The sequence below is a fragment of the Schistocerca nitens genome, chromosome 12 (genome assembly GCF_023898315.1).
Source record: "Schistocerca nitens isolate TAMUIC-IGC-003100 chromosome 12, iqSchNite1.1, whole genome shotgun sequence".
NCBI classification, from domain to species: Eukaryota; Metazoa; Arthropoda; class Insecta; order Orthoptera; family Acrididae; genus Schistocerca; species Schistocerca nitens.
In genome coordinates, this window is record NC_064625.1 from 30841674 (window position 1) to 31130031 (window position 288358).

General features: G+C 44.3%; 1 protein-coding gene across 1 annotated transcript; it reads right to left on the reverse strand.

Annotated features, from left to right (window-relative positions):
• Positions 1–45060: 45060 nt before the first annotated feature.
• LOC126214880 (uncharacterized) lies at positions 45061–172842 on the reverse strand. The gene is made up of 4 exons (XM_049941526.1): positions 171496–172842; positions 127915–128114; positions 115925–116055; positions 45061–45483 (listed from the first exon to the last, which is right to left on the reverse strand). The coding sequence occupies exons 1-4, from the start codon at positions 172840–172842 to the stop codon at positions 45197–45199; spliced, it is 1965 nt and encodes a 654-aa protein (XP_049797483.1). The 3' UTR covers positions 45061–45196.
• Positions 172843–288358: the final 115516 nt, after the last annotated feature.

A 288358-nucleotide genomic window follows, 5' to 3' on the forward strand; every position in this document is an offset into this window, starting at 1 on the left:
CACATGCAACGAAAATCTGCAACGCAACCATCTGTGTGTGGCGTGTTTGTAATTATGTTTTATTTATATTTTAGGACAATTAATCTATAAAAACACACCAAATGTAGAAAGAAAGCGTGTAAACCGTCTAATGATGAATCGCAACGATTCGAAACCGGTAACGGTTTCCTTTGAATAAAGGAACTCAAAGTAAATTTGTGGCTGGTTGCTGTCCTAACACCATCAACATTGTCCTGTTCCAGGCCTCACGCCAGTCTGCGTGAGCTTAAACGCGTGCCTTTCGGCTACCTCCGAGTGGCTTGGCTGTCTAGCCAAGTCACTACAAAGACATTCACCATCTCGTCTCTCAGTGTGTAAGGTACTCCTTATTTGCAGATAAGAGCGCATTTTACTTTATTTCCAGTTTTTCTATTCCACACATCTCAATTGAATGTACAGTGTGACAATTATTGAACTATATGAAAAAAAAAAATTAGTGACAAACCACAGCGTGCACACACCTTATTCGACATGTAAACGTCATTACAGATAGTCGGATTTAGGTTATGACATGTTCGATATGCCTGCGATCACGTGCCTGCGATCATGTGGTGCAGACGAGTAGCGAAATTCTGCACGACCCGCTCAAGTGTCGGAACATGGATGCTGTCGACGACCTCCTGAATGGCTGTTTTCAGCTCAGCAATGGTTTTCGGGTTATTGCTGTACACCTTGCTTTTAATACAGCCCCGCAAAAAGGAGCCGAATGTGTTCAGATCCGGAGAATACGGCGGCCAATCGAGGCCCATGCCAGTGGCCTCTGGGTATCCCAAAGTCAGAATGACGTCTCCAAAGTGCTCCTTCAGGACACCAAACACTCTGCTGCTTCGATGGGATCGAGCTCCGTCTTGCGTGAACCCCATCTTGTCGAACTCAGGGTCACTTTAGATAATGGGGACGAGATCATCTTCCAAAACCTTCACGTACCTTTCGGTAGCCACCATGCCATCAATGAATAACGCGCCAATTATTCTGTGACTGGACATCACATAGGAAAGTCACCCACTGAGGGCGACGACGATCGCGAAATGCGAATTCTCTGCCTCCAAACTGCGCCAATTTTGCTTACTGACGAAAGTCGGCTTCATGGATGAATCAAACCATATTAATTCCCACCATGCCACCCTGCGGGGAGCCACCGGTTTGGCCGCCGTCATGACCAGATCCGACCTCGTTGGACTTTCCCTTGTGGGACCACATGAGAGTCTTCTTTTGTGATGCCGTCGAGTCCGAAGATAATCTGGTTGCACGGTTCATGACTGCGGCAGAAGCGATTAACCATATACCACGCATGTTGCACAGAGACTACGCGAACGTACTGCGCAGATACGCTGTGTGCATCGTATTTGGTGGTCGTCATATCTAACGGCTGTTGTAGTATCACAATAAATAAAAATGAAATCCTTACATCTTGTTTTCCTTGTAACATGGGAAGGAACCGTTTCCGGACATGGGTTCCTACGTAATACTTCAGCTACGAAAGCCCATCTACAACGTCTACAAGTGTGTGACATTAAATGTGAAACGCCATGTATCGAAGGAGAAAGAGTGTGGAGAGTAGAGAAACAATTTGCCTGATGCTTTACAAGCCCTCCTATCGTAGCTGAAAACTGCGAGAAAGAATTCAAAACCGCACAATCTCACAACACGGCACAGAATTTTCTTTTCCAGAGTTGCATTTGCAGTTTGAACGTCCTAATGCAAACCGATCAGAAGTTATGACGATTTTATTTCATATAGTTCAATAATTGTCACCTTGTATCAGCGCTGAATAGGTACAGAGTAAGGAACGAGCGGTACGTTCCAACTCTGCCTAGCAGAAGCGGTTGGCCATCAGGCGCTTCCACAACCAGTGGGATGAGATACCGACGCAAAAATCACTCGTGACGTCAGCAGAGAGATTCGTACATTTATTTTGGCGCGAATTAAGTAGTATTTGTTGGTAAATAATTGCTAAAACAGTTGCCTTTTGCCTCTCAGACGTTACGAGCAGTCTATGGCCCATAAAAATCTTTCTGTAATTTTACAATGTCAGGAAACGTTTATATTAATAAATGAATAACTTTGGCATAGCGAAAGAAATACGATCTATAGCGATTCTACGCTCAAGCCACAAACTCTAGGCTATAGACGGCAGTTGTCCATAGGATGCCTTTCAATCTAGTCATTCGTTGATAGTTAGCTTATAATCAGTGTGAAAAAGTTCATTTTGTGGTGTTTCTTAAATGTACCACAATGGTATCCATTGTAAAAAAATTTGCACAAAAAACACTTCCCTACTTCATTAGGTAAAACAGACAGTCGGATTGCGCCTCCAGAATCCGACTACGCTGCTACGGCCCTGCGAGGGAACGAAAAACTACATCATCTCCACATAACAGGTAGGAAGAATTCCTACGCGGCGGCTCACCAAGCCAATTCAAGGACGGACTGGCGACGCAGTCAAGCTTATTATACCCCAGCCAAGTCATAACGTAATGGTGGGGTGGAGAGGGGGGGGGGGTGTGGGCAGTACTACAGATTCGCTCAGCCTACTCCACTCACAGTGCATGCACAGAACTAAACTCTTATCAGTAATTAAAACTTTGCACTTATATAAATATAAATAACAGGATTAATATGATGGGAAAAGATATTTTGGACAATATTTATGACCTTTCTGAATTATTCAAAGAACCAAGAACGGAAAAAATTTGTTGGTGTAAATCTGGAGGAAGACAATTGGTATACCTAATTTCAATGTAGTTTGGAGTACGTGGTCTCCCGAAACTGAAGAAGAAGTGCAAAAGGAATGTGAGTAGTTAAGTGGTGGTAATAAGAATGTGATTGGTGTACATGAAGTTAGTAATGATGAAGTGCCTATTAGCAATAAGAAAGATATAGGTAGTTCATTTTTGAAGAGGAAGACGGCAATGTATATGAATATGGTTTTGAGGGCATAATTAGTTACGTGGAGCTTCCGGTTTTGGATGTGGAAGAGCTGGGACGTCAGACACAATACGTGTAATCTATCACTTCATGACGGGTTGGCCAAATTTTATCATTCTTTACCCATTGTTACCAGTAATAAGGGATCAAGGAACTGTCCTCATTTTAGTAAGAGGGAAATAATTAAGGACGTTTTGGAGGAAGAGGATGATAATGAAAATATTGTGAATTATGTAATTACTGCCTAATTGGTAGGTAGCACTGCTGATATTTTACTGGATAGTGATCCAGAGGTGTCTGCCTCGTCTAAAGAGTTTTATGAATCTTATCCAAAGAAAGAAAATTTTTCAAATTTGTTAGTAAAGGGTTTGAAAATTTTAGAGACTACAGGGAAACTGTCTAGAGTAATAAAAAATTAAGTATTGTTACCTATGTTACTGAATAGAAAAATAAGTGGATAGGTTGGTTGGTTTTGGGGAAGGAGACCAAACAGCGAGGTTATCGGTCTCATCGGATTAGGGAAGGACGGGGAAGGAAATCGGCCGTGCCCTTTGAAAGGAACCATCCCGGCATTTGCCTGGAGCGATTTAGGGAAATCACGGAAAACCTAAATCAGGATGGCCGGACGCGGGATTGAACCGTCGTCCTCCCGAATGCGAGTCCAGTGTGTAACCACTGCGCCACCTCGCTCGGTCAATAAGTGGATAATTTTTAATTATTGCAAATTTAAGTATTTATGTTATTGTTTGGGTACATTTCTTGAATTAATTCAAATGCTCTCTAGATTTTGAATATAAAAAGATGAAACTGTCTGTGAGAAGTCAAGAGAGAGCATTTCCGTTTAAAAACAGTTTCAGTTTCAAAGGGACGACTCAGATATTTTCTTTTATTGAACGATTCAAGGATGACAGTGTACCAGATCAGGTAGAGCAGTAGCAGAGAAGTAACAACAGAAGGGGCTATGTAAACACAATCCCAAGAACAGGATTCTTTCGAAGATTTAAACGGTGGAGTAGAGAAAACAGAATTTTATCTGACGAACAGGAAGGGGCTCTGAGCGAAGTGCATATGGATTTGAAGGGAGTGTATTAAGAAGTTCCAGGGCAGGTTAGGACTGAATGTCGATTAACTACAAAGCCACATGACAAATTTGTGGGAAAAGCACATGTTATTCCATAAGGAAGAAGAGAAGTAGTAAAATGAAAATTGGATAGGGAGCTAATGACTAAGCTAGGACTGAGAGTATAAATCGATTTGTAATTGTTCCAAAACGTGATGGAAGTATACGCTTAGTTGTAGACGCAAGGAAGCTCAGTGCTGCAGTAGAAGGAGAAAGTGATAACCCACTGCAAGTGGGTCACCTGCGGAAATTGCAATTTAAGATTCGCCTCTGAGTCTAGGAGACGTACTGTACTTCTGGAAAGACTCTTCGGGTTTGCTGCCGGATCCTTAAGGGTCCCACTGACTAAAGCCATGATGCTGTGACCACTCGCACCTTCCTAATCTCCTTCCTGAAAAATCGCAGCACTGACCCCGTATCCACATGCCTCAGTTGACATTAGAAATTGCTTTCTGAAATCTGAGTAATTCAATATTCTACTACTGTCTAATTCTGTTTTCGAGTGCTAGAAGGCTTCCTCATATTTTCCCATCTATACCCATACAACATCTCTCTTTAGTAAATCACTAATGCAAGAGGCATTAAATGCTTGATTCAAAACAAATTTGCAGTAAAAACATGGCTCTTAATCGCTTCTTACTCTTAGGGCTGGGGGACTGGCTTCTAATTTAGCTGGTACTGAACGGTGGCCTACATAGGACGCCGATTTGCAGCTTGGCGTCAGTTCTCAGTGGGACTCATCAGCAGAAGCAGCATTTTCCTGAAGATGGCAACCAGCTGGATCACCGAAATATCGAGTCAAGTTGACTTTAGGATCCGGCAGCAAACGCGAAGAGACTTTTAAAAAATCTTGGAATGATGTTGGGCAGTAAGTTGATCTTTATAAAATATGTATATAAAAAAGAGAAAATGATAAAACTAGTACACACACTATTCCCACTTTTGGCCAGCTCTGACATGGGAATCAGAACAAAACCAGTACTGTATAAAACAACAATACTACCAGCTCTACTACGCGGATGTTCAACTTGGGGGACAACTTGCAACGCAAACCAACACGTGCTACAAAGAGTCAAAACCGATGTTTCAGAATAATGCTCAGAGCCCTTCGGTGGATTGGAATAAACGCCTTACATGCTGAACTCAATATGTCAACAGTCACACAACAAACACAGGAAAAAAGTCGAGAACTGTTAGAAAAAAATAGACCGATTAAGAAATACAACCAGAGATCTAGAATATGCTGCAACAGTCGAACCCCGAGAATGGCTAAGGTGAGAGTTCCCAAGGCATAATAACGATTTAAATAGACTAAATAAAAACCAGTAGTAATCACCATTTTAGGCTTCAAGGGCTACAGCTGCCCAAATGTCCTAAAAAACCGAAATGAAGTAAAATTATGTAAAAAAATTTAAATGAAGGAAGACCAACAGCTAAAGGCGAAAGTACTTCTAAGAAACCAAAGAAAAAGGTATGTTTGGCTATTTAGTATTAAAGAATCTTGGTAAAATTTGAAGTAACTCGTGATAGATCTTTTACAGACTTTGGTAACATTTTGTAGTTGTTTCGAAAAATCTCGAAAAGTTATCGATCTACTTACATCAAATTTTTGCACGATACTCTAAAACTTGCACAACGCTACATATTTTTCATGTCCGTCTCAATGTTTATCACTATAGCGCGTAAAAATTTTAAGCAAACCGGTCAGTATAGTAACACAGATACTCTACCAATATGCATACTGTGTAACATTTCATATTTGTATAATCTTTCCCACGACCTGGCATTGTAAAGCGGACAGCAGTTCACTACATTGTAGACAGTAATCCAGAGATACATGCGGTGAAGTAAAACAGCTGAAGTAATTTACTGTAAGGTTGCTTGCGAGATTGGCAAGAGTTATTTGCGTGAGACCATCAGACTAACTGGTGGATTTCTCGGGCCAGAGATACGAAGATAAATGTCGACATTTTCTTTGATGAAACGAACGAGAAGATTTTCAGTTTTGAGATGAAATCTTTAATATTCTAAATAAAGATATTTGTTCAAATACTAGCTTTTTGTCCGCAATTTCATCCACACACACACACACACACACACAATATATATATATATATATATATATATATATATATATATATATATATATATATATATATATATATATATATATATATATTTATTTATTTCACACACATTTGTAAACGTACTTCTTCCGCATTTCTAGCAAATTTCGCCCCGCAGTTTCATCTGTATTCTGAGGAATCTTGTGATTCTGCCAGTAACTGTCATTCCGAGGAAAAGGTTTGCCTTCTCTCCATTGTTTTACACGCCATGCGACTCTAGAGGAGGCCTCAAATGTGTGTGTGGTGTTGAGCCGCGTGGCATGATATTTGGTCCCGAAACACACTGCCAAAATTATTGGACAGCAGATTGCTGATTCTGACGATATGCTTGATGACGTGAACAATTCAAACAGCAGACAGGTTCGCTTTCTACTTTTGAAGTATTCCAAGCCAACAAATTGCAGGAAACAACAAATACAAACAGGTCGTTTTCTACCTGTCATCCCTACTCTGCGTCACACCCTCCCCCTCCCTCCCCCCCACCCCCCGCATTGGTACGGATATCTTACTCCGTACGAATAATGAGTCACGCATACACCTATTTTGTTGAACTTTGCTTTTGCGTTCCTGAATGTCGCTCCTATGACGCCCCCTTTTCATCCCGAGTCCTGTGGGTGGGAGGTGGCTCTTAGCCCGCCTCAGTGTGCGATCATGGTATCACGTGAAAAGCCGAAGAGCCGCCAGCACTACCTTTGGGGGGCCCAAAAAATCTGAGGATGGCTTTAACATCAGCCGAAACCTGTCATATTAAACAAATGTTATCGCTCTCTCTAGTGTTGTTTCAACCAAAACTTTGTGCATATTCTGAACGACAGTCATTAAAGGTTCGCTGAATTTACTTGAAGTCGCGCAGGGTGTTTGTAATCTTGCTTTTCAATCTCACTATGAGTCATCTCGAGTATGTAATAGAACGCCTCTCTCTTCATGTCATATATTCGTAGAACTCCTCTGTGGAATGAGTGTACAGTACCTGTCACACTCTTTTCGATACACATACAACTCATCCACATGAATTCAGTGTCTTTTTAATAGCGAAAGCCGCAATGCAGCTTTAAGCTTCCAGTACAGAAGCGTCCTACGTGAAGCCGCCAAAAACTGAAGAACGAAATCGGACCCGTAGTGACCAAGCTGTCCGCTGTCATTCTGATCACAGGCTAACAGTAAGTACGACTGATTAACTTCTCGTGGTCAGGGTTCACAGCCACGTAGCAGTTTTTAAAGGACATCATACTCGCCGTTGACTACAGAAATTATTAATTTCACACTGCTGATTCTTTGGAGGTTGATGATATAACGCATATTGCCTGGTAAAAAAAAAAAAAAAATAACACGATTTACGCCAGGAACCTCGACTGTATCAGCAAACCCTAATTCAATCCGGTGGCACAAACAATGCCATTGGTTCTTAAGTCGTTCGAAGACACCTGAATTCCTACCTAGCACTACACGAGCATCATCACTGCATGCTCCAATCAAATACTTTCAGTAATATCCAATAAGAACGTATTTACACAGTCATTGATTTTGGACCCTAAATACACTATTACATTGCATTGACTGGGGACGTTGTGTGTGTGGGGGGGGGGGGGGGGGGGCGCAGCAATCGTCGACATAGTGTAACTGAGGCGAAATAAGGGAAACCGGCCCGCATTCGCCGAGGTAGATGGAAAACCGCCTTAAAAACCATCCACAGGCTGGCCGGCACACCGGACCTCGACACTAATCCGCCGGGCGGATTCGTGCCGGGGACCAGGCGCTCCTTCCCACCCAGAAAGCAGTGCGTTTTACCGAACGGCTAACCGGGCGGGCCAACTGAGTTTACTATGCAGTGTTTTGCCGGTCTGCAAACTGACAAGGCTGAAAGTCTACATATGGTTTGCTATATTTTGCTGCAGAATATGCTGTGCGTAACACTTTCCTTGTAGTTTCAAAAATGCCTTTCTGCTGTTCAACTTGAGTTACTGTGGCTATAGTAAATGGTCCCAAAGTAGGCACTGTAGGAGGGCTTGAGCCTTTCGTTGTCTCCATGCAGTTAAATGGGCTTCGGAATTCCTATGTTTATTAATTTTTTTCTCAATAATGTTAATAGAGCTTGTTTACTTCCGCAGACTGTACCCAACGAAGTGCTACTCCGATTCTTAGAAATGTACACTACCTGTGATTTACTCACTCCAATATTCTGCATATCTTTACACATGAGCAACGCTAATTGCCTCCCATACACACTAAGGTGCGTACTGTCGTTCCAACAAACAGGACAATTAGGTATGTCTTGGGAACCAAAGTAACAAGTAATTACGTCACATGACTGCGTTTTATCTTCAACAATACCTATTCCGGTGCTACTATGTGTGTATGAAGTAGATAGTCCATTATCAGCTTCACATTTTTTCGAACCACACAGACCCTCTTCTGTAGTTGAAACCCTGGAACCAGATTTACGGAAATCTTCTATACTGCGTTTCATACTGAAAAATTTTACCTTTCAATTACTAGCACAGTTCATACACTTTTCACTTAAAAATGTAACATGCCAGGCTTTAAAACGGCAAAGTGGTACGTAGAACTGAAGGAGTCAACAGAGCTGTTCACTGCAACTACTGTAACGTCACTGAAAAGAAAACAACAATAACAACAACCGTGCCGGCCGTGCAGTGGCTATCTATTAATTCCATCAACAATAGGACTGTAAACGCACAAACTAAAGGCACGACAATGACTCGAAATAGTAAATAGGTCCACTGCAATATCATAAAAGAGGGTAAAGCAAAAAACCGAAATTCGATATTGTGGTTGGCTCACTGAAGATTGCAACATCAGAATAAGGAAGCGGGAAATGTTTTTATTTTACTTTTATCTTGCAGATTAGGTTTCAGGTAGCAGTCAGGTTTTGTTCTATTATTAATCTACAAGAGATCGCGCAATTTGAAGCAACGTTGGCTCACGTGCGGCGGCATTTACATCGCCACGAATTGGTTTTCGTTTTCGAATGACCATGCATCATTATATCGGGTATAGAGTCGAATCAGTCCGTGTCAAGGTTACTCGCAACTTGGTCATAAGGTGATCCAGGCATTAGAGAAGCGTCCGATTCCATTCGTCTGCTTTGACCCATGACATCAATACGGCGGAGATGGCTATTTCCAGCGCATACAAAATGACGATGACGTCACTGCATACACACACCAACAAAAGCGAATAAAATGACAATAACATCTCACTCAAAAAATAAAATTAAACTAACGGGACAACCGCGGAAAGTTTGGGTTTACGGCGGGGACAAGCTGAATATACAACAATAAAATAAACACCGCACCATACCAAAACAAATAATATCCAAAAAATTAATTTACAGAATTCCGCTAGATCAACAAAACCACTGGAATCTGGCATTTCCCTCGACTTATAAGCTCAATCGCAGATTCCGATACCAAGAAACCAGTACCTACAACCCCAAAAAGAGGAGTCGGCCATTTGCCTTGACCTGTACAGCTCATCTGCAGGTCACAATACCAAAAAACCAACAGCTACAACTCCGAAAAGTGGAACGAAAGCCAAAAACTGAAAAACGCAAACATCCCAAATGAACTACATCAATTAAAATACAACCGACATACCATAAATATACAACACACAAAACATCACAATTACTACGGAATAAAACCAAATCAAAAATTACTTAACAAGAGCCTCCGGCAATACCACCTATACTGGCTGGCTGCACACACACACACACACACACACACACACACACACACACACACACACACACACACATCGTTCGACCGCTGGAACTCACGTCTATCTCATGTTGTTGCAACAAACGTGACGCCTAACATGTTCATCAATAACAGCGAAAATCTGCTGAAGCTGTATGACATATCACCCCCCCTCCCCCAACACATAACTTCACTGTCATCCATACCTAACAAAAAAAAAAACCCTCCTTTCAGCACAAGAAACACCAAACTAATGCGACCTAACAAAAACGACAAACAAACAAAAAATAACTCACTGAAAACATTTCCACAACACACATCATCGCACCAACTGCCTTAACTCAAAACCACTTTAGGACGATGGATGACAACGTAAACTCAAATTAATCCAATACCGCGCGCTAAACTCAGCACGACCACATTCACGACCAGAGGGCACCGTCAAATATGACAACACGATATCTACAAACACAACCAATTCAAAAACTCCTTGTAGCAGTGACGTCACACACGACAGCACTACTACATGACGGGTCAAAGCAGACGAGCAGAGTCGGACGCTTCCGCTGACAAAAATTTGGTGCAGCGTCCAGAAATTTGCTTACCAAATAAATTTACGCAGGTAATCAAGTATCTTCATCTGCACTGCCTCTGAAAGTGTCCCTCGCAGTTCGAGACCAAACGCCAAGAACAAAAATATACCTCAGTGCTTAGACCACCACCAGTTTGTAGAAAACAATTGTAAATATGGATGTAAACTCCGGTTCAAAGTCTGCACCATTATTGAAAAAAAAATCGTCGATTTCATGTTTCAGTCACTTGAAATCTTTCAGTGCCATGCCTGAACACGGAAATACCACCCAAAAGGCACTAAATACCACTTATAACGATGGCGTGACTTTCAAACCCGTAGATAATTTTTTAAATAAAAAGTGAGTGATCCAAGAAAAACCTCATTTTGCGGTTGCGTGTAAAAAAAGAAATACAATACTTTCTTGTAAGTAGTCACAACAAAGCAGGCTAAAGAAAGAGAGAGTTTGAAACTTACCTTTCCGTAGTTGAGGACGCCGTCATCCCGGATACAGCTGAAGTCTTGTGTGGATTCTCCGAAGTTTTCAGTCGATCCGTGGGAACTTGATGATCCCACAATACTTTCATGAACTCTTCCCCGCTTGGTGAACTCTTTAAATCGGGCAGTGTAGTAAACTTCGGTACCCAGCAAACAATACAGAATCAAACGGGAAATGTGTGTGTGTGGGGGGGGGGGGGGGGGGGGGCAGCGAGAGGAATGTCAGTAAATTTGAAACGCGGAAGTGCCATAACACGAACACTGGTGCCCGTTCTGCTAATGCGGTCGCGTTAATAACCGACAGGGTTGGACGGCAGCATCTCGTAAACAGACAAAAAGAATCTGCTGTTTCCGCGGAAACGTAGAATCACGAACAACAATGCGCCTCTTCTCTTCTACTCATATGCGATTATATTCACAAATATCCCGATAACGATATTCAAAAGAAAACCAAGTTCACACTTTTGTTTCTGCTGCTCGAAACTGGACGTGTTTCCAGCAAGCAAGTCGTTCACACGATATTCTTGACGCGGACACGGAAATGATGCTATGAAAAACACAAAGTGAATTTTTCGCCACAGCCGTTTGCAAATGTCGCGGAACGCGCCCGAAACCGCACGTGGCTAACGGCCTACTGATCAGCTGATTTCCCCTCCGCCTCAAGGACAAATGGGCTGTTGCTGTGACGTCACAAGGTCGCCGCGGGTTAGTAGGGGCAACGGCACATGTAAAGCGCCCTACACATCCGCAAACTGACCGACCGACCAACAAATTGGCATGTAGGGCGGTTAGGACCACCACATATCACCCAAAAAATTGTGCGAACCGCCGACAAAAGTTCGTATTTTGTCACTACGAGCGGGTTTAAATGCTGTTCTAATATACGTGACAGGGTGGGAAGTGGACGAAACTTTATGAACAGAGTTTTGGAGAAATTCAGCCACTGCAGATGTTTGTGCGAAGAGTATACCAATATTGACGCAAGAAATGAAGCACATTTTTAATTTTTTTAACAAATCTATAACGGTTTCGTGTGACACTTAGGAAGAATAAAATTCCGTCGACATTCTGTACTTCTGTTTCTAGGTTTTATTTCCGAAACTTGTCGGAAATGAAATCTGAAAACAGAAATATCGTTATTTAGTGGACGTTAATTCATAAAATACACTCGCTTCATTGTTATAAGTGTTGAAAAAAGTCAAGCCTGTATTGAAGCATTCTGCAATGAAGAGCAAAGAGTTTGACTTTTTTACGGTTCTAACAGTTGCTAAATGCTTCGTACCTTATGTATCCGTTGTATCTATTAGATGATGTGCGCCACCACAGTTTGTAGTTTTTCTGCTTCGAATTATAAATGAGTTACAGGCCCATATCCTTAACGTCGATATTCAGCAGGATTTTCGAACATATATTGTGTTCGAACATTATGACTTACCTAGAAGGAAACGGTCTATTGACACACAGTCAACTTGGGTTTAGAAAACATCGTTCTTATGAAACAAAACTAGCTCTTTATTCACATGAAATGTTGAGTGCTATTGACAAGGGATTCCAGATCGATTCCGTATTCCTGGATTTCCGGAACGCTTTTGACTCTGTACCACACAAGTGGCTCGTAGCGAAATTGCGTGCTTACGCAAATCGTCTCAGTTATGTGACTGGATTTGTGATTTCCTGCCAGAAAGGTCACAGTTCGTAGTAATTGACGGAAAGTCATCGAGTAAAACGGAAGTGATTTCTGGCGTTCCCCAAGGTAGTGTTATAGGCCCTTTGCTGTTCCTTATCTATATAAACGATTTTGAAGACAATCTGAGCAGCCGTCTTTGGTTGATTGCAGATGATGCTGTCGTTTATCGACTAATAAAGTCATTAGAAGTTCAAAACAAAATCCAAAACGATTTAAAAAAGATATCTGAATGGTGCGAAAAGTGGAAGTTGACCCTAAACAACGAAAAGTGTGAGGTCATCCACATGAGTGCTAAAAGGAACTCGTTAAACTTCGGTTACACGATAAATCAGTCTGATCTAAAAGCCGTAAATTCAACTAAATACCTAGGTATTACAATTACGAACAACTTAAACGGAAAGGAACATATAGAAAATGTTGTGGGGAAGGCTAACGAAAGACTGTTTTTTATTGGCAGGACACTTAGAAAATGTAACAGACGTTCTAAAGAGACTGCCTACACTACGCTTGTCCGTCCTCTTTCAGAATACTGTTGCGCGATGTGGAATCTTTACCAGATAGGGCTCATGGAGTACATTGAAGAAGTTCAAAGAAAGGCAGCACGTTTTGTATTATCGCGAAATATGGGAGAGAGCGTCATAGAAATGATAAAGGATTTGGGCTGGAAATGATTAAAAGAAAGGCGTTTTTCGTTGCGATGGAATCTTCTCACGAAATTCCAATCACCTACTTTCTCCTCCGAATGCGAAAATATTTTGTTGACACCGACCTACATAGGGAGGACCTACATAGGGAAGAAAGATCACCACAATAAAATAAGGGAAATCATAGCTCGTACGGAAAGATATAGGTGTTCATTCTTTCCGCACGCTATACGAGATTGGAATAATAGAGAACTGTGAAGGTGGTTCGGTGAACCCTCTGCCAGGCACTTGAATGTGTTTTGCAGAGTATCGATGTAGACGTAGAGAGTTTCTTAAACTTACAGGTCATCTTTTATGCTACGTACATAAATACGTTGATAATGTTTAGATGATCGTCTTTCGTTTCATTTATTTTCCTTTGCCGTGATGTATTTCCTCCAACTATAAATCACATAGATGGTTTCAGAAATCATTTTAGTTAATAATTGTGGGATACAACAGCACTGAATCTGAGGCTCAATTTACTTCTGCCAGTGACTAGAAACCCTAATGCAGCTAACAGCCTCTCCTCGCAACTTACAGCTCCTCTCATGACTATGTCCTTTTTTGTTAAGAATGGTTTGATGTTGTTCAGCAGCCTCGAAATGCGCGTTCATCCCTTAGATGACTAAGAAAATGATCGGATCGCATCTGCATAAATAGCAGAATGTGGGTGAAATTTCTTTCCCTGCATTAGCTACTTTTGGCCTTGTTACCACTAAAACAGATAAGGTAAAACCTTGTTTTTGTTTCTGTGGAAAACTAAAGGGCATCTCGTAAAACATTAAGGGGCTCCGGAAAGGCTCAAAATCATGAAAAGTTCAATTTTTACTTTTTTGCGTTTTCTGAATCTGCAGACTATTACCTTTTAATAGATATATAATTTATTCAATTCCGAAGACTACAACTATTTTTAAATTTTTTTTTGAAATGTGTTCTACATGGGCGTGACCCACTGTGGCGCTGTTAAACTGCTGTCAAATGGTGTTATTATTAACGTTCGTGTTCATCAGGTACATTTTAGTGATGTGAGATAAAGTATGTGTTGTGGCTAACCTGTGATGGTTCAATATATATCGCTGGTGTGATTGTCGATTGTTTCAAGTTTATTTACTCTGTCGTTATCTCGAAAATATTCGTAATTAATTCTGTTTCTTGAGTCTCTGATTTGTTGAAGTATAATAATGAGTAAAAGTAAAGTTATTAGAAATCCTCTGAAGGCTTTTAAGAAAAGGAGAAATGTTGGAAAGCCAAAGGTATGTGTTATTACTGTAAACAATAAAGATGATAACCAAGTGAGTGAACCTAACCTCTCAAGTACACCTGCCCATAGCAGTCAAAGTGGGAAAGAAAATACTTCACAGAAGAAGCTTGGTTCAATGACTGAAAACTATGAATGTTTTATGAGCGAATCGGATGTGAATGAAATATTTGATATGTCGGTTCTCAAAGGAATTTTTTCAAACTGTGTAAGATGTATTCATTGTACTGAAGTTGGTCTGGAACTCTCCATAATAAAGCACGTAGGACTTGCTAGTGAAATACAACTGAAATGTGATAAGTGTTCATACATGACCACCTTTTGTAACAGTGTTGCAGTAACTGCAACTGAAGAAAATGGTAGCAAAATCTACGAACACAACATTAGATTTGTTTATTCCTTGCGTTCAGTTGGTAGCAGGTGCAATTTTCTGTGGCATCATGAATCTTCCAAATCCCCCAACCAAGTTTACGACCTATAATAAATTAATAGGGTCTAAAGTAGAAGATGTCTGTATAGAATCTATGAAGAACGCTGTGGAAGAGGCAGTAATGGAAAATAATGGTAACAGAGATTTGACTGCAGCGTTCGATGGTACCTGGCATAAACGGGGACACACATCTCTTCATGGTGTAGTATCTGCCACCAGTATGTATACAGGGAAAGTTTTAGATGTAGCAGTAATATCAAAGTATTGTAGATGTCCACAAAAATATAAAGGTACACATGAAAATAATTGCAAAGCTAACTATAGTGGCAGTAGTGGAGGAATGGAAGTGGCTGGTGTTGCCAGTATAATCCAGCGTTCTGAGGCGTGTGATAAAGTGCGATATGTTAATTACCTTGGTGACGGTGATTCTAAAAGTTTCAAACATGTTCAAGGACTGAAGCCCTATGGTGATGATGTGGTAGAGCAGAAATTTGAGTGTATTGGACACGTACAGAAGCGAATGGGAACAAGACTTCGGCGACTGAAAGCTTCGTACAAAATACAAAAACTCAGTGATGGTAAAGGGTTGGATAGGAAGGGAAGGTTAACTGACAGTGTAATTGACAAAATACAGAACTATTATGGAATGGCTATTAGGCAAAATACACAAAGTGTCGACGAAATGAAGAAGGCTGTTTGGGCTCTTTTTTTTTTCATACTTCTTCAACCGATGAAAATCCCCAACATAGCTTGTGTCCCAAAGAAGAAGACAGTTGGTGTAAATATAACAAAGGATTGCTAACTGGTGAAGTGTACACTCATAAGCATAGTCTGCCTCATGCAATAATGGAGGTGATAAAACATATTTTCAGAGACTTAGCAGCACCTGAACTGTTGAAAAAGTGTATTCACGGAAAAACTCAAAACCCCAATGAAAGTGTAAATAGTGTTATATGGTCGAGAATCCCCAAGACTGTATTTGTTGGAATAGAAACACTTCACTTTGGTGTGTATGATGCTGTTGCGACTTTCAATGATGGCAACATTGTAAGGTGCAAGGTATTTAGAAATATGGGAATGAAGATAGGTTCTAACATGGTACGAGCGATGCTTGCTTTAGACAAGGAACGCCTTCGGGCTGCAGACAGGGCTGTAAAGAGTCTAGAAATACAAGCAAGAGTAAACAGGAGGAGGAACAAGAGCAAGCTGGAGAAGGAGTTTGCAGAGGATGAAGATAATCCATCCTATGGACCTGGAATGCACTAAAAAGTTAATCCAATCTTTGTCGCTCGATTCCCAAAACTTTTATTTTCTCATACTAATTACATGTTTTCTAAGGATCTTCCAAACATATTTGTTTCAAACTTTCAGTAAATGTTACAAGGTACCTTCTGCATAATTTAACACAGCCTTTTTCCAAAAAACTGTATATTTTTGAATATATAAATAAAAAATTGCAAAAAAATGTTGTGAATTTTCATTACAATTGAAAAAAATCATCTTTAATAACTGAACTAAAATTTTGTGAAATCCCTGTGTTAAGTTGTAGCCCATATTCCAATAAATGATCTGTAAAAAGTTCAACTTCCTACCTCAAATACTTTGTGAGGAAAGATGTAATTTATAAGCGTTATTTTAACATTACAAGTATAGGGCGTTTCGGAGCCCCTTAACTCAACATTAACTCAACAAACGAAAACAACAGGGTGGCGCTGTAAACACTGAACGCAGTCAATCGGGACGTGTTTAGCCTGCCTCGAAATTGGTCGGTCGGTCGGTCGGTCGAGAAGTTGTGTGTGTGTGTGTGTGTGTGTGTGTGTGTGTGTGTGTGTGTGGTACATCAGTAGGGCAAGGATAAACGTACGCAGCGCCCTTCGAGCGCTGCACTATTTGCGCGACATTCAGCGTTCCGGGCGACGGAAAAAGGACTGCATCTACACGGCTGCTCTCCAATTCACGCTGAAGTGGCTAGCTGAGGATTCATCGAAGCACTTTCTATTTCTCTACCGTCCCAAAATGGTTCAAATGGCTCTGAGCACTATGGGACTTAACATCTATGGTCATCAGTCCCATAGAACTTAGAACTACTTAAACCTAACTAACCTAAGGACAGCACACAACACCCAGCCATCACGAGGCAGAGAAAATCCCTGACCCCGCCGGGAATCGAACCCGGGAACCTGGGCGTCTACCGTCCCACCTTCGAATAGCACGCAGGAAAAAAAAAACGCTTCAGTTTTTTTCCTGCCAGCTTTCCTTCTCTTCCTTTACTATGATGCTCGTTTCTTCCTAATTAGCTGGTAGTCAAAAAAAATATTTTCCCCTGTGGAGGACAAAGTTTATGACAAATTTCGTGAAAAGATCGCGCAGCTACTAAAACCGCCTTTGTTTAAATAATTGTCACTCCAATTCCCGTATTATATCCGTGACTTTCTTTTCGCTATAGTGCAAACGAGCCGCCCTTCCTTGCACTTTTTTTACGTTCTCCATCAACCATGTCTGGTAAGGATCCCATGCGCCACAACACCACTGTAGCAGGGGACGGACAAGCGTCAAGTAGTCTCTTTACTAAATTTTTTACAGCTTCTAAGTGCCTTGCCCATAAAACGCGGCCTTTACTCCGTCTTACCCGCGACAGAGGGGAAAGTTATTCGTAAGTAATACAGTTCAATGCTGAGCACGTCCATGAAGCTCTTAATCACGTACAACATAAAGTGTTATAATTCGCACGTTATAGGTTCGTCTGTTGTCTAATATGTCTAATATCCTGTAAACATTTAGCCTTTGTGGCGAATACAATCATTTGCAATCACGCAGCCTCGGCAGGAGAAAACCTCGAAGTAACTGCATCAGCTTCACACTTCGTAACAGATTGTGAATCGAACCTTGGATCTTTGAGGAACTGGTGCAGGTAAATTTGTGAGGGCAGGTCGTAAGTCCCGCTTGGACGCCTCAGCCGCTAGGGCTCTTGCCCGAGAAGGCAAACGTCCCACGTTCGAGTCTCTGCCCGGGACACAGAGTTGACCTGCCAGGAAGTTTCATATCAACGCACACTCAGCCGCAGGGAGAAAATTCGTTCTGGAAACAATCCCCCTGGCTGTGGCTAAACCATGTCCCCGCAATTCCTATCTTCCAGGAGTGATAGTCACGCAAGATGATGTAATGTCTCTGCTATAAGTTATATGAAGCTTCTATAAGTTCGTGAAGTTAAATTTCGTAAAGCTATCTTTCATAAAACCTTGTAAGAAACAATTACAAATAAGCAATACTATATTTGCAGGTTGCCAAATTATACTTTAAATTCTGATTGAAAACGAGCGCCAGGCTTCCTACAACTAATATCAGAAGCGTTAGCGTAATAAAATTTATGCAAAGAGGCACCTGACCTATAATAAATTGTATCACTGAAAATAGTCACTTTATGATAAAATAAATCTTGTGATTTGATACTAATTAATCTTGATAGTATTTTAAAATAAGTTCTTCTGCTCCGGCTTCGTCGTATTTCCTGTGGAAATAAAAAGTTTAAATGCGCCGCGTAACGGCGGCCAACTTTCTCAGTCAAAGATGATCGCAGCTAGCTAGCTCCGCAGCAGTTGCTACACAAACTCTTGCGTTATAATAAATGTGGTGTGGGTTCCTTAAATGATTACTCTGCGCTCTACATTAGCTTATTATATTTTCGTAACTTTTTTTTACACATCAATTATGTTCTAGTAATTAAACGAGAGCAAGACAAAAGCTATCGCAATGCAATCGTACCTTCTGCACTCAAACAATAGCTAAGGCACAAGAAAACATCAGAAGACGACTAAGTTCATTGTCTTCCAGTCCTTTCATAATTTAACAAAGATTATAGTGTTCAGTTCTTCAGTTTACACGTATGATCTTATATCACGGAGAATAATGTCTTTTTTTCTATTAGCAGAGTCGATAAATTGTCTTTAAAGGTATTTCGTCACTTTGTCCGTATCACAATTAGGCATTAAAGTTCACACAACATTACGCATGTCGTTATTTATATTGTTCATGTCAAATATATGGAAAGGGATACTGTAATGAACATGCAGGAAAACATTTCTTAAATTTGGTAGTTCTCTGTTACGGTTTGCTGACTTCAGTCTACCATGTTTCACGCGTCTGTTTATCTTGAGAAAACTTTTCTGTTACGAGGGCTTACTGTAAAGCTTTGTCACCAAATTTTTTATGCGGAAACTCAAAGACTTTTGAACAAACCAATCGATGTTAGTATTTTACATCTTTACGATATTGCAGTGGCTGTGTTATTCCGAATTACGATACAAAGTTCCCACGGAAATGCATTTATGTCCGTAGGAACAGGCACTGAGGCGGGCTACAACCGTTATGAAATTCATTAAATGTATTCGTAGTTGCGAATATGGATAAACATCAGTTGTGTAATGGAATGACGATAAGGAACTTTGCATCGTAATTCATAATAACACGAGCACTGCAATACATCGTATTTATCCGCCTTTATTGGAAAGGATGTGCAAGTGCAGGTTGTAGACAAATGGCTACCGTCATATCAAAGTTTGGGTATGGCCGTGACTCTTGCTCGGGTAGCCAAATGGCAAGGCGCCCGCTCGAGATAAGCGGGAAATCCGGGTTCGAGTCCCGGTCCGGCAGAATTTTCGTTGCCGCAGTCCATTACGCAGCGCATGGTTATCCATATTCGCAACTGCCAATACATTTAACCTATTCTGCATCTTTGTTCTTCATGTTTACAAATTTGGAGCTCTCTGCCGCTAGAGGGCTCGGAATTGTACGAGGGTTGTTTTTTAAGTAACGGCCGTTTTTATTTTTTAAAAAAGATACAAATACTTTTGTAAAAAAACTTTTATTTTCTGATTCTACACACTTTTATCTATTTTTCTACATAGTTGCCTTGTTTATTTAAGCACTTGTCATACCGTACAACTAAGTTTTTAATTCCCTCTTCAAAGAATTCGGCCGCCTGCTCCGACAGCCAATAGTTCACGGCCACTTTCACTTCATCGTCGTCATTGAAGCGCTGCCCGCCAAGATGGTGTTTCAGGTACCGGAAAAGGTGAAAATCGCTATGAGCAAGGTCGGGGCTGTATGGTGCATGGTCCAAAACTTCCCAGCCAAAAGAATCAATCAAATCCCGAGTCTTTTGAGAGGTGTGAGGCCTAGCATTGTCGTGCAGGAGCAAAACTCCTTTTGTCAGCATGCTGCGCCTTTTGTTTTGAATTGCTCTGCGGAGCTTCTTTAGAGTTGCACAGTAGGCATCTGAGTTGATTGTCGTTCCTCGTGGCATAAAGTCCACTAGCAAAACACCGCGCCGGTCCCAGAACACAGTTGCCATAATCTTGCGCTTTGACAGCGTCTGTTTGGCTTTGACCTTGACGGTTGAGGTTGTGTGTCGCCATTCCATCGATTGTCGCTTGCTTTCGGGAGTGATATGGGATACCCATGTTTCATCTCCAGTGACAATTTGACTCGACATGTCATCCCCTTCTTCCTCGTAACGAATCAAAAAGTCCAATGAAGTGGCAAATCTCTTCCCTTTGTGGTTCTCTGTGAGGAGTCTGGGTACCCACCGAGAACACAGTTTCTTAAAGTTTAGGTTTTCAGACACAATTTTGAACAAAACCGATCTTGAAACTTGTGGAAATACCAAAGAAAGAGTGGAAATTGTGAATCTTCTGTCCTCACGAGTCTTTGTTTCGACTGCAGCCACCAAATCATCAGTGATCACAGAGGGCCGGCCTGAGCGTTCTTCGTCACGGACGTTTTGACGGCCATTTTTAAACTCTCTAACCCATTGACGCACTTTACCTTCACTCATTGCATTCAAGCCATAAACTTCTGTTAACTGACGATGAATTTCTGCAGCTGATAGGCTTCTCGCGGGCAAAACACGTATCACTGACCGTATCTCACACGCGGCGGGCGATTCAATAATCGTAAACATTATAAAGTAGCACAGCGATGCGTACACGTCAGCTACAGAGCTGCAACTTGCATCAGTGTGAACGGGAAGGATGCCGGCAAGTGGCGCGGTGGCTTGTTGCGGCGTCCGCGCGCGAACACGGGACTATACGCGCGAACGGCCCTTACTCAGAAAACAACCCTCGTAGCATGACCGAGCGAGGTGGCGCAGTGGTTAGCACACTGGACTCGCACTGGGGGGGACGGCGGTTCAAACCCGTGCACTTCATTCACTATTCAGTGCTCGCATTTCATATTTCTAATCCCAGCAGTCTGGTATTCGGTAAAATAATAATTACAAAATTGTTAAGGCTTTCGTGGCCACTTGTTGACAAACTGCCTATTGGCTTCTGTTTCGGGTTCTTCGGCCGACGTTCATCTAATGATTTTTCTGACGTTTCGCCAGCACGAGTGGCTGGCATTGTCAAAGCTTCACCCTCCATTGCCGGTGGTGAACTGGAGGCGAGCTCGCGGCCGCAGACTATATGTACCTGGCGCGCCAACGTCCGAGGGCTTCTCCGCGGTCATTTCCGGTGCGGTTCTCCTCTTGCTACCTGCGACGGTCGTTCGCTGCAGTACGGGAAGCCAGGATCCGTTTACCTTAAGGCTTTCCTCTTTCTTGTTGAAACTGTTCGCGTGTTTTTGGATTTCTACAGCTTCTCTGAACAAGCGCGTGTGATAGTGCTTCTCTACAGCCAGAACTTCCGTGTCGGCGAATTCTATTACGTGGTCGGTCTCATTCAGTGCGTGCTCTGCCACGGCCGATTTCTCCACCTGCCCCAACCTGCAATGTCGCTTATGCTCTTTGATCGTGGTGTTAATGGATCGTCCAGTCATTCCGACATAAACTTTTCCGCATGTGCAAGGTATACGGTATATTCCCGACATTGCAAGTGGGTCTCTTTTCTCCTTCGCCGATCTAAGACACTGCATTGTGCATTGTCCTGTTGGAACAGCAAGTTCCCTTGCCGGTCTAGGAATGGTAGAACGATGGGTTCGATGACGGTTTGGATTTACCGTGCACTATTCAGTGTCCCCTCGACGATCACCAGTGGTGTACGGCCAGTGTAGGAGATCGCTCCCCACACCATGATGCCGGGTGTTGGCCCTGTGTGCCTCGGTCGTATGCAGTCCTGATTGTGGCGCTCACCTGCACGGCGCCAAACACGCATACGACCATCATTGGCACCAAGGCAGAAGCGACTCTCATCGCTGAAGACGACACGTCTCCATTCGTCCCTCCATTCACGCCTGTCGCGACACCACTGGAGGCGGGCTGCACGATGTTGGGGCGTGAGCGGAAGACGGCCTAACGGTGTGCGGGACCGTAGCCCAGCTTCATGGAGACGGTTGCGAATGGTCGTCGCCGATACCCCAGGAGCAACAGTGTCCCTAATTTGCTGGGAAGTGGCGGTGCGGTCCCCTACGGCACTGCGTAGGATCCTACGGTCTTGGCGTGCATCCGTGCGTCGCTGCGGTCCGGTCCCAGGTCGACGGGTACGTGCACCTTCCGCCGACCACTGGCGACAACATCGATGTACTGTGGCCCCACGTGTTGAGCAATTCGGCGGTACGTCCACCCGGCCTCCCGCATGCCCACTATACGCCCTCGCTCAAAGTCCGTCAACTGCACATACGGTTCACGTCCACGCTGTCGCGGCATGCTACCAGTGTTAAAGAGTGCGATGGAGCTCCGTATGCCACGGCAAACTGGCTGACACTGACGGCGGCGGTGCACAAATGCTGCGCAGCTAGCGCCATTCGACGGCCAACACCGCGGTTCCTGGTGTGTCCGCTGTGCCGTGCGTGTGATCATTGCTTGTACAGCCCTCTCGCAGTGTCCGGAGCAAGTATGGTGGGTCTGACACACCGGTGTCAATGTGTTCTTTTTTCCATTTCCAGGAGTGTAGTTGCCATTTAAATTAAGGCACTTATCGTAGCGATGGACGAGCTTGGAAATTCCTTCGTCGTAAAATTCGGCCGCCTGCGCCTTCAACCACGTGGTTACCTCTTCTTTTGGGACAGAAAAGGTGTGATTTTTGTGGATTTCCTGGAAAGAGGCACTACAATAAACTCTCAAAGGTATTGCCAAACTCTGCACAACCTCAGAAGAGCAATACAAAACAAGCGCAGGGGAAAGTTGGGCTCAAAGATCTTGCTGATTCACGACAACGCCCGGGCCCACACGGCAAATGCCACTCGTGAAGTTCTCGAATCTTTCAAGTGGGAGTTGTTTCCTCATGCACCGAGCGACTTCCACTTATTCCCAGCAATGAAGATGTGGTTGGCTATGCAGCGTTTTGATGACGATGCACAGCTTCAAGAAGAGGTAACCACGTGGTTGAAGGCGCAGGCGGCCGAATTTTACGACGAAGGAATTTCCAAGCTCGTCCATCGCTACGATAAGTGCCTTAATTTAAATGGCAACTATGTAGAAAAGTAGACTTTAAGTGTGGCTTTCATCTGTATATAATAAAAAAAATTCCAATACTTTATTTATTTTTAATTCCAAAACGTAATGTACTTTGTGGATAGCCCTCGTAAATACCAGTGTGATGGCGATTGGATTGTAACAATCTAAAGGATGAATCACCTTATGCTTAAAAGCGCAGATATTGCAGAAATGGAGGATGTCATTAATGTGCAATTTCGCGTCTTGCGGGTTTTATTCCTTTAGTACGGGAGGCTACCTAGCGATCCACGCACAGTAGCATCTTTCTTAAATGGCTCAAATGGCTCTGAGCACTATGGGACTTAACATCTCTGGTCATCAGTCCCCTAGAACGTAGAACTACTTAATCCTAACTAACCTAAGGACATCACACAACACCCAGTAATCACGAGGCAGAGAAAATCCCTGACCCCGACGGGAATCGAACCCGGGCATCTTTCTTAGTCTTTGGCTGATTCATGGCGGTGGTCGTTGCATGCCTGCAACTTCTTCCTTTAGTAAAGTGGACCCCATTTGATAATACGGCGATAGCTCCTAAAATTCCGTTTCTCCTGCTATCGTGGCTTGTTATGAACGTACGTTGGGGCAGGCTGCTGAACTCGAATATTTCTTCCCCCATCCCCATTTGGTTGCATTATTGTTCAATTTTCAACTGTTTAATAAATGAGTCCTTTAATCTTACATTCTCCCTTTCATTACGAGAAACCACCCCTAGTGTCACAGAATAATGCAGAACTATAACGGTTGCTATAAGGTCGTGCAGGTCTCGCGCCATTAACGATAGTATAAAGATTCAATATCGCGACCCTGGCACGACCATTGCACGCATGGCACCGATAATAGTAATGATCATTTTCAATAATCCCCCATTGATAAACTGGGAAGTGTTCACGGCTCAGTGTGAGAACGTGAGCACTAAATCCACATGATGTGGTGGAAGTAGTGGGCTCTGTTTTACCTTGCTCGTTTAGACAAAATATCAAAAATCACAGCCCCTACAGCAAGGAATAGTAACCTGAAAATTAACGAGCCACCGCTTTTACCCCGTCCGGCCATCCCGATTTACATTTTCCGTGATTTCCGTAAATCGCTCCAGGCAAATGCCGCGATGGTTCCCGACGCTTCCCTAATCCGATAGGACCGATAACCTCGCTGTTTGGTCTCCTCCAACCAACCAACCAACCAACCAACCAATTGTAACGTGTAACATAGCGGTGTGTAACGTAACAAAGTTGTGCGTGGGAAACAGGGTGCTGTAATCGAGTATCAATCCGAAAAGCTCGTGCACACACGGAGCACGAACGCCTTCAGCGTGACAATGCCTGACCTCACACGTGCACCGCGACATCTGCCTCTGGTGCCTCTGGTTCGCTGTCATGGCCCATCCACCATACAGTCCCCAATCCGATTTTCATCATTTTCCAAAACTTAAAGAACGCCTTCGATGACTTCACTTTGACAGTGATGAAGCGGCGCAAGCGGAAGTGAGATTGTGGCTCCGTCAACAAAGTGACGGTGTCAACAAACTGGTCTCTCGTCTGCAGAAATGTCTTCGTCGTCAGGGTGACCATGTTCAGAAATAAATATGTATACATGTAAAATAAATATATAGTATGTTAATGAAGTTTGTTTTGTTTATAAAGCCCTAAGACCATTTGTATAAAAAATTCGGCACCATAACTTTTTAGCGTGCCCTTGTATATTCGACCCCACTGGTCGATTATACGTGTAGTCGTTTTTGTTATTCCTGTGCTGGTTTGTGAGCAGCATTGAAGTAATGAATTTAAACATCATGCATGATGCGGCAGTTTTTCCACGTATCTCATTGTCTACAACTTCATATCTCATAATCTATGTGTCATAAAATGATGTAATTTTGTACGTGCATTCAGTGGCATATCTGGACATCATGTGCAAAATGTCCTGCACACGGATTTAGCAGCAAAGAAATAATAAATTTAAACGTCATGCACTACGCAGCAGTTTTATACGAATCTTATTGTTTATGATGTCATATCTCTTGGACTGTGATGGGTAGGTGGTTCTTATCCCATAGAAATTGTTGCCTTACCATAATGAATATGTGTACCACTTTTGGTTGAAATCGGTCCAGTGGTTTAGGAAGAAATATGAAACGTACACCCATATACGAGGCATCCACTTTTATAATATGTGTGGATTAAGTAATATCTAATTTGAAATTCCCAATTAACGGTTGCGTTAAGTAAGTTTATCTGTGTTAAGCTTATTTCTTAAGTCTTATTGCGTTGTAGAATTATTTCATGGGTCAACATACTCAGTGAAAAATAGGACTTTTCATCAGTAGGACATTACGTGGTGATATCGCGACCCACTCACATGGGAAAAAACTCGTACACAGTCAACCGATACTGCTCATATTTGGCAGGTTGCTTGAGTACAGCCTAAAACACAAGATTTTAAAACGAAAGACTCTGAGATGTTTTGGCTCAACAACCCACCCACCTCCCATCCCGTTTTTGAGTACGCTACCAATAAAGTTCATGATGCTCAATTGTCTCATAACTGACGGGATCGACAGATAACTGAAAACTGAGAATTTTTCATCGCCATACGTGGGGGTCCACAAACGAATATTTTTCTAGAAATCGAAGAAAGAAACTTCTGCGAGTCTCGCTTATGTACCCATAAGGTAAAAGTTCCTCGGCGGAAGCAAGGCATTTGGCTGGAAAGCAAAAAAATCTGTGTTCGATTCCCAGATGCATTTGCAGTTTTTCTTTCTTCTGTTTGTATACTAGTGAGCCTGGCTATACGTCGCCGCTGCTAAATATGTTTGGTAACTGGATATAATTCCTAATCTCATTCTGCGTTTCCTCTCTTATCCCTGTCCTCTCCCCTACTCCATTTGCCCATCTCTTACTCCTCCTCCATATCTCAGTCCATCACCTTACCCCCTCCCCTGCCCTCTACATCTTTTATCTCAATCCCTCCATCTCCTCACCTCTCATCTCTTTGTCCATATCCTCTTTCCCCTCCTTAACACCCATCTCCTCCCGCCCTCTCTGTCCATCTGCTCCTCCTCCCTCTCTCTGTCCTTATGTACTGTTATTACAAACGAAACTTCGAATCGGAATAGAAGTCTAAATGAATGGGTAAATCGGTCGGAATCATTATTACTACATGGGGTATGAGAGAGACCATTACAGCTGCTGGATCTTTGAGGATAGTAGCTTTAACGATAGTATTTTGCATGGTTTTCACCTACGAACGGGTAGGCCAGAACTCAACTTTCCTGTTTCCTGTTAAAAGCGCCTGTGAAATCGAAAACAAATCCGCATATTTCCACAGCACAGCTTAGCATGTTCATCCTTTAAGCCGTTTTAACGGAAAGTGTTTAATGTATAACATATATGTACAGGGTGAAAAGTATTGAAACCGACCAACTCTGGGAGGTTGTATGGGACATAAAAACAAATATTTTTCCCTAATGTCATTTTTTCCTATGAGGATTACTGAAACCGGTGGAGGCTGCATTACGCTCTTCAGTTGTTAGAGGCCATATTACGATCTTCAGTTGTTCAAGGGCATATTATCTCTTACATGGTAGGCAACTGCTTTCCACCAGTGTAGCAGTGCGTTGTCTCTGTTTACTTATGGAGCGAAACACCTGGAGTGAGTACACTGATATGGTTGGTGCGTACTACGTAGCGCACCACAACGGACGACCTGCACAGCGGGTTTATCAACAATAATATCCCAATCGCCGTATCCCGCATCATACGACCTTTGCTGCTGTGTACCAACGTCTGCGCGATACCGGGTCATTTAGCAGATTACCTGGACAGGGACGCCTTCGCACGGTAAGAACGCTGCAATTTGAGGAAGCTGTCTTGCAGCATGTGGAGCGGGATCCTTCAATCAGCACTCGTGCAATTGTACGTAACATGGGGACGAATCAGACGAATGTAAGAACAGTCCTTCGAGAGCAATTGTTACGTCTGTTTCACTTACAGCGTGTCCACAACCTGGAACCAGTTGATTATCCACCCAGAGTACAGTTTTCGCTGTGGTGCCTGGAAAAGTGTGAAATGCATCCTACATTTCCATCCTGTGTGCTGTTTACCGATGAAGCAACGTTCGGGCGTGATGGAGTCTTCAACATGCACAATTCGCATGTTTGGAGTGAGGATAACCCACATGCCACAGTTACTAGCGCTCATCAAGTGCGGTTCTTCGTTAATGTGTGGGTCGGTGTTGTTAGGGACTGTTTAATTGGGCCGTATCTGCTACCTAGGCCATTAAATGGCAGGCACTATTACAATTTTCTCGCCAGAGCACTACCAGAATTGCTGGAAGACGTCCCGCTCCCTACAAGACAACACATGTGGTTCCAACATGACGGGGCGCCGGCACATTTCAGTCGTCGTTTGTGTCGATTCCTGGACCGACGGTTCCCAGAAACGTGGATCAGCAGAGGTGGTCCTGTACCATGGCCTGCTCGATCCACAGATATGTCCCCTCTGGACTTTTTTGTGTTGGGGAGAGAAGCCCAACCTTGTTTACGCAACTCCTGTTGCATCAGAAGAGGATCTGGTTGCACGGATAGTAGCAGTAGCATGAACAATTCAGGATCCTCTTGGGGTTTTTGCCCATGCCAGACAGAACATGATCCGACGGTGTTACCTTTGTTTACGTGTCAATGGAGGCATTTTTGAAACTCTACTGTAATTGTAATTGGGTTGTGTTAATGTGTTGTCTCTTGGTCATAAAAAAATTGAAAAGTGTTTGTTGGTTTAGTTAATTTGCCGCCAGAGAAATCTTCCTCTACCGGTTTAAAAACACCTCATGGAAAAAATATTTGTTTTTATGTCCCCTACAACCTCCCAGAGTTTGTCGGTTGAAATACTTTTCACCCTGTATATCCATTGGTTAAGGCCGTGTGTTGGTAGTCAGTCAGCTGGTCGAGAGGGTATTCAGTCAGTCATTCAGTTGGGGCAGTTAGTCAGTCAGTAGGTCGAGAAGAGATCGACAGTCAGTCAGATGGTCGAGAAGGGCTGTGCTTAGCAGTCAGTCAGTCAGTGAGCTGGTCGAGAAAGGATTCAGTCAGTCAGTCAGTCACTTGGTCGGGAAGGGATCCATCCAATCGAACCTTTCATTGAATTTGTGTAAATTGAAACAAAACAGCTTCACTAAGGTAACGAATTTACTGAAATGAATTAAATCAGAATTCATTGTTCCCGAGTCATAATGGATCGCGCAAGAGGAATTCTCATTCGATTTGCCGTAAAGAGCTGTCTACGCTTTTCGTCGGTCTCACTTATTCGACGATGATATAGCTGTCTTGTGTTACACGATATTTTGACACCTCACTGGTGGCATTTTTTCCAAAGAAATGTAGGGCGAACTAAAATAAATTTGGTGTTTGTAACACAAAAATTTACCATGATCTGACATCAATTTAATCTTTACAACACGCCAAAGATATGATCATGACTGACAACACACTGAAATATCGCTTTCAGTTGTATTCTTTTTCGCAAAATATCAATATTCAGCTTGGAATTTGTTATTGTTATGAAAGCATGTGACAGCTAAACTGTGAAACCGACCGTTAAATTTCTTTCATTAACGGCTTCATACAAAAAAACCATCCAAATTTCTGACTTTTCCGGTGGAAATTCCAAAAAATTTCTTCTACAAAAAGCTTGTCATGACAATTATGAACACAAAGGGGGAACACTGAGCCAAATCGGTCGAGCCGTTCTCAAGTGACGGTCTTTCATACACGCTCCAACTGATTTTTCATCATATAGATTTTTGCAGTTTAGAAACTGGTAGGATACGAGGATTGATAAGGTAAGCAAATCAATAAGGAGTAATAACAAAGTAGCTAAATAAATTTCGCAAACGACTCCGATTAGTAAAGAATTAAAAATTTAATTCCGGTAGCTTAGCGATCGTTCTTTCCTCACTCTGCTACCTGACCTCCATTTCGTTCGAACAACTAGATGGACCTGTCATACAAACATTCGAAGCAAATTTATTCACGGCACCAAGAACATCTATTGAATGCAAATCTTCGAGCAAATATATCGTTCCTTCCGAAGATTCGGCGGAAGACAGATTTCGTTTACTTTTAAAAAATATTTACTTTTCAGAAATTAATTTTGATGTATACCATGCATGAGATAATATTACCTGAAGAATTGGTGCTGAAATTTTATCATGAATTAATCTGTGAATCGTTATTGCGTTCAGTTGTTGTACAATTCCCGCTGGATTTCCAGAAGCTGATTGCAATTTTGAAGTCTCGAAATAAGGTTCTTAATTTGGTGATAAAAACAGACATCTCATGGCTGATACACAGGTGTGCAGTTTGGAGGTATTACTTCTACCGCGCAAAGTCGGTTGACCCTCGTGATCTATAAACGTGCTGCCACACTAGACGGTATTAGGTTGTCCACCCCAGGAGAACAATATCAGAAACAACTTGTTTTAAAGTGTTTAAAAATTTGTTTTATAACCTAAATTTATCAGTTTCCGGATTTGTAGGAAATGACGTACACATTCTTGAACTAGTCGCTTAAACGATTGATCTTTTCTATACCCAGAAGACCAAATTAATCATTCTTTTCTTATAATCTAACGAAAACTTTGGGCAACAGTTTCCCAGTCACAGAGATGGGACAAGGAATTCAGTATTAGAATCGGAATTTAAAAGAGGTTTGAAAGACGTAACAACAGTTAAGGCAGAAAGGTTAGATAACATTCCACCAGAATTTCTAATATCATTGGATAAAATGCCAAGAAAATGACTATTTCCGATGGTGTGTCGAATGAATGAGACTGGCGATGTATCATCAGACTTCCCGAAAAACATCATCCACACAATTCCGAAGATTGCAAGAGCCAACAAGTACGAGAATTACCGCACAATCAGCTCAACAGTTCTTGCATCCAAGGTTGCTCACAAGAATAATAAACAGAAGAATAGATAGGAAAATTGAGGATATGTTCGATGGTAATCAGTTTGGCTTTTTTTTTTTTTTTTTGGTCGTCTGGCTACTGACTGGTTTGATGCGGCCCGCCACGAATTCTTTTCCTGTGCTAACCTCTTCATCTCAGAGTAGCACTTGCAACCTACGTCCTCAATTATTTGCTTGACGTATTCCAATCTCTGTCTTCCTCTACAGTTTTTGCCCTCTACAGCTCCCTCTAGTACCATGGAAGTCATTCCCTCATGTCTTAGCAGATGTCCTATCATCCTGTCCCTTCTCCTTATCAGTGTTTTCCACATATTCCTTTCCTCTCCGATTCTGCGTAGAACCTCCTCATTCCTTACCTTATCAGTCCACCTAATTTTCAACATTCGTCTATAGCACCACATCTCAAATGCTTCGATTCTCTTTTGTTCCGGTTTTCCCACAGTCCATGTTTCACTACCATACAATGCTATACTCCAGACGTACATCTTCAGAAATTTCTCCCTCAAATTAAGGCTGGTATTTGATATTAGTAGACTTCTCTTGGCCAGAAATGCCTTTTTTGCCATAGCGAGTCTGCTTTTGATGTCCTTGGTGGGGAGGCTTCCGTGCCTCAACGATACAGATACCCATACCGTAGGTGCAACCACAATGGAGGGGTATCTATTGAGGGACCAGACAAATGTATGGTTCCTGAAGAGGGGCAGCAGCCTTTTCAGTAGTTGCAGGGGCAACAGTCTGGATTATTGACTGATCTGACCTTGTAACACTAACCAAAACGACCTTGCTCTGCTGGTACTGCGAACGGCTGAAAGCAAGGGGAAACTACAGCCGTAATTTTTCCCGAGGACATGCAGCTTTACTGTATGGTTAAATGATGATGGCGTCCTCTTGGGTAAAATATTCGGAGGTAAAATAGTCCCCCGTTCAGATCTCCGGGCGGGGACTACTCAAGAGGACGTCGTTATCAGGAAAAAGAAAACTGGCGTTCTACGGATCGGAGCGTGGAATGACAGATCCCTTAACCGGGCAGGTAGATTAGAAAATTTAAAAATGGAAATGGATAGGCTGAAGTTAGATATAGTGGGAATTAGTGAAGTTCGGTGGCCGGAGGAACAAGACTTTTGGTCAGGTGAATACAGGGTTATAAATACAAAATCAAATAGCGGTAATGCAGAAGAAGGTTTAATAATGAATAGGAAAATAGGAATGCGGGTAACCTACTACAAACAGCATAGTGAACGCATTATTGTGGCCAAGATAGACACGAAGCCAACGCCTACTACAGTAGTACAAGTTTATATGCCAACTAACTCTGCAGATGACAAAAAAATTGAAGAAATGTATGATGAAATAAAAGAAATTATTCAGATAGTGTAGGGAGACGAAAATTCAATAGTCATGGGTGACTGGAATTCGTCAGTAGGAAAAGGGAGAGAAGGAAACATAGTAGGTGAATATGGATTGGGGCTAAGAAATGAAAGAGGAAGCCGCCTGGTAGAGTTTTGCACAGAGCATAATTTAATCATAGCTAACACTTGGTTCAAGAATCATGAAAGAAGGTTGTATACATGGAAGAATCCTGGAGATACTAGAAGGTATCAGATAGATTATGTAATGGTAAGACAGAGATTTAGGAACCAGGTTTTAAATTGTAAGACATTTCCAGGGGCAGATGTGGACTCTGACCACAATCTATTGATTATGAACTGTAGATTAAAACTGAAGAAACTGCAAAAAGGTGGGAGTTTACGAAGATGGGACCTGGATAAACTGAAAGAAGCAGAGGTTACACAGAGTTTCAGGGAGAGCATAAGGGAACAATTGACAGGAATGGGGGAAAGAAATACAGTAGAAGAACAATGGGTAGCTCTGAGGGATGAAGTAGTGAAGGCAGCAGAGGATCAAGTAGGTAAAAAGACAAGGGCCAGTAGAACTTCTTGGGTAACAGAAGAAATATTGAACTTAATTGACGAAAGGAGAAAATATAAAAATGCGGTAAATGATGCAGGCAAAAAGGAATACAGACGTCTCAAAAATGAGATCGACAGGAAGTGCAAAACGGCTAAGCAGGGATGGCTAGAGGACAAATGTAAGGATGTGGAGGCTTATCTCACTAGGGGTAAGATAGATACAGCCTACAGGAAAATTAAAAAGACCTTTGGAGAAAAGAGAACCACTTGTATGAATATCAAGAGCTCAGATGGAAACCCAGTTCTAAGCAAAGAAGGGAAAGCAGAAAGGTGGAAGGAGTATATAGAGGGCCTATACAAGGGTGATGTACTTGAGGACAATATTATGGAAATGGAAGAGGATGTAGACGAAGATGAAATGGGAGATACGATATTGCGTGAAGAGTTTGACAGAGCACTGAAAGACCTGAGTCGAAACAAGGTCCCGGGAGTAGACAACATTCCATTAGAACTACTGATGGCCTTGGGAGAGCCAGTACTGAGAAAACTCTACCATCTGGTGAGCAAGATGTATGAGACAGGCGAAATACCCACAGACTTCAAGAAGAATATAATAATTCCAATCCCAAAGAAAGCAGGTGTTGACAGATGTGAAAACTACCGAACTATCAGTTTAATAATTCACAGCTGCAAAATACTAACGCGAATTCTTTACAGACGAATGGAAAAACTGGTAGAAACCGACATCGGGGAAGATCAGTTTGGATTCCGTAGAAATATTGGAACACGTAAGGCAATACTGTCCTTACGACTTATCTTAGAAGAAAGATTAAGGAAAGGCGAACCTACGTTTCTAGCATTTGTAGACTTGGAGAAAGCTTTTGACAATGTTGACTGGAATAGTCTATTTCAAATTCTGAAGGTGGCAGGGGTAAAATACAGGGAGCGAAGGGCTATTTACAATTTGTACAGAAAGCAGATGGCAGTTATAAGAGTCGAGGGACATGAAAGGGAAGCAGTGGTTGGGAAGGGAGTGAGACAGGGTTCTGTATATTGCGCAAGCAGTAAAGGAAACAAAAGAAACATTCGGCGTAGGAATTAAAATCCATGTAGAAGAAATAAAAACTTTGAGGTTTGTCGATGACATTGTAATTCTATCAGAGACAGCAAAGGACTTGGAAGAGCAGTTGTATGGAATGGACAGTGTCTTGAAAGGAGGATATAAGATGCACATCAACAAAAGCAAAACGAGGATAATGGAATGTAGTCGAATTAAGTCGGGTGATGCTGAGGGAATTAGATTAGGAAATGAGACACTTAAAGTAGTAAAGGAGTTTTGCTATTTGGGGAGCAAAATAACTGATGATGTTCGAAGTAGAGAAGATATAAAATGTAGACCGGCAATGGCAAGGAAAGCGTTTCTGAAGAAGAGAAATTTGTTAACATCGAGTATAGATTTAAGTGTCAGGCAGTCGTTTCTGAAAGTATTTGTATGGAGTGTAGCCATCTACGGAAGTGAAACATGGACGATAAATAGTTTGGACAGGAAGAGAATAGAAGCTTTCGAAATGTGGTGCTACAGAAGAATGCTGAAGATTAGATGGGTAGATCACATAACTAATGATGAAGTATTGAACAGAATTGGGAAGAAGAGAAGTATGTGGCACAGCTTGACAAAAAGAAGGGACCGGTTAGTAGGACATGTTCTGAGGCATCAAGGGATCACAAATTTAGCATTGGAGGGCAGCGTGGGGGGTAAAAATCGTAGAGGGAGACCGAGAGATGAATACACTAAGCAGATTCAGAAGGATGTGGGTTGCAGTAAGTACTGGGAGATGAAGAAGCTTGCACAGTATAGGGTAGTATGGAGAGCTGCATCAAACCAGTCTCAGGACTGAAGACCACAACAACAACAACCGCAATAGATAGACAGTATAATTTACCACTGGATTAAATGTACAACTTTCCTTGGTGTCGATGAATAGACATCGAGCAAGAGTAGCCAACATTCCTTTTGAACAACATTTCAGATTCACAAAAGGAGTAATACACTGAAGCGCACAAAGAAACTGGTGTAGGCACGCGTATTCAAATACAAAGATATGTAAACAGGCAGAATACGGCGCTGCGGTCGGCAATGCCTATATAAGGTAACAAATGTCAGGCGCACTTGTTTGATCGATTACTGTTGCTGCAATGGCAGATTATCAAGACGTGAGTTTCAGCATGGTATTATAGTCGGCGCACGAGCGATGGGACACAGCATCTCCGAGGTAAACATGAAGAGGGGATTGTTGTGACTTGGCAAGACAGCCAAGCCACTAGGAGGTGAAGCCGAAAGGCACGCGTTTAAGCTCACGCAGGCTGGCGTGAGGTCTGGAACAGGACAAGGTAATGAATATAGCCAATAACGTACGTAGCTGCTGGTATACTTAACTTTAATCCATAATTGGTGAACATCGGTCTGACGGTACATGCATCACAAGATAAATAGCAAATGATAATGGCGCCTTGCTAGGTCGTAGCAAATGACGTAGCTGAAGGCTATGCTATCGTCTCGGCAAATGAGAGCGTAATTTGTCAGTGAACCATCGCTAGCAAAGTCGGCTGTACAACTGGGGCGAGTGCTAGGAAGTCTCTCTAGACCTGCCGTCTGGCGGCGCTCGGTCTGCAATCACTGACAGTGGCGACACGCGGGTCCGACGCATACTAACGGACCGCCGCCGATTTAAAGGCTACCACCTAGCACGTGTGGTGTCTGGCGGTGACACCACAGGGATTTTTCCGTATGACCATTTCTCGAGTGTACCGTGATTATCAGGAATCCGGTAAAACATCAAATCTCCGACATCTCTGCACCCGGAAAAAAAGATCCTACAAGAACGGGACCAAAAACAACTGAAAACAATCGCTAAACGTGACAGACGTGCAACCATTCCGCAAATTACTGTAGATTTCAATGCTGGGCCATCAACAAGTGTCAGCGTGCGAACCATTTCGGAGCCGAATACCCACTCGTGTACGCTTGATGACTGCGTCGCCAGGGCCCTTCAGCAGCGACAGTGGTCTGTTGGTGACTGGGAACACATTGGCTGGTCGGACGAGTCTGGTTTCAAATAGTATCGAGTGGATGGACATGTACGGGTATGAAGACCACCTCCTGAATCCATGGACCCTGCGTGTCGGCAGGAGATCGTTCAAGCTGGTGGAGGGTGTGTAGTGGTGTGGGGCGTGCGCAGTTGGAGTGATATAAGACCCCTGATGCGTGTAGATACGACGCTGACAGGTGACACGTATGTAAGCATCCTGTCTGATCACCTGCATCCATCCATGTCCATTGTGCATTCCGACGGATACGGGCAATTCCAGCCCGACGATGCGACAGCCCACGCGTCCAGAATTGCTACAGAGTGGCTCCAGGAACACTCTTCTGAGTTTAAACACTTCCTCCGGCCACCAGACCCCCCAGACATGAACATTATTGAGCGTATCTGGGATGCCTTGCAACGTGCTGTTCAGAAGGGCTCTCCACCCCCTCGTAATCCTGTGGATTTATGGACAGCCGTGCAGGATTCATAGTGTCAGTTCCCTCCTGAACTACTTCAGACATTAGTCGAGTCCATGCCACGTCGTGTTGCGGCACTTCTGCGTTCTCGCGAGGGCTCTACACGATATTAGGCAGGTGTACCAGTTTCTTTGGCTCTTCAGTGTATCACAAACCCTCTTGAAACTTGGGCATAAGCGAAAAAAGGTATTTATGGTTTTTGAATGTCTATCCTCCAGAATGGAGGTCTGAAGGACTTTGAGCGTTCACTTATGTAATAAAATGGAACAACTACAGCCGTCCTTACTATGTTATTTATTATATTGCTACCAGTTTCGGTGCTTCAGAAAACAATCTTGAGGCCTAAACCAATCAGCGTCAGTCAAGGTCTGAAGATGGTGTACTTAAGCACCGAAACTGGTAGCCATATAATAAACAACATAGTAAGGACGGCTCCAGGTGTTCCATTTTATTACGTAAGCTTTTTATAAGTCGCTTGAGTTTACAGATGGCTAACACTAGGGGAATTCAGATCACCACACATTCTGAATCAAGTAAAATGGAAACAAAGACCCGATTTCTGTATGTTAAATCTGCACACAAAACACATAGGAAAATTGTAAGACTTTAACTAACCAGACTTCTATGGTAGCTCTTAATCATATGGATACAATTCCAATGCTTGCGGCTAGCTGCGATCTAACCATAATACTGATGTTTGCTAATGCAATTCGTTCATATTGACTGTAGACGAATGTCTGCCTAACTATTTGCTAAACGTGCCGCCTCGTGCGACGAACAAGAAAGAAGTGGTTTCTTTCTACGGGGAAACGTGATGAAACAGAACCGAATTCTACCGCCTTGCGTTCCTATTGGCTGAAGCCGGCCAAAGCTCTCCACTCGCAGCAACACAGACTCGTACTGTCTTGTTCTGACAAACATACCTCGTTCTAGAAGAGAGAGGCGACGAGCGACTGAATCACATAGAGAGTGGTGCAATTATGCTACACATGGAAAACGCCCATTCCAAAACGGACGTTTTTGAAAATCAACAGCCTGGGCGCATGGATCGGATTTTTACAGCAGGCAGAGTGGGTGCTGGATGATGGTACGGAAGTGAAATAATAGACGGAGGAGTGGATGTGTGGTGAGAAGAGAGGAGAGGGAAAGAATGTGAAGTTAAAAGGTAGAGTCGACGTAGTGAGGTAACAAAAGCAGAGAAAAAAAAGTAATCCGTCCGGCTGTTACTGACGGCAGACCCACTGCAACAGCGCTACCAAATATGGTATCCCGAAACTCGTTCACGAGGGGAGGTGCTGCAAATATTCCAAAATTTTAACGAAGAACAGATGTCAACACGAGTAACTTAGAGGTAGATGTCCTCGGTGCACGGTAGCAACCGAAGTCGCTCAATAAAGATAAGTCTTCCGGTTCAGATTGTTACCAGTTAGTTTTGTTTGGTCGTATACACATGAAATAGGACCATTTTCAGCAATCGAATACAACTGTTCGCTTGACGAAAGACACATATCTAAAGACTGGAAAGTTGCACAAAAAAAAATGGCTCTGAGCACTATGGGACTTAACGTCTGAGGTCATCAGTCCCCTAGAACTTAGAACTACTTAAACCCAACTAACCTAAGGACACCACACACATCCATGCCCGAGGCAGGATTCGAACCTGCAACCGTAGCGGTCGCGCGGTTCCAGACTGTAGCGCCTAGAACCGCTCGGCCACCCCTGCCGGCCGTGTATTCGTCATCGCCATACTGGCGTATCACCCGGCGTGATGGTATGGGATGCCATTGGTTACACGTCTCGGTCACCTCTTGTTCGCATTGACTGCACTTTGAACAGTGGACGTTACATTTCAGATGTGTTACGACCAGTGGCTCTACCCTTGATTCGATCCCTGCAAAACCCTAAATTTCAGCAGGATAACGCACGACCGCATGTTGCAGGTCCTGCACGGGCCTTTCTGGATACAGGAAATGTTCGACTGCTGCCCTGGCCAGTTCTCTAGATCCCTCACCAACTCAAAACGTCTGTTCAATGGTGGCCGAGCAGCTGGCTCGTCGCAATACGCCAGTCGCTATTCTTGATGAACTGTGGTATCCTGCTGAAGCTGCATGGGCAGTTGTACCTGTACATGCCATCCAAGCTCCGTTTGACTCAATTCCCAGACGTATCACGGCCGTTATTACGGCCAGAGGTGGTTGTTCTGGGTACTGATTTCTCAGGATCTATGCACCCAAATTGGATGAAAATGTAATCACATATCAGTGCTAGTATAATATATTTGTCCACTGAATACCCGTTTATCATCTGCATTTCTTCTTGGTGTAGCAATTTTAATGACCAGTAGTGTAAAATCCGACCTAGAAGATTAGAGAGTAGCTCAGATTGGGACAAGACAAGAGGAATCCACTCGCGATGTCGGGAATAAACCACGTATAACTGGACGATCCATCATCACGAAGATCGCCGAATACAAGCTTCACTGCAGGCTGGAATAGGTTGAGAAATCGGCCGCGGCGGAGCCCACGCTGCGTGAGACCGACCTCGTAATACTATTCGTCTACACGCCGGTTCCCTCTGTGGAGAAGGGCTATCACGGCCGTTTGTTCAGAGAAGCAATAGAAATTCATAGAAACGTCAACAGTTTTAAAAAGGAAGAAGAAAGCCTAAAGGTGAACGGATCCTGGATGGCCAAGCTGCAGCGAACGACGGTTGCGGGTGGCTTGGGGAGTACCACAGCGGTAATAAGAGTGGTTAAGTCCACAGGCTGGAGTACAGTCCACCACCAGCAACTCAGTGTGAATCACTGACAATTCCAGTCACTTGTGCTCGCGAAAGGTAAAAAAGAAAGAAAAAAAATCATCAAATAAACGTTGACTAAAAATCTCAAGACTGAAGCCAAGAGACAGTATATGACAATCTCGTTACTTAGTTTTTTTAATCATTGGGAACAGAGTAATTTGTTTAGTAATATCAAAAAAGTGTGTGAAATCTTATCGGACTTAGCTGCTAAGGTCATCAGTCCCTAAGCTTACACAGTACTTAACCTAAATTATCCTAAGGACGAACACAGACACCCATGTCCGAGGGAGGACTCGAACCTCCGCCGGGACCAGCCGCACAGTCCATGATTCCAGCGCCCCAGACCGCTCGGATAATCCCGCGCGGCGGTAATATCAAACATTTACTTATAACTTTGCATTCTATGCTCTGAAATTCGAACTAATGGGTTAAACGTAACAGTGACGAGTTCATTCAGATTATAATACATGATGTTATTTGATGCAATGCACTAAATTTAAAATTTACTTACATTAAAATTCTGTAAATTACAGCAATCAGTACTGTATAAAGTTACTGATTTGTGTTAACTTACTCTGCCTTTAAACCGACACTGCCTGGTGCATACCTGTGAAGCAGCAGTTCTTAGACAGAAATTAGTGTGGCTGCTTCCAAGGTGGAGCACTTTTGTAAAAATTCTTGTGGTGGCCTCGTGGAAAGATGGTAGTCAATTTTAACAGAAAGTTTGAAATCCTTCTACTGCAAGATATTGTAATTGGACAGCAAAGCTGAAACTGTAAAAATCTGAAGATATGTATACAAGCGAAACTTCGATTTTCATTACTACAATGAGAACCCAGTTCCTTGGATTTTAGTAGTCTCTCAAACATTCCTGGCAGTGAAAGAAGAGATTTCGATACGAACTATAAGACTGCAGCTAAATTATGTAAGTGCATCATTCTGAAACAATAATTGTGTTTAGAAGCATTCAAATGAAAAAAAATTAAACTGCAAACGTGTGCTTAGCGCATCCTCAACTGTAAGAGCAAATTAGTGGCAAGGTACTCTACGTGCATGTACAAAAAGAGGATCGCGCCCCGAAAAATTGTACTAGGTTCTGCTATACATCCATTCCTTGGCATTGTGTTTATAGAGGTTCTGTGGTGCCCTGGAGCAACTCTTACTCAACACTGCTATACCATAGGACGGTCTGCTTCTAAGGTGATGGTGATATGACTACATGTCGCGTCATTCTTTCGTTCTGGAAGCCATTGCAGGACCAAAAGATGATGTTGCAATATCACTTCAGAATAAATTTGTGTGTGTGTGTGTTTTTCCTGTTATCATGAAGTGTTGTTACGATATCACCTATGTTTCTATATGACTTCCACTATCCTGTTTTCATCATTAAATGTAACACTTGTCTACTAACGTGCTAGCTGCACAGTATCTACACCAAAAGGTAATAAATAAATAAAACGTAAAAGTTTCTTGAGGGCAGTGCAGAACAAAAGATCGCTAATGGTGGCCATCCGTAGTTAATTTAGGAGCTAATAAACTTTTTAACACCTTCAGACTTATTTTAAACTATTATTAGAATTTTTAGCGCTATAGTGATCATAAATTCCAGAGAAGACATGGATCGATAATGAAGTTGTCATGGGCAAATATCCAAAGCATTTCTGTTGTCTGGGGTAACACTGAAACTATTGTAGCAAAGCAGCAACCATGTTAGTTAGCATAAAGGTATTTTTTTTAAAGTTTGTTGCTATTGTTACTGGTAAGCATGAAAAGAAAGGAAGGGGTGCAATGTAGCACAATGCTATTCAAAAACTGTTCTGTAAAATAAATAATTGATAAATGCTTTAAGAACTTTTTTCAAATACGTCAAATAATTACTAAGCGGGTGCACAATAGCCCTGTCTTTGTCCTGACGTTCTAATATCACATCAATTAAATCTCAGAAGTTTGCGATAGTAATAATCTTCGCCGTAGCGATCTTAATAATCCAAAGACACTCTGCGTGAGGGTTTTGAATTTCTTACAGTCTTTTTTTCTCTGTTGCTCCTTCACTAAACAAATTATCTGAGATCAACCATTATTTTCTCTTCGAGAATATTACAGTAAAAATGTAGACACAATTGGCCCCTATAAACGCCATACTGTAATGTGCTTCGAAACAGTAAATTACTCGTCTTGGTAAGTGAGCTACCTAAATTTATTATTTTTTCTATTATTATTAGTATTTGATTGACCTGATTCAACTGACAGCAATAGTGTTTTTCTCTGTTTCATAAGGACTTTACAACTATTAGTGTGCTCTAATAGTTACGTGTTTACTGGCAAAATCAATTCAGACTTTGAACTCTTGGACATTCATTATATTTGTAAAGCTGCATCTTCATGAGACTGTTTCCAAAGATTATTTTAATTTTAACTTACTACATAATTATTTATATTTCATTTTTTACAATTCAGGAGTACAGTTGAATGTTTACACAACGTTGGCTACCATCTGTAGCAGGGCATGTTGTAAGGTATAGAAAATGAGTTAAAATATAATAGTTGAAAGAAAATAAAAATTTTATTTACTACTGTTCATCTTCCTGTGTCATACAAACAATCAGAAATTTATGAGTGTAGGATAACTATCTGAAAGATAATTACAATCAAGATAAAAATGACCACATTGAAAACTTATGTACTTAGAGGGGTATATTTCTGTCAGTGGAGTTTGAACACAAGTGGAAATTTTACTTATTCCTATGCTGTTTTGCTTACTACCAAGTTGCTCTCTGGACTAGCTCATAATTCACCTTTGCAGTTTCTGGTAATTTCTCTAGTTACATAATTGTTGTACTTAGTAAATCTTACGCATCCATGATGAGGAATGTGTGTCTGTGCAAGCAGTACGGATATGCACTACTAGGTTTTTTTGTAAGACTTATTACACTCAGTTTTTATTGTTTACAGTTATATAAAATAGTAAAAGCGTGTACCAATTAATATTCTAACAGTTAAATCAAAAATTTAAATTTTTTTGTTCAGATTTTGATGTTATGGTATAAAAAGGTAAGCAATTAAACATGAACACCTCTGGGATTAGTGATGTAAAATCTAGCCCAAAATTAGGACAATTGGCCGCTCAAGACAGTCAATGAAACTCTCTGTTAACATAGGTGTTTCAAAAAGTGCATTTAATGATCAGGACGATGTCCACAATTTTAAATCGCGCATGCAAAATTTCGTCTGCTGAAGACCCTCCTAGGTCTGCAGCACAGCTTAAATTTTAGCAAAACAGGTACATGTAGGCATTACTCAAGTTAAGCTTGTGTTGTTAATGCAGTCTGCACTGATTTGTTGAAAAGAGTATATTTAAATGTTAAAGAGCCAACTTTATGCATCAGTAATTGCGACATCCTAGAAGCTGTAGTCACCATTACAATTCTACCAAATAGTTTTCAAAACAATAAAGGGGAAGTTTGACACTTGATTTGTAGTTACACATTTTATATTTGTAGGTACTATGTTGAGGTTTTATTTATGTGCATTCTGTTACATTCGTAACGTCGTAAAAGTGAAGCATTGGTCAGTCAGTTAATACTTTCAATACAAGTAGTCATAAAAGAGAGGTGAATGGGTAGAATTCAGAAGTTAAAATAAATTTATAGAAATTGTAAAGTTTCTTAATAGGGTAATGAATAATACATGAATGAAGTAAATTGCGTTGTGTGATGTTCATCTTCAGTGAAAAGGTAGTTCCATGCGTATTACTTTCTTTGTGTAGGCAGTGACAGGTTGCACATTTAATAGGAAGTTGTGGAAAAGCCTTACATCAAAACAACTGTGGTGGGAATTTTAATATTTGTTAGTGAATTCGTGTGTGCTACATGAACTCTTTAGTGACCTTGTTCTCATCTCAGGTAAAAAATTAAATTCATATGTGCATCTACTTGATGTCTATTTAGACAACAGTCCAGCAGTCCCAGATGTAGTCACTAAAAGATTAATTCATGACGAGATCTGATGCCATTCGAACTGTTAAACCTTTTCTGGCACTTGTTTTAAGTTTTCACGTTATATTCCTCCAACAGGTATTTCGAAACTACGAAGATTATAATTACGGTTTTTGATTGTCAGTTTCCCTATATGGTCTCACAGTGATGTATTAATTCAATACAAATTATTTTGTATATCTAAAACTGACTTCTTGCAGGTAGGCACGTCAGTCACGATAAATTTAAAGAATGACATGCCATTTTATTAAATAAGCTAGCTACTTTCAAGCAAGAGCGTACTCTCAAGAGCACATACAAGCATAGTAACGCACCAGAATTAATTGAATATCAAATATAAATAGTGTGATTACTTACGATGAATGTGGGCACACCTTGCTTGCATGTATCGAAAGCTGTGTGTGTGTGTGTGTGTGTGTGTGTGTGTGTGTGTGTGTGTGTGTGTGTGTGTGTGTTTTGCTGTTTTGTTTTGCTACTGTGGGCATTATGCCCTCAGCCTGCTTTATGATATGACGTTACTATTAAAATGTTGCTTATTATGTCTGAATGCTGCAAGGTCATTTGTAAAATGGCCATGAAACAACACACAACAAACTTATAACCCTACAGGAAACTGACAAAAGTCTGTCTACACAACAAAGAAATCATACAATATGAGCGAGTGCAATGTTCGTTACGATCACTGAATGATAATAACTAATCACTGAGTTATGGTGCTGTGCACGCCAACAACATGGTGGGCAGGTGAATGTGTGAAGTGATCGCTGTCTCAAAAATCCTTTAATACCCGTCATTGGAACTGGCCTCTATTTTGAATGGACAAGAGGTTGGAATCTTGCTACATGTCGGGCAGGGGCCTGACGATGGCGTAATATACCACCAATAGCCCAATAAAATAACAATTTGCAAATTTACGCGGCTGAAAGGTGTTTAATTTGACATTCTCTCTTTGTAGTAAGGCTTATGGACAACTGGACATCGAGAGAAGAGACTATTGTGTTGTACTCTATCAGGTGATACGTTAGTGTCCATAGACAGTAACAAATACACATGACATTCCTGTGTCCATGGATTATTTCAAAGTTAAGTATTTCATTTTGTTCAAATTATAATAATGTGCTCTAATGTTTTGTGTGTATGTGTTGCAGTAGCTAAACAGATCGTCTAGAAGTACGAGCAAAATGAGAAATGAGCACGGAAAAAGTCGATTATGGCAGGCCACATAACTATCTGGTGGCATCCTGTTTACAGGGTCTGTGGTGCTCTGAAGGTCTCCTACAAACAAAAGTAGAAAGAATTCGCTGAGAGGGTGCACAGGAAGAGTGGTAGAAAAGGATTACTGTCTCCCATGATATCTCTAAGATTGAGTGAGTGGAGTACTGATTAATTGAAAGATTATCATCAATCGGGTGATTGATGATAATTCTGAGTCAACACCTAAGTCTACTGCCTTTTTGCCTTACGTAGGGAACACGTCCAACAAGATCGGTCGTATTTTACGGAAATGCGATGTGAAATGTGTTTTCTGACCTCCATCTAAAATTAGAGCGCTTTTTTGTTCCATTAAGGATGTTCTTGGACTGCGTAAGACGGGTGTATATCGTATTCCTTGTAGCTGCGGCATGGCATATATTGGTCAAACTATCAGGCCCGTGGAGGACCGATGTACTGAGCATAAACGGCACACACGATTACAGCAGCCAAGTAGATCTGCTATTGCCGAAAATTGCTTGGATACTGGTCACCTCATGTTATATAATAACACCGACATACTGGCATGCACGTCCAGCTATTGGGACAGTGTCATTAGGGAGGCAGTTGAGATTAAATTAGCGAGCAACCTCGTTAACAGGGATGGAGGTTTCTGTTTAAACTCTGTTTGGAATCCGGCTCTCTCCCTTGTCAAAAAACAGAGGGACAGAGTCAATGCTACCTCACCTGCGAATCCGTAGTCTCACTATCGATAGCTCTGACTTTGGGCATCTTTGGTGGCACTTGTGTACGTCGCCTGTCCGTTGTAGGTTGCCTTGAAAATGGCGGGGTGTTCTCCCGCCGAAATATCGGCGGTCGCTGAAAGTGTTACCTGGCTGAATTCCCGGAAGTTATTTGAAAGTTGTATAGGCCAGGAGAAACTCGGGTCTCAGCTACTGACTTGTCTCAACTGCCCCAGCATAGATGGTGTACAAGAGTCAGGTGTTTTGTCTTTGACTACACATTATTGAGGTTGAGGTAGAGCCAACATTTATTAATCAATATACCTTTTGGGCCATGTGGTCCACAGCTCAGGCTACAGCTGAAAAATAGTTCAGTTTACAACAAATTTTCAACTTGCTGGTGCTTGTATACCTCCAGTACTACGTTCTCAGCATCACCTCGGTGAGATAACTTGCAATCCAGTCTCTTCGACCTATTGGTCTCCTTGTCTCATATAGTAAAGTCATTGAGACACAAGTCACGTGCCCTGGGTAGCAACTACTTGGCAAAGGCGGCATGGTGCTCGTGGTAGATCGGGTACGTCTCGTGGTGCAGTACTGGTGGCGCTACCGGGTACTCCGGACCCAACCCACCCAGAAACAGCCTCTTGAAGCCCGCCATTCCAGCCACGGCGAGCGCCATCTTGCTGAGGAGGAGCGCCTTGCCTGACAGCACGGCCATCAGTTGGAAGCCCAGCGGCACCAGGAATGACGACATCACCATGTATCCCATCACCACCAGCGGGAACATGTGCTTGTACTGGTGCCGGTAGCGTATGCGGCGACCTGGAAACAACAGGCAAGGTCGTGAAGCTCAATATTACCATGTAGCCCATCACCACCACCACCAGCAACAAGTGCTTGTACTGGTGCCGACAGTATTTCGAAGCAGCCCTAAAACAATTCACACTGTCATCACAGATTCCAGTGCCATGACGAACTACGACATTGCCATGCAACCCATCAGTGCCAGTGGGAATGTATGCCAGAAATATATGTGTCGATCTTGAAACACTACACAACAATGGTCATGAATCTCATTGGTACCAAGAACCACGACACCACAATTTAGTCAGTCATCACCAGTGGGAACACATGCTAGTTTCTTGTGCTGGTAGTGTGTGCGGCAGCCTGGAAACAGTACACAGTCATCATAAGGTCTGTTGCTACTGGGAACTACAAAATCATCATATAGCCCATCACAAACAGCAGGAATATGTGTTTGTACTGGTGTCAGTAGCATATGTGGCAGCCCACAAACAACACACAGTCATGATGATGCCCAATGCCATCAGGAATGATGATATCACTAACAGTGGGAACATGTGCTTTTACTGGAGCTGATGCATGTTTGATGACCTGAAAAAAACAGGTACGTGTCATGAGATCAGATGGTACCAGGAACAACAGTATCAGCTTGTAGCCAATTACCGCCAGTGGAAACAAGTGGTTGTACTAGTACCAGAAGTGTATGTGGCGACGTGGAAACAGAATACTCAGTTATCGTGGAGTCCAGTGCCCCCAGAAACAACGACTAGCCCATTATCACCAGCGGGAACATGTGATTGTTGTGGTAGTGTATGCAGTGGTGGTTGTGGTTGTTTTTAGGGAAGGAGACCAGACAGCGAGGTCATCGGTCTCATTGGATTAGGGAAGGACGGGGAAGGAAGTCGGCCGTGCCCTTTGAAATGAACCATCCCGGCATTTGCCTGGAGCGATTTAGGGAAATCACGGAAAACCTAAATCAGGATGGCCGGACGCGGGATTGATGTACGCAGTGGTATGAAAATGTTACAGACAGTCACTGTGAAGCCAAGTGCGACCAGGAGCGACGACGTCACCGTGTAGCGCACCCCCACCAGCAGTAAGACGTGCTCTTTCTGGTACCGATACATATGTGGCGTTCTGGAAACATCATAGTTAATCGTAATGAGATCAGGCAATACAAGGAACAACAACACCACTGTGTAGCCCATGACGACCAACATAAGTATGTGCTTGTATTTTTGCCTGTAGCTTAAATGGCAGTCTCGAAACGACAGAGTATGCATAAAGATCCATGACCGAAAAACAACAATATCAGCACGTAGCCAACCATCATCTATGGGCGTATGTGTTCGTGCTGGTGTCAGTAGCCGAACTGGAAGGAAAATGGAGAGTCGTCATGAGCTCAAGTGGTTTCACAAAAAATAGCATCAGGGGCGGTCATAAAAAGCTAATCACCACCAAGAAAAAATCAATTCGAGTAATCATTTTTTGTTTGTCTGGAGGTACAAGTCTGCAGTATTGGTACACAATGAAACGTTGGTGCAAGGGTACCTCCGAATGCCCCTAGAGCAAGCAAAACAAAATGGCGTAGCCCAGTAATAAATGTGTGGCAATATCAGCCAGGAGGCCCCATCTCGAGTTGCTCAACCATCTAGAGGCAGTCTTTCCATTCGACACGACTTTAGGAAGATTGCTCGTCCATTAAGATGAGATGAAATGATTGGGAGACCACAGACACCCAAGTCCCCAAACAAAGAATATCTCAGACCCTGCCGGGAATCGAACGCGGCCCCTGCAATCTAGACCGAGCAACGCTAATAATGGGCCACAAACTGTGGCCCACAGTCCACTAATAAAGCAGAGTGCGGTGCAGGGAAACAAGGCTGCAACAACTCATGCTGTGTTGGCGGAAGTGTAGTCATATGACGCTGTGGTTACATAGATGAGAAGGCTGAATAACGAAGAAAGAAGTGGCAGAAAAGTCTCTGTGAAGAATCGAGAATCGCAGTGGAAGCGCAGAGATCTGGTGCTCAAAAGAAAGGCACATCGCAATCGGCGCAATAGTGAAAAGAATGAAAGTAAGTAAGGGATCACTTTTCAACGTCTTGGTCGACATTCTGAACATGGGAAAGGTCGTCCACCACTAGGTTCCACGATTGCTCAAACCCATTCAACAGGCCTATAAAACTGAGATGGCAACGTAATAGTTGCATCTGTGTCAGGCCAGTCGAGGTGGCTTCTTCAGCCGCCTAACCACTGGGGAAGAGTTGACGGTTGTTACGACTTGAAAGCACAGGAACAAACCAAGCAGTGGAAGCGTTGGGACTCATTACCACTAAAAAAGGCGAAGGCCCAACCAGGGCAATGTTCTGCTGGATATTGTTTGGAAATGGCATGTCATGGTGCAGACAAGATGTGCTCAGAAGGAGCAAACTGTCGAAGGAGCATACCACCAAATCCTCGTGACCTGCTTGCTGGTGGTTGTCAAGAAGAAGAGACACAGGAAGTTACAGGGTGTTTCAAAAATGACCGGTATATTTGAAACGGCAATACAAACTAAACGAGCAGCGATAGAAATACACCGTTTGTTGCAATATGCTTGGGACAACAGTACATTTTCAGGCAGACAAACTTTCGAAATTACAGTATTTACAATTGTCAACAACAGATGGCGCTGCGGCCTGGGAAACACTATAGTACGATTTTTCCACATATCCACCATGCGTAGCAATAATATGGCGTAGTCTCTGAATGAAATTACCCGAAACCTTTGACAACGTGTCTGGCGGAATGGCTTCACATGCAGATGAGATGTACTGCTTCAGCTGTTCAATTGTTTCTGGATTCTGGCGGTACACCTGGCCTTTCAAGTGTCCCCACAGAAAGAAGTCACAGGGGTTCATGTCTGGCGAATAGGGAGGCCAATCCACGCCGCCTCCTGTATGTTTCGGATAGCCCAAAGCAATCACACGATCATCGAAATATTCATTCAGGAAATTAAAGATGTCGGCCGTGCGATGTGGCCGGGCACCATCTTGCATAAACCACGAGGTGTTCGCAGTGTCGTCTAAGGCAGTTTGTACCGCCACAAATTCACGAAGAATGTCCAGATAGCGTGATGCAGTAATCGTTTCGGATCTGAAAAATGGGCCAATGATTCCTTTGGAAGAAATGGCGGCCCAGACCAGTACTTTTGAGGATGCAGGGACGATGGGACTGCAACATGGGGCTTTTCGGTTCCCCATATGCGCCAGTTCTGTTTATTGACGAAGCCGTCCAGGTAAAAATAAGCTTCGTCAGTAAACCAAATGCTGCCCACATGCATATCGCCGTCATCAATCCTGTGCACTATATCGTTAGCGAAAGTCTCTCGTGCAGCAATGGTAGCGGCGCTAAGGGGTTGCCGCGTTTGAATTTTGTATGGATAGAGGTGTAAACTCTGGCGCATGAGACGATACGTGGACGTTGGCGTCATTTGGACCGCAGCTACAACACGGCGAACGAAAACCCGAGGCCGCTGTTGGATCACCTGCTGCACTAGCTGCGCGTTGCCCTCTGTGGTTGCCGTACGTGGTCGCCCTACCTTTCCAGCACGTTCATCCGTCACGTTCCCAGTCCGTTGAAATTTTTCAAACAGATCCTTTATTGTATCGCTTTTCGGTCCTTTGGTTACATTAAACCTCCGTTGAAAACTTCGTCGTGTTGCAACAACACTGTGTTCTAGGCGGTGGAATTCCAACACCAGAAAAATCCTCTGTTCTAAGGAATAAACCATGTTGTCTACAGCACACTTGCGCGTTGTGAACAGCACACGCTTACAGCAGAAAGACGACGTACAGAATGGCGCATCCACAGACTGCGTTGTCGTCTGTATCTTTCACATCACTTGCAGCGCCATCTGTTGTTGAAAATTGTAACTACTGTAATTTCGAAAGTTTGTGCGCCTGAAAATGTACTGTTGTCCCAAGCATATTGCAACAAACGGTGTATTTCTATCGCTGCTCGTTTAGTTTTTATTGCCGTTTCAAATATACCGGTCATTTTTGAAACACCCTGTATCTAAGAACCAAGGTCACACACGCTACTTCTTCTCTGTACTCTACCAATATGTCATCTAGTGAAACCACTGATGGGCAGCCATTTTTAGAATGATGATGATGTCTCCTCCAAGTCATCCATTCTTGCGGAAAACGTGTCATGTTGGAGGATATGTCAAGAAGCAATAACACCAACAACACTAAGTTTTTGGAATGATATTAAAAACTGTATCACGACCATTCAGACAGATCCCGATGATCACAGGTTCCTCTCAGAGTATGCTGATAAAATAGCTCCATATTTAGCAATTATATACAACCACTCGCCCACAGAAAAATACGTACCTAAAGACTGGAAAATTGCTCAAGTCACACCAATACCCAAAATGGGAACTAGGAGTAATCCACTGAATTACAGGCCCATATCACTAACGTTGATTTGCAGTAGGGTTTTAGAACATATACTGTATTCGAACATTATGAAGTACCTCGAAGAAAACGATTTATTGACATATAGTCAGCACGGATTCAGAAAATTTCGTTCTTGTTGAACACAACTACCTCTTTATACTCGTGAAGTAATACGAGGTGTGGCTAGAAAAAAACCGGACTAGTAGTGGTGAAACAATAAAACGAATGCAATAAGGCTGAAAGTCGCGTGGCCTGTCACGTGACTCTCGCTCCGCCTACTGCTCGAGTTTCATCTGCCTCCTGCACTCAGTCTGCCTGTGGCGTCTGTTTTAAGTAGTTGACGTTTTGTCTGTGCGTCGGAAAATGTTGAGTGTACAGAAAGAACAGCGTTTCAAACTAGGAAAATCTGCAAGTGAAACGTTTGTAATGTTACAACAAGTGTACGGCGATGATTGTTTATCGCGAACACAAGTGTTTGAGTGGTTTAAACGATTTAAAGATGGCCGCGAAGACACCAGTGATGACACTCGCACTGGCAGACCATTGTCAGCAAAAACTGACATCAAAGGGATTGTGCACATTGATTGGGTACCAGAGGGACAAACAGTGAATCAGCATTACTACATTAGCGTCCTGGCTACCCTACGTGAGCGAGTACGGAGAAAACGGAACGATTTGTGGAGAAAAAAGTCATGGATCCTTCACCAAGACAATGCCCCAGCTCACAGTGCGTTGTCAGTGAAGACGTTTTTGGCAAAACACAACATTCCCATCTTAGATCATCCACCCTACTCACCTGATTTGGCCCCCTGTGACTTTTTTCTTTTCCCTAAAGTCAAGTCAGCTTTGAAAGGAACTAGATTTGAGACTGTTGAAGCAGTAAAAGAAAAAGCGACGGAAGTAATGTATGGACTTACCGAAAATGATCTGCAGCATTGCTATGAACAGTGGAAAATTCGTATGGAGCGGTGTAGAGACCGAGGAGGAGAGTACATTGAAGGAGATAACATGAAATTGTAAATAATTGTAAATAAATGTTTTTTCCAGCATCAGTCCGGTTTTTTTCTAGCCGCACCTCGTAAGTGCTATCGACAGGGGATGTCAAATTGATTCCATACTTTTTAGATTTCCAGAAGGCTTTCGACTCTGTTCCTCACAAGCGTCTTCTAATCAAACTCCGTGCCTACGGAGTATCGCTTCCGCCCTGTTATGGAGTACTGCTGTGTGGTGTAAGATCCGCATCGGGTGGGACTGACGGATGACATCGAAAAAGTACAAAGAAGGGCAGCTCGTTTTGTATTATCGCGAAATAGGGAAGATACTGTCACAGACATGATACGTGAATTGGAGTGGCAATCATTAAAACAAAGGCCTTTTTCGTTGCGACGGGATCTTCTCATGAAACTTCAGTCACCAGTTTTCTCCTCCGATTGCGAAAACATTCTGTTGGCTCCCACCTACATAGGGAGAAATGATCATCACGATGAAATAAGAGAAATCAGGGCTCGCATGGAAAAATTTAAGTGCTCTTTTTCTACGAAGAATAATTCAGGAGACATGGCTTCATAAAGGTTTAGATACCTGCAAAACTAGTTTTTCCTTAAAATGGCGCGTAGCAAAACTTCAGCATCAGTGATGAAGTAGTAATTTATTGCTTCTTGAGGTATCATCTCCATTCGCAACTAACTTTGCATTTGTTATCTACAAACGTCACTGAATTTACCTGCTAAATTATCACATCAGTCATGAAGTTTTAATTTATTACTTCTTGTCTAACAACTCCATTCGCAACACACTTTGCATTTATTATCTACACACATCACTGAAATTACCTACAAAATTACATCATTCTATAACACGTAGTTCAAAAGAGATGAACTCAAACACTGGCATGCGCAAGAAACTTGCTTCTGTTAAAAATGCAGCGCAAGTTATCCACTTTATATTCATTCAGCGTTTCATAACGAGAGCACTTAAGCGGCTTGTACTAAACTTTAAGCCTAATTTCAAGCTTCTCGTAAAAGTTTACTCGCCTGCACGTATAAAGTAACTTTCCTCATTTTCAAGTAGACGTTTAAAGCTGTTTTGTGTATGTATTCAGACAAACGGGGGGTCACTGATAATCGATAAAAAGAAAACATAGCACATTCAAAATCTCGGTGAGCTTGATATCATTGGTTCTTATGCACAGTTTTACTATAGACCAGCGCTCTTCACCGAGACAGTTTACCGTAAACAACAATCTTTGGCTGTAAGGTGGCCTGAAGACTTCTTGGACGTCACAATGGTTACTCTTGAGAAGAAAAAGCAAGCCAAGAAGTGTAGTGATTATAGAACAATTAGTCTGATCTCGCATGTGGCAAAGATCATTGCAAAATACTAAATAGACAGTTGTAAAACAAAACTGAAGAAGTGATGGAAGAAGACCAGTTTGGCTTCAGGAAAGGAAAAGGGACCAGAGACGCCATTGGCATGATGAGGATATTGTCAGAGAGAGTTTTGGCCGTCAACGAAGAAGTTTGCGCTTGTTTTATAGACTGGCAGAAGGCCTTCGACAGAGTGAATTGGAATATATTGATGAACAACCTTAAGGAAATAGGAATCAACTGGAGAGATCGGAGACTTATAAGGAACTTGTACCTGGGACAAAGGCTAAAGGTACGACTGAACTACGGAGAAACGAACAGTGTGGAAATAGGAAGAGGAGTGAGACAAGGATGTTGTCCGTCGCCAAGTCTCTTCAACCTGTATGGAGAGATGCTGGCGAGAGAAGCGCTGAAAGGATGCGGAAACTTCAAAGTAGGAGGACGTCTCATCAACACCATCAAGTATGCAGACGACCTGGTAGTGCTCGCCAAAAATCAGAGACAGCTGCAACACATGATGAACAATTTGGTGAAAACGGGAAGAAAATACGGCATGGAAACCAACATAGAAAAATCAAAAGTGATGCGTATACCAAAACGAGAGAAACACTTGAAGATAACTGTTGACAATCGGGAACTGGAAAACGTGAATCAGTTCAAGTACCTTGTAAGTTTTATCACAAAGGATTCCCACTACACCAACGAAATCCGAGCAAGAATCGCCATGGCCAAAGCTGCTTTCAACAAGAAGAGGACTCTGCTGACCAGAAAGTTGAGTTTGGCACTGAGGAAAAAACTGATAAAGTGCTACATTTGGAGCATTGCACTGTATGAAGCAGAGACATGGACCATCAGAAAGAAGGATAAAAAATACTTAGAGAGCTTTGAAATGTGGTGCTGGAGGAGAATGGAAAAGATCAAGTGGACAGATCGCATAAAAAATGACGATGTACTGCGAAGAGTAGGAGAGAAGTATTCTACGTACAGTTCTCCAGAGAAAGGCAAACTGGATTGGATATGTACTTAAATACGAGGGACTCATACATGATGCCATCGAAGGGAAACTCAGAGGAAACGCAGGACGAGGAAGAAGAGGAATACAACAGCTGGACGGCATGAAAGGTGGAAGGAGATAAAACAGACCGAAGGAAGAAGCTCAAGACAGGGAACAGTGGAATCAGAAATTCTCCGTACGAAGACATGGACCTGCCACTAGGCAGAAAACTACATAATCATAATAATAATAATAATAATAATAATAATAATAATAAGACGTCGTTAAATGCGAACACGCTTGTTAAGTTAAAATTGAAATTAACATCTACAGAAGATTTCTAGTCATTTCGTAAAGATACTCTGCGAAAGTTATAGAATGAAAAATATGACGATAGAAACAGTTAAAAATATCGCTTGAATTGTTCAAATGGCTCTGAGCACTATGGGACTTAACATCTGTGGTCATCAGTCCCCTAGAACTTAGAACTACTTAAACCTAACTAAGGACACCACACACATCCATGCCCGAGGCAGGATTCGAACTTGCGACCGTAGCGGCCGCGCGGCTCCGGACTGAGCGCCTAGAACCGCTAGACCACCGCGGCCGGCTCGCTTGAATTGTGCAACACACAGCTTACTGTAACTTATCACTCTATTCTAAAGTACATAAAAGCTATTTCGCCAGTACTTCTGCGTGATGATACTACTACAGAAGTACATTCTAAAGGCGTGAAATGCAGTGCCGGGAAAAAATTCAACAGCGTCAAGAACAAGGTCAATTTACTGACAACTGGTGTGACACTTAACTGATCATTTAAAGAGTACTAGCATCGCATGTGGTCGAAATTTGACCAGCTGCGTCAGTGAACCTTATCTGTGATGGCAGATGTCATGTATCTTAAAGTGTGGGAAATTTTAGTCGCAGAACTCATCCGTGGCATATGTGGCATGGCAGCTACGTATATTCTGGAAATAATTCTCTGATTTCTCTTTAACTGTTCGATCATTTGAAGGGAGTCTCTGATACACTGCGTTGGAAAATAAATTTTGTGTCAACGGCGGCAAATTAACTTTACTCTTATGACAACACAGTGTGAATGCCGTTGTATCACGTTACCTCTCCACACAACAATTAAGGCTCTTCTGCTCTTCGTCTTTCAGTCCGATCGGTTAATATTCTTCTTCGAGGCATAGCCTAAAACAAATATAGTTTCCTTATAATGTAAGGGACGTTGTATCTACTCAAAATGAAGATAATGAAAATTAGGAACACACTAAATTTTGTGGTGACTGCGACAAACGAACACAGATTTACTACCGTTTACTCTCAGAGCAAACTAAGGGAAAAAACGACGCTAACAAACAACGTTTGTTGTTTGTTTTCCCCGACGGCTCCGTTACTACGTTTCGGTTTCCACTGTCGGCAATATCAACAACGTAGCAGTTGCGGCATTGTAGCTGTCCGCTATGCGTGTGTTACTACAAATGAGCTATCTGCAACGTTTAAACATGAACGTCCCTAGAGTGCAATTTCACGAAACGTTGTTACTTTCGTGCGTCGTTTCTACCGTCGCACCTGATCGATGAGCAAGGGAGAGGTTGGTAGCTCTTCAATTGTCGATGTTCAGGTATTGGAGATTTTAATGCGTAATAGAGAATGTAACATCAGTATTATGAATGTGAAGGCCTCTTCTCCCTTTTAGTACCCTTAACGGCTACGTAAACGCACTGCTTTTTCTTTGTGCACATCTATGGTAGAGTGATTTTATAATTACACACATCAAAAAAAATTTTTGCATCACTTTGGTTCCGAGTGTTTCGAAACCTATACAGAAAATTGGAATAGAGATGAACATAAACATCATTTCCGCCCTTTTTATTGCTTATGAAAACCATACATTGCATGTTGTACCACCATACAGCGAGACCTTCAGAGGTGGTGCTCTAAATTTCTGTACACAGCGGTACCTATAATACCCAGTAGCACGTCCTCTTGCCTGTTTTCGTCGTGTCATACTAACCGCAAGTTCATCAAGGCACTGCTGGTCCAGATTGTCCCACTCCTCAATGGCGATTCGGCATAGATCCCTCATCCCTCAGAGTGGTTGGTGGGTCACGTCGTCCATAAACAGCCCTTTTCAATCTAACGCAGGCATGTTCGATAGGGTTCATGTATGGAGAACATGCTGGCCACTCTAGTCGTGCGATGTCGTTATTCTGAAGGTAGTCATTCACAAGATGTGCACGATGCAGGCGCGAATTGTCGTCCATGAAGACGCATGTTACACTAGCGGTCGTGGGATGGCATTCACGTATCGTACAGCCGTTTCAGCGTCTTCCGTGACCACCAGCTGCGTACGTCGGCCCCACACAATGCCACCCCAAAACAGCAGGGAACCTCCACCTTGCTGCTCTCACTGGACAGTGTGTGTATGGCGTTCAGCCTGACTGGGTTTCCTCCGAACACGTCTCCGACGATTTTCTGGTTGAAGGCATATGCGACACTCATCGGTGAAGAGAACGTGATGCCATTCGCCAGCGGTCCATTCGGTGTTTTGCTGGGCTCATCTATACCGTGCAGCATGGTGTCGTGGTTTCGAAGATGGAACTCGCCATGGACGTCGGGTGTGAAGTTGCATATCATGCAGCCTATTGCGCACAGTTTGAGTTGTAACACGACGTCCTGTGGTATGACGGTGGCGTTGTTGTCAGGGTTCCTCCGGGCCATAATCCGTAGGTAGCGGCCATCCACTGCAGTAGTAGCCCTTGGGCGGCCTGAGCGAGGCATGTTATCGACAGTTCCTGTCTCTCTGTATCTCCTACATGTCCGAACAACATCGCTTTGGTTCACTCTGAGACGGATGGACAGTTCCCTTGTTGAGAGCCCTTTCTGGCTCAAAGTTACAATGCGGACACGATCGAAGCATGGTATTGACCGTCTAGGCATGGTTGAACATGGAGTAGTGAGCTCATGAGGTCAGTGAGCTCACCACATCTACGCCATACAAGTGTATGTCCGTCACTATCATTCAAACAGAAGCTACTCTCATCACTGAAGACGACTCAGTGCCATTCCACTCTCCAGTCAACTCTTTTACACGAGCCGTGTACCTCCTTCCTGGTGGAATGACTGGAACTGATGGGCTGCCGGACCCTATCTGCCTAATAGCCGCAGCTCATGTATGGTTGTTTACATCTTTTGGGGGGGGAAGGGGTGTTGTGACATCCCTGAACAGTCAAGCGGACTCCGTCTGTGATACAGTATCCACAGTCAACGTCTATTTTCAGGAGTTCTGGGAACTGGGGTGATGCAAAACTTTTTTTGATGTGTGTATACAAGGACCATTGGCCTCCTTGCACAACTAATATTCAAAATCGTACTTCAATTTTCATGTTGGCGTATTAATGATCCATCAGACCAAATGAAACACATGAGTCACAGCAAAGGGTGCACGAACAGTCGCATCAATTCACAGTGTGTCCTACCCCGGCGGCAACGCGGACGTGTACACTCGCATGCAGACGATCATCCTGCGATATACAGTCCCAACCATCTTGCGCCTTTTGTTGCAATTCGGCAAGCCCTAGAATAACGTTTAAGTTCCCGCTTCACCTTGCCCCACACGTATCCAATTGATGCGAGACCTGGTAATGTTGCAGACCAGGGCAGTTGTTGTACACCACGAAGACCACGTTACATCGCAACAGCCGCTTGTGGACGTGCATTGTCCTGCTGAAAAAGCACTCCACCTTTTCCGTTGATGAAAAGCAGCTATATACGGACGTGCATTGTACTGCTGAAAAAGCACTCTACCTTTCTGTTGAAGAAAAGCAGCCATATGTGAATGTGCATTGTCCTGATGAAAAAGCTCTCCACCTTTCTGTTGCAGAAAAGCAACCATATGTGGACATGCACTGTCCTGCTGAAAAAGCACACCACCTTCCTGTTGCAGAACTGCAGCCATATTTGGATGTGCATTGTCCTGCTGAAAAAGCATTCCATCTTTCTGTTCAAGAAAAGCAGCCATATGTGGACATGCATTGTCCTGCTGAAAAAGCACACCACCTTCCTATTGAAAAAAAGCAGCCATATGTGGATGTGCATTGTCCTGCTGAAAAAGCATTCCATCTTTCTGTTCAAGAAAATCAGCCATATGTGGACATGCACTGTCCTGCTGAAAAAGCACACCACCTTTCTGTTGAAGAAAAGCAGCCAATTCCGGACGTGCATTGTCCTGCTGAAAAACCACTCTACCTTCCTGTCGAAGAAATGGGAAATGGGAGCAGCAAGGGGATAACATCCTGTACAGTTTAGTGGGCACTGGTTACTTTTCTCTGCGGAAACACCAAATGAGACTCCGAGTAGTAACTGATGCTCCCTCACACCCTGAAGCCTGGGATGGTACAAATGTGTCACGGGCGAGTGCATTCTAGAGCTCATGAAGTCAGTGAGCTCACCACGTCTACGCCATACAAGTGTATGTCCGTCACTATCATTCAAACAGAAGCTACTCTCATCACTGAAGACGATTGAGTGCCATTCCACTCTCCAGTCAACTCTTTTACAACACCAGACTAGCCGTGCTTGGCAGTGTCGTGGTGTCTGTGGACATAGGCATACCTGGCATTAATCCTGCCGCACACGGTTCCCGGTGGTCCCTGGTGACACATGAGGTGCCACATGTGCCCAGAGTTCGTCCCTGGTTGACATTCGGTCGGCTACCACTGCTCTGATTATGCATTGATCTCCACGTGTGGGTGTACTATGTGGACATCCAGAACCTGTATGTTCCACAGACCACTGTTGAAAGCAGCACACACCAGCAAAACATTGTGCCCATCACGTGCAGTAGATGGTACACCCAATTTCTTGCAGGCGCACCATTCAAATGGCTGAAGCTGTTCAGGAGCAGTATGTTGGTGGGACATGAACGTACCCCACAGGGGATGTTGCAGACATCGTTCACCTCTAAACTCAGCACAGTTACCACTGCAGAGCCAGCCGCTGTGGCCGAGCGGTGCTAGGCGCTTCAGTCCGAAACCGTGCTGCTGATACGGTCAGATTCGAATCCTGCCTCGGGCATGGATGAGGGAGGTCCTTAGGTTAGTTAGGTTTAAGTACACTACTGGCCATTAAAATTGCTACACCAGGAACAAATGCAGATGATAAACGGGTATTCAATGGACAAATATATTATAGTAGAACTGACATGTGATTACATTTTCACGCAATTTGGGTGCATAGATCCTGAGAAATCAGTACCCAGAAAAACCACCTCTGGCCGTAATAACGACCTTGATACGCTTGGGCATTGAGTCAGAGCTTGGATGGCGCGTACAGTTACAGCTGCCCATGCAGCTTCAACACGATACCACAGTTCATCAAGATTAGTGACTGGCGTATTGTGATGAGCCAGTTGCTCGGCCACCATTGACCAGATGTTTTCAATTGGTGAGAGATCTGGAAAATGTGCTGGCCAGGGCAGCAGTCGAACATTTTCAGTATCCAGAAAGGCCCGTACACGACCTGCAACATGCGGTCGTGCATTATCCTGCCGAAATGTAGGGTTTCGCAGGTATCGAATGAAGGGTAGAGCCACGTGTCGTAACACATATGCAATGTAACGTCCACCGTTCCGAGTGCCGTCAGTGCGAACAAGAGGTGACCGAGAAGTGTAACCAATGGCACCCCATACCATCACGCCGGTTGATACGCCAGTATGGCGATGACGAATACACGCTACCAATGTGTGTTCACCGCGATGTCACCAAACCGGATGCGGCCATCATGATGCTGTAAACAGAACCTGGAGTTATCCGAAAAAATGACGTTTTCCCTTCGTGCACCCAGGTTCGTCGTCGAGTATACCATCGCAGGCGCTCCTGTGATGCAGCGTCAAGGGTAACCGCAGCCACGGTCTCCGAGCTGATAGTCCATGCTGCTGCAGACGTCGTCGAACTGTTCGTGCAGATGGTTGTTGACTTGCAAACGTCCCCATCTGTTGACTCAGGGATCGAGACGTGCCTGCACGATCCGTTACAACCATGCGGATAAGATGCCTGTCATCTCGACTGCTAGTGATACGAGGCCGTTGGGATCCAGCACGGCGTTCCGTATTACCCTCCTGAACGCACCGATTCCATATTCTGTTAACAGTGATTGGTTCTCGACCAACCTGAGCAGCAAAGTCGCGATACTGTAAACCGCAATCGCGATAGGCTACAATCCAACCTTTATCAAAGTCGGAAACGTCATGGTACACATTTCTCCTCCTTAGACGAGGCATTACAACAACCTTTCACCAGGGAACGCCGGTCAACTGGTGTTTGTGTATGAGAAGTCAGTTGGAAACTGTCCTCATGTCAGCACGTTGTAGGTGTCGCCACCGGCGCCAGTCTTGTGTGAATGCTCTGAAAAGCTAATCATTTGCATATCACAGCATCTTCTTCCTGTCGGTTAAATTTCGCGTCTGCAGCACGTCATCTTCGTTGTGTAGCAATTTTAATGGCCAGTAGTGTATTAAAAATCCTGTGCACTGAAAGTGAAGCCACCTCAAGATATATACAGGGTGAAGATAAATTAAACCGACAGACTACAGGGCGGATCCCTGATTGGTGCCGGCCGCTGTGACGGAGCAGTTCTAGGCACTTCAGTTCGGAACCGAGGGCCTGCTACGGTCGCAGGTCGAATCCTCAGTCAGGTATGGATGTGTGTGATGTCCTTAGGTTAGTTAGGTTTAAGCAGTTCTAAGTTCTAGAGGACTGATGACCTCAGATGTTAAGTCCCATTGTGCTCAGAGGCATTTGAACCATTTGAACCACCTGCAGAGCCAAAACTCAGGGCGCAGATAGAGGCCTCCTGCGTGTCATCTGATCACCAATGGCCGGCACAAATGAGTCATTAACACTGCAACCCTTCAGTATGCGCTTATTGTACTCAGGTGCAACTGGACATAGTAGTCAGTCGTGTTGCACTTTTTTTCCTCAGTGTAGTAACATGTAGCCAATGGCCTTGCCACAGTGGGAGACCGGTTCCCATCAGATCACCGAAGCTAAGAGCAGTCAGGCTTGGTTAACTCAGATGCGTCACCATCCGGGTCTGCTGAGTGCTGTTGGTAAGCGGGGTGCACTCAGCCCTTGTGAGACCAACTGAGGAGCTACTTGATCGGGAAGTAGTGGCACTGGTCACGGACCGTGACAATGGTTGCTGCCCATATGCCGCTCCAAATGCACATCAGGTGATGCCTACAGGCTGAGGAAGACACGGCGGCCGGTCGGTGCCGTTGGTCCTGTTCGGACGGTGTTATACTTTTTTTTTTGTACTACTACTTAAGTTGGAGTGTAGAGTTTTTTACACTACTGCCCATAAAAATTGCTGTACCACGAAGATGACGTACTACAGAGGGGACATTTAACCGACAGGAAGATGCAGTGATAGGCTAATGATTAGCTTTTCAGATCATTCACACAAGGTTGGCGCCGGTGGCAACACCAACAACGTGCTGACATGAGGAATGTTACCAACCGATTTCTCATACACAAACAGCAGTTGACCGGCGTTGCCTGGTGAAACGTTGTTGTGATGCCTCGTGTAAGGAGGAGAAATGCGTACCATCACGTTTCCGACTTTGATAAAGATCGGATTGTAGCCTATCGCGGTTGCGGTTTATCGTATCGCGACATTGCTGCTCGCGTTGGTCGAGATCCAATGACTGTTAGCAGAATATGGAATCGGTGACTTCAGGAGGGAAATACGGAACGCCGAGCTGGATCCTAACGCCCTCGTATCACTAGCAGTCGAGATGACAGGCATCTTATCCGCACGGCTGTAACGGATCTTGCAGCCACGTCTCGATCCCTGAGTCAACAGATGGGGACGTTTGCAAGACAACAACCATCTGCACAAACAGTTCGACGACGTTTGCAGCAGCATGGACTATCAGCTCGGAGACCGTGGCTGCGGTTACCCTTGACGCTGCATCTCAGACAAGAGCCCCTGCGATCGTGTACTCAACGACGAACCTCGATGCACGAATGGCAAAACGTCATTTTTTCGGATGAATCCTGGTTCTATCATGATGGTCGCATCCGTGTTTGGCGTCATCGCGATGAACGCACGTTTGAAGCGTGTATTCGTCATCCCCATACTGGGGTATGATCCGGCGTCATTGTATGGGGTGCCATTGGTTACACGTCTCGGTCACCTCTTGTTCGCTGTGACGGGACTTTAAACAGTGGGAGTTAGATTTCAGATGTGTTACAACCCTTGGCTTTACCCTTGATTCAATCCCTGCGAAACCCTACATTTTAGCAGGATAATGCACGACCGCATGTTGCACCTCCTTTACGGCCCTTCTGGATACAGAAAATGTTCGACTGCTGCCCTGGCCAGCAAATTCTCCAGATCTCTCACCAATTGGAAACGTCTGGTCAATGGTGGCCGAGCAACTGGCTCGTCGCAATAGGCCAGTCACTACTCTTGATGAACTGTGGTATCGTGTTGAAGCTACATGGGCAGCTGTATCTGTACACGCTATCCAACCTCTGTTTGACTCAATGCGAGGCGTATCGAGGCCCTTATTACGGCCAGAGGGGGTTCTTCTCGGTACTGAATTCTCAGGATCTATGCACCCAAATTACGTGAAAATGTAATCACATGTCCGTTCTAGGGTAATATATTTGTCCAGTGAATACCCGTTTATCATCTCCATTTCTCCTTGGTGTAGCAGTTTTAATGGCCAGTAGTGCATGTCATCGTCATGTTGCTGTTGTGTTTAGCCATGGTTACTTACGTCAATCTTTTATGTTCTTGCAGTGTTTATCAACAATGAAATCCCCCTTCCCCCAAAGCTTCGACGAGCGGCCTTTAGGCCTTGGCCCGCTTTCTCGGCGACCGTGCAAGGAGAACATCCGTTAGTGGCGGGGGGGGGGGGGGGGGGGGCGGTAAGGCGAGTGGGTCGTTCTGGTTGAAGAACACACGCCCCGCGCTTCCTGCCTTCTTTTACGCTCCCGTACGCTCTGGAGCAGAGTGGCCACCATACTAGCGAGTAACCCAAAGAGGCCGGGCGGCTCTTAATGGGACGAAGGGCCAAGTGGAGAGCCAGCTGCCAGTACAACCTGTGTGTGTGTGTGAGAGAGAGAGAGAGAGAGAGAGAGAGAGAGAGAGAGAGAGAGAGAGTGCTTTGTGTGTTTGCAGGCAGCCGGCCGCTGTGTGCGAGCGGTTCTAGGCGTTTCTGCTGCGATCGCAGGTTCGAATCCTGCATCGGACAGGGATGTGTGTGATGTCCTTAGGTTAGTTCGGTTTAAGTAGTTGTAACTCTAGGGGACTGATGAGCTCAGATGTTAAGTCCCATAGTGCTCAGAGCCATGTTTGCAGGCATGCGAGCGAACCGAACGCTATAAAATGCACATAAGCAAGAAGAAAACCAAGCAGAAGTTTGGTTAGGAAATTAAAGTCCAGGTAGAAGAAAGAAGTAGAAACTTTTGAGCCTATGAGACAGTAAGTTTGGCACAGGCGGCAAAGAACTGGAAATGACAACTAAACCGAATTCACAGTATCTTGAAAAGAGCTTGTAATATGAATATGAACGAAAGTCGAACAAACGCAACGGAGTGTAGTCAAATTAAATCGGGCGATGCTGAGCGAACTAGATTACCAAATGATACACCGAAAGTAATTGATGACTTTTGCTACTCTGGCAGCGGACACAATGGTTAGAGGAAAGAAAATGCAGATAGGCAACAGCAATAAAAGCCAGAATCAGATTTTCACTCTGCAGCGGAGTGTGCGCTGATATGAAACTTCCTGGCAGATTAAAACTGTGTGCCGGACCGAGACTCGAACTCGGTAACTTTGCCTTTCGCGGGCAATTGCTCGACCAACTGAGCTACCCAAGCACAACTCACGCCCCGTCCTCACAAATTTACTTCTGCCAGTACCTCGTCTCCTACCTTCGAAACTTTACAGACGCTCTCCTGCGAACCTTGCAGAACTTCTCATTCTAGAAACATCCCCCAGGTTGTGGCTAAGCCATGTCTCCGCAATATCCTTTCTTTCAGGAGTGGTACTTCTGCAAGGTTCCCAGGAGAGCTTGTTTAAAGCCTGGAAGGTAGGAGACGAGCTACTGGCAGAAGTAAAGCTGTGGGCGCGGGGCGTGAGTCGTGCTTGGGTAGCTCAGTTGGTAGAGCTATTGCCCGCGAAAGGCAAAGGTACCGAGTTCGAGTCTCGGTCCGGCACACAATTTAATCAGCAATAAAAACATTTGTGAATGACAGGAGCCTGCTAAAGTATAATATAAAGTTCTTTTAAAAGACATCATGTTCACTTTTAGCTGTAGATGTAACTCTTACTGACACGCATGCTGAGGTGTGCATGTCAATAACAAATCTGTTTATGTGATTAATAATAAAACGAGTCAACCACTTCGTTTCATGTAACTTTATTTATTCTGGGACTAGTGAGTAATATTTGTTGCGCCTTTAACAAGTCTAATATGCTGATTTTCACCCCAGCAAGGCTGTGCTAAACTTCTGGATAACATTTTTAAATGGTTTCGTGATGCGTTCGGTTGACATTCTCTTTAATCGGTGTAGGACTGTACCATTTGCAAGAATCTAAAACTAAATCATTATACACTGGATGCATTAGTCTCACTTATGAATTTAACTTTGGAACAGATCATATCTAGAGTTATATTAGGACAATTGTAAGTTCCTCTATGAACTATTCTTTAAAGGTATATTATGCCAAGTATGTCTTGGCCCTATGAATGCATGCAATTTTCATAAAATACGATTAATTCAGAAATAGTTGAAACTTCCTGGCAGATAAAAACTGTGTGCCGGACCGAGCCTCGAACTCGGGACCTTTGCCTTTCGCGGGCAAGTACTCTACCAACTGAGCTACCCAACCACGACTCACGCCCCGTCCTCACAGCTTTACTTCTGCCAGTACCTCGTCTCCTACCTTCCTAACGCACACTCCGCTGTAGAGTGAAAATTTCATTTCAGAAAAAGTTATTCGCTATTCCAGGAAAACATTACTTTCGAGCAGTTCTTGCAAAGCTCTTGTATAGATAGATGTTTCTAAGGTATTTACACTAGGGTATTACAATTATATTATTAAAGTTCATTAGTAACGAGGTTCCCGAATTTACTGCCCTACAGGAAAGTTCTTGCGCTGCAAGCGTTCTTGGGAACGAGAGCGGACTGCAACTCGAAGTGGAAGGCTCTGAGATATTTAACGAATCGTAGATATATACCGGAACGACAAATTAGAGGCCACAGCAGTGGGAGTTGGTTGGGTTGTTTGGGGGAAGAGATCAAACAGCGAGATCATCTGTCTCATCGGATTAGAGAAGGACGGGGAAGGAAGTTCGCCGTGCCCTTTCAAAGGAACCATCCCGGAATTTGCCTGGAGCGATTTAGGGAAATCACGGAAAATCTAAATCAGGATGGCCGGATGCGGGATTGAACCGTCGTTCTCCCGAATGCGAGTCCAGTGTGCTAACCACTGCGCCACCTCGCTCGGTAGCAGGGGGAGTATTCACTGCAGTAGCTAAGAATATTGTCTCTTTTGAGGTCGAAGTTGACTGTGATAGTGAAGTTATCTGGTCACGTACAACAGGTGTAGGTGAAACCAAATTAATTGTTGATGTCTTTACCTGGCACCTGATTCTGCTGAGACAGCTCTAGAGACACTAAAAAAAAAGGGGGGGGGGGGGTACGGTCAAGAGCACGTAAATATCAAGATCACGCAATACTAGTTAGACTCGGATGTCTATGGATTCATTGCGGAGGGTACAGGCAAACAATCACGCGATATACACTGTAAGACAACAAGTGTCTGGAGCAGTTGTTATATCGGTTACTGCTGCTTCAGCGGCAGGTTATCAACATTTGACTGAGTTTGAACGTGGTGTTGTAATTGGCGCACGACCGATGGGACACAGCATCTACGAGGTAGTGGTGAAGTGTGGATTTTCCTGTACGACCATTTCACGAGTGTACTGTAAATATCAGGAATCTGGTAAAACATCAAATCTCCGACATCGCTGAGGCCGGAGAAACATCCTGCAAGAACGGGACCGACGACGACTGAAAGGAATCGTTCAACGTGACGGAAGTGCAACACTTCCTGAGATTTCAATGCTGCGCCATCAGCAAGTGTCAGCGCGCGAACCAGTCAACGAAACATCATCGATATGGGCTTTCCGAGCCGAAGGCCCGCTCGTGTCCCCTTGATGACAGCGTGACACACAACTTGAAGGGCTCGCCTGGGTCCGTCAACACCGACATTGGACTGTTGATGACTGGAAACATGTTGCCTGATCGGACGAGTCTCGTTTCAGATTATATCGAGCGGATGGGCGTATGGAGACAACCTCTTGAATCCATCGATCCTGGAAGTCAGTAGGGAACTGTTCAAGCTGGTGGAGGCTCTGTAATGGTGTGTAAACGTCCTGTCTGATCACCTGCATCCATTCTTGTCCATTCTGCATTCCGACGGACTTGGGCAACTCCAGCAGGACAATGCGACACCTCGCACGTCAAGAACCGGTTCCAGAAACACTCTTCTGAGTTTAAACACTTCCACTGGCCAGCAGACTCCCCAGACATGAACATTATTTAACATATCTAGGATGTCTTGCAACGTGCTGGTAGAAGAGATCTCCATCCCCTCGTACTCTTATGGACTTACGAACAGCCCTGCAGGATTCATGGTGTCAGTTCCCTCCTGAACTACTTCAGACATTAGTCGAGTCGATGCCACGTCGTGTTGCGGCACTTCTGCGTGCTCGCGGGTGTATCAGTTTCTTTGGCTCTTCAGTGCACTTTTGAATCCGTTTCTAGAAAGCTCTCTTGAGCAGGTAGTTCGGCAGCCCACACGCAGTGGAGATATCTTAGACCTTGTAGCTACAAATAGGCCGGACCTCATCCATATTGTCAGCACAGAAACATCCATAATGTCAGCATAGAAACTGGAATTCGCAATCATGGTGTCGTTATAGCAACTATGGTTATGAAAGTTTAATTCCTGATATTTACAGTACACTCGTGAAATGGTCGTACAGGAAAATCCCCACTTCACCACTACCTCGTAGATGCTGTGTCCCATCGGTCGTGCGCCAATTATAACACCACGTTCAAACTCAGTCAAATGTTGATAACCTGCCACTGAAGCAGCAGTAACCGATATAACAACTGCTCCAGACACTTGTTGTCTTACAGTGTATGTCGCGTGATTGTTTGCCTGTACCCTCCGCAATGAATCCATAGGCATCCGAGTCTATACTTGGTTTGTTAAAACTAACTAGTATTGCGTGATCTTGATATTTACGTGCTCTTGACCGTACCCCCCCCCTTTTTTTTAGTGTCTCTAGAGCTCTCACAGCAGAATCAGGTGCCAGGTAAAGACATCAACAATTAATTTGGTTTCACCTACACCTGCTGTACGTGACCAGATAACTTCACTATCACAGTCAACTTCGACCTCAAAAGAGACAATATTCTTAGCTACTGCAGTGAAAGACTAGGAGAGTATTTCTGCTATATAGAACAGATAAGCAGTTATTAGCATCGCATTTAGGCTGTGAATTGGTATCACCTACTTCCAGTAAGATGGATGCAGAGGACTTATGGGCAAAGTTTAAGCAGATTGTAAACGGTGGTCTAGAGACTTACGTGCGTAGCAAGTGGATGAAGGATGGAAAAACCCACCATGTTTTAATAACTAAATTTATCGGATGCTGAGGAAGCAGAGAGTGTTGCACTCTCGGTTCACAAGGGAGCGCGTAAATGACGACAAGCAAAGGTTAGTGGAGATACGTGCGTCTGTATGCACGAAGCATACAACTACTACCATCACACCTTAGCAAAAAATCTGGCAGAGAAACCGAGAAAATTCTGGTCTTACGTCATATCGCTAAGTGGGTCTAAAGCTTCCATTCGGTCCCTTTTTGACCAGTTGAATAATGGAAAACGAAAGCCGAAATTTTGAATTTCACGTTCAAGAAATCGTTCACACAGTACAGTCGTACAAACATAGCGTCATTTGACCATCCGACAGATTTTATTATGGGCGACATAGTAATAAGTATCCCTGGCGTAGAGAAACAACTGAAGAATTTGAAAGCTTCAAATGGTGCAAATGGCTCTGAGCACTATGGGACTTAACTTGTGAGAGCATCAGTCCCCAAGAACTTAGAACTACTTAAACCTAACTAACCTAAGGACATCACACACATCCATGCCCGAGGCAGGATTCGAACCTGCGACCGTAGCGGTCGCGCGGTTCCAGACTGTAGCGCCTAGAACCGCTCGGCCACCCCGGCCGGCATTTGAAAGCAAATAAATCACTACGTCTGTATGGAATTCCTGTTTGATTTTACAAAGAGTACTCAACAGCACTGGTCCCTTACCAAGTTTGGATTTATCATGAATCTCTCACCGAGCACGAAGTCCCAAGCGACTGAAAAAAGCGCAGGTGACACCAGCGTATAAGAAAGGTAAAACAACGGACCCGCAAAATTACAGAACAATATCCTTATCTTCTGTTTGTTGCAGAATCCTTGAACGTACTCTCAGTTCGAATATAATAAAATTTCTTGAGACTGAGAAGGTTATGCCCACAAATCAGCGTGGTTTTCGAAAGCATCGCTCGTGCGAAACTCAGCTTGCCCCTTTCTCTCATGATATGCTGCGAACTATGGATGAAGGGAAACAGGCAGAGTCCATTTTTCTAAATTTCCGGAAAGCATTCGACACGTTGCACCATCGCAGGCTGTTAAAGAAGGTACGAGAATATAGAATAAGTTTACAGATAGGTGAGTGGCTCGAAGACTTCTAAAGCAAAAGAACCCAATGCGCTGTTCTCGACGGCGAGTGTTCATCAGAGACAAGGATATCGTCAGGAGAGCCCCAGGGAAGTGTGATAGGACCGCTGTTGAGCAGTCACCTACTTGTCGTTTAAGTATCTGGGAGTAACTTTGCAAAGCGCTGTGAGATGGAACGAGCGTGTGAGAACTGGGTTAGGGAAGGCAAATGGTCGACTTCGGTTTATTGGGAGAATCTTAGGAAGGAGTGGTTCACTTGTAAATGAGACCGCATATAGGAAGCTGTTCTTGAGTACTGCTCGAATGTTTCGTATCCGTACCAGGTCGTATTGGAGGACATTGAAGCAATTCAGAGGCAGGCTGTTAGATTAGTTACCGGTAGGTTCGAACAACGCGTGTCACGAAGAAGCTTCGGGAACTCAAATAGGAATCCCTAGAGGGATGGTGACGCTCTTTTCGAGAAAATTTAGGGCACCGGCATTTGAAGCTGACCGCCGAACGATTCTACCGCCGCCAATACACGGTGCTCGTAGGTACCACGAATATAAGATACGAGAAATTAGGGCTCATGAGGAGGCATATAGACAGTCGTTTTTTCCCTCGTTCTATCTGCGTGTGGAAGAGGAAAGGAAATGGCTAGTACTGGCGCAGAGTACCCTCCGCCACGCACTGTACGGTGGCTATGCAGATGTAGGTGTAGATGCAGATCATCGCCCACCCCAAACCAGTAAAGATACAAACTTCAGATTCGCATAGGGTGTTGATCTTTTACTGTAGACATCGCTCCAGAAGGGATTTTTCGATACTCCACTTATAAGGCCGTGATGTAGAAGATGGGACTTTTCTTTTTATATATATCGATATTAACACAATTTATGGAGGTAGAAGTGATAAAGTAGGTATTTGGTTTGATGAGCAGAAATAAACAAATACGAGTATAGGAATTTTTGGAAATTTAACCCCTATGGGGGCGTAATAGTAGATGAAACTTTTTATTGAAAATAAATCATTATGAAAGAACTACCAGAGAATGAACAATGAAAACGGTATTTGACTTCTCGGTTACATATTTTAAAAAAATGTGCTTTGAAGTGATTTTGGAAGTTCACCATCTATGGGGCTGAAGTGGGAGATTAAAGCCGGCCGCGATGGCCAAGCGGTTCTAGGCGCTACAGTCTGGAACCGTGCGACTGCTACGGTCGCAGGTTCGAATCCTGCCTCGGGCATGGATGTATGTGATGCCCTGGGGCAGTTCTAAGTTCTAGTGGACTGATGACCTCAGATGTTAAGTCCCATAGTGCTCAGAGCCATTTGAACCATTTTTTTCGGAAGATTAAAAGTTTTTTGAAAATATTTCATAATGAAAGCGTTTTTAAAGCTAAATCTCTGAAAATTTGAATTTGGTCTCTCGGTTCGAAATTTAACAATACATGTTTCACTGTTTATGGAAATTCAACACCTATGGAGTTAAATAGGTGATGAAACTTTTTATGGATATATTTCATTACGGAAGCCCTTTTGAAGCCAAATCCACGAAAATTTCTTTTTGGCTTCCTTTTCGGAAATAAAAATATTGGCCTTGCACTTTTTTGGAAGGTCAGCGCCTAAGTGGGCGAAACAGGGAGCGAAATGTTTTCTGAAAATATTTCGTAACGAAAGCATTTTTAAACCTAAATTTGTTTAAATTGGTTAGTTGCCTTCTCGGCGGGAAATGAAGAAATAAGAGTTTCCCTGTTTTTGGAGACTCAACCCGTAAGAGTTTGAATCGGGGGATAAACATCTTTAGGAAAATATTTCGCTACATAAGAAAATTAAACTACATATATAAAACTTTGTATTTCACTTATCGGTTGGATATAAAGAAATATGCGTAAGGCGATGAAAGTTTTCACTGAAATATCAGAACAATAATTCGAAAGGCATGATTAACAAAAACCTTGGACTTACGGTACCAGAATCGCTTTTCGGTCGGAAGTGCGACTATCGTTCTATGGCTATAATTGTTGTTGTGGTCTTCACTCTTGAGACTGGTATGATGCAGCTCTCCATGCTAATCTGTCCTGTGTAATCTCCTTCATCTCCCAGTACCTACTGCAACCTACATCCTTCTGAATCTGCTTAGTGTATTCATCTCTTGGTCTCCCTCTACGATTTTTACCCTCCACGCTGCCCTCCAATGCTAAATTTGTGATCCCTTGATGACTCAGGACATGTCCTACCAACCGATCTCTTCTTCTAGTCAAGTTGGGCCACAAATTTCTCTTCTCCCGAATTCTATTCCATACCTCATTAGCTACGTGATCTACCCACCTAATCTTCAACATTCTTCTGTAGCACCACATTTCGAAAGCTTCTATTCTCTTCTTGTCCAAACTATTTATTGTCGATGTTTCACTTCCATACATGCCTACACTCCATACAAATACTTTCAGAAACGACTTCCTGACATTCCATGTAGGCTTTCACGACCGGCGTCTTCATCAATAAACACTTCCGGGCTAAGTTGCCGTGGTCGATCTGTAGAACTACTTCTACCTGACGTTTCGTTCTCAACTACGGAGAACATCTTCTCCGTAGTTGAGAACGAAACGCCAGGGAGAAGAAGTTCTACAGATCGATCACGGCAACTTAGCCCGGAAGTGTTTATTGATGACTTCCTGACACTTAAATCTATACTCGATGTTAACAAATTTCTCTTCTTCAGAAACGCTTTCCTCGCCATTGCCAGTCTACATTTTATATCCACTCTACTTCGACCATCATCAGTTATTTTGCTCCCCAAATAGCAAAACTCCTTTACTACTTTAAGTGTTTTATTTCCTAATCTAATTCCCTCAGCATCACCCGAATTAATTCGACTACATTCCATTATCCTTGTTTTACATTTGTTGATGTTCATCTTATATCCTCCTTTCAAGACACTGTCCATTTCGTTCAACTGCTCTTCCAAGTCCTTTGCTGTCTCTGACAGAATTACAATGTCATCGGCGAACCTCAAAGTTTTTATTTCTTCTCCCTGGATTTTAATACCTACGCCAAATTATTCTTTTGTTTCCTTTACTGCTGGCTCAATATACAGATTGAATAACATCGGGGAGAGGCTACAACCCTGTCTTACTCCCTTCCCAACCACTGCTTCCCTTTCATGTCCCTCGACTTTTATAACTGCCAGCTGGTTTCTGTACAAATTGTAAATAGCCTTTCGCTCCCTGTGTTTTACCCCTGCCACCTTTAGAATTTAAAAGAGAGTATTCCAGTCACTATTGTCAAAAGCTTTCTCTAAGTCTACAAATGCTAGAAACGTAGGTTTGCCTTTCCTTAATCTTTCTTCTAAGATAAGTCGTAAGGTCAGTATTGCCTCACGTGTTCCAACATTTCTACGGAATCCAAACTGATCTTCCCCGAGGTCGGCTTCTACCAGTTTTTCCATTCGTCTGTAAATAATTCCCGTTAGTATTTTGCAGCTGTGGCTTAATAAACTGATAGTTCGGTAATTTTCACATCTGTCAACACCTGCTTTCTTTGGGATTGGAATTATTATATTCTTCTTGAAGTCTGAGGGTACTTCGCCTGTCTCGTACATCTTGCTCACCAGATGGTAGAGTTTTGTCAGGACTGGTTCTCCCAAGGCCGTCAGTAGTTCTAATGGAATGTTGTCTACTCCCGGGGCCTTGTTTCGACTCAGGTCTTTCAGTGCTCTGTCAAACTCTTCACGCAGTATCGTATCTCCCATTTCATCTTCATCTACATCCTCTTCCATTTCCATAATATTGTCCTCAAGTACATCGCCCTTGTATAGACCCTCTGTATACTCCTTCCACCTTTCTGCTTTCCCCTCTTTGCTTAGAACTGGGTTTCCATCTGAGCTCTTGATGTTCATACAAGTGGTTCTCTTTTCTCCAAAGGCCTCTTTAATTTTCCTGTAGGCTGTATCTATCTTACCTCTAGTGAGATAAGCCTCTACATCCTTACATTTGTCCTCTAGCCATGCCTGCTTAGCCATTTTTCACTTCCTGTCGATCTCATTTTTGAGACGTTTGCATTCCTTTTTGCCTGCTTCATTTACGGCATTTTTATATTTCCTCCTTTCATCAATTAAATTCAGTATCTATTCTGTTACCCAAGGATTTCTATTATCCCTCATCTTTATACCTACTTGAGCCTCTGCTGCCTTCACTATTTCATCTCTCAAAGCTACCCATTCTTCTTCTACTGTATTTCTTTCCCCCATTCTCGTCAATTGTTCCCTTATGCTCTCCCTGAAACTTTGTACAACCTCTGGTTCTTTCAGTTTATCCAGGTCCCATCTCCTTAAATTCCCACCTTTCTGAAGTTTCTTAAGTTTTAATCTACAGATTGTGGTCAGAGTCCACATCTGCCCCTGGAAATGTCTTACAATTTAAAACCTGGTTCCTGAATCTCTGTCCTACCAGTATATAATCTATCTGATACCTTTTAGTATCTCCAGGATTCTTACATGTATACAACCTTCTTTTATGATTCTTGAACCAAGTGTTAGCTATTATTAAGTTATGCTCTGTGCAAAATTCTACCAGACTGCTTCCTCTTTCATTTCTTAGCCCCAATCCATATTCACCTACTATGTTTCCTTCTCTCTCTTTTCCTACTGACGAATTCCAGTCACCCATGACTATTAAATTTTCGTCTCCCTTCACTATCTGAATAATTTCTTTTATTTCATCATACATTTCTTCAATTTCTTCGTCAGCTGCAGAGCTAGTTGGCATATAAACTTTTACTACTGTAGTAGGCATGGGCTTCGTGTCTATCTTGGCCACTATAATACGTTCACTGTGCTGTTTGTAGTAGCTTACCTGCACTCCAATTTTTTATTCATTATTAAACATACTCCTGCATTACCCCTAATTGATTTGTATTTATAACCCTGTAATCACCTGACCAAAAGTCTTGTTCCTCCTGCCACCGAACTTCACTAATTCCCACTATATCTAACTTTAACCTATCCATTTCCCTTTTTAAATTTTCCAACCTACCTGCCCGATTAAGGGATCTAACATTCCACGCTCCAATTCGTAGAACGCCAGTTTTCTTTCTCCTGATAACGACGTCCTCTTGAGTAGTCCCCGCCCGGAGATCCGAATGGGGGACTATTTTACCTCCGGAATATTTTACCCAAGAGGACGCCATCATCATTTAACCATACAGTAAAGCTGCATGCCCTCGGGAAAAATTACGGCTGTAGTTTCCCCTTGCTTTCAGCCGTTCGCAGTACCAGCACAGCAAGGCCGTTTTGGTTAGTGTTACAAGGCCAGATCAGTCAATCATCCAAACTGTTGCCCCTGCAACTACTGAAAAGGCTGCTGCCCCTCTTCACGAACCACGGGTTTGTCTGGCCTCTCAACAGATACCCCTCCGTTGTGGTTGCACCTACGGTACGGCTATCTGTATCGTTGAGGCATGCAAGCCTCGCCACCAACGGCAAGGTCCGTGGTTCATGGGGGGGGCTATAATTACAGTGAAAAATTTAGGTGTTGCTATTTGTGAATAACGTAAAAACATCGACTGAAGGAAAGAAAAATATCTATGCAGACCATAGAGCATACACGCACGAAGCAGTGTGTGCTAAGCTACTCAATAATAAAAGGAAGCACTTCAATCATATATTTTTTGGTGTTTCTGCATGTAAATTGTAGGTGCATCGAAGGTAACTGGTTTGGTTACAAACATTGCAGTAGTTATGAGAACAGATAGTTGCAATTAGTATTTAGTAAAAATATAAAATACACAATGGACCAATACTCAACTATGTGCGATTATAATTATTTGCAAAACAAACAAAAAACAAAGAGCCGTTCATCGAATCCAAGTTCCTCTCTCACACATTCATTTGGTCTAGGGCGCTGCAGTCATGGACAGTGCGACTGGTCCCGGCGGAGGTTCGAGTCCTCCCTCGGGCAAGGGTGTGTGTGTTTGTCCTTGGGATAATTTAGGTTAATTAGTATGTAAATTTAGGGACTGATGACCTTAGCAGTTAAGTCCCATAAGACTTCACATACATTTGAACATTTTTTGAAGACATTCATTTATGTTTCTTTCCTTAGCAATTCTACCAATATTACCAGTAATCTTACGATTTCCTACGTCATTTATGTACTGTATCAAAACTACCCCACTGTAGTTCTAGTAGAGAGCAACTCTAATCCCTTATAATGACCCCGTCGTGCGTGGCACAATTAACTATAATTTTTATTATTTTTTTTAGTTCTGAACGGACGTCCGCGTGGGTGAAAATCATGTGACGAGGCAGCCTTATGAGGGTTAATTCGAGACGCGGGTCCTCGAAACGAATCGTGTGGCAGACAGAGTGGTACGAAAGTGCGCACAATGAATATGCCCCTCATTCGGCGAGTGGACAGGAAGCCCGTATAACGACCGAGCGTGGGTTCCGCTTAGAGCCCCCGTTCAGCGTCCAGCCCTCGACATCCTCCCCCCAACTGAGGGCCCTCAGCTGGGAGCTGGCTTACCGCCTGTTGTGCGTTTACGCGACTGACGATGGGCTCGCCGGCCGAAACGTCGCGGCTTGTCAGTCGCAGCGCCGCGGAGCAGATTACGTCCGGACTGCCGGCGGCAGGGGGGGATAAACCGATTGTACTCCGGCGTGCTGCGATTCTGCCGGACAAAGCCGCCCGCGTCTAAGCGGAGCACACGGGCTATGGGCATTACCGGCAGATTATATGTGGGATAGTATGGTGTGGGCGTGCCGTGGGCAGAGGGCGGGAAGGGGGGAGGGGCTGAAGGGGGTGCGTATATTCTATCCCGCAATGGTCACCGGTCGAAAATCAGGCCGCTCTATAACAAAGGTTCTACGGCAGACACGTTTCGCTATTAATCTCTTCCTCAAAAGTTTCGGAAGAGATGTGAAGTTAATTGAGTTACAGTTCAGAGTTTATATACGGACATGATAGAGTTGCTAAATGTTTCCACGGCAGGAAATAAGACACTTGCGAGCGGCGTTCATTAAGTAACGCAACAAGTATTTTTTCCTGAAAGTGAGTTGGTTTTATTTGACAATACAATACACCATATTACTGATCGCTCTTTTGGCTACAAAACACTCTTTTTCAACATAATTTGCGTTCAATACAACGGCCTTACGCCACTCTACTGGGAGGGCTTGTATGCTCACATGGCACCTCTTATGCAGGAGCCAAGGTAGGCCCTGAGGGACGGCAACCCATATTACACCACAGAGGACGGGGTTGTCTGTATTCAAGGCGCACCAAAAGCACCATGGTAAACACTGGCTATTTACATACAAGATAATGGAAACTGGCATTCCGAGCACTACATCCTGCAGGGGGAACTCGAGCCACGGCCTGCAGAAGTACACTACCGGCCATTAAAATTGCTACACCACGAAGATGACGTGCTACAGACGCGAAATTCAACAGACAGGAAGACGATGCTGTGATATGCAAATGATTTGCTTTTCAGCGCATTCACACAAGGTTGGCGCCAATGGCGCCACCTACAACGTGCTGACATACGGAAAGTTTCCAACCGAATTCTCATACACAAACGGCAGTTGACCGGCGCTGCCTGGTGAAACGTTGTTGTGATGCCTCGTGTAAGGAGGAGAAATGTGTACCATCAGGTTTCCGACTTTGATAAAGATCGGATTGTAGCCTATCACGATTGTGGTTTATCGTATCGCGACATTGCTGCTCGCGTTCGTCGAGATCCAGTGACTGTTAGCAGAATATGGAATCGGTGGGTTCAGGAGGGTAATACGGAACGCCGTGCTGGATCCCAACGACCTCGTATCACTAGCAGTCGAGATGACAGGCATCTTATCCGCATCGCTGTAACGGATCGTGCAGCCACGTCTCGATCCCTGAGTCAACAGATGGGGACGTTTGCAAGTCAACAACCATCAACACGAACAGTTCGACGACGTTTGCAGCAGCACGGACTATCAGCTCGGAGACCATGGCTGCGGTTACCCTTTACGCTGCATCACAGACAGGAGCGCCTGTGATGATGTACTCAACGACGAACCTGGGTGCATGAATAGCAAAAAGTCATTTTTGCGGATGAATCCGGATTCTGTTTACAGCATCATGATGGTCACATCCGTATTTGGCGACATTGCGGTGAACGCACATCGCAAGCGTGTATTCGTCATAGCCATATTGGCTTATCACCCAGCGTGATGGTATGGGGTGCCACTGGTTACACGTCTCGGTCACCTCTTGTTCCCATTGACGGCACTTTGAACAGTTGACACTACATTTCAGATGTGTTACGACCCCGCCAGCCGCGGTTGCTGAGCGGTTCTAGGCACTACAGTGTGGAACGGCGCGACCGCTACGGTCGCAGGTTCGAATCCTGTCTCGAGCATAGGTGTGTGTGATGTCCTTAGGTTAGTTAGTTTTAAGTAGTTCTAAGTTCCAGGGGACTGATGACCTCAGAAGTTATGTCCCATAGTGCTCAGAGCCATTTGAACCATTTTTTTTTTCGACCTGGGGGTCTACCCTTCATTCGATCCCTGCGAAAACCTACATTTCAGCAGGATAATGCACGACAGCATGTTGCAGATCTTGTACGGCCCTTTCTGGATACAGGAAATGTTCGACTGCTGCCCTGGCCAGCACATTCTCCATATCTCTCACCAACTGAAAACGTCTAGTCAATGGTGACGAAGCAACTGGCTTTTCACAATACGCCAGTCACTACTCTTGATGAACTGTGGTATCGTGTTGAAGCTGCATGGGCAACTGTACCTGTACACTCCATCCAAGCTCTTTTTGACTCAATGCCCAGGAGTATCAAGGCCGTTATTTTGGCCACAGGTGGTTGTTCTGGATACTGAGTTCTCAGGAACTATGCACCCAAATTGTGTGAAAATGTAATCACATGTCAGTTCTAGTATAATATATTTGTCCAATGAATACCCGTGTATTATCTGCATTTCTGCTTGGTGTAGAAATTTTAATGGCCAGTAGTGTATAAGTAATGCAACACGTATTTTTTTCAGAACGTGAGTTGGTTTTATTTGGCATTACAATACGCCATATTACTCATCACTCTTTTGGCTACAAAACACTATTTTTCAACACAATTTGCGTTCAATACAGCGGCCTTGCGCTACTCTACTGGGAGGGCTTCTATGCTCACATGGCACCTGTTATGCCAGAGCCAAGGTAGCGCCTGAGGGCCGGCAACCCATATTACACCACGGAGGAGGAGGTTGTCTATGTCAAAGGCGTACCAAAAGCACCATGGTAAACACCGGCTAGTTACATAGAAGATAATAGAAACAGACATTCCGAGCACTACTTCCTGCAGGGGGAGCTCGAGCCACGGCCTGCTGGAAGTATCACTACGCCAAAACCTGTTTGGCTGGAGAAGCTATTTAGGGGCTAGAAACAGCCCAGAAGTTCAGTCCATTCCGGTTGCCGTCCTTGTGTACTTGGACCAAGGACGAATACGTCTTCGTCTCTGAATTGGACTCTTGCTAGTGTGTGCGTGTGCGCGCGCGTGTGCGTGTTTTACCACGAACCTTTGTGGAAAATTACAAGTGAACTTTTGTTTGCCTTAATTAGGAGACTTTTACTGGAATCGTTATCGTTACCTTTCATTTGTTGTTCAGTCATCATCCTGGTGAACTTACCTCAACAAAGGCTAAAACCCGGTTTTCACGGTTTCTGTGTAAGTGCGGCAACTATGAAACTGTGAATCTTGGCAACGGATAATGACATCGAAAAAAGTTGCAAAGTTTTCCAAGAATTCATCTTCAGAAATTTAATAAAAATTTTGACCCTCTATCAAGAACAGGAATTATAAAAGTGTCCATCCCTTCAGTTTGTACTTTTCGTACCCAAAAAACATGGGTTTTCGGGATTTTCTCAGGAAACGACCATGAAAAAATTGTGCTTTTGTAAGCTGCTTAAGGACTATCGTAGACAACACCTAACGCAAAAGAACCAACCGATTTGTTCAATTTGCCTGGGCTGCAGGAAGCTTGCGATATTTAAAGTTTGAACCAGTACTGTAGAATAGCTACTTTACGCCCGTTCTTTCGATAGGTGTACGAATGGTCGCTAGGCCGAATATTATCCTAAACACTTGACCACTTATATGCGTGATCGGTGGAACTCGAGATACGACTCCAGGAAAAAATCACATTTTCGCGCGAGGCTTTTTGGAATATATTAGCATCGTGCACTGTCGCTGCAATTAGAAAAAAGCATACTTGCTCTAGTATCTTGGTGGTAGAAGAATGAAGTGGTTTAAGGGTTTAACAAAATAACGTGCTCTCTGCGGGTGACCATATGCCGAGAACATCTTTTCAACATATGAACACGTTACACGATTCACGAAATAAAAGGAGTGCAAGGGTTCCCCGATGATGCCTGTAAGCCTGTATAACGTCTCATTTATTAAAATTATTCTAGGCACTAGGGTAAACCAGAGTGTCCTTCAGACGTTCGAGGAACCTCTTGCAATTGCCTTTCGCAGATAGGGACGAAATGCTTGGTTTCAACAACAAATTCATCCGATGACCCAATAGTTCGGAATAATACGAGGGGAGTTCAATACGTAATGCATCACGTTCTGTTTCTCTGTTTGTGAAAAATTGCGAATTGTCGGTCACAACAGCACCCAGAAGCACGTCGCCATGACTTTACTGCGTGAGGGTGCGGTATCGAACTTTTTCTTCAGAGGAGGGGTGGTGTGGCGCCATTCCATGGACTGCCGTTTCGCCTCCGGTTCGAAGTGATGAACCAAAGTCTCGTCGACTGTGACGATTTTAGACAAAAAATTGTCACCATCAGCCCCGAATCGCGGAAGCGATTACGCACAGATAGATTACGCTTCGTCGCTCCTTGTGCTCTTCAGTTGGGTGGCGAGGAAACCAGCAGGCGCACACCTTTGAGTACCCCAACTGGTCGACGAGTGTGTCAGCACTACCACTGGGGACGTGCAGCTGAGCAGCGAGCTGTTTGGCTGTAATCACTCGACCACTTTGAATGAGAGTGTCCGCACGTTCCAACATCGCTGTAGTCACAGCTGTGTGGAGCCGGCTAGCACGCGAGAGATCGGCACTTGTCGCGATGATGACAAACGCCTCGCCCCACGACTCAACGTGCTTTTGCTCCGTTGCCATTCTGTGATCGCCAATGAATATCTGCCATGCTCTCGTTTCCGCCCAGCTCTCTGCTTGGAACGTACATGCGTTACAGACGCCATTTACAATGGAATGTATATCACCGCCACCTATTGGAACTTCATGAAACTGTAGGGGCTGAGGCGGGAATATTCCACGATATCCCACGACAAATTCCGCATTTTTTTCAACCGAAATTAGCCGAGAAACAGAACGTGATGCATTACGTATTGAACTCCCCTCGTATTATTACGAACTAATGTCGTCGGATGAATTTGTTGTTGAAACCAACAATTTCGCCCCTATCTGCGAAAGACAATTGCAAGAGGTTCCTCGAACATCTGAAGCACACTCTGGTTTACCCTAATGCCTAGTATATTTTAGTAAATGAGACGTTATGAAGGCCTACAGGCAGCATCAAAAATGGCTCTAAGCACTGTGGGACTTTAACATCTGAGGTCATCAGTCCCCTAGAACTTAGAACTACATGAACCTAACTAACCTAAGGACATCACACACATCCATGCCCGAGGCAGGATTCGAATCTGCGACCGTAGCGTATTCGGGTTGGGTTTGGGTTGTTTGGTGGAGGAGACCAGACAGTGAGGTCATCGGTCTCATCGGATTAGGGAAGGACAGGGAGGAAGTCGGCCGTGCCCTTTCAAATTAACCATCCCGGCATTTGCCTGGAGCGATTTAGGGAAATCACGGGAAACCTAAATCAGGATGGCCGGACGCGGGATTGAACCGTCGTCTTCCCGAATGCGAGTGCAGTGTGCTAGCCACTGCGCCACCTCGCTCGGTGGTTATTCGGTTTGGCATTGAGTGACAGTGTTGATGGATGTCCACTTCGGGGATACCGAGCCAAATTCTGTCGAACTGGCGCGTTAGGTTGTCATAATCCCGATCTGGTTGGAGGACCCTGCTCACAATGCTCCAAATGTTCTCAAATGGGGAGAGATCCGGCGACATTTCTGGCCAAGTCAGGGTTTGGCAAGCACCAATACAAGCAGTAGAAGCTCCCGTTGTGGATTTTGATGATCTACTGGGGACATTTTGGCACGATACATCTCAGGAGGACATCTAACTACTCTAACAATCAGTGATCAGTGCCACGCCGAATAACTGTTTGCATGAGGGATAGAGGTGTACCAATCTGTTATTCAGTACTACATATACCGGGTGATCAAAAAGTCGGTATAAATTTGAAAACTGAATAAATCACGGAATAATGTAGAAAGAGAGGTACAAATTGACACATACGCTTGGAATGACATGGGGGTTTTATTAGAACCAAAAAAATACAAAAGTTCAAAAAATGTCCTACAGATAGCGCTTGATCTGATCAGAATAGCAATAATTAGCACAACAAATTAAGACAAAGCAAAGATGATGTTCTTTACGGGAAATGCTCAATATGTCCACCATCATTCCTGAACGATAGCTGTAGTCCAGGAATAATGTTGTGAACAGCACTGTAAAGCATGTCCGGAGTTATGACGAGGCATTGGCGTCGGATGTTGTCTTTCAGCATCCCTACAGATGTCGGTCGATCAGAGGTCTGGGGACCTGGGAGGCCAAGAATGACGAAAGTGGCGACTGAGCACACGATCATCACCAAACGACGCGCGCAAGAGATCTTTCACGCGTCTAGCAATACTTTGTGGGTTTTTTTTCTAATAAAACCCCATGTCATTCCAAGTATGTGTGTCAAGTTTTACCTCTCTATCTACATTATATTCCGTGGTTTATTAAGTTTTCAAATTTATAATGACTCTTTGATCACCCGGTACATTTACATGGATACTCTGAAAATCACATTTAAGTGCCTGGCAGAAGGTTCATTGAATCAGCTTCAGAATTCTCTATAATTACAATCTCGTATAGCGCGGAAAGAACGAACACCTATATCTTTCCTTACGATCTCCGATTTCCCTTATTTTATCATGCTGATCGTTTGTCCCTATGTAGGTCAGCGTCAACGAAATATTTTCGCATTAGGAGGAAATGGAAATGACCGTTTGGCGCGATTGGCCGAGATGCCCCTTGCGGGGCAGGTCCGGCCGCCTTGGTGTAGGTCTAGTTACATTCGACGCCACATTGGGCGACCTGCGCGCCGGATGGGGATGAGATGATGATGAAGACAACACAACACCCAGTCCCTGAGCGGAGCAAATCCCCGACCCAGCCGGGAATCTAACCCGGGCCAGTAGGACGGCAATCCGTCACGCTGACCACTCAGCTATCGGGACGGACGCTTAGGAGGAGAAAGTTGGTGACTGGAATTCCGAGAGGAGATTCCACAGCAACGAAAAACGCCTTTGTTTTGATGAAATCCATCCCAAATACTGTATCATTTCAGTGACACTCTCTCTCCTATTTCGCGGTAATTCAAAACGTGTTACCCTTTTTTGAACGTTTTCGATGTACTCCGTCTATGCTACTGATGGTAGAAGTAGAGAAGATATCAAATGTAGACTGGCAATGGCATCGAGTATAGATTTAAGTGTCAGCAGGTCGTTTCTGAAAGTATTTGTATGGAGTGTAGCCATGTATGGAAGTGAAACGTGGACGATAAATAGTTTGGACAAGAAGAGAATAGAAGCTTTCGAAATGTGGTGTTACAGAAGAATGCTGAAGATAAGGTGGGTAGATCACGTAACTAATGAGGAGGTATTGAATAGGATTGGGGAGAAGAGAAGTTTGTGGCACAACATGACTAGAAGAAGGGATCGGTTGGTAGGACATAATCTGAGACATCGAGGGATCACCAATTTAGTATTGGAGGGCAGCGTGGAGGGTAAAAATCGTAGAGGGAGACCAAGAGATGAATAGACTAAGCAGATTCAGAAGGATGTAGGTTGCGGTAAGTACTGGGGGATTAAGAAGCTTGCACGGGAGAGAGTAGCATGGAGAGCTGCATCAAACCAGTCTCAGGATTGAAGACCACATCAACAACAACCGTCTATCCTACAATTATGTGGTAAGGATGCCACACGGCGCAGCAGTATTCTGAAAGAGGACGGACAATCGTAGTGTAGGCAGTCTCCTTAGTAAGGTCTGTTACATTTCCTAAATGTCCTACCAATAAAACGCAGCCTTTGATTAGGCTTCCCATACCATTTTCTAAGTGTTCTTTCCAACTTTCTCAGTTGTTGAAACCCTTTCTTTTGAATAAATCATCTACTTTTTGTGAAATTATGATAATTTGTTTGTCCGTACATGTATCTCACGTCTACCGATATCCGTCCCATTCGGATAATTTCTTCGTGGTACGTCTTTTTTTTTTATCTTAGACTGTTCTTACAAGTATGTGACTGGAGTATGTGGAACAAGTAACAACGCTAATTCCGAGACTTTACGTCGTGCAATATTTGTTTCACAGTTCTCCGTTTATTGCCCGTCAGAGATAAGAGTGGCGAGGCAGAAGTAACTCAGAATTCATGGCGGCGGTTTGTGGGCAGCAGAGCAGAAACGCTTGTGTTGGCGTTGAAGGGGTGGTGAAGGGGAGGGTTGGCTGTATAAGCGAAAGCCACTCTCCGTCTCCTGTCATAGTGAAGATCACAAAGCAGAACTGAAACTGTGGCTGCAGGTAGTTGATACGATTATCAGCTTACTTTGGACGGAGGCTCAAAAGCGACAGACGTTGACTAATGAACCGCAAACCGGCGTAATTAAGCACGCGACCGCTTCCGACGGCTGAGAGATGCACAAGCGCACAACGAGCACTCGTTTGTCCACCATCTCAACGCACCCGCCTGCCCCAGTAACATTAAAGAGAAGAGGTGCAATACAGGGTGTTACAAAAAGGTACGGCCAAACTTTCAGGAAACATTCCTCACACACAATGAAAGAAAATATGTTATGTGGACATGTGTCCGGAAACGCTTAATTTCCATGTTAGAGCTCATTTTATTACTTCTCTTCAAATCACATTAATCATGGAATGGAAACACACAGCAACAGAACGTACCAGCGTGACTTCAAACACTTTGTTACAGGAAATGTTCAAAATGTCCTCTGTTAGCGAGGATACATGCATCCACCCTCAGTCGCACGGAATCCCTGATGCACTGATGCAGCCCTGGAGAATGGCGTATTGTATCACAGCCGTCCACAATACGAGCACGAAGAGTCTCTACATTTGGTACCGGGGTTGCGTAGACAAGAGCTTTCAAATGCCCCCATAAATGAAAGTCAAGAGGGTTGAGGTCAGGAGAGCGTGGAGGCCACGGAATTGGTCCGCCTCTACCAATCCATCGGTCACCGAAGCTGTTATTGAGAAGCGTACGAACACTTCGACTGAAATGTGCAGGAGCTCCATCGTGCATGAACCACATGTTGTGTCGTACTTGTAAAGGCACATGTTCTAGCAGCTCAGGTAGAGTATCCCGTATGAAATCATGATAACGTACTTCATTGAGCGTAGGTGGAAGAACATGGGGCCCAATCAAGACGTCACCAACAATGCCTGCCCAAACGTTCACAGAAAATCTGTGTTGATGACGTGATTGCACAACTGCGTGCGGATTCTCGTCAGCCCATACATGTTGATTGTGAAAATTTACAATTTGATCGCGTTGGAATGAAGCCACATCCGTAAAGAGAACATTTGCACTGAAATTATGATTGACACATTGTTGGATGAACCATTCGCAGAAGTGTACCCGTGGAGGCCAATCAGCTGCTGATAGTGCCTGCACACGCTGTACATGGTACGGAAACAACTGGTTCTCCCGTAGCACTCTCCATACAGTGACGTGGTCAACGTTACCTTGTACAGCAGCAACTTCTCTGACGCTGACATTAGGGTTATCGTCAACTGCACGAAGAATTGCCTCGTCCATTGCAGGTGTCCTCGTCGTTCTAGGTCTTCCCCAGTCGCGAGTCATAGGCTGGAACGTTCCGTGCTCCCTAACACGCCGATCAACTGCTTCGAACGTCTTCCTGTCGGGACACCTTCGTTCTGGAAATCTGTCTCGATACAAACGTACCGCGCCACGGCTATTGCCCCGTGCTAATCCATACATCAAACTCCGAATTTGTAAACATTGCACTGACTGCAAAACCACGTTCGTGATGAACACTAACCTGTTGATGCTACGTACTGATCTGCTTGATGCAAGTACTGTAGAGCAATGAGTCGCATGTCAACACAAGCACCGAAGTCAACATTACCTTCCTTCAATTGGGCCAACTGGCGGTGAATCGAGGAAGTACAGTACATACTGAAGAAACTAAAATGAGCTCTAACATTTCTTTATTTGTGTGTGAGGAATGTTTCCTGAAAGTCTGGCCGTACATTTTTGTAACACCCTGTATAAAGAGCAAGGACAAGCAAGACAGCAGAGCATCAACCAGTGCTACAGTGTATATATATTGAAGAGCCAAAGAAACTGGTACACCTGTCTAATATCTTGTAGGGCTCCCGTGAGCACGCAGAAGTGCCGGAACACGACGTGGCATAGACTCGACTAGTGTGTTAAGTATTGCTGGAGGGAAATGATACCGTGAATCCTTTAGGACTGTCCATTAATACGCAAGAGTACGAGGGGATGGAGATCTCGTCTGAACAGCACGTTGCAAGGCATCCCAGATATACTCAATAATGTTGATATCTGGGCAGTTTGGTGGCCAGCGGAAGTGTTTAAGCTCAGAAGAGTGTTCCTGGAGCCACTCTGTAGCAATTCTGGACGTGTGGGTTATCGCATTGTCCTGATGGAATTGCTCAAATACGTCGGAATGCACAATGGACATGAATGGACGCAGGTGATCAGACACGATGCTTAGGCCGTCGGCACACGGACCGTGCATTCGAACACTGAGCGTTGAGCGTGCCGAGTTTCTGACGTCATAGCGTGCAATAGCACGTTCGGTAGTCTTTCCGAACGTGTTCGGCAATATCTGGCATCTCAGATATTCTGAGCGTGCGTCTGAACGTTGACCAATGAGATGGCACAACGCCACCTACGTCACACGCACGCCGTCTCCCTTCAGTACAGTGAGGCGCCATATTGGCATTCATTTGAAGCCTATATGCATATATGCCGTTTCTGAGCACCAGCAAATTGAGAATCACTGGAACACCTGTTGTTAACTGTGTGATTCGTTCCAATATAATAATGAGAAACATCATATTCGTGGCAAAAGAATTATTGTAACTTGCGTATTATGAGAGTATGCTATGTGAAGGCAGCGACACACTGAAGATCCACCCAAAACGCATTGTTTTAGTACAATCTGTTATAACTAAATTTCAATTAGTAACATGTCTACGATTAAGGTTTTCAGCAAGTGCTTAGATGCATATGATTATGCAAATAGTGTGATGTTGGTTTAGCATACTGAGTAGCGTCACTATTCCGTATCAAGTTGCATGTTATGGCGGTGTTTCGCGTTTCGACACTTCAAAAAATGTTTTCCTAATATTCGCGTATTTAATAGGTTCTCATACTTTATTATTAGTTTAATATAAGTGTATGCTATTATATCTGATATGTTAATGTAAGTTCACCTTTTTTGAGGGGTGACTTTGTTCGATTGGCTTAATATACAGGACAGCTTGCGCTACTTGTATAAAGATATTTTGCTCCTTCTTCTTTTACGCTTCTTAACTCACACGTTACAAAGATTTTGCTACTGACTGGGAACAGTGATCAAGTAAGACAGACCTTGGGGTTTTACTTAGATGTGGGAATGATGAAATAATGTTATCTTACGTCGAGAAGTATTCAAAATTTGCACCGCACTGTTTGTAATGCAACTTTTATAAACCTGTGTCCTTATTGATTGGACATGGTAGTTTCCTTTTCGTGGACGATGGAGGAAATGTGCGTTTTAATAGAGCTAACGTGGGAATTTGACGGGCGCCCGTTAAGTAAATAGTGTGATTTACGAACTAGAAACATCCCGCAACTGCCGCTGGAGTGCGTTGTGATCGCGTATACCACGATGGGGTCCGCGTACCGTATGCATCAGTCGCATCATTTCTGAGCGTTCATCAACACGTTGAACTTAGCACGCTCAAAGTTGACGTTCGACAGCACGGTCCGTGTACCGACGGCTTTACGTACGTGTCACCTGTCAGAGTCGTATCTAGACGTATCAGGGGTCCCACATCACTCCAACTGCACACGCCCCACACCACTACTGAGCCTCCACCAGCTTGAACAGTCCCTGCTGACGTACAGGGTCCATGGATTCATGAGGTTGTCTCCATACCCAAACACGTCCATCCGCTTCGGCTCCGAAAGCCCATACGATGACGATTCGTTGAATGGTTCTCATGCTGATACTTGTCGATGGCCGAGCACTGGAATCTGCAGCAATTTGCGGAAGGGTTGCACTTGTGTCACGTTGAACGATTCTCATTAGTCGTCTTTGGTCCCGTAGATGCAGGATCTTTTGCGCCCACAGCCATGTGGCAGAGTTGATGTTTTACCGGATTCCTGATATTCACCGTACACTCGTGAAATGGTCGTACGCGAAAATCCCTACTTCATTGCTACCTCGGAGATGCTGTGTCCCATCGCTCGCGCGCCGACTGTAACACCACGTTCAAACTCACTTAAATCTTAATAACCTGCCATTGTAGCAGCGGTAATCGATCTAACAACTGCGCCAGACACTTGTTGTCTTATATGGGCGTCGCCGACCGCAGCGTCGTATTGTGTCTACTTACGTATCTCTGCATTTGAATATGCATGCCTATACCAGTTTCTTTGGCGCGTCAGTGTATTTCATAATCATGTCTTTTAGTCCTTGATATTATTCATTTTAGTTTATTGTATGATGGAGGAATCTCCTTGACACTGTTTTAATATACTAGCCTATGACATACTCACTCGTCACGTGGCTGTACAAATTTTTTCGCCTGTGACAGATGAACACGTCACGTCGCAATGCCTTTTTTTACCCCACCAACAACCTGTACATTTTACGTTAGTCGGCAAACTGCACTTCGCGGCAGTAGGTATGTGTGGGCTCTCATTATATTTTGTTCGTAACATATGATAGTAATTTTTATGTTGTTTTCTCTTTTTTCTGTTCCTATTAGATCTGAAGATTATCCGTAGCATAGAGTGAAACCGGTAGTTGGTAATAAAAAAATGTTGTCCTGACGGTGTTTGTTTATTCGATCTTGAGGGGGCAATCCAATCTCCTTTTGTGGATTCATAGCGGTTTCCCAGTACCCTACCAGTAAACTGAAGTTTTTCCAACCGCTACCGGTGATCCTATGTTATTATTCCACTTCATACCTCTACCTTATTGGTAAACACAGATATTTGTATGAGTTGACTGATTCCAATTATGAGTCACTGATACTGTTGCCATACTAGTTACATTTTTCTCGTTTTGTGAATTGCATAATTTTACATTTTTAAACATTTAAATCAAGTTTCCATCAATGATTCGGTTTGAAGTCTTATCAATATTTGACTGAATTGAAACTTTCGCCAAAGTATGCGAGAAACGAGCTATATTTGCACGATAAGACAGCCGGAATTGGCTGTTGCTGTGTGAACACCGCAAAGTGGTCCTGACATATCAGGGTTCTTCGTAGTATGCTGCAAGGAGATGTCCCCAAGTTATGGACATTAAACGGAAATCCTCTTCCCCGTACTTCATAGGACATAGATAGTGGGTCAGCTACTGCTATTGAAAGTGGAACTATATGCTGACTCCTAGAGTACCAGAAAGCGCTTAGGAAACCTACACTCCTGGAAATTGAAATAAGAACACCGTGAATTCATTGTCCCAGGAAGGGGAAACTTTATTGACACATTCCTGGGGTCAGATACATCACATGATCACACTGACAGAACCACAGGCACATAGACACAGGCAACAGAGCATGCACAATGTCGCACTAGTACAGTGTATATCCACCTTTCGCAGCAATGCAGGCTGCCATTCTCCCATGGAGACGATCGTAGAGATGCTGGATGTAGTCCTGTGGAACGGCTTGCCATGCCATTTCCACCTGGCGCCTCAGTTGGACCAGCGTTCGTGCTGGACGTGCAGACCGCGTGAGACGACGCTTCATCCAGTCCCAAACATGCTCAATGGGGGACAGATCCGGAGATCTTGCTGGACAGGGTAGTTGACTTACACCTTCTAGAGCACGTTGGGTGGCACGGGATACATGCGGACGTGCATTGTCCTGTTGGAACAGCAAGTTCCCTTGCCGGTCTAGGAATGGTAGAACGATGGGTTCGATGACGGTTTGGATGTACCGTGCACTATTCAGTGTCCCCTCGACGATCACCAGTGGTGTACGGCCTGTGTAGGAGATCGCTCCCCACACCATGATGCCGGGTGTTGGCCCTGTGTGCCTCGGTCGTATGCAGTCCTGATTGTGGCGCTCACCTGCACGGCGCAAAACACGCATACGACCATCATTGGCACCAAGGCAGAAGCGACTCTCATCGCTGAAGACGACACGTCTCCATTCGTCCCTCCATTCACGCCTGTCGCGACACCACTGGAGGCGGGCTGCACGATGTTGGGGCGTGAGCGGAAGACGGCCTAACGGTGTGCGGGACCGTAGCCCAGCTTCATGGAGACGGTTGCGAATGGTCCTCGCCGATACCCCAGGAGCAACAGTGTCCATAATTTGCTGGGAAGTGGCGGTGCGGTCCCCTACGGCACTGCGTAGGATCCTACGGTCTTGGCGTGCATCCGTGCGTCGCTGCGGTCCGGTCCCAGGTCGACGGGAACGTGCACCTTCCGCCGACCACTGGCGACAACATCGATGTACTGTGGAGACCTCACGCCCCACGTGTTGAGCAATTCGGCTGTACGTCCACCCGGCCTCCCGCATGCCCACTATACGCCCTCGCTCAAAGTCCGTCAGCTGCACATACGGTTCACGTCCACGCTGTCGGGGCATGCTACCAGTGTTGAAGACTGCGATGGAGCTCCGTATGCCACGGCAAACTGGCTGACACTGACGGCGGCGGTGCACAAATGCTGCGCAGCTAGCGCCATTCGACGGCCAACACCGCGGTTCCTGGTGTGTCCGCTGTGCCGTGCGTGTGATCATTGCTTGTACAGCCCTCTCGCAGTGTCCGGAGCAAGTATGGTGGGTCTGACACACCGGTGTCAATGTGTTCTTTTTTCCATTTCCAGGAGTGTATTTCAGGTACATGGAGGTGCTCCTGTTTAAGTAAACAGCTTTAGTCGAGGCAAGTGAACAATCGAAAGGCTCTATACAGTGGCTTAACGTTTCTGATCATATTACCTGAATTGTATGTTGAACAATGGTATAGTTTTGCAGGTACATTCAATGGTATATGTCTGCGGAATGTGTTGCCAATGGAGTTAGTAGTAAAGAGGTACTCGATCAAAAGGTCTTCCTTGATACCTGAAGTTTTACTGCAAGAAAAGAAAAAAATGTAGTAAACGATAAACTTCTTTCCTTTCATTATTTCGTGGGGGCGTGTCACTTTCGAAAGCATTTGCAATTATCTCCAAGATTTCTTGGTAGTCGTTAAGTGATTTCATTTTGTAATATTGATGCAGTACGGTCTGGGTAACCTGTGCGACATGAATTACGTTGCTTCAAAATATACGTCGTTGTCCGCGTAAACATTTCAGAGCAAGTATCTCTGGAACAACAATAAAGACTTAAAAACAGCTTTCAAGTGTATGAATGTAAGGCAGAGGCTCATGAAAGTAAATACTATGAGACATTCTAAAACGAAAGCAAATAATTGTTTTCAACACAAACTTTTTTTTAGTTTTTTTTATGCACACCTTATAATTTTTCTTACGCAGTCAATAACATGAAAAATCACAAAAACGAAGATGTTGGTTGCACCGAAATATGTCAATTACGTTCCGGGAAATTGCAAAGCGAAGTTGACGCTTGAAATAGACGAAACGTGCCGCTATTGCACATCCCGAGATGCAAGCGTGAATCCAACGTTGCTCGCAATGAGATTGACGAACTGCAATGCATCAAGCGCTGTACTTGTTGGTATTTACACACTGTTATTAAGTGGAGTGTAAACAATGCAGATGTCTAGTCACACACAATGAAGAATAAGGAAAGGGTTTACTCGTTCGTGTTTTATTGGTCTTTATTGCTGTACTAGAACGAACATAACAATAACGAAAAACCAAATACCATCGGCCAGGGTAGACATAATTAATGACTGACCAGGAATGTAATAGCGGGGAAAATGGTAGTCGTAAGTAATTGTGTGACTGGAAAGCTGTATTGTTTCCAGGCCACTTAATAATAGAGCTCTTTTTTTTCTTTCATTCTTGGGGTCTACGTCCCTCTTCACGCAGGGTCGGCCGTGTCACTATTGATTTGGCAGTGCTAGTTGCAGAGGGTGGCCGGATACCTTCCTGCCGCCACCCCGCGCAATTAGTGTACCGTAGCCGTGTGCGACTAGCGTAAGAAATGGAATAGTGTGAACGTTTGCCAATGTCTGCGAGTCGTGTAACTGAGTCGGAACGTGGGGACCAGCCCGGTATTCACCTAGTGGGATGTGGAAAACCACCTAAAAACCACATCCAGGCTGGGTGGATCCGCCGGGCGGATTCGATCCGGGGCCAGCGCGCCTACCCGAGTCCAGGAAGCAGCGCATTAGTGCCCTCGGCTACCCTGGCAGGCTGCCACTTAATAACAGAGTAAACAGCAATAAGGCCAGTGATTGTTGCATCGTAGCACGTAAATCACATTGCAATTATGAGCAGCGTGGGATTCACACTTGCATCTCGGAATTTGCAATAGCGGCGCGTTTCGTCTATTTCAAGCGTCAAAATCGCTTTGCAATTTCTCGGGAAGTACAAAGGTTGCCCACAAAGTAATGCACTACATTTTATTTCTCCAACAATTGTTTATCGAACATAATGAGAATTACACACACGGAAGAATGGTGTTTTACGTACACATTTTATTTTTTCGCGTAATCTCCATCTCGTTCTATGGCCTACCTCCAGCGCAAAACAAGGGCGTGTCTGCCGTGTCGGTACGAATCCTTGTTCAAGAGGCGGAGCCAGTGCTTCACTGTGTGAATTTCCTTTGCTGATTTTTTGACAGGTACAGTGCCAATTGCCGACTTGTAATGAGTCTGTCCTCGCGAATAGCAACATCAGCTCGCTGCAACATGTCAGGTGTGACAGCCGTGGATGGTCTCCCCTACAGCTGAAAAGGGTGGAACTCCACCAAACCGCCTTCTGATGACCTCGCCCTCCGTGCCCAGCGACTAACTGTTCTTCTATCGACAGCAGATGCCCCATAGACTTTTCACAAGCGTTCGTGAATATCCCCCACAGTTTCTTTCTGTGCCGTGAAAAATTCAGTGACGGCACGTTGCTTGTAACGTACATCACCTACAGACGCCATTTTGAAACTGTCCTGCAGCTACGCTATCTGTAGGAAGTGACGGAAACTTGGCGCGCTCACTCAGTAGACTTCAGATAATAGATACGTAACATATCGCATTCGTCGAATTGTTTTCGGCTGAGAAAAAAAAAAGTGGTGCATTACTTTCTAAGTATCCCTCATAATTGACATATTGTGATGCAACTAACGCCAGTTTACTTTCATGAGCCTGTGACTTACATTCATACCAATAAAAGTCTTTTTTCCATATCTAGTGTTGTTCCGGAGATATTTGTGCTGAAACGTTTAAGTGTAGCACCATGAATACATATTTTTTAACTTTAATACTTGATTTACTGCGTTAACCCTTTAACATCAAATTGTATCTCTTAATGAGGAGATTATATCAGCATCTTAAATTTCTGATTTCAGTCAGTAGCTGTATTAAATACTAAAAATGAAATTTTTGTCATCTCCGGAACCTGTGAGATATTCAAAAAGATTTCGTGCTTGCAGCCGGTCGTCGTTAGCTTCCATCCACGATGTTTCGACTGGACAACTGCCAGCCATCCTCAGGTGACCCATCGAAGACTGACGAAGACGCCCTCCGTTCCGCAATATATAGCGCGCAGCGAGTATACCGCGCATGCGTCAAAATCATATGGAGACACGAACCACAACGCCCGCCAGCAGCGTCCTCGCTGGTGGAACTGCAGAACTCAGCAGTCTTCGGCGTTGTCAATTGCCGCGGCCATCGGGGTACTCTGACGTCTTCGTCTGGAGCATATCTTAGAGATGACGGGGTTCCACGCATTATCTAGCAGGTAGCCATAGTCACGGTTGATAAGATTGTCTGTCATGCGAATTTCGACTGATTCTTTTATGACGGAGTCCCAAAAGGTTGTTGCTGTCGCCAAAATTGTTGTCTTGTCATACTCCATTGAGTGTCCAGTGGAACTGCAATGCTCAGCAATTGTAGACTTGCTAGGTTGCAAAAGGCAAGTACAGCGCTGATGTTCAGTGCAACGTTCTTCTACTATTCGCAATGTTTGTCCTATATACGACATGCCACACTGACAAGGTATTTTATAAATTCCCGCCTTGAGCAATACCAGATCGTCTTTCACTAATCCCAGCAGGTCGGAAATCTTCGATGGTGGATGGAAAATCACTTCGAAACCGTGGAGGATTCTTGCAATTTTGAAGGAAATGTTGCCAACAAAGGGAAGAGAAGCTAAAGATTTGGTAGGCGTGCTCTCTTCTTTCTCCACTCTCTGTTTCTTTGGCTTAATTGCGAGTGCCTTGCTAATTTTCCGGGTAGAATATCCTTTCTCTTTGAAAACCCTCTTCAGATGGGCAAGCTCTTCAGGCAAACTATCTGCATCCGACACTACATGAGCTCTGTGTACAAATGTTTGAAGTACACTCATTGTTTGCGATGGGTGATGGCAGTTCGACGAGTTTAAATACAAATCAGTATGTGTGAGCTTTCGATAAACCGAATGCCCCAGAGAGCCATCACTCATCCGTCTAACTAGCACATCCAAGGAAGGGAGGCAACCATTTTTCTCTGATTCCATGCTAAACGGAATGTTCTCATGAATGGAGTTGAGGTGATCTAAAAACTCCATTAATTTGTCTTCTCCATAAGGCCACACTACGAAAGTGTCATCCACGTACCTCCAAAAAACCGTTGGTTTGAGGGCTGCTAATTCAAGTGCTGCAAGCCCGAAATCTTTTTGAATATTTAGTTCGCCGGGAAAATTTTAAAATTCCTGTGAGATAGTCCAATATCCAAGTGACACTGGATGATTTTATATCACTAAAGGACTGTAATCACACACACACACTAACAAATTTTGTATATACACATTCCCCTGATTTACACTGTCCAGTCACATTAGTGTGACCACCTGTCAAAAGCTTTAACAATCACATTTTGCAGCACAGACCGCTGCGAGGGAGAGTGTCAGTGAGGTTCTGGAAGGAACCAACAGGAATGAGGAGCCGTGTCGACTCCAGAGCTGTGGCAAGCTGCACTAGGTTTCTCAGTTGAGAATCCAGGGCGTGAACAGCTCGAACGAGGTGGTCCAGCTGATTCTCGACGGCGTTTAAATCCGTAGAGTTTGATGGCCAGGAGACTACAGTGAACTCGACGAACGACGCACGTACACAGAGAGCTGAGCGACACGTTGCATTGTCCTGCTGGTAGGTGCCACCGTGAACAGGGCACGTAGGGGTGGACGAGGTCCCCGAGGATAGATGCACGCTTGTGTTGATCCAGTGTGCTCAAATGGTTCAAAATGGTTCAAATGGCTCTGAGCACTATGGGACTTAACATCTGAGGTCATGAGTCCCCTAAACTTAGAACTGCTTAAACCTAACCAACCTTAGCACATCACACACATCCGTGTCCGAGGCAGGATTGGAACCTGCGACCGTAGCAGTCGCGCGGTTCCGGACTGAAGAGCCTAGAACCGCTCGGTCACCGCTGCCGGCGATCCAGTGTGCCTTCCAGAATGGTGAGAGCACCGAAGGAATTCCACGAAAACATTCCCCAGACCATAACGTTCCCTCCACTGGCGCGGACCCTTCCAACAGTTGTCGCAGGGCCGTACAGGCAAACGAGGGAGAATAAAACTTATCGCCACGCAGTAGGCATCTAGTTGCGGCACAGCCGTGCAAATTCCAGTCTTCGTCAGCGATGAACACTAGTCAGCGTAAGTGCGTGAAAAAGACGCCTGCTGAGGTGGTCCAAGTGCAGCAACATTCGGGAACGGTTGTTGAGGTGACTGTTGGTAGCCCCTTGGTTCATCTGGGCTGTCAGCTCCTCAACAGTTGCTCGTCTGTTCACCCGTACACATCTCCAAAGCTGTAGTTCACCCCTATCGCCTTATGGCACATGCTCCAACACAGTTGCCTCTCTGCTGGTTTTGGATAGCATCTTTTGCCGTGCTCAGTATACTTTAATCGTTTAATATTACCACAGGAGTCAAGCAGGGGTGTGTTATTGCACCTAGCCTATTCTCGATATTTGTGGGAACCATACTTCACATTTTTAGGGAAAACCTACCATTGGGTGGTGAAATGACTAATAGTAAGCTACTCAACCTTAGCAGACTCCGAGCTAAAAGCAGAACAACCGCAACAGCTGTCATCGAACTTCAGTATGATAGGATCTACACATTACCCTAAATGCATAGCCATTGGCCTAGAGCTTAACACAGACAAAAAGAAAGTCCTGTATCAGCCAGGCCCAAATTCCGCTGCAGCAGCTCCAGTTATCACAGCTGATGGAACACCTCTAGGCATAGTAGAGTATTTTCCATACGTGTGAAGCCATCTTTCTGCAAATCCAGACATAGATGGGCGTTGCTTAAAGTGCTTAGAAAAATACCATCTACGCTGCCTAAGAAGAATATTGGGAGTAAAGTGGCAGGATCGGTGAACAGACAACAGCATTTTTGCAGAAACCAACTCCACCAGCATTGAAGCAGAAATTATCAAACACCAACTTCGCCGGGTTGGTCATATCGTCCACTTGCCAAACTCCCGTCTTCCTAAGCAGATCATGTGGCCCCAGCTGAAGAATGGTCAGCGCAATCAAGGAGGGCAAACAAAGCGATATGAATATGTCCTCAGGTCAAATATGACAAAATGTCAAACACAAATGATTGGAATACTGCTATCCTAAATAGATCCAAATGGCAACAAATTGTTCACCAAGCATCACTTTCGAAAAGCAGAGACAATTGCGGGACAATAGTAAGAGAAATCGTGGACAAGAACAGCAACAAACCTGTTACACCATTCAGTCACCACCAAATGGGTATGCCATTACTGCGGGAGAATCTGTGGCTCCAGAATAGGACTATTTAGCCACCAAAGAATCCGCAGATAACGCTACCATAAGACACTTCATACTCATCAAGAAGTAAATGCCTATGATGATCATGATACTTTAACCATGGCAGCACGCGAGCAGTTTACAAACCTAGACGTTTCTGAAATGCTTCCACCGTTGGTTCGAAAGCCAATGATCATGCCCTTTTGGACGTCACGTAAATCGCTCCGTTTCCGCATGACGACAACGATTCCACTGTTCTCCGCGTTCCCATGACGCGTATTATGTACCCTCCACAGCTAGCACTACCACCTGTCGTCTATGACTATTGCACGTTGACGTCTAACATAGGCAGTTGTCACATTAATGTCACAGGCCCGTGTATTGCTATAGGAGTATCTGTTGTTTCCCTATCGCAGACAAGGTTTATAAACTTCTTTCTGAAGGTATTTATTTGTCTGGACTGTAGCTTTGTACGGAAGTGAAATGTTGACACTGAAATGATCAGAGTGTTAATATAAACTTTGAACATGTAAATAATGAAGTTTTGGTTGGTTGTTCCGATACGGAATGAGGAAGAAGTAAATCGAATTTGGAAAAAATAGCAAATTTATGGCAGAACCTGATTGAAAGAAAGCATCTGTTGATAGAACAGGGAATAATTAGTTTGGTAATGGAAGGAAGACCGGGCGGGGGGGGGGGGGGGGGGGAGAGAGACAAATATTATGAAGGGAAACCAAGATGTGAAAGACAGGTTCAAATTGATGCTGGTTGAACTATACTAAACAACAACAACTACATCCACATGAGAAACAAGTATCTGCGGATAACGAATTTTATATTACTTCAAAAACCTGTTGTATCATACGAAAACAGTGTTATCGAGGCACTAACACCACAATAAAACAAATGTTTTCAGAACTGGTCGAACTCACGCAAAAGTGAATGAATTATAATACACGTTATTTCGACAAGCAACAATTCGATTTTCGGTAAATGAAAAGCGCCAGTTTGCTTTTGTTCTACAGTATTACTTTTATTGTTAACCGGTTTTCGGCTTACTAGGCCATCTTCAAAAAAATGGTTCAAATGGCTCTCAGCACTATGGGACTTAAACTTCTGAGGTCATCAGTCCCCTATAACTTAGAACTACTTAATCCTAACTAACCTAAGGACATCACACACATCCATGCCCGAGGCAGGATTCGAACCTGCGACCGTAGCGGTTGCGCGCTTCCAAACTGTAGCGCCTAGAACCGCTCGGCCACCCCGGCCGGCTAGGCCATCTTCAGACATTTACTGAGTATTATCACCAAAGAAGTTAAATGTTAGCAAACAACATTGGAAGAGTAATAACAGATCTAGACTGAAGTAGAAACATACATCTTTGCAATGAAAAAGTAAAAAAAAAGGAAAAAATGAACAGTACATAAATAACAATGGAGTAGACAGGAAAACCTTTAGCACAAAATAGGAATAGCATGTCTACATAACAGTTTCTATCAATAACCACAACTAATAAAATAAAATAAAATTACTACTAGACAAAGGCGCTTCAGTCTGGAACCGCACGACCGCTACGGTCGCAGGTTCGAATCCTGCCTCGGGCATGGATGTGTGTGATGTCCTTAGGTTAGTTAGGTTTAAGTAGTTCTAAGTTCTAGGGGACTGATGACCTCATATGTTAAGTCCCATAGAGCTTAGAGCCATTTGAACCATTTTTGAAGTACTAGACAAGGTATGAAACATGGAGAGTGATACACAACCAATTAAAGAGACAGTTATCAATGTAACTACAGAATACATAAGGAACTTAAGCAATATCAATAAGATAAACAGAAATAAATAAATGGAGGTGTTTGAGGAACCTACAGTTTGAGTGTGTGATGGTACTGCATTTTAACATTAACATTATAATCAAAGCAGTGGTTGTGTAACAGTTTTCATTAAATAAGTGAGCAAAGTAAAATATGTGTTAAACATGGACAGTAATACAAGTACCAGTTAAAAGAAAGCCTTAGCTATTGAAACTACAGTCTATGTGGAATAAAAAGACAACTTCAACAAAACAAAACAACTTAATGAATGCAGGAAAATGGGAATATGTAGGAAGAGAGAGTGTGGGAAGTAATGAACAATAAAGATGATTAACTGAAGTTTAGGAGAGGGGAAGTGTTTAGCTGTGTCTGGTCATTCAGTATGAGATCTGGACTGTGAGCAAGATGTTTGTTAATTTCCAGGGCTTCCAGCAGGTTGAGTTTATGGCCTTTGTTTTCTAAGTGAAGTACATCTACATCTACATGATTACTCTGCAATTCACATTTAAGTGCTTGGCAGAGGGTTCATCGAACCACAATCATACTATCTCTCTACCATTCCACTCCCGAACAGCGCGCGGGAAAAACGAACACCTAAACCTTTCTGTTCGAGCTCTGATTTCTCTTCTTTTATTTTGATGATCATTCCTACCTATGTCGGTTGGGTTCAAAAAAATATTTTCGCATTCGGAAGAGAAAGTTGGTGACTGGAATTCTGTAAATAGATCTCGCCGCGACGAAAAACGTCTTTGCTTTAATGACTTCCATCCCAACTCGCGTATCATATCTGCCACAATCTCTCCCCTATTATGTGATAATACAAAACGAGCTGCCCTTTTTTGCACCCTTTCGAAGTCCTCCGTCAATCCCACCTGGTAAGGATCCCACACTGCGCAACAATATTCTAACAGAGGACGAACGAGTGTAGTGTAAGCTGTCTCTTTAGTGGACTTGTTGCATCTTCTAATTGTCCTGCCAATGAAACGCAACCTTTGGCTCGCCTTCCCCACAATATTATCTATGTGGTCTTTCCAACTGAAGTTGTTCGTTATTTTTACACCCAGGTACTTAGTTGAGTTGACAGCCTTGAGAATTGTACTATTTATCGAGTTATCGAATTCCAGCGGATTTCTTTTGGAACTCATGTGGATCACCTCACACTTTTCGTTATTTAGCGTCAACTGCCACCTGCTACACCATACAGCAATCTTTTCTAAATAGCTTTGCAAGTGATACTGGTCTTCGGATGACCTTACTAGACGGTAAATAACAGCATCATCTGCGAACAACCTAAGAGAACTGCTCAGATTGTCACCCAGTTCATTTATATAGATCAGGAACAGCAGAGGTCCCAGGACGTTTCCCTGGGGAACACCTGATATCACTTCAGTTTTACTCGATGATTTGCCGTCTATTACTACGAACTGCGACCTTCCTGACAGGAAATCACGAATCCAGTCGCACAACTGAGACGATACCCCATAGGCCCGCAGCTTGATTAGATGTCGGTTGTGAGGAACGGTGTCAAAAGCTTTCCGGAAATCTAGAAATATGGAATCAACTTGAGATCCCCTGTCGATAGCGGCCATTACTTCGTGCGAATAAAGGACATGGGACTCTGACTGGTAGTTGTGACCCTCACTCAGTATATGCTCAGCAAATGCAGAGTCTGAATTCTGCAACCTCTATTTTCCTTGTCTTTCTATGAATTTAAAAGACGGTGATTTCGAAAATTATGACTCACCAGCTTCTGAAATGAGTGATTTATGAATTTGAAAAACATACCATGTTTCCGGAAGACGTGATCTCATTATCAGCTTCTGAAAACAAATGAAATAACTCTCACATTTTGGACAGCTGGTGCGTCATAATCTCAGCACCGGCATCGTCATACACTTACGCGACGGCTACACAGAAAATAACCTGAAACGCGGAACTTAGCATTTGACACACCTCAGCAGCTACACGGCTATTAAATGATGGCAATACTTGTTGAGTGCTGCTACAGCGCTGAAACTTCCATCCCCGTCTACCTCCAGCACGTGCCGCCTCGGCTAGATATCGAAGTCGGGCTGTTGGCCGCCTGCCGGACTTTTAACGAGCTCGCACGAAGCGAAGTACGCCAGCCGGATTGCTCGACCGGGTGGTAAGTCGCGCGTTAACATTCACTGCAGCGGCGCGCAACTTGGCCTGAACTTCTCCAGCCAGTGCCGGGCGTCCGTTAAAGCGACATCCCGGTACCGACTGCAACTTTATTTCACTCGTTTTATTTTTTCCTGCTCCTCGCCTCTTACTCGTCAAACTTGTCCTCGCATTCACCTGTACCCCAGCCTGCTTTGTACCTGTCCTACCCGTCGGCGATTACTCAGGTCTTCGTTCTGCTCGCTACAATCCGCGCACGTCACCTTTTCAAAGCACAGACGCCACCTGCTCCTTCTCTCGGACGAAGAAGCAGAGAGAAAAGAAAATCAACGCGGTAGAGTTACTAAATGCGGCAAAAGACGACCCACCCTGTAGGCGAACTTTAAATTCGAAACGCCCTAAATCAGGTCGCTAGGAGCGTACCTTGCTTTTGTCGCAGATGCTCACATCCCTCATCGTAAAAGCAAGGGGTTAAAATGTTTCTACGAACAGTCTATAAGACAACTTCAGAAAAATTACTAATTTTTATAATGTACACTACTGGTCATTAAAATTGCTACACCACGAAGATGACGTGCTGCAGACGCGAAATTTAACCGACAGGAAGAAGATGCTGTGATATGCAAATGACCAGCTTTTCAGAGCATTCTCACAAGGTTGGCGCCGGTGGCGACACCTACAACGTGCTGACATGAGGAAAGTTTCTAAACGATTTCTCATACACAAACAGCAGTTTACCGGCGTTGCCTGGTGAAACGTTGTTGTGATGCCTCGTGTAAGGAGGAGAAATGCGTACCATCACGTTTCCGACTTTGATAAAGGTCGGATTGTAGCCTATCGCGATTGCGGTTTATCGTATCGCGACACTGCTGCTCGCGTTGGTCGAGATCCAATGACTGTTAGCAGAATATGGAACTGGTGGGTGCAGGAGAGTAATACGGAACGCCGTGCTGGATCCCAACGGCCTCATATCACTAGCAATCGAGATGACAGACATCTTAATCGTATGACTGTAACGGATCATGCAGCCACGTCTCGATCCCTGAGTCAACAGATGGGGACGTTTGCAAGACAACAACCATCTGCACGAACAGTTCGACGACGTTTGCAGCAGCACGGACTATCAGCTCGGAGACCGTGGATGCGGTTACCCTTGACGCTGCATCACAAACAGGAGCGCCTGCGATGGTGTACTCAACGACGAACCTGGGTGCACGAATGGCAAAACGTCATTTTTTTCGGATGAATCCAGGTTCTGTTTACTGCATCATGATGGTCGCATCCGTGTTTGGCAACATCGCGGTGAACACACGTTGGAAGCGTGTATTCGTCATCGCCATACTGGGGTATCACCCAGCGTGATGGCATGGGGTGCCACTGGTTACATGTCTCGTTCACCTCTTGTTCGCATTGACGGCACTTTGAACAGAGGACGTTACATTTCAGATGTGTTACGACCCGTGGCTCTATCCTCCATTCGATCCCTGTGAAACCCTACATTTCAGCAGGATAATGCACGACCGAATGTTGCTGGTCCTGTACGGGCCTTTCTGGATACAGAAAATGTTCGACTGCTGCCCTGGCCAGCACCTTCTCCAGATCTCTCACCAATTGAAAACGTCTGGTCAATGGTGGCCGAGCAACTGGCTCGTCACAATACGCCAGTCCCTACACTTGATGAACTGCGGTATCGTGTTGAAGCTGGATGGGCAGCTGTACATGTACACGCCATCCAAGCTCTGTTTGACTCAATGCCCAGGTGTATCAAGGCCGTTATTACGGCTAGAGGTGGTCGTTCTGGGTACTGATTTCTCAGGATCTATGCACCCAAATTGCGTCAAAATGTAATCACATGTCAGTTCTAGTATAATATATTTGTCGAATGAATACCAGTTTATCATCTGCATTTCTTCTTGGTGTAGCATTTTTAATGGCCAGTAGTGTAATTACAAGCGCCGATCAAAAAGTTTCCATTCGATGGCTGTACACTCCAGAATCAGCAGGCAAAATCGCCGTGAGCATCCCAACCACGCACCAGGTTGAGCGTACTCGTCTGGTGAAACAGCATGTCGTGCTGCGTGAAGAAGTCCGTAGCTCCCTGCTGCACATCCTCATCTGACAGGAATGACACTTCAGTGTCTTTCTTACAGCATCAGAGTCGTGATAATCGCATGGGGAGAGACCACGACTATAGGGGTGAGTGCTAGAAGGCGCCCACTTGATTTGGCCTAACTTCTCCATTAACGGCATCTACGTCTACATGGTTACTCTGCAATCCACACTTAAGTGCCTGGTAGAGGGTTCATCGAACCATTTTTATACTACTACTCTACCATTCCACTCTCGAATGGCGCGTGGGAAAAAGGAACTCCTAAATCTTTCCGTTCGAGCTCTGATTTCTCTTATTTTATTATGATGATCATTTCTCCCTACGTAGGTGGGTGTCAAAATATTTTCGCATTCGGAAGAGAAAATGAAATTTCGTAAATAAATCTCGCCGCAAAGAAAACGGCCTTTGTTTCAGTCAGTGCCACCTCAACTCGCGTATCGTATCACAGACACTCTCACCCCTATTGCGCGATAACACGAAACGAGCTGCCCTTCTTTGCACTTTTTCGATGTCCTCCGTCAGTCCTACCTGGTAAGAATCCCATACCGCGCAGCAATATTCCAGCAGAGAACGGACAAGTGTAATGTAGGCTGTCTCTCTAGTGGGTTTGTCGCATCTTCTAAGTGTTCTGCCAACAAAGCGCAGTCTTTGTTTCGCCTTCCCCACAATATTATCTATGTGGTCTTTCCAATTTAAGTTGCTCGTAATTGTAATTCCTTGGCAATTAGTCGAATTGACAGTCCTTAGATTTGTGCGATTTATCGTATACCCAAAATTTATCGGATTTCTTATAGTACCTATGTGGATGACCTCGCACTTGCCTTTGTTTAGTGCTAATTGCCACTTTTCCCATCATACAGAAATTCTCCCTAGATCATTTTTCGATTGGAATTCATCGTCTGATGATTTTACTAGACGGTAAATTATAGCGTCATCTGCAAATAATCCAAGGGGGCTGCTCAGATATCACCTAGATCATTTATGTGAATCAGGAACAGCACAGGGTCTATGTCACTACCTTGCGGAACGCCAAATATCACTTCTGTTCTACTCGATGATTTACCGTCCTTCACTACGAACTGTGACCTCTCTGACAAGGGGAGGCCGCCAATTGTGAAATTCAGATTCGATTCATACTGCGCATAATAAAAGCTCATGGCCAGAGGTGTAATGTGGCAAAGCACCAAGATGCACTTCTCAGCCGTTGTCGAGAAAATCGACAGTTAAAAGAAACCGTTGCGGTGAAATACTCTCTACGATTAATAATTTTCTATAGCGTCGTGGTGCAGCGGTAAGCGCTCGGGTTCGTGATCCGAAGGTCGCCGGATCGAATCTCGCGCCATGCAACCTTTTTTTTAGTATTTGTTTTTTGTAATTCAAATGTATATATATTACGTTTTCCACAAACGAAGTTGTATTTCACAAATGTTATTGTCTTCATAATGTTAACCACGTGTAGTTAACGGAAGACGTAGAGACGATATTCCGAAACGAATACGTATAGCGTAAGTCAAACGTTTCAATTAGAATAGAGACCCCACGAACACAAATTTGCTGTGGCAGGTATGAAATATAAACTCCGTTACTCGCTCGTTACACTTGAAGGACAGATGTTGAATGGGCCGAGACGAGCCGCCGCAGAACAGTGTAGTTGCGTGCTAACTTCGAAAGAAGGTAGATGCGGTCCCTAGCGCAACTTATAACATCGTCGAAAATCAGTGCGGACGGGAGAGCTTTGGTACACCCTGTTTAAAAAAAGGGAAAAATGGAGGCGGTACAATTGGAGAGCGATCCGCCTTCACCAACATGCATAAGAAATTCATTAATAAATATATATATATATATATATATATATATATATATATATATATATATATATATATATATATATTTTGCATGGCGCGAGATTCGATCCGGCGACCTTCGGATTACGAACCCGAGCGCTTACCGCTGCGCCACGACGCTGTAGAAAATTATTAATCGTAAAGAGTATTTCACCGCAACGGTTTCTTTTAACTGTCGATTTTCTCGACAACGGCTGAGAAGTGCATCTTGGTGCTTTGCCATATTACACCTCTGGCCATGAGCTTTTATTATGCGCAGTGTGAATCGAATCTGAATTTCACAATTGGCGGCCTCCCCTGTGAGAGGAAATCACGAATCCAATCACACAACTGAGACGATACGATACTCCACATGCACGCAGTTTGATTAATAGTCGCATATGAGGAACGGTATCAAAAGCCTTTCGGAAATCCAGGAACACGGAATCGATCTGATATCCCTTGTCGACAGCACTCACTACTTCATGGGAATAAAATGTTCACATGTGTGTGAAATCTTATGGGACTTAACTGCTAAGGTCATCAGTCCCTAAGCTTACACACTACTTAACCTAAATTATCCTAAGTACAAACACATACACCCCTGCCCGAGGGAGGACTCGAACCTCCGCCGGCACCAGCCTCATGCGAATAAAGAGCTAGATGTGTTGCACAAGAACGATATTTTCGGAATCCGTGTTGGTTATGTATCAGCAAGTACTTTCTTCAAAGTGATTCATAATGCTAGACTACAGTATATGCTCCAAAATCCTACTGCAAATTAAGGTCAGTGATATGGGTCTGTAATTCAATGGGTTACTCCTATTTCCTTTCTTGAATATTGGTGTGACCTGTGCTATTTCTTAGTCTTTAGGAACAGACCTTTCGCCAAGTGAGTGGTTGTATATGATTGCTAAGAAAGGTGCTATTGTGTCTGCACACTCTGAAAGGAACCTGATTGGTATAGCATCTGGACCGGAAGACTTGCCTTTATTAAGTGATTTGAGTTGTTTCGCAACACGTAAGATATCTACTTTCATGTCACTCATGATAACAGCTGTTCTGGTTTCGAATTCTGGAATATTTACTTCGTCTTCTTTCGTGAAGGAATTACGGAAAACTGTATTCAGTAACTCCGCTTTAGTGGCACCATCATCGGTAACATTTCCATCGCTATCGCGCTGTGACGGTATTGACTGTTTTTTGCCACTGGTGTACTTTACATTTGTGATATGAAGCAGCAGTTCAACTTTTCGCGCACCATTCCAGAATGCCGTTTTTTAATGGACATGTTACGTCACACACAGTCTTCATTCTCCGATGGATGCCTACTGGCTTTTGTTTTTCAGCAGCCAGGAAAGGAGTAAGAGCTCGTTGGTGCGGTATGAACGCATTTGGTAATAACGACACCATACTTCACGTTTCCACAGATGCAGCACGCACGTCAGAAAGACACAAATGTCGCATATCTATGGGTACCTCCTCCAGTAACCTCGGCAGGTGAACTCCCACGAACACTCTGCAGGTTGGTCACCTGTGCCAAGCAGGGAAACATGTAAGGCCCAAGTAAGTAGTCGCCTACGATACTGGCTCATACGTTTATTGGAATATGTCTCTGATGACCTCACACAATTGCAATATGTGGGTTTTCATCTGACCATTCGAGTGAATTGTGACCTTTTATTTGCTCCACCCGTGTATTAGTTATGCGTCCTCAGCGCTGACGCAATATGGGTTTAAAATGGTTCAAATGGCTCTGAGCACTATGGGACTCAACTGCTGAGGTCATTAGTCCCCTAGAACTTAGAACTAGTTAAACCTAACTAACCTAAGGACATCACAAACATCCATGCCCGAGGCAGGATTCGAACCTGCGACCGTAGCGGTCTTGCGGTTCCAGACTGCAGCGCCTTTAACCGCACAGTATGGGTTTACAATACATGGTTGCTTCACGAAGTATACTTAATTTTTCTCTCCTGTATCATCCCTGTTAGTTTTGGCACTGAATATCTTAATACCTACATCTACGTTTATACGCCGCAAGCCATCCAACGGTGTGTGGCGGAGAACACTTTAAGTGCCACTGTCATTACCTCCCTTTCCGGTTCCAGTCGCGTATGGTTCGTGGGAAGAACGACTGCCGGAAAGCCTCCGTGCGCGCTCGAATCTCTAATTTTACATTCGTGATCTCCTCTGGAGGTGTAAGTAGGGGGAAGCAATATATTCGATACCTCATCCAGAACCGCACCCTCTCGAAACCTGGACACAGCAAGCTACACCGCGATGCAGAGCGCCTCTCTTGCAGAGTCTGCCATTTGAGTTTGCTGAACATCTCCGTTACGCTATCACGCTTACCAAATAACCCTGTGACGAAACGCGCCGCTCTTCTTTGGATCTTCTCTATCTCCTCCGTCAACCCGACCTGGTACGGATCCCACACTGATGAGCAATACTCAACTATAGGTCGAACGAGTGTTTTGTAAGCCACCTCGTTTGTTGATGGACTACATTTTCTAAGGACTCTCCCAATGAATCTCAACCTGGTACCCGCCTTACCAACAATTAATTTTATATGATCATTCCACTTCAAATCGTTCCGCAAGCATACTCCCTGATATTTCACAGAAGTAACTGCTACCAGTGTTTGTTCCGCTATCATATAATCATACAATAAAGGATCCTTCTTTCTATGTATTCGCAATACATTACATTTGTCTGTGTTAAGGGTCAGTTGTCACTCCCTGCACCAAGTGCCTATCCGCTGCAGATCTTCCTGCATTTCGCCACAATTTTCTAATGCTGCAACTGCTCTGTATACTACAGCATCATCCGCGAAAAGCCGCATGGAACTTCCGACACTATCTACTAGGTCATTTATATATATATATTGTGAAAAGGAACGGTCCCATAACACTCCCCTGTGGCACGCCAGAGGTTACTTTAACGTCTGTAGACGTCTCTCCATTGAGAACAACGTGCTGTGTTCTGTTTGCTAAAAACTCTTCAGTCCAGCCACACAGCTGGTCTGATATTCCGTAGGTTCTTAATTTGTCAGGCGATAGTGCTTAACTGTATCGAACGCCTACCGGAAGTCAAGGAAAGTAGCATCTACCTGGGAGCCTGTATCTAATATTTTCTGGGTCTCATGAACAAGTAAAGCGAGTTGGGTCTCACACGATCGCTGTTTCCGGAATCCATGTTGATTCCTACAGATTAGATTCTGGGTTTCCAGAATACCCTGTAGACTTACCAGGTGAAGCAAATGCATAAATAAATGAGTCGAAAACAAGTTAAGAAAAATAATTAATAATTACAACCCATATTTCTCAGCCCATTTCTTTCTTTCTTTTTGACAGCGGTGTGTGAATCACAATAGACAGATATGTGTTGTATGCTGATGACAGCAAAAATACGTTACACATAACCGACTTTTCATCAGTAGAACAGAGTGTACAGTGTTACATTTATTTTGTCTGCGGAGACCTTTCCTTCATGGCAGGCACGAGAGGTCTCGCTTTATGGGACAGGTCTCCGGAACTGACGTGACAAGTAGTTTAGCACCGCTGTCGCCCGGCATCCGCGAGAAGAAGACGAACTGCGGCCGCATACGTCACGAGCTGGCGACCCTGCCGGGAGCTGCGAAAATTGACTTTCTGCAGGAGACGACTGGAACTCGCTCTGCTGCAGGCGGAAAAAACCGCCAAGTTCCGCAGGGAAGGCGGCTGAAGTTGTCGGCGCGACCGGAACCGAGGAATTCTGTTAAGGGGCTTTCACTCCCCCAGACTTCGAGACACAGGGCGGAGAACAGTGCCCCAGAAGTGTACTCTAGTGCCTTTTCTTGGTAATTCATGGGTATGTCTTATGAGTGCATCTCTCTCCCACACATCTGCTCACAAATAAGCCGCAATAGTGGGTGAGTTGGTTGAAATGTAAGAGAGATGCACGAGTCCCAAATGTGATCAGGTTAAATAAATGAATTAATAACGAAAATAACTGGCTAGAGCTATAAGTTACTGCAAAGGTAGGTGAATAACAAGCAGGCTTCAAGGCTTCAGGAAAGGAACACCATGTATTTAACAGGTTTGGAACTTACAAAACCTCCTGATGGTCAGACAGACAAACAACACTGCAGTTATCTTCATGGACTTTAAGGAAGCCTACGACTCGATGGGCAGGCAGAATTTCTTTTACACACTAGAAGAATATGCAATAGACAGAAAAACTGCGGCACTCAAACAACACAGAGTCATGGATACGACATCCAAAACAAAATTTATGAGAGAAATCTCGGAACCATTCATGATACACACGAGGATCAGACACAGAGATGGGCTGTTAGCACACTTATTCAAAGTGCTCATAGAAAAAATTGTCATACTATAGTAATAAAAAGTAAAAGGGATTCAAACACGAAGATCATGTGCAAACAAAATAGTCATAAAACGCCTCACATTTTCAGACGATCTGGCAATACTCAGCAACAATAGATGAGAACTGTAAGAAGCACTCAAATACTCACATGAAATCTGTACCAGAAAAAGTCTACAGATATCATACGAGAAAGCGCAATACTTAGAAAGAAACAACAAAACCACTCAAGCTCTCCACACATAACACAGGAACATCAAAAAAAGGGAAATATGAGTGGGAATGTAAACAAATAGGAGGATCAAACAAGGCATTCAGCAAAGAACAGAAAACTTAAACTGACATGTACACACTACAATAAAAGGAACATAATAAGGCAAGCCAAACTGCAGACTAAAATGCAGCTGTACTTTCACAAGCACTCTGTGCATCAGAGACAATCGCAATCGGAGCACTAGGTATCAGAGACAAAAAAAAATAGAGCGTAAAATTCCCAAAAAATATTTTTGAAGCAATACACAGAGATGATATATTGATGAAGAGAGCAACCAAAGAATTATACGAACACAAAGACAGACTTACTATTACAGCCATGATCAGAAAACGCCAACTAACATTCTAAGGATACATACATAGAATTAACAACAACATACTCACAAAGAGTATTTTTGATGTAGTGAACAGCTCAGTCAGTAAAACCAATTGGCTTCAAGAAATAGGAGAAGACCTGTAACAAGCAGGAATCAATAGGGGAACGATAAATGACAGAGTCATATTCAGAAACAAAATTGTAAATACAAAATGTGAAGTAATGGGAAGGAAGAAAGTGGTGAACATATGTAGAGATCAAAGGGAACAAAGAACGCAGTCAAAGAATGAAGAGACATTGTGATGAGAAAAAGAAGGAAACAAGAGAAAAACATCCACTACATATAAAAGGAAAGAATAGGGATCCTAACAATTACAGAGGAATCTCCCTCTTTCCAGTGACATGTAAGATCTTATCCATGACAGTTTTATACAGAGCTGAAGGACTACTCGTCCCACAACTAGTAGAATATCAAGCAGAACATTAGTAGGGAAGCTCTCGTGCACACCAATCACTAAATCAAGAACATGGTAGAAGCGAGGAAAATCAGAAACTGGAAATATTTGGTAACTTTTATAGAATTTAAAAAAGGTGTATCACTTGAGCTGATAGACATTCACTAATCAAGATTTTAACGGAATTCTCGATAGTAAAATAGCAGACACAATTTATGTAACTTTAACAAGCACAACATCGAAAGTAAAATTTATGAGGGAACGGCCAAACCTTTTGAAATAAAATCAGGAGCCAGATAGGGAGGTTTATCACCTCCGTTTTCCTACTGTTCACTGGAGAAGACGGTGAGTGAATGGGGGAAATCCTTCAATATTAAGGTTACTCAACCAGGAAGACACCGAAATTAATTCGACAAAAGTTGTCTATCTTTTGCAAATGACATTGCATTAATTATTGACTCACTGAATAGCGACGAAACAGAAGTCAATGAACTACGGAAACTAGGAGACAAAATAGACAAAGTATCATTTTAAAAAAAAACACTTCATGACAATCAATGATGCCCCCAAATCTTAAAATTCATAGCAACACAGTCTCTACCCGTAAAACAAACTGTTTTAATAACTAGGACAAAACACGCAAAACAGAAGAAAAGATAGTAATAGAAAATGCAGTTCATAAAACAGAAAGTTCATTGCATATGACAAAAAAATATAACAAAACTATTTGTCCTGGAACGCAAAACAAAGACATTAACAGAAAGTGGTAAGGCCTTAAACACTGACAAAAAACATTTTAGGATCGTGAAAAACTGAAAAAGATGGAAAAAGAACTCTAAGGAAAATACCACGTGTTGGAAGTAATACACTACTGGCCATTAAAATTGCTACAACAAGAAGAAATGCAGATGATAAACTGGTATTCATTGGACAAATATATTATCCTAGAACTGACATGTGATTACATTTCACGCAATTTGGGTGCATAGATCCTGAGAAATCAGTATCCAGAACAACCACCTCTGGCCGTAATAACGGCCTTGATACGACTGGGCATTGAGTCAAACAGAGCTTGGATGGCGTGTACAGGTACAGCTGCCAATACAGCTTCAACACGATACCGCAGTTCATCAAGAGTAGTGACTGGCGTATTGTGACGAGACAGTTGCTCGGCCACCATTGACCAGACGTTTTCAGTTGGTGAGAGATCTGGAGAATGTGCTGGCCAGGGCAGCAGTCGAACATTTTCAGTATCCAGAGAGGCGAGTACAGAACCTGCAACATGCGGTCGTGCATTATCCTGCTGAAATGTAGGGTTTCGCAGGGATCGAATGAAGGGTAGGGCCACGGGTCGTAACACATCTGAAATGTGACGTCCACTGTTCAAAGTGCCGTCAATGCCAACAAGAGGTGACCGAGACGTGTAACCAATGGCACCCCATACCATCACGCTGGGTGATACCCCAGTATGGCGATGACGAATACACGCTTCCAACGTGTGTTCACCGCGATGTCGCCAAACACGGATGCGACCCTCATGATTCTGTAAACAGAATCTGGATTCATCCGAAAAAATGACGTTTTGCCAATCGTGCACCCAGGTTCGTCGTTGAGTACACCATCGCAGGCGCTTCTGTCTGTGATGCAGCGTCAAGGGTAACCACAGCCGTGGTCTCCGAACTGATAGTCCATGCCGCTGCAAACGTCATCGAACTGTTCGTGCAGATGGTTGTTGTCTTGCAAACGTCCCCATCTGTTGACTCGGGGATCGAGACGTGGCTGCACGATCCGTTACAGCTATGCGGATAAGATGCCTGTCATCTCGGCTGCTAGTGATACGAGGTCGTTGGGATCCAGCACGGCGTTCCGTATTACCCTCCTGAACCCACCGATTCCATATTCTGCTAACAGTCATTGGATCTCGACCAAAGCGAGCAGCAATGTCGCGATACGATAAACCGCAATCGCGATAGGCTACAATCCGACCTTTATCGAAGTCGGAAACGTGATGATACGCATTTCTCCTCCCTACACGAGGCATCACAACAACGTTTCACCAGGCAACGCCGGGGAACTGCTGCTTGTGTATGAGAAATCGGTTGGAAACTTTCCTCATGTCAGCACGTTGTAGGTGTCGCCACCGGCGCCCACCTTGTGTGAATGCTCTGAAAAGCTAATCATTTGTATATCACAGCATCTTCTTCCCGTCGCTTAAATTTCGCACCTGTAGCACGTCACCTTCGTGGTGTAGCAATTTTAATGGCCAGTAGCGTAGTAATGCTGAATACAAAATAAGATCGAATTGACAGCTCTGTTTGAATAGGTATTGTAAAACAAAATGATGTAATGGGAAAAAGAAGACTTCAGTTTTATGGACACATAGGATAGCGATAGGCATATATTCAGATGGCGGTAGTATCGTGAACAGAAGGTACAAAAGATCTGTTCATTGGAAGAGCTGCCATTTATATTCAGATGGTTCGTGCGAAAAGGTTTCTGACATGATTATGGCCACACGAAGGGAATCAACAGACTCTGAAAGCGGAATGGTAGTAGTAGCTAGAAGCGTGGAAGGATGTAGGGTACCCCAACTGTCTGCGTCTAATGTAATCCATGGAATAGTGCGAATGTGTTCAGATGTCTGCGAGCTGTGTAACTGAGGTGGAACGTGGGGACCAGCCCGGTATTCACCTATCGGAATGTGGAAAACCGCCTAAAAACCACATCCAGACTGGCCGGCACACCGGCCCTCGTCGTTAATCCGCCGGGCGGATTCGATCCGGGGCCGGCGCGCCATCTGTATCCAGGAAGCAGTGCGTTAGCCCTCTCGGCTACCCTGACAGGTAGGAGTTCCGGCACGATATTATGGTTCAAATGGCTCTGAGCACTATGGGACTTAACATCTTAGGTCATCACTCCCCTAGATGTAGAGCTACTTAAGCCTAACTAACCTAAGGACATCACACACATCCATGCCCGAGGCAGGATTCGAACCTGCGACTGTAGCAGCAGCGCGGTTCCGGACTGAAGCGCCTAGAACCGTTCGGCCACAGCGGCCGGCTGCATGATATTAGCAGGTAGCCGATGACTTTTGTCACCTTAGCGTATTTCACCGAAATTAATAAAGATATGAAAAACATGAAGTAAAATGGGCTTCACAGATAAGAGAAGATTTTTCAGTGAGGCAACACGTATTATATTCGAGTATAATGACATTTCTGGAGACTAGAAATCTACTCTGTAGGAATCAGCATGGGTTTCGAAAAAGACGGTCGTGTGAAACCCAGCTCGCGCTTTTCGTCCACGAGACTCAGAGAGCCATAGACACGGGTTCACAGGTAGACGCGGTGTTTCTTGACTTCCGCAAGGCGTTTATACAGTTCCCCACAGTCGTTTAATGAACAAAGTAAGAGCATATGGACTATCGGACCAATTGTGTGATTGGACTGAAGAGTTACTAGATAACAGAACGCAGCATGTCATTCTCAATGTTTATTGTTTACAATATACATAAATGACTTAGTTGACAACATCGGTAGCTCCGTGAGGCTATTTGCAGATGACACGGTTGTCTACAAGAAAGTAGCAACATCAGAAGACTCGTACGTACTCCAGGAAGACCTGCAGAGGATTAATGAATGGTGCGACAGCTGGCAGCTTTCCCTAAACGTAGATAAATGTAATATAATGCGCATACATAGGGGCAGAAATCCATTCCAGTACGATTATGCCATAGGTGGTAAATCATTGGAAGCGGTAACGACCGTAAAATACTTAGGAGTTACTATCCGGAGCGATCTGAAGTGGAATGATCACATAAAACAAATAGTGGGAAAAGCAGGCGCCAGGTTGAGATTCATAGGAAGAATTCTAAGAAAATGTGACTCATCGACGAAAGAAGTAGCTTACAAAACGCTTGTTCGTCCGATTCTTGAGTATTGCTCATCAGTATGGGACCCTTACCAGGTTGGATTAATAGAAGAGATAGACATGATCCAGCGAAAAGCAGCGCGATTCGTCATGGGGACATTTAGTCAGCGCGAGAGCGTTACGGAGATGCTGAACAAGCTCCAGTGGCGGACACTTCAAGAAAGGCGTTACGCAATACGGAGAGGTTTATTATCGAAATTACGAGAGAGCACATTCCGGGAAGAGATGGGCAACATATTACTACCGCCCACATATATCTCGCGTAATGATCACAACGAAAAGATCCGAGAAATTAGAGCAAATACGGAGACTTACAAGCAGTCGTTCTTCCCACGCACAATTCGTGAATGGAACAGGGAAGGGGGGATCAGATAGTGGTACAATAAGTACCCTCCGCCACACACCGTAAGGTGGCTCGCGGAGTATAGATGTAGATGTAGATGTAGATGGAGAGAAGTCTTCCGAAGTGAGAGTGATTTCAGGTGTGCCGCAGGGGAGTGTCGTAGGACCGTTGCTATTCACAATATACATAAATGACCTTGTGGATGACATCGGAAGTTCACTGAGGCTTTTTGCGGATGATGCTGTAGTATATCGAGAGGTTGTAACAATGGAAAATTGTACTGAAATGCAGGAGGATCTGCAACGAATTGACGCATGGTGCAGGGAATGGCAACTGAATCTCAATGTAGACAAGTGTAATGTGCTGCGAATACATAGAAAGATCCCTTATCATTTAGCTACAATATAGCAGGTCAGCAACTGGAAGCAGTTAATTCTATAAATTATCTGGGAGTAGGCATTAGGAGTGATTTAAAATGGAATGATCATATAAAGCTGATCGTCGGTAAAGCAGATGCCAGACAGATTCATTGGAAGAATCCTAAGGAAACGCAATCCGAAAACAATGGAAGTAGGTTACAGTACGCTTGTTCGCCCACTGCTTGAATACTGCTCAGCAGTGTTGGATCCGTACCAGATAGGGTTGATGGAAGAGATAGAGAAAATCCAACTGAGAGGAGCGCGCTTCGTTACAGGGTCATTTAGTAATCGCGAAAGCGTTACGGAGATGATAGATAAACTCCAGTGGAAGACTCTGCAAGAAAGACGCTCAGTAGCTCGGTACGGGCTTTTGTTGAAGTTTCGAGAACATACCTTCACCGACGAGTCAAGCAGTATATTGCTCCCTCCTACATATACACTCCTGGAAATGGAAAAAAGAACACATTGACACCGGTGTGTCAGACCCACCATACTTGCTCCGGACACTGCGAGAGGGCTGTACAAGCAATGATCACACGCACGGCACAGCGGACACACCAGGAACCGCGGTGTTGGCCGTCGAATGGCGCTAGCTGCGCAGCATTTGTGCACCGCCGCCGTCAGTGTCAACCAGTTTGCCGTGGCATACGGAGCTCCATCGCAGTCTTTAACACTAGTAGCATGCCGCGACAGCGTGGACGTGAACCGTATGTGCAGTTGACGGACTTTGAGCGAGGGCGTATAGTGGGCATGCGGGAGGCCGGGTGGACGTACCGCCGAATTGCTCAACACGTGGGGCGTGAGGTCTCCACAGTACATCGATGTTGTCGCCAGTGGTCGGCGGAAGGTGCACGTGCCCGTCGACCTGGGACCGGACCGCAGCGACGCACGGATGCACGCCAAGACCGTAGGATCCTACGCAGTGCCGTAGGGGACCGCACCGCCACTTCCCAGCAAATTAGGGACACTGTTGCTCCTGGGGTATCGGCGAGGACCATTCGCAACCGTCTCCATGAAGCTGGGCTACGGTCCCGCACACCGTTAGGCCGTCTTCCGCTCACGCCCCAACATCGTGCAGCCCGCCTCCAGTGGTGTCGCGACAGGCGTGAATGGAGGGTCGAATGGAGACGTGTCGTCTTCAGCGATGAGAGTCGCTTCTGCCTTGGTGCCAATGATGGTCGTATGCGTGTTTGGCGCCGTGCAGGTGAGCGCCACAATCAGGACTGCATACGGCCGAGGCACACAGGGCCAACACCCGGCATCATGGTGTGGGGAGCGATCTCCTACACTGGCCGTACACCACTGGTGATCGTCGAGGGGACACTGAATAGTGCACGGTACATCCAAACCGTCATCGAACCCATCGTTCTACCATTCCTAGACCGGCAAGGGAACTTGCTGTTCCAACAGGACAATGCACGTCCGCATGTATCCCGTGCCACCCAACGTGCTCTAGAAGGTGTAAGTCAACTACCCTGGCCAGCAAGATCTCCGGATCTGTCCCCCATTGAGCATGTTTGGGACTGGTTGAAGCTTCGTCTCACGCGGTCTGCACGTCCAGCACGAACGCTGGTCCAACTGAGGCGCCAGGTGGAAATGGCATGGCAAGCCGTTCCACAGGACTACATCCAGCATCTCTACGATCGTCTCCATGGGAGAATAACAGCTTGCATTGCTGCGAAAGGTGGATATACACTGTACTAGTGCCGACATTGTGCATGCTCTGTTGCCTGTGTCTATGTGCCTGTGGTTCTGTCAGTGTGATCATGTGATGTATCTGACCCCAGGAATGTGTCAATAAAGTTTCCCCTTCCTGGGACAATGAATTCACGGTGTTCTTATTTCAATTTCCAGGAGTGTATCTCGCAAAGAGACCATGAGGATAAAATCAGAGAGATTAGAGCCCACACAGAGGCATACCGACAATCTTTATTTCCACGAACAATACGAGACTTGAATAGAAGGGAGAATCGATAGAGGTACTCAAGGTACCCTCCGCCACACACCGTCGGGTGGATTGCGGATTATGGATGTAGAGGTAGATGTAGAAAGACAGGATTTCAGGAAAAAAAGAGGTCCGGAATAGGAAAAAGGTGCAGCCACGAAGGAAAGGAACGAAAAAACCAAAGTTGATTTATTGTACCCTCCAAAAGGGTTATACGAATAAATAATAGCAATAATAAGTTTAACAGCTGTAGCCATGAGGCATGCTCCCAGTCTAAAAAGACTTACAAGAATCCAGAATTTCGAAAATAATATGTTTTGTTACCGTCTAATCCCTGAGCAAAAGGAGATGAAGACAGACTGATGGCAGTCCAACGAACGAACGTGTAACGAATCGTGTTGGGAAGGTAATATGTGAACAGATCGGTCCAAACACGCTCTCAAGACACAGAGTTGGAAAACAAACGAAACATACTGGATAGAGGACAAAATTAACATTGAAGAGAGGCAGAACGGCAGCAATGAGAGTGTTGCCTCACCTTCTTCGCGCTGGTCGTCTGCAGTCGATGACAGACGCAGCCTGATGGCGTGCGACCTCAGCAGGGCTGCCAACTTGTCCACTGCAATTGCCGCCCACCTGTCGTCTTCGTCTTTATCTAGCGTGCTGTTGCTGAAACATTAAAGAAACCAAAAAGTACTAAGTGAAGTCCACAGGTAGGACGCTGCACTCCCTCTTATTTACACGAGGGCCGTTCAGTAAGTAATATAACATTTTTTTCTGAAAGCAAGCTGGTTTTATTCAGGATTCCAATACAACACTTATTCCCCACTTTCTTGGCTAGAAACCCTGTCCTTCACCATACTGTCCGTTCAGTGCGACGGCCATACGCCATCTAACTAGCAGGACCTGCATGCCCTCATGGTACCACTCTACTGGTCGACATGGGAGCGGACGTCTTACTGCGTCAGTAACCTCCCCGTCATCCACGTACTGCTTGCTGCGGAGTGCATCCTTCATTGGTCCAAACAGATGGGAGTCGGCAGGTCCAGGATCAAGGCTGTAGGGTGGATGAGGAAGAACAGTCCATTGGAGCTGTATGATATCCACTAAGGGCACAGACTTGTGTGAGGTCTTGCGTTGTCATGGAGAACTTCCTGGCAGATTAAGGAGAGCCGGAGGTGGTCAAACCCAAAAAATTACGATTTTTTTGCTACCGAAAATTAATTGGAACATTCCTCTTTAATGTAAACTTCGAAATATTATTGATTGGCGACTCCATAGTGTCCTGTGCACTACGACCAGATAATGGTTATACTTGAAAGGAGAGACAGCATTGGTCGTATATTTTTGTTTATTATCGCAAAATCGATTTTCTGTCACTTAGTGACCATCTTCAGTGCTGTAATATATAACTTAAATTAGTAAGCACTGGTGTCAATAAGCTTACGGCGATCACATAGAGTCTATGTGAGTCTATGTGATCGCCGTAAGCTTATTGACACCAGTGCTTACTAATTTAAGTGATATATTACAGCACTGAAGATGGTCACTAAGTGACAGAAAATCGATTTTGCGATAATAAACAAAAATATACGACCAATGCTGTCTCTCCTTTCAAGCTTCGAAATATTGTTCTACTCGCTCTACACGTGGAGTTATTACCATTTTCCCCCACGCCTGCAGAGGAAATGGGCGGCCGCTGAATGCATCTAACACCCTCTCGTGACTTCCTGGCGAACTGCTTGGGATTTTCTCGGCCTGTTACGCATACAGCGCCTCATGTTACGCATACAGCGAGTGTGCAAGGGTTGGCTACATTGTTTTCTGTGACAAATGAAGCGCTAAGAGCGCGGAACATCGTCTCTTTGCTGTTTACCGTTTCGAATTAGTTCAGTGTTGTGCCTGTTGTTGGTAGTATTATACTTCTTGTGTAAAGCGCTGTTCTGGTTACGATGCCACGTTTTAGTAAACCGTGTATATAAGAAGAGGAAGAACGTAGGGAAAAGAAAATTAACACTAATACCAAGTTGCGATACTACAATTACTGAAACAGTGCGTTCTTCTGCTAAGCAACACATGCCCGGCCATAGCCCTGTGACATCTTCTAGCAAATACTACCTTCGGGATGGTGACTCCAAAGGTTTCAAGACTATAGAGGAACTGAAACCATATGGAAATGAATTTGTAGTTGAAAAGTTGGAATGCATTGGGCATGTGCAAAAGCGTATGGGTGCACGGCTTCGAAGGCTCAAACAAACTTTGGGTTCAAGTAAGCTCAGTGATGGAAAGACAATAGGAGGGAGAGGCAGGCTTACTGATGAGGTGATTGAACGTCTACAGAGATACTATGGGTATGCTATAAGGCAAAATACTAGTAATGTTAGTGACATGCGAAAAGCAGTGTGGGCATTGTTCCTTCATACTGTGTCTTCCAATGAATACCCTCAACACAGCCTGGGCCCAAAAGATTCCTGGTGCAAATATAATGCAAAAAAGGACTATCATCACAAACATGGTTTGCCAGCAGCTGTAATAAATGCAATAAAACCAATTTTTCATGACTTAGCACAGCCAGAATTGTTACACAAATGTCTACACGGAAAGATGCAGAATCCTAATGAGAGCGTAAACAATTTGATTTGGAAAGTGATTCCTAAAAGGGTGTTTGTAAGCATAAAAACACTGCACTTTGGCATTTATGATGCAATAGCAACCTACAACCAAGGGAACAGTGTGAAGTGTGAAGTTCTGAAGGCATTAGGATTTACAGCTGGGGTGAACACTACGAGCACTAAGAAATATTGACAGAGAAAGGATAAGAGGAGCAGAAAGAAGAGAAAGGCATATGAAGTACGATGGAACAACAGGCCAGAAAAGAAGACAGAAGAGGAAGCTTTTGGAGGATGAAGAAGAAGACTCTGATAATCCATCGTATAGTGCAGGAATGTATTGAGAAACTTTGATAGCCATTTCCCGTACATTAGAATTTTTCGAATATAAAGAACATTTTCTCAAAATCCACTCAAGCTAGAGAGATGAAATTTTTATACAGCACTCCTAGTGGTCAAACTTATATTGTAACACAGCCATTTGGCAATATGTTCAGTAGTTTCATTTAATTATAAAGCAATTATTTGTAAAAAAATTTGGGTCATTAATAAAAAAAATGATTGGAAGGAAACTAGAAAAGATACTCCAAAATCCCTCTGTCATAACTGCAATACTAAACCACTCTATATGTAAAAAAAATTCAAATTTTTCTATTTGGTAGTTTATTCATAAATGTTCCTCAAACTTAGTGATTTTAACATGGGCAGCATAGGCACCTCTGGCTCCCCTTAAAACTGTGTGCTGGACCGAGACTCGAACTCTAGACCTTTGGCTTTCGCGGGCAAGTCCTCTACCAATTGATCTACCCAAGCACGACTCACGCCCCGTCGTCACAGCTTTACTTCTGCCAGTGTAAGCCGTGTATATTTCTATTGTCTATTGTCAAACCACAATTTATGAAAGATGTTTATATTTTATTAATAGGATTAAGTAGGAACAATTAATATTTGTCATGTTGGAAATAACTGTGGTAGCAGGGAATGTCTGCACCAAAGTATTGTTGACAAGAGAGGCCGCAAATTGATATAATTTTAAAAAGGGCGGGAGAGAACGCGTATGGATACATTTTAAGAAAAGAGCGGGAAAAACCGCGCATTGATACATTTTGTAATGGTAGCAGGGATTGTCTGCACCAGAAAGCATTGTTGGCGGGAGAGACCGCACTTTAGCCTTCGTAGGAAGCCAGTAGTAAGAGAGATGTGAAGCGAGTCGGTAGCAGGTTTGAAGCGAGAGGTTGAGAGGAGCGGTGTGCCTGCCAGCCACCAGCTATGATTTACAAGAGATTATAAACGGATGTACAGAGACATCAGCTGACTATTATCATAAGAGGAACTAATATTATTGAATTAATTTTTTGAGAAACTCAAGACTACTGAAGGTATGTTTGAGCAATGCTAGTCGTAAGATTATTGAAAAAAGTAAGTCCCATTTGAACGTTTGTAAAATCATTTCATTACTAACAGTAAATATTTGAAGCGTTTTCAGAATATAATTAAATTTTGCCAGCAATATTGCATTACTGATTATAATCCATCCTAAAAACCATCAACATAAAACTTTGCAACATTTTATTGTTGTCAAGAAAAAGTGTAACTATGAATAACTTAACTTCAGTCAAATTAATTAAAGAATAACGTCAGCTTTGCTAATAAAGAATAACGTCAGCTGTGGTAATAAATATAGCCACTTATTATAACAGGCCACGAGAAGTTAATAGAGTATAAATGGTTCAAATGGCTCTGAGCACTATGGGACTCAACTGCTGAGGTCATTAGTCCCCTAGAACTTAGAACTAGTTAAACCTAACTAACCTAAGGACATCACAAACATCCATGCCCGAGGCAGGATTCGAACCTGCGGCCGTAGCGGTCTTGCGGTTCCAGACTGCAGCGCCTTTAACCGCACGGCCACTTCGGCCGGCAATAGAGTATAGTAAACCAGAGTAAGTATATTTATGTCGCAGTTCGATGTAGCAGTCAGATGGCGATCCAGTAACAGTAAAAAATGTAAGGAACAGCATTGGGTTATTGCAGATAACGACTGAGGGCCACACGACGACGACACATTCTATGTTTCGTCGAAATAATTCGAAAATCACTTTTAAAAAACAGCAATTAAATTTGTATGCGAAGATTGAGAAAGAGAAATTTCGAAGGGATGATTTCATTTGTTATTATTAAGCAAGAGAGAGAAATCCTAATGAAAGGTTTCATAGTTTATTGTAAAAGGGAAGGTTATCATTAACAAAAAAGAGGTATAGAGGAGACGGGAAGGTTTCACCAGTATCTCGACTCCAACCTTCCAAACTTGGTAGAGCACTTGCCCGCGAAAGGCAAAGGTCCCGAGTTCGAGTCTCGGTCCGGCACACAGTTTCAGTCTGGCAGGAAGTTTCATACCAGCGCACACTCCGCTGCAGAGTAAAAATCTCATTCAAGAAGAAATTTGTTTGCATTTTTGCGACGACAAACACGGTGAAGTCGTTCCTTCTGTTCCCTGAGGGTAGCACAACACACTACAAAGTTGATCGTCTCTCCATGAGGGAGGACAGAAAACAGAATAACCGCTCCACAGTCCGAAAAGACCGTCGCCATCACTTTACCGTCTGTGGGTGCAGCTTTAAACTTTTTCTTCGGAGGACTGGGGCCACCCAATGGATTGCCGTTTTCTTTCCAGTTCGAAGTGATGAACCCTTGTTTCACATCGCCTGTGACGACGTTCGGCTAAAAATTGCCACGATCAGCCTAGGTAATGTGCAAGCAATTCCTCACAGATGGTTCTTCGTTTCTGCTTGTGTTCTTCTGTTAGGCGGCAAGAACCCAGTGGCCACAAGCCTTTGAGTAACTGTTGGACGAGTGTCAGCAGTACCAACACAGACGTTCAGTTGTGCAGTGAGGTGTTTGTTTGTGACCCGCCGATCACGTCGAGTGACAGTGCCCGCACGTTCCGACAATGCAGGAGTCTCAGCTGTGTGCGACCAGCTGGAGTTCGGACAGGTATCCGCGACCTTCCTCGCAGACGCCTCGCCCAACGACTCACCGTGCTTTTGTTCACTGTCAAGTCTCCGTAGACATTCTGCAAGCGCCTATGAATATCTGCGACGCTCTTGTTTCCTGCCTAAAGAACCTCAATGTCAGCTCTCTGCTTGGAACGCACTTACGCTACAGACACCATTTTGAAGGCGACGATAGCCCCGCCACATATCGGAACTTCATGAAACTATAGGGGCTGAAGCAGGAATACACCACAATATCCCACAACAATTTTCGCTTTTTTCTTCAGCCGTATTTCTCCAGAAAAAAAAGTGTTACATTGCTTTTGAATGACCCCCGTATTTCTCTATCGCGTAAATATCTAGCCAGTAGAAATGAACTGCAGTTTCTACTTGGGCAATGATTATTTATCGCAAGAACAGTATCAGCAATACCAGCTGCAAAACTTCCAGGGACAGTTGAGCTTTTTTTGTGGGTTCTTCAGATTTCTGTCTGGCTTGATACGAACTACTATGACTACCTCTGCTGCGCCAACTTTTTCACCTCATAGCAGCATTATTATTTTCGCACCCATCTTCCTCAATATTCGCTGCAGGTATTCGAACCTAGAGCCCGCCTACAGTTTTTGCCCTCTACAGCTCCCTCTAGCACCACGGAAGCGATTCTCTGATGTCTTAACACACGTCCTATCATTTTCTAATATCTTCTTGTCAGTATTTTCTATATACTTCTTTCCTCTCCGGTTCTTCGGAGAACCTGCTCATTTTCATCACCTGATTTTAAACTTCCCTCTACAGCACATCTCAGGTCCTTCTATTCTCTTCTTCTCAGGTTTAACGACAATCCCTGATCCACTACCACACAATACTGTGTTCCAGTCCTACATTCTCAGAAATGTCGACCTCGAATAAGTCGTATGTTTGATACTAGTTGACTTGAGCGAGGAATGCCCTTTTTACCTGTGCTAGTCTGCTTCTTATTCTCTGCATGCCTCCACCAGTTAATACCCATAGAAATTATACTAGTGTCGAGACAAAAAGCAGAAGAATGTAGTCCATTTCATTTTGTTATTGAAACTGGTATATTTAATATGAATATGCCAAATACATACATTAAAAACGCACTACAAAAAGGAAACATGGGAGTTCATTTGAAAGTACTGTATACTGTTATGTTAAGGGAGTGAATGTAATTCGCAATGAGAAATTTCAGTATTACTCGTCATCGTGCCAGCAGCCACAAAAATATTTCACTAGTAGTAAACTTTAGTTTAAGGGAATCTAGAGAATTTATTGACAGCCAGATCCTCCTACTCCACTGACGAATTTATTAGTAGAACCGCCCTATGTGCAAATATTATTCAATAACGCGAATGTTACGGAAAATCTGGCTTCTGCACATATTCATTGTAATATTGTGATTGATATAAGTATTGTAAACTGATATTTTTCTTTGACGATGAGTGGCTACAATAGCCTTTTCATTATCACATGCATCTCAGAGTATTTTACACTTATGTTTTGTGACAAATTTATTAACACTTAAACGAAAGTGTGTTTTAGATGTTTTGACTTATTCTGTATTCACGAGGACCACTTCACGCTGGATCCGCGGAACAGACGTTAGCATCTCTCTTCTTCCGTTTTGTAATTATGTATTGTGTTTCCTTGTTTTATGATGTGTTCTACACCCTAGAGAATTTCTTCAAACAAAAAGTACACTAATCTCTCACAGACGCACAATCACTATCTGACTATCACGTGAAAATTAAATACCAGAACACAGGTTTATTTATTTATTTTTTCACTTCCTTTTACGACATCCCCATGCAACGTGATTCAGTTATGAGATCTGTGCCTCTATTGAAATATCTGCCATTTCTATTCGTTATGTGTTTCTACAAGATATCGAGAATCTAGTCATTGTCGTTCAATTACGTCAAGGCAAACTCGCCATCTGTATTGTAAATGGTAGGATGTGTGTGAGTTGCATATTTGATACTGTGATTGTCTCAGTAACCTAGAGTACTTGAATGTATCGTTCATAGACGTACGATAATAAAAATTAAAGCCAGTAAAATTACAATATAAAAATCCTTAATTCGCAACTACAATCCCTTGTTCTGGCCAATTTATTCTTCATATTTATTTTTTCTTGTCATTAACTCAATTTTTACTCTGTCTTTACTCTGTTTTATTTTCATTATTACATTGCGTAATTTTCAATCATCGTATGCTATTCTTTTCTGGTTTCAAAAATTCGCTTATTTCTTCTACAGGAAATTAGGATTTTAAAGAGTCCATAGAAACGTCTTCTCCATCCTCTAATATCAAATGGTTCAAATGGCTCTGAGCACTATGGGACTCAACTGCTGAGGTCATTAGTCCCCTAGAACTTAGAACTAGTTAAACCTAACTAACCTAAGGACATCACAAACATCCATGCCCGAGGCAGGATTCGAACCTGCGACCGTAGCGGTCTTGCGGTTCCAGACGGCAGCGCCTTTAACCGCACGGCCACTTCGGCCGGCAACCTCTAATATCATTGCTACGTGGTGGAAAATCGGTTTTAATATTCTTAACTTATCGGAACCCAATAAATTCCTGATTTATGCTACCATTCTGGGGAAGAAATTGACATCTGATTCAAATGGACTAGATTTCAAACCACATTTCTGAACATCTTCAGTTACGAACGCCGTTGTCTCTCGAGTAAAATGGAAATGCCTTGTGGCTAGGGCCTCCCGTCGGGTAGACCGTTCGCCTGGTGCAGGTCTTTCGAGTTGACGCCACTTCGGCGACTGGCGTATCAATGGGGATGAAATGATGATGGTAAGGACAACACAACACCCAGTCCCTGAGCGGAGAAAATCTCCGACCCAGCCGAAATCGAACCAGGGCCGTTAGGTACGACATTCCGTCGCGCTCACCACTCAGCTACCAGGGGCCGACGTCTCTCTAGTAACATTGGGCCAATGCCGGGACGGTTCTTTAAAATGTGAATTTATGGTGCATCTCTAATACCTCAAATTCGGCAAGACATTAAACTAATATCTTCCTTCATTTCTTTTATTTGTCTCTCTTCTCTGTTTATATCATTCAGTCCATCATTTATGAAGATATTCAACCACCCCACTTCATAGATAATTTTTTGATTGATTACTGTACCGTAATGTCTCAACTTTTCTCCTCTTTAACTGTACGGAATGTTTATGTACTTATAATCATCTAATCAGAGTAATCCAACCTTGGATTTTATCTGTGAGTTGAAGCATAATTCACCTTTGGTAACGAACTTAAGGTGCGACATGAAGTCCCGCAGAAGATCTGTGACCATGTCGAAAACTTGAGTAATCCCACTGGTGAATAGGTCGCTAGAATAACTGGCCACTTGCTATTCCAAAATTTTTATTTATTGTCGCGTTTGGGGCACAGCCCATCATCAGCACACAAAAAAGAAAAGTCTTCATGCAAAGTATAGAGTTATATGTTTCAGCCGTTAAAATAGGTATTCATCTTCGGAAATGAATTTGTCACGTGAATAATGTTACTATGCATCATGGTTTGGAGTCCACGTTGAACTGCAACAAAGAGATTACAGAACGCTGGTTTCATTGGTGCAAATGGAGAGTAGCGCAGCGATGTCTACATTGTAAAGCGAAATCATGTGATAGTACTAACACCTGCCACCAGCGAAGAGAAAAGCTACATCTAGCGGCTGGCGAGCCATACTGCAAAACCACAGACAATTACAACGAAAGTGCCGGTACATACTTGTGCCTGTGTGGCATCAGTTCTTTTGACATGTCCGAAAGAACGGATGCCACACATACATAAATACACAGGCCTTGATCATTAAGAACATTTACATGCCTGTCCAGTCTCTCCCACGAACTCTTTCAGGAATCAGCGCGAAACTAGAATTAAATTAGAAAAAACTACTATAAACTCCTCACAAACAGGCCATGAAGGCCCAACGGTACCGACCGGCCGCCGTGTCATCCTCAACCCACAGGCGTCACTGGATGCGGATATGGAGGGGCATCTGGTCAGCACACCGCTCTCCCAGCCGTATATCAGTTTACGAGACAGGGCACACATTTTCACCTGTCCCCGTTGATACATATCAACGCCCGTCAGCAGCTGGAGGTATTAATATATAGAATTAAATTAGAATTATATATTAATACCTTCAGGTGCTGACGGGCGTTGATATGTATCAACGGGAACAGGTGAAATTGTGCGCCCCGCCAAGGACTCGAACCCGGGATCTCCTGCTTACATGGCAGACGCTCTGTCCATCTGAGCCACCGAGGGCACAGAGGATAATGCGACTGCTTCCCGCGAGACCCACATTCTCACCTTATATGTTCACACACTATATTCGTAGTGTCCCTACCCAAGACACTCGTTACTCGTGGAAGACAGTCTTACGAAGTCCCGTAAGAGTTAGGGTGATATGTGTGTACCCGCACAGAAGAAGAAGGTTACGGCCGGTATTGCCAGGACTATATACTTACGTGGATATGGAGTCTGTTCTTTCGGACATGTCCGAATGAACAGACTCCATATCCATATTCAATGAACTGTGGATGAAGCCCGACCAACAGGCATTACATGCACTGATCAAAAATGATAGTGTATTGATAATGGCTAGTCTCTAGCTGAAATCTAGATCTGCCAATAAAATATCAAAAGGACGACTGATAGCTGAAATCTATTATTTACAAATATGCATGTAAGTATAATAGCGCGAAGGTGTCAGTAATGACAATGGTGGACAGGGCGCGCTACTCAAGTAGCGTGCAACGAGCTGTGAATTTGGGTTGGAGAGGAAGTGTCTGCAGATAGCCGAAGCAGTTAAAGCGGAAAGTGGCATATATCCAACAAATAATCAAGGACCTCTGATGATCCATCATGGACATGGGACGTCGGCTGGTCAATTAATTATCAATTAAATTCGCCAATAGCCGCATGAGATGTTATTTTATTTTGACTATCAGTTTCGCCATTCCGCTGTGCCGTCTTCAGGCTCCTTATGCATTTCTCAAAAATAAACTATATTGCCATACAATGCCATATATTCCTGGGTGTAATGAATTCATGAGTGTATCGCACGTGGTACATTCGAAGATTTGATTGAAATCAAGTCTTCGAATGAAGCACTTGGGATACAGTTTTGAATTCATGACATCCAGAAATATAAGGCCCTATATGACAATATAGTTTATTTTTGAGAAATGCATATGGTGCCTGAAGACGGCACAGAGGAATGCCGAAACTAGTAGTAAAATAAAATAACATTTCAATTACAAGGCTGTTGGCGAATTTCGTCGATAACAATCAAGGATGTTAGATGTAAGTGACAGTCTGAGGTGAAGATACAGAGAAATGCATATGGTGCCTGAAGACGGCACAGAGGAATGCCGAAAAATTGCTACACCAAGAGGAAATGCAGATGATAAACGGGTATTCATTGGACAAATATATTATACAAGAATTGACATGTGATTACATTTTCACGCAATTTGGGTGCATAGATCCTGAGAAATCAGTACCCAGAACAACCACCTCTGGCCGTAATAACGGCCTTGATACGCCTGGGCATTGAGTCAAACAGAGCTTGGATGGCGTGTACATGCCCATGCAGCTTCAACACGATACCACAGTTCATCAAGAGTAGTGACTGGCGTATTGTGACGAGAAAGCTGCTCGGTCGCCCTTGAGCAGACGTTTTCAATTGGTGAGAAGTCTGGAGAATGTGCTGGCCAGGGCAGCAGTCGAACATTTTCTGCATCCAGAAAGGCCCGCAGAGGACCTACACCTTGCGGCCATGCATTATCCTGCTGAAATGTAGGGTTTCGCAGGGATCGAATGAAGGGTAGAGCCACGGGTCGTAAAACATCTGAAATGTAACGTCCACTGTTCAAGATGCCGTCAAAGCGAACAAGAGGTGACAGAGACGTGTAACCAGTGGCACCCCATACCATCACGCCGGGTGATACGCCAGCATGGCGATGTCGAATACACGCTTCCAATGTGCGTTCACCGCGATGTCGCCAAATACGGATGCGACCATTATGATGCTGTAAACAGAACCTGGATTCAACTGAAAAAATGATGTTTTGCCATACGTGCACCCAGGTTCTTCGTTGAGTACACCATCGCAGGCGTTCGTGCCTGCGGTTACCCTTGACGCTGCATGACTGACAGTGTCTCCGAGCTGGTAGTCCATGCTGCTGCAAACGTCGTCGAAATGTTCGTGCAGACGGTTGATGTCTTGCAAACGTCCGCATCTATTGACTCAGGGATCGAGACGTGGCTGCACGATCCGTTACAGCCATGCGGATAATATGCCTGTCATCTCGACTGCTACTGATACGAGGCCGTCGGGATCCAGCACGGCATTCCGTATTACCCTCCTGATCCCACCGATTCCATATTCTGCTAACAGTCATTGGATCTCGACCAACGAGAGTAGCAATGCCGCGATACGATAAACCGCAATCGCGGTAGACTATAATCCGACCTTTATCAAAGTCGGAAACGTGATGGTACGCATTTCTCCTCCTCACACGAGGCATCACAACAACGTTTCACCAGGCCACGCCGATCAACTGCTGTTTGTGTGTGAGAAGTCGGTTGGAAACTTTCCTCATGTCAGCACGTTGTAGGTGTCGCCACCGGCGCCAACCTAGTGTGGATGCTCTGAAAAGCTTATTATTTGCATATCATAGCATCTTCTTCCTGTCGGTTAAATTTCGCGTCTGTAGCACGTCATCTTCGTGGTGTAGCAATTTTAATGGCCAGTAGTGTATTAGGAAGTTCTGGTGGGCCACATGAAACCTGTCGTAAACGTAATTGACCCAAACGAAGAAAGACCTGCACAGCCTACCGATGGATCGCCAGTGGACAGGCTTTCGTCTCACCTGCTGTGTCCCTTCCCATTTGTCCGCTGAGTGGACCGGCCTTCCACCCTGACCAGCTGCACGCCTGGCCAGATGGTGGCCACGTCCGCACGCTCCAGGTTGTCCAGCACGGACATGGCCTCGGAGCGCAGGCACCGCTCCAGCCGTTCCAGCAGCGCCTCCATCACGCTCCTCTGGACGCTAGATCCGTCTGCTGCAGTCTGTGAACACAAATGCGTACGGCACATCTGAGTTGGGGCGCGATCGCTCTTCATGCACACTTTCATACTAACTCCAGATTATTGGTATTATACACTGATCATGATGATGTCCCATACTCCGAGGAGCGTAGGGGACGATGCGGGAGACCCGCACCGCCGTACTAAGCAAGTGTAGCAGCCCTTTTTCTGTTTTCACTTTTTCGTCCAATAGGTGAAACTTTGATTTTATTTTTTACACATTGACTGTCATTGAAGGGTTTTATTTTTATTAAATATTGACCAGGCTAAGTATCAGTTTGATTACTTTCAAAATCCAGTGTTAAACGTGGGTCACTACACGTATACTCTTCCCAACTCTGAGAGAAAAAATCTTTAGTAGCTTTACTACCAATGTTTACAGACGATGATACTTTAACCTGTCGTTCAATTGTTTTAGTTACGAATCGCAAGATTGTTCTCGCCATACACCACGTAACCTTAACGTTTATTAATCTAAGTTAAATTAATGTTCAAGATTTGTATTATGTTTCAAATTAACATCAGTTTATTGACAAGAATTATTAATTAATAGGTTCACTCATATGATCTCATTCAAAGACGTTCTTTAATTAGATGTCTAAGTAGGATTCCCGCTAGCATCGGAGATGTTAGATAATATCCTGTCACTTTCGGTAAATAAGTTATTTCTATTTAATATCCGGAAACTGTCATTAACTATGATCACTAGTTGCGTGAAGTTAAAGTTTCCCCATTATCACAATTCAAAGTAAAAATCCGGTTAAAATTCTCAATTCAGTAAAGCGTTTGAATAATCACACGAATTGACATTAAAGCCAAAGAGATTACTATTCACCTTCCCGTTTATCTAATCTGATAAATGTGCAAATTAAAGTCTTGAATTGACAATCCTCAAAAACAATCTCGTCACGATCTATTCTTGTCCCAATTGTTGTTCTCTAAAGCTGCACGTCCTAAATAACTTCCGTACTAGAACAGACTAGAGACTGGAGTATCGCAATTACAACGTGTGGCTATTTATACTTTAATAAACACTATCTTTGGTGTTCCAGACCTACGTTTATGACTATAACATTGATTTTCTTACGTATTGGAATAACTAATACTTTAATATTTTCTACTGTTTTTCCCGCTTCCCATGTTTCTAAAATTTATAATTAAATTTTCCTTTTCTTTTCTTTTGCTTTCTATACTAGATTTTTCCCTCTATTTGTCTTTATTTATTTTTCGTAATCACTACTTGTGGTGGGACTTGGGTCATTTTGTGAATTCCTATTTTTGTTTTTTCAACACCGAGAGGCGCTGTAGGTGTTACACAAGGTCCTGGCGGAGGTGGTTTGCCACTGCCTTCCTCCAGCCGTAATGAGGATGAATGATGATGGTGATGATGATGATGATGGTAATGTCGTGTGACGACGGCCTCCCGTCGGGTAGACCGTTCGCCTGGTGAAAGTCTTTCGATTTGACGCCACTTCGGCGACTTGCGCGTCGATGGGGATGAAATGATGATCAGGAGAACACAACACCCAGTCCTTGAGCGGAGAAAATATCCTACCCAGCCGGGAATCGAACCCGGGTCCTTAGGTTTGATATTCTATCGCGCTGATCACTGAGCTACCGGGGGCGGACATGATGATGATGATGATGATGATGATGATGATGATGATGAAGACGACACAACACCACCTGGTCATCTCGAGGCAGGCAAAATCCCTGAACCCCGCCGGGAACCGAACCCGGGACCCAGTGCGCGGGAAGCGAGAACGCTACCGCAAGACCACGAGCTGCGGACACTATCTGATGGAAATGGAAATGAGTGTTTGGCGTCATTGGCCAGGAGGCCCCTTACGCCCTTATTACATTCGACGCCACACTGGGCGACCTGCACGCCGGATGGGGATGAAATGATGATGAAGACAACACAACACCCACTCCCTGAGCGGAGAAAATCCCCGACCCAGCCGGGAATCGAACCCGGGTCCCTTAGGACGGCAGTCCATCACGCTGACCATTCAGCTAACGGGGCGGCCATTATCTGACGAAAAGTATCCAGTCATCCCTATACTGAATTGATCATTATATGCTCTAAGACGCAGACCAGCCAGCGCAAAAGGAGGCACCAGAGGAGTGGTAATAGCAGGTCGGGTCAGCCAGGGAAGCTGAGAGACCTCGAACGTGACTAGTCACGTGTGTAACAAATCCATCAGGAACATTTCGGACTGTCCACAGCTGTCCAATTTTGTAAGACTAATATTGATCATATAAGTTATCAATAATTACTTTTTCTCAATTAGTAGCATCAATGTGGTGGAGGATACAGGTTCATCACATAGTCCACCCACTACACACTTATGTTGCGGTTTGTCCCATACATCGTTGATGATAAAAGTGAGACATAGGCCTAACAAAAGGTAAATATCTCAAGAAAATGGCTTCTCAAAGTTGCAGTCACTAACTGCAGTAGTACAGAAATTGCTTCATTACACGCTTCGGGATAGATAGATGAATTAATTGACAGACGACACAGCAGTAACTACATAAGGGCAATTAAATTGCTGTACACAGTGTGAATGTTATTATTATTTTTATTATTATTAGAGTCGTTAGACACAAAGCATTAACTGTCTGAAGCCTTGCAACGTCTGCCAGTTCAGAAGTAAGGAGTACAACAACCAAGCGATTTACGAACAGTAAGTATAGTGCAAACATCTGAACTTATTTAATTTTAAACGGGGTTGCAGTGTGCAGGTCAAGCAAGTGCCGCAAGGGAGAGTAGTAATGCACGGGATGCATGTTTTGTAACAAGTGTCTGCCCTCACTGTGGACAGTTAGCTTTCTCACCTGAGATGGGGTTGTGGGGAGCACTTGCGATGCACCACGAATTCCTTCGTCAATCGCTCTAATACACACAACTAGACACAAACTAAATATTATTCTTCTTTCAAAATTTGGAAAATAAAAGCGTTGGAATAAAATTCTTTCATTCTACAGTTTAGTAAGGTGCGAAAGTTGGTGATAATGTAGGGGAGGGGGCGGGGTGGCGGTGGTACTTGCTAATGTCTAGTTATTCAGGGGTAATGATTTAAGAAAGGTTGGGAACTGCAGTAAAGGAACAGTTAGGACACGAGTATTGTTTCTATCAGCGTGACAATACACCGTGTGTCTGTGTGAGGCAGCAGTTCGTGGACAACAACATTCCTAAAGCACACAAGCCTGCCCAGAGTCCTGGCCTGATCCCCATAGGAACACCTTCGCTCGAGACCCACAGCGTCCAACATCACTACCTTCTGTCGTCTCGGCTCTTGAGGAAGAATGGGCTGCAATTCATCCACAGACATTCACACACATCACTGAAAATGTCTACTGCAGCGTTCAGTCCGTTTTAAGGACGAATGGTGTAGACAGCCCACATTAGTGTCCACTAATAAATGTCCAGACACTTTTCATCAGATAGCATGCCTCACTCCTTCTCCTCAATACCCATTCTTTCCGCTGCCTGCTCCCTCACCTCTTTGTCTTCCTATGATTCCTTGCCGTTTCCTTACATTTCTCGCTTCTGCATCCTCTCTCCCAAACGTTTCTCTACAATCCCCTTCCCTAGTTTCACACACTAAACAGCCGAACAAACTCGTACACCTGCCTAATATCGTGTAGCGCCCCCGTGAGCACGCGTAAGTGCCGCAACATGACGTGGCGTGGACTCTACTAATGTCTGAAGTATCGATGGAGGTGATTCACACCATGAAGCCTGCAGGGCTGTCCATAAATCCGTATGAGGGGGTGGAAATCTCTTCTGAACAGCACGTTGCAAGGCATCCCAGATATACTCAATGATGTTCATACCTGGGGAGTTTGGTAGCCAACGGAGGTGATTAAACTCAGAAGAATGTTCCTGGAACCACTCTGTACCAGTTCTGGACGTGTGGGGTGTCGCATTGTCCTGCTGGAATTGCAGAAGTCCGTCGGGATGCACAATGGGCATGGATGGATGAACGTGTCAGACTCGTATCTAGACATATCAGGTGTCCCATATCACTCCAACTGCACACGTCCCACACCATTACAGAGCCTCCACCAGACTGAACAGTTCCCTTCTGATATGCGGGGTCCATAGATTCAAAAGGCTGTCTCCACACCAGTAAACGTCCATCTGCTCGATACCATTTGATACGAGACTCGTCCGACCGGCAATTATGTTTCCAGTCATCAACAGCCCAATGTCGGTGTTGACGGGGCCACACAAGGCGTAAAGCTTTGTGTCATGCAGTCATCAAGGGTACACGAGTGGGCCGTCGGCTCCGAAAGCCCATACGATGATGATTCGTTGAATGGTTCGCACACTGACACTTGTTGATGGCCCAGCACTCAAACCTGCATCAATTTGCGGAAGCATTGGACTTCTGTCACGTTGAACGATTCCCTTCAGTCGTCATTGATCCCGTTCTTGCAGGATCTTTTTCCGGCCGCAGCGATGTCGGAGATTTGATGTTTTACCCGATTCCTGATATTCACGATACACTCGCTAAATGGTGGAAAGGGAAAATCCCCATTTCGTCGCTACCCCAGGGGTGCTGTGTCCGTCGCTCGTGCGCCGACTGTAACACCACATTCAAAACTCACCTAAATCTCCATAAGCTGCAATTGTAGCAGCAGTAACCGCTCTAACAACTGCGGCAGACACTTGTCGTCTTATATAAGCGTTGCCGAACGCAGCGCCGTATTCTGGATTTTTACACATCTCTGTATTTGGGTACGTATGTCTATACCAGTTCCTTGGGCTCTTCAGTGTATATCTCTTGACCCTCATAAAATCGTGTTTACGCAGCTCTGCAAGAGTAACACTATTTTCTAAAAACGAACAGGAAGAGTTAACCCCCAAGAAACTTCTTTTTTATGGGTTTATCGGTTTCAGTCTCTTTTATACATACTTCAGGCCTCATACTGAAATATGTACGTAAAATCAAACTAGAAGGACGTAGTAAGATATAAAGTACACCTTAAATAACAAATAGTAAAAGAAGAAATTATAGAGATGAGGGTAGATAGTGGCTGTGAACGGAGCAGGTGCTACGACTCCACAAGCGTTAACTGCTTAACACAACTGTTGCGTAAATTTGCGATGCTCCGCCCACTGCAAACCGAATTACACCAGCGGTAGCCAATCAGGCATACAGGACGTCGAGCGGTTGTTGCAATAAAAAAAGTACACTCCGCCAGAACAGGCCGTGAAGATCCAACGGTATCGACCGGTCGCCGTGTCATCATCAGCCCACAGGCGTTACTGGATGCGGATGTGGAGGGGCATGTGGTCAGCACACCGCTCTCTCGGCCGTAAGTCGGTTTACGAGACCGGAGCCGCTACTTCTCAATCAGGTAGCTCCTCATTTTGCCTCACAAGGGCTGAGTGCACACCGTTTGCCAACAGCGCTCGGTAGATTGGATGGTCACCCATCCAAGTGCTAGCCCAGCCCGACAACGCCTAACTTCGGTGATCTGACGGGAACTGGTGTTACCACTGCGGCAAGGTCCTTGGCCTTGTTACAATAAAGTGTTACGCAAAATGGTCACACGAACGCTAATAACAAATGAAGAAATAGGTTCCTTATATTACGTAAAGTAACTGCTATAAACAGCGGTACGTGAATCTGTGAAAAAATATACATAAAAGAAATAACCAGTCATAATCTGTTGTGAAAACATAGATAGCCATCAGTGGAGATTTATCGTTAACTCGTGGATTGTATGGCAACAAAGATGGTGGTTAGGCGACGCTAAAGGCTCCCATGGAGACGCCGTGGTCATATTGATACGTGCCATTCAGCAGGAGAGGATCTGATAGCTGAAACAGCTGCTGGATGTCAAATGAGTACTGGCATGCAGCTCGACGTCTACAAATGCATGCAAGTGGTTGCGTATTCCTCTCAGATCGTAGTGCTAGTGAATATACTGCTTGACCAATGCCATTATTTATCATCGAAGCGGCGTGGAAGTGACGATGTGCACCATCATCATAGGTATAATTTCTTATTTTATTACTTGTTGTGTAAGATGTATTTTATATGTTACTGCATCTCTCCAATTCTATTCCACTTACACATTACATTGTAAGGTCTGAAGGAGTTCTAAAACAGACCGAAACCGGTAACCTCATAAAAAAAGAAGTTTCTTGCGGTTGTGACTGTTAATGTTCGTTTTTATGTAATTAAAACCCGCTGTACTCCAAGAGGAGTGTTCTCAAAAATTACTAACATTGTTTTTGTTACTCACTTAATGGCGGTTCCCGGTTTGTAAATGTTTAGCGTGTGTTCTGTCATAAAACATACAATGCTGTGTGTTACAGCACTTTACAGAGAATTAAACAGCACTCAGTAGTTGTTGTTGTTGTGGTCTTCAGTCCAGAGACTGGTTTGATGCAGCTCTCCATGCTACTCTATCCTGTGCAAGCTTCTTCATCTCCCAGTACCTACTCCAACCTACATTCTTCTCAATCTGCTTAGTGTATTCATCTCTTTGTCTCCCCCTACGATTTTTACCCTCCAAGCTGCCCTCGAGTACTAAATTTGTGATCCCTTGATGCCTCAGAACATCCCCTACAAACCGATCCGCTCTTCTAGTCAATTTGAGCCACAAGCTCCTCTTCTCCGCAATTCTATTCAATACCTCCTAATTAGTTATGTGATCTACCCATCTAATCTTCATCATTCTTCTGTAGCACCACGTTTCGAAAGCCTCTATTCTCTTCTTGTCCAAACTGTTTATCGTCCATGTTTCACTTCCATACATGTCTACACTCCATACAAATACTTTCAGAAAAGACTTCCTGACACTTAAATCTATACTCGATGTTAACAAATTTCTCTTCTTCAGAAACGCTTTCCTTGCCATTGCCAGTCTCCATTTTATATCCTCTCTACTTCGAGCATCACCAGTTATTTTGCTTCCCAAATAGTGAAACTCATTTACTAATTTAAGTATGTTATTTTACTAATCTTATTTCCTCAGCATCACCCGATATAAGCACTCAGTAGTACATGTGCAAAAATGTGGTAACTTCAAAATGGGCACACGAGTGGCTCGAAGACTGCTTAAGTGACAGTACCCAATATCTTGTTCTTGATGGCCAGTGTTCATCAGAGACAAGGATTACCGTCAGGAGTGTCTCAGAGAAGTGTGATAGGACCGCTTGTTATTTTCTGTGTACATAAATAATATGGTGGACAGGGTGGGCAGCAAACTACAGCTATTACCTGCTGATGCTGTGGTGTACAGTAAGATGTCGAAGATGAGTGACTTTAAGAGGATAGAAGATGATTTAGACAAAATTTCTAGTCTATATGATGAACAGCAGCTTGCTCTAAATATTGAAAAATGTTAGGTAATCCAAATGAGTAGGGAAAAAATCCCATAATGTGGAGACCCCATGCAACCTGCCAGTGCTACCTATTCTTGAGTATTACTTGAGTCTTTGGGATCCGCATTAAAGGGAGACATCGAAGCAATTCATGGACAGGCTGTTACATTTGTTACCAGTAGATTCGAACAACACGCAAGTGTTACGAAGAAGCTTCAGGAATTCTAATAGGCATTCCTGGATGAAATGCGACGTTCTTTTCGAGGAACTAAAAAATAGCTAAACTCCTCCCGAACAGTTCATGAAGGCCCAACGGTACTGACCGGCCGCCGCCTCATCCTCGGCTCATAGACGTCACTGGATGCGGGTATGCAGGGGCATGTGGTCAGCACACCGCTCTCCCGGCCGTATGTCAGTTTACGAGACCGGAGCCGCTACTTCTCAATCAAGTAGCTCCTCAGTTTGCCTCACAAGGGCTGAGTGCACCCCGCTTGCCAACAGCGCTCGGCAGACCTGATGGTCACCCATCCAAGTGCTAGCCCAGCCCGACAGCGCGTAACTTCGGTAATTTGACGGGAACCGGAGTTACCACTGCGGCAAGGCCTTTGGCCTTTTCGAGGAACACTATTGAGAAAAATTAGAGAACCGGAATTTGAAGCTGACTGCAGAACAGTCCTACTGCCACAAACATACATGTCACGTAAGGACAACGAAGATAATGATGATGATGATGATGATGATATTTGGTTTGGGTGGGGGGGGGGGCGCTCAACTGCGCGGTTATCAGCACTCGTACTAAGTTCCAAACCTTACACGGTCCATACTCGCCACTTTCATGAATGGCGAGGAAATGGTGCGGACAACAGAAACATCCACTCCCCGAGCGGAGAAAATCCCGGACCCGGCCGGGAATCGAACCCGGGACCCCGTGATCCAGAGGCAACAACACTAACTACTAGACCACGAACTGCCGACACAACGAAGATAAGATACGAGAAATTAGGGATCTTACGGAGGCATACTGACATTCGTTATTCTGCAGTTATACAGGGTACCCTCCGCCACGCACCGTATGGTGGCTTTCGGAGTATGTAGATGAAGACATAACCCAAGTACAGGACGAATTCGTAGCACAGAAATACACGCCACTGCATCAAACCAATGAAGAGTACATAGCGAGGCCCGAGCAGTGAAACAACGAAACCTGAATAAATCCGAATCTGGCAACAGTCTGTTCTAAATAACCATTTTTAAACCTTGTGGCTGCTTGCTGTTTAAATTATAAAGCTTATAAGAAATATCTGTAAATTCTATATCCTACTGAGCTGTACAGTGATTCAGCAAAACATTATGAGCAGTGTACAGCAAGCAATGCTGGGGAAATCCACTTGCTGTACTGAGTCTTAACGCCTGCGGTGTCGGCAACCAACATCACATCAGTGGTTCGAAGATGCCTTATCACATAGGTGACAATTTTCCAGAAGACAGTCGGCCACGCTCCGACCTTCGCCCAAGCGCCGCAAGCCACACGGACCTATTCTCTTCAGCCCGCATCTCGTGGTCGTGCGGTAGCGTTCTCGCTTCCCACGCCCGGGTTCCCAGGTTCGATTCCCGGCGGGGTCAGGGATTTTCTCTGCCTCGTGATGGCTGGGTGTTGTGTGCTGTCCTTAGGTTAGTTAGGTTTAAGTAGTTCTAAGTTCTAGGGGACTGATGACCATAGATGTTAAGTCCCATAGTGCTCAGAGCCATTTGAACCTATTCTCTTCCACAAGACTCTTGATCGAAAATAGGTTTGGCTGTATCCTTGGACCGAGCGGTATTTAGTGCAGCGCTCGAGCGAGACCAGACAAGTTTGCTTCGAGTGAGTTTCTCTGGGCCATTCGCCGATTCCGCGAGCATCCCAGCAACAAGGATTCTCACTAGAGAACCGCCTCCACAACATTACTGTCATTCATGTCTGAGTTTGCGAAAATGGGAGCCGGCCGTAGAAGACGAAGACTCTGTTCTCGTACCAGACTTGTGGACTTGTTAATTTATTCCTCCTAAAGTTTCAAACGGCTACTCGCCGGACTTAGACAGTTTTGCTCCCTGCTGGATTTACACTTTCTTCGGCCAGTGAGGTCTCCATATGAATGCGACAAGGAATCCGTTAAACTACAGTTACAAGATAAATCAATCAAATTTAAAGGGCGTAAATTCAACGAAACACCTAGGAATTACAATAAAAAAATGGTTCAAATGGCTCTGAGCACTATGGGACTTAACGTCTAAGGTCACCAGTCCCCTAGAACTTAGAACTACTTAAACCTAACTAACCTAAGGACATCACACACATCCATGCCCGAGGCAGGATTCGAACCTGCGACCGTAGCGGTCGCGCGGTTCCAGACTGTAGCGCCTTTAACCGCACGGCCACTTCGGCCGGCGAATTACAATCACGAACAACTTAAACTGGAAAGAACGCACAGAAAATGTTGTGGGAAAGGCACACCATTGACTGCGGTTTACTGGCACAAAACTTACAAAATGCAACAGATCTCCTAGTGAGACTCTTTTGGAGTAGTGCTACGCGGTGCGCGATCCGCATCGTATAGGATTGACGGAAGTTCAAAGAAGAGCAGCACGTTTTGTACAAGCTCGAAATACGGAAGACAGTGTCACTGACGTGACCCCACATTTGGGGTGGACATTAATACAACTAAGGGGTTTTTCGTTGCGGCGGAATCTTCTCACGAAATTTCAATCATCAACTTTCTCTTCCGAATGCGAATTTTTTTTTTGACGGTGACCTACATACGGATAAACCATCGTAGCAATAAAATAAGGGAATTCAGAGCTCGCACGGAAAGGTACTGGTGTTCGTTTTCCCCGCACGCTGTTCGAGATTGAAACAATACAGAATTATTGTGAAGGTGGTTCGATGAACCGTCTGCCAGGCACTCAAGTGTGATTTCCGTAGCATCCGTGTAGATGTAGATGAAGATGTAGATTTTTATTAACTGTGTGTTTATGAACGTATACTCAGTGACAGGTTTACTAGTCTTCAGCCACCAGCAGAAGTGACTTATCAATTTTTTTTCAGTCCATGTCGGAATAGATGTGCTGTTAATCTTTGATACGAGTAAATAAATTTGTTTGATCATTGCTACCTTGACATTTTTTTGTGCCACAGTTATCGGACGTACCACCACTGACATAGTGTACGCGGCTGTTGGGAAAGAGCATTCTGGAAACGGCAAATCCAATCAGCTGATCACACATTGTGATGAAAGCGACATCAGTGGAACAAAACCTCAAGCGTACAGGGATGCAGCTGGTCCACAAAAATATTCACATAGTCTGCAGCTATCACGGTGCCTTCGATTGCTACCACAGGTTCCATGGAAACCAATATTAAGGTCTTCGAAGGCAACACGTAGACATCGTCTGCTGCGAGCAACCACGTTCAACAATGTATGCTGAATGATGTGCTTCGAAACGCTAGTACCAGCACGAGCGTTGCCCTCTGTCGTGCTCTCGAGAACGGGCAAGCCTCGAACCTCCACCCTCTCTGATGAGGCGCGGACATCCAACACTTTCTCACCTACTTGTGGTTTCACTGATCTTCAACCACTGTCCACAGACGCTGAAGACAGTAGTACGCGAACGGCCAAATGACTTCGCCATTTCGAAATTGCTCGTTCGCCGATACTTGGCCATAGCTACCTTCCCTCTGACAAAGTCGATTATGTTAGTGGATTTTGCCACTTGCGAACCGTATCGTAGCTAGAGTGGGTCCCCATTCATCTCTACTCTACTCTGCTTGCCGCTTCAGTTGCCTACAGAGCCACAAGTCCCGCGGTGGGCAATGGTCATAACATTTAGACTCACCACTCTTTGTCAGTGATAAACACGTCGTCCAGTTAGAAAGGGCTATTTGACCCTTACAGGTTCGTCATTAATAATCGTAGCCACTGCGCTAGTTCGCAAATTTCTGTGATTCGGCTGAGCTCTTTATTCCCATGAAGTAATGAGTACTGCCGACAAGGGGTCTCAGATCGATTCTATATTAATCAAATTGCGTGCATATGGTCTCAGTTGTGTGACTGGATTCGTGATTTCCTCTCAGAGGGGTCACAGTTCGTAGTGATGGACGGTAAATCATCGAGTAGAACAGAAGTGATATTTGGCGTTCCGCGAAGTAGTGTCGTGGGCCCTCTGCTGTTCCTGATTTATATAAATCATCTTGGTGATAATTTGTGCAGCCCCCTTAGATTGTTTGCAGATGACGCTGTAATTTACCGTCTAGTAAAATCATCAGATGATCAATTCCAATTACAAAATGATCTAGAGAGAATTTCGGTATGGTGCGAAAAGTGATAATTGGCACTAAACAAACAAAAGTGCGAGGTCATCCACATGGGTACTATAAGAAGTCCGATAAATTTTGGGTATGCGATAAATCGCACAAATCTAAGGGCTGCCATTTCGACTAATTGCCAAGGAATTACAATTCCGAGCAACTTAAATTGGAAAGACTGGACAGATAATATTGTGGGGAAGGCCAAACAAAGACTGCGTTTTGTAGGCACAACACTTAGAAGATGCGACAAACCCACAGAAAAGACAGCCTACATTACACTTGTCCGTCCTCTGCTGGAATATTGTTGCGCGGTGTGGGATCCTTATCAGGTAGGATTGACGGAGGACATCGAAAAAGTGCAAAGAAGGGCAGTTCGTTTCGTGTTATCGCGCAATAGGGGTGAGAGTGTCACTGATATGATACGCGAGTTGCGTTGGCAGTCACTGAAACAAAGGCGGTGTTCTGTGCGGCGAGATCTATTTACGAAATTCCAATCACCATCTTTCTCTTCCGAATGGGAAAACATTTTGTTGACACTCAGCTACGTAGGGAGAGATGATCATCATCATAAAATGAGAGTAATCAAAGCTCGAACGGAAAGATTTAGATATTCCTTTTTCCCACACGCCATTCGAGAGTGGAATGGTAGAGAATTAGTATAAAAATGGTTGGATGAACCCTCTGCCAGGCACTTAAGTGTGAACTGCAGAGTAACCATATAGATGTAGAACTTGTAACGATCATGTTCAGGTGCATTCAACGACAAGCAGCTGCAAGCCCGTGACAGTTTAGTAGGCCGACATTACAGGACAGAGTTGTCAGTGCACGAAACGGAGATGTCGCTCAAAGTAGTTCACAGTGGATTAAAGGGCTTATCAGACAAACATAACTGCAATGAAACAAATTACACGACACGTCCTGGGAAGCAGTAATGAACTACATGTGGTGCATTCACAAAACGCTGCTCTGTGGTAAACGTCGATCATGTTTAATAAAGGCATAGGTTCAATTGTGCGAATATATTGTCGGAAAAGAAAGAGTCAGTCGGATCGAATTTTAAGTCGGAAAAAAAAAATTCTTCCAGGATTTATCCGTAAGTGCGTATTGTGGGGCAAATTGCCATCAAACGTCTTTTTCTTCTTAGCATTTTCTTCCACACATTGTTGAAGTAGGTATTGTAGGTCACATTGCCATGTAGCGCCTTTTTCTTCTTTCCATTTTCTTCTCCAGATGATTTTTAGAATGTACTGTAGCTCACAGTTCCATTAAACGTCTTTCTCTTCTTTCCATTTTCTTCTGCACATAGTTTAAGTATGTATTTTGGTCAGATTGCCATTAAACGTCTTTCTTCTTCGCTTTTTCTTCTACACATCGCTTATGTATGTATTGTTGGCCACATTGGCATTAAACGGCTTTTTCTTCTTTCCATTTTCTTCTCCACATTGGTTTAGTATGTATTGTATGTCACATTGCCATTAAACGTCTTTTTCTTCTTCCCTTTTTCTTCTACACATTGCTTAAGGATGTACTGTAGGCCACATTGCCATTAAACGTCTTTTTCGTTTTCTCATTTTCTTCCACACATTGTCTAAGTACGTATTGTAGGTTACATTACCATTAAACATCTTTTTCTTCTTTCCATTTTCCTCTACGTATTGTTCAGTCAGTTAATCTTCGCTTCAGCAATGGCCGTATGCCTGTTAAAGTACCCATCATTGTCTCCTTCTGCCTACACTTCTTAGTTAGATTCGTTTACAGTCTCTAACGGTGAGAGACAGTCTTCCGTTCTCCTTTCTTTTTACACAGGGGCTGAACAAAAATATGGAAATGCACAAACACGGCACATTACTATGCGTAATACGGTGTAGGAAACCCGCTGGCATTCAAAACAACTTTCAGTCGCCTCAGAATGGATAAATACACCTCTTGTATGGTTCTCAAGGGACTCTTATACCTTCTCTCGTGAAAAACAGTGGCAAGTTCGGTTAATGATCATAACGTTTCCTCGTAAAACATGCTTTATAACTATGCAATTACAATTTTATTTATATATATAGGCACTGATTACATCTGTGGACTGTGAATAATAATATAATAGACACAATTATGTTATATTTTGTATTTGTAAAGGATTAAGTGCTGGATATGTGAAATAATATCTGTAGCGGAGAGTTCTGAAACCGCTACAGGAAATAATTAGTAAAGAAAAACTCAGACATTTCATGACAATCAGCCATTGTATAAATAGTAGTGTAAGAATAATAATGTCATTGTCGTCTTCTTGGAATCACATAGAGGGGAGGAACCTGTGATGCTATGTTTAACGCATAGGTAGCTTTCATTTGTCAAGATTGTAAACAGGACGCCATTAACTTGTTATTATTCTAGTTTTATTGTTGTTATTATTCTAGTTTTAAATATTGTTATTACTAGAAAGCTTTCCTGGTATTTTACCCATTTACGTAAAACATTTTCGGCTTTTTAAGTAATGTTCGTGGTGTAGAGCTGCAACAGGGCGGAACGAGCCGCCGCCGCGGCAGATTCAAATCTGATAATAAGGGCGATCATACCGCAATAAGCGGTCAGGTAAAAAGTGAATTTAATTTGTTTCTTACAGCAGTTCGAGATAGGAGTACAAAGCAGCAGATTTTACGTTTTGTTTCACAGGCGGGCGCGGGCTGCTAATATTGTAAACTTTAACAGTGTCAAAGTTAAAACACTTTCATGTTTCAAAAGGAAATCCTGCTAAGCAAAAATTATGGACTGGTAAAAGTTATAGAAAAATCATTTTCTGGTTAATAATGATAGTTTCATGCTCTAGTGTTAGCCGTGGCACTCATTAATAATTAATGTTGACGAAAAATATAATGCAAGTTTTGAGGTTCTTTAAGCACTGTGTACGGTAACTTCATTATTTTTTTTTATAACAGAAATAATTTCAGAAAATTTTTACGATAGTTGTAGCAGAGATGGATATGTTGTGCATTCTACCGAGTTACAGTAACAAAACTATTCATTTAATAAGAAGCCAGTTCCAGTATAATAATAATTAATCTCACTTGTTCGCAACATACAATTAACCAAAGTAAACCAGTGTACATAAAAAATAGTGGAGCGCGAAACGATGACGGATTTGGATAGCGATCACACACCCTTCTCTGCAAAGTCGACCGCAAAAGCTCAATAATGTTCATATCTGGTAGCTGTGATGGCCAGAAGAGATTCGACAGTTCATCCTCGTGCTCACAAAACCAATCGTCGTCAATTCGAGCTCTGTGAACAGGGCCCCTATCTCGCAACACAGCTTCCCCACTGGAAAAGAAGCATTGCACCATGGAATGGACGTGATCGGCCAAAATGATCACCCGAAGTTCGGCAATAATGCGACCTTGCGCAGTCACCATGTGGCACTTGGAAAACCACGATATGGCTGCCCAAACAATCACTGGATCACCACCACGTTTCACTCTTGTGACGTACACTGGGCCAGAAGCTGGAAATAGTGTAACTCAATACTCATTTCATCAAATGAGATCTAGACGCATCAGGAGTCCCGTGTCACTCCAAGTCCACACGCCCCACACCATTGCTCCACCAACTTGTACAGTCCCCTGCTGACCCGCAGGGTCCATACATTGATGTTGTCTCCATACTTGCACACGAGCCGGCCGGTGTGGCGAGCGGCTCTAGGCGCTTCAGTCCGGAAACGCGCGACTGCTACGGTAGCAGGTTCGAATCCTGCCTCGGGCATGGATGTGTGTGATGTCCTTGGGTTTGTTAGGTTTAAGTAGTTCTAAGTTCTAGGGGACTGATGGCCTCAGAAGCTAAGTCCCATAGTGCTCAGAGCCATTTGAACCAACAACTGCGCCAGACATTTATTGTCTTATATGGGCGTTTCCGACCGCACTACCGTACTGTGCATGTTTACATATTTCTGTATTTGAATACACATGCCTGTACCAGTTTCTTTGCCGCATCAATGTATGTTCAAGCATGGACGTCTCGCTGTGTTTCGATGTTTTTGTCCAATGCCTGTATTTTCATTACAGCTTCGTGTATTATCGTCAGCCTTTTATTCTTTTTGAGCTTATTTAGTAATTTATTCCAACCTATATTTGTTTACAGCAAAGGGCACTTTCAGATCGAATTTACATCACGTCTATTTTATGACAATCAGTTTTTGTAAGCTTTTTTACACACTGAATTTTAACCTAAGTTTACAATATGCAACCTCTTCCATTCTCAGTAAGATGTTTCTCTTATGTTACAGCAAAAGACCCATAGATTTTCGCTATATTCAACTTGTTTTCACATATTTTACCATTATGTTTGACAGTTGCTCCAATTACTTCTGTGGCAACTACTGTAGTACAACTGCGTATAGAACTACTTCAACAATTACTACCACTACAAATAGCAGTCCACATTATTACTACAACTATCTAAGAGTTTTCACTGGTCACCTAAAAGTACACTATCATCCTATCAATAGATATAGAAACCAATTTAAAAATTCATACGACTAGCAACAGCTTGCACACCAAAATTCCGTATACAAAAAACAATTGCTTAGGCAACAAGTCTATTAAACGTTTACACGTCATTCTTCATTAAAGTAGTACTTGGTAAAACAGAAGACTGTACAAAAAGGTATATAACGAGAAACGGAACGCGCCATCTCCCTTTTTACAGTTCAGCCTCCACCACTCCCAGATACTACCACCTGCTCCTCCCAGACATGATTATCCTGTAAATCAAAGTATAGCCTTCCTGTTTCTCTCCCTCCTCTCCTCCACGCCCCCCTCTCTCTCTCTCTCTCTCTCTCTCTCTCTCTCTCAATCCCTCTCTCAATCTCTACACACACACACACACACACACACACACACACACACACACACACACACACACACACAGGCTAAACATCCAAAACCTCAATAAAGTTTTGAACTCGCGTGGCACACTTCAAACAAATAGACGATGAGACAAATTAACATCATACCGCCGCACTAAAACATGACCTAAATCCACAACCGTTCTGTTTACGTGATAACATAATATACAATCCACTTGTAAACCCATGTGTGAAAAAAAAATACACTACTAGCCATTAAAATTGCTACACCACGAAGATGACGTGTTACAGACGCGAAATTTAACCGGCAGGAAGAAGATGCTGTGATATGCTAATGATTAGTTTTTCAGAGCATTCACTCAAGGTTGGCGCCGGTGGCGACACCTACAACGTACTGACAAGAGGAAAGTTTCCAACTGATTTCTCATACACAATCAGCAATTGACCGGCGATGCCTGGTGAAACGTAGCTGTGATGCATTTTCCGACTCTGATAGAGGTCGGATTTTAGCCTATCGCGATTGCGGTTTATCGTATCGCCACATTCCTGCTCTCGTTGGTCAATATCCAATGACTGTTAGCAGAATATGGAATCGGTGGGTTCAGGAGGGTAATACGGAATGCCGTGCTGGATCCCAACGGCTTCGTATCACTAGCAGTCGAGATGAAAGGCATCCGCATGGCTGTAACGTATCGTGCAGCCACGTCTCGATCCCTGAGTCAACAGATGACGTAGGCAAGACAACAACCATGTGCACCAACAGTTCGACGACGTTTGCAGCAGCATGGACTATCAGCTCGGAGACCGTGGCTGCGGTTACCCTTGACACTGCATCACTGACAGGAGCGCCTGCGATGGTGTCCTCAACGACGAACCTGGTTGCACGAATGGCAAATCGTCATTTTTCGGATGAATCCAGGTTCTGTTTACAGCATCATGATGGTCGCATCCGTTTTTGGCGACATCGCGGTGAACGCACATTGGAAGCGTGTATTCGTCATCGCCATACTGACGTATCACCCGGCGTGATGGTATGGGGTGCCATTGGTTACACGTCTCTGTCACCTCTTGTTCGCTTTGACGGCATCTTGAACAGTGGACGTTACATTTCAGATGTGTTACGACCCGTGGCTCTACCCTTCATTCGATCACTGCGAAACCGTACATTTCAGCAGGATGATGTACGACCGCATGTTGCAGGTCCTGTACGGGCCTTTCTGGATACTGAAAATGTTCGACTGCTGCCCTGGCCGGCACATTCTCCAGATCTCTTACCAATTGAAAACGTCTGGTCAATGGTGGCCGAGCAACTGGCTCGTCACAATACGCCAGTCACTACTCTTGATGAACTGTGGTATCGTGTTGAAGCTGCATGGGCAGCTGTATCTGTACACTCCATCCAAGTTCTGTTTGACTCAATGCCCAGGCGTATCAAGGCCGCTATTATGGCCAGAGGTGGTTGTTCTGGCTACTGATTTCTCAGGATCTATGCACCCAAATTGCATGAAAATGTATTCACATGTCAGTTTTAGTATAATATATTTGTCCAATGAATACCTGTTTATCATCTGCATTTCTTCTTAGTGTTCCCGGTGGGGTCAGGAATTTTCTCTGCCTCGTGATGACTGGGTGTTGTGGCTGTCCTTAGGTTAGTTAGGTTTAAGTAGTTCTAAGTTCTAAGGGACTGATGACCATAGCTGTTAAGTCCCATAGTGCTCAGAACCATTTGAACCATTTTTTTTCTTCTTGGTGTAGCAATTTTAATGGTCAGTAGTGTAGTTTTGAAACACCTAGTACAGCTGTACACGAGGCAACAATATCTCTAATTGTGGGTAGAGTGGTCAAAACGCTACATACTCTGAAATGGAAGAAAAACATAAAAAAAAGAATGACTGAAGTACAACAAAGCGCCGCTCACTGTAACAGATGTAAGTTCGTACAACTGTTCACCTTGTACCTAATCACTTCGAGGCACATTAGCATGTTTTCACTATCGAAACAATACATAAAAATACGATAAATGTCTGTACACTTTCGTGCAGTTCAGGAGCGGACGACATGCGTATGACAGAAACATTAATTTAATCGGATATAGCAGTCTGAAGATGCTCTTGATAGCACGAAACCGGTGACGCATTCAAATTAAGCTCTTGGAAAGTATTTGTGGCTGATGGTGTCTTCACCAACAAAACAGAAAAGCTTAATTGCTTGGAGATAACGTGCTTTATAATCTAAAATTACGAGAACAAAATACTTCACAGACTTTTACCCCCCACGCTTACCTCCAGTACTAAATTGGTGGCCCTTCACGTCTCAGAATGTGTACTACCAACCGGTACCTCCTTCTAGTCAGGTTGTGCCACAAATTTCTTTTTTCGCCGGTTCTATTCAGTACCTCTTCATTAGTTACGTGATCTACGCATCTAATCTGCAGCATTATTCTGTTGCACCACATTTGAAAAGCTTCTACTCTCGTTTTGCCTAAAATGTTTATAGTCCATGTTTCACTTCGATACATGGCTACATTCTAGAGAAATACCTACAGGAAAGACTTCCTAACATTTAAATCTATACTCTATGTTAATAAATTTCCCTTCTTCAGTAACGCTTTTCTTGCCATTGCCAGTCTACATTTCATATCTTATCTGCTTCTTCGATCATCAGTTAGTCTACCGTCCAAACAGCGAAGCTCACTTACTACTAGTGTCTCATTTCCTAATCTAACTGCCTCAGCATCACTTTATCTAATTCGACTACATTGCATTTTCCTCGTTTTGTTTTTGTTGATGTTCATCTTACATCCTCCTTTGAAGACTCTGCCCATTCCCTTCAACTGTTCTTCCAGGTTCTTTGCTGTCTCTGACAGAATTGCAATATCGTCGGCAAACCTCAACGTTTCTATTTCTTTTCGCTGAACTTCAATTCCTACTCCAAATTTTCCTTTTGTTTCCTTGACTGCTTGCTCAGTATACAGATTGAATAACATCGTGGATAGGTTGCAACGCTGTCTCACTCGCTTCCCAACCACTGCTTCCCTTTCGTGTCCCTCGACTCTTATAACTGCCAACTGGTTTCTGTACAAATTGTAAATAGCCTTTCTTTCCCTGTATTTTACCGCTGCCACCTTCAGAATTTGAAAGAGAGTATTCCAGTCAACACTGTCAAAAGTTTTCTCTAAGTCTACAAACGATATAAACGTAGGTTTGTCTCTCCTTAACCTATTTTCTATGACAAGTCGTTGGGTCAGTATTGCCCCACGTGTTCCTACATTTCTCCGGAATCCAAACTGATCTTCCCCCAGGTCGGCTTCTACCAGTTATTCTTTCGAATCATCACAAATATTACCAATGTTTGTAGGCATTATTACTGTTCCGACCACTTAGCTTATGCCACAGCAGAACTGTTACTGAAACGGATGCTTTCTTTGTGGTTACATTCCTAAGTTTGTTTGTGCTTTAAATCCTTACACCGCTCTCAGGAACATCACTTCTGATCTGTCGTCACCAAGCTTTTCTGTTCCATCATAATGACTCTGAACTTCACACTAAGAGAAAGCCCAAAAATGCAAGTAACTGAGCCGTCTTTGAGTAAGCAGGAGTAATAATACTATGTAACAGTTACATTCTAATCATTCACGTTCTTTAATGTGTTCCTGCTGTTGTCACTGCGATGTATCCCACTTTCGAACAATTAGCTTTTGGAATATTTAAGTTCAATCCATTTATTAGGCATTCATTATCATTCACTCGTTTTATGGGATATGTTATATCGGCTACTAGAAACCTTTCGTGTGAATCCTACAACTGAAGACCTCGGCTGTAAGCAGCTGTAAGGCACAATCGATGAGAGAAAGAATTACTGCATACATAACATGGTCTGTGATGTGCTTTATTCTTATTAGCTGCTAGTTCCGCTATAAACCGAGAAATGGCAGCTTTTGCGTTGTCTGTAATTTCGGATTCTCGCTAATGGCAACTTTACCACGATGTGTACACGTAAGCAGTGGTAAGCGGGGAGAACAAGGCTGCCAATAATAGCAAAGTGCGTGACGCTCATGCCACAAAAATTATTTATACAATTCCGAAAATGAAGTGGATAACCGCGACTCAGGTAAACATCCTGAGTACGTTCTAAACGCAAATTCATTTCGAAACATGTTGCTAATCAGGTAAATGTCAATACTTATTTAAGCAAGTAAACAATGTTGTGTTCCCTACCGTAGTTTACGTGAATTTACGTAACAGTGTGATGGTTCAAATGGCTCTCAGCACTATGGGACTCAACATCTGTGGTCATAAGTCCCCTAGAACTTAGAACTACTTAAACCTAACTAACCTAAGGACATCACACACATCCATGCCCGAGGCAGGACTCGAACCTGCGACCGTAGCAGTCGCGCGGTTCCAGACTGCAGCGCCAGAACCGCGCGGCCACTTCGGACGGCAACAGTGTGATGGGAGAAATGTTAAGGGCCACCCTTAACATGGTTCACGTTTGTAGTAGGAGAACAATAAAATAATTTTACGTTGTGCTGAATCCAAGATTAATTTTTCAGGTCATTATGCTTTATTATTCCGATAACTAGTCCTGAATATCATAACGCATATCATAAACTGCAACAATTCCGATCTTTTAAATTTGTATTTTTGTGAGGTTTCATAGTACTGTTTCGTAAGTCGCCTAGCAAGTAAACAGTGGTAGGTCAATGTTAACTCGTGTTAAATACACACAGGTTACAAGTAAAAGATATTCAGTACTCAGTGACGTACTTTTAAAAATAAAATTGTTGACAGAATTTGCGATTTTGTAAATCTAGAATAATATTTGGAAACAATCAGTTACTTGAAAGAAACAATCACAGTGGATGTTCTTGAAACATGTTATTTATCGGATTTTATTGACTCTTTCCTGAGCAAATTCTCAAATCAACCAATTTGTCATTCATCATTATTTACAGCCGACGTCTTCAGTTCTAGTTAGGTTTTCGTATAGGTTCAAATGGCTCTGAGTAATATGGGACTTATCGTCTGAGGTCATCACTCCCCTAGAACTTAGAACTACTTAAATCTAAGGACATCACACACATCCATGCCCGAGGCAGGATTCGAACCTGCGACCGTAGCAGTCGCGCGGTTCCAGACTGAAGCGTCTAGAACCGCTCGACCATAGCGGCCGGCTTTCGTATAGGCTATGGATAATTGTACGCTCCATGTATTCTGTCAATGTCTGTATTCCACCAGTTATTGTCAAAAGCTTTCTCTAAATCTGTCTTATGTTTGTCTTTTTCAGTCTAATCTGTTAACACAAGTAGGCTATCAGTGTTAGCAATGCCTCACGTGTACCAACCTTCCTACAGAATCCGAATTGATCTGCCCCGCGGAACCATATGCACAGATTACTGCTGTGTGGTGTATGCTGTTCTGACTCTTGCACCAGGCCGTTGAACAAGACGCGTCAGTATACCAGAAACTCTCTTGTAAGCCTTTTAACAAAATTTCTGCTTTACACCAAAGTTTTTGTTGCTATTACTGAGGCGTCTTTACTTTGGTCGTCGCAAGATTTTTTCTGTCAATAAAAGCAGAATTCATCTACAAATTTCAGCGTTCCACTTCCTGACCTAATTGCTCAAGCATGATCTGGCTGCGACCGTCATATTATTAGGCATTCCATTAAATACCTCCCAAGTTCTTCGTCGGCTCTGAGAGAATTATAATGTCACCGGCAAACCTTAAAATTCCAAACCTCTCGGGATTATGAAGCAAAAAAATTAAAGCACGAGTACAGCTTGAAAAAAAATAAGCTTTCTATTTTCCTCGGACTACTGGCGGAGCTCGGGAATTAAGACACTCAAAATAACACGAGAATGCAAAACAAAAGCTCTTCGCCCCACTAAGGCTCTTACGCTGTTCACGTGAGAGAATTTTGTTTTCTCTACTCAGCTAACTGAAGCCCGACCTTTACAAAATTCCACGTCCCGATGTTGCTCTTGGTCGGCTTACTTAACGCAAGCACCAAGTCTGCTACGGACGGATCTTTATTGAGAAATGAGTCACCTATAGAGGAGATAGCAAAATAGCACGGACCAACTCTCAGGGCGTATTCCTCACATACATAGAAGAAGAAGAAGAAGAAAATACAGGGTGGACGTAAGGCCTTTCCGTCAGAACAACAATTTATTTCTAAGGAACTATGCTGGACACTGCTATGCGGCTTGTTGCAGATGGTAGCTAAACTCAGAAAGATTTATATGGATACACCTCTACATTTCCTCAGACAGCGTCTGATTTCTCTCTCTCTCTCTCTCTCTCTCTCTCTCTCTCTCTCTCTCTCTCTCTGTGTGTGTGTTTGTGTGTGTGTGTGTGTGTGTGTGTGTGTGTGGACGCAACGTAATTTAATAGTTCTGCTGTCACACTGGCATCAGTGCACAAAGAAGCGCAAGGTGTTTTGCAATTTCACGAAACACACCGCCTGTGACGAAGAGGGTGCCAAAAAAATTGGAATTACTTTTTAAAAGCTATATATTGTCAAACTGTTTGCAAAACAACCTTTCTATCGCTTGCGCCTGCGTCCCGCATTTTGCGCGGGGTTGGCGTGGTTAAATCGGCTTTGGTATGGTAATCGGAAGGGGTGCCCGGATGCCCTTCCTGCACCCACCCCGTAGCCCCCGGGATGGAATCAGAGTACCCCAACTGTCTCTGTCCAGTGTAAATCACGGAAAAGTGCGGATGTGTTTCAAATGTCTGTGAGTCGTGGAACTGTGGCGGGACGTGGGGACCAGCCCGCTTTTCACCTAGAGGGATGTGGAAAACTGCCTAAAAACCACGTCCAGGCTGGCCAGGACACCGGCCCTTTTCGTTAATCCGGCAGGCGGTTTCGATCCAGGGCCGGCGCGCCTACCCGAGTCCAGGAATCAGCGCATTAGCGCTCTCGGCTAACCTGACGGGTCGTTTGCAAAACAAACTTATCCCCTTCAAATTACTCTCCATTACACCTAATACATTTGTCACACCGTTGATTCCACTGTTCGAAACATTTTTGTAGTCATCTTTACAAATGTCTAATAGCTCCTCCCTCCCTTCCTTCATGACTTCTTCAGAGATGTCAAATCAGTGTCCTTTCAAGGCCCCTTATCACGTGTAGAAATAAGAAAAAGTCGCACGGAGCCAGGTCAGGTGAGTAAGGTGCATGGGCCAGCAGAACTGTGCCATTTTTAGCCAAAAACTAACAGAGATGGTTGTGTGTGCAGATGCGTTGTCGTGGTGGAAGAACCAGTCTCCCGTCTGCCACAAATCGGGTCTTTTTTGACGAACACTGTTGCGCAATCTTAAAACTTCAAAAGGAAAGGTTTGACTTGACGGTCTGATCTGTGGGAACAAACTCTACATGAACTACGCCCTTAGCGTCAAAAAAGAAAATCTGTATTAGTTTCAATTTGTTGTTTCAGAGCAGACAGCCAGAACACGAGGAACAAACTTGGCAGCAACCCTCTTCATTCCTAAATCTTCCGTTAAAATTCACTGAAACGAGCTCCAAGATAAGCCGCTAATCTTTGACAGTTGATCAATTGCCTGTCGATGGTCTGTGAGCAGAAACTCTCGAATTTTTTCAATATTTTCGTCGATTCGGGCAGTTGTTGGACGTTCAAAACGAGGTTTGTCATCAATCGACATGATGTCATTTTTAAATCGAGAAAACCACTCGTACACTTGGAATTTTTCCCATAGTGTCACCTTGGTACGCTGTTGTCAACGTTAAAACAGTTTCAGCAGCATTTTTACTAAGTCGAAAACAAAATGTCACAACTGCACGTTGTTTACTTAAGCTTGCCATCGTAAAAAACGAAACAAGAACAGAACTGAGACGTCATACTTAGGGAAAGGCAGGATTCAGTGTGGACCGGGCTGTACTCACTTACCATTGGTTGCTCAGTTTTTTTTTTAATTCGTGCACTTTATTTGAAGACAGCTGCAAATAAGGTTGACAATAAGGAACAGTTATCAAATTTGACTGTTAAGACACAATGTCTAATAAAAAATTTCTTAAGCAAGTTGCACTCACGGCATAAGGCCTTATTGACCAGAAGTTCACGTTATTTGTCGGCTGAAGGCTCCAACAGCAATAACTCAAAAAACAATTTGACGGCTGAAGGCTTGGATAGAAAATTCTTAAGAACGAATTTCACTTCTCCAACAGAGATTAAAATATTATTAAAAAAGGACAATCATCAAATTTTCACTATTAAAGGACAACATCTCTTTAAAAATTCTTGAGACAAATTGCATTCACGGCTGAATGTCTTATTGACAAGAAATTTATATTATTTATCGGTTGAAGGCCCCAAAAGTAATACCTCAAAAAACAATTTGACAGCTGGAGGCCAAGATAGCAAACTTCTAAAAAGATACGGCTGTTTGACGATTTTCCTTCGTAAATATTTGAGCGGCCGGTGTCTGCTATCCACAACGGATCAACAATTTGGTTGCCTCCTCTCACATTTTTAGAAGAGAACGCGTCTTTTTAACAACATTACTAATTACTTACTATCATTCTGTGAGACCAAAATTATCGTTCCAGGTATGTTTTACATAGTTATTCTGCATCTGTACTTCATATTTATTCACTTACTGCCATAGCTGCCAAATGACGATGGAATATGGTGCAAGTACTGTCAGCCGTTTCGTTGTTGTGCGTAATTGTGTCGTTAATTTCTGTTCAGTTCTAGTTTTCAGTTATTTGCATGAATTGTGAAGTCTTTACTGTTAGTTCTGTACCTGTGGTTTCGCCATTGCTTGTAGCGATGACGACGCACAGTCCACTATCGCAATTTATGTCTGTCTAGGGCAGATCGTGTCTAGGTAGTTTACTGTACGCAGCATGCCGTGTCTACTCGCCATGCTTCCATCAGTGATCTTAAATGTTGCCTTTAATATTACATACGACAACCACACAATCTATGTCCTGACTTCAATACAACTCGGTGTGGATTTAGTATAAAGTTGCTATCAGTGCGGGTCATCTACTTTTTTTGTTAAAATACTGTAGCTTTTGCGTACTTTCTTGTTTTGTTTAACTGCTAGCAACCTGAAGATATTATAAAAATTGCTCAAATGGCTCTGAGCACTGTGGGACTTAACATCTGAGGTCATCAGTCCCCTATAACTTGGAACTACTTAAACCTGACTAACCTAAGGACATCACACAAATCCATGCCCGAGGCAGGATTCGAACCTGCGACCGTGGCAGTCGAGCGGTTCCAGACCGAAGAGCCTAGAAACGCTTTGGCCCCAACGGCCGACGAAGATATTCAAAGACACGAAATCGGTCGTAGCACAATACAGCCGAGGTTTCCACTCATCATTCATCTCACCGTCAATGTTATATGGACACGCAACTTGAAACAGTTTATTTCCTCGTTACAGCCTATTTTCTGCAGCACTTCTTATAAGAGTAGTCAAGCAAACTAATAGGACGTAGATTAAATGTCACCGAAACTATTCTCAGCAGTGCAGATGCAGTTTTTCGCAACCTTAAACTGGAAAAACGATGACTGCATACGTCTGACTGAAACCTATCTGACGACCTACGTTTTTGTGGCGACATTGCACAGGTTGCCTCTCCTGCAGTAAAGCGCAGCACCAACTGGGAGAACGGATTAGAGCAAGTGAAATATAATAAGACAAAAACGGCTTACAATAATCTCAAAGGAATGAAAATAGTTCAAATCAGAGAGCCGTACAACCAAATGATGTGTTGTATATCAAATGACTGGATGAAGAGGAAGAACATAAACAGATCGCTTTTAGAAATCTAATTTTTCCGATGTTCCAATGTTAGTAAAAAAATCATTTAATGATTCTGCACAATTCGACCGAAGCTGCAGAGTAGACTCGCTTCAATTGGTACACGAAAATAGCAAAGAATGGTGTTAAGGAACTGTAAAATTCGAATAGAATATCGTAAAAAGCCACAAAACTTTTATGTACTCGTATTCGCGCGAGGCGGGAACTTACCAGGCAACTGTTAGCGTGATCCACGGTGAACGGAAACCAGCAAAAGTGATTTGTTAGTGGAGCTCTTCCACGGAAAAGGTCGCTTCCGTTAAACTTTCCGTGCTGAGAGGCTGTGGTCGATGTTTAAAGCTACCAGTGCTTTGAAGAATCGAACTGCCATTTATAAAAGAGCTGCTACCGTCTGATTACGTAACAAACAAAGTAATGCGTTAAATGTTTGACTTGAAGATGTAAGCGAGAAAAGCTTTAGCACAACTTTGAAAATATGTGTGAAATTTGTTGTAAGTCAGTAAGTGCTCTCATTCACAAATACTGGATGAACTCAGAGTGGGTAATTCGCGTGCCTCGGTTTATACACTACTGGCCATTAAAATTGCTACACCAAGAAGAAATGCAGATGATAAACGGGTATTCATTGGACAAATATATTATACTAGAACTGACATGTGATTACATTTTCACACAATTTATGTGCATAGATCCTGCGAAATCAGTACCCAGTACAACCACCTCTGGCCGTAATAACGAACTTGATACTCCTGGCCATTGAGTCGAACAGAGCTTGGATGGCGTCTACATGTACAGCTACCCATGCAGCTTCAACACGATACCACAGTTCATCAAGAGTAGTGACTGGCATATTGCGACGAGCCAGTTGCTCGGCCACCATTGAACAGACGTTTTCAGTTGGTGAGAGATCTGGAAAATGTGCTGGCCAGTGCAGCAGTCGAACATTTTCTCTATCCAGAAACGCCCGTACAGGACGTGCAACGTGCGGTCGTGCATTATCTTGCTGAATTGTAGGGTTTCGCACGGATCGAATGAAGGGTAGAGCCACGGGTCGTAACACATCTGAAATGTAACGTCCACTGTTCAAAGTGCCGTCAATGGCAACAAGAGGTGACCGAGACGTGTAACCAATGGCACCCCATACCATCGCGCCGCATGATACGCCAGTATGGCGATGACGAATACAGGCTTCCAATGTGCGTTCACCGCGATGTAGCCAAACACGGATGCGACCATCATGATACTGTAAACAGAACCTCGATTCATCCGAGAAAATTACTTTTTGCCATTTGTGCACCCAGGTTCGTCGCTAAGTACACCATCGCAGGCGCTCCCGTCTGTGATGCATCGTCAAGGGTAACCGCAGCCATGGTCTCTGACCTGATAGTCCATGCTGCTGCAAACTTCGTCGAACAGTTCGTGCAGATGGTTGTTGTCTTCCAAACGCCCCCATCTGTTGACTCAGGGATCGAGACGTGGCTGCACGATCGGTTACAGCCGTGCGGATAAGATGCCTGTCGTCGCGACTGCTAGTGATACGAGGCCGTTGGGATCCAGCACGGCGTTCCGTATTACCCTCCTGAAGTCACCGATTCCATATTCTGCCAACAGTCATTAAATCTAGACCAACTCGAGCAGCAATGTCACGATACGATAAACCGCAATCGCGATATGCTACAATCCGATCTTTATCAAAGTCGGAAACGTGATGGTACGCATTTCTCCTCCTTACACGAGGCATCACAACAACGTTTCACCAGGCAACGCCGGTCAACTGCTGTTTGTGTATGAGAAAGCGGTTGGAAACTTTCCTCGTGTCAGCACGTTGTATGTGTCGTCACTGGCGCCAACCTTGTGTGAATGCTCTGAAAAGCTTATCATTTGCATATCACAGCATGTTGTTTCTGTCGGTTACATTTCGCGTATGTAGCACGTCATCTTCGTGGTGTGGCAATTTTAATGGCCAGTAGTGTACATCGTTACTGGTGGCAAGAAGTGGTGTCCTACGTAGGACAACGAAAGGAATGGTTGAGAGCAATCAAACCCCCAGGGCGCCGTACAAAGACCTGCGCGCATTCACAAAAGATAATGTTATGCGACTGGTGGAACAGTGACGGCGTGGTCTTGTTATTTATTTTTTGGTAAGGTCTTATGGGACCAAACTGCTTAGGTCATCGGTCCCTAAGCTTACGTACTATCTAATCTAACTTAAATTAACTTACGCTAAGGACAACACATACACCCATGCCCGAGGGAGGGCTCGAACCTTCGGCGTGGTGTACTACGAATTACCATGACTGCTGACATTTACTGTCAACAACCGAGACGTCTTGCAGACGTAGTCCAACAAGAAGGACCAGGAAGACTGCGTGAAGTGATGCTACTCGACGATAATAAGTGCCCGAGTTCTGCTGGACTGGCAAAAAACACTACTATACAGGAATTGGGTTGCGATGCCATTGCGCATCCATTTCATTCGCTCGATCTTTGATCCTCAGAACCACGTGATTTCTACAGTCGCAGGATCGAAAACTTGCCCTAGCGTTGGCAGACTGTTGTAAATAGTGAATGATAATATACGAGGGTAATCCCAAAAGTATCTCCTATTTTTTTTTATAAGTACAGAACTCTGTTTGTGTGGCAGATGGTCACATTGTTACGAAGAGCGCTTCACGCGCTGTGTGTAAACATGCGCCACGTTCGATGTTACCGCCAAGTGAGAACTGCGCGCAGTTACTCGGTTTTTGAACGCAAAGGGCACTTCGCTGATTGAAATCCATCGCCAATTGACGGAAGTGTATGGTGAGTCGTGCATGGATGTCAAAAATGTTCGTAAGTTGTGTAGAGAGTCGGACCGAAATTCACGACGAACAAAGGAGCGGGAGACCGTCAGTTTCTGAGGAGACAGTGTTCTGGATCGGCGGATCACCCTGGATGATCTCTGCTCGTTGGTTCCTGAGGTTTCCCGAAGCACCGCTCACAGAATTTTAACGGAAACATTGAACTACCGGAAGGTGTGCGCAAGATGGGTGCCACGCATGCTGACTGAGGACCACATGCGGCAACGAGTTGGTGCTTTCCCCGCATTTCTTCACCGCCTTGCAGCCGAGCAGGACAACCTTCTGGACTCAGTTGTCACGGGTGACGAAAACTGGGCATACCACTTTACACCTGAGACCAAGCAACAATCACGCCAGCGGCGGCATCCTTCTTCGCCAAATCCGTTGAAATTCAAACAAACACAGTCTGCCGGTAAAGGCATGACAACCGTTTTTTGGGATCGGAAAGGGGTATTTATGCCCACTGGGGCTTCAGCTAGAAGTACGCGGGTGGCGACCGCGGGGACCCGAGCTGAGTCTGACATTGCTTCCACTTACTTGTGTCAGACTCCTCCTTTCTCTCTTCCCTGTCGGCCTCCCTTGGCCAACTCTTGCTTTTTCGACCCCAACGGTATTAGGTTTCGAGGCCCGAGGGCGTCTTTCCAATTTTCTTATTCCTTCCTATAACCCAACTCCTGAGGGGAGCCCACCCCTTAAGAAAAGCCAGCAGTCCTGTGAGCTGTGAGGGTAACACCGCAGGTTGGACGGGAGGCCAGCACCCTCTCTCCGTAAAAAATTAAACATGCTTTCAAGACTACAAGTAAGCCTCGGAACATTACTGACAAAAATAGACGACGTCAATGGCGAAGAAACGGTATACGATTTGGAACGTGGAATGTAAGGAGTCTGTACAAGACAGGAGCTGCAATCAGTGTGGTCAAGGAAATTCAGAGGTACGAACTAGACCTAGTTGCACTGCAAGAAATCCGGTGGGACGATGCTGGGAGCATTGATGTTGAAAACTGTACAATTCTGTATAGAGCCTGTGAACGAGGTCATCTGTTAGGCACTGGTTTCTGCGTCAGTAAGACGTTGGCCACTAATGTTTCAAAATTCGTTTCAGTCAACCCAAGAATATCTGTTCTAACACTGGAAGTAAAGCATATTAAGGCGACTTTTGTGAACTGTCATGCTCCCACGGAGGAGAGCGAATGTGAAGTGAAAGACGAGTTATATGCACAGCTAGAGGAAGTGATGGGCGCTATACCAAATGGACACCTGAGGATCCTCCTTGGTGATATGAATGCCAAGGTTGGGAAAGAACAAATATTCCAAGACACAACAGGTAGGCACAGTCTACACAACCTAAGCAATGACAATGGAGTTAGGTTCATCAGCTTCGCTACATCATTAGGGTTGTTCATATCCAGCACAAACTTCCAGCGGAAAAACATACATAAAGGAACCTGGGTATCACCAGATGGGAGAACTGTAAATCAAATAGACCATGTTGCCGTTGATCTCAGAGCCAATAGATGGGTGTCAGACGTTAAGACAGCGTGGGGTGCCGAAGGTGGGAGTGACCATTTCCTGGTCAGAGGCCATTTAAACATACAGTGTAAAGGAAGAACGGGGCCTAAGTTAAAAAGAGTGGAAAGGTACCATGTGGAGAAACTAAAAGATGAGGCAACCAAGACCAGATACCAGTTGCAACTTAGTAACCGCTTTGAAGCACTCAGCGAAGTGGACGCGAATCAGGACCTCGAACTTATGTGGGGAAACTTCCAGAGCTCAGTTAGGGATACAGCAAAGGAAACACTCATGGGAAACCCAGTGGGCAAGAAGATCTGGTTTGGAAAGGAATGTGCAGATGCCCTGGAAAGGAGAAAGGAAGCCAGGAACAAATGGCTGAAGGGGACAAATCTGGCACAGGCCAAAGCACAATTTGAGGAGGTCCGAAAGACTACACAAGCAATTCTGAGAAGAGCAAAGAGGAAATACATAAGGAATATCATCACTGAAGCAGAAACAGACTTCAGGGGACAAAAGACGAGGGAAATGTTTCTGAGGGTGAAGTACCTCTGCAAAGGTCACCAGGCCAAGCAGAAATTTGTCAAAGATTCCCGTGATAAAATCCTGACGAACGATAGGGACATAGCTGAGAGATGGAAAGAGTACTTTCGACAGCTGCTAAATTGTGATGAACCCGAACTGCAGTTTGATTTCCAGTACCCAATTACAGCTGATGCAGACTATCCCCCACCTACCCTGGATGAGATAAAAACGAGAATCAGACACCTTAAACAATAAGAGTCCAGGTCAAGATGGAATACAGGCTGAAATGATCCTGGCAGGAGGAGAGAAACTTGCAGAAAAAATACACCGACTGATACAGGCAATATGGACCAAAGAACTACCAGGAGAATGGAAAACAGCTCTGATTTGTCCAATACATAAGAAGGGCGACAAACTGAAATGTGACAACTATCGAGGAATCGCCCTGCTTAACGTCTGCTATAAGATCCTGTCCAATTGCCTCATACACAGAATTCAGCCAGTGGCAGAATCGGTGATTGGGGAGTACCAGGGAGGTTTCCGGCCAGAACAGTAGATCACATCTTCAGTCTCCGGCAGCTCACTGAGAAACTGGGTGAATATGGTAAAGATTTGCATATTTTATTCGTTGATTTTAAGAAGGCCTATGATTGCTTACATCGTAAGAGCCTGCTCAACTGTTTAAGGGAGTTTGGCATAGCAGAGAAACTCATCAATCTGATAAAGATCTGTCTGAACGAGACACGTGCAAAGGTGAAGATGGGAAATCGCGTAACTGAGGAATTTGAAATTGTGATAGGACTCAGGCAAGGAGATGGGTTGTCCCCTACCCTGTTCAACTTTGCCCTCGAGAAGATCGTACGCGAGACCTTCCAAGAGAACGAAGGGATTGAAATCGGAGGAAAGAGACTGGCATACTTAGCCTATGCAGACGACATCTGTTTACTCTCTAGATCGGAAGAGGAGTTGGAGCAAATGACCAAAGCACTAAAGGAGGCTGCCAGCAAATTTGGGCTAAACATAAACGAAGCCAACACAGAGTACCTCGTTATGACACGTGGTCATTGTCAGACTGCTGATCATCTACAATCACTGCAGGTTGGGGACCATTCCTACAAGAGAGTGCAAGAATTCAAATACCTAGGGGCACTTTTCACTGAGAACTCGTCATGCGAAGCAGAGATCAATGCCAGAATACAAGCAGGAAACCGATCTTACCACAGCCTAGCACAACTGCTTCGGTCCAAATCTCTCTCCAGACAGTTCAAGATTCGACTGTACAAAACCCTGATCCAGCCTGTTGTTCTATATGGCTGTGAGACATGGAGTATCCGGAAACAGGACTTCCATAAGCTCCTTGTCTTTGAGAGAAAAGTGCTTCGGAAGATCTTCGGTCCGGTACTGGATGCAGATACAGGGGAATGGAGGATCAGATACAACCAAGAGCTTGAGGAACTATACCAGCAGCCTAGCATAGCAGGAACTGTCAAAGCCAAACGAATGCAGTGGGCCGGCCATGTGGCCCGGATGGAGGATTACAGATGGCCTCGGAAGCTCCTGGATTTCACACCTACAGGAAAGAGACCGCCTGGGGGGCCCAAGAAGCGTTGGAGAGGTGGACTCCATGAAGATTTAAACCAAGTGTCAACAGATGTGGACGAATGGCGGATAGCAGCAATGGACAGGATACAGTGGAGGAGGAAACTTGTAGATGCGTGCGGTCCACTGGGCCTGATCACGTAGTAGTAGTAGTAGTAGTAGTAGTAGTAGGGACTACAATTAACGCCGACATGTACTGTGCGACTCTGAAAAAACTCATTCGGGCAATTCAGAACCGAAGAACAGGAATGTTGAGCAAGGGCGTACACATTCTCCATGACAACACTCGCCCACACATCGCTCGGCAAACCGTTGCTCTCCTGCAACAGTTTCAGTGGAACATAATCACCCACCCACCCTATAGTCCTGACTTGGCGCCCAGTTCCCTAGGTTAAAAGAACTTTTGGCCGGAAAGCGATTCAGCTCCTACGACGAGGTGACAGAAGAGTTTCGTAACTTTCTGAACAGCATGCTGGTGAGCTGGTATGACATAGGCATACAAAAATGGTGATTATGTCGAAAAATATCTAAATGTTCAAGCTGTAAATTGTAGAAATAAACAGGTCTATGTAGTTATAAAAAAAATAGGAGACCTTACTTTTGGGATTACCCTCGTACTATCGATGACTAAAGTCTCCGTTATGTGTATCTGTTGTGTTTAATAAACTTATGGAAGAACATTACGAACGTACGCAACTGTAACAAGTCTCTTACAGTATTAAACTTTTAGCGTGAGACTATACCGCTTCATAAGTTGTTTATGACAGCATTTAAAATTTTTGTTTTCAGCCAGCAATAACATGAAATACTGAAGATGTAGTTGTTACCTCTGGAAGCCTCTAGACAGGCAACCTCGATCTGGAACCGTGCGCCGGTTTATCGGTTGAGTGATACAGGTAAAGGGAAAGACCTTGCGTAGTTGGCGGTCGCTGTTCCTCACTGGTCGTGGCTTTTCTATCTGCTTGGACGGAGTGCTCGAGCTACCTTCTCCTTGGAGTAATGATTTTTCGAGCACCACGCCTCAGACCGGAAGTTGTAATTGAAGCAAACACTGCCGTGAAAATCTACACTGTATGGTTAAATTTACTGTTTTTTTTTTTTTTGTTTTTTTTTTTTTTTTTTTTGTTACATTGGACATGTCACGACTATTACTTTAGAAGATCGAATATATCAGTTACATTAAAATTGTATGCAGCAGTTTTATAAACCAAAAATAGAGTATGCATCCAGAAGCTGTCACCCAGCACGCGTCAGCCGGCCGAAGTGGCCGCGCGGTTCTGGCGCTGCAGTCTGGAACCGCGAGACCGCTACGGTCGCAGGTTCGAATCCTGCCTCGGGCATGGATGTGTGTGCTGTCCTTAGGTTAGTTAGGTTTAACTAGTTCTAAGTTCTAGGGGACTAATGACCTCAGCAGTTGAGTCCCATAGTGCTCAGAGCCATTTGAACCCAGCACGCGTCAAACAACTGCTCGTAGGGGAACTATTGTTTGTTTATACTGAAGACCAACAATGTGAGGTTATCTGTTTTTGTTACCTAAAGATGTTGAATCCTTCCGGAAGCACGTTTTCGAGCTACCAAGATCAACACAGAAAAAATCGTTTCCAGGATTTGTTCGACACATGCAGAGATGCACAAATTTTAATCGAGACTCTAGGTTCCGCATACAATGGCTTGCAGGGACAACAAAAGTTGATTTTCTGTATTTCACACAATTATCGATTGAATTTGAAAATTTACAGTGCTTTCATAATCTACTCATTAACAGTTATAATCTTACGTTAAAAGCTTAACACCGCAAGTAAAGTATTAGCGTTAGAAACTGTGTAAGGCTTGTAACACTTTCATGCCGATGTGCTCTTTGACCATTTATTATTGTGTATATACTTGCTTTTATCTTTATGTAAATTTATATGTACACCATGTATGAATAAATTTGTTTGTTTTGCTGTATAATCAATTATGTATATTATGTAAATATCGCTGAGTAATCGCTGAGGGAATGTTGGGGAAACGTTAGGTTTTTGTCAACGAATAAGTATCGTTGGAGTAGCGGCGTCTCTGGACGCGGGAGGATGTTACGTCAGAGCGCGCGCTACACAGAGAGAGAACTCTGGAGTGAGACTTGGAAGTGCGGACGCATGGATGGCGTTCACTGTACTGGAGGAGTGATTGTTTAGCGGCACGTGGCACGTGATGAGCGTGGGCGGCGGAAATATTGGCTGCAGCAACATCAAGAACCCGCCACGCCAATATAATTGCCAATAACTCCCGTGCTCGCTAATTATCATGGAAAGGAACCAGCAGCAGTATCGTCGTCAGAAACTTCGTCACGGCGAGAATGGACCTGTGATTCTCCTAAAATCATTCACCAAATAGGTTCCTGTCCTGTCCTATTGTTCCAATATTCCAAGTACCATTTATGAAAAATGAAAATTGCAGTGCCAGTAAATTTTGCTTGTGAACTAAATGATTCAGTTTGATTAAAGAGTTGAACTTAAAGCATTCAGTAATTTCAGTCTCACTAACTTTAAATTTGAACTTCAATCTGAGGCGATCTAATTGTTGCAAATAGTAAATCAACTAATCAAATTAAAATAATTCCTGGCACTATAAACAAAAGCACTAACTAGAATTAATGAGTGAGTGCAAATATCAGTGATGATTGTAATTTGTTGTTAGTAAAGTTCTGGTTCACATTTTGAATTACCTTTTGACACAGTAATTATTATCAATTTATACTTCCCTGTTCAGAAGTCAACAGAGATTCTTTTAATTATATTTTGCCATTTTCCAAAATTCATATGAAAATAGTGGACATTGTGAGGTAGCGGCATTGTCAACAAATGTTCAAATGTGTGTGAAATCTTATGGGACTTAACTGCTAAGGTCATCAGTCCCTAAGCTTACACACTACTTAACCTAAATTATCCTAAGGACAAACACACACACACACACCCATGCCCGAGGGAGGATTCGAACCTCCGCCGGGACCAGCCTCACAGTCCATGACTGCAGCGCCTAAGACCGCTCGGCTAATCCCGCGCGGCAGCGCCATTGCCACTTACAACTGTAAGTAAGCATTAATCTAAGTGTTATCTTGTATGTTTTCAAAATTTCAGCTCTATTACTTAATGATATTTCGAGTGCAAACTATTTTCTTTCTCGCTTTATTACCTAAATGTTTCAATTGTTTTTGCTAACGTGCGTGCAGCCCTCTGTTGCCGCGCGTGTTCGAGTAATTCTTGACATTGACTGTTCGGCTCATTAATTCACCTACCGAACAGAAATTTTGCCCAATTGGGCTGGCGACCGTATCTCTTTTAGCTATAATTATTTCAGTAACTCTTATTATTCTGTTCCTATCCACGTGGTACCCCTTCTCGTTGGCACAGTACGTCAATAATAGCACAAACCTTTCGAACAACCATACTAAATTTTACAGTAATTAAGTAGGCGGAATAAGTTGTCCTAGAAGGCATCTTGTTGTTAACCTCCCCCTCATTTATCGACTTGATATTGAATGTTCGGAACGATAGCCTTTCCAAAATTTTATTCCAATTGTTTAGGTACATGCTTACACGGTCATATATTTCTAACATTGTCGATAGAAGGGAAGGGGGAGCGTTACAGGTTCTCGAGGCGACTTAGCTCACGAAAGTTACCCAGACTTTATTCACCCAGTATTCGAGAGAGAGAGAGAGAGAGAGAGAGAGAGAGAGAAAGCGCACTTGGTGACTTCCAACAAAGTTTAGAAATAATTTCAAACCTTTTCTAAAGTTTTTCTCGCCTACGTGCTTGAAGTCAAATTTATAACACAATGACCCGTTTGTAAGACAATGACACGCTTCAAGTTGTTTTGTAGGTGGGTGTTCTGTTCATCAGAGAAGCGGGTCTGTCTGTCCGTAGCGGGGGAGGGGGGCGAGGGAGTTGTAGTGGTAAATATAAATTACTCGAATATCCTCGTCGTGGCTTTTTCGGGAGACACACGCGGGAGGAACTAATACGTTGTCTGCCTATTCCCGGAACGTGTTCTCACGGAATTTCGACAGCAAAACTCTCCCTGATCCACGACGCCTCTCTTGTAGCGTCTGCCACAGCTGTTTGTTGCGGACCTCCGTAACGCTCTCGTGTTAACTAGCCGTTCCCGTGACGAAACGCGCTGCTCTCCGTTGAATGTTTTTATATTACGTCTATCAGCTCAACCTGTCAATGATACCAGGATGATGAGCAATACTCACTAATCAGTAGAAGAAGTGTTTTCTAAGCCGTTGCATTACAGTCTAATAAATCTCTTAGTGATCTCTGCTTTCCACAAATTAGATTTGGGCTGTTATTGCCCTCTAGGTCATTGCTGCCGGACAAAGCCAGGTATTTTACGGCTGATGTATAGCGAAAATCGTCATCAGACTGTAATGGATCTGTGCCCTTAAGGAAAAACATGACTTTTTCAATGCAGTCATTTAGTAAATTCAGTCCAAACCATTATATCGGGCTCGCAAACTCGCAGTTTCATTATATAAAACTCATTTGCAATTGAAAGTAAATTTCGCCAACATCTATAATGGCTGTTGGTTGATCGTGGTTGTTTGTTAAAATTTATAAACTGGTTTTTGAGAAACCGTTGGTAGTCAATTCTTTGTTAATATTTCAGTACTTTTCGGAGCATCGTTCAAATGACTCTGAGCACTATGGGACTTAACATCTTAGGTCATCAGTCCCCTAGAACTTAGAACTACTTAAACCTGACTACCCTAAGGACATCACACACATCCATACCCGAGGCAGGATTCGAACCTGCGACCGTATCGGTCGCGTGGTTGCAGACTCTAGTGCCTAGAACCGCTCGGTCACTCAGGCCGGCTTCGTAGTATGACATTGTCATCTATCTACATATGCAAAAGGCAATGTCCTGAGTGACTGACTCAACATCGCACAGCCCAAACTGCTAACGATAAAACTTGAAATTTGGAGAAGGTATTTCTCTCATATTGTAGGCGTCGTATGAGAAAGACTTTTGCGAAATTTAACATCTAAGTGGATGCAACAGAGGATGCAAGATTTTTGAAAATACTTCGTTATTAAGGTAATTTTGAACCTAGATCTACGAAAACTAGTATTTCGTTTCACGGTCAGAAATAAAGAAATAAGTGTTTCAGCATTTTCGAAAATTTAACCCCTACGGGGGTGAAATAGAGGGTGAAAGTTTTTGTGAGAGTAAGTCATTATAAAGAAACTACTAAAATATGTTTAGAACTACATCTATGAAAGTTGGTTTCTGACTTCTCGGTTACAAATAATAAACATAAGTATTTCAGTGTTTTTCGAAAGTCAACCTCTAAGGGGGTGAATTATAGGATTAAATGTTTTATGAAAATATTCCACTGTGAAAGCATTTTTAACGCCAAACCTTTGAAAATTGGTATCTGCCTTCTCGGTCAGAAATAAAATTAATATTCGTTTCACTTTTTGTGGAAATTGAACCTCTAAGGGGATGACATAGGAAGTGAAAAATTTCGTGAAGATATTTCATTATGAAATCATTTTTAAAGCTAAGTCCTCGAAAATTAGTATTTCACTTCTCGGTGAAATAAAGAAATAAGTGTTTCAGCATTTTCGAAAATTTAACCCCTACGGGGGTGAAATAGAGGGTGAAAGTTTTTGTGAGAGTAAGTCATTATAAAGAAACTACTAAAATATGTTTAGAACTACATCTATGAAAGTTGGTTTCTGACTTCTCGGTTACAAATAATAAACGTAAGTATTTCAGTGTTTTTCGAAAGTCAACCTCTAAGGGGGTGAATTATAGGATTAAATGTTTTATGAAAATATTCCACTGTGAAAGCATTTTTAACGCCAAACCTTTGAAAATTGGTATCTGCCTTCTCGGTCAGAAATAAAAATAATATTCGTTTCACTTTTTGTGGAAATTGAACCTCTAAGGGGATGACATAGGAAGTGAAAAATTTCGTGAAGATATTTCATTATGAAATCATTTTTAAAGCTAAGTCCTCGAAAATTAGTATTTCACTTCTCGGTTAGATACAAACAAGCATGTGTTAGCAGCTTACAGTTTCTATGGAAGTAACAAGAACGCAAATGGCATGATTAACAAATACCTTGAAGACCAGATACCAGTATTGTTTTTTAGACGAAAGTACATACGGAAAAGACCATGCTTCTACGGTCTTAATTAGTGTGGAAAGCTCCTATCGTGTTGCAATTTGTGAACAACACAAAAATTCGATCAAAACAAAAAAAAAAAAAAACAACGATAAATCTGTGGAGGATATACAGTCTACGCAAGTGAAGCAGCGCGTGCTAAGCTAATCAGGCAAAAATGGCAACCCAAATACTTTTACCATAAACATACATATACATCCACATCTGCATCTGTCCTCGGCAAATCTCTGAACAGGCAGAGGGCACACACTTCTGCGCCCGTTATCAGGGCTTTTTCCCGTTCCATTCACGTATACAATACGGGAAGAATCATTGTTTGAATGCCTTTGTGTGCTGCAATTAATCTAACCTTGTCCTCAAGATCCCTATGTGAGCGATACGTAGGGAGTTGTGGTATATTCCTGGAGTCATCATTTAAAGCCAGTCCTTCAAACTTTCTTAACGGACTTTCACTGGGTAGCTTACTTTTACCTTCAAGAGTCTGTCAGTTCAGTTCCTTCAGTATCTCTGTGACACTCTCCCACGGATGAAACAGACCTGTGATCATATGTGCTGCCCTTCTCTGTATAAGTTCAACATCTGCTGTTAGTCCTATCTGGTATGGGTCCCACACACTTGAGCAGTATTCTAGAACCGCTCGCACGAGTGATTTGTGACCATTGACCATTTCATATCCCTACAAATTTTCATACCCAAGTATTTGTAGGACTTGGCCAGTTTCCTCTGTGACGCACTTATGTTGTACTCCTAGCATATTATATTTTTCAGTTCAGCGAAGTTCAAAGTCTTACATTTTTGGACATTTAAAGCAATTTCCTATGTTTGCATCACTTTGAAATCTTACGAAGACCACATTGTATTTTTTGTAACTTTCTGCAGAAAGTAGTTCATTACAGATAACAGCAGCTTGCGTGAAACGTCTGACGTTAGTACTAATATTTTCTGTAAGATCATTAACATGCAACATGAAGAGCAAGGGCCCCAAGACGCTTTACGCTTACCAGTTTTCCATCTTGGTATATCATATGAGCTGCCTGCTGATAAAAAGAAGTATAACCCCTTTCAGAGGACGATGACTTCTTTTGCTGGTCTGTTACTAATACAAAAAAAGTAAATAACCCTAAGGCAGCCATTCCCTAATTGCAGAGAGGCTGATTATTTACGTTTGTTACTGTCAGAAACGGACTATTAAATGAAGCAAACGACCTCTCGTATGGGCTACACTTCCCTTTACCCACAGGTACATTTTACACATACCAAGAAAAGAAATCACTATATTAAGATGTAAATATATTCATTTTGAATGTTTTAGTATTGACTCTCAGCCTAATAATGATGACATTTTCCGAAACATGTTACAATTTTAAAAATTAAGCACGTTAACAAAGAATTATGTCATAGCAGACTATGAAAAACACTTTTACAAATATATTCATTTTGTTACGAGTAAGGAATACAGAAAGAAAAGGTGTCGTATTGATCTTTAGCATGAAGGGTATAAAAATTTACATCTCATGGATTTCCGAATAATTGAAAATGGAAATGAAGTCCCATGCATCTTTACAGAGCGTAGGGGAACGATGCGGGAGACCCGCACCGCTTTACTAGGCAAGGTCCTAGTGGAGGTGGTTTCACATTGCCTTCCTCTGACCGTAATGGGGATGAATGATGATGATGATGAAGAAGAAGACACAACAACACCCAGTCATCTCGAGGCAGGAAAAATCCCTGACCCCGCCGGGAATCGAACCCGGGACCCGTGCTTTTTTTTTTAATCTCATTTTGTTTGTTTTCGTTCGTTGTATCTGCTCGGGGCGGACGTCGAAAGACACCCGTTTCAGTTCGTTGTTGATGCATTAACTTAGTTTTTTTTATTACAGAGGGCAGCTAACCCTCTGACCGAACACGCTGAGCTACCGTGCCGGCTATCGTGCTCGGGAAGCGAGAACGCTACCGCGAGACCACGAGCAGCGGACTTCCGAATAAATAGAGAAACGTATTAACCAGTTGCGAATAAGATTCATGGATTGTGGGTTATATACAAACTTAATTATAAATAACAGACAGTTCATGTATTCCGGGAATCGAGTATATCGATGATTTTACCTGTATCGACATTGACAGTGACAAGATATTGGTCACATGGATTACAAGACTACCGAGAATGTTTTAATTTCAAGTTTGAAGTTCGATAAGAAATAACAGAAATATTTTTTCCTATGATACAGTTACAAATTAACAATTTCGAATTCTTTGGCTTCAGCTGTACTGTGAAACTCGCCTGTTCCCATATTTCATCATACTAGGACAACGGGAAGTACGCCATAGGTTCCGATGAGTGGATTTTCGAGTGTCAAAATATGACAAAAATGGCTATATATCTTGATTGAATTGCTTAGAAGCTCAAAATTTTTACACTGCCAAACGACCCTTGATCGTAGTAAGTGACATACATTTGAACTTGCCATTGCAAGGATAATGGGTCGAATATACGGCCAGACAAAGACAGACATAGAAACCAACAAAAAATATTTTTTCTTGTTTTATATAATAAGAAATTAAGAATTTTTAGATTTTTTCCCTTTACTTGTATTGTGAAACCTTGTAACTTGCCCAGTTTCATGATTCTACATCAACGGGAAATAGCGTACGGTTTTCGATGAGTGAGTTTTCGAGTATCAAAATATGACGTCAGTGGCCGTATATCTAGACTGAACTGCTTAGAAAGCCAAAATTTTTAGACCGCCAAAGTACCATCGACTTTAATAACGGACATAAATTTGAACTTGATATGCCAAGCCATTCCAGATGTAAAGAGTGGAACAGAAGGCCAGACAAAGACGCAGACTGACAAAAAATAACAAAAAATATATTTTCGTGTTATATAATTACAAATTAAGAATTTTCGGATTTTTCCTTTGTTTGTACTGCGAAACTTTACAACTTGCCCCATTTCGTGAATCTACATCAGCGGGACGTACCATACAATTTTTGATGAGTTTTCGAGTATTAAAGTACGTGTCATAAATGGCCGTATCAAAAATGGTTCAAATGGCTCTGAGCACTATGGGACTCAACTGCTGTGGTTATCAGTCCCCTAGAACTTAGAACTACTTAAACCTAACTAACCTAAGGACATCACACACATCCATGCCCGAGGCAGGATTCGAACCTGCGACCGTAGCAGTCCCACGGTTCCGGACTGCGCGCCTAGAACTGCGAGACCACCGCGGCCGGCGTGGCCGTATCTTTTAACGGAATTTACTTAGAAGCTTAAAATTTTTACACTGCCAGAAGACTATAGACCTTGATGTGTAACGTAAATTTCAACTCGATACGTCTACCATTTTCTGACACAAATGATCGACGCACACACAAATATAGACTTCGATCAGAAATCGGTAGCTGAGGTAGAATATTCAAAATTTCTAGGTGTTGATGAGGGGTTGAACTGGAAAAAAACACACTGAAGATCTGTTGAAACGTTTGAGTTTAGCTACCTATGCTATTAGGGTCATTGCAAATTTTGGCTTACCACGCGTATTTTCATTCTCTGGTTCTTATGGCATCATATTCTGGCGTAACTCATCATTGAGTAAAAGAGTGTTCATTGCACAAAAGCGTGTAATCAGAATAATTGCTGGAGCTCATCCAAGATCATCCTGCAGACACTTATTTAAAGAGCTAGGGATCTTCACTGTAGCCTCACTATATATATATATATATATATATATATATATATATATATATATATATATATATATTCAAAAGTAATAGCAGTGTACAAGGCTACAACACTAGGAGAAAGGATGATCTTCACTACTCAAGGTTAAATCTAACTTTGGCTCAGAAGGGGGTAAATTATGCTGCCACAAAAGTCTTTAGTCACTTACCTAATAGCATCAAAAGTCTGACAGATAGTCATATAGCATTTAAAAGGAAATTAAAAGAATTTGTTAATGGCAACTCCTTCTACTCATTAGATGAATTTTTGGATATAGTAAGTGGGTAATTTCCCCACCCCCACAAAAAAATATTAAAAATATTAAGTGTCATGTAATATTTTGTGTAATGTAATATCTTGCATAGACACCTTTTATTAACCTGACACGTTCCACGTCATTACGAAGTGTCCTATTCATGATCTATGGAACAAGTACTAATCTAATGTAACCTAATCTAATCTAAACAAACAACAAAGCGATCTTATAAGGGTTTTGTTTTTACAGATCGAGACATGGAACCCCAACAAACACATGACGGTGGCGTAATGTCATCGAAACGAGTTACGAGGGAAAAAAGACTGTTTGCTTCCAATTGAACCAAAAACTTGTGTACAGAAAGCGGTATTATCTATTCACTGACCTTGAACTTGTCTTCCTCTACTTCGTTGTGGAGCGTGTCCGCGGTTCCCTGTTCGAGGCCACTCGACTCCTCCCCTCGCCCCGCCGCTTCGTCATTTCTACGAATGCCAGCCTTTTGTGAAGACCTCAGCGACGGCGCCCAAATTCGTCTTGCTACTCTCCTGGATGGTAGATCCTCAGTTTTTACTGGAAGGCTACTACTCTTCCTATCACCATTCTCAGGGTCATCATCATCGTACATTGACACAAACTGTCGACTTGCCCAGTGAAATCTGGTCGTGTTACCGATGTCCTCATTACTAGGAGCACCGTTCAACACCTCCAGAGTTACTGGTCCTCCACTTCGGTCTTCATGGTAATGGAGGTGTTCTTTGTTGGTATTTGGAATCTGAAGAACGAATCGGCTCGAAGCAGCTCCTTCGGTGCCTCTAAGAGGATGGTCCTGGTCTTCCAGAGTGTGTTTTCCATCCTTGACTTCTTCAGCTGGAATCTTATGCTCTGCAGGCAAATGCTCCTCCAAGTATGTCTGGTCTCCACGAGAGCTGTCCATTGAATCATGCTGGTAGTGGTGATCTTGTCCAGGAGGCGTTTGGTTAGCTTCTTGTTCTGGATTGGCCATACCTCCGACTCCTTTCGTCATTGTTGTGTAATGGATCGCATTATCTGCTCCTTGAGGTCCCAATCTGTGAACCAGAGAATTTGGAACCCTTCTATAATTTGATGATGCAGCTCCATTATCCTCTTCATCTACTGACGGCCTTTGCCCTTCTGAAATTGGAAAAAGAGTGTTCCTGAAATCACTGTTCACATATCTGGCTTGATACTCTTCTGACGGTTTATGTACAGCACGCCACACGTCCGGAGACACATCTTGAACGACGGCATTTCTCTTCACTCGATCGACGCGGTTGCTTCGTTTCAGTGTCAACTGATTGTCCTCCATTGCTGGGATCACAACCCCATTTGGATTGTGGTACATCAGTCGAATGAATTTTTCAGCAAATTTGGGAGTTGGTGAGGTGACCTTCTCAGGCATTTTGCCAGTGAGAGTTGTGGCTGTTTCATCTGTAGACGGTTCACCACCATCAGCAGCTGGTTGCAATTGGGTACTAGAGCTGGTCGTTGCTTGCGCTGCACTGCTGAGTATAGGATCAGCGAACTGAGCCGTTTCTGGGTCTATCCTTTGGTTCATGTCACCAGTAAACATGTCGGTATCATCTGTTATTTGACTCCCTTCTTCTTTCACCAAGAGCAAGAGACCAGTTTCGTTACCATCGATAGCAATAAGTGGTTCCAGAACAATACTGTTGGACAATGTTGCATTACCCTCATCCAAATAGAGAGGCATCCCAATTCTTTCCAGGTTCTTTGATGCCATGTCTGCATCACCCTCATCCCCAGTCAGTTTCATGGTGTTCAATAAATCCAACCCAACCTGCCCATTGGCCATCGAATTTTTTCTTCCCGTGACGTTATCTGCGGAAGGAACTGACTCTGGGGAATCTTCAGGGAATCCTGAGGCGCTCACAGATCTCGCCAGGACATAGCCTTTCACCTCGCGGTTCGTATGTTCAAGAAAAAATGGAGGATCCACACGCCTAACACAATCGCCTTGTGATAGAATAGCATACGCTACTAGTACCAGAACCGTTACATGAACACCACATCGCCACTCCATTTCCGTTCACTGTTGTTTCAAGCCTTTTCTTCCTGTTACAAAATTTTCCTCTGCTACCGCTGTAGACACCAGCGTGACAGTTCAAAGTGTTTCGTTATAGCGCAGTTCTCAAAAAGGGGTGATAGCTTGATACTAACACAGATGTCGCTTACGCACTTTACACAGTCTGCGTGTAACGTTACCCGCTTGTCTGGGACACACACGCACGTTTCGAGGTTCGAACTCCTTTCCCTGGCGAAGAGTTCCACTTTCAAGGCTTTTCTCACTGTCACGGACGGCGATCACACACACAAAAGTAACACGATTCCGCTGACTTGCTGATGACAGATGATCGACCGCGACGCCTCCAACGCTGACAGAACCGCGCTGGGCGACTTCCGAAGACTCTGTGGGCGCACAGAGCAAGGTCGGCCGCTGTTATAGGTGGCAGCGGCCAAGGGCGGTGTGTAATCTACTGGAGACGCAGACTGTGGCGAGTGGTCGTGGTCGAGAAATCGTGACTAATGCCAGGGCGAGCCCTCGCACGACCAGCGGAGCGAGTCAGAACGACTCCCTGCTGGCCAGTAATTCTTTCTGGTGTCGCTTTCTAAGGCCCACTTCGCATCTCTGGCAGTATTTTCTGTCCGGGCCGGTTTCACCTGAAAAAAAAACTGACCACGTGCGCGTAGCAGTCGCACTCCGAGGATTCCGTACAGACTTAATAATTTATACAGACAGCTCATCCATGTCTCTTGTTCCATTACAAAACAAATATTTCTGTACTTGCTGCGGAGGATGGCCACGCAAACAAACTTGTTACTTTAGAGAACGTTTTAATTTTAAGTCTGAGATCCCATAACAAAGGTCGAAAGAAATATTTTCTTGTGTCACAAGTTTACAATTTTCCTACTTTTTTCTCCTACATGTACTGTGAAACATTGCTTTTAGTCATATTTCATGATTCTAAGTCAACGACAAGTACCCCATAGGTTTCAGACAGTCAGTCTGCAAGTATCACGTGAAATGAATGAGAGAGATTTTGTATTGTACCGACTTAGATGTTTAACTTTATTACACCGCCAAGCGACCGTAGATCTTAGAATCTGACATAAATTTGAACTTGATATATCTATCCCTTCCGGAGGAAAAGGGGATCTTACCAGACGGACAGAAAATCGGATGTTGTTGTTGTTGTGGTCTTCAGTCCAGAAACTGGTTTGATGCAGCTAACCATGATACTCAATCCTGTGCAAGCTTCTTCATCTCCCAATACTTGCTGCAACCTACATCCTTCTGTATCTGTTTAGTGTATTCATCTCTTGGTCTCCTACGATTTTTATCCTCCACGCTGCCCTCCAATACCAAATTAGTGATCCCTTGATGCCTCACAATATGCTCTACCAACCGATCCCTTCTCCTAGTCAAGTTGTGCCACAAATTTCTCTTCTCTCCAATTCTGTTCAATACCTCCTCATTAGTTATGTGATCTACCCATCTAATCTTCAGCATTCTTCTGTAGCACCACATTTCGAAAGCTGCTATTCTCTTCTTGTCTGAACTATTTATCGTCCACGTTTCACTTCCATACCTGGCTACACTCCATACAAACACTTTCAGAAACTGCTTCCTGACAAATCTATACTCGACGTTAACAAATTTCTTTTCTTCAGAAACCCTTTCCTTGCCATTGCCAGTCTACATTTTATATCCTCTCTACTTCGACCATCATCAGTTATTTTTCTCCCCAAATAGCTAAACTCCTTTACTATTTTAAGTGTCTCGTTTCCTAATCTAATTCCCTTAGCATCACCCGACTTAATTCGACTACATTCCATTATCCTCGTTTTGCTTTTGTTGATGTTCATCTTATATCCTCCTTTCAAGACACTGTCTATTCCGTTCAGCTGCTCTTCCAGGTCCTTTGTTGTCTGTGACAGAAATACAATGTCATAGACAAACCTCAAAGTTTTCATTTCTTCTCCATGGATTTTAATTCCTACTCCGAATTTTTCTTTTGCTTCCTTCACTGCTTGCTCAATATACAGATTGAATAACATCAGGGATAGGCTACAACCCTGTCTCACTCCCTTCCCAACCACTGCTTCTTTTCATGCCCCTAGACTCTTGTAACTGCCATCTGGTTTCTGTACAAATTGTAAATAGTCCTTCGCTCCCTGTATTTTACCCCTGCCACCTTCAGAATTTGAAAGAGTATTCCAGTCAACATTGTCAAAAGCTTTCTCTAAGTCTACAAATGCTAGAAATGTAGGTGTGCCTTTCCTTAATCTATTTTCTAAGATAAGTCGTGGGGTCAGTATTCCCTCACGTGTTCCAACCTTTCTACGGAACCCAAACTAATCTTCCCCGAGCTCGGCTTCTACCAGTTTTTCCATTCGTCTGTAAAGAATACGTGTTAGTATTTTGCAACCATGGCTTATTAAACTGATAGTTCGGTAATTTTCACATCTGTCAACACCTGCTTTCTTTGGGATTGGAATTATTATATTCTTCTTGAAGTCTGAGGGTATTTCGCCTGTCTCATACATTTTGCTCACCAGATGGTAGAGTTTTCTCAGGACTGGCTCTCCCAAGGCTGTCAGTAGTTCTAATGGAATGTTGTCTAGTACCGGGGCTTTGTTTCGATTTACGGTTCAGTGCTGTGACAAACTCTTCGCCCGCTGGGGTGGGAGAGTGGTTCTAGGCGCTACAGTCTGGAACCGCGTGAGCGCTACGGTCGCAGGTTCGAATCCTGACTCGGGCATGTATGTGTGTGATGTTAGTTAGGTTTACGTAGTTGTAAGTCTAGGGGACTGATGAGCTCAGATGTTAAGTCCCATAGTCCTCAGAGCCTTTTGAACCATTTGTGAATACGCATGCTATACGAGATTCTTTGGCGCTTCAGTGAATATCGACGCATGAGAAGCAGTGTGCTGTAATAGTGTCTCGAATTCGAATAGTTCGTCCACACATTGGGTATTCCCTACTTCAGCATGACAATGCCTGACCACAGACGCGCGCTGTGACAAGTGCAACAATTCGACGTCTTGGGTTCACTGTCATTAGTCATCCTCCATACAGTCCCGATATGGCCCCACACCATTGTCATCTCTTTCCAGGACTTAAAGAATCCCTTCGAGGGCCCCACTTTGATAGTGGTGAAGCAGAGGTTAGGTTATGGCTCCGTCAACAAAATCAAACATTCTGTGTGACGGTATCAACCAACTTGTTCCTCGTTGGGGGAAATGTATACGTCGCCAGGGTAACTATGTTCAAAAATAAATATGTAGACACGAAAAATAAATACGCAGAATGATGATAACGATTGTTTCATTTAAAAAGCTTTAAGAGTTTTCACATAAGAAAAGTTTTCAACACGCCCTCGTAATAGTCCGGTATGGATTACTGTCTCCCGGCATTCGTTCTATGTAGTTCTGAACTGGCTTGTTGAGCATATTCTCCATTCCGACCCGCGTGTCACAAAACATTGGAGTAATTTTCAACTGCGTGACCATTTGAAAACGGAGCGGGCGAGTGGAACACTGTCCTTTTTGCAGCATTCTTGACCTGCTGCGCTTCTTTTGTCGCCGTGTGACTTAATTTCCATTAGCGACTCTCCGCAAGAAACGAGGCCCGCTAATCACCTCCCGCTCCGAGGAAACGTATCGCAGGAACTGTCGGCTGCCGCTCGATATAAAGAAAGACCGCACTCATCCGGTCGCCTTGCTGAAGGCGAAAATAAATACCGCCGAGAACTAACCTCCAGCTAAGCTTTCCTAGAACTGGTTGCGACTACTCAGTTTAAACGCCAGACATTTTTCCTGCCACTGCTACGGTATTAATGCACCGTAAATACATTTTGAGGAGTCCGCCTCGAGCAAAACGAAATTCCTTGCTTCATTCCGTCTCCAGCACCCGTTTCGATGAAACTACAGCATCATCAGCGGGATTTTCTTCATTCCACTGTGTACCAAAACATATTAAAGCTGTCCAAATTCAGTCTTCAGATCGCTTTCCGTATTTCCAAATGACCAGTTTGACGCCAGCTGCCTATCTTCAGACTATCACACAGAATTAAATTACAATTGTTTGAAACTACGAATGATTTGAGATTTTTGTTTAGAAAGGTTAAAAATTATTCAGGAATCAGTTACAGTACAACAGTTGTGCAACGAACCATTCCTGACAATTACAGAATTACCAGGGAACTGAAAATTCACTGTCATAACTAAGCATACACCAGTCCGCTGTAACTTTATAAACTTAAAAATAGTTCCTTTAAAATATTTTAATGTTATTAAATTAGACATTAGTGTTTCACGTGCTATGGCTTGGAATACTTATTACGAATTACGTCAGTTCACTTTCTACACAGAGAAGGCGCTCTTCAGCGCTGTAGGTACTGCACGATCAGGTTTGCTAAAGAACTTTTAAAAATCCGTAGCGGGGTAGTGTATAGCTAGTTATGACATCGAAATTTTAATTTAATATATAAGAAGATATCAGCCTCGATTGCGGTAATGAAACCAACCTTTACCTAGGTTTCAGCCCATGTAATTGAGCCTTCTTCAGCAGATAAACATAATTGTATAATATGTCTACGAGGGCATAGTCTAGAAATAAAAGTAAAACAGCCTGTTGTTTCTAGATCATGTCCTCGCAGACATATTATAGAATCATGTTTATCTTCTGAAGAAGGCTCAACTACTTGGGCTGAAACCTAGGTAAAGGTTGGTTTCATTACCGCAATCGAGGCTGATATTTTCTTGTATGTTAGATTATCACGATTGCTGACTGGGCTGCAATATTGAAAGTACTAGAAATTTTAATTTCTTATTGGACGGCTTGCTCTGAAAGAAATTACATGTTGCACAACTGTTGTATTACAGATAGTTCCTAAAGAATTTTGAACCTTACTAAACATGAGCCTCAAATTTGTAATTTGAACCAGCTGTACTTTAATTTTTTGTAATGGATCTAAAGTTGGGCAGCTGGCCTGAAACTGGTCACATGGAAATTAAAGAAAGGGATTTGGAGACTGCATTTGGACATATAAGTATTGATTGCAGACACGCCCTGAAGACAAATATCTCTGTATAAGTGAAAAGCAGTGTCCTGACTAACTCATCACTACCCAGACCAAACTGCTACGGACAGAAGCTTGAAACTTGCAGAGGGTTTTGACCTCATACTGTAGCCATCGTTTAAGAATCAATTTTTCGAAATTCTATCGCTAAGGCGGTGAAACAGGAAACGGAACGTGTTCTGAAAATACGTCGCTTAGAGACGATTTTGAAGCTGTGAAAAGTGGTATTTGGTTTCTGTGTCAGAAGTAAAGGAATGTGTTACATTGTTTTTGAAAATTCTACTCCTATGGTAGTGAAATAGTGGATGATTTTTATTTAACACACCGTTATTGAAAAACGACTAAAGTATTTTTAAAGCTACAGCTACGAAAATTGGTATTTGACTTCGCGGTTAGAAATTTAAAAAAATTACGTACTTTACAGTTTTTGGAAATTCAGTGAAATAAGGTATTAAATTTCTATGAAAATATTTTATATTCTAAGTATTCTTGAATCTAAATATACGATATTCTGCATTCGGCTTCTCTCTTAGAAGTTTAAAAAAAGCATTTCACTGATCTCGGAAGTTCAGCCTCTAAGGGGATGAAATGTTTGATGAAAATATTCTATTTGAAAGTATTTGCACAGCTATATCTATGAAGGTTTGAATTTGGCTTCTCTATCAGTGATTTAAAAAATCCGTGAGTGTTTTTGGAGATTCAACACCTAAAGGGGTGCAATAGGCTACAAAAAATTTTAAGAATATACACTGATGCTCCGAAGAAACTGGTACAGGCATGCGTATTCAAATACAGGGCTATGTAAGCAGGCAGAATAAGGGGCTGCAGTCTGCAACGCCTATATAAGGTAACAAGTGTCTGACGCAGTTGCTAGATCGGTTACTGCTGCTACAATGGCAGGTAATCAACATTTAAGTGAGTCTGAACGTGGCGTTATAGTCAGTGCATGAGCGATGGGACACAGCATCTCCGAGAAGTGGGGATTTTCCCGGACGACCATTTCACGAGTGTACCGTCAATATCAGCAATCCGGTAAAACATCAAATCTCCGACATCACTGCGCCAGGAAAAAGATGCTGCAAGAACGGGACCAACGACGACTGAAGAGAATCGTTCAATTTGACAGAAGCGCAACCCTTCCGCAAATTGCTGCAGATTTCAATACTGGGCCACCAAAAGTGTCAAATGCGAACCATTCAACGAAACATCATCGATATGGGCTTTCTGAACCGAAGGCCCACTCGTATACCCTTGATGACAGCACAACACAAAGATTTACGCCTCTCCTGGACCTGTTAACACCGACACGGGACTGTTGACGACTGAAAAATGTTGCCTGGTAACGCAGATGGACAAAATGAATCCATGGATCCTGCATGTCAGGAGGGGACTGTTCAAGCTGGTGGAGTCTCTGTAATGGTGTGCGGCGCGTGTAGTTGGAGTGATAAGGGACCCCTGATACGTCTAGATACGACTCTGACAGGTGACACGTACGTAAGTATCCTGTCTCAAATGGTTCAAATGGCTCTGAGCACTATGGGACTTAACATCTATGGTCATCAGTCCCCTAGAACAAACCTAACTAACCTAAGGACAGCACACAACACCCAGTCATCACGAGGCAGAGAAAATCCCTGACCCCACCGGGAATCGAACCCGGGAACCCGGGCGTGGGAAGCGAGAACACTACCGCACGACCACGAGCTGCGGACAGCATCCTGTCTGATCACCTGCATCCACCCATGTCCATTTTGCATTCAGGCGGATTTGGGTAATTCCAGCAGGACAATGCGACACCCTGCATGTACAGAATTGCTACACAGTGGCTCCAGGAACACTCTTCTGAATTTAAACATTTCCGCTGGCCACCAAACTACCCAGACATAAACATTATTGAGTATATAGGGCATGCCTTGTAACGTGCTGTTCAGAGGAGATCTCCACCCCCTCGTACTCTCACGGATTTACGGACAGCCCTGCAGGATTCATGGTGTCGGTTCCCTCCAGTTCTATTTCAGACATTAATCGAGTCCATGCCGCGTCGTGTTGCGGCACTTCTGCGTGCTCGCGGGGGCCCTACACGATATTAGGCAGGTTTATCAGTTTCTTTGGGTCTACCATGTGTTTGGTTATATTACACTATTTTTAAAGCGAAATCTACTAAAAGTGGTATTTCGCTTCTCTGTAAGATGTAAAGATATATGTGTTCCGAGATGAAAGACTCTATGGAAATATAATCACAAGAACTCAAAAGACACTATTAACAAAAACCTTGAACTCCAGCTATCAGGATCACTTTTTGATCTGCAGGACATTCGAAAAATACCATGCGTCTACGGCATTAATTACCGTGAAAAGTCTAAAAGACGTCGTAATTTGTACACAACACAAACATTATATTAAAGGAAAAAAAACTGTGGAGATCGAACAGTCTACGCGAGCGAAGGAGCGGGCTTTAAGCTAGTTGAAACCTCCCCTTAGAAACAATTAATGAATTACTCTGCTGATAAACCCCTCACGTTATTTGATTTTCAAACAACTGAGCTAAACTGAACCTGCACAGACATTTCTCTCTTTACTTATTCAGATCAACACTAAACTGACACACAATATTTTTAACACAACGCAATCTGACTTTCAAAAATCCCTACAAAAGAATGGCCCTAACAACCTATACCTTTCAAGAATCACTTACCTCACAAAAATCTTCGTTACTCGAACTACTGCAATACAGCGAGCGCCACTACTGCCAGCTAGATAAAAGATTCAAACTACTGAAGGCACTAACTACTGATAGGCATACTAAGCAAATGAAAGATTTTGATAGAGAACGAACAATGTATTTACCTTAATAGTGTTCAAAAGTCATAATATATATGTCAGTTCACGACATCCAGTCTTACAAATTTACTGTCTCTGATGGACACACGTCCAGATCATCCGCTCTCAAAACTCCGCCATCTCTCTCCCCACATCCACCACTGCTGGCGGCTCACCTCCAACTGCGCAACGCTACGCGCTGTTCACATCCAACTGCCCAACACTACAGTAGCGAATATTACAACAATGCCAACCAGTCACAGACTGCACACAGCACAGCCAGTGATTTTCATGCAGAGCGCTACGTGGCGTTACCAACATAAAAACCTAAACAGCCTGCTTACATAGTTGTTGATAAGCCGTACGTAATTGCTGGATGGAAACAGATACTCACTGACATTATGGTTATCGCATTCACAAAACTGTTTCAACAATACCGTACGTCTTAGGAGCACGTTTGGTAGTTAACGTTACTGTCAGCTGTAACATCCCCATATCGATAAAGCAGCGATGATCTCTGTGATATATTTTGTTTCAAGAAATTAATGATGGTTTTACGACTTCCTCGCTGCTGTGAAGGAGACACATTTCTGTTTTATCTATAGTTACGACTAGACGGCTTTTCCCATTACAGGTGCAGAAATCATTTTGTACTGTGCAACATTTTACGTAAATATCGGTACAAGTCGTAGAAGAGTGAACGCACCTCAACATACACAATGCAGTCGTGACACCCCTGCTCTCTTCTGTTATACCTCAGTCTACAAGTGGTCGCGAAAATCTACAGGACAAATTAACTCAGCCTTTTGACGGTTGGCGTGATGCTATCGCTCCAAGCAGCTGGCATGTAGTAACGGAGGGATGGAATGACATAAGCTGAGAACTCGTTATTTTTAATACTGTTACTTCCATATTTCCCAGTCACTAAACACGGTAGTTAGTCGTCCATGAATAGGAAAATGCAATTAAAATAATATCCCATCTCCTTTGTCAACGTAGAGCCCGAGTCAAGAGGAGAGGTACATGATTTAACGGGTAACGGTATCAGTGTTTTGGACCAAAAAATTCAAATGGACGTATGCCCTAATCGGAATGGTTTTCGAGCCAGAACACATTTAATACCACTTCTGTTCGTTTTACTCGAACACTTCGGAAATCACAGCCTCCAGTGAAAACGTGTCGCAGTACAAAATTAAACAACATTAAGTTTCCTACAAAAAGTGTCCTGTTCTATTTTTCTCTAAGACTAATTGTTTGCGCGAAGAGAGTACGAAAACACGAGTAGGAGTAATCCACTAAATCCATTAGATTACAGGCTCGTATCATTAACGTCGATATGCAGCAGGATTTTGGCACATATATTGTGTTCGAACATTATGAGTTACCTCGAAGAAAACGGTTTATTGACATACAGTCAACACAGATTTAGAAAGCATCATTCTTGTGAAACACAATTGTCTCTTTACTCGCACTAAGTGCTGAGTGCTATTGACAAGGGGGTTTTGAATTGATTCCCTATTTATGGATTTTCGCAAGGCTTTTGACACTGTATCATAGAAGCGGCTTATGGTGAAATTGCTTGCTTATGGAAATTCGTCTCAGTTATGTGACTGGGTTCGTGACTTCCTGTCAGAGAGGTCACAGTTCGTAGTAACTGACGTAAAGTCATCGAGCAAAACAGAAGTGATTTCTACATAAACGACTTGGGAGACAATCTGAGGAGCCGTCTTAGGTCGTTTGCAAATGACGCTGCCGTTTATCGAGTAGTACAGTCATCAGAAGATCATAAATTGTAAAACGATTTAGAAAAGATATCTGTATAGTGCGAAAATTGGCAACTGACCCTAAATAACGAAAAGCGTGAGGTCATCCACATTAGTGCTAAAAGGAATCCGTTAAACTTCGATTACATGATAAATCAGTCAAATCGAAAGGCCGTAAATTCAACTCAGTACCTAGGAATTACAATTACGAACATCCAAAACTGGAAATGTTGTGGGGAAAGCTAACCAAACACTGCGTTTTATCGGCAGGATAAAATGTAACAGATCTACTAAAGAGACTGCCTACACTACACTTGTCCGTCCTCTTTTAGAATACTGCTGAGCGGTGTGGGATCCCTACCAGATAGGATTGACGGAGTACATAGAGAAAGTTCAAAGAAGCGCAGCACGTTTTATATTATCACGATATAGGACAGAGACTGTGACTGAAATGATGCAGGATTTAGACTGGACATCATTAAAAGAAAGGCGGTTTTCGTTCGACGGAATCTTCTCACGAAATTTCAATCACCAACTTTCTCCTCCGAATGCGAAAATATTTTATTGGCGCTGAACTACGTAGGGAGAAATGATGACTACAATAAAATAAGGGAAATCAGAGCTCGCACTGATAGATAAAGGTGTTTGTTTTTTCCGCGCGCTATATGAGGCTGGAATAATAGAGCTTTGTGAAGGTGGTCAGCCACTTAAATGTGATTAGGAGAGTATCCATGTAGATGTAGAAAATACAAAAACTATACAGTTTGAGTCGAAACACGGCGTCCTGTTGGAACGTCCCCTTTGAAAATTTAAGATTTACAGTGCTGGAAAAACTCTTACATTATTTGATTTTCAAACAGCTGAGTAAAACTGAACGTACTCAGACGGTTCTCTCTTTATTTATTCTGATCATTTCTAAACTGACACACAATATTTTAGCGCAACGCAATCTGAATTTCAATAATTTAGTAATCGCGAAAGCGTTACGGAGATGATAGATAAACTCCAGTGGAAGACTCTGCAAGAGAGACGCTCAGTAGCTCGGTACGGGCTTTTGTTGAAGTTTCGAGAACATACCTACACCGAGGAGTGAAGCAGTATATTGCTTCCTCCTGCGTATATCTCGCGAAGAGACCATGAGGACAAAATCAGGGAGATTAGAGCCCACACAGAGGCATACCGACAATCCTCCTTTCCACGAACAATACGAGACTGGAATAAAAGGGAGAACCGATAGAGGTACTCAAGGTACCCTCCGACCGAGCGAGGTGGCGCAGTGGTTAGCACATTGGACTCGCATTCGGGAGGACGACGGTTCAATCCCGCGTCCGGCCATCCTGATTTAGGTTTTCCGTGATTTCCCTAAATCACTCCAGGCAAATGCCGGGATGGTTCCCCTGAAAGGGCACGGCCGCCTTCCTTCCCCAATCCTATGAGACCGATGACCTCGCTGTCTGGACTCCTTCCCCAAAGAACCCCCCCTCCCTCCAAGGTACCCTCCGGTAGACACCGTCAGGTGGCTTGCCGAGTATGGATGTAGATATAGACGTAGATGTAGAGGAATGTTGAGCAAGGGCGTACACATTCTCCATGACAACGCTCGTCCACACATCTCTCGGCAAACCGTTGCTCTCCTGCAATAGTTTCATTGGAACATAATCACCCACCCACCTGTTCCCTAAGTTAAAAGAACATTTGGCCGGAAAGCGATTCAGCTCCGACGACGAAGTGAAAGAAGAAGTTGACAAATTTCTGAACAGCATGGCGGCGAGCTGGTATGAGATGGTCATACAAAAACTGCCACAGCGACTACAAAAATGCATCGACTGAAACGGTGATCATGTCGAAAAATAGGTAAATGTTCAAGCTGTAAGCTGATGTAAACCTCTGTAGAAATAAACAGTTCTATGTGCTTATAAAAAAATAGGAGACCTTACTTTTGGGATTACCCTCGTATGATCTGGTGCACGTAAGTTCAAAAAAAAATTGGCTGCGGTTAAATGTGCGTATTTCGCGCAAACTTTCTCCCGCTCAGCACCGCCTGCAGTTCATTTCTCTGCCGATTTCAAATGCATTTCAGTTCATTCAGAGCTGCATACGATTTTTACACTCACGTTCAGATAAAACAGAACACCTTAGACGGCTAGAGATAGGTCGTTCATATTCACTGGACATGTGCATTGGTATGTTCAGCAGAAATGATCAGCATTTAAGCCATGTCGGCCTGCGGGTTATAACAATACCTCGAGTAACGGTTAATTAGTCCAAAAATTATCACGTCGCGCACTCTAAGTATTATATTTTTATTGCGCAACTAAAAGGTCTTTAATGTGGCAGGTATTGCTACATCAATTGATTACGGTCACTGAATAAAATTAACAATAATATCACTTATCTTGTATTTGCAATCCAACGACGATCTCGCTCAGCTTTGGCTCGTAATTAAAAATGTTGTCTGGGTAGCATGACTGTCGCTGTTGTGCGAAAGCCACTCGGATGTTGATTAAGCCGACACGAAGAACTTACGAAGACAATCTTTCAGGATTAATTTGATGATTTATGTTTTTCATTGCAATGTGCTTCATACTTTTTTAAACAATGGTCACTTGAGATTAATTCTTGACACTCACTTTTCACAAAAATTCACATTTATTAAACTTTTTTATACTTTCGCATGTTCAAAACATTACTTCGTCATACTGCCGTTACTGCTCTTAATAAAACTCGCATTTTTCATTGTCCACAACTCAGACTCATCTTTTCATTTCCAACACAAAGTCAAGACTGTTCATATTGAACACAAAAATTTAACTACTCTGTACGCTTCCGCGCCAAAAAGTCACAAACCGGCATCAAAGATAACAATAAGTACAAAGATATTCACACTAGATATTATGTCGATTTCAACATCTCGAAATATCGACGTATGTACATATAAAAATGAAACCAAATTTGAATAAAGTGAAAAATATGAGACATTACGTAGAAAAATATTCATTAATCTACGGTATCGAAAAATAGGATAGGCGCGTGGTAATGGTTTCGCAAATAAAGAACCATTACAGGGTTCAAGGTCAACATCGAGAACGCGGCACAACGCCACCTACCGGCAAAATGCACCTGCGGCTCTCGCTGTAAACCGAAGGTAGTGGATGAGTGTGACTTGAGCAGGTGTGCAGGATTCCACGCAGACGTATCAGCGAACCATACCGTCAATTCAGTGAGTTTGAAAGAGGGCTCGTTATTGGCATAAGAGAATGTGATGCATGAATCCGTGAAATTGCTGATCATGTAGGACGAAGTGTTTCGACTGTGCAACGGGTGTGTGCAGAACGGTTCACTGAAGGCCATAGGACATACGAGATGGCTCAGCTCGCACCACCCAGGCCACCCCCAGAGAAAATCGACACCTCATCCAAATGACATTGAAAGACAGGTCTGCAACCTTATTGTCTCTGTCGTCACAGTGGAACAGTGTAGCACATCGCACAGTATCAGCGGTGAGTGTGCGCGTCGTCCACTTCTATGCCTACCTTTGACGAATGTGCAGAAACATGACAGACAGCAATGGTGTGTGAAACGACATCAGTAGGGACAGGATTGCCATCAGATAGTGTTTTCGGACGAATCCAGGTTCTGTCTGTTTGAAAATCGTGGCTACATTTTGATTCACCGCAGACAGGGGGAGGAATCACAGTGACTGCATTCTCACAAGACATACAGCGCCAACTCAAGGCGTTATGGGGTTATGGTGTGGCGTGCTGCTAGGTACAACCACAAATCGCAGTTGGTGCGTGTCCAGGTCACTGCGACGACTGTGACTTACGTGAATGACATCCCGCGACCCATACCCATACTCTTTCTGCACAACACCGCTGACACCATTTTTCAGCAAGACAATGCATGACCACATGTTACCAAATGAACATTTGCCTTCTTGGTGTCACAGGATATCAGCCATTTGCCCTGCCTGCCAAGTCACGAGCCTTATCGCCAATCGAAAATGTGTGGAATATGGCGAAACGACGGGTACAGTGCTGTGACCCAATGCACCAGGTGAATGCAGCTTGGATGGCTTCACCACACGACGCCATTCGCGCCTAATACGCGTCGATGCCATCACGTGTGGAACAAGTTATCAGGACCCATGGCGGACCCCTGTGCCTGCTAGGCAACAGGGAACATGTTGAACCGAGGTGACTGAATGCTAATCAGTTCTGCAGTACATACTAACGCACATGTCCTGGGAATATGAACGTCCTACCTCTCGTTGTCAAGGCATATTGTTTTTTCTGGTCAGGAGTGTACATTCTTCTAAATTAGGTGCTAATTTTTCTTCTAAACGACCTTGTGACCATGTCATTGCTTCTATGTCATGCGTGTACCTGCGGTTTTTATCTGTGCTGCTTCACAGGTATCAAAATGTATGTATGTACGGCGTCTTCAAGATCCTCTTTCCGGGCTGTAACATTTAGTTGTCAAACACATCAGTTCGCTTTCATCCATTTGGCGACCACAGTATGTGCTGACCCGCAAATACACAAATGGCCATTAAAATTGCTACACCAAGAAGAAATGCAGATGATAAACGGGTATTCATTGGACAAATATATTATACTAGAACTGACATGTGATTACATTTTCACGCAATTTGGCTGCATAGATCCTGAGAAATCAGTACCCAGAACAACCACCTCTGACCGTAATAACGCCCTTGATACGCCCGGGCATTGCATCAAACAGAGCTTGGATGGCGTGTACAGGTACAGCTGCCCATGCAGCTGCAACACGATACCACAGTTCATCAAGAATAGTGACTGGCGTATTGTGACGAGCCAGTTGCTCGGCCACCATTGACCAGACGTTTTCAATTGGTGAGAGATCTGGAGAATGTGACGGCCAGGGCAGCAGTCGAAAATTTTCTGTATCCAGAAAGGCCCGTACAGGACCTGCAACATGCGGTCGTGCATTTGCTGAAATGAAGGGTTTAGCAGAGATCGAATGAAGGGTAGAGCCACGGGTCGTAACACATCTGAAATGTAACGTCCACTGTTCAAAGTGCCGTCAATGCGAACAAGAAGTGACCGAGACGTGTAACCAATGGCACCCTACATCACGCCGGGTGATACGCCAGTATGGCGATGACGAATACACGCTTCCAATGTGCGTTCACCGCGATGTCGCCAAACACGGATGCGACCGTCATGATGCTATAAACAGAACCTAGATTCATCCGAAAAAATTACGTTTTGCCATTCGTGCACCCCGGTTCGTCGTTGAGTACACCATCGCAGGCGCTCCTGTCTGTCATGTTGCGTCAAGGGTAACCGCAACCATGTTCTCTGAGCTGATAGTACATGGTGCTGCAAACGCCGTCGAACTGTTCGTGCAGATGTTGTGTGCGAACTGACTCAGACTCCCATCTGTTGACTCAGGGATCGAGACGTGGCTGCACGATCCGTTACAGCCATGCGGATAAGATGCCTGTCATCTCGACTGCTGGTGATACGAGGCCGTTGGGATCCACCACGGCATTCCGTATTACACTGCTGAACGCACCCATTCCATATTCTGCTAGCAGTCATTGGATCACGACCAACGCGAGCAGCAATTTCGCGATACGATAAACCGCAATCGCGATAGGCTACAATCCGACCTTTATCAAAGTCGGAAAGGTGATGGTACGGATTTGTCCTCCTTACACGAGGCATCACAACAACTACTTAAACCTAACTAACCTAAGGACATCACACACATCCATGCCCGAGGCAGGATTCGAACCTGCGACCGTAACGGTCGCGCGGCTCCAGACTGTAGCGCCTAGAACCGCTCGTCCACTCAGGCCGACGAAATCGGATGCAAACTTTCCTCATGTCAGCACGTTGTAGGTGTCTCCACCGGCGCCAGCCTTGTGTGAATGCTCTGAAAAGCTAATCATTTGAATATCACAGCATCTTCTTCCTGTCGGTTAAATTTCGTGTCTCTAGCACGTCAGCTTCGTGGTGTAGCAGTTTTAATGGCCAGTATTGTATATTGCTGCAAACAGTGGCAGCCGTATATATGGCTGCAATTCGTGTGGCCGCAATGTTGCCGCGCTATGTTGTCGGAATAAGCTATGTTTATGGCACGTGTAAACGTACCACAAGAGACGACAGTCGATGACTCACCCGATACTCAATGCAATGCTCAGGCACGTTTGCTCACTTAGCTAAAGTTTCGTCTTTAGGAAGGGTGAGTGATATCGGACCGACCCAGGCAAGAGGCGCCGATCGCCATGTGGTGGTGGTGGTGGTGGTGGTGGTGGTGGTGGTGGTGGTTAGTGTTTAACGTCCCGTCGACAACGAGGTCATTAGAGACGGAGCGCAAGCTCGGGTTAGGGAAGGATTGGGAAGGAAATCGACCATGCCCTTTCAAAGGAACCATCCCGGCATTTGCCTGAAACGATGTAGGGAAATCACGGAAAACCTAAATCAGGATGGCTGGAGACGGGATTGAACCGTCGTCCACCCGAATGCGAGTCCAGTGTGCTAACCACTGCGCCACCTCGCTCGGTATCGCCATGTGCAGAGCTCACTAATGAGGAAGCAGGATTGCGGTTTGACTTCTGCGATTCTCCACGGATCTGGCTCCACTCAGCATCTCCCAGACTAAGCATTTCTGTTACGGCTTATTCCCGAAGTTGTACCTGATTCCCTAAGTCTCAATTAGCTTCAGAGATAGGTAGTCCATCTTGACTGTACAGCACGTCGAATAACTGCACAACTCAGGTAATCTTATTACGTTCTAGAATGGTGACCCAGCATATTAAGATATTCATGTTGAGGTGATTCTCTTCGGACACCTCACACTTTACGACTATATATTTATTGTTTAGGAAGTCCGCCTTGGGCAAAATTAATGTTATTTTCTAGTTTTGGTGATGTTACGCCATCATTAGTAGTATTCTTTTCCTCTCCTGTATAGCACAACTAAATGGCGGAACATTTCACGTACTGTGGTTGTCAGATTCACAAGATTGTTTACAGAATTTTGAAACTTTGCAATACTTTTCACTTTTAGAAGGGATTTTCTCTCTATTTTGTACATCTTGCTACGGCGATGGTCGACAGTACGTACAAATTTAAAAAATGCATGACACTCTGCTGCCTCTAATGATGATATTTCATTTTGCTACCGGTTTCGGTTTGGACCATCATCAATGGCGTCTGTAGAACGTACAAAAGTGGACCAAGTGACAACGCCAAACGAAATAAGAAAAACCAAAAAATATATAATCTATTAAAATGCTCACGAAAAATATCACAGCTGTAACATGTTATACATACTCTAAAAATAAGTTCTCAAAGGAAACCAAAATCGCCAAAACACTGTACGTAATATAAAATCAAAATTGTTACACGACAATAAAAATGACGCATTGGCACAAGGACAACAAATTATGTACAACAAAAGAACTTCGAGGTCGAGGACGGCAGTCTTGACCGAATCGAAAGGAGATGCAAATAAACAGGTATGTGATAAATTACAAAACTGAAGTATTAACAGTTCTCCACTTCACTGAGATTTTATATGATTTTGGGAATTATCGTTTTCTGTGATAACTTATTTTTAAAGCATGAGTGGCATGTGATACGTCTGTGATGACTTCGTGAGTATTTTTATCGATTTTATAGTTTTTCGGTTTTTCTTATTTCGTTTGACAACGTCACATTTGTACACTCTTGCAAGTTGTACAGGTGCCGTTGATGATAGTTCAGAACCGAAACCGGTAGCAAAATAGCATTATTACAGACAGCACAGTATCATGAATTTCATAAGATCTTTATTTTGTATCATAAATACACTGAAGAGCGAAAGAAACTGATGTACCTGGCTAATATCGTGTAGGGCCACCGCGAGCATGAAGAAGTGCCGCAACACGACGTGGCGTGGACTCGACTAATCTCTGAAGTAGTGCTGGAGGGAACTGATACCATGAATCCTGCACGACAGTCCATAAATCCGTAAGAGTACGGGGGTGGGGGGGGGGGGGGTGGAGGTCTCGTCTGAACCGACGGTTACACGGCATCTCAGATATGTTCAAAAATGTTCTTGTCTGGGGAGTTTGGTGGTCAGTGGAAGTGTTTAAACTCAGTTTTCCTGGAGCGAGTCTGTAGCAATTCTGGACGTGTGAGCTGTCGCATTGTCTTCCTGGAATTGACCAATTCCGTCGGAATACAGAAAGGACATGAATGGATGCAAGTGATCGGACAGGATGCTTACGTACGTGTCATCTTTCATAGTCGTATCTACACGTATAAGGGCTCCATATGACTCCAAAGGCACACGCCACACACATCACAGAGCGTCCACCAGCTTCGGCAGTCCCTTGCTGACATGCAGGGTCCATGGATTCATGAGGTTGTCTCCATGCCCGCACACGTCCATCCGCCCGACTCAATTTGAAATGAGACTCGTCCGACAAGGCAACATGTTTCTATTTATCAACAGTCCAATGTCGGTGTTGACAGGCCTAGGCGAGGCGCTAAGCATTGTGTCGAGCAGTCATCAAGGGTACACGAGTGGGCCTTCGGCTCCGAAAGCCCATATCGATGTTTCATTGGATGGTTCGCACGCTGACACTTGTTGATGGCCCAGCATTGAAATCTGCAGTATTTTGCGCAAGGGTTGAACTTCTGCCACGTTGAAAGATTCTCTTCCGTCGTCGTTGGTCCCGTTCTCGCAGGATCTCTTTCCGTCCGCAGCGATATCGGAGATCTGATGTATTACCGGATTTCTGGTTTTTACGCTACACTCGTGAAGTGGTGGTATGGGACAATCCCCACTTCATCGCTATCTCGGAGAGGCTGTGTCCCATCGCTCGTGCGCCGACCGTAACACCAGGTTTAGACTCATTCAATGCTGATAAGCTGCCATTGTAACAGCACTAGCCGATGTAACAGCTACGTCAGACACTTGTTGTCTTATACAGGAGTTTCCGACCGCAGCGCCATATCCTGCAAGTTTACATACCTCTGTATTTGCGTAAGCATCTCTATACAAGCTTCGGTGCACTTTGTTATTACATATTGCGCAATAGAATTAAAGAATCACTTTTTCAAAAGCCCGCAATTGTCTCTCGTTGCGACACATGTTTGATATTTGGCTCAAAGGTGCCAACACCCTTCCTCTATAACGGTGGAAAAGCGTGGTTCCCTTTGACGGCACCCTCGGGTTCGACGACGCTTGAAACGGCACACGCGAAATGAAGGCCAGGGCTCAGAACTTCATGTGTGTGTTAAATCTCCCCCGCGCCGCCGTGAAGAAGACAGGAAAGTCGTCACACCCCACCTTACCCACATTTTACCCCTCTCTTGACGCCTCTGCCATGGGGATCTGAACCGCGAAACTCAGCTTGAAATCACGTGGTTTTCTTATGCGTGGCCGAAGAAAACATTTCACTCACCGCCGATCAGAATCGACACTAAAAGGCATAAAGGCCTGATTAGAATCAGCCCTTCCCTTGGTGCGATTATCCTTACAGATTTCGCGGTGTAAAACGACAGTTGGCAGTGCGATGAACAGGAAGGCGTTCTTGACCATCTTTGACACTGCTGACACCCATGGAGGTTTCAGCCCTGCTCTAAGCACATTGCGGCACTGCACCCTCAACGAGCGAGATCGCACTGCCCTGGAGTGCAGCACGACCTCAAATTGCTCTTTTATACGTGGTGGAACCACTAAGGACCGTTAAAAACAATTCGACGAAATCTGAACGTGATCCGAAGCAGCAAATGGTACTTACGCTTTTTCAGACCTGGCGTTTTGCGCCCTCCTGCGACGTGCTCATGTGGGAGTGGAACATTAACAGGTGAGTGAATAAACGCCAAAGAGCACCTTTACGACGCTCAACCCGCCAACATACAACCTCTGAAAACAACGGTGAATGAAGTCTGAACGGTCGATCGGGCAACACTGGCTACTCACGACGGTGACCTGCGTAGAGGCCAGTGTTGACAACCTGGCCCCGCCGTAGTTCAAAAATGGTGTAAATGATGTAAATGGCTCTGAGCACTACGGGACTTAACATCTGAGGTCATCAGTCCCCTAGAACTTAGAACTACTTAAACCTAACTAAACTAAGGACATCGCACACATCCATGCCCGAGGCAGGATTCCAACCTGCGACCATAGTAGTCCCGCGGTTCTGGACTGAAGCGCCCAGGACCGCTCGGCCACAGCGGCCGGCCGCCGTAGTTCAGTTGAGCATCGTGTGCATTCCGTGTTAGACCTGTTGGACGAAGTACTTGTTTAGTGCTTTGGTTCTGAACCGAGAACAGGACAATGAACCCCCCAGGGGGTCCACAACTCTTTTGTGGATACGTGTGTAGCGAGCACGGGACCCCGAGCTAATGTGGCCTTCCTTCCTTTCCGGGCTGCATACCTTCCCTTTCCGCATCCTTCCCCATCCCCCATCTTCGCCCACCCCCCTCACCTCTGGCTCTTTCCTTCCCTTTCTCCCCCTCTGGGAGTACGGTTTGTGCCTACGTCCGGAGACGGACGCTCGTAAATGTACCGCTTTCTTCGCCTTCCTTGCTTGTATGTCTTCATCCTTCCTTTGTCCTTCTCTTTTCCTTACCTCTTCTCTTTACCCTTTTCTCCGCTGCGGCGTTTGAGACCTCTTCTTTCCTTTCCCTTTCTCTTTCTTCCTCCCTGTGCGTGTCTGAAGGCCGACCCACGCACTTCCATGCGTAGCCGGTGACGGGGTAACGCGTAATTCCCCGCCCCGGGTAGACAGGTAGGACACGTACGTACCCCCTGGTAACGGCCAGGCCCACGGAGGGGTGATTACCCGAGCTGATACCTTCCGAAAGTGCCGATTGGTCCCTCCGTCCATTTGTCGGGAGGTGTGACCTGAGGTGTGAACAATCACCTAAGGCGGGAGTGCCCTCAGAGAGGGGCCCCACAAGGGAGGAGCGCGCCATCGGAGACGCCGGTAATCATGGGGGATTCTTCCGCAATGGTTTCCTCACCTTCCACTATGTCTGCTCACAAGCGTAAGTTCACTGAGTCTCAGCCACACTCAGTTCTTCCATCGTTGCCACAGTTCCTTGTTGTTTCTCGGTCTGATGCAGGTCACGACTTCTCCACGGTCAACCCTTTCATTATTCAGAAAGGTGTCGACGCAATTGCAGGTCCTGTAAAGTCTTGTTCCAGATTACGGAATGGCACCTTGTTGTTAGAAACAGTCAGTGCCCTCCAGGCACAAAAATTGCTGCGTACTTCACTGCTCCACACCTTCCCTGTCCGGGTTGGACCGCACCACACTTTAAATTCCTCGCGTGGAGTCGTTTATACACGCTCCCTCGATGGATTGTCTGACGAAGAAATTCAGCACTACCTGTCTGACCAGGGCGTAACGGCTGTTCATAGGGTTATGAAAAGGGTTGACACGAACATCATTCCAACCCGCACTGTCTTCTTGACATTTGACAAAGTTCAACTCCCATCGAAAATCAAAGCAGGCTATGAGATAATTTCCGTTCGCCCTTACGTCCCAAACCCTACGTGTTGTTATCGGTGTCAGCGGTTCAATCACACCAGCCAGTCCTGTTCCAATCCGGCCAAATATGTTACGTGTGGCAAGGATGCCCATGAGGGTGCTTGTCCACCTCCATCCCCTCGCTGCATTAACTCTGTATGGGTGACCACGCTGCTTCCTCTCGTGATTGCCCCGTTTTTAAGGACGAAAAGCTCATCCAGGAAATCAGAGTGAAGGAAAAGGTGTCGACCTTTGCTGCTCGAAAATTATTCGCCAGTCAACAGCCCACCGTGCCTCGGACAGCAAAATACAGCACTGCCCTTGCTTCTCCTCGGCCAACAAAGGAGGCGGCCACGCAGACTTGCGACCTCACCTTTAGTACCACGGTCGTCAGATCGGCCAGCGCAAAGATCGCCCGTTCAACCTCACCACTTTCGCCTGCCCACTCTATGGCTCACCCTTCGTCGGGTCCTGCTAAATCTCGAGCCCAAAAGTCAGACACCAAGACTTCGAAAAAAGAGCATACTCGTGAAGATTTTTTACGTACCCCAACTTCACAACCATTGGTTCCTCCTTCTTCTAAACATCATAATTCCAAGAAGGCTACAAAGAAACCCAGTTCATCTCCTTCTCCGCCAAGGCGTGTCCCATCTACAGCACCACATGGCGGAAATCGCCCTCGGCCGTCTTCTGTGTCGCCGAGGCGCACTGCTGGCGGCCGATCAACCGGCCGATCGCTGGTGGCAGGAGCTGCTCCTTAACAACCTATGGATCAGGATCTTCTGCCTTCGGCTGAATGCCATTCCATGTCTCGGTCGCAAGCTCTGAGCAGTCATTGAGTTGACAGCAACTTGGGTCACATTCCTCCATTTTCTGTTCACCCTATGTCCATTATCCACTGGAATATCCGCGGCATTCGAGCCAATCGCGATGAATTGTCGATCCTCTTACGATCCTACTCGCCGGTCATCTTCTGTCTTCAGGAAACAAAGCTGCGTCCCCATGACCGCTTTGTTCTCCCTCATTTTCAGTCCGTCCGATGTGATCTGTGTTGAAGGCACTCCAGCCCATGATACTCTCCATTATCACCCAATCCACTTAAACAATTCCTTCCAAGCTGTCGCCGTCCGTCTTTCCCTTTCTGGATACACGTTCTCTCTTTGTACTGTATACATTCCATCGTCCACACCAATGGCACGAGCTGATCTCCTTCATCTTCTTGGTCAGCTTCCACCCCCCTGTTTGCCGGTTGGGGACTTCAATGCCCACCACCCGCTTTGGGGATCTCCACATCCTTGTCCACGTGGCTCACTATTGCTAGACGTCTTCCACCAACCGGATCTAGTTTGCCTCAACACTGGGGTCCCCACATTTTTGTGTGCCTCCACGACAAATTTATCTCATTTAGACCTTGCGGTCGGTACTGTCCCGCTAGCTCGGCGCTTCGAATGGTTCGCCCTTGATGATACACACTCGAGTGACCACTTTCCATGTGTCCTTAGACTGCAGCCTCAACTGCCATATAGGCGCCCGCGACGCTGGAAGTTTGCCCGAGCCGATTGGACACTTTTTTCGTCTCTAGCGACATTCGATGACCGTCGCTTTCCCAGCGTCGACGATGAGGTCACACATATTACCGACGTTATTCTTACAGCTGCGGAACGTTCAATACCACGCACCAAAGAATTGCCCCGGCGCCCCCCAGTTCCTTGGTGGGACGAGGCATGCCGTGACGCAATACGTGAGCGGCGACGTGCTCTTCGCATTTTCCGCCACCATCCTACTTTGGCCAACTGTATCCGCTATAAGCAGTTCCGTGCGCGATGCCGTCGCGTCATCCGCGGTAGCAAGAAGGCAAGCTGGAAATTCTTTATTAGCTCATTTAACACCTTCACTCCCTCCTCGGAAGTTTGGAGTCGGCTTCGACGGTTCTCAGGCGCGCCTAGTTTCTCCCCGGTCTCTGGGCTCACTGTCGCGCATGATACATTAGTGGACCCCGTCGCAATTTCTAACTCATTGGGTCAACATTTTGCTGAGATTTCGAGCTCTTCAAATTACCCACCAGCGTTTTTCCCGAAGAAACGTGCAGCGGAAGTGCGACATCTTGCTTTCTCCTCTCAAAATCGCGAAAGCTACAATACTGTTTTCTCCATGCGGGAACTCCAACATGCACTCTCTTCTTCTCGCTCCTCCGCCCCAGGACCGGATGGTATCCACGTCCAAATGTTGCTGCATTTATCAACCCAGTCTGCGTTACCTCCTTCGCCTTTATAATCGAATTTGGACCGACAGTACTTTTCCCAGACGATGGCGGGAAGCTATCGTCGTTCCCGTTCCGAAACCTGGAAAGAACAAACATCTCCCCTCTAGCTATCGCCCCATTTCTCTCACGAGAAGTGTCTGTAAGGTTTTGGAGCGTATGGTGAATTACCGTTTAACTTGGTGGCTGGAATCCCGCAGTCTTTTAACACCTGCCCAATGCGGATTCCGAAAGCATCGTTCTGCAGTTGACCATCTTGTTGCTCTCTCCACTTATATCATGAACAATTTTCTCCGGAAACGCCAAACAGTAGCAATATTTTTTGATCTGGAGAGAGCATACGATACCTGTTGGAGGACAGGCATCCTCCGCACACTGTTCTCTTGGGGCTTTCGAGGCCGGCTGCCCCTTTTTCTTCGCGAATTTATGGCAGAGCGCACATTTCGGGTGCGGGTGAACACTACTCTCTCCCGCACTTTCTCCCAAGAAAACGGGGTACCCCAGGGCTCCGTGCTGAGTGTTGTACTGTTTGCCATTGCCATAAATCCAATTATGGATTGTCTCCTTCCTGATGTCTCGGGCTCCCTCTTTGTGGACGATTTTGCGATCTACTACAGCTCTCAACGGACCAGCCTTCTTGAACGACGTCTTCAAGGATGTCTCGATCGCCTCCACTCTTGGAGCATCGAAACCGGCTTCCGTTTTTCTCCCAGTAAGACCGTTTGTGTTAATTTTTGGCGACGTAAGGAGTTTCTTCCACCCTCCTTACATCTAGGACCTGTCAACCTTCCGTTTTCAGACGTCGCTAAATTCTTGGGTCTTATGTTTGACAGAAAACTGTGCTGGTCCTCCCACGTTTCCTATCTTTCGGCTCGCTGTCTGCGATCCCTCAACACCCTCCGTGACCTGAATGGTACCTCCTGGGGAGCGGACCGAGTGGTCCTTCTCCGCCTCTATCGCGCCTTAGTGCGCTCGAAATTGGACTATGGAAGCATAGTCCTCTGCTCGGCCGTCTATTCTTCGGCGTCTCTATCCACCACCGTGGATTACGTTTAGTGTCTGGAGCTTTTTACCCCAGCCCTGTGGAAAGCCTTTATGCTGAGACTGCTGAACCTCTGCTGTCCAATCGGCGAGCAGTCCTTCTGAGTCGTTATGCTAGCCATCTGTCTTCCATGCCTGCTAATCCAGCCCATGACATTTTTTTCGACGCCTCCTTTGATGTAGGGTATGCAGGCCGCTCCTCCTCCCTACTACCCCCGGGAGTCCGCTTCCGTCAACTGCTCCATTCTCTTTCCTTCCGCTTTCCTAAAACCTTCTTGACAACTTGGGGTACAGCACCGCCTTGGCTCCGTCCCCGGATCTGCCTGCTCCGTGACCTTTGTCGATTTCCCAAGGATGGTACCCCTTCACTTGTTTATCGTCGGGCATTTGCTGCTCTATGTGCACAAATGACGGAAGCCACATTTATTTACACCGACGGCTCGAAAACATCGTTAGGTGTAGGGAGTGCCTATATTGTTGGCGACACCCCAAATCACTTTCGGCTTCCCGACCAGTGTTCGGTTTATACTGCGGAGCTTTACGCTGTTCTCCAGGCTGTCCACTACATCCGCCGCCATCAGCGGATACAGTACGTAATCTGCTCAGATTCTCTCAGCTCTCTCCTCAGTCTCCAAGCTCTTTACCCTGTGCACCCTCTGGTCCACCGGATTCAGGACTGTCTGCGCTTGCTCCACCTGGGGGGCGTCTCGGTGGCGTTCCTCTGGCTCCCGGGACACGTTGGTATCTGTGGAAATGAGGCGGCCGATATAGCGGCCAAGGCTGCAGTCTCTCTTCCTCGGCCAGCTATTCGCACGATTCCCTTCGCCGATCTACGGAGTGTTCTTTTATGGCACGCACATTGGTCGACACTTCCCAATAATAAATTGCGGGATGTGAAAGCTCTTCCTTGTGCTTGGACCTCTTCCTCCCGAACGCGTCGTAGGGAGGAGGTAATTTTAAATAGACTCCGGATAGGGCACTGTCTTTTTAGCCATCGACATCTTTTAAGCGGCGATCCTCCCCCACTGTCCCCACTGCTCTCAGCTGTGGACGGTAAGACACCTTTTAATTGAGTGCCCCTATTTTAATCCGTTACGCTCCCGTCTACAGCTATCGCCTGATATATCGTCGATTTTAGCAGATGACACGCGCTCAACCGATCGCGTTCTCGAGTTTATTAGTGCCATTTGAAGCTTTTTTTGGGGACAACCAACCCCTTTCTGTAGTGGATTTTTAAGCCTTCCTTCTGCTTTTAGTTTCTCCAATTTTATGACTTTCGTTCCCATTGCTGCTGGTTTCCATTTTCGGTTTTTTACTGTTTCCTAAGTCACGGACCGGGCGCTAATGACCATAGCGCCCTAAAACCACAAAAAAAAACAAGGACAATGAACGAGCAATGGATCAATTTAAAGTTGTGTGTTAAGTTGGCAAGACAGCGAAAGAAATGCATGCAGTGCTGATACGTGTTTATGGGGATCAAGCACTGTCCATGAAGTGTGTATACGAGTGGTTCGCCTGTTTTCAAGGAGGCCAGGAAAGTGTTTCTGACAATCCCCGTAGCGGAAAACCGGCGACCGCCGTCAGTGACGAAAACACTGAGAAAGTGAGGACAATCACGAACGGCCGTCGATTAACTGTGCGCATTATGGCGGATGAACTGCAGATGAACCGTGTATCTGTGCGACAAATCCTTACCCAGGAGCCGGCCGCTGGTGGCCGAGCGGTTCTGGCGCTACAGTCTGGAACCGCGCGACCGCTACCGTCGCAGGTTCGAATCCTGCCTCGGGTATGGATGTGTGTGTTGTCCTTAGGTTAGTTAGGTTTAAGTAGTTCTAAGTTCTAGGGGACTTATGACCTCAGCAGTTGAGTCCCATAGTGCTCAGAGCCATTTGAACCATTTGAACCTTACCCAGGAGTTAAGGAAGAGGAAATGTGTTGTCGTGTTGTGCCACATCACTTGACTGACGATCAGAAGCAGGCACGTTTAGAGGCTTCACAGGATTTTGTCCAAACGGTGGATGCGACACCCAATTTCTCAAACCGTATTATCACTGAGAATGAAACCTGGTGTCTGTTCAAATGGTTCAAATGGCTCTGAGCACTACGGGACTTAACAGCTGAGGTCATCGGTCCCCTAGAACTTAAACTACTTAAACTACTTCAACCTAAGTAACCTAAGGACATCGCACATAGCCATACCCGAGGCAGGATTCGAACCTGCGACCGTAGCGGTCGCGCGGTTCTTCACTGAAGCGCCTAGAAACGCTCGGCCACACCGGCTGGCCTGGTGTCTGTAGTACGACTCTGAAACGAAACGGTAAACCATGGAATGGCGATCTCCGATAAAGGTTACAGCCGAAAAATCACGCATCAAAAAGATGGTCATCACATTTTTCGATAGTAAAGGCATTATCCACAAGGAATTTCTACCTGACGGTGAACGCTGCAAGATACGTTGAAATTTTGACCCGTTTCATGCAATGTCTACGCAGGATACGACCCCAGTACGCACAAGGTTCCCGGTCGTTTGTTCACATCAACGCTCGCCCACACACTGACAATAGCGTCAAGCAGCTCCTGGCAAAAAAGGGGTGGTTTAACTTGAACATCGCCGTATCTCAATCCTCCAGACTTCTTCCTGTTCCCTCTACTCAAACTCGCTTTGAAAAGAAAGAAATCTTAAGATGTTCCTGACATCCAACAAAACATGACGCCGCTTTTGAACACCATCGCAAAGGAAGACTTCCTACAAAGTTTCCAGGATGTATATCGCATAGCTCAGCGGTGCATAGTTATGGGAGGTGAATATTTCGAAGGACAGTAAGGTAACTGTAGTTCGTAGTCCATCTACATTAATGTTACTGGACTATTCACCGAACTTCATTGTCAGCCATGCACCTTTGTTGAGCACGTTACAAATGTACCTGTGAGAGACGTCAATACCCGTTCAGCGGGGCTGCTATAGGCGCCTGAGGGTTAGGCAGCGATTTCGACACCCCTTACATAGGGGAATCAAAGCCCCACGGAACGGGATTGTTTCATTAACGCCCTTTATGCCACCCTCTGAGGCATTTTCGTGTGTACTCTGAGTGATGGTGTGTCTGACATGTTTTCCTCGGCCATTCGTAGGAAAATCGCTTGATTTCGATACTGGGAGGTGCAGTTATGATTTCCAACGCAGAGGCATCGAACGGAGGTGTGAAATGTAGGTTAGAGGGACTGTGACGACCTACTCATCGTGTGACATGTCCAAGGTGGCGTTTGGCAGAAATGTGGTGAAATTTGCCGGCCGGGGTGGCCGAGCGGTTCTAGGCGCTACAGTCTGGAACCAAGCGACCGCTACGGTCGCAGGTTCAAATCCTGCCTCGGGCATGCATGTGTGTGATGTCCTTAGGTTAGTTAGGTTTAAGTAGTTCTAAGTTCTAGGGGACTGATGACCTCAGATGTTAAGTCGCATAGTGCTCAGAACCATTTGAACCTTTTTTTTTTTTTTGTGGTGAAATTTGGTGTCTATGTGAAATCATTAAACCACCTTACACGTTACAGGAACTTCTGAGCTGTAGCCAGTCTCACTCTATACAGCACTAGTTATAACCATTATGCAGTACTGTGGTACTCACACAGGGTTATTTTGCACAGCAAACGCGCTGATTTTGACAAAGTAAGTAGAATGGCTGGAAACTGTATAGGCCCAGGACTCGAACGCGAGAACTTTGTCTCTCCCAGGCAAGTGCTGCACAGGAGCTGAGGTACTGGCGGAAGTGACATTATGGGGAGCTGTAGTAAGACGTGCTGGGATAGGTCTGTTCGTTAGGTATACAGTTCCGATCTAATTACTTGATATTGGAAAGACACTTATAAAAAGTTCTGAAGTTTATTGTTCTGATGCAGCAACAATTGCAGAGTCGATTTTATCTGTGTCGGGGAAACAACTTTACTGCTTAGGGGGTTTTGTTATCACGTCTCAGTGCCACCTATAAGAACGGTTGTGGTAGCTTACTTGATTCGTTACACAATGTCGGTACTTCATTTCATAGCACTTTATTTCCGTATTTACGAACTGGTTTAGCTCAAAAGTGTAGCGGACGAAACTCCACGCTACTGTGTAGGTTACGATATCTTTCTGTGTAGGGTATTTTCTTCTAGGTATCTTGTAGCCACACTTTGCTGCTAAATAGAAACATTAACCCTATCTAAATGCCTGCACTTCACAAGAGAGTCGTACAAGTCCCATAACATGCTGTTTCATTCCTCTTATCATGCTTAAACACCGTAATGACAAATGTGACTTCTCTTTTCCTTGTTGCTGGAATTGAATGCGTTAGATACGTTTCTTTTTGTAAAAACCATGCTACACATAAACATGTTGTTGTTGCTGTTGTTGTTGTTCTTGTTGTCTTCAGTCCAGAGACTGGTTTGATGCAGTTCTCCGTGCTACTCTACCCTGTGCAAGCTTCTTCATCTCCCAGTACCTACAGCAACCTACATCCTTTTGAATCTGCTTAGTATATTCATGTCTTGGTCTCCCTCTACCATTTTTACCCTCCGTGCCGCCCTCCAATACTAAACTGGTGATCCCTTGATGCATCAGAATATGCCCTACCAATCCCTTCTTCTAGTCAAGTTGTGCCACAAATATCTCTTCTTCCCAATTCTATTGAATACCTCATCAGTTATCTGATCTACCCATCTAATCTTCAGCATTCTTCTGTAGCACCACATTTCGAAAGCTTCTATTCTCTTCTTGTCCAAACTGGTTATCGACCATATTTCACTTCCATACAAAGCTACACTCCACACAAATACTTTCAGAAACGACTTCCTGACACTTAACTCTATACTCGATGTTAACAAATTACTCTTCTTCAGAAACGCTTTTCTTGCCATTGCCAGTCTACATTTTATATCCTCTCTATTTCCACCATCAGCAGTTATTTTGCTCCCCAAATAGCAAAACTCCTTTACTATTTTAAGTGTCTCATTTCCTAATCTAATTCCCCCAGCGTCACCCGATTTAATTCGACTACATTGCATTATCCTCGTTTTGCTTTTGTTGATGTTCATCTTATATCCTCCTTTCAGGACACTGTTCTTTCTGTTCAGCTGCTCTTCCAGGTCCTTTGCTGTCTCTGACAGAATTACAATGCCATCGGCGATCCTAAAAGTTTTTATTTCTTCTCCAAGTATTTTAATACGTACTCCAAATTCTTCTTCTGTTTCCTTTACTGCTTGCTCAATATACAGATTGAATAACATCGGGATAGGCTACAACCCTGTCTCACTCCCTTCCCAACCACTGCTTCCCTTTTATGTCCCTCGACTCTTATAACTGCCATCTGGTTTCTGTACAAACTGTAAATAGCCTTCGCTCCCTGTATTTTACCCCTGCCACCTTCAGAAATTGAAAGAGAGAAAGCTTTCGACAATGTTGACTGGAAATGCTATAAACGTAGGTTTGACTTCCCTTAATCTACACTCCTGGAAATTGAAATAAGAACACCGTGAATTCATTGTCCCAGGAAGGGGAAACTTTATTGACACATTCCTGGGGTCAGATACATCACATGATCACACTGACAGAACCACAGGCACATAGACACAGGCAACAGAGCATGCACAATGTCGGCACTAGTACAGTGTATATCCACCTTTCGCAGCAATGCAGGCTGCTATTCTCCCATGGAGACGATCGTAGAGATGCTGGATGTAGTCCTGTGGAACGGCTTGCCATGCCATTTCCACCTGGCGCCTCAGTTGGACCAGCGTTCGTGCTGGACGTGCAGACCGCGTGAGACGACGCTTCATCCAGTCCCAAACATGCTCAATCGGGGACAGATCCGGAGATCTTGCTGGCCAGGGTAGTTGACTTACACCTTCTAGAGCACGTTGGGTGGCACGGGATACATGCGGACGTGCATTGTCCTGTTGGAACAGCAAGTTCCCTTGCCGGTCTAGGAATGGTAGAACGATGGGTTCGATGACGGTTTGGATGTACCGTGCACTATTCAGTGTCCCCTCGACGATCACCAGTGGTGTACGGCCAGTGTAGGAGATCGCTCCCCACACCATGATGCCGGGTGTTGGCCCTGTGTGCCTCGGTCGTATGCAGTCCTGATTGTGGCGCTCACCTGCACGGCGCCAAACACGCATACGACCATCATTGGCACCAAGGCAGAAGCGACTCTCATCGCTGAAGACGACACGTCTCCATTCGTCCCTCCATTCACGCCTGTCGCGACACCACTGGAGGCGGGCTGCACGATGTTGGGGCGTGAGCGGAACACGGCCTAACGGTGTGCGGGACCGTAGCCCAGCTTCATGGAGACGGTTGCGAATGGTCCTCGCCGATACCCCAGGAGCAACAGTGTCCCTAATTTGCTGGGAAGTGGCGGTGCGGTCCCCTACGGCACTGCGTAGGATCCTACGGTCTTGGCGTGCATCCGTGCGTCGCTGCGGTCCGGTCCCAGGTCGACGGGCACGTGCACCTTCCGCCGACCACTGGCGACAACATCGATGTACTGTGGAGACCTCACGCCCCACGTGTTGAGCAATTCGGCGGTACGTCCACCCGGCCTCCCGCATGCCCACTATACGCCCTCGCTCAAAGTCCGTCAACTGCACATACGGTTCACGTCCACGCTGTCGCGGCATGCTACCAGTGTTAAAGACTGCGATGGAGCTCCGTATGCCACGGCAAACTGGCTGACACTGACGGCGGCGGTACACAAATGCTGCGCAGCTAGCGCCATTCGACGGCCAACACCGCGGTTCCTGGTGTGTCCGCTGTGCCGTGCGTGTGATCATTGCTTGTACAGCCCTCTCGCAGTGTCCGGAGCAAGTATGGTGGGTCTGACACACCGGTGTCAATGTGTTCTTTTTTCCATTTCCAGGAGTGTATTTTGTAAGATAAGTCGTAGGGTCAGTATTGCCTCACGTGTTCCAACATCCCTATGGAATCCAAACTGATCTTCACCGAGATCGGCTTCTACCAGTTTTTCAATTCGTCTGTAAAGAATTCGTGTTAGTATTTTGCAGCTGTGGCTTATTAAACTGATTGTTCGGTAATTTTCACATCTGTCAACACCTGCTTTCTTTGGGATTGGAATTATTATATTCTTCTTGAAGTCTGAGGGTATTTCGCCTGTCATATATCTTGCTCACCAGATGGTAGAGTTTTGTCAGGACTGGCTCTCCCAAGGCCGTCAGTAGTTCCAATGGAATGTTGTCTACTCCGGGGGCCTTGTTTCGACTCAGGTCTTTCAGTGATCTGTCAAACTCTTCATGCAGTATCGTGTCTCCCATTTCATCTTCATCTACATCCTCTTCCATTTCCATAATATTGTCCTCAAGTACATCGCCCTTGTATAAACCCTCTATATACTCCTTCCACCTTTCTGCTTTCCCTTCTTTGCTTAGAACTGCGTTTCCATCTGAGCTCTTCATATTCATACAAGTGGCTCTCTTCTCTCCAAAGGTCTCTTTAACTTTCCTGTAGGCGGTATCTATCTTACCCCTAGTGAGGTAAGCCTCTACATCCTTACATTTGTCCTCTAGCCATCGCTGCTTACCCATTTTGCACTTCCTGTCGATCTCATTTTTGAAACGTTTGTATTCCTTTTTGCTTGCTTCATTTACTGCATTTTTGTATTTTCTCCTTTCATCAATTAAATTCAATATTTCTTCTGCTACCCAAGTATTTCTACTAGCCCTCGTCTTTTTACCTATTTGATCCTCTGGCTACCTTCACTATTTCATCTCCCAAAGCTACACACATAAACATAAACGACGCTATTCGCATTCAGTTATATGAATTACTGGCCACCTGCCCACTCACCGCGCTGCCGTCACAGCCTATAACCAGAGCCCAAGACAATGAGTCCAGAGCGTTCCTGTATCTTTGCTACTGCACCACCGAAAAGCGGCCGGTATGTACACTGATCAGCCAGAACATTACGACAGCCCACCTAATAGCCAGTATGTCCACTTTTGGCACGGATAACAGCGCAAAACGTCGTGGCATGGAAACAATGAGGCCTTGGTAGGTCACTGGAGCGAGTTCGTCCCGCATCTCCATAGACAAGTCATCTACTCGTAATTCCCGTAAATTGCAGGCAGGTGAGCACCGTTGGACTACTGGGTATTTTTTTTTCTTCCTAAGAAAATTACATGTCGAAATCATAATGGAGTCCATATACATGTATATGACGTGGAAGACTTCCGTTTTATTGGAAGGTTTGTTATTTGCTGGAGGGAGTATCACACATATCACCAGTGTACTTAAATACCCTTGACAGACATTTGGATATTAAGCTACACAAATCTCATTCCGTTGCACTGCTGGATAACTGGGTACTTTTGTTTCTTCCTAATGAAGTTACATTTTGAAATCAGATCTATATGCATTTACGTGGCGTGGAAGACCGTAGTTTTGATAGCACAGTTGTTAATGGTGGGTGGGAGAACCACACACAGCCCTCACGAAAGTTCGGAAACTACGCGACAGTATTTCGCAAACAACTGTTTTTTTGAGTGCTTTGAATTCCACATTTATTGCATGCGAAACCTGTAGGAGTAGGTATACCATCTTGCAATGAACTTTCGTTGATCTTGGAGTGACTGAGTAACAGAAATGACGAACAGCATATCTCCGGTTCATTATTCCCACTATGTTAAGCAAAACACAACCACAGATCTACTCTCGCTCCACTGAAGCACATACCACTTCCTGCTGATCATTGGTGCGTACGGCACTTTGTTGTTTTAAAAATATATCCTCTGATGCCTCTCAAACTGTTAACCTTAACGTAGCAACATCAAGCACTATGATGATGATGATTGGTTTGTGGGGCACTCAACTGCGCAGTTATCAACGCCCATACAAATTCCCAACCTTTGCTCAGTCCAATCACACCACTGTCATAAATGATGATGAAATGATGAGGACAACGCAAACACCCAGTCATCTGGAGGCAGCTGAAAATCCCTGACCCCGCCGGGAATCGAACCCAGGACCCCTCGCTCGGGAAGCGAAAACGCGACCGCGAGACCACGAGCTGAGGACTGAAGCACTGCTAGTATCGAAGACGGGAATGCCGAGAAAGAATGTGCCATACTTCGCCATCAACTGCCCTTCGATGTATATGTCAACTTGCTGCACAGCATCCCCCACTCTACTTGTACAAGCCCCACCTTCATATCTCATTTCTATTTCTTCTTCTTCTTCTTCTTCTTCTTCTTCTTCTTCTTCTTCTTCTTCTTTCCCTTACGCCATAGTCTCGCAGCGATCGCAGGGTCGGCGTGGTTACAACGGATGTGGCAGTGTTCGTGTTAGGTATGTCCGGATGCCCTTCCTGCAGCCAACCCGTACCCCCCAGGACGGAAGCAGAGTACCCCAACTGTTTGCATCTCGTGTAAATCATGTAAGTAGTGCGGACGTGTTTCAAATGTCTGCGACGCGTGTAACTGAGGCGGAACGTGGGGACCAGCCTGGTATTCGCCTAGCGGGATGTAGAAAACCGCCTAAAAACTACATCCAGGCTGGCCGGCACACCGGCCCTCGTCGTTAATCCGCCAGGCGGATTCGATCTGAGGCCAGCGGGCCTACCCGAGTCCAGGAAGCAGCGCGTTAGCGCTCTCGGCTACCCTGGCGGGTGTTATAGTGGAAATTGAGTACTTCACTATACGTTCTCAATTTCCACTATAACTTTGATGTCATCGTCAGCTTCTGTCCTGGCATTAACATGCATAGACCTGTTTCTACTTATATGCTAAATACTGGTGAACGGTAACATCGATTTGACAGCTCCACGCTACACAATCAGTGACTCCCAATCAAGTGAGCCCACATCTGTTCATGTTAAGTGACTGATCTGCAAAGCAACGCATCATGTGAATATTCGCCCACACACTGCCCATGAAACTCAACGTGCTTTGCAAGACGTGCAGCAACATCCCTCGCCAGTATGACCTGCAGACTCGTTTCCAATCGAGTACACGTGGGCCCTGATGGGACGAGAAGTGATACGTGCAACCAATAATTCTTACAAAACTACAAGAACAGGTTGAGCACGTGTGCCATGACGTATCCCAGGACAGTATGCGCTATCTGTACGATCGACTGCATGCCAGGTTCAGCAATCTGGCATCTCCGCGCGTGGAGCCTACACCACGTATTAATATGGGTGTATCAGCATAGGTCGATACCTAGTAGCTCTGAAATGGTTCAAATGGCTCTGAGCACTATGGGACTTAACATCTGTGGTCATCAGTCCCCTAGAACTTAGAACTACTTAAACCTAACCAACCTAAGGACATCTCACACATCCATGCCCGAGGCAGGATTCGAACCTGCGACCGTAGCAGTCGCGCGGTTCCCGACTGAGCGCCTAGAACCGCGAGACCACCGCGGCCGGCAAGTAGCTGTGAACCAGTTGTGCTATTGACATGTAAAAGTAATCACTTCGTGTAAACCATATACACTGTTACATCAACGTCTTCAGAGGATTGGAAATTTCTAAAAGGGTACACTACTTATCTTCTGGCAGTGTATATGGCGACAAGTTTCCCTCCGAGAATCTTACAGTCCAGAAACGGCATGCTGATCAGAAGAAAATCGCTGTGATGATGATCGGTTTGTTGGGCGCTCACTGCGCGGTCATCAGCGCCAATACACCCAATTTTTACACAGTCCAATTTGTCCTTACACAGTCCAATGAAGCCACTGTCACGAAGGATGATGATGATGAAATGATGAGGACAACACACACCCAGTCCCCGGGCTGAGAAAATCCCCAACCCAGTCGGGAATCGAACCCGGGATCCCGTGATCCAGGGGCAGCAACGGTTCCCACTACACCACGAGCTGCGGACGAAAAATCGCTGCGAAGAATGAGAGAATCATTTTATGATAGGAAACAAATACTAATGTGAGGAAATATTACTTTACCATTACAATAATGTACAAATACGATAGAGCACAGCAATGAGTCGTCCGTTTTTGGAGGTTTTATTTGGTAAATCTAGATCTCGGCTAGTGCCTAGCCATTATCAGTGCACTATTTCATGGAATCAATGCATGTCACTTCACTTTTTTTCTGGCGTCTGTCACAGTTCTTTCAAAACTTAAAGGAACTGTGACAGGCGCCCAAACAACAGAGAACTGACATGCATTGATTCCATGAAACAGTGCACTGATAATGGCTGGGCACTAGCCGAGATCTAGATTTACCAAATAAAACCTCCAAAAACGGACGACTCATTGCTGTGATCAATCACAGACGCTCAGTGCACCCATTTTCCTAATGGAAGGTAACCTAATTACAATAATCTTCATTTTCATACATTCGAAACAGCTTGCTGCTCCTGTGTTTCGAATGCAGCTGGATTTCAGTATTCAGTAAAGGTTTCTGGCTATGATGCTAGCTGTATGGTGAGTCCAGCGACATTTCCAGATTCACGAATGTAAATGAAAGTTTCATCCCAGATTGACCAGCATCTTGTCGAATCGCTATCAGCGCACAGGCCCAAAGACATTCTTCATTCTCCTGTAGATGTCTACGGGTGTTTGTCTTTCCGCAGCCAAGAAAAGAATAACAGCACATTGGTCCTGTTTGGACGCATTTGGTAAGAACGTCGCCGTAGTTCACGTTTCCGCATTTACCGCACGCACGTTGGAAAGAGGAAAGTATACATCTGCATCTACATATATACTCCGCTAGCCACCAAGCGGTGTGCGGCGGAGGGCACAATTCGAGCCTCAGTCATATTCCTCCCCCCCCCCTTCCCCCCCTCCACCCCCCACCCCCTCTGTTCCACTCTCGGATCGCGCGAGGTAAAAATGACTGCCTGAAGGCCTCAGTACGAGCTCTAATTTCCCTTATCTTTCAATGGTGATCATTGAGTGATTTGAAAGTTGGTGGTAATAATATGTGTTCTACATCCTCGGTGAAGTTCCACACAGTAAATAGAATGACACCATTAATAAATATAGACTTCAATCAGAAATCGGTAGCTAAGGTAGAATATTCAAAATTTCTAGGTGTGTGCATTGATGAGGGGTTGAACTGGAAAAAACACACTGAATATCTGCTGAAACGTTTGAGTTCAGCTACTTATGCTATTAGGGTCACTGCAAATTTTGGCGATATACATTTGAGTAAATTAGCTTTCCACGCCTATTTTCATTCTCTGCTACCGTATGGCATCATATTCTGGGGTAACTCATCATTGAGTAAAAGAGTGTTCATTGCACAAAAGCGTGTAATCAGAATAATTGCTGGAGCTCATCCATGATCATCCTGCAGACACTTATTTAAAGAGCTGGGGATCTTCACTGTAGCCTCACAATATATGTATTCACTTATGAAATTTCTTATTAACAGTCCGAATGAATTCAAAAGTAATAGCAGTGTACATGGCTACAACACTAGGATGATGTTCGCTACTCAAGGTTAAATCTAGCTTTCGCTCATAAGGGGGTAAATTATGCTGCCACAAAAGTCTTTGGTCACTTACCTAATAGCATCAAAAGTCTGACAGATAGCCATATAGCATTTAAAAGGAAATAATAGAATTTCTTAATGGCACCTCCTACTCATTAGACGAATTTTTGGATATAGTAAGTGGGTAATTTCCCCAATCCGCACAAAAAAAATATTGAAAATATTAAGTGTCATGTAATATTTTGTGTAATGTAATATCTTGTATAGACACCTTTTATTAACCTGACACGTTCCACATCATTGCGAAGTGTCGTATTCATGATCTATGGAACAAGTACTAATCTAATCGAAGATCGGATTTCGGAATTTAGTGGCGACCCCCTTCCGTCTGGCGCGCCGTCTATCTGAAAGTGTGTCCCACTTCAAACTTTCTGTGACATTTGCAACGCTCTCGCGATGGCTAAATGTACCAGTCACGAATCTTGCCGCTCTTCTTTGGACCTTCTCAATCTCTTGAATCAGACCCAATTGGTAAGGGTCCCATACAGGCGAACAATATTCCAGTATTATAAGTTATTTCCTTTGTTGAAGGACTGCATCACTTCAGGATACTACCTATAAACCGCAATCTAGAGTTCGCCATACCCGTTACTTGTGTAATCTGATCATTCCACATGAGATCATTTCGAATAGTCACACCCAGATACTTGACTGATGTTACCGCTTCCAAAGACTGGGCATTTATTTTTTACTCGTACACTAATTGGGATTTTCACCTCGTTATACGCAGGAGGTTATACTTACTAATATTGAGAGATGAAGTGCCACAATAATCCCTTGTCTACACGTCGGTGCTTATACACCCGCATCGAATTACATTGCAGAAAAGTTGCAACAAGGCCCTCAAACGGAAACTTCCTGTTCGCCCCATACAGTTTCTATACAATGAGGGAAAAATTGAAAATGAAGACTTAAAAATTAGGAATTCACTTCAAAAATATGCTAACGGCAGCAAATGGCCACAAAGATAGTTCCATGTACTCTGGTCTATTGTCCCCGAAGGCTTCGTTACTACGATGTTTTGCTTTTCACTGATGGCATCAACGACTTAGCAATTGCGCCGTTGTGGCTGCCCGGTATGAACGCGTTACTGCAAATCAACTGCAATATTCAAACTTCCGTGTGTCATTCCCATTTCCACCATATCACCTCACCGCTACGTGCTGTAGAAGTTGGTAGCAGTGTGGGAGACAGGAAAACTTTTCTCATGGGTGTATGTCTGCTTCTTTTTGCCTCTCTTAAAGGCTAAGTACAAACATGATTTTTTTTAATGTAAACATGAAAGAACCTTTCGAATTAATGTTTCATTGGTCTTCTTGTGTAATAAATATTAAAAATCGTTTCTTCAATTTTCGATGTTAACGTATTGTAAGTAGGCTGTTTGGGTTTTTATGTTGGTAAAGCCACGTAGCGCTCTGTATGAAAATCACTGACTGTGCTGTGTGCAGTCTGTGGCTGTTATAGTGTTGGGCAGTTGGATGTGAACAGCGCGTAGCGTTGGGCAGCTGGAGGTGAGCCGCCAGCAGTGGCGGATGTGGGGAGAGAGATGCCAGAGATCTGAGCGGACGATCTGGACGTGTGCCCGTCAGAAAAACGAAATTTGTTTAACTGGATGTCACAAAATTTATATATATATATATATATATATATATATATATATATATATATATATATATATAATGACTTTTGAACGCTATTAAGGTAAACACATTGTTTGTTCTCTATCAAAATCTTTCATTTGCTAAGTATGCCTATCAGTAGTTAGTGCCTTCAGTAGTTAGAATCTTTTATTTAGCTGGCAGTATTGGCGCTCGCTGTATTGCAGTAGTTCGAGTAACGAAGATTTTTGTGAGGTAAGTGATTTATGGAAGGTATAGGTTATTGTTAGTCAGGGCCATTCTTTTGTAGGGATTATTGAAAGTCAGACTGCGTTGCGCTAAAAATATTGTGCGTCAGTTTACTGATGATCAGAATAAGTAAAGACAGAAATGTCTGAGTACGTTCAGTTTTGCTCAACTGTCTCTGTACCAAATAACGTAGAAGTTTTCCAGCACAGTAATTTTAATTTTCCAAAGGGGACGTTTCAGTATTAACATTGCGATAATTGTTCGTGTTTTGTGTAAGACATAGTGTAGCTGTAAGACGATTAACTATCCAGATACCATATGACGCAGTCTAAAATTAAAAAAAAAATTACACTTAGATCTCCGAAGTTTTAATTCCTTCGGAATACAGTAAATCGATTATTCCTTTCATTTCTTCCTTGGTACATACGGACGATGGGGTGCTGATAATGAAATGCTCTGCAATCGCTACCTATAGAGCTATTCACTGAGCCAACAAGCTTATACAAAGGCAATCATTCATACATTAATAACAATATACTTATACATCTAGGGTAACAATTTTGTTTACAGGTGCTTTTATAATGCTATACAACATTACAAATACTCTCGAGCCACTTTAAGGTCGCGTCACTGAGTCTGTGTATGTCTTTCAAATCACCATCATATTCGTACACATCACACACGAGCAAATAGTCCATTGTTTGGATTTTACTACACTCACATTCAGAGCTCTCTGACAGGTCCCATTTCATCATTAGGTGCTTGCATCCACCGACACCTGTTCTTAGGCGGTTCACAGTTGTCCGCAGTTTCCTTGGGACGCTGAGTCCTTCACTCTTCTTGTCGGGGACGTACACCAAACTGCAGTTCGTGTGTGCACTTGCAACCCACAGTCCCTTCCAGGTCGTTTCTGAGTTGAAGCTCTTCGCCGAATTTCCAGAAAGCTATCCTGGATTTAAGCCTGTTTGTAGCTGTTAGATCTTCGTGGATGGGGAGGTCCGGGTTGCCTAGTCCGGGTTGTCTACGATTTTTTGGTATATTCTTAGGGCTACCTGTCATCGCCAGAATACAGAGGGCTATATGTTGTCTTCCTCAGATGGATGTCCACTCTGGCTACGTGTGCACTTCTCATCCAGGCTGGTGAGCAGTATTCAGCTTGTCGTGCCCTGACACAGGTGGCAAAGGGGTTACTGGTCAGTGTGCGCTCCCGAGCGGTACAGAGCAGAAAGGGCAATTCACAGTGAAGGCATTCGATTGTTTTCTTCTATCTGAGCCAACACCGGTACAGTCATTTACTAGAAATGCGGGTGGTGAGACTTCATAGGGAACTCGTTTTGGAGACTCTTGGACAAACAGGGTTTTGAAATAGTTGTTTATTCCAGACAGGATTAACTAATACACTGGAGGCTAGTTCTAGGGTTAGAAAAAGCATCAATAACACTGTTACAGCAGAAGCCAGTGCAGAAGTCCCAGGAGTGGATGCTAACCACAGCAGCAAACACTAGCAGCAGCTTAAGGTAACAACTTAGTTGCAAAACAAAACATACTGAATGTGACACTTTCATTGACGCACTCCAAGTGAGAGAGCAGACTTACGCGGAGCTGGACCGAGGCTGGAGTCGACGGACGTGGGTTCGACTCCCAGATCGTCTGACTGAGTACTCCGCCAAAATGCGGAATCTAGGGGTTTTAAAGAGTCGCGTGGGGGCACTGTTTTTCCCACTTAAAGCCACCCAGCCAATCCTGCAGATCTGTTGCAGGCGCCTGCCAATCACGGTTTAGTTAGGTCCTCTCTACTGCTCATAAGGCGGTGATGTTAATGCAGCTGCACTAACTAAGTCCGCATTTGGTATCAACATTGTTCAGCTGAAAGCTAAACGGAGCTGCTCTGCCAAATAAGGCTTGCAATATTTTTGTTATACGTCATTTAGCCCCGCCCCTCGTTCTCCCCAGAGTAGGGACTGCTAGGTCAACAGTTTTTTGGCGTTTTCTCTCTCTTTCTAACCCTTGTGAGCCTACTGACGTTGCTGTTCTCTGGGCTGGTATCAAGCTGGCTTTATACGTTAGTACGTGCCTGTTGGTTACAAAGTTCTACGGTGGCAACGTACCACAGCGTCTAGACGACATATGAAGTTACATGTTAATTCCTTGATGAGTAACTAGCGCCCTGGGACTGCGTCTGGGGGCGTCTGCATTTTCGCAAGGCTCTCCCCTTACGGTTTACTTCATGTAACAATCTCTCTCCTAGTTTCGTCTGCCCTCAGCATCGTCTCTGTGTCCGCGCCTTGGAGCTCCTGTCCTCCTTTCTCATAGCTTCAGGGTAACACTGCAGTAACAAGGAATAATCAATATACTACAAGCTACGCTGTAGACAAGAGCTAGTGCTGATGTCCTCAAACTGCTCGCCCCACATCCCCACGTCGTTCCAACCAGTTTCGAAAGGATAGCATTTCGGGATCTTAGTTCCTGTTTTGTGTCTTCTAGGGGTGCATTGTACGTTAGACTGCGATCTAGTTTCACATCCAAGTATTTAGGCTTATTCTCGTGTCTAACCTGCTGTCCATTCATAGAAAGGTGTAATTTTGTATGTACTTTTCTGTTCGTAAGGTGCATTATTGTGCTGGTTGTTTTGTTGGCGTTTGGATGTAGGTGCCACCTGGAGTAATATGCGCTCAGGACATCCAGGTCTGCATTCATTGTTTCGTCGAGATCGTTGAAACTTTTACTTTGATACGCGATAGCCAGGTCGTCAGCGTATGCAAATTTACGTGATTTGGGTGCCTGGCATGTATGCTATACGGAGGTTGAAGACAGCGGGGGCTAGTGCTGAGCTCTCTGGCAGACCATTAATCAGAACCACGCTCTTAATGCTCGAGCCATGAAGTGAGACTGATTTTCCTGCCTGTTAATATGTTTTGAGTAGTGTGTAGGTATATTTGCATTTTATGATTCTAGTTACCTTGAACAATGTCCCTTCGATCCACACTGTATCGTAAGTGTATCGTAAGCTGATGTAAGATCTATGAGATCAATCCAGTTTTCATCTTGTTTTGGAAGCCTTTCTCTATGTAGGTTGTAAGCAATGTCTGCTTGCTCTAAAACCGGCTTGGTATGGTGGAAGGTTGGTGTCGATGTACGGATGTAGTCAGTAATATTCTCTCGAATAATCTATAGGAGTTGCATAGCAGAGATATTGATCTGTAGTTCTTTGGGTTATCTCTAGTCTTTCCGGATTTCGGCACAGCGATGACTTTTGCTTCTTTCCAGATCTTGGGGAGAGCACCCGTACTGACATATCCCGTGCAGAGTTTGGCGAACCACCTTCCCAGTTCCTTCAAGAATTCTGGTAGGATCTCGTCAGGTTTACAGAAACCTGAACAACTTATTAGTCAATAATCCAGCCAACAGGGGCATTGTGAAAGAAGTGATGACAGAAGAGATTACCCACGCTCTGAAGCTAATGAATAAAGGAACAGCAGCGATGTTGAAGCATAACACTGTTGCCTCAGTACGCTCAGCCTTTGGAACAGAAAAGAAACTGACTTGCCCTCGTATGTGAACTACTTTATTCTTTGCACTAACTTCTGTGACGATGGTTTTGTGGAAAACCAAATGTTAAAAAACTGTTGCTGCATAATATTAACTTTGAAACGTGACTGAAACAGAAAATTATATTCGTTATAAAATTCTTAAGTCAATCACACACCACATTAAGTTGCATATAACACGGATAACTTAAAATTTAACGTTAGATTTAATCTGGGCGTCACAAACATGCTCGGTTTGACGCAAAGCTACTGAAAAGAAAAATCATTTTCACCGGCACATACGCTATACATCGCATGTGAAATTAATATGTCCAACTCTTATTCACGCGGCTGCTATACAAAGTAAAATGTCTGCTCTGAAAACCAGTTGTAACAGCTAAACGCTCTGTTTAATAGTCCATTTCACATGTACAGTTTATACGCTCATGCGTATTAAACCCAGCTTTCCTACAGAGACGAAATGATGTGGTTAATACCGTTCTGTGCATATTTGGACACGATTCACTTCCTTTTTCAGTACATTAGACTGTTTTGAAAGGAATACGTATCAATTCGGTCCCAGTATTTGCATTTGTCGTAATAATTACTTGCAGTGTGAATATTTGGTGACAGTCCAATTGAAATAGGACGATGACATTATTCGCTCCAAGCATTTCGAACGAGATTTCATCACTGGTCTGAGCAGCTGGTCATTAAAAATCTCACTCCGGTGTTCCAATGAAATCTCATTGTATATACACTGGAGCGCCAAAGAAACTGGTATAGGCATGCGTATTCAAATAGAGAGATACGTTAACAGAGAGAATAATGCGCTGATGTCGGCAACGCCTATATAAGAAAACAAGTGTCTGGCGCAGCTGTTAGATAGGTTACTGCTGCTACAATGGCAGGTTATCAAGATTTAAGTTAGTTTGATCGTGGTGTTATAGTCGGTGCCTGAGCGATGGGACACAGCAGCTCTGAGGTAGCGATGAAGTGGGGCTTTTCCTGGACGATCATTTCACGAGTGTACCGTGAACATCAGGAATCCGATAAAACGTCAAATATCCGACATCGATGCGGTCGGAAAAAGATCCTGCAAGATCGGGACCAACGACGACTGAGGAGAATCGTTCAGCGTGACAGAAGTGCAAACCTTCCGCAAGTACCTGCAGATTTCAGTTCTGGGCCGTCAACAAGTGTCAGCGTGTGATCCATTCAACGAAAACATCATCGATATGGGCTTTCGAAGGCGAAGGCCTACTCGTGTGTCCTTGATGACTGCACGACACAAAGCTTTATGCCACGTCTGGGCCCGTCAACACCGACAATGGACTGCCGATGACTGGTCGGACAAGTCTCGTTTCAAATTGGATCGAGCGGATGGACGTGTACGGGTATGCAGAGAACCTCATAAATCCATGTACCCTGCATGTCAGCAGGGGACTATTCAAACTGCTGGAGACTCTGTAATGGTATGGGGCGTGTGCAGTTCGAGTGATATGGCACCCCTGATACGTCTAGATACTATTCTGACAGGTGACACGTACGTAAGCATCCTGTCTGATCACCTGCGTCCATTCATGTCCATTGTGCATTCCGAAGGACTTGGGCAATTGCAGCATGATAATGCGACACCCCACACGTCCAGAATTGCTTCCGTGTGGCTCCAGGAACTCAGAAGAGTTTAAGCACTTCGCAGGCCACCAAACTCCGCAGACATGAACATTATTGAGCATATCTGGGAAGCCTTGCAACGTGCTATTCAGAAGAGATCGCCACCCCTTCGTACTCTTACGGATTTATAGACATCCCTGCAGGATTCATGGTGTCAATTCCCTCCAGCACTGCATCACACATTAGTCGAGCCCATGCCACGTCGTGTTGCTGCACTTCTACGTGCTCGCGGGGGCCCTACACGATATTAGGAAGGGGTATCATTTTCTTTCACTCTTCAGTGTAGATATATGAACTTAAAACTTGGAGCAAGGACTTATGAATCTTGGTCGTCCGTTGCCAACCTGTGTGACAGCTTTATCACCAACACAGTATGACAAAGTTTCCTATGCCAACCATGGAATCACTGTGCTCTATGTACCCACATAAAAAATCAAAGGATCACTAACAACCACCTGCACAAAAATGTTCTTTTAATTAGTCGACTGTAACTATGTACCTTCTGTCCACAAAGCACGCGTGCGCGAGCGGATGTTGTGTGTGTGTGTGTGTGTGTGTGTGTGTGTGTGTGTGTGTGTGTGTGTGTGTGTGTGTGTGTGTGTGTCTGTGTGTGTGTGTGTGTGTGTGTTTTCTATCAATATCAGTGTATTTTATCTATGAATAAGCTGGCTGTATAGTGTACGCTAAAGGCTAATAAATGCAATTAAAAAAAATTTTTGGAAGTAGCTAAGTGGTCTCATTCTCAAATAGTGAATGAATATATTCTGGGTAATTTGTACACTAAAAGTTAAGCCACCTCTACACATATGCAGGGTGAACATAAATAAAACTGACAGACTGCAGGGGCGGATTCCATTGGAAACAGAGGAGAAAAAGATGAGAAAAAGGACCTATGAACATCTATGCGGAACTGCATGGTTGCCACGGTATTTATTTATTTATTTATTTATTTAACCTGATGAGATTAGGGCCATCAGGCCCTCTCTTACATCGGACTAGTGTTCCACACATGCAGCATTTCACACTTCATGTCATGACAATAGTTTAAACGAGAAAATTAGATTACTCTAGTGACAATATGAATAAAGAGTAGTGACTAAGACCTAATAAAGTAAATGCGGCAGTATTTTTACAACAGGTGCTATACATACAGATTATGATAAAAGCAATAATACTAACAGTGAAAAAATCAAATAATAATGATAAACATGACTAAGACCTAATAAAGTAAATGCTGGGAGTATTTTTACAACAGGTGCTATACATACAGATTATGATAAATGCAATAATAATAACAGTAAAAAATCAAATAATAATGCTAAACATGAGAAAAGTTGGCAATAGTAATGAAGATTTGTGCAGATGTACAGTGTGAAAAGTAGATGTTTACTAGTATAGTGAGTTTTGGGGAAGGGAGATTTAAGGAGGGGGAAAGAGGGAAGTAATGAGGTGAAGTGCTTTCATGTACAGACGAAGGCATTACTGTTGCATAAGTAGATACGTCATTAACTGTTTTTTGAATCCGGACATGTTTTTAAGTTCTCTAACATAACGAGGGAGGTTATTCCAGAGTCGGGTTCCCGCTACTGTAAAGGACTTGGAGAAGGTGACTGAGCGATGCAATGGAACCGAGAGGATTTTATTATAATGGGAACGTGTGTTTCTGTCATGTTGTTCCGACATCAGCGTTAGGGTTCGAGGAGAGATGTAAGGGCAGTAGATGAAATCTCTGCGTTTGTCTGGACGCAGCCAGGGCAATTTTGCATATGCCGGTGAAATGTGATCATGGAGTCGAACGTCACAGATATATCGGACGCAGGCATTCATGACCAGTTCCAGACGTCGCGAATTTTCCAGAGAGGGGCCTTGTAGGATAATATCGCTGTAGTTAATGATTGGGAGTGTTATCATTTGTACTTATTTCTTTTTCAGATCGAAAGGGAAGAGTTTTTTATATTTTTGTAGGACATGAAGGGATGCAGACGCTTTTTTGCAGACTGCAGTTACATGCTCTGTCCAATTTAGATTTTAATCTATTATTACTCCCAGACTCTTTGCTGAGGGAGAGAAGTTAATATTTGTTCCATTAAGGATAAGAGATGGTACGGATTCCCGATGTTTTGGGCTAATGAGCTTAGAGTGACCAACAAGTACCGCTTGGGTTTTAGATGGGTTTAGTTTTAGTCCTATGTCCTGTGCCCATTTTGACAGTGCATGGAGGTCAGTATTGAAATTTTCAATAGCTTTCTTGCGATTACTTGGTTTCGCACTTAGATACAACTTAAGGTCATCAGCATACATATGATATTTGCAATAGGTCAGAACCGTTGACACATCATTGACATACAGAGAGAAAAGTGTAGGACCTAATACTGAGCCTTGAGGAACGCCTGACACTAACTGCCGCCATTGCGATTTTATATTCCCAGACAGGACGCGTTGCTGACGAGACGTCATGTATGAGCGAAACCATTGCACTGCACTTGGTGAGAAATTTAGACCGCTAAGTTTGGCAAGTAAGATGTCGATGTCGACAGTATCAAATGCTTTTCTGAAATCTAAGAAGCAAATGGTAGTCGCTTCTTGTCTGTCCATGGCAAGTTTCAGGTCATCTGTCACCTTTATCAGTGCGGATGTTGTGCTTCGATGTTTACGGAAACCAGATTGGTATTCGTCTAGTAGGTTGTTAGAAGTTAGGTAGTTGGTGAGCTGGTCATGGACTATATATTCTAAGGCCGTTAATAGTGCAGGAAGAAGGCAGATGGGGCGGTAGTCAGAGGGTGCTGTGGCGATGTCCTTTTTAGGCAGTGGCTTAATTTGTTCCAGTTTCCAGGCCTCAGGGGAAACACTTGTGATTAATGATGGTGGTAACGGATGAAAGTTCCTCTGACCACGTGCCGTGTGTTCCTTCCGTGTTGCAGGCTGTGTGATTGAGGCAGCGTACTGCAAGCAGCAGAATGGTCCGGCATTCGTGTCGGGAACAAGCCGATATGGTGTTTGTGTACGGTCAAGCAGACGGAAACGGTCGAGAGGCAGCACAGCTATACCAAAACAAGTAGCCTCACAGACCCCAACCGCATCACTCTACATTTAAAGTCATTTTAGGGCCTTTTTGTGATCACGGGTCCTTTCAGACAGGCGAACGTGCAGGGAGGCGGCTGACTGTGCGTACACCAGGTCTGGAGGCCCGGGTTCTACACGATATTGAGAGGAATCCTAGTACAGGCTTCAGGAAAGTGGCCGCCAACATGGTGTAAGCCAAAGTACGATTACGTGTACCCTGCATGACAACCGCTACTATCCCTATCACCTGCAATCCCGTGGCAGCCACTCTGAGCATCTGTTGTGACCTGAATGCGGTGCAGCTCTGTACTGTGTTCCGCGACGACTTGCCGTCGTTGCACGCACACCGACCATTTCCGGACACACGTTCACACGACCGTTTCTCCTCAATTTCCAGTCAGGAATCCGTCCCTACAGTTCGTCTGCTTTATTAATGTCCACCCCGTACACAGTTTCTAGCTTTAAATCTATGCTTATTATGTTCACAGTTCAACTTAAGATTGTCTCTCTTCGTGAGTATATTATAACAGCATTTTAAGTTTTTACATTCGGTCAGAAATTTAGCATCATGAAATTTTGAAAATCAGATTTTTGTTGCCTCTGCAGCTGACACTGAGTGTCCATTGTAGCCGATTAATACCACATAGAACGATGGCACTGCTCAAAAACGATCGTCAACAGAGCACGACGTCATCCACGTTACCACTCAGGTAACGCTTAATGTTGCTGGTGAGACTTTTCGGTTCCTTACGTTTCTTCTAGAGCCCCGTTGGACTTCTTGAGATGTGCTCCCAGTAACGTTGAGTCTTACCGACTAGAAGGTCAGGACCCGAGAAGTTCATTGGACCCAGGCCATACAACTCGGAAAACTCACCAGCAACTAAGACATCCGGTCGTGACAGCCTTCATTATCTAACGCTTAATATTCTACTGCCTGTATGCGATCATATGACATCTCTACCTCACTTCATTACCTAGTTTCATTCATTATCTCTTGTGATTTGCATTCTATAATTACACGAGAAATGACTCTTGAATTATGTAAGTGTTAATCTTAAACAAAGTAAGTAATCTTTCCTGATCTGTTTCATTGTAGCTATGTTTACAAGCTTGTTTGTATACGTAACTGAATATTTCAACATGCCTGTTTATTTGAGTCTTAATTTTACTCTTACTTGATAAATGTTCTAAGCTACCGACACGCCCTTAATTTACAATAGCAGCTTTAATCATGGATTAAGGAAAAGTCTTGAGTTAATTACGCCTATGCTGATTCCTAGGTTACACTCAGCAATCCGTCAGGTTCCCAGTTTAGCTAGACTCGACAGCACAGAGGGCAGAATGCTACCATCTAGTGACCTGGGTTTTTATCCTAGCACAAAGTAAAGAATTTCAGAAATGCTGGAGGCAGTAAGAAAAATAGGAGAAAAAAATCTGAATTGCACATCGGAATATCCAAGACAAAAGTAATGAATATCGAGAAGACACACAGCCCAGTAACTCCAACGTTTTACGACAAGATATTTGAACACATAAACTACTTTACCTACACTCCTGGAAATGGAAAAAAGAACACATTGACACCGGTGTGTCAGACCCACCATACTTGCTCCGGACACTGCGAGAGCGCTGTACAAGCAATGATCACACGCACGGCACAGCGGACACACCAGGAACCGCGGTGTTGGCCGTCGAATGGCGCTAGCTGCGCAGCATTTGTGCACCGCCGCCGTCAGTGTCAGCCAGTTTGCCGTGGCATACGGAGCTCCATCGCAGTCTTTAACACTGGTAGCATGCCGCGACAGCGTGGACGTGAACCGTATGTGCAGTTGACGGACTTTGAGCGAGGGCGTATAGTGGGCATGCGGGAGGCCGGGTGGACGTACCGTCGAATTGCTCAACACGTGGGGCGTGAGGTCTCCACAGTACATCGATGTTGTCGCCAGTGGTCGGCGGAAGGTGCACGTGCCCGTCGACCTGGGACCGGACCGCAGCGACGCACGGATGCACGCCAAGACCGTAGGATCCTACGCAGTGCCGTAGGGGACCGCACCGCCACTTCCCAGCAAATTAGGGACACTGTTTCTCCTGAGGTATCGGCGAGGACCATTCGCAACCGTCTCCATGAAGCTGGGCTACGGTCCCGCACACCGTTAGGCCGTCTTCCGCTCACGCCCCAACATCGTGCAGCCCGCCTCCAGTGGTGTCGCGACAGGCGTGAATGGAGGGACGAACGGAGACGTGTCGTCTTCAGCGATGAGAGTCGCTTCTGCCTTGGTGCCAATGATGGTCGTATGCGTGTTTGGCGCCGTGCAGGTGAGCGCCACAATCAGGACTGCATACGACCGAGGCACACAGGGCCAACACCCGGCATCATGGTGTGGGGAGCGATCTCCTACACTGGCCGTACACCACTGGTGATCGTCGAGGGGACACTGAATAGTGCACGGTACATCCAAACCGTCATCGAACCCATCGTTCTACCATTCCTAGACCGGCAAGGGAACTTGCTGTTCCAACAGGACCATGCACGTCCGCATGTATCCCGTGCCACCCAACGTGCTCTAGAAGGTGTAAGTCAACTACCCTGGCCAGCAAGATCTCCGGATCTGTCCCCCATTGAGCATGTTTGGGACTGGATGAAGCGTCGTCTCACGCGGTCTGCACGTCCAGCACGAACGCTGGTCCAACTGAGGCGCCAGGTGGAAATGGCATGGCAAGCCGTTCCACAGGACTACATCCAGCATCTCTACGATCGTCTCCATGGGAGAATAGCAGCCTGCATTGCTGCGAAAGGTGGATATACACTGTACTATTGCCGACATTGTGCATGCTCTGTTGCCTGTGTCTATGTGCCTGTGGTTCTGTCAGTGTGATCATGTGATGTATCTGACCCCAGGAATGTGTCAATAAAGTTTCCCCTTCCTGGGACAATGAATTCACGGTGTTCTTATTTCAATTTCCAGGAGTGTATTTAGTGGAACGATAGCGCGTGGAAAGTACATTCGCGCTTTCCATTTAGTGAATTGTTGAATCTGGTGGTATTGAATATGCAAGACAAAAGAGAGAAAGGTGGGTTACAAAAATGGGATGAAAGACGAAAATCGACGAAGACTATATTGTCGGCCTGTCTTTAACACGATTATACTTTGCCGTGGAAAGATAATTAAACAGTTTTGTGCGTCAGAACCAACGTTGCAATAACGCAACAACGCCATGGCACTCACTAATCGGCATCAGGCTTCGTTATGAAGCTACTGAATGAAAGTTTAGTTTTCTGGAACATACTGCGAACACTTTAGCCCGCAAAAATGGCGGTCGGTCTACTGCATCATCGTATTAAGGCAAACAACAACGAACATTTTCTGAAAGGCGTTACAAATTACCAGATGAGGACAAGCAGTAAATCCAGTAATACAAATGTATAAAATAAATGTTCAGAATAGTGTAATTCAGCTTACCTAAACGAACATCGAAAGACACAACCTTTTATTCCATCCGTTCACTGAGACCGCTACGACAGAAGAGGTTGAAATACGCATACAACATCAAAATACGATAAGTGCAAGGCCTGTGTTAGACACGGAAACAGAAGAAAAAGACAGCAGCGCTCCAAGTGGCGTGGAAGTGAACTTCGAATACGAAAAATATGCCGAGGAAAACCGTACTATTGCTTTTCGAAATACAAGTACTACATGACGATATTTTTCATTTATACTTCACGGGTGGATGTATATATAATGTTCGTATTCTGCTTAATTTTTGCTCTCATCCGTAATATTGGATGGGGCAAATATTCCATATTTGTTTTGTTTCATACGAAGTAGAAACAGGTTTCGTCACGTGGTATTTTGTGGACACTTTATCATTCAATAAACAATGATTCACAGTTTCTTTCTCAGAAGATATTTAGACTTAAGTCCCAGAATTTGGTGCCAACGGTGTTGACGCAGTGGTAACTCCGGTTCCCGTCATATCACCGAAGTTAAGCGTTGTCGGGCTGGGCTAGCACTTGGATGGGTGACCGTCCGGTCTGCCGAGCGCTGTTGGCAAGCGGGGTGCACTCAGCCCTTGTGAGGCAAACTGAGGAGCTACCTGATTGAGAAGTAGCGTCTCCGGTTCGTAAACTGACGTAGGGCCGGGAGTGCAGTGTGCTGACCACATGCTCCTCCATAGCCGCATCCCGTGACGCCTGTGATCTAAGGATGATACGGCGGCCGGTCGGTACCGTTGGGCATTCACAGACTGTACTGGCGGAGTTAAGTTGTAACCAGAATTTGCTGATAACATCAGTCATTATTCTCCTACAAATACAACCTGATGCAGTCCCACTAATGTGACCACCACCTACGTTCGACGTCAACTTTCAACTACCATTTGAAGAGGGCAAGTGGCAGCAGCAGCAGTTGAGGGTATGTCAAGCGTGTGAGAGGAACGCGGAAAACAGTGCAGTCGTTGTCATGTGGCAACGGAGCAATTTGTCTGGCGACCAACAGGGCATGATCATTGGCTTTTGGTCTGACCCCGGTAGGTGAGTGGACAGTGCGACAGGACGTCAAACCGAAGGGCCGGGGTTCGATTCTCGGCTGGGTCGGAGATTTTCTCCGCTCAGGGACTGGGTGTTGTGTTGTCCCAACCATTATCATTTCATCCCCATCGACGCGCAAGTCGCCGAAGTGGCGTCAGATCGAAAGGCTTGCACCTGGCGAACGGTCTACCCGACTGGAGGCCCTAGTCACACGACATTCTATTGGCTTTTGGGCCAAGGGTGGGAAAATCCACGAAAACGGCTTTTTATAAACTCCTAAAGTATACCATGCATGGCACTATGAAAACCAGCATCGAGGCAACTGTGGTGTACCACGGGCCATAGCTGACAGGGGTGAATGACGGCCTACGAACAGTGGCTCCTCAACGACCGTTCTGCGGGCGTTGCTGCATATCGGCCTCTGCAACAGGTGACTGGTGCAATATATTGATTATTCCTTGTTACTGTAGTGTTATCTTGAAGCTGTGAGAAAGGACGACAGGCGCTCCAAGGCGCGGGAGCAGTGACGATGCTGAGGGCAGACGCAACTAGGAGAGATGTTGTTACATGAAGTAAACAGTAAGGGGAGAGCCCTGCGAAAATGCAGACGCCCCCAGACGAGGTCCCAGGGCGCTAGTTACTCTTCAAGGAATTAACATGTAACTTCATATGTCGTCTAGACGCTGTGGTAGGTTGTCACCGCAGAACTTTGTAACCAACAGGCACGTCCTAGCGTATAAAGCCAGCTTGATACCAGCCCTGAGAACAGCAACGTGAGTAGACTCACAAGGGTTAGAAAGAGAGCGAAAACACCAAAAACTGTTGACCTAGCAGTCCCTACGCCGGGGAGCCCGAGGGGCGGGGCTAAATGACGTTTAACAATAATGTTGCAAGCCATATTTGGCAGAGCAGCTACTTTTAGCTTTCAGCTGAACAATGTTGATACCAAATGCGGACTTAGTTAGTGCAGCTGCATTAACATCACCGCCTTAAGAGCAGTAGAGGGGACCTAACTAAACCGTGATTGGCAGGCGCCTGCAAGAGACCTGCAGGATTGGCTGGGTGGCTTTAAGTGGGAAAAACAGTGCCCCCACGCGACTCTAAAACCCCTATATTGCGCATTTTGGCGGAGTTCTCAGTCAGACGATCTGGGCGCCGAATCAGCGTCCGTCGACTCCAGCCTCGGTCCAGCTCCGCATAAGTCTGCTCTCTCTCTCTCTCTCTCTCTCTCTCTCTCTCTTGTAGTGCCTCAGTCTCAGTGAACAGTGTCACATTCAGGATGTTTTGTTTTGCAAATAAGTTGTTGTCTTGAGAGGAGTAGGGCGTCAAACGGGCCGACTTGGAGCAGGAGAGGCACCACAGGAAAAAATGGTTCAAATGGCTCTGAGCACTATGGGACTCAACTGCTGTGGTCATAAGTCCCCTAGAACTTAGAACTACTTAAACCTAACTAACCTAAGGACAGCACACAACACTCAGCCATCACGAGGCAGAGAAAATCCCTGACCCCGCCGGGAATCGAACCCGGGAACCCGGGCGTGGGAAGCGAGAACGCTACCGCACGACCACGAGATGCGGGCGGCACCACAGGACATTTTAATTTCCACTGTCTATACTTTTACAAATAAATTCATAAAACTTTGTCAGAATGACCAGGAATGATTCAGAATTCACACTAATAGCAGTGTAAGTTCAAAAACATAACAAAATAATTATTTTTTACATGTGAAATTTCATCATTTTTTCCGCTTACTATTGGCTGCATTTGTTGCAATAGGTACACTTTTCTTCATGAGTAAGAGAGATTGTTCAATGAATTTTGCACAGCATACAAACCATACTTACAGGTGTATGAAACTCTGGAATCTATTTAATTTATGAAAAAATGAATGAGCTGTTACGTTTTAAACTTTGTGTTTAGAAAAAAAATCAAATTTTGTAGTTAATTCTCTTAATTTTTACTACAGTTTTTAATAGATTTAGAAAATTCTAGAGTTTCATACACCCGTAAGTATGGTTTGTATGTTGTGCAAAATTCATCAAAGAATCTCTTACTTGTGAAGAAAAATTTACCTACAGCAACAAATGCAGCCAATAGTAACCGGAAAAAATGATGAAATTTCACATGTAGTAAAATTATTTTGTCATGTTTTTGAACTTCCACAGCTATCAGTGTGAATCCTGAATCCTTCCTGGTCATGCTGACAAAGTTTTATGAATTTATTTGTAAAAGTATGTCCTATGGTGCCTCTCCTGCTCCAATACGGCCCGTTTGACGTCCTACCCCCCTTAAGCTGCTGCTAGTGTTTGCTGCTGTGGTTAGCATCCACTCCTGGGACTTCTGCACTGGCTTCTGTGGTAACAGTGTTATTCATGCTCTTTCTAACCCTGGAACTAGCCTCCACTGCATTAGTAGGTCCTGTCTGGAATAAACAACTATTTGAAAACCCTGTTTGTCCTAGAGTCTCCACAACGAGTTCCCTACCGAGTCTCACCACCTGCATTTCTGGTGAATGCCTGTACCAGTGTTGGCTCAGATAGAAGAAAACAATCAAATGCCTTCATTGTGAATTGTCCTCCTGCCTTCTGCTCTGTACCGCTCGGGAGCGCAGACTGACCAGCAACCCCTTTTCTCCCTCTCCCACCTATGTCAGGACGCGACAATGGCTCATGCACCCATCCTGACAGCTGTCCATCAGCGATGAAGACTCGAATTTGCACGCCAGTACCGCAACTGAACTTCCACTGAGAGGGAACAGGTGACCTCTCCAGATGAATCACGTTTTATCCTCCATCGGACAGATGGCCGGTGGCGTGTACGGCGTGAAATGTCCGAAACCAAACACCTTGCAACAATCGGTGGAAGGGCCTATGCCGGAGATCTCGTCATTCTGGAAGGAAGAATTGATCAACAATAGTATGCATCCAACCTTGAGGGTGAGGGCCATATCCACCCCTACATGCAGTTTGTTTTTTCCTCGACACGATGGCAACTACTAGCAGGATAATGCAAAGTGTCACACAGCTCGCAGTGTACGAGCCTGTTTCTAAGAGTGCCATAACGAGTTTGCTGTACACCTCTGGCCACCAAACTCCCTGGATTTAAACCCAATCGAGAATCTCTGGGAACGCCTCGATCGGGATGTTGGCGCTGTGGATCCTCAACTGAGAAACCTAGCGCAGCTGGCTACAGCACATGGCATGGCTCCACATCCCTGTCAGTATCTTCCAGAACCTCAGTGACTCCATTCCTACGCCTCTCACAGCGGTCCGTGCTGCAAAAGGTGGTTTTTTCAGGATTTTGACAGGTGGTCACATTAATGTAAGGCGACCGTGTACTTACGAGGTGCGACAATAAAGCAATGAGACTGATTTTCTTTTCAAGATGTGGCAACCCTGCAGGTTTGCGTAGGCACAATATCTTTGACCTTAGTCTGTAAGCTGCTTCTAGTCCAAGCAGCACATCGATGCAACTGCTCAGTCGTGAGTTGTGCTGTAATAAGTTAACACGTGTTTGTGTCTCTCGTCACGGAAATTGAACCGCATAATATTGCGCAACGGTATGCCATTTCTTTTTGCATTAAATTGAGCCGGCCGCTGGTGGCAGAGCGGTTCTAGGCGCTTCAGTCTGGAACCGCGCAACCGCTACGGCCGCAGGTTCAAGGCCTGCCTCGGGCATGGATGTGTGTGATATCCTTAGGTTGGTTAAGTTTCAGTAGTTCTAAGTTCTATGGGACTGATGACTTGACTTAATAAGTCCCATAGTGCTCAGAGCCATTTGAACCAAGCCGTTAAATTGAGTGAAAACGCGACGACAACTTACGGTAAGCTTCAGAAGGCTTTTGGAGAGGTTATGTCAAGACCTCAAGTTTTTCGTTGGCATAAAATATTTAGTGAAGGCAAAACGAATATTGAAGACCGTAGTGGACGACCATCAACCTCACGGACAGATGTCAACTTGGCCACGCTGCGTGAACTCGTATGGTCTGATCGAAGATTATCCGTAAAATGATTGCTGAAGAACTCAACATTAATCGAGAAACGGTTCGTATAGTAGTAATTGAAGATCTTGGTATGAGAAAGATTTGTGCAAAAATGGTCCCCAAAAATCTCACACCACGACAGCGAGAAACACGGAAAAATGTGGCAGCCGATCTGTTAGAGCAAACGGAAATCAATTCAGAATTGTTGAGCCGTGTTATCACTGGTGATGGAAGTTGGTTTTTTCAGTACGATACAGAGACAAAACGCCAAAGTTCGCAATGGTGCTCAAAGGGATCACCCAGACCAAAAAAAGTTCGCATGTCAAAGTCAAAAGTGAAATGCATGTTTGTAGGCTTCTTTGATTCCAAGGGAATCGTTCATAAAGAGTGGGTGCCTCCTGGACAAACAGTTAACTTATATAACTACAAAGAAATTTTAGAATGACTTCGTGAAGGACTTCTTCGTGGCCGTGCCAACATTGCTGATAATTGGATTCTGCATCACGATAATGCGCCATCCGATACTGCTCTGCCAGTACAGCAATTTTTAACCTCAAAACAAAAATCAGTACTACCGCAGCCACTTATTCACCAGATATCGCTCCATGCGACTTTTTTCTATTTCAAAGAGTCAAAACGCGGCGGTCATGTGGCACCATTTTCAAACAACACAAGATGTCCAAAAATCTGTGACGAGGGTCTTTGAGAATATTACAGAAGATGAATTCCAGAAATGTTACCATCAATGGCAGAAGCGCTGGAAAAAGTGCGTGTAATCAGAAGGGAACTACTTTGAAGGAGACAACACTAAACTTGACTAAAATGGTCAGCAACATTTTTTTTCACATTAGTCTCATTATTTTATTGTCGCACCTCGTACGCTAAGCCGTCATAGACATTCTGATGGGCGGCAAAACTGTTTTATTGTTGTTGTTGTGGTCTTCAGTCCTGAGACTAGTTTGATACAGCTCTCCATGCTACTCTATCCTGTGCAAGCTTCTTCATCTCCCCGTACCTACTGCAGCCTACATCCTTCTGAATCTGCTGAGTGTATTCATCTCTTGGTCTCCCTCTACGATTTATACCCTCCACGCTGCCCTCCAATACTAAATTGGTGATCCCTTGATGCCTCAGAACATGTCCTACCAACCGATCCCTTCTTCTAGTCAAGTTGTACCACAAACTCCTCTTCGCCCCAATTCTATTCAATACCTCCTCATTAGTTACATGATCTACCCACGTTATCTTCAGCATTCTTCTGTAGCACCACATTTCGAAAGCTTCTATTCTCTTCTTGTCCAAACTGGTTATCGTCCACGTTTCACTTCCATACATGGCTACACTCCATACAAATACTTTCAGAAACGACTTCCTTACACTTAAAATCTATACTCGATAACAAATTTTTCTTCTTCAGGAACGCTTTCCTTGCCATTGCCAGTCTACATTTTATATCCTCTCTACTTCGACCATCATCAGCTATTTTGCTCCCCAAACAGCAAAACTCCCTTGCTACTGTAAGAGTCTCATTTCCTAATCTAATTCCCTAAGCATCACCCGACTTAATTTGACTACATTCCATTATCCTCGTTTTGTTTTTGTTGATGTTCATCTTTTACCCTCCTTTCATGACATTGTCCATTCCGTTCAACTGCTCTTCCAAGTCCTTTGCTGTCTCGGTATAAACAAACAATAGTTCCCCTACGAGCAGTTGTTTGACGTGTGCTGGGTGATAGCTTCTGGCTTCATACACGATTTTTGGTTCAAAAAACTGCTGCATACAATTCCAGTCACCCATGACTATTAAATTTTCGTCTCCCTTCACTATCTGAATAATTTCTTTTATTCATCATACATTTCTTCAATTCCTTCATCATCTGCAGAGCTAGTTGGCATATAAACTTGTACTACTGTAGTAGGTGTGGGCTTCGTATCTATCTTGGAAACAATAATGCGTTCACTATGCTGTTTGTAGTAGCTTACCCGCATTCCTATTTTCCTATTCATTATTAAACCTATTCCTGCATTACCCCTATTTGATTTTGTGTTTATAACCCTGTATTCGCCTGACCAAAAGTCTTGTTCCTCCTGCCACCGAAATTCACTAATTCCCACTATAACTTTATCCATTTCCCTTTTTAAATTTTCTAACCTAACTGCCCGATTAAGGGATCTGACATTCCACGCTCCGATCCGTAGAACGCCAGTTTTCGTTCTCCTGATAACGTCGTCCTCTCGAGTAGTCCCCGCCCGGAGATCCGAATGGAGGACTATTTTACCTCCGGAATATTTTACCCAAGAGGACGCCATCATCATTTCATTATACAGTAAAGCTGCATGCCCTCGGGAAAAATTACGGCTGTAGTTTCCCCTTGCTTTCAGCCGTTCGCAGTACCAGCACAGCAAGGCCGTTTTGGTTAGTGTTACAAGGTCAGATCAGTCAATCATCCAGACTGTTGCCCCTGCAACTACTAAAAACGCTGCTGCCCCTCTTCAGGAACCACACGTTTGTCTGGCCTCTCAACAGATACCCCTACGTTGTGGTTGCACCTACGGTACGGCTATCTGTATCGTTGAGGCACGCAAGCCTCCCCACCAACGGCAAGGTCCATAGTTCATTTGGGGGGGGGGGGGGACTGTTTTATACATGGAGCGAATTGCGGATGGGGATAATGCTGTGGTGATAATGGGAGTCTGAGCAAAGCCGGCACATTTGAAAGAAGAATGCCGTAGGCAGGAGCTGACTTTGGCGTTCTCCGGCCACTGTTGACGTGCCGCGGTCCGACCACCTGTTGTCTCGTCAGTTCCGCCAGCAGGCAGCCCTCCATGGCAGACGCTCTCGCCCCACCCCCACTGCCACGGTCTAATTGCCGCCCGATGCCGATGTGGTGTGGCGTGCCGTGTGTGTGTTTATGGATCTGGGGCAGGAGCTCCACCCACGCAGACCGCAGGCTTCGCCCGTCTCGTCCACCCGATTCTGCTCGGTGGAGTGCGGGTGCGATGCGCCACTGAGCCAGTTCACTATTCGCGGCGCCTGGAACGAGACTGTCGGACATCTACACTAGTGGCAATTAAAATTGCTACAGCAAGAAGAAATGCAGATGATAAACGGGTATTCATTGGACAAACATATTATACTAGAACTTACATGTGATTACGTTTTCACGCAATTTGGGTGCATAGATCCTGAGAAATCAGTACCCAGAACAACCACCTCTGGCCGTAATAACGGCCTTGATACGCCTGGGCATTGAGTCAAACAGAGCTTGGATTGCGTGTACAGGCCCATGCAGCTTCAACACGACACCACAGTTCATGAAGAGTAGTGACTGGCGTATTGTGACGAGCCAGTTCCTCGGCCACCATTGCCCAGACGTTTTCAGTTGGTGAGAGATCTGGAGAATGTGCTGGCCAGGGCAGCAGTCGAACATTTTCTGTATCCAGAAAGGACCGTACAGGACCTGCAACATGCGGTCGTGCATTATCCCGCTGAAGAGTAGCGTTTCGCCGGGATGGAATGAAGGGTAGAGCCACGGGTCGTAACACATCTGAAATGTAACGTCCACTGTTCAAGTGCCGTCAGTGCGAAAAAGAGGTGACCGAGACGTGTAACCAATGGCACCCCATACCATCACGCCGGGTGATACGCCAGTATGGCGATGACGAATACACGGTTCCAATGTACGCTCACCGCGATGTCGCCAAACACGGATGCGACCATCATATTGCTGTAAACAGTACATGGATTCTTCCGAAAAAAATGACGTTTTGCCATTCGCGCACTCAGGTTCGTCGTTGAGTACACCATCGCAGGCGCTCCTGTATGTGATGCAGCGTCAAGGGTAACCGCAGCCATGGTCTCCGAGCTGATGGTCCGTGCTGCTGCAAACACGTCGTCGAACTGTTCGTGCAGATGGTTGTTGTCTTGCAAACGTCCCCATCTGTGGACTCAGGGATCGTGACGTCATCTCGACTGCTAGTGGTACGAGGCCGTTGGGATCCAGCACGGCGTTCCGTATTACCCTCCTGGCCCCACCGATTCCATATTCTGCTAAGAGTCATTGGATCTGGACCAACGCGAGCAGCAATGTCGCGATACGATAAACCGCAATCGCGATAGGCTACAAACCGACCTTTATCAAAGTCGGAAACGTGATGGTACGCATTTCTCCTCCTTACACATCACAACAACATTTCACCAGGCAACGCCGGTCAACTGCTGTTTGTGTACGAGAAATCGGTTGGAAACTATCCTCATGTCAGCATGTTGTAGGTGTCGCCACTGGCGCCAACCTTAGGTCAATGCTCTGAAAAGCTAATCATTTGCAGATCACAGCATCTTATTCCCGTTGGTTAAATTTCGCGTCTGTAGCACGTCACCTAGTGTAGCAATTTTAATTCCCAGTAGTGTAAAATGCGGGCCTGTCTAGGCAGCGGGGCGAGTGCAGCCAGGCTTCTCACACACCGGAATGAAAGGAAGCGGACAGAAGCGAATGCGCGTTCGCACACAATTCGCTAGTGTTTGCAACCATTCGCTCAGCATGCTGCTGTGGCCGAGGGGTTCTAGGCGCTTCAGTCTGAAACCGCGTGACCGCTACGGTCGCAGGTTCGAATCCTGCTTCAGGCATGGATGTGTGTGATGTCCTTAGGTTAGTTAGGTTTAATTAGTTCTAAGTTCTAGGGGACTGATGACCTCAGAAGTTAAGTCCCATAGTGCTCAGAGCCATTTGAACCATTTGTTGAGTCCCATAGTGCTCAGAGCCATTTGAACCATTCACTCATGTTCTTGAACAAGCATTTATACTAGACGGAACGGAAGAGATAAACACGGAAGAACGAACACAATTTCGTTTATCGTAATCGATGCTTTTCGAAAACCTGCATCTTTGTCACTCATAACTTGAATGAGAGAAACTACAGCAGGTACTTACACAGGGTGGCACAGGTAAAAGTAGCCCGTAAAAGTATAAGGGAAATGCAGTGAAATTACAGAAACTATGAGTAGAAATGGACTTACCATTTATGTACGAGGGTGGTTTGAAAATTTTTCGGAACGGAAGTACTTACATCACTGAAACGTTGTCCGCCCCCGGTAGCTGAATGGTCAGCGTGACGGATTGTCAATCTTCTGGGCCCCGGTTCGATTCCCGGCTGGGTCGAGGAATTTTCTCCGTCCAGGGACTGGGTGTTGTGCTGTCATCATCATCCTACCATCCTCATCTACTGCACGTCGCCGAAGTGGCGTCAAATTGAAAGACCGGCACCCGGCGACCGGTCTGCCCGACGGGGGGCCCTAGCCATACGAATACATAAATAAACTGAAACGTTTTTTTTTACTTTTCAATGTAGTCTCCTTGTGGATTAATGCACGTGGTCCAACGATGTTCCAGTGTCTTGATCCCATCTCGATAGTGAGTTTCCTCCAGGCCTGCAAAATATCTGTAAATTCCTGCTATCAATTCTTTCGTTTGAAGTGAATCTTCGTCCACCGAGAAAAATTTTCAGTTTTAGTAAGAGATGGAAGTCTGACAGGACCATATCATGTGAATAAGGAAGGTGTGGCAACAATTCATACCCTGTAGAAATAATTCAAACGCCAAGATCGCTTAAATACTGTTTACTGGATAAAAATGGCTCTGAGCACTATGGGACTTAACATCTGAGGTCATCAGTCCCCTAGGACTTAGAACTTCTTAAACCTAACCAACCTAAGGACATCACACACATCCATGACCTAGGCAGGATTCGACCCTGCGACATTAGCGGTCGCGTGGTTCCAGACGGTAGCGCCTAGAAGCGCTCGGGCACCTTTACTGGATAACCGGTTTCAACACAATACAAGTGCCATCATCGGATCTGTGAAGATATAACATGACAGGTTTCTACAACAGAATGATCGCCCCACTATGCACTATGTGTTCACTGCAAAATTCATACCTTGGTTCGTGTAATTTTTCCATGGCGACGGCACATGTGTGCGCGCGCACGCGCGCATTGTCTTGATGGAAGATGACTTTGTTCCTTGCGAAACCTGGCCTTTTTTTCGCCTATCTCGTCGTAATTTGTCCAGGACGTTAGCACAGTATTCTCCAGTAATTGTTTGCCCAGTGGGGAGATAATCTACAGACAGAATCCTCTTCGCATACCAGAACACTGATGCTATGACCTTCCCGAGCGAAGGAATTGTCTTTCCCTTCTTTGGTGGCATGTTTCCACTGCTTTGCCTGTTGTTTCGTCTCTGGGGTATAGTAGTGTACCAGAGTTTCGTCTGTGGTCACAAAACGGCGCAAAAAATCTTGTTCGTTTGTAAGTAGGCTGTTTATGTTTTCTTATTGGCAACGCCACGTAGCGCTCTATATGAAAATCACTGGCTGTGCTGTGTGCAGTCTGTGGCTGGTTTGCATTGTTGTAATATTCGCCATTGTAGTGTTGGGCAGTTGGCTGTGAACAGCGCGTAGCGTTGCGCAGTTGGAGGAGAGCCGACAGCAGTGGTGCATGTGGGGAGAGAGATGGCGGAGTTTTGAAATTTGTAAGACTGGATGTCATGAACTGCTATGTATATTATGATTTTTCAACACTATTAAGGTAAATACATTATTTGTTCTCTATTAAAATCTTTCATTTGCTAACTATGCCTATCAGTAGTTAGTGCCTTCCGTAGTTTGAATCTTTTATTTAGCTGGCAGTAGTGGCGCTCGCTGTATTGCAGTAGTTCGAGTAACGAAGATTTTTGTGAGGTAAGTGATTTGTGAAAGGTATAGGTTAATGTTAGTCAGGGCCATTCTTTTGTAGGGATTATTGAAAGTCAGATTGCGTTGCGCTAAAAAATATTGTGTGTCAGTAATTTTTCAAAGGGGACGTTTCATATGTCGACCCTTAGCCGAGGCTACCTCACTGGAATCTTCTGATTTTTTCTTGTAGTTTGTGTAATTAGTGTAGCTTTAGTTTATTGCTAGCGCGTATTTGTAGAGAGAATCTCCTTTGTAGTTGCAGTCTTTCATTGTTGTACAGTAAAACAGTTGTGGCATGCATGTAAATTTGCACCAAGTATTTCGCAGCTGCGCTTGCAATTAACGAGATATCATTTTCAATGCTATGTTAATGTGTTTTCTTATTGTGCTCTTCAAATTGAGCTTTTCTGTGTTGCCGTGTGAAATATTGTGACAATAATGGCGTGTGAAAAACCTAATACTAGGCTCCAAAGTAAACTGAGAAATGACAGTGAAGACGAAAGCAGTGTGTTAGCGCCACCGTGTAATGAATTAACTAATGTTCAAAGTAGTAATTTGGTAATTGTGCATAGGGAAATGGAGCGGGCGGCAAACAATGGTGTAGACAGTGAAACAATTAGTGAACAGGGAAGCATTATGGATCTATCGGTCGGCAACAGCTCACCTCCAACTGCGCAACGCTACGCGCTGTTAACAGCCAACTGCCCAACACTACAATGGCGAATATTACAACAATGCAAACCAGCCACAGACTGCACACAGCACAGCCAGTGATTTTCATACAGAGCGCTACGTGGCGTTGCCAATAAGAAAACATAAACAGCCTACTTACACGTTTCTCCTAAAACCGGCCACACATTCTTCTGATATGTCCATTCTCATATGTTTTTGATCCAGCGTCAAGACTCGCGGCACCCATCTTGCAGATAATTTTTGTTAAAATGTGACATACCCTTTCAGATGACATCTGGCAAACGTGAGAACCTTCACGCACTTTCAATCGGCGATCCTCCACGACCATTTTGTGCACTTTTGCAATGATTTCTGGAGTAGTGACCCATCTTGGCCGACCACTGCGCGGATTATTGCCTAAGCTCTCCCGACCAAATTTAAATTCATTTGTCCACTTGGTAACAGTTGAATATGAAAGGGCAGAGTCCCCCAGGGTATTCTGGAAATCGGCATCAATGTCCTATGCTTTCACACCTTTCTTTACGAAGTACTTAATCACTGCTCGAATCTGGATTTTTTTCCACCTTCGCAATCACTACACAGGAACAGCAACAGAGCCACATCACTGCCACAGCTCTCTTCCAAGAGCACTGACGTGGCACGTGTTTACAGGCAACAGTCCAAGGAATATCACGTGAACAACTCGTTGCGCTAGCGCTGACCTCCCTCGGCGATTCTGAGACCTTTTCAAACCATCCTCTTACAATGAAAAATACAGTGGAAAATACACTTATAGACGATCTTGAAAGTGACCCACAACAACATCAATATACAGTTGTGCACCTCTAAGCACTTTCAGATACACCGGCGTAAAGTGCTAATATCGATGGCGGCTGCTTCACGGCTGATGTCTTTCAGTTCCTGTACTGCGTGTGTGGATTTGTTTCGTAGACCTTGCTCTTCAACTGCCCCAACAGGAAAAGATCACATGTTGTTAGATCCGCCGAACGTAGTGGCTATAAATGTTTGCTGAAAGTTCGTTCCTCAGTGAAGACAGCATGCACTCGCTCAAGGGATACCTTAGACGTATGGCGTGTTTCACTTTCTCAAGGCTGAGAGAAAGACCACCCCACTTCCCTGAGTCATGGGTTAACACATCAACTCATTAAGCTGTGTGGCTTTTATAGAATTTCTCTGTTAACAACGTACCCTTTTTAAATCATTGCTCGCTTTCCTAATCGTAGCACTGTTAAAACCAATGTTATGCGTGAAGACCACATGAAGTTTTACTCTGTCTTTTTGAATACATACTTTATTCTAAAACCTTTGTCTTCGAATATCATTTCATAGGTATAGTTACTCTCCCCATCCCACTGTTTAATGGAGGTTTATCATGAGGCGATACTACATTGCACCATATGGCATGCAACAGTTTGAACATTGTTTGGAAATTTTTATTTAAAAATAGAAAGTAAGTTTTTAAGGGATGGGAAAGATCCTCCATGCTTTTAAAGCCGTGTTAGAAGAGCGCTACGTAAACAAAGAGCACTTCATTTCAGATTCAAGAGAAATACAAACCTATCTGACAAACAAAAGCTGAACGAATCGAAAATAAGCGTAAGGAGAGCAATGAGAAAAGCGTTCAATGATTTCAAATGTAAGACGATGTCAACCGACCTGAGCAAAAACCCTAAAAGATTTTGGTCGTATGTAAAATACTAACATTCTGCGTGGTGTCTGTCTGTTCTATATTGTGTCTCCCTACCACTTTCGCGCAACGACGCTCTGAGCGTGTTTTTTAGGGAATTGACTAGATTGAACCTGGGACCTGTTGCTGGTAAGGAGACGCCAGACCACACATGACATGTAGAATTCAGAAGAGTTCAGTGAGACTAGCGATGATGTAACCAAATACTTAATGATTTCAGCGTCAGCTCCACTGCACTCCCTGTAAAAGAATCTTAATACTAACTAAATTTAGTGGAAGGGGTTCAAGGCTTTCCTATTTTTAGTTGGCTGGTAAAATAACGTCGAAAAAGCAGTTAAGTTTACCATTGGAAATTTTATTCTACTCACAAAACATTGTTTATAAATTGCACTATTGATAGAAGGAAATGTTTTAATACAGGATGGTAAAAACCAACTGCGTTCAACAAAAATGTGAACGAATATTCCCTGAACGGGTTTCCAAGTTCTACAATGGATCGAGGAATGACCTATGCCATATCACATCTATAATCTAGGTTTAAATTAAGTTTCACAAAAGAGAAAACTATCAATATGGTCTACAGTGACCCTCAATTATCTTTAATTACTTATCTAACTTGTCGTAAATTACAGTGTCTGATGTGGCTTCTCAATAACTATATAACAGAAAAATCATCGCGTTTCAGATTTTTACTTCAAGTGGCAAATGTGAACACCATGAGCTTTAATTGACGATCGACACTAGTATTACGCAAAAAGAGGGTGTAACAGATGAGACTTCTGCAGTTCTGAGTGAAGCTTTATGCGCTGTTATGCGGCATCGCGTGCGTTCATTACCTTGTCGGTGTTAGTCAGGGGGCGGCGGGCAGCACAGCTCCGCTCACCTTGCTGTCTCGGAAGCCACTCTCTCTCTCTCTAACTTCTCCTTACTACAGTTTACCGAAGTTGGTTTAAAAAAACTATCTGGCTGTGTTTTCATCTGACCAATCAGGGTCTCAATGTTAACCTTAAGCTCCGACTACAAAAATTCTGTCTATCCAATGAGAAACGTTATACTTTTTGTGGTGGAGCAATGTTTTTAAAGTTTGCAACGTAACAGAGACGCGAAAAAGTCTCACGCTAAAACTTGTGGTTGGTGTGGCCCTTTTTGTGTTATCGTAAGATCTATACTGCTCTTCTGGAGGGCTCTAGCTTTTAACATGGGCTGTGGGGGTGGTCCTGAAGTAACAGGTGACGCGAAAAAGTCTCACTCTAAAACTTGCGGGTGGTGTGGTCCTAGCGGTTAGCTGGCGACGTGGGTGTCCGTCCGTCCCTTATCGTAGGGCCTTCCAGCTTAACACGGTTCTGCTCTCGGCTTCTGTTCTCGTTTCTCCCCTCGGAACTGCGTCTGTCTCACTGTGGGAAGGTATGACATGCATTTAGGCATTCTTGTGTTAGTTTGTGGTATTCCATTTGCTCACACGTTACTCGTATTACTTTGGTTAATTTAATGTCACGATTTATTCGGAGCTATGTGACATACTACTGGATTTGCTTATCATGTCAGGGTTTTCATGGAAGGTGTTTGATTTGCCTGACACCTTACAAAATCAGTAAGTGGGTCTAAATCATCTATTCATTCTCTCAGTGAGCACACCGGCATCGAAACTGAAGATAACAGAGAGAAGGCCGAAGTACTGAATTCGGTCGTCCGAAGTTGTTTCACTGCAGAAGATCGTAACACTGTCCCTCCTTTCAATCGTCGTGCGAACATCGAAATGGCAGATCTTGAGATAACCGATCGTGGAATTGAAAAGCAGCCACAATCGGTTAGTAGAGGTAAGGCTTCAGGACCAGATGAGATACCTGTAAGATTCTATAAAGATTATGCGAGAGAACTTGCTCCCCTTCTAGCAGTAATCTATCGTAGATCCCCGAGCAACGAAAGGTACCTAACAACTGGTAAAAAGTGCAAGTCATTCCCGTTTTTTTTTTAAAAAAAAAAGCCGTAAGACAGACTCACACAATTATATACCTATATCGTTGACGTCAATCTGTTGTAGAATTATGGAACATGTTTTATGCTCAAGAAGTATGACGTTTTTGGAAAATGAACATCTCCTTTACAAAAATCACCATGGATTCTGCAAGCAGAGATCATTCGAATCTCAGCTCACTCTGTTCCTCCACGAGATCCACAGCATAGTGGACAACGGCGCTCAGGTTGATGCCCTGTTCATAGATTTCAACAAGTCATTTGACACCGTCCCGCATTGCCGTTTAATGAAAAACTACTGGCTTACGGAGTGTCGGAGCAGACCTGCGATTGAATTCAACCCTTTCTTGCAGAAAGAACTGAACACGTCGCTCTCAACGGAAGTAAATCGACAGAGGTAAAGGTAATATCCGGACTACCACAAGGAAGTGTGGTAGGACCGTTGCTGTTTACAATATATATATAAATGATCTAGCACAAAGCGTCGCGTCCTATTTAAGGCTATTCGCAGACAATGTAGTTGTCTATACCTAAGTAGCAACGCCAGAAGTTCGTAAGAATTTGCAGAACGACCTGCAGAGAATTGATGAATGGTGCAGACTCTCACAATTGACCCAATATACTGCGCATACATAGGAAAAGAAATCCACTACTATACAGCTACACTATTGTTGACAAACAGCTGGAGACAGCGTATGCCGTAAAATATCCAGGCGCAGCTATCCAGAGAGACCTTAAGTGGAATGACCATATAAAACAAATAGTGGTAAAAGCAGACATCAGACCCAGATTCATCGGAAGAATCTTAGGGAAATGTAACTCATCCACGAAAGAAGCGGCTTGTAAGGCGTTTGTTCGCCCGATTCTTGAGTATTGTTCATCTGTCTGGAATCGCTATCAGGTAGGACTGATATAGGAGATAGACAAGATCCAACGAAGAGCGGTGCGTTTCGTCACGGGAACGTTTAGCTGGCGAGAGAGCGTTACGAAGATGCTACAGAAACTCCACTGGCAGACGTTGCAAGAGAGGCGTTGTGCATCACGGAGAGATTCATTATTGAAATTTCAGGATAGCACTTTTCAGGAGGAGTCGGACAAGATATTACTTTAGCAAGAGTAATAGCAGATTTCAGAGTACCTAACAGATCAAAACGAAAATTTCTGTTCCGACACTGACAATGTTGAGTGTTTATGGATAAAGTTCAAGGCAATCGTAAAATGCGTTTTAGACAGGTACGTGCCGAGTAAAACTGTGAGGGACGAGAAAAACCTACCGTGGTTCAACAACAAAGTTAGGAAACTACTGTGAAAGCAAAGAGAGCTTCACTGCAAGTGTAAACGCAGCCAAAACCTCTCAGACAAACAGAAGCTAAACGATGTCAAAGTTAGCGTAAGGAGGGCTATGCGTGAAGCGTTCAGTGAATTCGAAAGCAAAATTCTATGTACCTACTTGACAGAAAATCCTAGGAAGTTCTGGACCTACGTTAAATCAGTAAGTGGATCGAAACAACATATCCAGGCACTCTGGGATGATGATGGCATTGAAACAGAGGATGACACGCGTAAAGCTGAAATACTAAACACCTTTGTCCAAAGCTGTTTCACAGAGGAAGACCGCACTGCAGTTCCTTCTCTAAATCCACGCACGAACGAAAAAATGGCTGACATCGAAATAAGTGTCCGAGGAATAGAAAAGCAACTGAAATCACTCAACAGAGGAAAGTCCACTGGAACTGACGGGATACCAATTCGATTCTACACAGAGTACGCGGAAGAACTTGCCCCCCTTCTAACAGCCGTGTACCGCAAGTCTCTAGAGGAACGGAAGGTTCCAAATGATTGGAAAAAGAGCACAAGTAGTCCCAGTTTTCAAGAAGGGTCGTCGAGCAGATGCGCAAAACTATAGACCTATATCTCTGACGTCGATCTGTTGTACAATTTTAGAACATGTTTTTCGCTCGCGGATCATGTCATTTGTGGAAACCCAGAATCTACTCCGTAGGAATCAACATGGATTCCGGAAACAGCGATCGTGTGAGACCCAACTCGCTTTATTTGTTCACGAGACCCAGAAAATGTTAGATACCGGCTCCCAGGTAGATGCTATTTTTCTTGACTTCCAGAAGGCGTTCGATACAGTTCCGCACTGTCGCCTGATAAACAAAGTAAGAGCCTACGGAATATCAGACCAGCTGTGTGGCTGGGTTGAAGAGTTTTTAGCAAACAGAACACAGCATGTTGTTATCAATGGAGAGACGTCTACAGACGTTAAAGTAACCTCTGGCGTGCCACAGGGGAGTGTTATGGGACCATTGCTTTTCACAATATATATAAATGACCTAGTAGATAGTGTCGGAAGTTCCATGCGGCTTTTCGCGGATGATGCTGTAGTATACAGAGAAGTTGCAGCATTAGAAAACTGCAGCGAAATGCAGGAAGATCTGCAGCGGATAGGCACTTGGTGCAGGGAGTGGCAACTGACCCTTAACATAGACAAATGTAATGTATTGCGAATACACAGAAAGAAGGATCCTTTACTGTATGATTATATGATAGCGGAACAAACACTTGTAGCAGTTACTTCTGTAAAATATCTCAGAGTATGAGTAGGGAACGACTTGAAGTGGAATGATCATATAAAATTAATTGTTGGTAAGGCGGGTACCAGGTTGAGATTCATTGGGAGAGCCCTTAGAAAATGTAGTCCATCAACAAAGGAGGTGGCTTACAAAACACTCGTTCGACCTATACTTGAGTATTGCTCATCAGTGTGGGATCCGTACCAGGTCGGGTTGACGGAGGAGATAGGTAAGAATCAAAGAAGAGCGGCGCGTTTCGTAACAGGGTTATTTGGTAAGCGTGATAGCGTTACGGAGATGTTTAGCAAACTCAAGTGGCAGACTCTGCAAGAGAGGCGCTCTGCATCGCGGTGTAGCTTGCTCGCCAGGTTTCGAGAGGGTGCGTGTCTGGATGAGGTATCGAATATATTGCTTCCTCCTACTTATACCTCCCGAGGAGATCACGAATGTAAAATTAGAGAGATTCGAGCGCGCACGGAGGCTTTCCGGCAGTCGTTCTTCCCGCGAACCATACGCGAGTGGGACAGGAAAGGGAGGTAATGACAGCGGCACGTAAAGTGCCCTCCGCCACACACCGTTGGGTGGCTTGCGGTGTATAAATGTAGATGTAGACATACATCTCGTGTATTGACCACGGGGAGAAAATCCGAGAAATTAGAGCCATTACGGAAGCTTACCGACAATCATTCTTCCCACGCACTATTCGCGAGTGGAACAGGGTTGGAGGGATCAGATAGTGGTACCGAAAGTACCCTCCGCCACACACCATTAGGTGGCTTGCGGAGTATGATGTAGATGAACATCATGCGCCGCCGTCACTCCCCATCTCACTGTTTACCATTAAGCATTACCACATTTCGGCATGTGGTACGCAACAGTTTGAATATAATTTGGAAATTTTATTTAGAAACAGAAATCTAGCTTAGCCGCTGCCCGCTTGCTATTTGCTGTTATGCTTTAGAGAAATCTACAGCGGTGTTATCAAGACGCGAGATAAGTGGAAAGTATGATTAGAGCCAGATAATTGTTTTGCTTCAGTTGTACGTTTAATACAAAGACATGGCGTATTGAGACCAGTTAGAGTTCGATTCAAATTAAATCTTATTTAGTCAAAGGTTAGCATATGAGCTTAAGCTGGATAACAGATTTGTGGATACAAAGTTTTGGTAATACGTAGATTTTTTATAGAATGGCAGGTAAATTTGCGCTAAATTTCATACAGAAACACATAGAGGGGAACTTACTAGCGATGGAAAACGATACTCAGAGGATTATTTTACATGGCGAGCGTGGTCTTTCTGACGAACTATAGAGATGTCCGTAAATCCGTAACAATAAGGGGATGGACATCTCTTCTGAACAGCACGCTGCAAGGCATTCCAGATATGCTCGATAATGTTCATGTCTGGGGAGTTTGGTGGCCAGCCTAAGTGTTTAAACTCAGAAGAGTGTTCCTGGAGCCACTCTGCAGCAATTCTGGACGTGTGGGGTGTCGCGTTGTCCTTCTGGAATTGACAAGGTACGTCGGAATACAGAATGGACGTGAATGGATGCCAGTGATCAGACAGGATGCTTACGTACGTGTCACCTGTCAGAGTCGTATCTAGACGTATCAGGGGTCCCATATCACTCCAACTGCACACGCCCCACACCGTTACAGAGCCTCCACCAGCTTGAACAGTCCCCTGCTGGCATGCAGGGTCCATGGATTTATGAGGTTGTCTCCATACCCGTACACGTTCATCCGCTCGATACAACTTGAAAAAAGACTCGTCTGACCAGGCAACATGTTTCCAGTCATCAATAGACCAACAGTGATGACAGGCCCAGGCGAGGCATAAAGCTTTGTGCCGTGCAGTCATCAAGGGTACACGAGTGGGTCTTCGACTCCGAAAGCCCATATCGCCGATGTTTCGTTGAATGGTTCGCATGATGACACTTGTCGATGGCCCAGCATTGAAACCTGCAGCAATTTGCGGAAGGATTGCACTTGTGTCTCGTTGAACGATTCTGTTCAGTTGTCGTCGGATCCGTTCTTGCAGGATCTCTTTCCGGCCGCAGCGATGTAGAGATTTTATGTTTTGCCGGATTCCTGATATTCACGGTACACTCGTGAAATGGTCGTACGGGAAAATCCCCTCGGAGATGCTGTGTCCGATAGCTCGTGCGCCGACTGTAACATCACGTTCAAACTCTGTTGTTGATAACCTGCCACTGTAACAGCAGTAACCTATCTAACAACTGCGTCAGACAGTCGTTGTCTTATATACGCGTTGCCAACCGCAGTGCAGTATTCTGCCTGTTTACATATCTCTGAATACGCATGCCTATACCAGTTTCTTTGGCGCCTCAGCGTAAAGAAAAATTACAAAAATGCAATTGCCGGGTAGTCTCGTTGTAAGTCGAGTGTCTTCGGAATACTAAAAACACTGCAGCCGGGCGACTGTCGGGGTCTGATGGTGACGGCGGTGAAGCCAGGTTAGTTGTGCGTGCACAGCGTAAAAGCGACCACTCTGCTAAGGCACAGTGTCCGTGTGACGTCAGCAGGTCTCCGAGTTGCTGACAGGCGTGGTGCGTGTCAGCAAGGCTGCTGACGTTGCCAGGTGGACAGCTGACATGCGCTGTGCAGTGTGCATGTAGTCAGCGCGCTTTGTAGACCACACGCTAGCTAGTGGCTCTGGCCTCTCGCCTTGTAATGTACTCTGTACGCCTTCCCCACCGGCTCCTGCTTCTCGCTTTCTATCTAGTCTACCCCTGCCGTCACCTTGAGTGTCCTTTTACGTTTCGAGTATTTAAACAAAATTTGGAAACTATTTGGCACCAGTCGCTTACCGACGAACTGGAAACTCGCCTTTTTAAGTATTTAAAACTAATGTTATTGAGCCTTAAGTGTTGGGCCTTGTAATGGTACTTTAATTACGTAACCATTACGGCACCTCACCTGAACCTTTCGATACCAGCGATGCTCTACTGTGTTTCTGTAAAGTAGTTGATATATTTTTGAGACAACATTAAGATTTGATTTCATTAATGTACAGGTACTTTGATACATCGATATGTTGATATTATTCTTATGTGTATTTTTTCTTTCGTCACAATGATCTTTGACGTACTTGTAACTCTGATTTTTGGGCGCGTAAGCTATTATTAATTTGTCAGAGAGTCGGACCTTGAAAAAGTCAAGTCTTGGACGTCATGTTGGAAAGACGCATATTGTAGTCAGCTTATAAAATGTGAACTTTAACAATGAGGAAGATGAAACTTCCTGGCAGATTAAAACTGTGTGCCCGACCGAGACTCGAACTCGGGACCTTTGCCTTTCGCGGGCAAGTGCTCTACCAACTGAGCTACCGAAGCACGACTCACGCCCGGTACTCACAGCTTTACTTCTGCCAGTACCTCGTCTCCTACCTTCCAAACTTTACAGAAGCTCTCCTGCGAACCTTGCAGAACTAGCACTCCTGAAAGAAAGGATATTGCGGAGACATGGCTTAGCCACAGCCTGGGGGATGTTTCCAGAATGAGATTTTGACTCTGCAGCGGAGTGTGAAGTTTCATATCAGCGCACACTCCGCTGCAGAGTGAAAATCTCATTCAGTGAGGAAGATGTTTTCAAGTATGTTTTGTATTGTGAAGTGATGTTTTGTGTGTTACGCGATATTGCAACAAAAGCAATAAAAAGGAAGTGTAACTTAAATTCGGAGTGCTGATTACTTTTTTTAAATCACCATTGTCCTGCAAAAGTGTAATCTTCAAGAATAGTTTGTGAAATACATCTATAAAACTTTTGAATATAGCAGAATAAAACCTTGGCCTTTCTGCATCCGAGCTTGGAATCATCACCACCTAGATTTTCGACGTTTGAGCCATGATTTTACAACGAGACCAGCGTGGGGAACACGAAAAGATGAGTGCCTAGTTTATTCATTATTACATGAAATGACTAACTGTGCTCTAATGACACCTGCCACATAATAACTTTGTTGTTGCCCAAAAATGCAGTATTTAGCAGCGTGAGCAACACCACAATCATTATTAAATTCTGACATTTGTTGTGGTAGGGTTGTTAGAGCCTCCAGCCGATTTTGAATTTAAGTTGTTCTGCTCTTAAGGCGTTACATGGTTTGGACCTCCAGCTTAATTTAAGGACTGTTTTATGTAAAACCTAATTAAGGAACTACTTTAAGATAAGGCTTTGCCTTTTAAATTTCTGATTTTCGTTAGCTTTCAGCCGTTTTTAAATTAAAGTGGTCTTGCCCTTAAGGCGTGAGATTGTACGGCGCATTCAGCCGCGAATTAAGTTCCAAAACTAAAGCTGTGCTTTTTTAAAAAAAATTTCTTGGCTCTTGTAATGTTTCATCATATAAAAGGTTGTATGTTCGAGTGTAACTGACAGCTGCTTATTTTGGCCCCTTTTCCACATCTTAAACTACCTGTCCTGTCCTGCAGGTTTAGCAGGGCGTCTCAACCAGGTTCTGTGAACAGTCGTGGACGTCCAACCATTCATCTCCTAGTGGTAGTCTCACTGTCCTCCTACCTCTTCCTGTAGATGCTCACGACAGTAGCACGTGAACATTGGACCAGTTTTGCCGTTTTCGAGATAGTCTTTCACAGGGTTTACATTATCTTAAGCTGCCCTTTGTCATCTTTCACAGGGTATACATTATCATAAGCTGCCCTTTGTCAAAGACTCATGCACTTGGAACAAAGCCCAGGCGACTCTTGTGTATCAGAAAGATAAAAGAACAGATCCGCAAAATTACACACCAATATCCTTGCTGCAGAGTTCTTGAATAAATACTGATTTCAAATATATCAATTTTCCGTAAGACTGAAAAACTTCTGACCACACATCAGCACGGTTTTAGAAAGCGGAACTCAGCTTGTACTTTATAGCGTCCCCATTGAGATAAGAAAAGACTTAAAAAACAGTATTTTTAAAGAAGAGACATTTAAAAATTGAATTATATACAGATTTTTTATCATGTACCCGTATTATAATAATTTCTCTGTGTATGTTTCGAGTGCAAAGAAATATAACAAAATGATCTAAAGAGACAAGATACGCTCTTCTGTTAATTTTTTAGTCGACTTCACTTCTTCTCTCGTCGTGGTTGCGTGTAGACGGTTATCTTGCGTGTGCTGGCAAATGTAAGCATATTTGTACTAATTAAGCAGATAATATATTGATTTAATATTATTGTGCACTTTTAATTTGTAAAAGGTGATCCCGATTTCATGTCCGCCTTCCTTTCAATTAACCTGCATTCAAGTAATTTACAGTTCAACAATCGCAGCGGCCGATGCAGCCAACGACGCCATTACGTGGCGATATTAACTTATAAAAATTTAGCGGAAGCGAAAAAATTGGCCGCTATTAACATAATATTCATTTTTCTCCACAGCCACACGAAGTTGCAGAAAATACGTAGCTTTAAGATTCTTATTTTCAGTACAACAGCCGAGAGCCAGAGCAGGTCTCAACTTCGCTCCCACCGCCAAGTTCACTCAGGTCGCAGAAATTGTTAGTGCTGTTGAATAGGTTGCAGCTCGACTTCCGCCTGAATCAGCTGAGGTAATACGTCGTGAAACTTGTCGTGCGTCGACGAAATCCGAGCCGATGAAGTCAAATATCACCAGTAAAGAGAGGGCGGCCATTCGTGGTCTGAGGGAGCGCTCTGAAATTGTTGTCTTACCGGCTGACAAAGGCAATGCTACAGTTGTTGTCTCCCATAAGGACTACACTGATAAGATGCAGAGCCTGCTAAATGACGATTCCTACCGGAAGATCAGCGTTGACCCTACAAAGAAGGTGGAGAACAAGACGAGGTCGCTTCTCAAGGACTTAGATTTACCGGAGGGTGACGCTAAGAAATTGTTACCCCAAGGTCCGGTACCGCCTAGGCCATATGGACTCCCGAAGGTTCACAAAGAGGGGGTACCATTACGCCCCATTGTCAGTAACATCAGGGCACCTACATATTTGTTGGCGTAATACCTGACGGGAATATTAAGTCCTTATGTGGGTAAATGCCCTCATCACATCCGTAATTCCGTGGATTTTGTTAAACGCTTGATAGCTTCAGGTTGGATGAGTCCGATATCATGGTGAGTTTTGACGTCGTTTCCTTGTTTTTCGAGGGTGCCCCTGCGAGAGTCACTAGAATTGATTAGTCAGAAGTTTGACGAGAAGACCACTGAACTTTTTAGGCATGTCTTGACTTCCACGTATTTTCTTTTTAATGGAGAATACTACGAACAGACGGAGGGAGTCGCCATGGGTAGCCCACTCTCACCGGTGGTAGCGAATTTGTACATGGAGAACTTCGAGGAGGAAGCCCTGTCGTCATCCGTATAGAAACCTACTTGCTTTTTCCGTTACGTGGACGACACGTTCGTCATCTGGCCACATGGTATGGATAAACTCCTTGACCTCCTTACACATCTAAACTCCATCAAATTCACTATGAAACGGAGGGTAAATTACCTTTCCTTGACGTCTTGGTCAAGAGAAGGGCTGACGGCACCCTAGGTCATGGGGTGTATCGGAAGACCACGCACACTGATCTGTATTTGCACGCAGACAGCTGCCACCACCCTTCACAGAGGAATGGGGTACTTAAAACTCTAGTACGTAGGGCGCGCACTATCTCTGACGCAGAGAGTCTACCCCAGGAATTGGAACATCTGAGAACTGTATTTCGAAAAAATAGGTACTCAGAGTGGCAGATTCAACGTGCTCTCCGCCCAACCACTGCAGCACAACCTGTTGAGATGGATGAAGTCACGAGGGAGGAGGTAGGCACTGCATTTATTCCATACACAGGCGCACTCTCGAGGAAAATCGCCCGCATTTTGAAGAAACACCGGGTCGGAACTGTGTTTTGTCCTCCGAATAAAACTCGTGCACTGGTGGGGAGCGCCAAAGATGACCTCGGTTTGAGGAAGGCCGGCGTGTACCAGATTCCGTGTCAATGTGGCAAGTCGTATATTGGTCAGACGATGCGTACCGTCGAGGATCGATGACGTGAACACCAGAGGCACACTCGACTGATGTATCCGAGCAAGTCGGCGGTCGCTGAACATTGTTTGTCGGAAAATCACGCTATGGAGTACGAACGCACGAGGGTTCTGGTACAGACGTCGAGATACTGGGACAGCGTTGTTAGAGAGGCCATCGAAATTCGCACCAATGACTGTGGCTATAATCTTAGCAAGGCTTGGGAACCAGCGACTGGGTTAATCAAGAGTAAATCGAGCAAACGTATAGTTGTGACGACCACGGCGGACAGAGCCATCACACCGACGTCATTTCAGACTCCTCCGCAATCTGTTCCACCGCGCGACCGTGGCGCGGGGCGCGGACGGCGGAAGAAGCGCGCCGCGGGCGGAGGGTATTTAAATGGGCCGCCGCCGCGACCGAACCCAGTTCCCCCTGAGCAGCCATAGCGTACGGATCTCCGTGCCGGCACGTTCACAGGAGCTCAGTCCGTTAGTTCACCTGATGATGGCGACATGTATGATCGCCGAAATATTGTGCCCGTTGGACACTGTAGACCGGCAGTACACCCGTGGGTATTTTGATTATCAAATACGCCGGGAGAAACTCAAGAATCACAATAATATATTAAATTACGACGGACGCGAGAACTTCTGTAACATGATATCTTGCGAACCATCGATGAAGGCCAAAGGGAGATTCCACATTCCTAGATTCCCTAAATTTTTTTGACATGGCCCTCCACTGCAGGCAGTTACCGAAGGTACGAGCATACAGGATAGATCTCAGATTTAAGAATTTTTAACATGTTGCAGACCTGTTAGCAACTCTGATAAATTGATATGTCAAAAATCCGCCTCAGTTGCGAAATGTTACTAGTGTTTACCCAGGTTTCAGCTAGAGCAATCAAGCCTTCTTCAGAAGCATAAAATAAACTAATACATCCCAGAATAAGGCATGCCTTATTCTGTAATGTATTAGTTTATTTTATGCTTCTGAAAAAGGCTAGATTACTCTAGCTGAAACCTGGGTAAAGACCAGTAACATTTCGCAAGTGAGGCGGATTTTTGACATATTAATTTAGATCCCAGATTTGTGAGTGGCTCTAACACTTCTTAAGAACAATTTTGTTAGTGGTGGGCGTAATAAGACATTCTGAGAAACTTTACTGCATGCCTTCTCTTAAAACTGCCTAGAACAAATAGTTAGGATCCCCACTCGTGATGGAGATATGTTGGATCTAATGGCAACAAATAGACCCGACCTCTTTGAGGATGTCCGCATTGAAACTGGTATCAATGACCATGACGCGGTTGTGGCAACAATGATTATTCACGACCCACATAGAAAGGACAACTAAAACAAGCAGAGAGAGAAATATGGTCAGTAAACTAGATAAAAAGCCGGCCGCTGTTCTAGGCGCTTCGGTCCGGAACCGCGCTGCTGCTACGGTCGCAGGTTAGAATCCTGCCTCGGGCATGGATGTGTGTGATGTCCTTAGATTAGTTAGGTTTAAGTAGTTCTAAGTTCTAGGGGACTGATGACCTCATATGTTAAGTCCCATAGTGCTCAGAGTCATTTGAACCATTTTTGAAACTAGATTAAAAAAAACAGTAGTGTAATATCTCAAAGAAGAACCCGAAACTTTCAGCACACGAGATGAGCATGTAGAGGAACTCTGGCTCAACGTTAATGGAATAGTTGACAATGCACCGGATAGATATGCACCCAGTACTACAGTTCGTAATGGGAGGTACCCTACATGGTATACATTCACCATAAAGAAACTTCCAAAGAAGCAGAGATTACAGCGTAATAGGTAAAAACAAAGACTAAGGCTGTAGACAGAGCGATGCTGATGAAACACGTTTGGCTGTCAAGAGAACAATGCGTGATGCATTCAGTGACTACCGTGGCACAATATTGCCAAACGGCATTTCACAAAATCCAAAAAAAAATCTGGTCGTATGTAAAGGCTCTTAGTGGCACCAGAGTTAGTATCCAGACAGGAACTGAAATTAAGGGTAGCAAATCAGAAGCTGAAATGCTTAACTCCGTTTTCAAGTGTGCTTTTACAAAGGGAAACCCAGGAGAAGTGCCCCAGTTAAATCCCCGTACACCTGAAAAGAAGAATGAAACGAATGTTAAGGTCACTGGTGATGAGAAACAGCTGAAATCGTTAAAATTGAACAAAGCTCCATGCCCCGATAGAATCCCTGTCAGATTCTGTACTCCGTTTGCGGCTGAGTTAGACCTCATAATAAGTGCAATCTACCGTAGATCATTCGAACAAAAAACCGTGGCCAGTTCTTGGAAAAAGGCACAGGTCACATCCGTCTACAAGAAGCGTAGTAGAAGAGATCCCATTTGCTTGACATCGATTTGTTGTACAATTTTAGGACATATTCTGAGCTGAAACGTATTGAAGCATCTGTAAGAGAATGATCTTCTCAGTGCCAACCAGCATGTATTTCGAAAATATCGATCGTGTGAAACGCAACTTGCACTTTCCTCACATGACATACTGAAAGCCTTGGATCAACGCAACCAGGTAGATGCATTATTTCTTGATTTCCGAAAAGCATTTGACTCAGTACCCCACCTACGCTTATTGTCGAAAATGTGGTATCAAGTGAAATTTGTGAGTGAATTGCGGACTTTTTAGTTGGGATGAAATGGCAAGTTATCTTGGATGGAGAGTCATCGTCAGATGTAGAAGTAACTTCGGGTGTGCCCCAGGGAATTGTGTTGGGACCCTTGCTGTTCATATTGTATATTAATGACCTTGCTGACAATGTTAACTGTATAATCACACTTTTTGCAGATGACGCAGTTATTTAGAACGAAATACTATCTCAAAAAGCTGCATAAATATTCACTCAGATCTTGATAAGTGGCGCAGAAATTAGCAACTTATTCTAAATGTTCTGAAATACAACATTTTGCACTCCACAAAACGAAAAAAATGTAGTATTCTATGACTATAATATCGATAGGCCTTTGTTGGGATCGGCCATCTCATACAAATACCTGCGTGTAACACTTCGTAGGGATATGAAACGGAATGATCACATAGGTTCAGCCGAGGGTAAAGCAGATGGTAGACTTCGGTTTATTGATAGGATACTGGGGGAAGTGCAATCAGTCTACAAAGGAGACTGCTTACAATTCACTCGTGCGACCGGTTCGAGAATATTACTGAAATGTGTAGGGCCCGTAACAGATAGGACTAAAGGGGGATATTGAACGTACGGTAGCACAAATGGTCACATGTTTGTTTAATCTGTGCGAGAGAGTCACAGAGATACTGAAGGAACTGAAATGGGAGGCTCTTGAAGATAGAAATATACTATCCCGAGAAAGACAAAGTTTCAAGAACCGGTTTTAAGTGATGACTCTAGGAATATACTAAAACCTCCCATGTATCGCACAAACAGGGATTGTGAGGATAAGATTAGAATAGCTACAGCACGGACTGAGGCATTCAAACAATCATAGTTCCCGCGCTCCATACGTGAATGGAACAAGAAGGCACCCTAATTACTGGTACAATTCACCTCAGCCATGCACCTCACGGTTGTTTGCAGAGTATACATGTAAATGCAGGTGAGATCCGCTGCTACACCCGCAGGACAGAACGGATAGTTTAATTTGTGCAAAGGGGCCAAAGTAAGTAGCTGTCAGTTGCACTCGAACATACTAATTTATTCATTTGACAAACATTACAAGAGTAAAGAAAACATTAAAAACAGAACGAGGCAAACATTAATTTTACAACTTAATTCTCGGCTAATTGTGCCATTCAATCTCACGCCTCAAGGTCAAAACAACTTTAATTTAAAACCGGCTGAAGGCCAAACACTTAAGACTCAAAAACAAGAACTTCAATTTTAAAAGGCAGAAGGCTTCATCTTAAAACATTTCTCTAAGTTAGGCTGAAATCCCAAACAATCTCACACCTTAAGGGAAGTCGTACATAAACAAACAATAAGGACAAATAAGAAAAGGCAGCACATCAAACGGCGCTCAAAAGCTTTCAAGGGTCGGCCTGGAATTAAAACACTAACGCTCACTTACGTGAGACAGACAGTCGGCCCAACAATTCTCAATGCGATGGCAACCCAACCGACAGACGGTCAACGGACCAAGCGACAGGATAACTTCGGCTCCATCAGACCAGCTCACAACAGGGAGTTCAATGGAACAACGCACCCACAACGAATTACACGCTGGACAGCCACAACACGACGAGGAAAATACACTGCCTGAATTTACGTCAACGGTCAGCCCCGGCCAGACACGCGCTACGGAGATTTCCTCGCTGCTCCACGCCAACCGACCAACTGCCCAGACACGGCACAGCCGGGAACTACAAGCGCGAGGCGAAAGATAGTACAAGGGTGCGAATATCGGTACACGCTGCTGCTGCAACTCGCGGGGAGAGAGGATAACAGCATAATCGCGATAAACGCGGGAGACTAAACACAGAATAGCAACCAAAGTTTAATGCAAAGCGTAACACGAGCCAGCCACGGCTCAGTAGGTGTGGATGTACGTTTCCTCAACGGCGAGTGTTCATCAGAGACGCGGGTATCGTCAGGAGGGTACCAGGGAAGTGCGATAGGACGGCTGTTGTCTCCATATACATAAATGATTTGCCGGACAGGTTGGGCAGCAATCTGTTTTCTGTTGATGCAGGGAAGATGTCGCCGCTGAGTGACTGCAGAAGGATCGAAGGCAACTTAGAGAAATTTTCTAGTTGGTGTGATGGAGAGCTACTACCTCTAAATGTAGATAAATGTACGGTAATGCAGATGAGCAGGAACATGCCGTGAAGTTCGAATACAGCTTCAGCACTGTGCTGCTTGACGTAGTGGTTCAAATGGCTCTAAGCAGTATGGGACTTAACATCTGAGGTCATCAGTCCCCTAGAGCTTAGAACTATTTAAACCTAACTAACCTAAGGACATCACACACATCCATTCCCGAGGCAGGATTCGAACCCGCGACCGTAGCGGTCGCGCGGTTCCAGACTGTAGCGCCTAGAACCGCTCGGCCACACCTGCCGGCGCTCGACGTAATCACACCGGTTAAATTTCTAGGCGTACCGATGCAAAGCGTCATGAAATGGAACGAGCATGGTAAGGATTGTAGTGGAGAAGGCTACTGGCAGAGTCTCAGGAAAGTGTGGTTCACCTGTAAAGGAGATAGCGTATATAACACTACTGCCATTTGTTCTTGAGTACTGGTCGACTGTTTGGGGTCTGCGCCAGGTCGGACTGAAGGAAGGTATGGAAGGAGTTCAAACGCGGTGAGCTAGATTTGTTACCGGCAACTTCGAACAACACGCAAGCATTAGGAAATGCCTCGGGAACTCAAATGGGAATCCATGGAGGGAAGGTGACGCTCTTTTCGAGGAACACTAGAGAACCGGCATTTGAAGCTGACTGCAGAACGATTCTACTGCCGTCACTTACGGAGCACGAAGATAAGTTGCGAGAAATTAGGGCTCATACGAAGGTATGCAGACAGTCGTTTCTCCCTCGTTCTGCTTGGCAGTGGAACAGGAAACGGAAACACTGGGAGTGCTGTAAGGTACCCTCCGCCACACACCGTACTGAGGCTTGCTGAGTATGTACAGGGTGTTTCAAAAATGACCGGTATATTTGAAACGGCAATAAAAACTAAACGAGCAGCGATAGAAATACACCGTTTTTTGCAATATGCTTGGGACAACAGTACATTTTCAGGCGGACAAACTTTCGAAATTACAGTAGTTACAATTTTCAACAACAGATGGCGCTGCAAGTGATGTGAAAGATATAGAAGACAACGCAGTCTGTGGGTGCGCCATTCTGTACGTCGTCTTTCTGCTGTAAGCGTGTGCTGTTCACAACGTGCAAGTGTGCTGTGGACAACATGGTTTATTCCTTAGAACAGAGGATTTTTCTGGTGTTGGAATTCCACCGCCTAGAACACAGTGTTGTTGCAACAAGACGAAGTTTTCAACGGAGGTTTAATGTAACCAAAGGACTGAAAAGCGATACAATAAAGGATCTGTTTGAAAAATTTCAATGGACTGGGAACGTGACGGATGAACGTGCTGGAAAGGTAGGGCGACCGCGTACGGCAACCACAGAGGGCAACGCGCAGCTAGTGCAGCAGGTGATCCGACAGCGGCCTCGGGTTTCCGTTCGCCGTGTTGCAGCTGCGGTCCAAATGACGCCAACGTCCACGTATCGTCTCATGCGCCAGAGTTTACACCTCTATCCATACAAAATTCAAACGCGGCAACCCCTCAGCGCCGCTACCATTGCTGCACGAGAGACATTCGCTAACGATATAGTGCACAGGATTGATGACGGCGATATGCATGTGGGCAGCATTTGGTTTACTGACGAAGCTTATTTTTACCTGGACTGCTTCGTCAATAAACAGAACTGGCGCATATGGGGAACCGAAAAGCCCCATGTTGCAGTCCCATCGTCCCTGCATCCTCAAAAAGTACTGGTCTGGGCCGCCATTTCTTCCGAAGGAATCATTGGCCCATTTTTCAGATCCGAAACGATTACTGCATCACGCTATCTGGACATTCTTCGTGAATTTGTGGCGGTACAAACTGCCTTAGACGACACTGCGAACACCTCGTGGTTTATGCAAGATGGTGCCCGGCCACATCGCACGGCCGACGTCTTTAATTTCGTGAATGAATATTTCGATGATCGTGTGATTGCTTTGGGCTATCCGAAACATACAGGAGGCGGCGTGGATTGGCCTCCCTATTCGCCAGACATGAAGCCCTGTGACTTCTTTCTGTGGGGACACTTGAAAGACCAGGTGTACCGCCAGAATCCAGAAACAATTGAACAGCTGAAGCAGTACATCTCATCTGCATGTGAAGCCATTCTGCCAGACACGTTGTCAAAGGTTTCGGGTAATTTCATTCAGAGACTACGCCATATTATTGCTACGCATGGTGGATATGTGGAAAATATCGTACTATAGAGTTTCCCAGACCGCAGCGCCATCTGTTGTTGAAAATTGTAACTACTGTAATTTCGAAAGTTTGTCTGCCTGAAAATGTACTGTTGTCCCAAGCATATTGCAACAAACGGTGTATTTCTATCGCTGCTCGTTTAGTTTGTATTGCCGTTTCAAATATACCGGTCATTTTTGAAACACCCTGTATGTACATGTATACAGAGATGTGGCCACTAAACGGCGCTGTGGAGGTACGACATTACTGCAACTTTTAATTTTTCGAAGCACTGGCGGCTTAGAAATTGGCCGAGTCGTTACGTACAGGTGGCGTTTTAAGGAAACAGTTGTAAATCCACCCGCCAGTATTAGATTACTGTTGAATCTCGAATGCTAGCATCATTAGCTTGCTGTCTTATTGGTTTGGCACCGGAGTTTTCATCTTGACAAGAACTTTACTCCCAAGGCACACGTATCACGGTAATGATGTTGCTAAGTGACACTTACCCTATCAAACTCCTAGCCTCACTATGTTACATAGTTAATATGATCACACATATAAAATGACAAGAAAGTTGTCTTCAAATTACAACAGTTCGTACTGGATACTCTATTATATTTCAAGTTTATACAAAACGACGGAAGTAACGTTCGCATGGCTTGCTGAAGCTTGGACCATACATAGAAAGAACTCTTACAGTATAGTACTGAATATAACTGAAAGAAATACGCAATGAGACGAACATAAATGAGACTTTTATTGAAAGGCAATAATTACACTAAAGTAGCCGCGGACAATACAGATTCTTAATAGGCTGTGTGATCGCCACGGATTGCCATGCATCTACATCTACATTCACACGGATACTCTACAAATCACATTTAAGTGCCTCGCAGCGGGTTCATCGAACCACCTTCAGAGTTCTCTATTATTCCGATCTCGTATAGTGCGCGGCAGAAACAAAGTCCTGTATTTTCACGTGCGAGCTCAGATTTCCCTTATTTCATTATGGTGATCGTTTCTTCCTATATAGGTCAGCGTCAACAAAATTTTTCTCGCATTCGGAGGAGAAAGTTGGTGATTGAAATTTCGTGCCATGGTTCCGCCGCAACGAAAGACGCTTTTGTTTTAATGATGTCCACCCCAAATTCTGTATCATTTTAGTGACACTCTCTCCCCTATTTCGCGATAATACAGAACGCGCTGCCCTTCTTTGAACTTTTTCGATGTACTCCGTCAGTCCTATCTGGCAAGGATCCCTCACCGCACAGCCGTATTCTAAAACAGGACGGACAAGAGTATTGTAGGCAGTCTCCTTATCTGTTACATTTTCGAAGTGTCCTGCCAATAAAACGCAGTCTTTGGTTAGCTTCCGCTACAACATTTTCTATGCGTTTCCAATTTAAGATGTTCATAATTGTAATTCCTAGGTACTTAGTTGAATTTACGGCCTTTCGATTTGACTGATTTATCGTGCAATCGAAGTTCAACGGATTTCTTTTAGCACTCATGTGCATCACCTCACACTTTTCGTTGTTTAGGATCAGTTGCCAATTTTCGCACCAAACAGCTACCTTTTCTAAATCGTTTTACAATTTGTTTTCATCTTCTGATAAGTTCACTATTCGATAAACGACAGCATCACCTGCAGACAACCTAACATGGCTGCTCGGATTGTCTACCAAGTCGCTTATGTGGATAAAGAACAACAAAGGGCCTATAACACAACCTTGTGGAACGCCAGAAATCACTTCTGTCTTACTGGACTACTTTCCGTCAGTGACTACGAACTGTGAGCTCTCTGACAGAAAATTGTCTGGAACCGCGAGACCGCTACGGTCGCAGGTTCGAATCCTGCCTTGTGATGTCCTTAGGTTAGTTAGGTTTAAGTACTTCTAAGTTCTGGGGCCTGATGACCTCAGATGTTAAGTCCCATAGTGCTCAGAGCCATTTGAACTTTTTTTTTTTTTTGACAGAAAATTACACAATATATGTTCCAAAATCGCGCTGCATATCGACGTTAACGATATGGGCCTGTAATTTAGTGGATTACTCATACTACCTTTCTTGAATACTGGTGTGACCTGTGCAGCTTTCCAGTCTTTGGGTACGGATCTTTCGTCGAGCGAACGGTTTTATATGATTCTTAAGTATGAAGCTATTGTATCAGCATACACTGAAAGGAACCTAATTGGTATACAGTCTGCGCCACAAGACTTGCTATTATGAAGTGATTTAAAAAAATGGCTCTGAGCACTGTGGGACTCAACATCTGAGGTCATCAGTCCCCTAGAACTTGGAACTACTTAAACCTAACTAACCTAACGACATTACACAAATCCATGCCCGAGGCAGGATTCGAACTTGCGACCGTAGCGGTTGCGCGGTTCCAGACTGTAGCGCCGAGAACCGCGCGGCCACTCCGGCCGGCGAAGTGATTTAAGTTGCTTCGCTACTCCGAGGATATCTACTTCTACGTTTCTCATGTTGTCAGCTGATTCGAATTCTGAAATATTTACCTTCTTTTGTGGAGGCGTTTCGGAATGCTGCGTTTAGTAACTCATTTATATAGATCAGGAACCGCAGAGGTCCCAGGACGCTTCCCTGGGGAACACCTGGTATCACTTCAGTTTTACTCGATGATTTGCCGTCTATTACTACGAACTGCGACCTTCCTGACAGGAAATCACGAATCCAGTCGCACAACTGAGACGATACCCCATAGGCCCGCAACTTGATTAGAAGTCGCTTGAGGGGAACGGTGTCAAAAGCTTTCCGGAAATCTAGAAATACGCAATCAACTTGAGATCCCCTGCCGATAGCGGCCATTACTTCGTGCGAATAAAGAGCTAGCTGCGTTGCACAAGAACGATGTTTTCTGAAACCATGCTGATTACGTATCAATAGATCGTTCCCTTCGAGGTGATTCATAATGTTTGAATACAGCATATGCTCCAAAACCCTACTGCAAACCGACGTCAGTGATATAGGTCTGTAGTTAACCCACGTCGTGTCCGTTACTCGTACGCTCGTCAGAGTGGTATTGTGGACTGGTAATCATCCATTAATTGGGATACACACTTATGACTTAGAATGTAAACAGTGGAACCTGCAATTTTCTTATCGTCTCAGAATATAGTAGATCATACCAGACGCCGGCCGGAGTGGCCTTGCGGTTCTAGGCGCTACAGTCTGGAACCGAACGACCGCTACGGTCGCAGGCTCGATTCCTGCCTCGGGCATGGATGTGTCTGATGTTCTTAGATTAGTTAGGTTTAAGTAGTTCTAAGTTCTAGGGGGACTGATGACCTCAGAAGTTAAGTCGCATAGTGCTCAGAGCCACTTGAACCATTTTTGAGCCATACCAGACGTAGGACAGCGTTGTGTTTAATGTTGAGTGGCTCCCCTAAACCCGCTTGCATATTTAGATACATAATTTCAGGCAAGCAAGCAGCAGTGTGGAGCAGAACAGTACGACCGCCGCGGGATTATCAGGTACGTGGTGTGGACAGGGCGCGCGTCACGCCACGAGAAGCGACAACCAGGTAAAGAGTTCCCCCACCCATTTGTACTCCCGGGCGTATTACAAGACCCCACTGGTTGTCGTCCGCGGCACCATAATAGTTCAGTGGTACGTCGACGATATACAGTGCAACGTTTTCATGCCTTTAATAGCGAGCCATCCTGCGCTTGCGTTTCACCTTGGCTTCATTCTTGACAAACCCTTCCTTGACGAGCAAGGTCGCCGGATGTTGCGCCCGTTGAGCAGGTGCCTCCAACCATCGCGGAATTTTGGCGATCAACCGCGCCAATTGGACAGATTTTGGCACTATTCCCTCAGAAGGACGTCCAACAACTCTGACAATCAATGTCAAGCCGAACAACTGCTTGCATAAGGGCCAGAGATAGACGAACGCGTTATTGACTTGGTCGATTTCTGAAGCTCCTTCTCTTGAATAAACAATCCAGGTTTTGTGAAACTGTAATCATTTGTTTGTCTGTAGGTTTGTTTCATGTTGTTGTGGTCTTCAGTCCTGAGACTGGTTTGATGCAGCTCTCCATGCTACTCTATCCTGTGCAAGCTTCTTCACCTCCCAGTACCTACTGCAGCCTACATCCTTCTGAATCTGCTTAGTGTACTCATCTCTTTGTCTCCCTCTGCGATTTTTACCCTCCACCCTGACCTCCAGTACTAAATTGCTGATCCCTTGATGCCTCAGAACATGTCCTACCAACAGAGCCCTTCTTCTGGTCAATTTGTGCCGCAAACTCCTCCCAAATTCTATTCAATACCTCCTCATTAGTTATGTGATCTACCCATCTAATTTTCAGCATTCCTCTGTAGCACCACATTTCGAAAGCTTCTATTCTCTTCCTGTCCAAACTATTTATCGTCCATGTTTCACTTCCAAACATGGCTACACTCCATACAAATACTTTCAGAAACGACTTCCTGACACTTAAATCTATACTCGATGCCATTGCCAGTCTACATTTTATATCCTCTCTACTTCGACCATCATCAGTTATTTTGCTCCCCAAATAGCAAACTCCTTTACTACTTTAAGTGTCTCATTTCCTAATCTAATTACCTCAGTATCACCCGATTTAATTCGACTACATTCTATTATCGTTGTTTTGCTTTTGTTGATGTTCATCTTATATCCTCCTTTCAAGACACTGTCCATTCCGTTCAACTGCTCTTCCGAGTCCTTTCTGTCTCTGACAGAACTACTATGTCATGGGGGAACCTCAAAGTTTTTATTTCTTCTCCATGGATTTCAATACGTACTCCGAACTTTTCTTTTGTTTCCTTTATTGCTTGCTCAATATACAGAGTGAATAACATCGGGGAGAGGTAACAACCCTGTCTCACTCCCTTCCCAACCACTGCTTCCCTTTCATGTCCCTCGACTCATAACTGCCATCTGGTTTCTGTACAAATTGTAAATAGCCTTTCGCTCCCTGTATTTTACCCCTGCCACCTTCAGAATTTGAAAGAGAGTATTCCAGTCAACATTGTCAAAAGCTTTCTCTAAGTCTACAAATGCTAGAAACGTAGGTATGCCCTTCCTTAATCTAGCTTCTAAGATAAGTCGTAGGGTCAGTATTGACTCACGTGTTCCAACATTTCTACGGAATCCAAACTGATCTTCCCCGAGGTCGGCTTCTGCCAGTTTTTCCATTCGTCTGTAAAGAATTCGCGTTAGTATTTTGCAGCCGTGACATATTAAACTGACAGTTCGGTAATTCTCACATCTGTCAACACCTGCTTTCTTTGGGATTGGAATTATTATATTCTTCTTGAAGTCTGAGGGTACTTCGCCTGTCTCATATCTTGCTCACCAGATGGTAGAGTTTTGTCCCGACTGGCTCTGCCAAGTAGTTCTAATGGAATATTGTCTACTACCGGGGCCTTATGTCATATCTACCGATTTCCGTCCCATTCAGACAACTCCTTCGTGGTGCGCCGTTTTTTTGAGTGCACTTGCGCCAACTTTTCTCGTACCTGCTGGTGCCGGCAGCACCGCGGCCGTGACCTTGCTTCTGCCCCGCTGATTGTCCACTTGCCGGCGTTTTGTACACGCCCGGCCGGATCTTGTTATCGCAAGCTGTTCCCGCTGTAATGGCCGGCTCTGCGCGGCCCTTGTAGCGCGACTGCAGCACAATTCCTGCCCCCGATGTTCCTGCTGAGCCGCGTCGAGAGCGAGGGAGCCCCGCCAGATGGCCGTAATTGGCCTCTCAGAAGGAGCCGCTGTGTGTCTGCCGGCAGAGCCTTACCTGAGGACGAGGTAGCGTATTCCGAGGGGCGAGGCTGGAACCCCGGGGGAACGGTGGCCGACGAGGAGTTTACTCGAGACGCGTGATCACTCAGTAACAAGTACCCGATACTAGAGGGACAACGATAAAGAGGAATGGTAAAAAATTCAGACAAAGCTTCTGTCGACTTCAAATTAGAGATGGGCAAACTCGTTCATCATTGGGAACTAGTTCACTGCTGATCGTTCTTTTTTGGGAACCGTTCATTTTTACCGTTCACCGTTCATTTGTGCTTGGTATATGGTTCTTACGAAAAACTGAAAACTAGTAGTGTAGGTGACTGAAGGATGGAGGGCGCGAAGAGAGGGCACTTGCCTCCCCCCTGGAGTACAGAGTTTTTATTCATTACACAATTCTTACACACTTTTAGAAGTAATTTCCGTGATTCTGCAGAACCTCTCGTTTAGCCAACAGTAGCGTTGTGTGGCTGATCGCAGGGAAATAATATAGGGTGGCGCACGGAAAACCGGCCCCGAGTACAGACTGCTCGCCAATTACGGACGATGTGTTGCCCGTTACGAGCAGATACAACAAACAGACGAACATGTATTAATTAGGCAGTGAGGAAATAACAAGCTAATGCAAGCACCAATTGGGAAACAATCGATGACGATGTGTAGAGAGCTGGAGAAGAGAACATGAAAATCTCGGGCGACACGCGTCGGCTATAGCTCATGTAGTCTTGTAAATCTACTGCTGGCTGTTTCCCAACATAATAGTCCACAAGTGTCTTGTATAAAATTCTTCGTTTCGACTTCCACTACCTAGCTATGCTACGTTGTAAACAATAATCGTTTACACCCTATATATATATACTTCACGTTGTCTCTGAAGTCATAGGCGAAGTAGAGACTTTATGGAAGCATAAAATACAATGTGGTTCTCATCATACTTGGCGGTGTGCTGACCACACGCCCCTCCTATCCGAATCCTCAGCTAAGGATGACATGGCGGTCGGTTGGTCCCGATGGGCCACTTGTGACGGAGTGCATCATACTTGCGTCACACGCTTAGTAAAAATTAGGTTTTTATGTTGCATTATTAAAGTTAGTGCAGGAATAATAATAATAATAATAATAATAATAATAATAATAATAATTAAGTTCGCAGTAATAAAGTTTTTGGTTTGAAAGCGCCTTCTCAACAAATGTTTTTGAGATAAGTAAATACGATTTTATGGCAATCTATGTCTTTTCAAATGGAGAGGCACCGCTTTTCCTACTGAGTCAAAATGACCCACAATCCACTTTTTTTTTTCTTCAAAGAAACCAAACTGGCAGGTAATGCAAATTGGAAACAACCAAATTTAAAAATAATTAGAGCCTTCCTGACTGTAGTGTTTTGTATATGAAAGATACACGAAAATAGTTTTATATGAATTTTCTTACACTAAAAATTAAGCAAATTATTGAAAGTTAGCTGCTAAATCAAATCGATGAAACCAAAAAATATATGAATAACAAAAAAAACTGGCCTTGTTATAAGTACGTCTTCTGCTGTTAATAGATATAATGAAGTGAGCTGATATGCCCTTTTGTTACCTGAAAAGACGTACCTATAGGATACAACGTAATTTTTACGTAATTTACGTAACTATAAAATACTTTTTGATTACCAGTCGTGGACGCTGAATAGCCAGACCCAAGTGCAAGAACAGTTTGGAACACATGTAAAATGGGCGAGCGCAGTGAACGAAACGAACAACTGGATACTGAACTAACTAGGTGCAGTCGGCAGTGGAACTGAGACAGGTGGTCATGCGAAGAACGACGAGTGCGGCCGAGGGAGACCGAAACTGAGACGAGCACGCGACCGAGGCTGGAACGAGAACTGCCGAAGTGACCGCCGCGACCGAAGTGAATTAGTGAACTATGAACCGATTGTTCCTCGTTCCCGGGAACTATAAGTAGACCGTCGCGACCGAAGTAAACTATGAACCGATCGTTCCTTGGAATTCGATCCTCGATCCTTTCGTTCATCTTGGTGAACCGTTCCTTTGCACCCGTTCGTTCGCGAACTACCCATCTCTACTTCAAGTGGCGTACATGTGGAACATTAGCTTATCAGGTAGCACAACATTGTTTAAGCTTTCGTGACCACTTGCTGACAAATAGCCTGTTGGCTTCTGCCTCGGTCTCTTCGGATTATTAGACGACGTTTCTGATGTTTGGCCAGCACGAGTGGCTGGCATCGTCAAAGCTTCACACTCTGTCGCTGGTGCTGGACTAGTGTTGAGCTCGCGGCCACAGATTGTACGCCGAGGAGGCAAAAGTCATGGGACAGCGATATAATAGTGTCACAGACATACAGAATGAAACGTCAGTGAATTCGCGCAGCTGTCATTCGTACTCAGATGATTCATACCAAAAGATTTCCAACGTCATTATGACGGCACCGCAAGAATTAACAGAACCTGACCGTGGAATGATAATTGGATGTAGGCGCGAGAGACATTTCATTTCGGAAATCGTTAGTGAATTCACAGTGCTGTGCCGAGAATACCACATTTCAGGCATTACCTCTCACCACGGACAACACGGTGACCGACGGGCTTCACGTAACGACCGACAACAGTGGCGTTTGCATAAAATTGTCACTTATATCAGACAAGCAACACTGCGTGAAATAACGGCAGAAATCAGTGTGGGACGTACGACGAACGTATCCGTCAGGACAGTGCCCCGAAATTTGGAGTCAGTGGTCTCTGGTAGCACACGACAGACCCGAGTGCCTTAGCTAAAAGAACGGCATCGCCTGCTGCGCCTCTCCTGGGCTCTTGACACTATCGTTTGGACCTAGACGACTTGGAATACGTGGCCTGGTCAGATGAATCCTGATTTCAGTTGGTAACAGCTGGTGGTAGGGATCGAGCGTGGCGCAGACGCCACAAAGCCGTGCAGCCAAATTGTCAACAAGGCACTGTGCAAGCTGGTGATGGCTCCACCACCGTATGGACTACACTGTGTGATCAAATGTAGCCAAACACCTCCAAAAACACACGTTGTCATATTAGGTAAAGTATGCTGCCACCTACTGCTGGGTACTCCACATCAGCAACCTCAGTAGTCATTAGAGAGCAGAATGTGGCGTTCTGCGGAACTCACGGACTTCGAACGTGGTCAGGTGATTGGGTGTCACTCGTGTTGTACGTCTGTACGCGAGATTTCCAACTTCCTAAACATCCCTGGGTCCACTGTTTCCGGTGCGATAGTGAAGTGGAAACGTGAAGGGACACGTGCAGCAAAAAAGTGTACAGCCCAACCTCGTCTGTTGACTGACAGAGAACGTCGACAATTGAAGAGGGTCGTAATGTGTAATAGGCAGACATCTATCCAGACCATCACACACGAATTCCAAACTGCATCAGGATCCACTCGAAGTACTATGTTAGGCGGCAGGTGAGGAAACTTGGATTTCATGGTCGAGTGGCTGCTCATAAGCCACACATCACGCCGGTAAATCCCAAACGACGCCTCGCTTGGTGAATGCCAAAGACGCTTCGCTTAGTGTAAGGGGCGAAAACATTGGATGAATCACGGTTGATAATGTGGCGATCCGATGGCAGGGTGTAGGTATGGCGAATGCGTCATCTGCCAGCGTGTGTAGTTGCAACAGTAAAATTCGGAGGCAGTGGTGTAATGGAGTGGTCGTATTTTTCATGGAGGGGGCTTGCACCCGATGTTTTGTGCGGCACTATCACAACACAGGCTTATATTGATGTTTTCAGCACCTTCTTGCTTCCCAATGTTGAAGAGCAATTCGGGGATGGCGATTGTATCTTTAACATGATCCAGCACCTGTCCATAATGCACGGCCTGTGGCGGACTGGTGACACGACAGTGCATCCCTGTAATGGAATGATCTGCACAGTCCTGACCTGAATCCTCAGAACACCTTTGGGATGACCCGGAACGCCGAATTCGTTCCAGGCCTTACCGACCGACATCGATATCTCTCCTCAGTGCAGCTCTCCGTGAAAAATAGACTGCCATTCTCCAAGAAACCTTCCAGCATCTGATTGAACGTATGCCTGCGAGAGTGCAAGCTGTCATCAAAGCTAATGGTGCGCCAACACCGTATTGGATTCCAGCATTACCGATGGAGGGCGCCACGAACTTTTAAGTAATTTTCAGCCAGATGTGCGGATGCGTTTGATCACATAATTTATGTCTGCATGGAACTGACTGGATCCTCTCATGCGACTGGTTTTTGCAGCGGATTCTTGAAACCTACCAGTGCGTTAAGTGGAGGTACAAGCTTGATGCCATTATCCGCAGTTCTGGGACCTGACAATCCCGTAGGAATCGAGGGAGAGGATGCTGTTTGGTGGCTTGTATCCTGTTCCTACAACACAACTGCACACATGCATTAACAGGGCTCCTTATTTAGATGAACAAGAAGCTACTTATCTTTAAGCTAGTCCATGTGTTGTGGCACAAGCTTCACTAACAGTCTACGTTAGCTTCACTGCTGGTGAAGTGCTAGTCCCACTAAGCGATGAGTGACATACCGAACTAGCACGCGAGTTAGTGCGCCACTGACTAAACTGTCACTGAGACTGCACTAGTAACTGAGACTGCGACTCAGAGTGAGGGACTGACTGGCCAGTCAGCGGCGGCGATCTAAATACTTTCGGTCTAGGGAACTCTGGTGGTGTATTGCTTGCGAGTCTGCCTCTGGCCTCTCTGCTGACTGGCGCGCTTAATCCAGCGCCTCTTATCGATCTTCTTGCTACATCTTTGGCGACTGGTGTGCTGGCGACAGCTTACGCCAGCACACGGTCCCTCAACAGGTATAGTATAGATACGGGCGCATTTCTGCAATGGGCCGAGTTCAGCCGAGTTGGAAAATTTTTGGCGAGCCGGTGGTTCATGCGCTACTCTGGCAGATTGGCGCGCTTGCGATGGCAACCGTGAAAAGTCCTCCTCACAAGATTCTAAGGAAAATATTCGGTAAAAAATTGACTTTCACATCGCTTACAGCTTTGTATGTCAGCTTTTAAGGTGGTCATGTCTTAAAAACCATGTAATCTCCCCAATATATTTTGTTTCTGTAAAGAATTTAGCCCAAATTTACCTCCCACTATATAAAAGTCTATGTGTTACTAAAACTACGAGTTTGTCCCCACTAACTGTTATCAAAATTGAACTCGTATGCTAACCTTCAACCAAACGGGACCTAACTGAACTGTAACTGATCTGAATACAACTCGCTATTATATTAAATGCGCAACTGAAGTAAAACAATCATCTGGCCCCAATCAAAGTTTCCATTTACCTCGTGTCTTGGCAACATTGTAGCAGATTTCTCGAAAACAAAACAAAAATGGCTCTGAGCACTATGGGACTTAACAGCTATGGTCATCAGTCCCCTAGAACTTAGAACTACTTAAACCTAACTAACCTAAGGACATCACAGAACACCCAGTCATCACGAGGCAGAGAAAATCTCTGACCCCGCCGGGAATCGAACCCGGGAACCCGGGCGTGGGAAGAGAGAACGCTACCGCACGACCACGAGCTGCGGATGAAAACACAACAGCAAACAGCAAGGAGGCAGGGGCTAAAATAGATTTCTATTTCTGAATACATATTCATACTGTTGCATGTGGTAACGCGTAATAATAAACAGATGGGTGGGAATAATAACTACTCCAATGAAATCATATTCCAATACAGTGATTTTTGAATGAAGTATTTATTCAAAAAGATGGAGTAAACCTTCGCGTGATCTTCCCACATAACATCAGTCTGAACAATACTATGTTTAACAAACTCAACAATGATTTAAAAAGGGTACAATGTTAACTCAGAATTTCTACTAAAAAAAAAAGAAAGCCTAGTCAGTTGATACACTACTGGCCATTAAAATTGCTACACCTCGAAGATGAGGTGCCACAGACGCGAAATTTAACCGACAAGAAGAAGGCGCTATGATATGCAAATGATTAGCTTTTCAGAGCATTCACACAAGGTTGGCGCCGGTGGCGACACCTACAACGTGCTGACATGAGGAACGTTTCCAACCGATTTCTCCTACACAAACAGCAGCTGACCGGCGTTACCTGGTGAAACGTCGTTGTGTTGCCTCGTGTGAGGAGGAGAAAAGCGTACCATCACGTTTCCGACTTTGATAAAGGTCGGATTGTAGCCTATCGCGATTGCGGTTTATCGTATCGCGACATTACTGCTCGCGTTGGTCGAGATCCAATGACTGTTGGCAGAATATGGAATCGGTGGGTTCAGGAGGGTAATACGGAACGCCGTGCTGGATCCCAACGGCCTCGTATCGCTAGCAGTCAAGATGACAGGCATCTTAGCCGCATGGCCTTTAACGGATCCATGTATGTATCCATAAACGTTTTGCAAATTGCATCAAAGACACCAGGTCATACTGAGGAGCAGACTGTGACACTGATCGTTCCCTACTAATAGCTAAAATGACAGTAAAATTTAATAAAGTCACAAAGACAATGACCAAAAGGGTAATCTATAATGTAAATATGTTAAAGGAGCCAGAAAGAAAGGAACAGTTTGTAACAGAACTAGCTGGGAAGATGATAAATGTGGAGCAAATGGAGTCTGATCAGAGTAACATAAATGAAGACTGGCCAAGAATCAAAAACACCCTGAATGAAGCAGCCGCAAATGTTTTGGGAAAACGAAGAAACCTAACCTGGTATGATTCAACCAGATATGCGAAAGAAAAATTGAGGAAAGAAGGAGAGCTAGAAAGGAGTGGTTACAAAACATGAACAATATACAACTAAAAGAGAACTTCACTCGAATAATGAAAGAAACAGAAATAATTCTTAGACAGGAAAGAAAGGAAATATCACAATGGCATACTTAACGAGTCGGAGGAGGATCTTACTCACCACAGGACTACACAAATTTATCAAAACGTGAAGAAATGTACGAGAAAGTATGTAAACAAAGAACAGTCGACTAAAGATGAGAAGGGAAGAATATTAGTGAATGGAAGAGAGATAGGGCAAAGATGGGCAGAATATTTCTCCCAGCTACTAAATAGCGAAGACGCTACAGAACTTCTTGCTTTTGAGTCACCACAAACCGTGGACACAGAAGTGACTAGTCCCACTGAAAACGAAATTACGCAAATACTAAAAAAATTAAAAAACAACAAAGCAGTGGGGGAAGACCAGATTGCTGCAGAGCCCATAAAAAATGGAGGGCCTAACCTTATAAGAACCATGACAAGCCTCATACGGAAGGTCTGGAAGCAAAAAAGTCTCCCAGGAGATTGGAAAATCGCCATCATCTGTCCATTACTGAAAAAGAATGACACCCTAGTATGTGACAATTATAGGGGAATATCTCTGCTAGATATCAACTATTAAGTACTATCTCTGTATCCTAAATAGGATACTACCAGTTGGCGAAGAAGCTGTAGGAGGCTACCAATGTGGGTTTAAACACAACTGAACAGTTTACCACCTATTTACCCTGCGTCAAACAACGGAGAAACATTGAGAATATAATACAGACATGCACATGCTCTTCATTGACGTCAAAAAAGCCTATGACAGCGTACACAGGGGTACTACAATCAGAGTACTAAAGGAATTGCAGTTTCCATCTAAAATAATCCGCTTGGTGGCAATGTGTCTAGAGCAAACACTCTTGTAAAGTGCAAACAAGTACCGGTCTATCTGAACAGTTCTAAATTCGAACCGGCCTCACACAAGGAGACGCCCTCTCCCCTGTATTATTATTGTGCTACAAAAAAATATACCGAGAATGTATGAAAACTGACCCCACTGGAATACCTCTAGACAACATGTCAATAATTCTACTGGCATACGAGGATGACATAATCCTAAACAGCGGTAGTAGAGAAGAGCTCAGAAGAATTTCAGGCTCGTACTGCAAGATTGCTGGTAGGGCAGTCCTGCAAGTCAGTGAAGATAAGACAGAATACATGGAACTGAGTAAGTCAGCGAGAGTTTGGGACCCGCTCACGGCGGACAGTCTCTGCAGTGATCAGAACCACTGTGAAATTGAAATGAATGCAGGAATTGTCGTAGGCAACAGAGAATACTTAAGCCTTCAAGATGTGCTAAAGAAAAGATCCCTGTCAAGAAGTTTTAAGATGAGGCTGTACCCAAGTGTGATTATGCCAGTGGTCATGAACGGTTGTGAAAGCCTCACCTTTAGGAGAACGGATGAAGAGAAACTACTTGTTTTCGAACGAAAAATCCTCAGAAAAATATATGGTCCTGTGACAGATTCACAAACGGGGGAATGGAGAATTCGAAAACACCAAGAATTAAGAGAGCTCTACGCACAGCCTGACATTATAAAAAGAATGAGAAGAAGAAGGTTGACCCGAGCTGGACATGTAGCAAGGATCAATGAAGGGAGGGTACCCCATGGTGTGTTTCTAGGAGCTGTAGGTGGAGTGAGGTGCCGAGGACGACCGCGGACAAGAAGGAAGGACAATATTGGGCAGGGCACCGAGGACGTGGGACTAGGAGCGGGCGAGTGGTGGCAGGAGGCTCGCAACCCGGAACGATGGAGGGGGAGCGTGGAGCAGGCATATGGTCACTAAGGCCCAAGCCACAGATAAGTAAGTTATTCTTCTCATGAACGCAGTACACCAATTCGGATGCGATAGACTGAACTGTTATACTCTCTTTAAGAAGGTATAGCGTAAATATCCCCCCCATGAACCATGGACCTTGCCGTTGGTGGGGAGGATGAAATGGGAGATAAGATACTGCGTGAAGAGTTTGACAGAGCACTGAAAGACCTGAGTCGAAACAAGGCCCCGGGAGTAGACAACATTCCATTAGAACTACTGACAGCCTTGGGAGAGCCAGTCATGACAAAACTCTACCATCTGGTGAGCAAGATGTATGAGACAGGCGAAATACCCTCAGACTTCAAGAAGAATATAATAATTCCAATACCAAAGAAAGCAGGTGTTGACAGATGTGAAAATTACCGAACTATCAGTTTAATAAGTCACAGCTGCAAAATACTAACGCGAATTCTTTACAGACGAATGGAAAAACTGGTAGAAGCGAACCTCGGGGAACATCAGTTTGGATTCCGTAGAAATGTTGGAACACGTGAGGCAATACTAACCTTACGACTTATCTTAGAAGAAAGATTAAGAAAAGGCAAACCTACGTTTCTAGCATTTGTAGACTTGGAGAAAGCTTTTGACAACGTTAACTGGAATACTCTCTTTCAAATTCTGAAGGTGGCAGGGGTAAAATATAGGGAGCGAAAGGCTATTTACAATTTGTACAGAAACCAGATGGCAGTTATAAGAGTCGACGGGCATGAAAGGGAAGCAGTGGTTGGGAAAGGAGTGAGACAGGGTTGTAGCCTGTCCCCGATGTTATTCAATCTGTATATTGAGAAAGCAGTAAAGGAAACAAAAGAAAAATTCGGAGTATGTATTAAAATTCATGGAGAAGAAGTAAAAACTTTGAGGTTCGCCGATGACATTGTAATTCTGTCAGAGACAGCAAAGGACTTGGAAGAGCAGTTGATCGGAATGGACAGTGTCTTGAAAGGAGGATATAAGATGAACATCAACAAAAGCAAAACGAGGATAATGGAATGTAGTCAAATTAAATCGGGTGATGCTGAGGGGATTAGATTAGGAAATGAGACACTTAAAGTAGTAAAGGAGTTTTGCTATTTAGGGAGCAAAATAACTGATGATGGTCGAAGTAGAGAGGATATAAAATGTAGACTGGCAATGGCAAGGAAATCGTTTCTGAAGAAGAGAAATTTGTTAACATCGAGTATAGATTTAAGTGTCAGGAAGTCGTTTCTGAAAGTATTTGTATAGAGTGTAGCTATGTATGGATGTGAAACATGGACGATAACCAGTTTGGACAAGAAGAGAATAGAAGCATTCGAAATGTGGTGCTACAGAAGAATGCTGAAGATAAGGTGGGTAGATCACGTAACTAATGAGGAGGTATTGAATAGGATTGGGGAGAAGAGAAGTTTGTGGCACAACTTGACTAGAAGAAGGGATCGGTTGGTAGGACATGTTTTGAAGCATCAAGGGATCACAAATTTAGCATTGGAGGGCAGCGTGGAGGGTAAAAATCGTAGAGGGAGACCAAGAGATGAATACACTAAGCAGATTCAGAAGGATGTAGGTTGCAGTAGGTACTGGGAGATGAAGAAGCTTGTACAGGATAGAGTAGCATGGAGAGCTGCATCAAACCAGTCTCAGGACTGAAGACCACAACAACAACAACAACAGCGTAAATATACAAACTAATAGGGTACTGCTAATTGGAGAAATAAATGGGTCGCATATAACGAATCGATTGATGGGAAATAATCAAAAAAGCGTATTTTAGGAGGACCAATCTTTAAGTGGCCAATTAAACGTAATGATTGTAAACTGCAGGAACAGTTGGTCACCTCCGTGAACTGTTCCCCCACTTCCACTTTTGTTCCATGAAGTATGACATCTACGACACATTTATTTAAACAAATACTAATGTTGCAAGTAAGCATTTGGAATGAAATTATGGGCATTGGCAGTAAAATACTTTTTTATTCAAAGTCAGGACCGGTTTCGCGCCAACTGAAGACGCATCCTCAGGCAATCTGCACAATAATTAATGAAAAAAGTTTTTTAGAAATAATTCTTAACAAGAGTCTGAAGAATAAAGGGATACTGAACTACAGTGTCGTATACTAGTACATGAGAAGTACTCGCAGAGATTCTACTTACCACGTGATAGCGGAAAGGTAAGAGCAACTACCCATCGCTCACACCGCAATTATAAACGCATTAGGTGCAGTGACGGGACATTTTAATGTTTGCCACACAAAGTGATCGGCCTTCTGTCTTGTTGATACTCATAGCGAATGCAAGCGGGGTGGGAATTTGCGACCGCTTGAAATCTAAGGGCATATCTGAACCACTGGGTGCCAACGGAAAGCGGTGAGTGAATACGTCTTCCTCTGCGGCATTGAAAAAAATCAGGTTCTAGGCTTCCGCTTCTGAGTTTTGCAAATATACAACAATTTTAAACCAAAAGTTTGTGATAACTACATCATAGATTATGCTTTGATTGCTTTCTTCAATTACGAATTAAAGTAAATCAAAATGAAAAATACATAGTTTTATCATTTCAATACACTTGATTACCTGCAAGACATATTGTAAGAAGGCTGTTAAGTTTTTATGTTGGTAACACCACGTAGCGCTCTGTATGAAAATCACTAACTGTGCTGCGTGCAGTCTATGGCTGGTTGGCATTGTTGGTGTATTTGCTATTGTAGTTTTGGGCAGTTTCGATGTGAACAGCGCGTAGCGTTGTTCAGTTGGAGGTGAGCCGCCAGCAGTGGTGGATGTGGGGAGTGAGATGGCGGAGTTTTGAGAGTGGCCGATCTGGACGTGCGTCCATCAGAAAAAGGAAATTTGTAAGATTGGATGTCATGAACTGACATAATATATATATACGATGACTTTTGAACAATATTAAGGTAAATACATTGTTTGTTCTCTACCAAAATCTTTCAAAAATGGTTCAAATGGCTCTGAGCACTATGGGACTCAACTGCCGAGGTCATTAGTCCCCTAGAACTTAGAACTAGTTAAACCTAACTAACCTAAGGACATCACACACATCCATGCCCGAGGCAGGATTCGAACCTGCGACCGTAGCGGTCTCGCGGTTCCAGACTGCAGCGCCAGAACCGCGCGGCCACTTCGGCCGGCACCAAAATCTTTCATTTGCTAAGTATGCCTATCAGTAGTTAGTGCCTTCAGTAGTTAGAATCTTTTATTTATCTGGCAGTAGTGGCGCACGCAGTATTGCAGTAGTTCGAGTAACGAAGATTTTTGGTGAGGTGATTTGTGAAAGGAATAGTTTATTGTTAGTCAGGGCCATTCTTTTGTAGGGATTATTGAAAGTCAGATTGCGTTGCGCCAAAAATATTGTGTGTCAGTTTAGTGTTGATCAGAATAAGTAAAGATAGTAATCCCTGAGTACGTTCAGTTTTGCTCAGCTGTTTGAAAATCAAATAACGCATAGGTTTACCAGCACAGTCATTCTTAATTTTTCTATCGGGATGTTTCAATATTTTAACTCTGAAACCATATACTACGAAATGATGATTAATTGCACCATCTGTTGTTACATTTTGGGATAAGTATGTCATTTTGTTTTCGGAGAATTCGGCTTCTAACGTTTCAGATCAGTTTTTACTGTTTCAAGTAAGGGTCTGTTTGAGCACAACTCGAGCTGTTCGAACAGTTTACGTCACAGTTCGGGAAATGGCGGATTCTGTACGATCTTTTGACAGGCCGGCGATCTAGTGACTTTTGTTGGTACTACATCAACGAGCTGCCTTAGCGTATGTATGGCACTCTGGATTATAATACACTACTGGCCATTAAAATCGTTACACCAAGAAGAAATGCAGATAATAAACGGGTATTCATTGGACAAATATACCAGAACTGACATGTGATTACATTTTTACGCAATTTGGGTGCATAGATCGTGAGAAATCTGTACCCAGAACAACCACCTCTGGCCGTAATAACGGCCTTGTTACGCCTAGGCATTGAGTCAAACAGAGCTTGGATGGCGTGTACAGGTAGAGCTGCCCATGCAGCTTCAACACAATACCAGTTCATCAAGGGTAGTGACTGGCGTATTGTGACGAGCCAGTTGCTCGGCCACCATTGACCGACGTTTTCGATTGGTGAGAGATCTGGAGAATGTGCTGGCCAGGGCAGTAGTCGCTGTATCGAGAAAGGCCCGTACAGGACCTGCAACATGCGGTTGTCCATTATGCTGCTGAAATGTAGGGTTTCGCAGGGATCGAATGAAGGGTAGAGCCACGGGTCGTAACACATCTGAAATGTAACGTCCACTGTTCAAAGTGCCGTCAATGCGAACAAGAGGTGACCGAGACGTGTAACCAATGGCACCCCATACCATCACGCCGGGTGATACGGCAGTATGGCGATGACGAATACACGCTTCCAAAGTGCGTTCACCGCGATGTCGCCTGACACGGATGCGACCATCATGATGCTGTAAATAGAGCCTGGATACATCCGAGAAAATGACGTTTTGTCATTCGTGCACCCAGGTTCGTCGTTGAGTACACCATCGCAGGCGCTCCTGTCTCTGATGCAGCGTCAAGGGCAACCGCAGCCACGGTCTCCGAGCTGATAGTCCAAGCTGCTGCAAACGTCGTGGAACTGTTCGTGCAGTTGGTTGTTGTCTTGCTAACGTCCCTATCTGTTGACTCAGGGATCGAGACGTGGCTGTACGATCCGTTACAGCCATGCGGATAAGATGCCTGTCATGAATACTGCTAGTGATACGAGGCTGTTCGGATCCAACACGGCGTTCCGTATTACCCTCCTAAACCCACCGATTCCATATTCTGCTAACAGTCATTGGATCTCGACCAATGCGAGCAGCAATGTCGCGATACGATAAACCGCAATCGCGATAGGCTACAATCCGACCTTTATCAAAGTCGGAAACGTGATGGTACGCTTTTCTCCTCCTCACACGAGGTCGTTTCACCAGGTAACGCCGGTCAACTGCTGTTTGTGTATGAGAAATTGGTTGGAAACGTTCCTCATGTCAGCACGTTGTAGGTGTCGCCACCGGCGCCAACCTTGTGTGAATGCTCTGAAAAGCTAATCATTTGCATATCAGAGCATCTTCTTCCTGTCGGTTAAATTTCGCGTCTGTAGCACGCCATCTTCGTGGTGTAGCAATTTTAATGGCCAGTAGTGTATTAAAACTCGCAGTCAGATGTTGAGAACTGATTCGGTTATAATTCGTGGAAGGAGTTATTTAATTTTCTATTCAAATTTCTGTTTTTGTTTGTTCTCAACCATAATACCGTTATTGTCAGAGACGAAACGTCACACACACATTTCCGTACATCTTTTTAAATAATTACGATCGCGTTACAATGTCAGGAACCTTTTCACATTAATCACCCGAGTGCAAATGACAGCTACGCCCTTTTATGCCTGCTGTACGCGATATTACCGCTATCTGTATATGTGCATATCATTTCAGTGTTGATTCTGAAGCCCTTACGTACATGTAAAAATAAACCATGACGTCAGTAGAACATTAAGCTCCTGAGGTCCCTCTTTTAATGTAAAAGGTACCACGGCAGAGGGAGATGTGAAGAAAACGCCCTAATTATGGAGGAAATTCGAATGCGAGACGCAGAAAAAGCACGGGCAAGGAGAGAAGGCACCACGTCGCCCTTTCTTAATGCGCTCCGTAGTTTATTTCTTTTTGCAGTGGTCCGACTTCTGATCTGGCAGTGGCTCTGCGGTAGCGAAAGAAACGAGCGGGGAGAGGATCGGATTACGAATGCAAAGGCAGGGTAGGACTCCTTTGTTGTGGCTAGCGGCTAAAGTCGTAATTGACGCAGGCGGCTGGGCAGTGCTGCCCGGGGTGACTCGCGCACCCACGCGATTTTCCTTCCAGGTCCGGGCTACGCCCACTCCAGCTGGGATTTGCTCCCGGGTTGCTTTTTGACGTCGATGCCGAGAAGGTAAGAGGATCTGCGGATTTCCATTGTAGCGGCGCGGTGCGCCAGCTCACCCTCGATCGCCTCTGGTACAGTACTTGGCTTCTCGGAAACGTATTCTTGTCTCTGACCAGCTAACGGCGCTTTCCGCTGCTTATTAGACTCCGCGTAAAATTTCTGCAGCCTTATACTTCGGGTCGGCGTTTGCGATCTTCCGTTATTTTCCGCTGCTTTGCATTTCGGAGGAGGAGGAGGGGGGGAGATAAGTGTTTAACGTCCCGTCGACAACGAGGTCATTAGAGACAACGCGCAAGCTCGGGTTAGGGAAGGAAATCGGCCGTGCCCTTTGAAAGGAACCATTCCGGCATTTGCCTGAAAGGATTTAGGGAAATCACGGAAAACCTAAATCAGGATGGCCGGAGACGGGATTGAACCGTCGTCCTCCCGAATGCGAGTCCAGTGTGCTAACCACTGCGCCACCTCGCTCGGTTTGCATTTCGGAAACAGTGAGAGAGAGAGAGAGAGAGAGAGAGAGAGAGAGAGAGAGAGAGAGATCAAACCAACCTCATCCCGATAAAGCTGGCCGATTTTTTTTTTATCGTCGGAGAAGGCGAACGCTTAAACGAACACGCTAGAAATAACTTTGATCAGCGAAATAGCACAAGGAAATTCTTGTAAGAGTGGGTACTTGTTGCGCGAAAAATTCGTCCCAGGTCAAGACTTCCTGTGGCCTTATCCACAGCAGTAGCTCGACTTTCTTCAGCAAGTTGCCTGTGGAAGGACGTCAGTTAGTGCCCCCGTCTGACATCTGTGGGCGTTTTTCAGTAGTTTGTAGTACAAGCGGAAAAACTTTCCTATCGAAGCCAAAAAAAATGTGAATATATTCATATTTATTTAAAAGACACTGAATGAAAAGTGGGGTACCAGCTGCCTCGTTCTGCCTTCCTCAATACCTATAAAAATTTCTCCAAAAATTTTGGCATGTGCACATAGACGAAACAAGACCCTCGGAGTACACAAAATTCCATTAGGACTACTGACAGCCTTGGCAGAGGCAGCTATGACAAAACTCTACCAACTGGTGAACAACATGTATGAGACAGGCGAAATACCCTCAGACTTCAAGAAGAATATAATGATTCCAGTCCCAAAGAAAGCAGGTGTGGACAGGTGTGGAAATTACCGAACTATGAGCCGGCCGCGGTACCCGAGCGATTCTAGGCGCTTCAGTCCGGAACCGCGCGACTGCTACGGTCGCAGGTTCGAATCCTGCCTCAGACATGGATGTGTGTGATGTCATTAGGTTAGTTAGGTTTAAGTAGTTCTAAAGTTCTAGGGGACTGATGACCTCAGATGATTAAGCCCCATAGTGCTCAGAGCCATTTGAACCAACCTAACTATCAGTTTAATAAGTGACGACTGCAAAACACGAATTCTTTACAGACGAATGGAAACACTGGTAGAAGCCTTGGGGATTCCGTAGAAATTATGGAACTCGTGAGGCAATACTGACCCTACGACTTATCTTAGATTAAGGAAAGGCAAACCTACGTATCTAGCATTTGTAGACTTAGAGAAAGCTTTTGACAATATTCACTGGAATACTCTTTTTCAAATTCTGAAAGTGGCAGGGGTCAAATACAGGGATCGAAAGGTCATTTACAATTTGTACTGAAACCGGATGGCAGTAATAGGACTCGAGGGACACGAAAGGGAAGCAGTAGTTCAGAAGTGAGTGAAACAAAATTGTAGCTTATCCCCAATGTTATTCAATCTGTATATTGAGCGAGCAGTAAAGGAAACAAAAGAAAAATTTGGAGTAGAAACTAAAGTCCAGAGAGAATAAATAAAAACTTTGAGGTTTGCCGACGACAGTGTAATTCTGTCAGAGACAGCAAAGGACTTGGAAGAGCAGTTGAACAATGAGCAATGTCTTGAAAAGAGGATATAAGATGAACATCAACAAAGGCAAAACGACGATAATGCAATGTAGTCGAATTAAATCGGGTGATGCTGAGGGAACTGGATTAGGAAATAAGACACTCAAAGTAGTAGACGAGTTTCGCTATCTGTGAAGCAAAATAACTGATGATGATCGAAGTAGGGAGGATATAAAATGTAGACTGGCAATGAAAAGGGAGGATTTCTGAAGAAGAGAAATTTGTTAACATCGAGCATAGATTTAAGTGTCAGGAAGTATTTGTATGGACTGAAGCCATGTTTGGAAGTGAAACAAGGGTGATTGCAAACAAGACGAGACTATAATCATTCGAAATGCAGTGCTACAGAAGAACGCTGAAGATTAGATGGGTAGATCACGTAGCTAATGTGGAGATACTGAATACAATTGGGGAGAAGAGGAATGGTTCAAATGGCTCTGAGCACTATGGGACTTAACATCTATGGTCATAAGTCCCCTAGAACTTAGAACTACTTAAACCTAACTAACCTAAGGACATCACACAACACCCAGCCATCACGAGGCAGAGAAAATCCCTGACCCCGCCGGGAATCGAACCCGGGAACCCGGGCGTGGGAAGCGAGAACGCTACCGCACGACCACGAGATGCGGGCGAGGGGGAGAAGAGAAATTTGTGGTACAACTTGTCTAGAAGAAGGGATCGGTTGGTAGGACACATTCTGAGCCATCAACAGATCACCAATTTAGTATTGGAGGGAAGAGTGGATGGTAAAAATTTTAGAGGGAGACCAAGAGATGGATACACTAATCAGATCCAGAAGGACGTAGGTTTTAGTAGTTATTCGAAGATGAAGACGATTGCTCAGGATAGAGCAGCACGGAGACCTACATCAAATCAGTCTCTAGACTGAAGACCACAACAACAAATTCGTGCTTCTTTTAATGCAAATATTATCTCAAACTCCCAAAGGCTTCCCCACCTGTAACTCACTCACATCCAATAGTCCATCGCCGTATTCGCTCATAGCCAACCACTCCCAGTTGACCTTCCTCATTCACTTATGCAGTTCAACTCATTCCCATTACCTCTCCATCACTGTCTTTTGTCTCACAGCCACTGTCTCGTCGTTCTACTACTACTACTACTACTACTACTACTACTACTGTCTCGCCTCGCTATCACTATCTCCCTCTTCCTCTCTCTTACTGCTACTATCTCAGTCCTTCCTTCCCATTGCTACTGTCCCTTCTCACTGTGAATATCTCTCTCCTCCTCGTTGTCATTATCATAGACCTTGTCTCTTAGTATCACTGCCTCTCACCCACTTCCACTTTCTCTCCCTCTTTATTCCACCTTCCACTGTCACTGTTTCCTTCACTCTTTTCCTGGCACTGCTCTGTCACTGTCAACTACGTTCCATTTCCACTGTGTCCCTCTCTTTCTCTCACCCTGCCATGCCGTCCTTCGCTCTTTCTGTACTACAGACACTATCTTCCACTGTTTATTAATCTTCTCCTTCTTTGCCACTACCACCGTCATCTTCCTCTCTGTGGATAAAAAAGCGCGAATATATTCGCATGCCAATATTTTTGGGAAAAAGTTTAAAGGTGCTGACGAAGGTAAAATGACGCAGCTCGTTACTTTTCAGTCAGACTCTCTTAAGCAGGTGCCTATTCGTCTTTTTTTATTGTCCCTAATATGAAAACAAACATATTGCTCAGTTTAGTTGTATGAAATCGAAATAACTTCAGACCGGATTTTATGTGTAAAAAGCTTTGCATGTACTTCACTACTATAGCATAGGGTTCCCAGATGACGACGGAGATACAGCACATTTCTCGGCGCTACGTCACGTTATAAACTACATTTTCGTCGACTTGCTGATGAACAAAAATCTAAATGACAAGACTGGTCTTTGCTGTGGGCAGAGACGTAACCGGCGCCCGACGCTACCAACAGAAACTGCAACGTTTAGCTCCACCACGCAATTTTGACACTACGACTACTAATTCGCTGGCGTTTGCAGCAATGAAAAAATAGGGAAGTCGAAATGAAGTGTTCTGGACAAACCCGATGTGTCACGAAACCGAACAACGGTCACGTCGGACATTTTTTATTGTGCCACTTACATGTAGTTAACATTGTTAGCAAAATGACTTTTGCCAAGCGTGAATGTGCGTCTTTTCCTTTCAATTTTTGCTCTAAAGGGGTTAAACAGGCTGCTGCTTGTTGATGTAAAGAATATCTAATAATAAATCAGTACTTAAATACACAGCTGTAAAACTAGCATTTTATTTACAATGTGCAACCGCTATTGGCCGGTACGTCGATATTGTTTTCGTTAATACACTCCTGCTCATAAATTAAGGATAATTGCAGAATGTGGTGCCACACAACGTGGCACTACACAAAACTGGCGCTAAGAGCATAGGCACATAGGGAACACACACGACACAGACCTGTACGCCTCCAGTATTGGTGATAAGTTGAGAAAACCGTAGCGAAACACATATGCTACAAAACGCCACTGTTTCCTGCGCATGCACCCCGACATCAATATGGGATATGATAACCATGCACACGTACACAGGCCGCACAACGGGTTGGCATACTCTGGATCAGGTGGTCGAGCAGCTGCTGGGGTATAGCCTCCCATTCTTGCACCAGTGCCTGTCGGAGCTCCTGAAGTGTCGTAGGGGTGTGAAGACGTGCAGCGATACGTAGACCCAGACGTGCTCGATGGGGTTTAGGTCTGGAGAACAGGCAGGCCACTCTATTCGCCTGATATCTTCTGTTTCAAGGTACTCCTCCACGATGCAAGCTCGGTGGGGCCGTGCGTTATCATCCATCAGGAGGAAGGTGGGACCCACTGCACCCCTTAAAAGGCGGACATAATGGTGCAAAATGACGTCCCGATACACCTGACCCGTTACAGTTCCTCTGTCAAAGACACGCAGGGGTGTACGTGCACCGATCATAATCCCACCACACACGATCAAATCACAACCTCCATATAGGTCCCTTTCAAGGACATTAAGGGGTTGGTATCTGGTACACGCCAGATGAAAATCCGGCGAGAATCACTGTTCAGACTATACCTGGACGTGTCCGTGAACATAACCTGGGACCACTGTCCCAATGACCATGTACTGTGTTCTTGACACCAGGCTTTACGTGCTCTCCTGTGACCAGAGGTCAGTGGAATGCACCTTGCAGGTCTCCGGCGAATAAACCATGTCTGTTCAGTCGTCTGCAGACTGTGTGTCTGGAGACAACTGTTCCAGTAGCTGCGGTAAGGTCCCGAGCAAGGCTACCTGCAGTAATCCGCGCCCGTCTGCAAGCACTGATGGTGAGGTATCTGTCTTCTTGTGGTGTTGTACACTGTGGACGTTCCGTATTGTAGCGCCTGTACACGTTTCCTGTTTGCTGAAATCGTTGCCACAATCTTGAGATCACACTTTGTGGCACACGGATGGCCCGTGCTACGACCTGCTGTGTTTGACCAGCCTCCAGTCGCTCTAGTATTGTACTCCTCATAACGTCATCAACATGTGTTCTTTGAGCCATTTTCAACACACAGTCACCATTAGCACGACTGAAATCGTCTGCACTCTTACTCGCTGCACCGTACTCTGACATGCACCAACACACCTCTGCGTATGTGGACTGCTGCGAGCGCCACAGTGCGGCGACCGCAGGTCAAATGCACCGCATGGTCATACCTCGAGGTGATTAAAACCTGCAAACCACCCACCAGAGCGTTGGTATCAGCATTATCCTTAATTTATGATCATGAGTGTATATGAAGTCTTTTCGATATATCGAAGGCCAATTTGCAATATATTTAAATATCGATATATCGGATTCAAGATATTTTTAGAAATATCAACAGTCCCACTTGGTTGGTTTGGGGAAGGAGACCATACAGCGTGGTCATCGGTCTCATCGGATTAGGGAAGGATGGCGGAGGAAGTCGGCCGTGCCCTTTCAGAGGAACCATCCCGGCATTTGCCTGGAGTGATTTAGGGAAATCACGGAAAACCTAAATCAGAATGGCCGGACGCGGGATTGAACCGTCGTCCTCCCGAATGCGAGTCCAGTGTCTAACCACTGCGCCACCTCGCTCGGTCAACAGTCCCACTATTACAGACTTAAGTTTGTAAAGAACTCTTCAGTGCGAGAATCCTGCTCGAAGCTCGTGAGTCACTCCTGTTTTTCGTCACTTTTCGAAGCTTCACAGGGGGCTCAGCACCGTAGTTTCACGTATTCCGCATGCAGCACACTGTTTATGTATATTCGTTTGTTTTCTGTGTAGGTTTACTACCTATTTTCAGTTAGTCACCGACGACCCCACTCCAGTGTGTCCTCTACACCGCTTAAGTGTCTAAACCACATCTGTAGAGTCTTCTACCTCAGTGAAGCAAGGGAGAGGATGCTGTTATCGGTGGCCGGTATCCTCTTTCTAGAACACAAATGCACACGTGGATTAATATGGTTCTTTATTTACATGAACAGGAAGCTGTTACTTAACTTGAATAGAGTCCATGTTTATTGGTAGAAGCTCGTCAGTAATATTCCTCTTACTGATTGATGTGAAGTACAATTCTGGCTGAGGTAAACTGGACCCGGTACACTCACTAATCTGGTTGCTGTGTGCTGTCGTAGCCAGTGATGAACTAAACTGACAGACGCCACTGGGTGAGTGAGTGAGTGAGTGAGTGAGTGAGTGAGTCCCTCCAGTCAGTGGCGGCGGCCAAAATACAGGCTGTCGAGAGGGCGTTGGCGGCGTGTTGCTTGTGTGTGTGTCTCTGGCCTTGTAATATATTGATTATTCCTTGCTACCGTTATGTTTTCTTGAAGCTGTGTGAAGGGATGACAGGCGCTCCAAGGCGCAGAAGCAGAGACGATGCTGAGGGCAGACGAAACTAGGAGAGATGTTACATGAAGTAAACCGTAAGGGGAGAGCCCAGGGCGTTAGTAACTCTTCAAGGAATTAACATGTAACTTCATATGTCGTCTAGACGCTGTGGTAGGTTGCCATCGTAGAACTTTGTAACCAACAGACACGTAGTAGCATATAAAGCCAGCTTGATACCAGCCCTGAAAACAGCAACGTGAGTAGGCTCACAAGGGTTAGAAAGAGAGCGAAAACACCAAAAACTGTTGACCTAGCAGTCCCTACGCCGAGGAGCTCGAGGGGCGGGGCTAAATGACGTATTACAATAATGATGTAAGCCTTATTTGGCAGAGCAGTTACGTTTAGCTTTCAGCTGAACAATGTTGATAATAATACGGACTTAGTGCAGCTGCATTAATATCCCCGCCTTAAGAGCAGTAGAGGGGACCTAACTAAACCGTGATTGGCAGGCGCCTGCAAGAGACCTGCGGGATTGGCTGGGTGGCTTTAAGGGGGAAAAACAGTGCCCCCACGCGACTCTTTAAAACCCCCAGATTCCGCATTTTGGTGGAGTTCTCAGTCAGACGATCTGGGCGCCAAATCCGCGTCCGTCGACTCCAGCCTCGGTCCAGCTCCACGTAAGTCTCCTCTCTCTCTCTCTCTCTCTCTCTCTCTCTCTCTCTCTCTCTCTCTCAGTTGGAGTTCCTCAGTGAACAGTGTCACATTCAGTATGTTTTGTTTTGCAACTAAGTTGTTGCCTTTAGATGCCGCTAGTGTTTGCTACTGTGGTTAGTATCCACTCCGGGGACTTCTTCACTGGCTTCTGTGGTAACAGTGTTGTTCATGCTTTTTCTAACCCTAGAACTAGCCTCCAGTGTATTAGTTAGTCCTCTCTGGAATAAACAACTATTTGAAAACCCTGTTTGTTCAAGAGTCTCCACAACGAGTTCCCTACCGAGTCTCACCACCTGCATTTCTAGTAAATGCCCGTACCAGTTGTAGTGGGACGCGAGATTGAAGCGTCACCCATCCACCAGTGTCAGCCCAGTTTGCAGGTGAATATAAGTTTAATTTAGCGTTTTGTTTATGTATTTTTTAATATTTGTAATGGTTGTGAATTATCTAAAGTTTTGTAATTCTTTTTATGTTTCATGTACGGAGAGGGCGGCGCAACGAACGGAGACAGCATCTTCACTGCCGGGACCAGAGAGAAAATTGCTGGCCACTATACGTCGCGGGTCGACAGCCAAAGAGCAACAGAAGATCCTGAAACCGAGTTGTTGCGTCGTGCTTCTAAAAACTTAAAAAAGAAGAATTTGTAATGTTTCTACAACAATGACGTCATAGAAAGTTTAATCATGTTGTAAATGTTCAGTCCTATCTTGTCAAGGCTCGTGTTCACGTCTATATGTAGTATATATGAAGGTAATAAACTAGTGTATACTACAAGAGTTTAAATACGTGTTCCGAGAATTTGTTTATGAAGATTTATAGTAAGGAAGAAGTATTACTGATTTATTTGACAAGATTATTAATTTTTGACAACGTTCATCGCGAGTTTGAGTCTTAAAAGTTTATTCAGTGTGGTTTTAATATTTATTAAAGCAGATAACTTGCATTAATATAATTTCTGAGAAGAAACAAACGACATCTAAATTGAAAAAAGTTTGCGCAAACCAATTGGACTGAGTGACGTAATTCTGCGCATACGACTCAAATGATGATGTTTTAAATACAGTTTCGTTCAAGAACCATTCAGAGACAACTTTAAAAAGAATTTAAATAATTTTGAAGTGTTTTGTAACTGACGTAAATGACGAAGTCTGCACATGGTCATATGTCAAAAGAAAATCATTTATACAAACCTTACGTCGTTACACTACACAGTGTTGGCTCAGATAGAAGAAAACAATCAAATGCCTTCACTGTGAATTGTCCTCCTGCCTTCTGCTCTGTACCGCCCCGTAGCGCAGACTGACCAGTAACCCCTTTTTCTCCCTCTCCCACCTATGTCAGGACACGACAGCCTCCCTCGTGACAGGCGCGCTTCATCCAGCGCGTATTAATCGATATTCGCTTCATCTTCGTCGACCATTGAGCTGGCGCCACCTTACTCCAGCACACCCTCCTACCGTTTACGTTTACACATGTGTACTGAAAACTAACCTACGGTGACTGGCGGAGGGTACTTATAGAACCACTACGGTTTCTTCTATTTCCAGCTCCAGTCGCGAATGGTATGCAGGACGAGCTGTCGCATATCGTTATGTATTCACTACTGAGTAACAAATATTCCACGAGACCTCAAGTACCGCATCTTTACTGCCTGAAACGTTTTGTTACTCGCATATTTTCTTCCCTGCATGCAGTTCGGGAAAGGCTCGGGCTAAGTCAGTAGTTTTCGTATGACTAATATTTGTTAGTTACCGTCATCAGACTCTGAGTTTGTGCTCATCAGCAGTTTTCGTATTATTCCAGTTTCAAGGGACAATATGTCCCTAAAAAAATGTTAAGGCCCAGTACATACACTCCTGGAAATTGAAATAAGAACACCGTGAACTCATTGTCCCAGGAAGGGGAAACTTTATTGACATATTCCTGGGGTCAGATACATCACATGATCACACTGACAGAACCACAGGCACATAGACACAGGCAACAGAGCATGCACAATGTCGGCACTAGTACAGTGTATATCCACCTTTCAGAGCAATGCAGGCTGCTATTCTCCCATGGAGACGATCGTAGGAGATGCTGGATGTAGTCCCGTGGAACGGCTTGCCATGCCATTTCCACCTGGCGCCTCAGTTGAACCAGCGTTCGTGCTGGACGTGCAGACCGCGTGAGACGACGCTTCATCCAGTCCCAAACATGCTCAATGGGGGACAGATCCGGAGATCTTGCTGGCCAGGGTAGTTGACTTACACCTTCTAGAGCACGTTGGGTGGCACGGGATACATGCGGACGTGCATTGTCCTGTTGGAACAGCAAGTTCCCTTGCCGGTCTAGGAATGGTAGAACGATGGGTTCGATGACGGTTTGGATGTACCGTGCACTATTCAGTGTCCCCTCGACGATCACCAGTGGTGTACGGCCAGTGTAGGAGATCGCTCCCCACACCATGATGCCGGGTGTTGGCCCTGTGTGCCTCGGTCGTATGCAGTCCTGATTGTGGCGCTCACCTGCACGGCGCCAAACACGCATACGACCATAATTGGCACCAAGGCAGAAGCGACTCTCATCGCTGAAGACGACACGTCTCCATTCGTCCCTCCATTCACGCCTGTCGCGACACCACTGTAGGCGGGCTGCACGATGTCGGGGCGTGAGCGGCAGACGGCCTAACGGTGTGCGGGACCGTAGCCCAGCTTCATGGAGACGGTTGCGAATGGTCCTCGCCGATACCCCAGGAGCAACAGTGTCCCTAATTTGCTGGGAAGTGGCGGTGCGGTCCCCTACGGCACTGCGTAGGATCCTACGGTCTTGGCGTGCATCCGTGCGTCGCTGCGGTCCGGTCCCAGGTCGACGGGCACGTGCACCTTCCGCCGACCACTGGCGACAACATCGATGTACTGTGGAGACCTCACGCCCCACGTGTTGAGCAATTCGGCGGTACGTCCACCCGGCCTCCCGCATGCCCACTATACGCCCTCGCTCAAAGTCCGTCAACTGCACATACGGTTCACGTCCACGCTGTCGCGGCATGCTACCAGTGTTAAAGACTGCGATGGAGCTCCGTATGCCACGGCAAACTGGCTGACACTGACGGCGGCGGTGCACAAATGCTGCGCAGCTAGCGCCATTCGACGGCCAACACCGCGGTTTCTGGTGTGTCCGCTGTGCCGTGCGTGTGATCATTGCTTGTACAGCCCTCTCGCAGTGTCCGGAGCAAGTATGGTGGGTCTGACACACCGGTGTCAATGTGTTCTTTTTTCCATTTCCAGGAGTGTATATGTGTATGTTTTACGAGTGTAACAGAGTAAAGTACGACAGGTGTCCAATAAGTAATGCAACACTTCATTTTATCGGCCAAGTTCGGTTGAAAAAATGCAGAATTGTGGTACGTCGTGGAATATGTTCGCTTCAGCCCCTACAGTTTCATAAACTTCCGACTGCTGGCGACGCTATAGCTAGCCTTCAAAATGGAGTCTGTAACGGAGGTGTGTTGCAAGCAGAGAGCTGTCACTGAGCACTTGTTTAAAAAAATAAAAAATGAAAAAAAAACAGCTTGTGGGCTATCGAAAACCCGGCGCCCTCTGTATTGCGAAAAAGCCTAACGTGTGAAAAAAATGATTTGGAGGGTTACAAATATTACCAACTCCGCCCGTGTCGGACTCAAATTTGACGCGGTGAAAGAGAACACGGCGAGTGACCACCTGTATTACTGTTCACGTGAACACATTGTTATTAAAAACTTGACACAAACTGACTCTGCTTGTCCTGCGCTAACACACAGTGCAGATACATGGGGTAACCTAACTCGACCAGCTGCTGGAGCCGACGATAAACAAATGGAAACATGAGGAATATGAACGTGCGTCACTCACTCAGCCGTAAGAAGAAAAGTAACTACGATGCAGTTTTTAATCAAGTACTACCTTTACTGTACACAGCATACCGTTTAAAAAAGGGCTTCACAGCAAACGCGGTTCACGTGCAGACGTACTGTACCCACTCCATCGTCACACGGAATAGGCTGGGAAGTAGGACTTCTGATATTTAAAAAATATTGGCTATTCGATATATCGATATTTATAGAAGTACCTGCATCGATCCTTCGA

What these genes read in the sequence shown, in the direction of transcription:
- LOC126214880 (XM_049941526.1), bottom strand. Translation starts at nt 172,842, where the DNA reads ATGCCTCTCTATTTGGATGAGGGTAATGCAACATTGTCCAACAGTATT. An exon ending in TAGAGGAAGACAAGTTCAAG is followed by an intron (nt 128,115 to 171,495) that starts GTCAGTGAATAG and finishes TTGTGTTCACAG; the next exon opens with ACTGCAGCAGACGGATCTAG. An exon ending in AGACGACCAGCGCGAAGAAG is followed by an intron (nt 45,484 to 115,924) that starts GTGAGGCAACAC and finishes TGTTGTTTCCAG; the next exon opens with GTCGCCGCATACGCTACCGG.